We start from the raw sequence: 203,205 nt of genomic DNA, 5'->3' as shown, positions 1-203,205 counted from the left end.
CTTTGATGCTCACGGGGAGTCGGGTTTGTAGTGAGAACAAGCAGCTGCTGCCTGCTGAAGGGCCCTGCCACTGACCCTATTCATCCCAACAGCAGGTGTCACGTCGAGTCCCCGCCTCACCCTCGCGCGCGCACATTCACACATGTGCATCCCCCGCGCACACGCGGACGCCCATGTGCAAAATCACAGAGCTTTGTGCGCATTTACGGACACACAGACTAGTGTGTGTGTGTGTGTGTGTGTGTGTGAGAGAGAGAGAGAGAGAGTGAGGGGGGACCTGGAACTACTTACAGAGAACAAAGAGGGAAATCAGGAAAAAATGCAGCCTCTTAGAATAAATCTCACCACAATGCTGAGAAAAATCCCCAACCTCACCCCCAGAAACGCAAGAAAAACCTGGTTTCTCTCTTTCAAAGCACTCAAAAGTGTCTTACAAAAGCAGAAATAGAAAACATTTTAGATAAAAGGATCCAGGCCCCTTTTACTGAAAAGGACCTCACACCAAGTTGTGTGTAATTCCTACCAGAAACTGGTTTATTTACCAAAAAAATAATAAGATTTAATGCCAAGGCACTTAGGCTACAAATAAAGGACAACAAGTAGTGGGTACACTGAAAGGGGGGGAGGCGATGGAGGGGAAGGGACGCCGGGGTGGAAATTTTCCTTTTTTCTTGTGCTTGTTATTTTCTGGTCCTCTGTTTACACGACACACAAGATTTCTCATGGAGGGGCAGCAAAAAAAAAAGAGGGGTGAGCCGCGCAGAATGACCTCGGTGAAATAAAAGGCAACAATAAACACGTCAGAGGAATTTGGACGTGTCTGCGGTGACACAAGCTCTCACAAAACGAGTCCGATTTCACGTACAACTCTGAGGAGCTGCTGCTTGCTGCCTGGCCTCGCCTTATATAACACAAAATCAACATTTTTGTCCCGAGAAAGTGAGCAATGATGCTGACAAGTGCACGGAGCCAATGACAATACATTAACGGAGATGCTAGGAACAACCGTGCCACCCAAGTTGCTGAAAGGCCTTTCAAACAGCACCACTGAAGTGTAAAACCACTAAAAACCCCTGTCCTTCCCCTTACTGTCCTTTTCACTTTCGCTTGGAACGAGCCAGTGTTTTCTTATTTATTTTTTTCTCCACAGTTAAAACTCGCATTGTGTTCCGATTGGACCCATCTCCTCTGACACACACTCGCTGTGAGGAAGAACATAAGGTGGCGTTTCCATGAATGAATTAAAGAACGAAATGCTGACCAATCCCACTCGGGGGTAGAACGAGCCAAAAAGCTTGAACCCTTGGCGTAAAATTATAAATCTTGTTAGGAAGACTTTTTCTCGTTTCTTGCCTCTGCCTACAGAAATCCACCCCGGAGTGGAGAAAGTGTGACGGCTCGCTGCCTGTGGTAACCTCCCCGGGTTTCTTTCTTTCTTTCTCTTTATGAATTTGACTGAAATGAAATGAGCTGAATATATATTGAGAAAAACGAAGGGCTCATTTGTTTCAGTCACATCACAGCAGCCTAACTAACCCATTTAGCCCAATTTTGACATGGTGATAATTAAAGCTTCCTGTTATCTTAAAGGCAGCAGTGTCCTCTCAGTCACTTTTAAATCACATTATGTGGAGTAAATACTCTCCACTGTGTGACCCCCAGAAGGGCTTTCTTGTCATTCCCATTCATACTAACACAGTCCTGATGAATGTTTTGCTATGTGGTGGGTAATGTGTGTGCGTTTGTGTGTGTGTGGGTGCATGTGAGGCTGAAGGAAAACCTGATGTGGAAATATCCCCAAGACCTCAAACGTCTTTAAAGTTAACTCCCAGGCACCCTTCATTCTGCACACACCCACACTTCCTCTTTTCTTTGAAATGGATGGAGCTGTAGTGTAACAGTGACCCTAATTCATGTTTCAAATCCACACGATGACTTTGAACTCAGTTTTTAAAAGAAAAAAAAAAGAGCTGCCCTTTTCCTCTCCTTTCTTCTGTCAGCTCCCATTCTCTCTACAGTGTATGTAGGAGAGCTGAAACGGCCACATCATAACATGAAAGCAGAGTCTCAACCTGACCGGAATTCACTGTGCCTAAATCATTCTTAATATGAGAGCCGAGCGGCCTTGTTCGGAGGATTATCCTCAGTAGAACAGGAAAGATTTCCAGCTAATCTATATTGGAATGCCCACTCTGGAGAAGGTGAGGGGAAGTGGCTGGGACCAGAGGTTTCTCTTGGAAGCCAACACACTGGGCAGCGAGTAGGGCCCAGCCGCTAAGGAAAGCAGTGTACTTCTGTTCAGCTGCAGCCTGCGTGTCCTCCAGCAGGAGGGAAGCGTTTGTTTTGTTCTGCTGCAGAAGTGATTCACTCCAATTAATCTAATTATCAACAATTCTGACCGTCGTTTAATTCTGTGTTATTCATCAAGCAAACATTGGTCGCTTCCAGCTGCTCATGTGGTATGATCCATTGCTCAACTCTGTTTTTGTATCATTGCGATGGCTCTGGGAAAAAAATGTGAGGCTTTGTTTTTATCATTTTATCACAGTTTGTTGACTATGCTAGCTGTGTTAGCTCTTGATAACAAATATGTACAGATTAATCAGTCACTAAAATAATACTTTATTTTGTTTCACATTTTCGTTTCAATGAAGGTGCTTTGGTTTTAAAAGGTGGACCTAGTCACCACAGTATTATCCATGTCATTCACTGGTTTGTGAACTAGCTTTGTCTTTAACTCTGTGGTCATCACCATCTTGCTTTTAAAGCCAGAAGTGACCATATTGTGTTTTAACAAATATTTTGGGGGCCTTTATAATGACGGGAAAAGTAGGGGAGCACACAGCAACAGGCTCAAACCTGGACTGTTGCAATAGCCTTGTGGCACAAAGGGTCACCAGTTCAACCTGTACCCGAGTTGGACGGCTATAGATCAGCTAATGCTAGCTAGCTTGGTTAGCAGATGTGGTTAGCAGATAACTATATGAGTGGATCGTGCAGACACCTGATAAAAAACTGGAGCATAGTCTTTTTAGACATGCTGTCAGAGCAATTAACTACACGACAAGCTATTTTTAATTGTCATATATTTAAATTAAAGATACCGCTAAAGCAGCAATTCCTAAAGTCAAGAGTGCTGCGGTCTGCTTAACAACCAGAAAATCCCAGTGGGGCCCACACAATTGTAAATTTTCACTCTAATAAAAATAAAAAAAAAAGTGAAATATGTCCTTGATATTTTTATTCAAAAAGCATAAACAGCACAGGCTGTTGGCTGTAAATTTCTAACGCTACCTAATCATATGCAAAGTGTTAAGCCCAATGTGTGACCCACAGACCATTGGGACACAAACTTCAATACAAGAGTGGTAAATTTAAGTCAAAATAAAGAGTAATACCTGCATAAGCTAGCCACCTCTTGTTACCAGTTTTAATTCACTTCTTATATAAATAAATAGATGCATATAAATGTGTAACTGTAGAGTAATTTCAAACTCAATTTCTTCTATTACTGCAGCCCACCTGCAGTACCTTCGCAGCACACAAGGGGGCCCCCGCCCACAGTTGGGAAATCACCGACCTAAAGGAAGTAACATCACAGTTGAGAAAATCCAGTTCTGCAATACGTTTTGATCCAGAACTAACGATATTCAATGCAAATATGGCTAATCCAAATATTTTATAATGTGGGTGTGCTCAAAAAAAGGGTGTCTTCTTTCTTTTATATACAGTCTATCTTTTAACACAACCAAAGGGATTAACTTGTTTTTGGAGCAAGGAATGAAGATTTTTCATCACTATTTTGTTTTTTATAGCAGGCAAGTTTTACAAAACAGATACAAAACTGACAATAACAGGAGGGAAAAAAGTGAAAGAAAAGTAGGAAGGATGACAAGTCACAATCGCATTAGACAAGTTTGATCCAGTTCTGCAATACTCCTAATTTTTTAATCTTCTTTCAGGTTTTTGTTTACCTTTTATATCCCACATCTTCCAGGCATGCTTTACTCTCAACTACAAACTTGAAGCAAACTGGTAATATGCTGTGAGGGGGCAAAGACTGTGTAGATTTGGGGATGCCATATGAGTCTGAGAGAGCATTTTTCTGATTGCATGTGCCCTAAATGTATGTGTAGAAAGAAAGTTCTGGCAAGCGGAGGGATGGGCACAGTTTTAATTAGTGCTGTGCTGGAAGGCTGAACAGTGGAATCGTTGTGAGAAAGGCCACAACAGCTGCAGTGGCTGTTTGCTGGCTATTGAACCGAGCTCTCTCCCCCACCGTGCTATCCCCGTTTTCTCCCCCTTTTTTTCCCTCTTCTCCTGTGCTAGTTCAGGTGTCTGGGATAGCTAAGGAAGCTCTGTGTGGCATACACCCAGACTTGCCGAGCTGGCAGCGGCCACTCTGTTGAGAAATGCATGAGAGGGTAGCTGGCAAGCTCGCTGCCTGGCAGGTTGTCCCACTGGGGAATCACTCAGTGAGAGCAGACTGCAGCCAATTCCCTGTCAGTGGTCAATGATCTCACAAGGGCAGAAGTCGGGGAGCATAGATGTAGACGCGGAGACGGGCTCTAGTCACGCTGTGTAATACCTTCCCATTCATTGTGCTCGCAACGACCCCACCCTGCCCACGGGGACGCACTCTAAATTTTCAGAGTTGAATTGGGAAATTGAAACAGCGTGTTCTGCGAAAAACTTCAATGGGTGGAAATTGTTTTATTACCGCAGTGCTCAAATTGCATGTTTATACACTTGATTTGATGTCCAAATTAACTGTTTTGACGTTCAAAACCAGAGCACAGAACAGGGTGCTTTCTGTGTTTACACTACTTAGACACATGCAGCCCGTTTTTGATATGCCGTAAAGTGACGTCCTGTCCGTCTTTTCACAATTTGAAAGAACTGCGTGGTGCTCAAGAAGTTCCCCCATTTCCTGCTCCATTTCTAAACCCATGCAAATGAGAGCAAACCTCAATGTCCACTTAAGCTAAACTTGAGGTCGAACTGGCAAACCCCAAAAACCTCACCTCAGCCTGACCGCACTGCAACCACAGCTGGCAGTCGATCTGAGATGTTATAAACGATCGCTCGAGATATTGTTTTACTTTAGGCTTTACTCTGTCTATTTTGGCATCAAAGAAATCAACACTGGCCTCCATGCTAGCGCCATGAATTACTGGCAAACCATTTCAGTTTAAAAGGCTTCTCAAAAAAATGTAGTCTATTTTGACGGAAAAGTTTAAATAATTTGACGTGGAATGTTTCTTGAAGCCCGAGTTACAGTCTCATTTTCCATCCAAATGTTCCAGTGTTTAGCTGTGAGTCAGGTGCTGCCAAGAGACTCTCAAAGGCGCCTTTGAGGCAACACTTTGGGCCACGCTAACCGTTAGTAGTACAACACTGACATCTCATGGATGATCAGAGCATGTGCATCCATAAATATCTCCATACAGACATGCCACATAATGACATACACATACATATACTACATGTATTTCAGGCTCTATTGTCTCTATCTAAACAGAACGGGGGGGGGCTAAAGCTACTAACTCACTGAGGGTGATTTTTCTGCTTCAGTTATGATAGCAACATACTTTATATGAAAAATAATAAGAATAACTTAACTTACAAACTTTAATAGTACCAAACTGGACTTGCCTGGTTCACAGAATGTGTCTTTTTTTAATACATATGAATATCTTTTATACTTTTACTCCAAATCTGCTTTAAACGGTCTCTCGTTTGTTTATGGGCAGTTTACAGTTATTTGCTTTATTGTGGGTTATAATGTTCATCATCATTTGATTAAGCTGTTTTAAAGAAGTGTTGATTGAACTTCATGGCCACATCTCTGAAAGGAACACAATGATTCAGCCCAGGAATTAGATTTACGCCACTCACAGTTCACAAAAACTAAAAGCCTGCTCACTTTGAAGGCTAAGCCTGTGTGCCGATTGGGTCAGTAGTGACTTTTTCTACACGATTGTCCTGGCAAAAGGATCTACTTTAATTATATTATTGGATATTATAATTAGAAAACAAATTCCTTTTTTTAGGAAATTGGGTTTGTTATTAACATGATATGTCATCATTTTTTATTGATACTAGTAGGTTTATAGAAGCAATCCTAAGGTTGTCCCCTGTGTTAGTTTTACTGATTTATTTTGAGCCTTTGGCTGTGTATTAGAATGACTGTTAGTCCAAAGCATTTCATCCAATTTTTTTCTGTAAATCTCTTTCAGCCACACACATACGCTTACAGAGGCAAAACTACAAAAACATCAAAAATTGTGTCACTGTCCAACAAATTACCGACCTAGCTGTATCTTCTTTTTTGAGCTGCACTCCCAGGGATCAAGGATTCTGGAGCTGGAGAGTTTGAGTTTTATCCTTCATTCCTTTTCTATTATATTCGTCCCATGACATTTATAAATGATAGGAAACCAGAAAATGTCTTTGGGTATAATAATAAGCAGGTAAAAGGGTCCAAAACAGGCACCACAACAGGAAGTAACTAACAGAGGCCAAACACATATATATATACAGCAACTTTACACTAAGGGAAACACTGGAGAAGGCCAGGCAATTTTGTTTGTTTGTTTGTTTGTTTGCCTGTCCCGTTTGGATCTTTAGCCATCAAAATTGTTGTCTGAAGGCCAAGAAAGATGCCAAGCGTCATCATGGCCTTGCCATATTGGTCCATTTGATTGACCATTATTATAATTTTGTATTTATTTTATTTTATTTTCAGTTGTTACAGATGGAACAGATGACTGGGGGATAGAACAGGGAGAAGGAAAGAATGAAAGAAAGAGAGGGAGAGAAAGAAAAAACTAGCTAACAGATAACAGTAGATACTAAATATTAAATGATATTGTGCATCACGCAAGATCGACAGCGCACAATGTGCTTTGAGGTAGCAGCCAAGAAAGGTGTAGTTTGTGTCTGTGAACACCTGTGTGCACAGCTGTGTGCACACCTGTGTGGATCGGCAGGCTTATATTCAAAAGGTTTCTCCATTTAACGATCTGCTAGGGAGTGTGGGGAGCCATAGCCCCGTCCCCCAGGGCATGAAGCAGGTATGGAGGAGATCCAGGCCCCAGACATCCAGAGGCCCCAGAGTACGAGGACCCAAGGAGGACCACCAAAGGGGCAACCGTGCCACCCTCCTGGGAAGAGCTGAGGAGAGCCCCAGATGAGGGGTCACCCAGCAGCCAGAGCAGAGGCCACAAAAACTATATTCAAAGAACTGGAATCAGAATACTTGGGGAAACAAACAAAAAACAAAGGTCAGCTAAGCAATAACAGTAAAAACTAAGACCATGAAAACAACTAAAAAAAAGTAGCTCTAATTAATCACGAAATCCAAAATAACCAACAAAGCAAATGCTTAAAAACCTTGAGACCCTGACGCTGGGCTGTGTGCCTCTACCTCATTAGTATCACTGCTTTCCTTTTGATTGATTGATTGATTGATTGATTCTTTTTTTTTTCTTTTTTGGACTTATTAAATATCCTTAAAGGATTTTTTAAAAATTGTAAACACATTTTATGCGTTCATGTTTTTGAGCTACTCACCAAACTAAAAAGCTTTTTTCTTTTTTACTGACCACTCTTTACCACCAGGTGGTGCACTGAATCTACTTTTAGATGAACTGTTGGGTGTAGAGCTCTGTTAATAGGATACTTTCAAGTTAATTCTGCTTATTTTATGGCTTTATTTATAAATAGAGCCATAAAAGCAGGACTTTAAACCTCTCTATCTGGTCGCAGACTTGCTTGCTGTGCATTTTGATGCTGGGTGAAATTTGAAGTATTATGAAAATGTGTGTGTTGCCCCACTTTGGTTTATTTATTGGTGTATGTGGAGTATTGTGCAACATATGATTAAAGGGGGTTTGTGTGAAAAATAAATGGGGACCTTAATAGGTGATTGAAGAAGATCGGTTTTCTATTTTTATCTGGGTAAATAAAGTAAAACTGATTTAAATTTGGCTTAGTGCTTTTGAATAAAATCATTGTTCAGTGTTAACTATTTTGTGTATCTCCTGTTTAGATGACCATGTAAGCTTTAGTCTGATTTGATAAAAACAGAAAATGACGTAAGTGACTAAGTGCGGATACCATATTAAAGATTTATTGTAGCTTCATAAAGCACAGTAGAGGTAAAAACTGTTGCACTGGTGTCCTATAGCAAAACTGTTGTAAATGCCCCCTAACCCCCAAGGGCGAGCCAAGCCTATAAACTGATGGTGGTGGAGAGAGAAGCTGGGTGGTGCACTTAGCCAGCTGAACACATGACACCTCACTACAGTCTCTGTGAGTTTACTCAGGAATGAGCTAAGTGAAAGTTGAGATGGAGGTTTATGTAATAACATTGTAAAGCCATTTTTTCTAGAAAGCCCTGATTATATTATATATGATTATGTATGATTATAATTTAATTTATGAAGCTGATTTAACATGGATATCCACATCTGTCTCAGTCACATGGCAGCTGCAACCACAGGGATCAATTAAAGATTGGTGACATCATCTCAGTGTCTGGGTATGGTTTCTGTCTCAGGGTGCAAATGAAGAGTGAATTCCCACGTTGCCTGTGTCTGTATTTTAGTTCATTTGTGGCTCCTTCACCCACTGTAGCTTGAGCTTCCAGTGTTAAACTTCACTGACATTTTTAGTTGAAATAAAGTGTCAGGACTCAATCACTATTGCTGTGACAATGCTTAAGAAGATGAATGACCCAGTCACTTAGACAAGCTCATTATCCTATTCTTATGCAGGTATCTTCATTCAGTAAGGAACTGGTGATTACAGCTGGGGGGTTTAATAACAACAAATCAACAAATACACAATGTTCAAAAGCGCGACCTAAATAAGCACGACCCAGCAGATTAAGACTAAGACTAAGAGCAGCTCTGTGAGGCTGTGACACAGCTGTCTTTACCCTACAATTGCAGTGTGTACTCAAAAATTTAGAGGAAACTGGACAAGTGGGGGAAAAGGAAGAAATGGCAAGCCTAAAAAGTTGTCAACAGCAGATGAACAGTACCTGAAAGTTATGTTCTTGAGAAATGGGGGGAAAAAAACAAAGACCTGACACAGGACATGAGAGATGTATCTAGCCATTCAGTCAATCCATCTACTGTTTGCCAAAGATTCACTGGAAACGGTCTCGATGGAAATGTGGCTGTCACCACACAAGAAATGTACTGATAATCAGTGTCAACAGGGCTTATGGAGCCATGAATCCAAATTTGGTTTTTGCTTCAAATCATCATCAATATGTATGAAGGGCCAGGAGAGAAGTACAACAGTGAGTCCCTATAGTCATCCCTAAAACATGGTCATAAATTGACCTCCCCAGAGCTCACCGTTAATGAAGCAGTGTGGGATCATCTTGACTGAGAACAGAACAAAAGGCAGCAAAAGTCCAAAGAAGAGCTTTGAATGTCCTTCAAGAAATCTAAAGAGAGTTTGACTAAAAGAGTTTAGGCTGGATTAAAGAATAGAGACGTTCATGCCAAATAGTCACTTTCAAGCTCATTAGAATTGTACAAACTCTGCTGTACCTCTATTTATGTTTGAACACTGTGATTTTTGCTGACATAGCTGACATGACTTTACCTGCTAGTTTATGACCTCACAATTAAGGTTTTGGCAACCACAGTTTTGGTTTTCCTGGTGTCAGATGCCGCCATGCTGGGTATGATTTTAGCTAAAGATTCTAGCTAGCTTGTTTAGCTAGGCAGACTAGAAGGCGCTGCAAACATGGCTGCCTGTTAATTAGCACTACCATATGAATAACTAGAATTTCCACCAAGCTACATTTATACAACTTAAAGTTGTGTAAAATCAGTGCAGCAAGCCAGTGCTGCTATGTACAGCAGAGACACAGACAACTGCAAAAGCTACAAAAGCCATAGCTAAAGTCCAGACTTTTCTGAACCAGTGCCTACACCACATCCTCTTAATCCAGTTATGAGAAAAATGACAAAACTAGCAATTTAAACCTTTAGCAGCACATGAGCAACTTCTGATACAAGAAGAGATCTTAAAGGTGGAGGTGGGGATGGCTCAAGCAGACTCTGAGAAAGATGTCAAACAACAACACAAAATTGCTGAAACCCACAAAAAAGAAGAAACAGGGAACGGCAGCAAAACTCCTGCCACTGTGACCTTTTGTCGCGTATGTCATAGAACCAAGACTGGAATAGAAGCAGGTGATAAAGCCACCTCATGGTGGGCAGCATTGGTGGGAAGTGGGCCTATTCTCCAGGAGGGACAAAGGGCCTTTCTAGCAAACTAAAATTTAAATACGCAATCGTCTTGGACTGTTTGCTAGCACAATTTACTGCATAGCAACCCATTTTTAATGGATAATTCAAGTTAAAAAAAAATGCTCCAAATGGTGCAAAAACCACAAACATAACTTAAATGATGCCAAGCACAAAGAAAAGCATCATCTGTTGCTCAAAATGGGTACAACAGTAATCATGCATCATGGAAGTTTAAAGAAAAACAACCTATTTTTTATCTCGGTTTTAAGTTCAGTTTGCTTGTAATAATTTTTTAAAGCCATTATTGTCGTTTGTGTTGATGCTGGAAACATTTCAGGTAAGTTTAAAATAAGTTACTCTGCGTAGATGCCTTCAGCATTTGCACAGTCCTAAATAAAACTTCTCTTCTTTTTTACATTTGATCCACTTGGCATTAAATAGATCTAACAGAATCTCATTATCCATTTATAGCACTTCGCTTTGCTCTTTGACATTTGACCTCATATCTCTTTGTGGTTTGCCCACTAGTGTAATGATTTTCTGTGAACATTCAGTCATGATCTTTGTTTGAGGACCAGTCTATTTTTGCCCTGCAGATCTGTCTTCAGAGGCCAAATCAGGAAGAGGTGATGTCATGATGGCTATCGCTTACAATGCTTCAGCCAGGTCCAGATGTACCGACCTCCTCCTCTCCTGAGGTATGACCTCAGTGCGCGTGTTCACATCGAACATCTGCTTGATGATCTGGTTGGAAAGAATCAGGTTTGATCTGGTGCAATACTTAACACTGGAGAGAAGTTTGTTGTATTACTGGAAATTACTGGATCAAATCAGTTAGAGGTTTGTGTGTCACTGTGTAATAATGTGTGCTGATGTATGATTACCCTCATATTTTTGGTGACTATTTTATCATTAGGAATATATTTTTGTTTCAGAAAATGTGGAAACTCCTTTGGCAGGAGTAAAGTTCAGGGTAAATCTAATAAATGTGAGTTGAGTTATTAAATTATTTCATCCACTTATATTTTGTCTCACTCAAAGCAGCGTGTTATTCAGTTACTTCAAAGATCAATCCATCTAGTCTATATCCATTATCATTCTCTTATCTGAAGTTGGGTTGCAGGAGCAGCAGGTTAAGCGGGGAAAGTGTTATCCCCAGTAACACTTTCAAATTTCTCCTGGGGTGTTCCAGGCATTCTGAGGCCAGATGAGACGTATAGTCTCTCCAGTGACTAACCCTACCTCAGGTACTCTTCCCACTAGGGAATGCCTCTGAAAACCTCCAACTGGAGGCGCCCAGGAGGCACCCTAACCAGAACCTAACCACCGCTCTACTCCAAAATCCCTCTGATCACCAAGCTCTTCAGCTTATCTCTAAGGCAAAGCTTAGCCACCCTATGAAGGAAACTCACTGTGGTGTATTCACAACCTTATCCTCGTAGATTTTACCCAAATATGATGACCATGGGTAAGGAATTGAACATGGATCTAAAGAACCTTCATCTTTGGTCTCAGATCTCTCGTCACCATAACAGCATTGCTCTGTTTTTTTAGTAGAAAACCATGGCAGCAGACTTTGAGGTGCTGACTCTCATCACAGCTGTTTCACACATAGCTGCGAATCATCCCAGTGCATGCTAAAGGTAACACCTGGCTGATATCAGATTTTTTCTTTCTTTCTGACACATGATCAGATTTTTATAAAATGTGTAATGTGTAATTACTTATTTACTCATCAACTGGTTGTGGCATTCCAAGTGTGTGTGTTGCCAGCAGGGAGGTTGCAGGGCTTACACACAGAGACAGACAAATGCTGACACAGAAGCAGACGGAGGTTTAACAGAAAGCAAGCCCTTTTGTTGAGGTCGTGAAACTGGTACAAAACAAAGGCAAAAGTCCAAAACATAAACAGGAACTAACGAAAACCTAAACTGGGTATGACACAGAACAGGGAGATACCAAGGTGGGCGTCAGGGGACATGAACTAAACAGATAATGCATAATGGGAACATAACAGATGCTCTGACAGGGGACAGAGAGAGACTCAGACAAATATACACAGGCAGGTGTTTAAAGTGGAGACACATGGGAACACAGCTGAACCGGATACGCTTAATGGAACAAGGGGAAGCAAAAAAGAACATGATGCACACAGGACAAGTGACTATCACAATACAACAGGAAAAATGCAAAAAAATGCAGATAGAGTCTGAGACACACAAACTTTACAAGAGCTCTGTTGAGCCAAACATTCCTTTAACTTTAACTAGTAATGACTTCATGAATTTCTTCACAACTGAAATTTTAACCATTAGACAAAAAATTTGTCATAATCATCTCACAGACGTACCATTATGTACAGCTACTGTCAGTACCATTCATATTTATTTAGAGTGTTTTTCTCCAATTGATCTTTCTGAGTTAAATTCAATAATTACCTCCTCCAGTTCATCTTTTTGACCTCATTCATTGAAGACTGCTCAAAGAAGCTACCATTAATTAATGTAGTTCATGCAATTATTACTTCTAGGCTGGACTACTGTAATTCATTATTATCAGGATGTCCTAAAAACTCCCCGAAAAGCCTTCAGTTGATCCAAAATGCTGCAGCAAGAGTACTGACAGGGACTAGAAAGAGAGAATACATTTCTCCTATATTGGCTTCATTGGCTCCCTGTTAAATCCATAATCGAATTTAAAATCCTGCTCCTCACATACAAGGTTGAATAATCAGGCCCCATCTTATCTTAATGACCTTATAGTACCATATCACCCCATTAGAGCACTTCGCTCTCGGACTGCAGGCTTAGAATAGGAGGCAGAGCCTTCAGTTTTCAGGCCCCTTTTCTGTGGAACCAGCTTCCAGTTTGGATTCAGGAGACAGACATCTTCTCTACCTTTAAGATTAGCCTTAAAACATTCCTTTTCGCTAAAGCATATAGTTAGGGCTGGATCAGGTGACCTTGAATCCTCCCTTAGTTACGGTGCAATCGGTAGAGGCTGCTGGGGGATTCCCATGATGCACTGAGTGTTTCTTCTTCAGCCCCTTTCTCACTCACTATGTTTATACACCTTGTTATTTGGTATTATTAATCTCTGCCTCTCTTCCACAGCATGTCTTTGCCCTGTCTTCATCCATTAACTGCCAACTGGTCTTGGCAGATGGGCGCCCCTCCCTGAGCCTGGTTCTGCTGGTGGTTTCGTCCTGTTAAATTGAGTTTTTCGTTCCCACTTATAGTATAAAACGCCTTGAGTCATCTGTTGTTGTGATTTGTCGCTATATAAATAAAATTGAATTGGACTGTATGTGAATCCATTTCAATCTCAAGCAGAATACACACCGAGGCAATTTAGCATCTCAAACTTACCTCGACTTTTACGTCTTTCCAAATAGAAAGAAAACCTGCACATTTTACCATAAAACATACATGATTAGTGCATAAATGACCAAACTTCTGAGCACATCAAAGTGCCCAGCCCCAGATAAACTTGTGTCAGCAGCTGGGTGAAGTTCAGCATGTCACCACCCAGCACAATGTGCTGCATCTGACAACTGTGCTATCAAGGGTTAACTGTCCCAGCTAACAAGTGACTGTGACAGCTGCTGTCAGACTCTGACACTTCTACTCAATAAACCAGGGCAGACCACCCTCCACACTGAGCCCAGGGAATCTCTTTGTCGTGGGTGAACAAAATTGGATGTGTGTGTGTATGTAAGTGTGAAGGGTGAGGGTTGGGGGTTGCAGGAACAGTGTCATTTTACACAGTGGGTTTAGATTAGAATTACAGCATTGTCTGATGAAAGGACCAAAGATCAAACCTCTAAAAGACCTCTGAGTGTCAGATGAGGTACGTATCTGCTGAGCATGCTCATCGAAAAACCTCAGGGCATGTTAGAGGACATCTTGACCTTAAAATGAAAAGCTAGTAGGGCTTCGGGGAGTGCCACCCTCTGATTGGTGCACCCTCTGTCTCTGTGCAGTGAAGGTAGGAGAGGTAAGCTAAGTGCCCCTGGAGACAGCATTCAAATATTACTACCCTGGACATTATTTCTAGAAGGACTTGCAAAAAAGCTGCACCAGATGAGCCACCCGTTTGAAATGTGAGCTGGCCCGATGCACTGCTGCCATGCCTTGCGTTACTGCAAAAAATTTGATGGGGCCTGCCAAGAGCCCTCGGATGGCAAAATGAATTTCATGTGTGAAGGAGTGTCATCTACGCCTGCGTGTCAGTCATCGTTAAGCGTTTCGACCCCGCACTAATTCATGGAAGTCTATGGAGCTAATGTTGTAATCAATCCTAACCCATGAATCCACTCTTCCTCCGTCTGGTTAGAGACAGGCAGCTCTCCAAGGTTTCTAAATGGCTCTGTGTGAACCCTGACCTAATACAGCCTACTACTAAGTGGTTTAAATGTTAATGTCCTGTCTACACATTTTACAGGCAGCATGTTGGCCTTGTAGTTCTTGTCCTGTTTTGGCCTGAGGTAGCGGATGAGTATTTGACTATTTCGAGAGCAAGAGCTCTTCTTTTAGACCCTTGTGATTTCGGCATCGGACAATAGAACCGAGCAAAAGTGGCGGTTGAGAAATTTTATGGAAATAAATGCATGTAGGAAATGAGTCTACATGCAAGGGTAAGGAAGTTAAACCTTGCTATTGTTGCAGTTATGCGCCTAAAGAAATTATGTTTAACGATCACATCTGATATTTGTCTTTTGTTTGTCTTTCTCAAGATGTGGTTTTACCATTGCGTGTGCCCTCTGTTTCCTTATTTTTCCTGAAGTTTCTCCCTTTTTTTCTCTTAGATGTGTCTATGCTGCTTGTGTACAGCTTTGTGAAAAAATTCTGGAGCCACCATTCATACGTTTTGCTTCCAATAAGCAGAATTTTAAGAATTTTTCAGTTGACGCAAGGGTGGCTGTCAAGAAGCCATTCTTATGCAAGGGAAACAAGAAGAAAAGGCTGAGGTATGCCAAGTTACACAAGAATATGACTGAAAATCAGTGGCAACAGGTCTCATGGAGTGAGGAATCCAAATGTGAAGTTTTGCATGCATGAACAGAGGAGGTCAGGAGCAAGTACAACCATGAGTTTCTAAAGGCATCTATAAACCACAATGGAGGCTATGTTGTGGTTTGGGTCTGCATGTCAGCCAGTGGTGTTGGGGATCTTATCAACATTATGCAAATATGAACATATAAAAGTACTGTTAGACATTCAGCGCCATCTTAAAACTAGCTGGCTGATAATAGTGTCACTTTTCAGCATGAAAGTGATTCCAACCCCACTGTCAGTTAAGCAAAAGCATATCTCGATAGAAAAACACATAATGTCACGCTCTCAATCATGGATTGGCCTCCCCGGAGCCTGGACCTGAACATTATTGAAGCATTGTGGGATCATCCTGACAGTGAACAGAACAACAGAACAGAGCTTGTCTAAAAGAGTTCCGGGTACATTTAAAAATAAAGCTGGCCAAACCAAACTTGACATTTTTAAGTCAAGTTAAAGGGTTTTTTTCCCCCTTATATACATTGTTATACTGTATTTTCATCTATGTTTTCCATTTTCACGGTAAAATATAAAGAAATAAGCGGTTGCTCGACATTTTTGTACAGTACTGTAGATTTTAACGAGCTAAATCTCCTTATCTAAACAATCACATGCAGCACAGTCATTTCACTAGGCGGCAGACCCTTTCTCATAATGCCAACAAGTTTATTTAGGTTAATAAGTAAACCATATGCTGTATATCAGCATAACAGACTTGGAGATAAATGACAAAGAAGTACTTCAATGAAAGTTGCTCTTTGCATTTATCTGCCAGCATCCTATTCTTATTCATCCATATTTATTTTCTCCATCTAAGGTGTCTGACCTCAAAAGAGCTCACAGTAGGTAAAATTCTCCTTCTCAGAGTCAGTTAGAACAAAAGACAACCTGATTTACAAACTCTTATCACCTTTGTGCCTCTTGAACACTACCAGTGGAGACTGGCAGGTCCATTATACCACAACAAAAGGTTGGTTTGTTATCCGTGAAGTGGCCACTTCATGTCTCCAAACTGCCGTGAACAGAGATCAAAGTCTGTTTGATGTTTTCAGATGCATTTTAAACACAGCTAAACTGAAGCAAGAGCATTCACGTGGTTTTCATGAACATATATATCTCCTCCATATCTGGTGGTGGATTTAGATTCATGGTGTGTTTATCCATGCAAATACAGCAGACCTAAGGCTGAATTCACATGCATGACAATCAAGAGAACTGGGAAAGAGCTGACCTCTCTGTCGCTCTTTCCTCGTCTCCATCCGCGGTTGGTGTCCTGCTGTGTGATGGCTCCACAATAGATATCGTCTAATTTAATCCACGCTGAGTCCTTGCCACTACAGAGCCAGTGTAAGGACAGGAAACCGCTCTGATCAGAATATGCATGAGCACTGTACGTCTCACATAAAAAGAAAAAGCAAAGTGAGTTGCAGCCATTACAGTATCTACTGTCATCATTACAATGATGAGGAACCCTCTGTATAAACATTTGGGTAGTTTCCTTGCCACTGATACAATAATAAGCACATAAGCAAGGTAAATAAGCAACGGTAATTGATTTTTATTTTTATTGCTCACATAATCTCATTTCCAGCGACTGCATGAGTGAATTTGTATGACCTGAAATGTAATTTGCTTCATGTTAGCCACTGCTCCAGAAATGCAAGTATTTGCATTTTGCTGTATAAAAAAGAAGATGGCCGATACTCGTCTGTCAAATAATCAAATTTGCCAGCAAATCTTTTGAGCATCTGTAACATCTTTTTTTTTCACCGTTGCATCCAGTGGTTCCCCAATATGATTCTGGGGCATGGGGGCTGGAAAGCATTGGGGGGGGGGGGGGGGGGGGGGCATGTGGGTGTTTTTAGATCACAGGCCAGTGACAAAGAAGATTATACTCCTATCAGTGTTGAAAAGGCTTTAAAATATTCTAACTTCTGCAATGGTAAAAAAATATAAAGCAAAATATAGGCAGATGTTGCTTAACCCTGTCCTAGCTGGCAGTTTTGTAGCTCTGGAGTACTGGAGTTGTCTATAATAGAGCATAAAACCCGTAAACTGCATTTAAAAAACAATATTCCAATGTGTTCTTTACATTGTTCATTTGTTTCTTTTTGTTAAGGTCACTTGTCGAGGTGGAGATCCATTTGACCACATTAAGCTGTCTGGGAAGCTTGCAACAATGACTAATATTTTATGAGCTGAGCTGTCATGTGTAACAAAGTGGAATTGTTTCCACTTTTTGTTTCCACTCTCAGAAATATTATGAAGCAAGGTACTTAGGTTCAGGGCCTGCTTTACACCAGAGAGCAGAGCACTAGGAAGCAGCAGTGTCAAAATCTGAAAGTGTGATGTGCGAATATAAAAGTTAAATTACCTTAATTGGAATATTAGAGGTTAAACTTTGCTGTTCTAATGAGATAAAACTCGATGAGTCTGTAAAAGCTCAGTAGGCTTTTCTCCCTAATAGGACTATAAATGTATGGGGTCTAATGAATGTGCTGCTGCCCTGTGTGTGCGTGTGTGTGAGGGGAATCCTCTAGCAAAAAAAAGTTTTGGGGACCCTTCCTCCTATCCCTTCTCATTATCATCATCATGATCATCATCGCCATCCCTTCCTCCCTCCCTTACACCCCCCACCTCCACCCACCCTCCCCGCTCGCACTGTTTTCCCAGATTTATTCACGTGCGGCTCGCTCCCGCCTCGCTCAGACATTCTGTCGCCAGCGCCGTGACGTCACCTGCGCCAGAAGCCTCCTCCGCTCTGAACGTTTCCCTCCGCCTGTCTTCAAGAGAATCTAGTCCCCCTCCCTCCTCACCGCAGCGACCCTGAACTTGATTAATGAACTGGCAAATACAGAAAGAGATGTTACTACACTTTTTTAAATATAATGAAAAAAACAACAAAAAACAATAACGATCGAAGCCCGTGTTTTTTTTGCCAGTGTTAAAGTATATTTAAGTCATCATTGTGTGTTTGAGCAAATTATTACACTGATAAGCCTGTGGTCACCCTTTGGACACTTTGTGGCGTTTTTGAACTTATATCTCATTTTTTCGAGGATCTCTAATAACATCTACAAGCTCTGACTGTTTAAAAAAGACTGTTTAAAGTTTACTTATCATTCAGATAAGTTATCGCGCTTTTGTCGCTTTTGTGACTTATTCACATCTGATCAGATAATGGGTTACTTCCCCTTGGGCCTCATGGTCAATTCAGAGTCTGCGGCACATGCACAAGTATGGACAGATTGGGCTCATTGGTGTGCAAGAAACTTTCATGTCCTCTGCAGCTGCTGTCCTGCAGGAAGGCTGTGTTTTCACGTGTCATCGTGCAGTACTCACTGGGACCCAAAAAAGCGTGCATCAGTGTCTGAGGAGGTGGGGATGGTGGCATGTATGAGCATGTTCCTGTGCTGACTGTGCTCGTGGGACACTTTTGTTCTTCTGGCTGAACTGTGCTTATCATGTCACAGTCAAAGCGAGACGGGAAACCGAGAGGTAGGCTTTAAGTTCAGGAGTTCACAGATAAACCACAGAGATGTGTCACTTAAAAACAGCCTCTCGGAAATATTACTGCTTTAGATAAAAGCGAGCTTTTTCAAAATATTTCCTCATTTACTCCCGATTGATGTCTGTTGTATTGGGGGAGACAACAGAGTGGTAAAGATTAAAGACTTATTACTTAGACTTATTATTTAGAGCCTCTTTTCCCCTGTCTCCCCAAAAACCCCGACATTTCACCTATCTTAACAGACACGTTTTGCACTAAAGAAACCCCACACCTTTGCACTAAAACCGTACCGTTTCGCTATTACATAATCCACTTCCACGCTCTCGATGAAGATGTTAGATGTGCAAAAAGTAGGTCTGCCTCTTGCCGGTGGGGCCGCATCTCGCGGCGGTGTGATACTGGCGCTCGGGAGAGTGTGAGACGGCTCCGCGACTCACTGACGCCAGGCCGAGCAGACCCACAGTCAGGCGGCGAGAGCACACAGGAGGAGCCAGCGACGCCGAGAAACAGAAAGCTACAGAGGAAGAAAAGGTGCGGTAAAGTTTTTCTTTTTTCACAGAATTATAAATGAAAACTGCCTTTAACTGTTTTTATTTCGGTAGCCACAGTGTGCTCGACTCTGTTTTTTTAAGGAAGTAGATCCCAGCAGTTATCCGCACATCACTGTCAGTTGGCAGCTTCAAACTTTTTTTCCTCTTTTTGCGCACAAGTTATCAGACAGCAGTGGAAATTTAGCCGCAAAGTTGTGTCTTGTACCAATTTTTTTTTACAAAAGCGGGAAAAAAGTGGGTAACTTAGGGAATTTAGCAGCAAAGGTTTCCCAAAAATGTTGTAGAAGCGAAGCTTTTCGTCTTAAAGCTAAACTCCCTTTAATTACCCTTAAATCACCGTAAAGGGTTCACCGGGACGAGCTTTTCCGTATTTAACCATGTAATCCATTTTCAGCTGGGAATGATGATTATTGTGCTATTTATAAACTACCGCTTTTCTTCTTTTTTTTTTTTGCTTTGCTTTTTTTGGGGGGGGGTGCATGCATTATGCGGATAAATGGGTGGTCTTTCTGTGTCATATGTTGTTATCTTGCTTCATCAACTAGCTGTTTAGTCTGTAACATTAAAAAAAGTGGAAGAAATGGCCACCAGTCGCCCGAGGGTTTCATCTTGTTCTGTGTAGAAATTAGTTTACGGTGACATTGAACAGAAAAACAGCCAAGCTTCTCCTTTTGAGAAACAAGAAATTGAGGATTTAGCAAGTTTTCTTTCCCCGTGATAAATGACTGAAAATGCTTGATAAACAATTATCAAGACTGCTCATTAAGTTTCTCATGATCACCTAATTAATTAGCTAAATCTCTTGATTTGAAGCGTTACACATTTCGAAATGTATCATATTTGGATGCCACTAAACCATATATCACTCTGTAATCAGTAAACACGTATTACACCTTGCCATTTTAAGCTTTAAGAAAGTATATTGTTGTAGTGTTTATTGATGTATAAAGACTTAACGTGGCTGTTCAGCTGATGCACTTCAGAGGACATGTGTCCCCATGTGTTTACGAATTTCTGCCTGTGTGAGAGTGCATGTGAGGGAAGATTGCAGAGGGAGGCAGAGACCTACAACAACTAGAGCTAGCTCTCTTGACATTATTGAAGATGACATATCAGATTACTCAAAGGACAGGAATTTGTCCTTGTCTGTGATTGCATTCTCAGTATGTTGTGCTTTAAGTTGTATTTACGACAGCTTTTTTTCCAGCTTAAAAATGAGCATGAAGCCTCTTGACTGTGACTGTCATTATCAGAGGCTTTTATGAGCTTGATATCTGCGTCGGTGAACACAAAGCATGATATTTTCCATCCACTGTAACAGCTGCTGATAACTAGTAAACTGCAAGGTCTCCATACGTTGCAGGTTTTCCTTTATGAGAGAGACTTAAACCAAAATAAACTCTTTAGTTGACAGTTTTAGACAAGCACTGTTGTTGTAGGATAAATAGAAGAAGAAACATGACAGATTTAAGTCTTGTGTCCCTGTGTCACTGTATGGTTGGATAACATGTCTGCTATGTGTTGGAGTGAAGTGTCCACCCTAACACAACACAAACCCAACGCTGAGTTACGAGCATGTTTGACATAGCACCATGAAAACCCATGTGTTTGATAGTTATGTCTGCTGTGGTAGATTGACATGTCTGGGACGCAAAGAATCTGATCCCAGTTCAACTTCATCAGAGTCTGAACCATCCTGACACTTCTTGTGCAGGTTTCTAGTGTTTTCCATATCAGCATTGGAAGGATGCTGAGCAGTGGATGTGACTTGTAGGAGCCCGTCAGGTCAATGCCATGACTGTGATTACTTCAGGTTTTGCTCTTAGACTGTAGTGTCTAGGTCTAGCTGTTCGGCGTTAATTCTAGGGCTGCTCATTTATGACAAAAGTCATTTCTCACGATTGCCATAGTGGCTTCATTGAACTTAAAATCATGCTATTTGAATGGTGAATATCCTTGACTCTTTGAATCAGTCTTTCAGGGAGAAAATCTGGAGTTTTATGGAATGACAAAAGTATTGTAGGTGGGGCTGAAAGCCAAATTGTGAGTGCAGCACAATAACTGTCTTGTTTTAAATATAGTTAGAAGCCAAAATTGTAATTAAAATTTGATTAATTGTGCATCACTAGCTAATGCTGTTTGCAACCAACTGAAGTAGTTATTAGGGAGCCTGGAAAAGTGAACTAATATTATATTACAGCAGATATGTTACTTTATGTTAGCCAGCAAATATCAAGAAGGTGCAGAATGCAATTATGCAAAGACATGCTGCTTTTGTAAGACTGTACAACAAGGAAAACTTGACAGGTTAATTATATATATATTTTTCATGTAAAATGTCCTTCTCTGTATTTATTTATTTATTTATTTTTTGCATAAAATGGCTAAAATTGGCAGCTTTTTTTGGTTGGCCCACAGTCCAAAGATATTTAGCTTGCAATAATATGAAACTGATAAATGTAGGACATCTGGCTAAGAAACTGGAACCAGAGATCTTTTGGCTTTTTCTTTTCTTTTCGTTTTTTTAAATGGCATGATTTAAATGACAAGTACTTCTAAGTACTAAGTACATTAGTACTAATTTTTCTTAGTACTAATGTTAATTTCTCAAAAGGATGTTAAAAATGACAGCTGGTCTCCTGTTTTAAAAGCAATTTGTTGACTCATTTAAAAAAAAAAAAAAAATTATATCCTAGCCTCGTTGTTAGAAATGGTATTCGTAAAGTAGCCTGTAGTGCATCCTTGTAGTGTCATGATTCACACAGTAATGCCCCTTGAAGGCTCTTGATGTTGAAGTACTAGCTGAAGAGACCAGATATGTGAGCGTTCTCCATATCTCTTCCTCCCAAACACTCAGCCTGTCTTAGATCTCAGGCATCACCATCACTCTCACTTACTTTTTTCCTTCTGTCTCTGCATCATTCCTCCTTTCTTCCTCTCGCTTTATCTATCACTCTCTTCTTTCCTGCACTCCACGGTTTATAGCCAGTGACTCCATTGAGCGGGGGTTAATGGAGGCCCTATCCAGGACCCTGCTGATAAATAATGTAGCTTCTTTATAATGCTCCATCCCCAGGGAGGGTCCAGAGAGCATCATTACTGCCTGCTCATCCTACACAGCCCAGGCCTAAATTGATTAACAGACACTGGAGCAGTGCAAAATGATCCATGGGGCTAGTGTAGTGGCTAACAGCTCGCACCAGGTGGGTCAAAGCCTTCGCCTGTCAGTGTCGCATCATCCCACTCTGTGCTCCCATTAGCCTCAGTTTCTGTCCAGTGGGCTAACTGATTGCCATAACAAGCTACCGCTAACGCAATAGTGAGAGAGCAATGCTCAGACTTGGCTATAGGTAATGTTTTTTATGGAGCTGTTTAAATGATGGTATCCGTTTCCATTTTCATAGAGGAGAGAGCAACGGCAAAGGCCACTGCAGGCATGTTTCTTTAATGCCTGTGTCACAGATTAGGGATGACGCTAAAAGTTTGATGGTTACATAGAAATTTGAAGTATGGATCATGTGTGGATTGAGTTCATTTAATAATTTATTTGGTTAAGATGTGTTTGAAACATTAACCTGACTGTGAAATCCTATGGCATTCTACCCATCTCCTTGCTAAGTGATGATGTAACAATCCTATTTTTTTTTTCCATTTTTTTCCTGCATTGCATTAATTTGTGCTTAAAAACATTGCTGCAGCATGTTCCCAAATAAAGCCTGGTGGGTTCTCCATGTATGGCTTATTTACACAATAGTGGTAGTACAGATTACACGTTTTACTACTGTTTACACTCACCACTGCAATTTTGAATTGCAAAGTCAGGTTTAATGTGACTTCTCCAACTAAAGTTCACCTTCAGGAGGCAATTCAGCTAAAAATTCATTTCATAATAATGATAACAATAATAATAATAATAATGATAAGAATAAGAATCTGGAGATGTTCATTCTATCAGCAAAATGCCAGAGAGTTTTTGGACGAGACCTTTATTATAATATCAGTATCTGTAAAGTTTTATTTGTACATAGATGGACACATGTATACCCACCAAATTATTTAACATCACCTGTGTTATAGTTCCTGGTACAGTAGAGTTTTCCAGGACCACATAAAACCACACATACATGACAAAAACAATACCATATATGCTGTTACTGCAGGACATAAATATTTTTCAGACACATATTCAGAAAGTTGGTTCACAGAAAGGCCGTTATGTCATGCAGGCATCCTAGTCTATACATAGATATAGGAAGAGGGGCACATTGGCGCCTTTTTGTTTTGACTGCTTCTCAGAAAACTCAAACTAGCATTGTCCAAAGAAGAAACACAGTGCCATATCAGGGCCTTTAAATAAGCATGTGGTCAGGCGAGCAGTCAGATGTTATTGACTGCCAGGGCTGGAAATATCTAAGAGACATGGCCTCCATCTGCAGCTGAATGACAGTACAGGATTGTTAGGTTTGCTCCAGATGTTACTGTACAAAGCTTTCTGGAATCCTCCATCTGAAATGCATTAAAGTTAGTCTTTGTGCAGTTAGTCCTGAACTTGTACTGATAGCACTGGTTGTTACTGAGAGACCATCAAAGAAGCTCTGTGGCTGGATGTGAATCAGAATAATTTCTTATATGTCTGGGTGGTGACCCTGACAGTAATATGATGATGCTGATGTTTACCTTTTGAACTGTGTGTTGTTTTTACACAGCAGACTCAGATCTCCAGTAAATGTTTTGTTTCATGTAGTTTGAAAATGTGCTCAGTCAGATTTACCTTAGACACTGACAAGGTCACCATAGAGATATAGTCTATGTCAGCTTTCAGAGATTTTTAATTTGTATAGATAGTCATGTGAATGGACGAGTTTATGCTACAACAACAGCCAGTAACAGCAAAGGTTGACTGGTATTATTTTTATTTGTATTTATTTTTTTCAGACCAAGAGAAATGCGTCATAAGTTTTAGGTTTAAAACAAGCAGGACAAGTGTCAGAAGCTTAGTCATACTTGTGTTTGATTTACACAAAAAGGTCTACACATGTTTTGTGTGTGTGTGTGTGTGTGTGTGTTGGGGGGGGGGGGACTAGCAGCAAGCCACTAGTTAATGTAGGGTGCAGTAGGTGTGGATTACTTAAAAAAAAAAAAAAAAAAAAAAACCCAGGACAATCAATGATGTCACCTTAATCTCATTTTGTAAAAAAAACCCACTTATTTGAATAAGTCAGTTTAAAAAAAAAATCCTGTTATTAGTGTTAGTAAGAATTTTAGCTGAATTCTCAAGTTTTGGTAAGAATTTTACTTGTCACTGTATATTTTTTTTAAATTGTCATTTTAATGTCTTTTTAAAATATTTTTTTGTTTAATGTTCATGCTTGCATACGATAAAGGAGGGCTACTGGGGCTAGTCCTGCTAATGTTGGACACAAAGAAAACTACTCTGACATTGTGTGTGTTTAAAAATGTAGTGGTCCTCATTTCAGTGACATTTAACCTAATTGTAGTAGTAGTATTTGTTTTGGGATTTTTTTTTTTTTAAGGTAGTAGTAGTTTTATTCTCTGTAATTATTATCAAGACAACATTAGCAATGGCAGAAAAAGTCAGTTGGTTTTGTTTGTTTGTTTGTTTTTTCTTGTTTTAAAAAAAAAACAAGTAAATTAGTAACCAGGATTATTACTTGTTATAATTTGGTGGTATTTGTCAGGGGCATAAGTTCAGAATAGTTATGATAATACAGGTATCCATAGCATTTACTAAAACCTTAAATGCCAAAGCCTCCTGATGCTTGTTGTGTTAGTAAAGTTGACCACCTTGACAAAACTAAGGTATTGTGAGTACATGCCATCCACTTTACTCAAATTTTAATTTTAATTACCTAAAATGTTTTTCACACCTAGTTTTAGCTTTTATTTAACTGTAACAATCTTGGTATTAATACTTGCTCCTCATAAATAGAACAGTTAGTTTGCAAATGAAGTTAAGGGCAACATGACAGAAATCCAGTTTGACTACCCGTCCTTAAACGTTTCACTAAAATGAAAAGATGTTCATCGTGAAAGAGTCTGAGGGAAAAAAGTCAGGGATGGTCAATTCAGGAAACATTTTTTTTGTTTCCTGTCCTGCACCTGTGGAAAAGCCTGCAAGTCTCAGCAGAAGGAAGTGATGTCACTGTTGTTCAGGCGATGACACATAAGATAAAACACAGTCTGTTTCTGTTAAGGTGGCAACTCTTTTGTCAGTATTAAGATGTAGTTTTCCCACCAAATGTCCCGTCCTTTGAACAACTGTAGTTTTGTATTACTTTTTAGATGAGCCGATTATATACAGGCTAATTATAGTTTTAACTTGCAGCTTTCCAGTCAGTGTGGTTGGCAGTAGTAAGTGTCCACGGCCTCCACAACACATGCACACAAACACACACACACTTTGTAAATGGCACCTGTTCGTATCAGACTTCCCAGTCCAGATGCCAGTATGAGGTAGCTTACACAGGCAGTAGTTGACAAAGATAGAAATCACTATTCATCCCATAATCTGAAGGGCCAGGAATAACTACAGAGCAGCCTTAATGATGTATTTGTTCCTGCTCTTAGGAAATCCAATATACTGCAGGCTTTACTGTCAGAGAGTGATGCACACTCACCCACGATCGGTTACAGATAAACGCTGGTGGATTCCTGACACGCTGTTTATTTGATTCAAGGATCACATTTGAACATTCATCTGCAGCCAAACCTCAACCATAACTCTGTTTTATCTGCCTAATTGCATTCAGGCATAACTTGAAAAGAAGGTGGGACGAGGAGTGCTGAATGTGCTCTTGTTTTCCCTTTCAAAAGCCAAAATGTGTGTACCTTCTGACTACTGAATTGCTCCCGTGGGACCCCAGTGAATAGGCACATTTATACTGGGGTTCGCATGCACTTCCTTTTTATTGTCCTACACATTGCCAGATTCCTGCCCAGAGCCGGTGTGTGGTGTTGAAGCTTTTTTGATCGCTTGCCTCAGCAGGTTACTCATTAGAAGTTTCCTTCCTCTGAAATCTTTTAAAACTCATACTGGATGTTGTCAAGCACACTATTTTACCTAGCAAGTTGTCTTTGCACTGTTGAATCATAAAATCTCATAGTATATACACAATACGTTTAATATTCTTAGAAAATTAAGCTGAGAAACAAGATAAGAATAAGAGATAAGAAAGAAAGCAATACTAAAAGCCTTGATCATATCGGTGTGAATCAATATGCTGTCATATTGCCCTTCCACAGACACACAAACATTTATTTGTTTGGTTATTTAACAAGACAGTCTCAATAGTCTCTGGGTAGGTCAGAGTAAAATGTACAAATGACCTTCAGAAAAGCCACAAAATACACTAAAAATGTATGATGATAAGTTTACAAACCTGGAATTAAATAGTTTTTAATGTTTGATTTGCCAACCCCTGACTGCATTACATGATGCAGCTGTTTCTGTTAAAGTTGCGCACTTTAAATAAAGTTCTTGACTAAATATGATCTTCCTGTGTGTTTGGGAAAAAATGTATTTAGTAATCGATGCGTCTAATCAGGAAAGTAATTGACATTAATTTCAAAATCTGATTTTGTTTGAAAATATCAAGCAAATTTGACAGAACTTGCTGGTTTTTACCTCTCTGATATACAGATATTCTTTCATTTCTGCTATTCTTGACTGAATGGAATCATTTGTTCCACAAAGATTTTTCCAGGTGTTTTGCTGCTTCTCTCTGTGGGTTGTGCTAACTTTGCACATATAAGAAGTCTTCTCCTGTAAATGACATCAGTAATTGGTGGTAATGTGACAAGACATACAGACAGGAAGCTATTGGGAGAATGTCTGGTTAGGGCTGATGATCAGAGGAGGGTGTCCTCTGTGACTCTCCTGCCCTTTTCCCAGAACTCATGACTGATATGACCAGACCAGCTGTATGGGTGAAATCATTGCTTGCTTCATTGCTTACACAGGCAGGTCTGCTAGTGCCGTTAAAGAGGAGGAGGTGATTTATGTTCATGTTTTGTAGTTGCAGCAGCTTTGTGAGACAGGCAGGCAGTGACGTGTACATCTTTTTGTGAAGGACTTTAACTTACACTTGGAACTTATGCTTATACTTCTTCACTTAAACTTCTTTTTCTTTTTTTCTAGTGACTGTGAAGAGGACCTTATCTTGCATCTTGGAAGCCGAGGATTATAACATAAGAAAACAAACAAATAATATTTAAACCTTTGTGTTCAGTGACTGGACAGTGTCCAACGACTGGTTGCGCTTCCTTTAGGAGTGGGGAGGAGGGCGGCTTGGCCAACATGAATGTCACTTCGCTCTTCTCCTTCACCAGCCCAGCCGTGAAACGGCTGCTGGGTTGGAAGCAGGGAGATGAGGAAGAGAAATGGGCAGAAAAGGCAGTGGATGCTCTGGTTAAGAAACTGAAAAAGAAAAAGGGAGCCATGGAGGAGCTGGAGCGGGCTCTCAGCTGCCCAGGTCAGCCCAGTAACTGTGTGACAATCCCCCGCTCACTGGATGGACGGCTGCAGGTGTCTCACAGGAAAGGCCTGCCCCACGTCATCTATTGTCGGGTTTGGCGCTGGCCTGACTTGCAGTCCCACCATGAGCTGAAAGCGCTGGAATGCTGCGAGTACCCCTTTGGCTCCAAACAGAAGGATGTGTGCATCAATCCCTACCACTACAAACGAGTGGACAGTCCAGGTGAGTGAAATCCCGAGGTAACTTGAAACGGCATGCCTCTACACCATAGGTGTCAAACTCTGGCCCGCGGGCCAAATTTGGCCCGCAGCCTAATTACATTTGGCCCGCGAAGCCATACCAAATTACTATTAGAGCTGGCCTACTGGTATTATACAGCTAATATATTTATTGTTTAGTATTAAGCTTTGCTTGTTCCATATTCAGTTTTTCAGCAAAATGTGTTTGAGTCCATAAGAAAAGATTCATTCTTATATCTGGAGGAATAAATATATTTCAATAAATATTAACGTTAGCCCGCGACTTTGTTCCAGTTTTGAATTTTGGCCCACTGTGTATTTGAGTTTGACACCCCTGCTCTACACTGACCTTAATACCTGTATAAGATGTGCAGACTCTTTGACAGTGTCATAATAAATTTTACATTTCACTCTTAAAGGTACTCAAACTCAGATACTTTGCAATTTAAGTATAGATGACGCCATGAGAGAAAAGATTGAATGATTCCATGGAAAGTATAATACAAGTATTGTAACTGTAAAATGAACAAAAAATCTACACATTTTTCAATTCAAGGACACTGGGACACTTGGGTTTAGACTAATGGTGATTTCCTGGTTTGGTTTTCCTGGCCTTCTCATATTTATCATGACAAAATAACTATTAAAAACTTTTAGGATCCTCAAGTTTCTATATTTTCCTTTCCATTAATCAGTTCTGTATATTTTTTTTTTGTATGTTGTTTTAGTTACCTTTCTGTTGTCTGACAGATTTAGTCCCTAACCAGAATGTCCATACAACATTTTATTTACATGGATGATCACAGAGAGATGACATTTAAAAAAAAAAAAAAAAAATTATTATTATTATTGTTAAGGAGAGGTTCAGGAGGGTGGCCACTTGGAAAGCGGCAGGGCACACACAATTAGATTTAATATATATAGTCAAAAAACAACACTAAAAATGACTTTACAAAGAAAAAAATAAAGATCTCAGATAAAAAAAAAAATAAACTCAGGATAATGTCTTTTATAAAAGTTTTTGTACTACCCGAGTTTGAGTTATTTCCTTGCCTAGGTTTGTCCACTGCTTTGGGGTTCTACCTGCAAAAATAAGACAAATCAAACACAAGCTGGCCTTTAACTAAACACAAAATGAAAGTTAGCTGACAAGATAAAAACAGCTGTCTGCGGGGTGCTGTGTGGGTGGGTGTGTGTGGGTGTGTATGTATGTAGCAGGAAATTCCATCTGGGGAGAATGAGGGCTTTGTTTTGGGCATGCTCAGTACTGCAGGCTCTACTTTTTTTCATACAGGCAGACACACTCTCAAACTTGCACGCATGTCACAAAAAGTAGAACACACACCCACACACACGTATGACTGCAGGCAGTTTCTCTGAGGATGGCTGGAACAGGAAGATACTTAGTCTCTCACAATAGGAGGAAAGAGTTGTTGGCTGCCTCACATACGCTTTGTTTTCGCAGCGGGTGGAAGATGGGGCTAAGGTGATTTAACCCCACAGCAACTGTCTGGCCACACGACTCCCCCCACAACCAACACCACAACACACCCTATTTTTCCTCTATTAAGCCAGCCCACCTACTCAAACACATCCTGCCAATTTCCCTTCAACCTTATACATAAAAGCACAGCTGTCTGACTGCTCCACAAATAGCCTGTAAAATAAACATTTATTTATATATTGATCCATTGGCCTATTGCAGCACATTCAGGCTACCTGCAGGAATATAGACAGCAACCCGAGTCTCATCTAAAGTTTCACCACTAGCTTTATTTATCTGCACAGGTATTTATAGACACAAGTGGAGTGTATCTCTGTGGTTTGTACTGCACCTGAACAGCCTTCAGCCAGGATATTTACCCCAAGTGATGAATTCCACAAGAACAGCTTGCTTCAAAATGTCTTTTTTAGTGCAGAAACCTGAGAGCCTGGGCCAATACTGCTGGCTAAGACCTACTGCCTGGAAGCTGACATTTGAAAAACGTAGCGACATCTGTGCGCAGAATGTTGAATCATGGAAAGTGCCAGAAACAGATTTCCTTTGTTGTGCTGGAATCAAATAACTTATTGAGTTCAGATGTATCTTTTTCTACATGGGTAGAGCTTGATATGATGAGCGGTTAAAGTAATTATCTTTCTTTGTTTTGATTTTTTTGTTTGTTTTTTGTGGGTGGGGGGGTTTGAAGATTGAGATTAATGAAGGATTTACCTCAGTGGGTGATTGTGGTGTTAGATGAATCAGAGAACACTCAAGGTAAGAGAAAGAAATGAAACAAGTAAAGAATTTGATGTCCAGTTTCCTTTTCTGATAAAGTGCTGTCAAAATGAACTAAAAACTGAAGCCAAAAGATGATTTTGAAACAGTGGATATCTGATCTTGTACATCACATCCCCAAGAGACCGGATCAGCAAAAAAAGACAAAGCATGCATGCATTTCAACATAAATATGTTTTGGAACATCACAAAATAAACAACTAAAATAATTTGCCACATGCTTGTTTAATTGTTCCAGACCTCCTTTAGGCCCTACACATTGAGGAATTTTGTAAGAAATAAAAACATTTTTTAGACATAAGCTACATCTACAAGTTACCTAATGAATGTTCTAACGCTACAGTTATGTTAGCCAACTGATCTTTGAGCAGTTCTGCACCAAAATGAAGTCTGTACAAAAAAATTACCATTGATTTACCTTGTACCTTGTTGTTGGACCACGGTGATGGTTTGTTTGTAGCCACTTGTTGCTGGGTTTCAAAAATGGCGGGTTTGATTCTTGTAAAAGAGTCTCTCTCAGGGCTCATCCCAAACTTTACCCTAGCCAATCATTGGCAAGCAGCCTGATGCCACATTTTCTGCTCAACTCAGCTCTCTTGGAACTCTGGCCCAGTAGATATTGAAAAAGCACTTCTAAATTTGTTTGTACGAGTAAATTGATTTGTGCATGAAAGGTTTGTAAGTACGATTTATGTACTCATTTGTGTTTACATACTGTTAGTAAATGAGGCTGAATGACTGCTGTCGCTGCTGTTTTGGCTGGCAGATTTTACATCTCCTAGTTTATATCAATATATCATTTTCACCCACCTCTGATGTTAAGCATGGAAAAAAAAAAAAAAAAAATCTCCTACCTTCCTTATAGATGATTAGCTATTTGGGGGGGGGGGGAAATTTGCAAGCTTTAGTGTCACATAATAGGACATTCTGACTAACGGGTGGAGTCCAATTTAACTCAACTCGGTATATTCTCTCTGAACACCATTTGTGTGTTTCTTCCTCTACAGTGCTGCCACCTGTCTTGGTACCGAGGAACAGCGAGTTTAATGCCAAACATACGATGTTGCCTCGCTTTCGCAACCCCTTACAACAGAACGAGCCACACATGCCCCAAAATGCCACCTTCCCAGAATCTTTTGGTCAGGCCAACACCTTGCCTTTCCCACATTCACCTGGGAACAGTTACCCAAACTCACCTGGAAGTGGCAGCAGCGTCACCTTTCCTCATTCACCATCTAGCTCTGACCCCGGCAGTCCATTCCAGATGCCAGGTAGTAATTATTTTTCTGTTTTCTTTCTCCTCCTCCACTTTTCCTCCACTTTAAAGCTCACTTTACTTTGCTCTGTCTCCTTCCTCATGCAGAGACCCCCCCTCCTGCCTACATGCCCCCAGAGGAGCAGATGAGCCAGGATTGCCCTCAGCCAATGGACACCAACCTCATGGCTCCACCATTGCCCCTGGAGAGTAACAACCGGGCAGGTAACCATGTTAGTTACTGTCTTGCTTGCGCACACGCACACACACAAACACACACACACACACACACACACACGTTTTATGTGATATCTGCAAAAAGCTGTCTGTACCTGCTCACCTTTTTTCTTTATACCTCTTTTTTTGGGGGGGGGGGTGTATTTTTTTGCTTGTGGTCACATGGAAATGCACAAAGTGAAAACTTCAGTGAGGCCACTGTTCTTTATCGTGTCAGATAAAACGGCGTGTGGGCAGGGCATGCTAGTTTACAGTAGGCTTTGTCTGTGGGTGCAGGCTCAAGGGAAGCTCAAAGCCTCAGCAAATTAAGACAGGCCTCAGAGCCGTTTTATGGGGACTATAAAAGCTTAGGCTTATGTCATCTTTGCGGCTGGTAATGACTTAAAACTTGTTAACGATAAGGTTCACTAATTGCCTCCTACTTTTAAATCTAAAATGCGGTGCAGTAATTGCTGCTATCTTGACTTTGTGTTGTAGACTTTATTGTGCTACACAGACAGCAACTGAGCACTACATTCATAAATGCGTAACAGACTAGGCAGTGGACATGTATTGGACTCCAAAGCCCTTTGATTCAGATTTTATAGCTTGTTCAGTAATCATTTCTATCAGTAATCCAAAGACCTGGATTACAGCTGTAAAGAAGTTTGATGGTAGACGATGGCAGGTTTTAAATAAACCTTCAGGCTACCCAACTATAGAGACAACAAAGGTAAATTGTAGGGATGTGCGCAACTAGTCAACTAATCATTGTTATTGTCACTAGTCTGTACCAAATCTACTAGTTTAATCTGTTTTACATTTTAATTGATACCCAATCCTGGCCCTTATGACTCGACTCAAGATAAGTGGAAGAAAATGGATAATTTGTTTTCTTATTTTAAATTTTAACTTTTAATGACGTGGTTGTCATGAATTTTCAAATAGTGTGCATCATTCAAAATACACGGCACAATGCAACACACTTTTTTTAGTTACAGTTCAGTAATTTTTCAGATGTTTGTCATATTTTGATAATACGTGAAAATATTTTATAGTAACATGTTTGCTTATCATATTTAACATCAGTTTATTTTAAGTGTTCTTCTTCTTCTTCTTCTCAGTTTTACACTAGTTGGTTAATCTAATTTTCTTAGTTGCACAGAACATCCCTAGGAAACTCTAGTAAAATTGTCTGATGTAAATATACTTTTAAGTTTACACATTGAATTTCTGGTTTCAAATTTTCAAGGGCTGAAACATAAGCTATGTAGCATTTTAATAAGAATCACAATACCTCGTTAGTATTTAGCCTTTCAGGTTGGAGACCACTGATTTACCTAATTAAGCTGTTGGCTATGTGTTACTGACCTAGCATAATTATCACTTATTCACAAATTGAATTATACCTCAAATCATTGGTTGAAATAGTTACTTGTGTAGTTATGTTTGGTGGTATGTCTTCTGGAACCTCTTCATTGTTTGCTCATGTTGTTGGTGACAAGATGGTGTATGGAATCAGTGACAGTTGGCATAATGTTGATTTGTCAGACATTTGATGACATTTGATGGCTAAATAAGCATCTGAGATTTCTAAATTGGATGTCTAAGGTGTCAGCTCATGTGGGCTGGACTTGTGATCAGGTGATACTCTGGGACTGAGCTTGATTTTGACCCTTTTTAGAAAAAAAAATTACTGTTTAGAGTTAAACCCGTAAATGGCTGCACTCTGCAGTTATCTGCTGGTACAAACGCTGATAAAGCTCTGACTTTTGCCTGAACTTTTGTGTCATTAAAGCTTAGAGATTGTGCCCATGCATGCTGACAGTAGAGCTGTTAAAAGTTTTCCTGGCAGTTGGAGTTTTGGGGATTTTTTTTTTTTTTTTTTCCAGTTCTCTTCCACAAGCTGCATCCTGTACAGGGGAGCAGGTTTCTATTGTAGGCCAGTTCTGGGAAAGGGACAGACAAAACACACCTGCTAGCCAGTGCCACGCTACAGAGGAAGTTTGGGAGAAGTATGCGCTTAAATAAACATGATTTATTCCCCTTACAGAGAGGGGGTGAGGCCAGCTGGCACCAGCTTACCCTGAGATACCAGGCTCAGCGAGCATGCTCGTGTCCCGTCTATTGACTGTTTGCCTGCTCAATAAACCCTGGCATGCAGACCACAGATGGCCTTGACACTTTAGAATACATCTGCATTGATTTGGGTTAGAATAAATATATGGAAATATGCTTGTTTATGTTTATTTATGGTTATAGGCAACATGGAATAATTTGAATGAAAGAAGAGTGTGGAGGAATTTGATGAAATATTTGGTTTCCTGTCATCAGCTTCTCTGCACACGACTTTTAAATGCGCCTCACAATTGTGCCTGGTGTGAGGCATGTAGCGTGTACTCTATTCACTCTAGTGACTTGTTAATGTGTTTCCTGTGCAGATGTGCAGCCTGTGGCCTATGAGGAACCCAAGCACTGGTGCTCTATTGTTTACTACGAGCTCAACAATCGTGTTGGAGAGGCCTTCCAGGCTTCCTCCACCAATGTGCTCGTCGATGGCTTCACAGATCCCTCCAACAACCGCAACCGATTCTGCCTCGGCCTGCTCTCAAACGTCAACCGCAACTCTACTATTGAGAATACCAGGCGGCACATTGGCAAAGGTACAACATGGAAAACCTGTCAGTGACCAAAATGAAGCAATTGTCTGCAGACTAGTCTAAATCAATTCATGTTGTGAGCAGGGACTGAGATGTGGCGAGCAACGGAACGACAAATTGACTAAACGTTCCAGTCTGTTGATTTCAGGTTGACCACACGGATGTTTGGCTTCTTTTGATAAAAGTGACTCAACCACAATGTTAATTCATCTGATAATACTCTAATACTCTCTATTAGGCGTCCATCTGTATTACGTTGGAGGGGAGGTGTATGCAGAATGTCTGAGTGACAGCAGTATCTTCGTCCAGAGTCGTAACTGCAATTATCACCACGGCTTCCATCCCACAACTGTATGCAAGATTCCCAGTGGCTGCAGCCTAAAGATTTTCAACAACCAGGAGTTCGCTGAGCTGCTGGCTCAGTCTGTCAACCACGGCTTTGAGGCCGTTTATGAGCTCACCAAGATGTGCACTATCCGCATGAGCTTTGTTAAGGTAGTCTGGTTTGAATTTTCCTTCTAAAAAATGTAAAGTTTTTGGACGATAGATGTTTAGCCTTTTACCTTTTAAAAAAGGTTTATATGGTCTATGGCAGCAGTTGTACAAACAGCTGAGCAGCCACACACACAGTATTTGTTTGATGCTGTGCAACATAATTCCAGTTAAGAATGAAACTATGTGCCTGCCTCTATTTTGTGGTAACACTGTATAATTTGACAGTTATAAATTAAATTCTCATAAAACTACAATAAATACACATTAATTTTTACAGATAATCTTTCATTTTAATGTCAGCCGATGGTCTTTCACAGCTGAAAGCAGATTTATTACACCATGAATTTTCTGTCATTCCACACTTAAACTATGCCCTGGTTTTAAAACTCAGAAGTTTTAAAAACAAGGCACTTTTTTAAGGTGAAAATTAATTTAAATGTGGTAAAACATCTATAATGAGACAGTCCAAAAATAATTAGTATTTTCCATTTTCTTTTAAATCCACCAACTTGTAAGAAAATAAAACCTGTGTTTTTGTGCTTTTCAGGGCTGGGGTGCAGAGTACCACCGCCAAGATGTGACCAGCACACCCTGCTGGATTGAGATTCACCTGCACGGCCCCCTGCAGTGGTTGGATAAGGTGCTGACTCAGATGGGCTCCCCTCACAACCCCATATCCTCCGTCTCCTAGGCTTCACTGTGCTCGGCCCCGTGGCTGTCCATACCCCAGCATTTTGGTTTAAGTAGCGAGAACAGGGGTTAGCTGGTGCCAGACTGGTTTGTGTTTGAGTCAGACTGTTTGAAGTTTTGACTGAAATACAAACTTTTCCGGGACCTTTGAGGTTGGGCGGGTTGTTAAATGGGTTTGTTCTCTACTTGAAGGATGTCTGAATTGGGCACATTTACAGACTGGGAGAGGAGTAAGCAAGGTGAGCGTGATGCAACTGGAAGATACTTGATCTCTGTGACCAACTGTAATAATTAGACCATCATACTCATATTGATGCAAGTATCCTCTTTGATCTTGTTCCCACAACATTTTTTTTCATCTTTCTACTATTCTGACTCATAACTAGTTTCCATTTAATTCTTCCCTCGGAAATCCTGATATACAAATGTAGTCACAATAATTTTGGGACATTCCAGGTCGCCGAAATGCAGTTGGTTTCTGTTTTCTGTCCAACTGCAGTCAGGTTGGCGTGAAATGTGCTTCTGAAATGTAAACTGTTAGCAGGAAAATGTTCATCTCCAGATATGTAAAGAAGTGTGCTGGGTTGTCAAAAATGTTTCTTAGGTTATAATAAGTGAGAGCAGTTAAAGTTATCTGTATAACAGCAACATAAAATCCGCTATTACAAGTACTGAAGAATAATATGAGGGCAAAATTAGGGCCGTTTGAGCATTTAGTGTAGGGTTTAGTGTGGTGCATGGCACTCAAAGGGCATTTCAGACATAAACAGTTTTAAGTGTTGCTCATCTTGTGTTTCAAATGAATTTTAAGAGGAAAAAACGGATAGTGTTTAGATATATTCACTATTAGATTATGTGCTGTGCAGTCTGGTTTTGCAAAGCCTAGTTTGGTTAGTGTAGTGTTACACATTTAAGACTGGTAGCTGAACATGAAATGAAGCGGAGGCAAACACAAGTACAGTGTAGTTTGTCCCCTGCTGTATTCTCTGCAGCTGAATCTTATGTGTCATGCAGAGTCGAGTCGCATTGAGGACATTAATATTTCAGTGACTGCGCCTCATCATCTTATTACATTGAGCAAAACGTGTTAAATGACTGTTATGGGAAAAAGTTGAGCATTCAGATTTTAATCATGACTGAGAAAAGGGTGTCAGCTACTGACTTCCCCAAATCCTTTTTTTTAAATAAAATGCAGATTTTTGCCATTCAATTATTTTTATGCTTTGAGCAATCCTGTTTGCTGTAAAACTATTATACTCTTTACATTCTTTTTGTATTTTTTGAACATTTTTAGTTTTGTTTGCACTTTCACATGTTGCCTCTTTGTTTTGGTTTTATTTTGTTTTCGCTCCCTCTGTCTGGTTTGCTCAGTAAAAACTCCCAGAAAAGCAGTTTTATTCCATGAATATCAAGTCTCTACTGGAAGAGTCAATAAATTTGTTTCATTACTTGCAATATTTCTGTCTCTTTCATGACCACTGTCTCTGCATGTTTGTCTTTGTGTGTCTCGGTTTAATTACAGGCCACCCATGCTAAGAAAATATGCATCATGTATTGTTGGGGACTTGCAGAAACAGCTGGTGTGTGTATGTGTGTGTGAGAGTACATGTGCTTGTACTTGTGTAGGGACATAAATCGTTGCACCCAGTCAGATTTTGGGGACAAACAGCAAATCCCCTCATTAATTATGTTTTTAATGAGTAGACTTGGTTTAAGGTAAGAGTTAGTCAAGTGGGAAATGAATGCAAGTCACTGTAATGTCCTCTGAAGTGATGGAAGAGCTCCTCCTGTGTTTGTATGTATATTTGGAAGTAGACCTTCAATTAGAAACGCACAATTACAAGAGCATGTCAAAGCCAACTGCACCAGTGTTAAGCATAATTGCATTTTCAAGTAAATTGCATGGAAATGCATAAAATAACCCCCCACCACACACAAACACACCTTTATTTAAGACGCATGTTGTGATGGCACTGTAACAACCTTCCAGGAAGGTCTTCTGGAAGTTGGTGACTGGATGGTTTGAGTGTAGCTGTTTCATTTGACTTTGTGATGTGGGTGGCATGGTTGCAGTGTGGTTAGTTCTGCCGCCTCCTACAAGGCTGCATGTTTCTTGTAGACTGCTCAGACGAGCATGTCAGGTGGAATAATCCCAGTGTTTTTCTAGCCTGACTGTCTCAGGCCTGCAGTGTACTCAGAATAAAAGTGAGTCTCTTCCGTATGAGATTGAAATGCAGACACACAACACTGTTTACAGAACTGAATTTAAATCATCACAACATACAGGCCCTGAAACCTCTTCATAAATGGCATTGTATAAATTATTATTGCTATATTTGAGCCAAACAGGAAAACTCGTTTTACTGTAGACCTTAAAAAACAGCAGGGATAAAATAATAGTTTAGTTTATTATAAGATGTATTTTTATAGATGATTATTTTCTCTCTAATTCTTATTTTGTTTCTCACTGGTATTGAGTCTCCAGCTCCTGTTACTGTGCTACATGTTTCCAAGTATTCAACACATCTTAGTTGTTTTAAGGCTTTTTGAACCAGCTTCTCCAGTCCCCCCCCCCCCCCTTTAATTGATTCTTTTTACCAGTAAAATGATAACAAATTGGTGTTTGTGATCAAATAAATTAAAAAAAGGCCTTTTTTTTTTTTCTTTTTTTTTAAAGTGAGTTGTCATTACTTTCACGTATGGTCCACTATTCAAGCTCCAGCAACACAGTGAAGAATGATAATGAGGTTCATACTGAATTCAGCTGTCTTTCTAAAACCCAGAGTTCTTTCGAGAGTACAATAAGCACAATCTTTGCACAACTTTAATAACAGTGAGAGCCCCATATTCACTATCATTTGTCAAGTATTTCCACTATCTCTTCTCTGCACATGTCCGAAACATCTCAGCCTTGCCTCCCAAAATCGCCTCCCAAGATCCATAGATACCAGTTAGGTGATCCTTGTTGAATAAGGGAGTTGCTTAAAATTAAATGAAGAATAAATGATTGGACAATCTAAATAAAGGCTAAGCTGAAAATAGGTTTAGTGCTTTTTGCTGCAAGGGGAAAAACGGTGGTGTCACTCACACCCTGAAGAAGACTGCTCCAAAGCCTGGGGCCACAGTGGTTAAAGGCTCGATCCATGCCGGAAATACTGACTAATTTAATTTAAAAACACATGCATGTATTATCAAGTTCGATTATTTTTAAAGGGAATTAATCCTGGAGTTGATAAGACGTGAAGGTTTAACATCTGCTGCCACCTGCTGGCTAAAATGGCCAACTGCCATATTTAAATTTTCATTTAACTACTTGCGTCTTTTATTTAAAAAAAAAAAAACACAAAACAAGAAAAAAAAATAAAGACGCGCATATTTAAACTTCTGTGGCACATTTTAGATGTATTTAGGAAACTTTTTACTTCCTAAATAAACCGGCGGAAATACTGCGGTGGGCGGTGTCAGACGTCAGCGGAAACGGAAGTGAATGAATGAAATGACGGCGATAGGTAACCTGTAACGTCTCCGTGCAACTGGGACGAGGTCAGAGTGAGTGTAGTTTTCACCTACTTTGTAGGTATTTTGTCCAAACTACGTCTTTAACAACTGCATTTAACGAGTACGTTACGTGCTGACGTTAGAAAGAATAAACATTAGCCTGACGGTGACTATTATAACTGCTGTAACTTAAACGGTGACGTTTGTAAGCACAGCTAACAAAACAAACCTCAGCTGGAAGTACCGCTGGTTAAATTAACTGTAAGCCTGTACGCCCTCCCAGACCACCCTACCTTTGACACATAATGAGACGGTTTAGCCTCTCTCTCCTCCGCCACATCTCCTCATCTACTGCCCTCGCTCTCACCGGGACGTGCCGCTTTCACAGAAGGCTCTGCTTCACTGCTTCACGCCCTCAGTACCGGAGCATCGTCCCGGCTCACAGCTGCCAGCAGACACGGACTGAAAGCACAGCAGCCAGCCAGCACATACAGGACCTGAGTGGGCCTGAGCAGAGACTGCTGAATAAACTTTATGATGGGCTGATCGGAGGACAGCGGGCGTCTTTGGCAGAGTGCATCACTCTGGTGGAGACCCAGCATCCCAGAAAGAAAGAGCTGGCTCAGGTGCTGCTGCAGAGGGTCCTGGCTTACAGGAGGGAGCAGGAGAACCGTAATGGAGGAAAGCCAGTGGCCTTCAGAGTAGGTGTGTAGGCTTAAGTCTGTGGTGGTTGTCTGAACTCAGTTTTTCCTGTCTCTAAGTGTCTTTGAACCTAAAATGTATTAAAATAAGTACATTTTAACTAAGGCTACTGCCATTGTGTGTGCATTTTAACCTACAGACCACAGTGGAGCTATAAAGGCACGAAACCTTCATATGAAGACTATTTTACAACTGAACAGCAGTGTTTCTGTTCAGGGGGGGAAATGAATTCTCTGAAATTTTCAGGCTTTGCAAAGCCATTCAGTGGGCTTATTAGGACCCTTTTGTGTTTTAATTCTGCCCCGGGGCCTTATGATTAACACACCTTGTAGTATAAACACGTCACCTGTGCAATGAATCCTTTATGAGACGGTTTCTGCAGCAGTGGCTCTGATGTTCTATGTCATGCAAAGAAATACAGTCACACAATTTCGCTTTCAAATTTCTTCAGACTTGACCCCAAAGTGAAGTGTGTGTTTAAAAAAAACCCTGCAGAGTTTAAAATTTTTAAATTTTAAACTCTGTGTTATTAAAGTTTTCAAAGCAGAAAGTAGAAACAATATTCAGATTTAACTGTGTAGTTACTTTAACACACAAATTGAAATTAGGTTAGTAGAAATCAGCTCTTGGGGCTGTTTGGTGCTATCCATTACAGTTTAACCTTTAAACTCCCTCCCACAAGAATCATGACTACCGTTTTTATGCAGATGATCCACAGTTGTACTTGTAACTTTCCGATAATGATCTAACCTCTGTTCACAAACTAATAAGCTGCATTAATGACCTTAACATGTGGATGTCTTAAAACCTTTTAGAACTGAGCAGAGACGAGACAGAAACACTTGACCAAAAAAGTCAGAGACAAAAATACTGTTCATATTTATCATTAATTTCTCTGAAACACAGTGAACAAGTCAGGCATCATTTTGGACAGTGATCTCACTTTTGATAACCAGATCAATAAGGTTACCTATCACTTATATCTAAAGTTAGAAATGACTATTTCAAACTGACTCCGTGCATTCATATCAAAAAGGTTAGATTATTGCAAAGTGCATCAACAGGACATCTTCAGCTTATCCAAAACATAGCAGCCAGAATCCTTACAGGTACATGGAAATTCGACCACATTACCCCAGTATTGAAGACCACTTCATTGGCTCTCATTACAATATAAAATCATTTCTGTAAGTTCACAAAGCTCTCAATGGTTTGGCCTTCCAGTACATGTCTGACAACCAAGTCAGACCTCTTAGGTCATCAGGTTCTTTTAACTGGTTCCACAATCAGATCCAAGTAACCTGAAGGTGCTTTCAGTAACTGTGCTCTGCGTCTTTGGAACAAGCTGCCTGCTCACTTGAGATCAATTACATCTGTGGGTACATTCAATAACCGACTGATGTAGTGGAATGTGCTACGTAAATAAAATTGTCATTGTTTGTTGCAAACTGACGAGGTCTCTTTGATTTCTCAGGTCTGTCTGGACCCCCCGGAGCAGGAAAGTCCTCCTTCATCGAGGTGGTGGGGAAGATGTTGACAGGACGTGGACATAAAGTTGCAGTGCTGGCTGTCGACCCATCCTCCTGCACCACTGGGGGTAACCTCTGACACGTTCATCACCTGCTTTTACTGTGGCACAGATGAACTATTATTATTTTGAGCTTTACAGTGCACAGGGAAATTTTATGTAATGTTTAAAGATGCTGGCTTCAGGTTCAGGGAATATCGTACTGTTTATATTACACTGTGTTTCAGACTGTTCCTTTCTGCTCTTGGTGTAAAGTCACTGAGCAGGGATCTCTTTAACACAGCCATTTCAGGTGCAGAGCCCCGCCCACCCGCTGTTCAAAATTGTTTGCAAAGGGCAGCAGAAAGTTGTCTAACACAGGGGGTGGCCTTAAAGAGAGAGAAGTTAAAATTGCTTGCTTCAAACGATTTATTTTCCATAAATGAATCAGGCTATTTTTATTTGAGAGAATATAAAATATAGAGCAGGAAACAAGCAGAATAGGTCCCCTTTGAATAGGCTGAAATCACTGAGCAATTACGAGCAGCACTGCACAGTAAAACTGCTGCCAAGTGACTCATCCCTCTTGCTGCAGGGTCTCTGATGGGCGATAAGACTCGTATGACTGAGCTCTCAAGAGACATGAACGCCTTCATCAGGCCATCGCCGACCTCGGGAACACTCGGAGGTGTCACCAGAACAACCAACGAGGCCATTGTTCTCTGCGAGGGAGCAGGTTACGACATCGTCCTTGTGGAGACTGTAGGTAAGATGCTGTGACGTGAACCCTCGGAGTAAGTGCGTTAAAGCCATAATCTCAGCTTTACCGTTTAGCTGATAGTGTCAGCAAGTATTTGTTCTTCTGCTTGTACTAAGTTTTTTTAATGCAAACATAATTTGTTCAGTGTGAGGTCTGATAGCAGCACCAGTCATCAGGCACCTGCTCTGCATCTCCAGGCTAAAATTTATTCACTGTGAGTGCTCTGAAGTTTGTGAAAGCTCATGATTATTCATGAGCTTTCATGATTTTTGAATGACTGAGCAAGTCCTCACCAGGAACAGCTTTCCTTTAAATTCTTTAGATCTTCTTTTTTGTTTTGTTAAACAGGTTCTAATGTGGTGCTGACAACACAAACACAGACAAACTTTTAGTGTGACCGTTGGATGTCTCATTCGAAAAGCATGAGGCCGTTTATGACAGCGTAGATTTAGTTTCAGACGAGAGGATACTTTGTGGTGTTATCACTCAGCAGTGATCGTTAAACTAGTCCCCTGTTTCTTCTTCTTTTTTGTTTTTCCTCCAGGAGTCGGCCAGTCAGAGTTCGCAGTGGCAGACATGGTTGACATGTTTGTGTTGCTGATTCCACCAGCAGGGGGCGATGAACTCCAGGTCAGTGAAAACAAGCCCGCTTCAGCTCATCTGTGAGGAGCTGGAACAAAGTAATCGACCAGTAAAATTTAGTCATTGTTAATTTTATGCTAATGTGTAGGTTAGTAAAACCAGTTTTACAATTTATCAGCCACTGATTATCTGATATCAACGATCTTTAAATTCATCAGAATTATAAAACCAAAACTAAATTACCTAATGAATATATTTATGAAACACTGTTTATAAGGGAAAGCAGATTGTGTGTCCACATTTTTTTTTGTAAAGATAAACATGCTCACAATAACTATATGCTCTCCACTTAATTAATTAGGAAAATTATTCACTTCATTGGCCTTCCTCATGATGATTAATGCTACAGTGATTATGGTGGGACAGTAGGTAGCTGAAGTGGCATTTGTTTTAATTATAATAACTGTTTGTAATGTGGACATAAACACATGAGGAAAGCAGCACACTTGAAAATTCATTCCAGTAAATTAGTGCTTAATAATCAACCTGTGTTACTCAGAGTCAAAATGTGCAGTTAGCTCCTGCTCTAAACATACCACAGTATATTTTATATAGGTATAGCGATATTCGAGCGAATTATAGAAAAACTATCACAGAGGTGTGTGATGTGCAAAAGTCTTGAGCCACCCCTCATTTCTTTAAGTGGTCATGAGCAATATTTCTCCAGGCTTTCTGAAGGTCTTTTAAAGTTTTCTTTGCCTTTTCAGTCCAGTTCTCATACCTGGGGTTAGGGTTAAGGGTTGGCCATTTACTTTTGCATTGTGTAAAAAGAAAATATTAATAAAATTAGATTCCACCTCTCTTTGAGATCGACTGCAAAAATCAGCCATGTTGAATGGAAACACAGTCTTAAGACTTTTAAAGTCTCAGGCTTGAAAACACTTGACCGCAGCTCCATGCAGGACCCTTGAGGAGCTCAGGAATCAGGCAGTGTTTTCATCGTTTAATCATCCTCCTCTCTAATGACAAAATCTCTGTTCAGGGCATCAAAAGGGGCATCATCGAAAGGGCCGAGTTGGTCGTGGTGACAAAGTCAGATGGAGACCTGGTGGTACCAGCCAGGAGGATCCAGGCCGAATACACCAGCGCACTCAAACTGCTCAGAAGACAGTCCAAATCCTGGAACCCTAAGGTGTGTGTGTGTGTGTAGTGATGTAATGATGCAAGGAGTCGGTAACAAGGCTTTGGTGGTGTTTGGTGTTTGCCCCGCTGGGCAGCTGCAGCACATGGCCCCAACAAGATATCCCACAGAGAGGTCAGCTGACCCAGGAGGAGGAGGAGTGTGGGGGTGGGTCATCATAACATCATGGCATCAGTGCTGCAGTGTCCCACGTCACCCGCTCGCCTGGCTAGCCCCGTCCCTTTGTTTTCCCAGCCCAGTGCTGCATCTGCCCACCGGGCAAGCAGCCAGGAAACACCCCCACCTACCAGCCCTCATCACCCCACCCCCCGCTCCCAATGCACTGGATACTCGGCTGCTGTGTCATGCATTTCACTGATTAGAAAAGTGCTCGTTCTCATAAAATCTGATAGGCTTCTCTTACAGCTCCTCTCACTTTATGCTTCACGCTCGGCTTTGTTGTGCATATTCGTGTCTGTTTCCCGACTGTATGGCAGAGATTTAGCCTCTTGCTCTGCGTGGTGCTATGATGTGACATAAATACTATTTTGACTTGATGATTAAATTCTTGGTGGCATGTGAGGCGACTTTTATGGTTCTACTCGCAATCACTTAATCGTTTGGTCTATGTTATGTAGGAAATTGCAAAAGGTAAATGGTCCGGAGTTCAGAAGCAAGACAAGTCATCTTTAAATTTAATCTTTGTTGTCCATCCAAAAACCCCAAACCCCCAAAGACTGATTACACTGATGTCATCAGAAAGAAAGAGCAAAACTTCAGATTTTGGAAAGTGAAACTAGAAAAAGGTTTTAGACACGTTGCTTAAAAAACGATTACATTCGTATACACAGTGCATGCACATCATGAATTAACTGTGATTAATCACATTTTTGGAAACCTGCGCTTAGTTTTACTAGTCACACCCAGCGCTGGCTATTGTCAGACCGGCTGCATCAAGAAATCACTTAAACAGACCCTGTGTGATAAAGTGAAGCAGGCAAAAAGATCTCAAACAGCAACAAGTTCCATCATACCACAATCTAAAGAACCTAAAAACAGCTGAGAGATAAAGTCATTGATATCTATCAGTCTGGAAAGAGTTACAAAGCTGTTTATAAGGCTTCAGGACTACAGTGAACCACAGTGAGAGCCATTATTCACAAATGGAAGAAACTTGGTGCAGTGGTGAACCTTCCCAGGAGTGACCGGCCTACCAAAATTACTCCAAGAGTGCATCGAGGACTCAGCCAGGAGGTCACAGAACAACCCAGAACATCTAAAGAACTGCAGGCCTCACATGTCTCAGTTCATGTCAGAGTTCATGATTCAACAATAAGAGAGAGTCTGGGCAAAAATGGCAACCATGAGAGAGTTCAAAGAGAAAACCACTGCTGACACAAAAAGAACACAAAGGCTCGTCTTACATTTGCCAAAAAAGCATCTCGCTGCATTGTCGAAGTCTCAAATCCAATTGAGATTCTTTGGCGTGACCTTAAAAAGGCCGTTCATGCTCGAAAACCCTGCAATGTGTCTGAATTAAAACAACACTGCAAATAAGAGTGAGACGAAATTCCTCCACAGTGACGTGAAAGACTCATCACCAGTTATTACAAACACTTGATTGCAGTTCTTACTACCAAGCCAGGAACAACCAGTTATTAGGTTTAGGGGGCAAATGCTTTATCACACAGGGCTGCACAGGTTTGGATAATCTTTTTCCCATCTAATAAACAAAATCATCGCTTAAAAACTACATATTGTATTTACTCAAGTTGTCCTCGTCTAATAATAAAATTTGTTTTATGATCTAAATAATGCAGGTTTGACAAATATACAAAAAAACTTGAAATCAGGAACACTTATTTTATATCTCTGCTCTTTTGTATTTCTGATTTTATTTTGGTGCTTTTAGATTTAAATGTTGTTTCAGATGAGTTTTAAATCAGTTTTTGTAACTTCACAGCACTTATAATATTGGTTTTGTAAGATTAGTTAAATTAATCTTCAGTTTGAGCTTCAAGGCTACTTTATTGTAAAACCAGGAGACAGACAGACCGACGTCTTTGAATGGCATTTCCAAGACGTGTCGGTTTAACACAAATCTATTTTAGATGTCATGAAAGCCGTAGGGTTGTTGAAGCTTTTTGTTCCCTGGTGTTTTAGAAATGCAATACGAAATTCCTCAAGTGCCTCTTTAAGAGCTGTTACATCCAGATTACAAGAAGCTTGTTTTCCCTCTCGGCTTTTAGTGGCATCTTGATGATTTCTTAAGGAGGAACAATGAGAGTGGCTTTAAAGCTTTCAATGCTGCGACCAGCAGAAACAAAACCAATGTCAGGGTGGAGAGACGAATATTAGAAAGATGTGTAACACTTGAAAACCTGGAGAACTACAAGCATTTGTGTAACTAGATACCAGCAGAGGTAAGTAAGGCGGTCTGTGAATGTATTAAGTAGTTTTAAAAAGATAATTTATATGAGAGAATATGCTGTAAGTACAGTAAGTCACATGGTCTTTCTTCTTCTCACCTTAATGTTGTAACTGGAACATGTGTAAGTGGATTTTGATCACAGCTGCCATTTTCATTCTGAGCTGTTCAAGTGACTCAAATTTGATTGTCAGCTGGTGTTTATCACTTAATTTAATAAAATACAGTAAAGAAGGGATCTGCACATCTGAATGGAACTTTGTGTCTTCCTGTAAACCAGCCTGCTTTCAACAAACCGAATGTTACTCTGAATTTCATCATGCGCTCTCGGATCTGCATTAAGCTCTGAGGAGAGACGTGCAGTTGAAGTACTAAACACATAAGTGACATTTATCCCCAGATTGCCTGCGTGAACAAGGTGTTAAGGACAGACGAATGCTTGATATTTGCGTAGTGACTTGACAGCTTCTTGTAGGCTGGAGGTGCACTGAAAGGAAAAAACCTTAAATGCAGAACTCCCAGACTCGGATGCATTTACCACATCCAAAATGTTCTCTTAATGATCGTGGGGGGGAAAGCTTAATGCAGTTTTAAACCCCGTCTTTGGTTAAACCTTTATTTTTAGTAATAACCTCTACATTTATTGTGTATTGTGGGAAGCTCAGGTTGGCTTTTCCCAAGAAGACTTCCTGTTCAGCAGTCTGTACTGGTGAACCGGTAACCTGCTCAGGATTTAATCATCACTGGCATTTGAAAAACATCAATGTAAATGTGCCACGGTTGGCTCAGCAGCGCATGTTGCACTTGTAGTTAAAAATAAAACATTAACGCTGAAGTCGACAGGAAAAAACGAGACATTTTAAAACATAAAAACACACACGTGTATCGGTATATCAAAGTGAACATATAAAGTTAAAAGCACATATCTGTTGGTCGCATGTGTTTTATATCAGACACTAACCAGTCGCAGCAGCCTGTCTCGAGACATTTAGGCAAAGTAGCCACGCCCATGTTTTCCCGCCCAGGCGTGGTTTGTTTGGGGAGACGTGAACAAGGTAATCCAAACCAACCACACCGAGAGGAGGTGGTGGTCCTCCATCCAATCAGACCCAACTAACAGGTGTATGCAAAAAACCTTCCTGTAGCCAGATGTGCAGGTATGCACGCATGCAGAGAACACAAAGTGCAGCAACTGTCTGTAAAACTAATGTAAATCCTGCAACGGGCTGAATGTTTTCATGTGAACTATCTAATTATTTTAATTTCATTTTGACTTTTACTTTTACTTCAGTTTAGTTGCAGTTAGTTTTCAGAGAAGATTTTCTTACTACAGTTTGAAAATGTTTTGTTGTCTTTTATTATTTTAAGGAAAGTGTTCGTCAGAGGCAAGAAAATAAAAAAAATTACAGAACGAGAGAAACACAAAACTTTTCAAAACAGTCACAGTCTTGTAGACACCCTGAGTTTCAATAAACACATTCATCAATGCCTCGGCATAGCATTTTCACCAAGCTAACAGATGCTGAAGCTAAAGATATTTCCTCTGTTTTTATTTTAGTTAGTTTTCCAAGTTCACAAAATCGTTTCAGTTCATTTCATTTTTTTTTTTTCAAAACAGCCCACATCTTACCAGCATCCTGATCTGTTGATTTGTCTTAAAAATTAAAAAACAATCCTCCACTGTTCATCTGTCATGAAGAGAGGAAACTGCATAGAGGTCCAAAGTGTTTATATGGAGCTGTAAATGTGCGTTTTGATACTGTTTAACATTAGATTCAGTGGGGATTGTTTCGGCTTTGGGGTCAGCCTCAAGTGGCCATTAGAGGAACTGCAGTTTTTGGCTCTCTTACTTAACCTGTCAGCTTTCTTAAACATACTCTTCCAGAGATCTGAACTTACCTCTGGCAGCTACCGCCGTTTTTGTGGTACTGACATGACCTTGAAATGAAAATGATGATTTGCTTTAAAGACTTATTAACATAAAGGAGGCATAAAAATCCATTTAAAATATAAAACTTTCTCTGTTCTGTATATTTTGCTGTGACTTTGAAACACTCATTTTGAACAGTTGAATCATGAATCTTCCCACCCCTCACCTTCTCCACCCACAGGTGGTGCGGGCTTCTTCGCAAACCTTCGAGGGCATCCCAGAGGTCTGGGCTAAGATGGAGGCATACCGGGAGGCCGCGCTGGCCAGCGGTGAGCTGCAGGGCCGGCGGAGGGCCCAGCAAAGGGTGTGGATGTGGAGTCTGATCCAGGAGAGCGTCCTGTGCCATTTCCAAAATCACCCCAGTGTCAGAGAAGCTCTGCCCCACCTCGAGGAGAGGGTCACCAAAGGAGCCATCTCTCCAGGACTGGCTGCTGACCTGCTTCTCAGAGCCTTTTCTTCATCCTCTTCATCACAGTAATCACTGGGACTGCACTGTCAGATAAGGAACAGATAGCTGATCAGGGTCACTCACTGAAAAGGAGAGTGAGAAAATGACCTTGGCTCTGCGGTTTGCACAAAAAGACTCGATCTCTGCTCTTTTAACACATGATTTAAAAATTTAAATACGTGAGAGTCACCCCCGTCTACAGAGGCTTCGCTTTCTGATTGCTTTCATCCAAGTCACAAGAGTAGGAAGAGCGCTGACAGTCGTCACTTCTCGTCAGCGGCTTTAAGAGCACTCGCGTTTGGCAAAAATGAGACGCGTTTCATTTGAGCTGCGAGATGTGAAACGCTGAAGCGACCGTCTCTTTTGGACACTACAGAGAAGTTTTAACGAGATCAGTGAAGGGGGATTTAAAGGTCGTGTGGTTACAGTTGAAGAATAGTTTGAGCGGTATCTTTCACCATTATGAACGGCGTGTTACAGTAAAGCTGGGACTCGTTCCTCATGATCAGTAATATCAGTAATAACAGCCTATTTGTGAGCCACAAAGCGTCAATGAAAGGATCGGGCTTGGGTAGAATCGATTTAGTTAGGGCTCCGTGTTTCTGCTGCTGAACTACTGAAGATGCTCTAATAACAGTTTTTCCTCAGGAAAGCATCGAGGCTTTGAATCTGTGTTCTTCTTTTTTTTTTTCTTTTTTAATCCACTGTTTGGTTTCTATTAAAGAACAATTTGAATCTTAAGTGGACAAGTGAATTACATTAAATCTGCCGGCGCAGTTGGCCGAGCTCTTCTACCGCCGCGTGTTTGCTCACGATATGAAAAAGGGCCGAGTGATTAATGTTACCTCTACGAATATTAGCCCTGAGATTTGTCAAAGATTTAATGACATTTCTTTTCGGCTCTCCGGAGCCAGAAATGTCAGCGCTGGGCTTCGTCTGAATGACTCAGCTGTACGGTTGCTTCGAATTCAGGCAAAACACACTTTAATATTTCCAGAATTAAGTTCATACTGCGCTGCGCTCCCGGACACCACCCGAGAACTGAACACAAAGAGAAGTCACGCACTCATAACGCCGGTGCAGCTACTTTATTACTTTATTATTTAAAGAGGCTGCTGCAGCTGCTTTATTCAGGGACCCCGCAGCAGACGCCGGTGTCAGCGGCATATTCTTATACAGTCTAATCTATACACGGGGTATTTCCCACCCATTATGCATTCATAGGCTGTACCTGTTATTTTTAGTGTCTGTTAATCCGTCAGCTATTTTTTTTTAATATATAAACTTACGTAAATGTACACATCATAATTTCCAGACTCCAAACTGACATCTGAAGACTGAAGGAAAGCCTCGTTGTGGCCTCCAGTTTCAGTCCAGGAGCCACAAATTCAGTTTCTCTTGTAGGGTTGAAAGTGTTCTTCAAACCAGAAGAAAATGCGAGATTATGCGAGTCACATAAAGTTCAAATCCAGTGTGTGGATTCGATTTTCTGAATTCACACACTGGAGTATTGTCTTCAACCCACCGGGCGAGCAGGCGGCGTGGACGTGTGTGTGAATGCGATGAATCGAGAACTAGGCGACGTGGGGTTTTCAAATTGATGCCATAGGTGCATCTACTAAAAATCTCAGATGAGTTCAAATCCCGGTGACCTCGATCTAAAGGTCAAGGTCAGAGGTCAAGTTTTCTGAAAGTCTAGAAGAATCCCTTTTGTAACATTCTTGTCCCAGGTTGCGCTGTCTCCTTACGCTCTCTTTTCTTCTTCTCTTCCCCTCCATCGCTACACACCGGGTGTGGCAGATGGCCGCCTGTCCCTGAGCCTGGTTCTGTCAGATGTTTCCTCCTGTTCAAATGGAGTTTTTCCTTCCCACTGTCGCCAAGTGCTCGCTCACGGGGAGTCGCGTGATTGTTGGGGGGTTTTCTCTAATACTGTAGAATCGTTACCTTACAGTGTAAAATGACCTGAGCTCACTGAAAATGCCAATAAATGCTAAAAGATCAAGTTAAAAAAAAAAAGAGTAATATATCTATGAGATATAAAATAAAACACAAGAGGTCAGCAGGATGTGTGGTTTCTGTACCCATCATAGTCCAACAGTCAAGGCTGTCAACACAATGATGTTGAAGAACTCCCTTGTGTTTGTCCCGTTGGTCTAATTATGAGATTGTGTACATGTGGCATTAAATGGGTGTAAACTTGCTGGTGCTTTTGACATACAGTAAGTCACTTAAACTGGTATTGAGAGCTTATTTCTTTGAGTCTTTTGGAAGAACTATTACCTTTTGCATTTTGGGCTGGTTCTTATACAGCACTTTTCTACTTGAGCACTAAAAGCAGTTTTTATAACACAAGCATTTTTTAGTACATCCAAGTCCTTTCTATCCAACATTCACACTCCGATGAACGCATCGGGATCACCATCTTGGCACGCAGACCTGGAGCAGCCAGGAATTGAGCCCCCGACCTTTCAATTAGTAGATGTCCTGCTCGACCTCCTGAACCACAGTCACTCTAAGCTTACAGCACCTGGTATTCCCAGGCGGTCCATGCGAGTACTAACCGGGCCCGACCCTTACTCAGTGTCCGAGATCAGGCGTGCTCAGGGAGGTATGATTGTAATCCTGCTGGAACAAGGTCCTGGGTTCAAATCCAACAGTTTTTCAGTGTGGAGTTTGGATGTTCCTCTCCGTGCTTGAGGGAGGTCTTTCCAGGTAATCAGGCTTCTCTTCCCAAAAAGACAAGCATATGGAAGCTTGTTTCTATCTATTAGTCAAAATTTCAACTCACCCAGAAGTTTGACTCAGTAAGTCAAAATTTTGCAATAATAACTTGAAATTTTCACTCATCTTTTCTTTTTGTGGCAGAAACAAGACCCTGAATTGATTAAGTGATAAAAAAAAAAAAAGTGGTTAATTTGTTTAAACTTTTGGTATTTCTTACATACAGGATCAACAGAGGAGAAACAACAGGTGAATACAGAAAGAAAACTGTTTAGATCACCATGAAAATTTCCTGTCTGTCTAATACTCTGTATTGCAAGTTTTCTGAAAATGTATTTTTAAGCATGTAAATGAGGCATTGTCAGTCTTATTACTTGCATAGTTTTCCAGATCATAAATCGAATTGGACAATGACTAAAGCCAAGATTATTAGAGTCTTTATAAAATCTGTTTTTTATCACTTTATAAATCAGAAAAAAATGAATAAATGTTCATAAATCAGTGTCTGAATGCTATATAAATAAAATCCATCTGTTTTAAAAAAGCAGCTTTAGAAATATAAACAAAGTTTGATGTAAGAGCTGAGTTGGAGATTTCTTGCTTGGAATAAACACAGTTACTCTGAATGCGGCCTTTCAGCTTTGTGTTGTAATATCACGTCACTGAAAAACTAATATTTATGCTTTTCCAATAAAACGTATCACCATGGTTATTATATGCAAATGAGATGTTCTCATTAAATATGCACACATTTGCATAAATGTCCAAGAGAAAAAGTACAATAAGCTCCTAAATTTGTATTTTAGATATTGTCTTTCTGCGGGTGTGGAAGAATCACTGTTATGTAACCAAAATGGCACATCTGACTTACTTATGCCTGAAATATCTCACCTTTAGAAGCCGGCAGGTGTAGTTTGAAGCAGTCACATGATCAAGAAGGCGGGATTCATTTCCTCCAGGTCACTAAGAACTGGATTTGCTTTTATAAACTATGTAAATAATCTTTATCGTACAATCAGTGCTCTGTAAATGTAAGTTTGTGCTTTCTTCAGCCACTAGAGGTCTCCCAAATCCCACTCAGCTGTGGGTTCATTATCCTAATGACTGAACCCTCAGTGCCAACCGCCCTCCCTTTCTTAGCGCCCCCGCCTCCTGCCCTCCATCCATTCTTCATCGAGGTTGCCTAGGGTGCCGGGTCACTCAGAGGTGAAGACATCAACAGCTGCCACTCTCCTCGAGGTCGAGCTCGAGGTACTGTAGTCCCAGCTCTCTGTACACAACCCTCCTCTGCTTTTTTTTTCCCTCTCGCTCTCAATCCTCACTGAAAAGCAGAAAGGAGCCAAGCTTGGTACAGTACAGAGCAGGAGGGCTGAGTGTGTGACTGTACAGCTTTCTCAACCTCCTCAAAGGAAGAAAAAAAAAAAGGGTGAATTCAGTGCTAATCTGTGCTTGTACTTTCTAGTCTGCTTTGGAAATACTGCGAGAGCCCCCACCAACCGCTGGACGGGCTCCCAGGTCGCTGCTCGTTTGCTCCCGCCTGCGTGTGAGAGGAAGAATGCCCCTTGAATGCAGATGGATTCATTAGGTCTGAGTAACACCCATCTCCTCCATCATGCTGACACAAACACATACACACTGTAACTGCTCTGGCTTTGCAAAAGGGAACAGTGAGTTCTGCAGCTCTGGACTCTCTCCACGCGCACACACACACACATCCATGCATATACACACAGTTGTCTCCAGTGTAAACAACACCATGCGGTTTCACTAAGGAAGATTAACTCAAATGCTGCCGGATCATGTTCAGCCATCTTAGCCCAAACACATGTGTTTAGCATTTTGCCGGATCTCTTGAATGTAAGCAGAGGACAGAGACAGGCTCTTTGATGAGGTTTTCTTTTTCTGGTTGTTTTTTCATGTTTAATAGAGGAGGGCTTACATTCACAGCGTTTCATTGTGTCAGCAGTCTGAAGTCAAAATGCCTTCCTTGGTTAAAGACCAAACTAAAGACTGTTGTGATTGTTGCCTAAAAACTCAGCTTAACCCCCTCCAAGAAAAACCTCAGAGCCCGAATGCTGAAAAATGAGGCTACAACACATGTCAGTAAACAGAGCGGGCGTACTGTAGCACAGAGAGCCACACATGTTTCTCCTCTTGTAGGATGCATCAGCGTAGTAGTTTTCTGGTCAGATCAGAGCGTGAGGGAAGCCTGACAGAGGGAAATGTCAGCCCTGCTACCAGCCACATTTTTGGAGATGTGTGTGTGTGTGTGTGTGTCTGTGTAGTGTGACAGCCGGTCATGGGCTGCTGATCCACAAAGCCTCAGCCATCTCTTCTATGTTTGCTCTCCTCCTCACACACGAGCACATAACATCACACTCGCCCACCTTCCTCCTCCTCCCCCTCTCCATTCTCTCTCTCGTTTTATTTTTTTGTTGTTTTTGTTTTTTCTTCCCCTTCTTACACACATGAACATCCGTCCGGCTCACCGCTTACACATCTTGTACATACATACGAGCCATCCATCCATCCCCTGTCGCACACACTCGAGCTGACTGCCTCGTTGCCAACCCGGCCGCTCTGACTCGCCTGGCTGCACTGCTGTCCCTCTGTAGTGACAGATGAGTGTGTGTGTGTCTGTGTGTGTGTGAGAGAGAGAAGCATTTCCTCCAGGCTCGGGACTCGACTTTCGAGACAGCCACAAAAACGATGCGAGGAGCCCCATCCCTCCCCCCCTTTGCTTGCAGATGTAGCACCCCACTCATTATGCTGCTCCGGTGGGTCACTGTGCAGCCTCTTCATAAGAAGACCCTCATGGCGACACGTCTTATTATATCAACTGCTGAGATGGATGTTAATGCTGGGCTGCACTGGGCGTGCTTGCGTGCTCTCCAGCCTGTGGAGTGATGAGACGTGGTGGTTTGGTATTCAAAGTGCATCTCATTGCACGGGCTAATTCTATTTAACCTGGTGAAGTCTGCCGGCTGGCACGGTCAGAATGCCCCAGGGAGAGACCACTGTGTACCTCTGCTTTATTACGCACCTGAGGAGGCTCGCTCTCCCACACGCGCACGCTCCTCTGTTTGCTATGTGTAATTTACTGGGCAGCCTGTGGGCTAAGGCCTTCATCTGCAGGAAGGCGCGAATAGAGCCTTGGCGCCAGTAATTGGACTTTAGAACTGATTGGGGAACTTGATTGACCTCCGGTAATGGATTTGAGTGAATAATTATTTGTAGTTATGGTTGGAAGATGATATCAGGGAGAGAGAGACCAATCCCACCAGTGTGACTCACCCCTGCCGCCAGAGCAGAACGCTGCCAGCACTCAATTAATGAAATCCAGCTGCTCAGGCTCCCCATGTGTAGTGGCTGATCAAAAAACCCACACAGGGGTCTGGTCAGAAAAAAGGGTTATCTTCATCCAACCTTTCCCTTTTGCACAACTGGCAGCCTGTGGCCCATCACAATAGTGATTATAAAATCTTCTCCACTCCAGGTACAAGACATTAAGGTTGATAATGTCTCCATTATTTTTTAACTGCCTGTGGCAGTGCTCGGCACAGCCTACGGCAGCCATGTTAATGAGACCTCTCAAGATGGCAGGCAGCGCCTCCTCAGGACACAAAATGCAATCACTCTTAATCCGGCACTTTAATTGCTGGCCAAAGCCTGCCTAAGTGAATTCAGCTGTTCCATCTCTGCAGGCGAGTGGCTGCACCTCGAGAATATCATACTCGCGAAGATAAACTGGCTTCCAAAACAAATGAGAAGCGATGCGAGGCTTATTTTCCTTGTTTGGGTGGGTGGGGGTGGGAGAGGGCGACTGTCACCCCTCACCGCCTTCACATGTGATTTTTTTAACTCTCCACAGAGGCGGTGTGGAGCGAGAACAGTAGCCGCTCCCCTCGCCTTCCTCTCTTTTGTCCTCCTCTCTGCTAGTTGATTGACCCGCTTGCCCCCCCCGCTGCATCATTATCCTTACCAATCCTCCTCGCTGGAGTAAATTCTTCTTCACTCCATCCTTCTCTCTCGCTCTCCTGCCTTCATGCTTCTGCAAGTCCTCCTGTCATATGTCCCTGTCCTTCCCCTCCACCCACCACCACCACCTCCTCCCCCCCGTCTGTGTGACCCCTCATTGCCCTCTTGCCAGTCTCTATTATTTCTGGCTGCCCAGTGGCCTGGTCAGGCTGGTGTTCCGGGGCTCGAGGCAGCCCATGTTATGACAGGTAACACTGGGCCACACACTCTCTCTGGTAACACGTGGAGGTCAGCCCTGTCATACCTGTCCACAGCTTCAGCGCGCACACGCACGCACACGCACGCACACACTGAACGCCATGATTCACTGTGTATGGATAACTGCCAGACAGCCCCGGCTGTAACCTTAGATTCAGCACAAGTGAGCGATGAGGCACAGTGCCGTAGAAATACACCTTTTCCCGCTCTGTTCCTTTGTGCTTTCCAAACAATGTCTTTTTTTTTCTAAAGGTCTTACATGATGTGCTGCTTTTACAGCCTTGGCAGCCAGTAGGAAGGCTGCAGTTGCTCATGTTTAGCACGGAGGAAGAGGATTTAACTGGATAGTGGTTGTTAACTACTTCTAGCCTCCCCTCTCTCCTGGCATGGACTGCTCCCCGTGTTAATGACCACTCACAGTTGCTGCCCTGAGGGGGCTGCGGGACAGAGTCAGCCAACATCAGGCCCTCACAGCACCTCCAAGACCATCTGCTTGAACAACGGAGAACATGTTCTGCGTGTTATTCCTCTCCATCCTTTGTCTTTTGGCTTGTAAAAAAAAAAAAAGGAGACGCCAAGTTACAAATGGGTTTTATTCATAACGGTTTTTAAAGGAATGGTTTGCCTCCTTTCCTTCCAGCTGCGCTCTTTCAGCCGAGGAAACGCCAAGTTTTACAAGGTTCAAGCCCCGTAATGAGAACAGCCATCCCGAACAAACTCGATCCACACTGGACAAGATGGTAGCGCCCCGGCAGTCGATCAGCAGTTGTTGTTACCTTGGCATGTTTCTGGCTCCCTGCTTGATCCAGGGCAGCGCCCCACCAACACTACCAGGCCTACGAGGGCCAAGGGGACGGTATGGGTTTGTCACGCCAGGTTGACATTTCAGGGAGCTTTGCCAGGACACCGTAGCACATTTTGTCCTCCTGGACAAGTGGTGTGGGAGCGAACATGTCAACTCAGGCAGATGGGCAGGCGTCAGTGCCAGGAGCACTGGACTGTACCGGACCACTGGCCTGGCAACTGTCAGCCAGCTAGCCACACAAAGCTTTTCCTGGCACACGGTGGTGGGGGAGGTGTCTCTGGAACACGTGTCTGTTTTTGAAATTCTGAGTCAGAAAATAAGATCAAACCATAAATTAAAAAAAAAAAAATCCAAACAAAAACACACAAAAATGAAATCACTTCTGTCACAGCGCTGGCGTGCCAGTACAGCAATGAAATCTAGTTAAAAACACAAAGAAACAGCTTACTGAAAAACATCTCACCTGAATGTGTGACAGGTGTTTCAGAGGCCAGCACGGCTCATACTGCCGACACATTCATTCACAGTATTTTAGCCCACGGAGTCTCCGGCAGGTTTACAGACGAGCAGCAGTTTCTTAAAAATTTATGGATACAGCCAACATCAGCTACAATAGCAGCGCTTACAGTTTTAAAATACACAGTATGCTGGAGAAAAAAGGTATTTGTCCCCTTGATTGTCACACGTTTCAGATTATCAAGAACATTTTAATGTTCAGATAAAGATCAGCTAAGAAAATGGAAAATGCAGTTTAAATAATGATTTCAATTATTAAGAGAAAGAAAGCTATCCAAAAATACTGTGCCCTAAGTAGAAAAGTAATTGCCCTCAAAATCCAAGAACTGGTGGTGCCACCCTTGGCTGAAGGAGGTGTAATAACTGACTCCAGCTTCAGGGCATGAACCAATGGCCGGACATCATCCTTTAGGATTTTCTGGTAGAGCAGAATTCACGGTTCAATCAGTTACACCAGCAAAACAGCCCCAGACCATCACACTAACACCACCGTGTTTGACTGTTGCTATAATGTTCTTTTTATGAAATACTGTGTTAGTTTTATGCAGATGTAACAGGACTTAAAGCTTCCTAAAAGTTAAACCTTTGTCTCATCAGTCCACAGAATATTTTCCCCAAAGTCTTTAGGTAAATGTGAGACGAGCCTTTGTTTGGTCAGCAGTGGTTTTCTCCTTGAACTCTCTTGGAGGCCGTTTTTGTCCAGACTCTCTCTTATTGTTAAATCATGAACTCTGACCTTAACTGAGACATGTGAGGCCTGCGGTTCTTCAGATGTTGTTCTGGATTCCTCTGTGACCTCCTGGATGAATCATCAGTGCGTTCTTGGAGTAATTTTGGTAGGCGGGTCACTCCTGGGAAGGTTCACCACTGCTCCAAGTTTTCTCCATTTGTGGATGATGGCTCTCACTGTGGTTCACTGCAGTCCTAAAGCCTTAGAAATGACTTTGTAACTCTTTCCAGACTCTGATAAATGTCACTGACTTTGCTTCACATCTCTTTCTTTCAATCGTGGCTCCATGTTTTGCTGTTTGAGATCTTTAAGCCTACTTCACTTTGTCAGACAGCTTCTCTGATTTTCAAGACTCAGCTTCCCATTGATTGCAAAATATTTTTTATAAAGGAGTATATTTTACAATATATTACATATTTATATGTTGCAGTCATATGCTTTTGAATACATAAAAGCATATCACTCCAACATTAATTGCTTTGTTATTTCTTTGCAATATTTTTAAAACTAGAAAGGTAAATATGATTATATATGAATTAAAATAACAATTCTTTAAATAATTAGATTTATTTTGGCAGTTCTGGACTCTTTAGTGGATTTCTACTGTTATCATTTTCAAATGCAACGTAGTTCAAACAAAAACCAGATCGACTGGATCAGAGTGGTCATGGATTTATGACTTTTCGTGCATATGTGTATAAATATACAAATCTCCGGTACATCAGTGCTGGCATACACCTGCGCATCTGCAGCAGTGAAGTCTGTGTTGTGCTGCGCATCTCAGCCAGGCCTGCTTGGTGGGAGGACCATTAATCTTAGCTAAATCAAATAAATCAAGTGCACTTTAGAAAAGAGCTGTCAGTGTAATTGTGGAGATAGCCATTCCCCTGCTACCCCGGGGGAGCGCTATTGAAAATTGTGCCAGGGAATGCGCGCTCGCTGCCATCCAAAAGGACAAAAAAAAAAGAAGAAGCTAAGACTCTGAGGAAAGATGTACCCGAGGCTGCCCTCTGAATGAAGACATCCGAAGCCTCCCAGTAACATGATCATGATGGGGACGATCAGACCAAAGTTTGGGGCCGTGGTTCTGCCGCAGACTTCATCATGGTGGGATTCCTACACAAGGCCGCTGCAGTCTAGTAGGCCTCCGTTTGTGTTTGATCTTCCCCGATGTTAAACGTGACCAAAACACTCCCCAATGCTCTGCTCTCTGCAGTTGGCACTGCTGTTAAATGATTTTTCTTTTTTCCTGAAGAGCAAGCCGCCATGACGATAAAACATCAAACCTAATCTGCAGCACCATCCCGCGCGTCTGCTCAGACAGAGCACCGTTTGGTATTTTCATTTTAAAAGAATGCAAAAGCCTTTTAAGGAAACCATACCGGCGGTCGCGGGGATGAGACAGAGGAGATAATGGGGATGGAAAGAGCAGCATGTGAAAAGGCTGCCGCTGCCCTTGGCTTCCCTCTCAACCAATGAGGGTTAAATGACTATCTGGGCACCTTGGCAACCATTTCTGTGCTTCTTCTTCTTCTATGTCTGTGAAGGTTCTCAGTCAACCAGGTCATCGTAGTCTAAGGAGCTTGGAAAAAAAAGCGTCTGGACTTCTTTGAGTTTTCAAGCAACTCAAAGAAGTCCAGACGCTTTTCTTTCCAAGCTCCTTAGACTCTTCTTCTTCTACTTCTACGTCTAATTCAGCTGCAAGCATTCATCAATCAAACATACATTTAGTTTTCTGACAAAAAGTAGCAGCTATGCAATTAAGATGTCAAAAAACAAAACAAAAAAAGGAACAGGAAGAAACTCTCCCCCCACCTCCACACCTGCTTTTTTATTGTTATTGTTACAAATAAGTATGATTTCTTCTCCATGTTTCTCAGGGTTCCAGCAGATGGTGCCAAAAAGTGTGGGCTGGTGCACAAAAGTGCGTCTTTGTGCGGTCAGGAACGTTCCTGAGAGGCGAAGGAGGCCGCTGTCGCTCAACTCACCTTCACATTAGGCAACACAACAGCCAGCAGAGTGGAGCGGGACGAAGAGGTTCTCGGATGAAAGGCGATGGTGTATTTCTTCAGGGTTTTGCAGCAGAACACGTTCACAAGAGCAGCGTTTGTTTGTTGGCAGGAGCCTCCGTGCCGGTGCCTATTAATAGTTAGTTATTTATAGTTTAAGTTGAACCACACTTAAACCGACTGAAAGCTGTGGTTAGAAGTAGGAGAGAGGTGGGGGGAAAGAGACATGGATGGATGCAAACTCTGTTAATTGTCTGACCCGCTCTCTCTCCTCAAATGAGAATGGATGGAGGGATTCCCGGTGTCCTGATTGGAAGATGGATGAGCGCGCAGCTTTGGCTTTAATTGATTGAAGACAGGAATTCAGTTAGGGGTAATTGAATCATGGAAATCATTAAAAAAGCTCAAGTGCAGGAGATAATTAGGAGAGCTAACCAGGTTGTAATCAACCCTGGTCTTCAGAGGGGGAAAAAGAAAAAGAAGCTTCTTACCCTGCAAGATTTAAGTTTCCCTGACAGTCTGTAAGACATCAAGCCCTTCTTTGAGCTTTGAAGCTGCTTTTGTGTCTGTGTGTGTGTGTGTGTGAGAGACTGGGATTATATTTATTAAAAAATGAATGCCGTGCTTTAATATTTCCGTTTACTTTTGCCTAATTGGTCTCCAGGCCAGTTTGCTGCTACAGATTCCCAGGGTCAGCCAGGGGTCAGCGTTCTACTTCATTACTCCATCCAGGGAAATGAGGAGCCTGATTAGTTTGGGCTCGACCTTGGACTATTCTGTTAAGCTCTCTCCTCACTTCAGATCTCAGCAGACCACCCCCACCCCCCTACCCCACCCCCAAAATCATTGAAATCATCACGGTAAAGAGAGGGAAAAAACCAAAAACAACCGGGGTGCGTGTGGATGTTCTGAATGATGCAGGGGAGGCTTTCTTTCTTTCTTGTGAGCTGCTGAGATTCGGTGGGCGATATCTGTAGGTTCAGTGTCACGGTGGATGTGAAGTGCAGCACGGACTGTTACCCATAGAAACTAAGTAACCTATGGCTGGTGACTGTCATAGAATGCCATGGTAACAGCAGAGCCTGGCTTGTTTCCTATCTATTTCAAACACACGATCATACTTAAGTAGAGCTGCTCTCCCTCTGCCCATTACCACCACCACCCTCCTCCTCCTCCACCACCTCCTCCCTCATCCTCCCTTCTATAATGTGTTTGTCATCCAGTTGGAGTGGCCAAGCATTAGCTTTATATTTGAGGCAGCAGCCAGCAGGGGGTTATGATCTGTCCCCCTCCTGCTGATTCAGGCTGCCCTAAGTCTGGATATGCCAAGCCCAAAGACTTCTGGGTAATCCCCCCCCCACTCGCCCACACCTACCTCCGTTCCCCAGTTTTCCTCCAACCCACCCGCCACCCCCCTCCTCCCCTGCAGTGCTTCCTGAATCAGATTGCTGCTGACCCCCGCCGAGTGATGTCTCACCCTGGAGGACGGGGGAGCGGGCGCAGCAGGGGGAGCAGCCAGGCAGTGATGCTATGCCCCCTGGGCCGGGCACCAAAACCTGCATTATAAATCCACGTCCCCACCATGCGTGTCCAAATCAAGAGCGTCCCAGTGAAGTGACCCTCCAGGCGATCCCGCAAAGATGATCTGAAGCGTGCATCAGGTGCTGACTGCCCCTCTTTCTTCTTTTTTCTTTCCTTTTTTTTTTTTTGGAACATGTGACATCATCGACTGGCTCGTCTGCATAAAATCAGTCGCTCTTCCAGCAGCTGGCAACCAAACTTGCACAACTTCTGCAGGCGTTAAGTGCTCGAATAAACATGGAGCTTCACATTTTACCACTTCATTTCTGTGCCTAATTTTTTGTCAGAGATGAATAGATTTACAAATCAACAAGCAGCCTCGGCGGAGCCTCACCGCGCACAGTTTTAGCCTTGGCTTCAACCCATGCCAAATCGATTCCAGAGGTCATTTTCCCTTTCCTTTTTCTCTCTTTTCCCCTCCTGCACCACTGGTCCTGCTCTGCAGACCCCCACCACCACCACCCCCACTGTACTGAAGTCTGTCTAAGACTTTGTGTGTGTGTTTATTTTCTCCTTTGGAAAGAAAAAAATCTGAGATCTGTCTGCACTTAGCAAAGCCTCGCCTCCTTCACAAGCTCGACAGTGGAAGGATGGGGGAGTGTGAGGAGGAGGAGGAGGGAGTCTCAGAAGTATTGATGTGGAGTGAGGAATGCATGAAGTTTGCTGCGAGATGAAATAAACGGTGAGGATATATGAGATGAGTGTGAGGGGTAAAAAGGAGAGACGGTGCTATAAAGCAAGGAGAGGGGGGGGGAAACAGAGAGTGAGGCGGATGTATTGAGGAAAAAACAGAGAGATGGAGATGGAGAGAGAGGCCAGGCAGCTGGGAGCTCCCACAGACACGCACTTCTGTCTAAGCAGCTTTCCTCTCAGGGCAGGGTCGCGGCGGGTCACGGCGGGATTACACTTTTGGCAAACAAGAGGGAGCTCCTTTCTCACAAAGCCGCGCACGACTCCCCCGTGACTCTCGGCAGCTGTAATAAAGCCAAGGCAGCCCTGAACCTACAAACAAAAAAGCTAACACGCTATCGATCCACAGCGGCCAACTTCCACGAGGTGGTGTCGAGAGGTCGACACCGTGCAGACAGCTCGGGCTGGGGGTGAAGGGCTATTATTGGGATGAGGGAAAACTCTGGCGTTTGGTCTTATCGCAGAAAATTCCTCACTTAAGTTTGGCAATTTTCACCAAACTGTCAGCGCAGGGGATGGAGTTATTGTTATTCAGAAGATGAGTTATATATATATATATATATATAAAAAAAATAGCAGTCTGATATTCCAATCACCACAATCCAAATGAGTTTTTTCCCCTCTCTCTCTATCCTTTCAATCAATAGCCATCCCCTGCAGTGCCTCCATGTCTCTTTACTTCCTAATCAACACTTCCACTCATAGGGAGGTCAGCCGAGCAGGCGCACAGTGCCCCGAGCGCTGCTTTGAACTTAATTAAGCAGCTTTAAACACAGCCGAAAAAGATTCATTAATACACAGGCAAGATGAGCAGCTAAGATGAGAACATGACCCCCTCCCTCCCCTCAGCAGAGGCGATTCGGCTCCGGATGGCTGTTGAACCCACAAAGGGTCAACATTGGGAGGGTAGCGGCTATGAAGGTCCCGCAAGGACTCCCAAATCCTTTCGATTTGATAAAGGTTTCACTAAAACTCTCTCTTTTGGCTTATAAAACCTCTCTAAACCCTGTGTATTTGCACAGAAGTAAAAAAACAAACAAACATATATAAATATATATATCTGTGTGAAGCACAAAGAATGAAGGGGAAAAGAGAGGTAAAGATGGAGGTGTGCATGCGCCTGGAAGGCTGCAGTGTGCCACCGGGGTGCTGTGAGGCAGGGCCTGTTAAAGGAGAGCTCCAGACCAAGGTGTTCTATAGCTCGGGGGCTAACGGTGATAAATGAGTCCCTTAATGTCGGCAAACACTTTATCTCTGCTTCATCTGTTTTCATTAGGCAGGGCCAACCTTTGGCTGGGAGAGAACGTGCTGTAACTTTCATTACTACAACACAGAAAGGAGAGGCGCAGAGACTTCCCATCGGTCTAATAAAAACAGCAGCTAGACCCCATGACAGATCCTATTCCTTATTATTATGATGGCATGGCGCTGTTATAAATTTCGAGAATGCCACGTCCCTCAAAGATGATCGGTGCTTCTCCTTAACTCGCTGCTCATGATTTCTGCTCCTGTGGGTCTGAGACAAACTTGTGATCTTTCTCACTTCTTATTTTATCATCTTATTATTTACATTTGTTGCAGCATTATTGAATAGCCACCACAGCGTTTGCGTTCATAATCAAGATGGCGATGGAGGAATTAGGGCTTGGTTTGTTGTTGCTGAGAAAAACAATCTCACTGCATGCTTCATTTAGCGGCTGTTCTGGAGTTCGCCATCATGCACAGAACACAGCTTTCATTAGCAGATGGTGTTTGCTCAGTTACAAATGTAAATGTTTCAATTTAAGTATTTAGTTTTTCAGTCACTCATTTTCATCTTTTTGACCCTAAACTGTTAAGATGACAGCCTGGTCACATTTAGAATCACACTCTTTGTAAGCTGACGCACACACTTCATTAGGTACGCATGGTTATTACTGCACATTTCTAATCAGCCAAACACATGGCAGCAGCTCGTCGTGTTTAGGCATGTAGACATGGTCAATATGACCTGCTGAAGTTTGAGCTGAGCATCAGAATGGGGAAGAAAGGTGATTTAAATTACTTTGGGAGAATTGGGCATGGTTGCTTGCATTTCAGAAACAGCTAGGATTTTCCCACACAATCATTTGTATGGTTGGAAAGAGAAAATAACCAGTGAGTTGGAGTTCTCTCTGGAGGTCACAGAAGAATGATCAGCCTACTTTGAGTTAATGGGAAGGAAAAGTAACTCAAATAACCATTTATTACAGCAAAGGTTTACGGAAGAGCACCTCTGAATGTACAACAGGAAGCAGATGGGCGACAGCAGTAGAAGACCACACCGGGTGTCACTCCTGTCAGGTAAGAACAGGAAACTGAGGCGACAGTTCACACAAGCTCACCAAAACTGGACAACAGAAGCTTGGAAATATGTTGCCTGATCTGATGAGTCTCAATTTCGACAGCAATTTTCAGATGGTAGGGTCGAAACAGTGCATGGAATGGGTTTCCATGGGCAAACAACTGCATCCAAGTGTCGAATGCAGAGGTGTAAAGCACGCCACCACTGGACATGCTCTGTGGAGTGATAAATCACGCTTCTCTGTCTGGCAATCCAATGGCCAGTCTGGGTTTGGTGGTTTCCAGGAGAACGGTACTTGTCTGACTGCATCTGATGGGTGAAAGTTTGGTGGAGGGGGGATTATTGTGTGGGGATTTTTTTCAGGAGCTGGCCTCGGCCCCTTAGTTCCAGTGAAAGGAGCTCTTCATGCTTCAGCAAGATATTTTGGATAATTTCATGCTCCAACCTTTGTGGGAGCAGTTTGGGGACAAGTCCTTCCTGTTCCAACATGACAGTGCACCAGTGCACAAAGCAAGGTCCATAAAGTCATGGATGAGCAAGTTTGGTGTGGAAGAACTTGACTGGTCTGCACAGAGTCCTGACCTGAACCCCTCTTATCTTTGGGATGAATAAGAGCTGAGACTGTGAGGCAGGCCTTCAGGTCCAACATTAGTGCAATTGTGAAAGAACGGTCAAACATGCCCATAAACACACTCCTAAACCTTGTGGAACGTCCTTCTAGAAGACTTGAAGTTGTTAAAGCTGCAAAGGGTGAGGTGACATCATATTAAACCCTATTGATTAGGAATGGGATGTCACTCAATTTCACGTGTGTGAAGGCAGATGGGTGATTACTTTTGGCAATATAATCCATTTTCTTGGCACACTTTAGGCTCCTTAGTACCAACTGAGCAACATTTAAACAGCACAGCCTTCCTGAATGTTTTTGCTGACCATCTCCATCCTTTTATGACCACAGTGTGCTTATTTTCTGATGGCAGCTTCCAGCAGGACAACACACCATGTCACACAGCTCACATCATCTCAAACTAGTTTCTTGAACATGATTGTATTGAAATGACCTCTACCGTGAGCACCGTTATTAATTATTCTGCCTTTGTCATGTTTTAATTCAGCAAACTCATCTCAAGTCCACTTCACTTACTACCTTCTGCTGTATAAAATGAAAATCAATGCAGAATGGAAGTCATGTGACACCTCTATTTAAATGAAAATGGTCAAAGATAACAGCAAATGTTGAAATGGAGAAATTTCATCCACTGAAAAATGTGTTCTCACTTTGAATTCGATAACATCTTTAAAAAAAAGTTGGGACAACAAAAGAGCATCCCTGAGAGGCCGAGTAATTCACAAATAAAAACAGGCAGGGGTTCACCACACGAAAAAAGTACTTTTCAGCCTAAAATTTGAAAAGAATTTGTGGATCTCATCATCTGTGGTACATAATGTCATTTAATGATTCAGAAAACTGGAAGAAAAAAGGGACAAGAATAGAAAGCAGTGCTGAATAGCCAAGATCTTCAGGCCCGGGGGGGGGGCGCTGCATTGAAAACAGAAATGTATCTGTTGTGAGCTTGAGAACACTTCAGAAAGCCATTATCAGTGAACACAGTGTGTCCCTGCATCCACAAATGCAATCTAAAACGCTGACATGCAAAGACATAAAATAAAAAGCAGACTAGATCCAGATCCTCCACTTCTCCGAGCCTCAAGTCTCTCTGGAAACCGTGGGCCGTGTGTCCTCTGGCTCTAACAGGAGAGAGACCAGCTGGTCGGGAACAGAGTTCACACGTCAGCATCAGTGATGGTTCAGAGAATTACTGACATGGGCAACATCTGGTAACATCTGGCAACATACGCTGGCATCCGGATGACGTCTTTTTCGGGGAAGGCGTTGCTTATTTCAGCAAGATGATGCCAAATCACATTAAGTACATATTACAGCGGGATTGCTCCACAGTGTAGGCTGACAGGTGTCCGGTCCACACCGGTCACCTGTATAAAACCCAACTACCCACTCACATAACACCAAAATACCACAAATGAGACGCCAAACTGGTGAGAGGCTGAAATCCTAAATCGGACAAGAATGGGAAAACCAAATGTTACACAGAGGTCACGAGAGAGCCATTCAGAATAATTTAGTTCAAAACCACAGTTTCTTTTGAAAGGACAAAGGATTCGTTTTATTAAATATCTTTGATGGATTTTTTTTTCTCCCTGAAGAAAACTTTTTGAAGAACTAGGCCTGTTGCAGCTTTAAGGAGCAGTTTGGTGTTGGTTTGAATTTTATCATTTGGTTTTGTTCTTAAATAAATAAAAATTAAGCTAAAAAGGGAAAAACATTTCATTTTCAGAACTACAGCAATCACTCTCTTCCCAAATGAGCCAAAAGATGAAGTAATGCAGTGCTGTGGTAATCTTCTCCCAATCTTTTTCCCCTTTTAGAAATACTGTTGCTGTGAAATTTGAAATGTAACACACACACACACACACACACTCACACACACACAAACCCATATCACATGCTGAAACAAAGTGTGTGTTATTTTTATGCACTACCAAATTAAATAGATGGTTTAAATGGGATGGCACAGTGGTTATTCGGCTCTCCTCACAGCAAGGTCGTCCTGGATTTGAATCCACTTGCTGACTGGAGCTGCTCTATACTCCTTGTGTGTCCAAGTACCTCAGCTTCCTCCCAGAGTCTGAATACATGCACATTAGTTATTTTGGCTACACAATACAGCCACCAAGTACTGCGGATGTCAGCTTACAGCCTTATTCCAAGATGGATTCAATTCATTTTACACCCCAATCTTTTTTCCAGACCAAAACCCTGTGATGACAAAGTGGAAAAGGTTCACAGCCTTTGCCATGACACTCAATTCAGATTCACCTGGCTATAAAAAGGTCCCATAGTCTACAGTGCATGTCAGAGCACAAAGCAAGCCATGAAGTCCAAGGAACGGTCTGTAGACCTTAGAGACAGGACAGATCTAGGGAAGGGTACAGAAAGAGCTGGCTGCCCGATCGGGGTACCTTATTGGGGCATATTCAGGGAGGATATCAAGAACGACACCTAAAAGGCACATAACAGCCTACCTGGAGTTTGCCAAAAGGCACCTGAAGGACTTGGACCACGAGAAACTAGATCCTCTGGTGTGACGAAACAAAGACTGACATCTTTGCCTAGTGTCATGTCTGTAGAAAACCAGGCACCACTCATCACCTGACCAATACCATCCCTACAGTGAAGTATGGTGGTAGCAGCATCATGCTGAGATGTTATTCAGCAGCAGAAACTGAGGGGTTGAGGGAACGATGAATGCAGCAATGTACAGGGATGATAACTTGCTTCAGAGTGCGCTGGACCTTGGACTGGCGCGAAGGTTCCTCTTCCAAGTGGATAACTATGCTGAGTGCACCGCCAGGATAACAAAGGAGTGGCTTTGGGACCACTATGTGAACGTCCTTGAGTGGCCTGCCAGAGCCCAGACTTGAACATCTCTGGAGATATCTGAAAATAGCTGTGCACTAGTGGTCCCCATCCAACCTGATGGAGCTTGAGAGGTTCTGCCAAGCTTGTAGCATCATACTCAAAAAGACCTGAGGTTGTAATTGATGCCAAAGGCACTTCAACAAAGCGTTGAGCAAAGGCTGTGAATATTTATGCACGTGTTCCATTTTTGTTTTGTATTAATACATTTGCAAGAATTGCAAGCAAAGGCTTTTTATTTTGTCATGATGGGTTATTGTGTGGAAAACGATGAGGTGTAAAATGAATTTAATCCATTCTGGAATAAGGCTGTAACATGACAAATTGTGGAACAAGTGAAGCGCTCTGAGTGCTTTCTGGATGCTCTGTAGGTATGCATGTGTGAGTGAACGGGCTCTCTCATTTCTTTTGGTTACCACTGTGATAAATTGGCAACCTGTCCAGGGTGTATGCTCGGCCCATGACAGCTTGGACAGGCTCCAGCCCACCTGCAAATTTAAATAGGGTAACTGGAAAAAAATAGATGGATTATATCTGCCTGTATTAATGTCTTTGTAATAAAATTTTTTTCCCCCCAGTTTCTAGACAATTTTGAAACCAGTTTATAATTAAACTACTTTGTTGGCATGGCTCTGAACTGTAGTGTTTAACACATCTGCTTCACAAGCAAAAGGTTCCCCTTGTTTGATTTTTTTTTGGAGACACATTTAAGTCAATTTTATTTATGTAGTGCCAAATCACAACAAGTCACCTCAAGGTGTTTTATATTGTAAGGTAAGAGCTTATAATAACAGAGATGACCCCGCTACAAGCACTTGGCGACAGTGGGAAGGGAAAACTCCCTTTTAACAGGAAGAAGAGCCATCGGGGAGACGAAACGGAAAGAGACACTGTGGAAGAGAGCCAGAGATGAATAATAACTAATGATTAAATGCAAAGTGGCGTATTAAAAAACGTTGGGTCACAAGTTAATCCAACTGTAGTCCTGGGTACCAAGCCCACACAAATGGGAGGACATCTAGTGTCACCAAATCAAACACGCAACATTGGTCGACTGTAGCGACAACCTTGGGGAAATAAGCCAAAAGTCTTAGTCATCGTTTCTGATTGGGAAAAAAAGCCCCCAAAACCTACATCTGTGAAGATGTTTTGTGTGGTTAAGCGAGCGTCGAAATCCGACAATGTCGCGAGAAAAAGACAAGACAGCCGACATAATATCTGATGTAAGCTTTACTTTCAAATCCTGTTACATTTAGATCTGGCAAGTTGAACATAAAATAATGCCAAACAAAGAAAAACAAATACAAAACCCAAAAAAAAAAAAAAAGAAAAAAAAAGAAGTACAAATGATCTATTTACCAGTTATCATCACAACCCTGTACAGCCTTAACAATGGAGTAATAAAAAAAAAGCTTTGTACAGCACATACCAATCTTTACCGAGTGCCAAAAGTTAAGATAGTTGAGCCTTTTCTAATCATAAAATACAGCCAAACTTAAAGCTAACTGATTGCAGACAGTGCAGTGTGATGCTAACTAAATGCAACCGAGGGGGAGTTAGTTTGAAACACAATTAAGTGCTAAAGAACTAGAGGACAATGTCATGCATACTCTGAAGTGCTCAAAAAGGTAGTCAAGCATTAAAAAAAGAAAAAAAAAGGTCACTGTGCTGCTTACAGTTGGGCAAAATAAAGAGAATAAGTGCTTAAGAGTACTGGGTTTCAAAAGGAGAGAGCCCTGTTGCCTTTTTAAACATTACACTCAAACTAAAGGGGGGAGACAGGGAGGGGGGAGGACGTAAAGAAGTGCAGCCATTCATGATTACGCTGTATTAAAAAGGCAGACATTTTAAAAAGGTGTCAAGAGGAGACACATTCTTTTTCTTTTATTATTTATCTCTGTTTTTTTTCCTCTATTGGACCCTGACAATTAGTTTGACTCATTCTCAGAAGTCTCAGGTGGTTTCCTTCCACCAAGTGGCACTAGAGTATAAAAGATAACATAGATAGTACAAGGAAAGTGTGTGTGTGTGTGTCTGTGTGTGTGCTGGAGAGATGCTCCCTTTACTCCAGAGACAGCATGCCAGACATCGACAGAACAAAAAGGAACAAACAGGAATTTAAAAAAGAAGAAGAAGGAGGGGGGAGACAATCGAGGCATCACTCCAGAGCAGGACGTGACGGATTCCATCCTAACATCACGTCCTGCCACGAGTTTCAATTTGGTCTTGACGATTTACGTTCTCTGTCCAATCGATGCGTTCTTCTTTTTTTTGTTTTTACCTTACATAAGTGAAGTAAAAAACCCCAAAATAAACATGCAACAATATTTCATTTTTTTAAAAAAGAAAATGCACAAGTAAAAACAGACACATGGAAATAATAAAGGAAAACAATCCCTTTACAAATAAGGGATTTTGGCTTAAAGACCACTTAGGAAACACAAACGCGATCAATGACAGGTAAAGCTCTTTTTTTGTGCCGCTCCACTTTGCAAAAAAAACAAACAAAAAAAGACTTGTTTTCGAGCATTCTCGCGGATAAATACATAGTCTCATAATCAAAAAGTGCAGCACTGTGCAAAATTGGCTATCACAATTTAGCCTGGGACCTTTAGTTCCCAGGGGGAGCTTGACCTCTACTGTCTAATTCATGCAATTTGTATTCATTTGCTTTCTCTGATTTCACAGAGGCAGACCCTTTTGCACTGCCAGAAACGTCTAAATGTGAAACTAAGGGGTGTTGATTGAGTCATTTCCAGCAACTACTGCCTACTTCACATTATGCTAACTTGGTGGATCTAAGTTTGCACTTTAAAAAAAAGACAGGGGGGGAGAGGGGTGTAAAATAAAAGGTTTAAGTGCTTTTGGCTTGAAGTGTAACTAAAGTAAGTGCAATTAAAACTCAAAAGGTTGACACGGGGGAAGGAGGTGGGGGGACTAAAAGCAGTACCGTGTCTGCCGGCCTAACAGGGGCCCGGCTTGGCTTCATCGTGGCACCTACAGGAGATTTGCCTCATCACGGGTTCTCTATGGATGTTAGTAGAAAAGATTTATTATGATGTAAAAGGCTCAGTTAAAAATAAAATAAAGAAAATAAAGGACAAAAAAATGAAAATAAAAATAAACGTGGACACAGAAAGGCCACCAACACTAACTTTCCCCGCCTTTACCAGCACTGAAGACGTCTTGACTGTTCACACTTCTGTATCGCTTCTTTTTTTTTTCTCCATGTACATAAACAAAAATACATTCATTCAAGTCATTTTGGAACAGTTTTTTTTCTTCCTTTTTTTTTTGTACACAAAAAAATTACAAAAGCTCCAAAAAGCACCATTGAATCGGCCTGCGGTGACGCCTGCTGCGGGCTAGCTCGCTAAACCCGTGAGCGGGTCACCTCCACAAAACAGTTATCTCATATATCTCTTCTAAGTATAGGTGCGTGATACATAGTTCTGCATGTGACGCTGCTCTGACATCGATCCCGTCTCAGGAGAGACGAACGGATGTTTGTAACTTTTTTTTCCTGTAATATTTCATATTTAGATTGATTGATGACAGGTCGGATTTTCCATATTTACATCATCACAGCTTATATATATTTTTTTCTGAGCTTAGAAATAACTACTAACTCTGAGATGGGATCGATATCAGCCAGCAGCTACGCACAATACCGTTTCACCATTATACAACAAAAAGAAAACAACGGAAATTTAAAAAATAATAATAATAAAAGTAAAAAAAAACAAAAACAAAAGATGGGAAGAGGGAGGGCTATAAAACTATGTACAAGATTGATAAATAAGTAAGTGCGTGGTTTGAGGCGTTGCTTTTGAAAAACATTCCGTTTCATTGGTTCTGTCCACAATTGCACCGCTAACACTTCAGGATATCTCGAATTTCGCTTTCTAATGACGTCAAAGCTAGTTTGAAACACAGAAACAGGCATGCTATTCCGATGCATAATAGCGATAGACAAAAATGCACTAAAATTGTAGCACTTGCGAGTTTTGTTTTTCGTCTTTTTGTCTCCTTGAAACGACTAACGAAAAATTAGCTATAAAAGTGAGAGATGTTAGTTCCGTCAGGTAATGCAGCTGGGTCCAGGTCATTCAGATGCTTAAAAAAAGGACAAAAAAAACAACAAACAAAAACAAAATATTAAAAAAACAAAAAACAAACAAACAAAAAAAAACAGGTAAAGAGAGTAGTAATTGATGCTGAAGTAGTAATAATTCAATTGATAGAACTGATAAGAAAAGCAGCTTTTTTTATATAAATGCATTTTAGCATGTACAGCCTTTTTCTCTTATAAATGTTATTTTTTTCTTTTTTTTCTCTGGTCCAGCTTATTCTGCTGGTCTGATTGGAAAAAAGGGTTGCTCCCGCCGCAGTGGTCAAGTGTCATTCACACCACCGTCCGAGGAGTGAGGGGAAAGAGCGGGAAGGGGAAGGAGGCGGAAGCGGGGGTGGAGGAGGAGAGGCGGGTGAGGTCAGACAGTCTTGGCCCTCTCCATCAGTCCCAGGTAGGCCAGGAAGGAGTGTTTGTGGGAGGAGGGCGAGGGGGAAGAGCGGGAGGGGGACGCCAAGTTGGAGGAGAAGAGGAGAGGAGACGTGGCCGGCCGCCATCTGGAGTGGAGCTGGGAGTGGAATGTGAAGCGGCTGTTGTGGGTGAACAGGGTGGTGAGGGGGATGAGGTGGGCCCGGTCGCAGTTCCTGTACTGCTCCAACATGTGGCGGGAGGAAGGGAGGAAGAGGGAGGGGCTGCCGCCGTTGCCGGCAACGCTCGCTCCGCTGGGGTTTCTTGGGGCGGCGCCGCCAACGCCGTTGGCGTTAACCAAACCGTGACGGGGGCCGGCGGGGTCCAGCTGCTGGGACTTGCCCAGCGTGAGCGACAGCGCGACGGACTGAAGCGCCTGAGATGCCGTGAGGCTCATGAGAGGGCTGTTGCTCCCGCTGCCTCCGCTGCTGCTACCGCCGCCGCCAAACAGGAAGTTCTCCTGGCTCTTCTGCAACGACGAGCCACCCGGTGATGTCTCCTCCATCGGCAGCTCCTCCCCTACTGCCTCCTCGTCTTCCTCCTCTTCTTCTCCTCCGCCTCCTCCTCCCCCTAAGGCTCCGTCCATCCCCCCCGTTCCCCCGCTCTGGTGTTTCTTGAGGTGGCGGCTGAAGACGAAGGGGTGTGTGGTAGTGAAAGGGCACTCTTGGCAGCCGAAAGTCTGGCGCGGCGCGTGCTTCAGCTTCTTGTGCAGGTTGAGGTTGTCCTTGCGCTTGCAGCTATAAGAGCAGCGGTCGCAGTGGAAGGGCCGCTCGCCCGTGTGCACGCGCACGTGCTCGATGAGCTTATTGGCCGTCTTGGACAAGTAGCCACACTGCTCACACTTGTAGTGGTTGCCCAGGCGGTGCCTGCGCATGTGGGCCTCCAGCGAGGCCTGGTCGGGCCACAGTCCCTGGCAGATGCGGCAGCGGTACTCCATCTTACAGTGCGTCTTAAGGTGGCACTCCATGGCCGCTGGACGATTGGTGGAGTAGATGCAAAAAGGGCACCTGGTTAATGGAAGGAAGGACGGAGGGAGGGAGGGAGGAAGGGAAGGGGGGCAGGGAGGGAGGACACAACACACAAAAGCAAAAGACAGCTGAAAGAAACATGTACGTCCACAGCCATGTAAGACACCTTGAAATTTAATAACACGAGAATGATGAAGAGGAGGAGGACAGATAAAGGAAAATTGTGTGCAATGTACAGTTCTGTGTGCTCGTGGTGGTATGTGTGGAAGTTTAATGGTGAAAGAATTGAAGTGACCAGGTATGCATGTGTGAGAGGGGAGGGGAGGGAAAGGAGGAAGGTGAGGGAGTGTGGGGTAGGGGAGATGACAGGCAGGAGAAAAAGATTGGAGCAGTAGGACATGAAGGGAAATGAAGGAATGGAGTGGCACTTACATTTAAATAGCACCTTTCATCTGCTCTGGGCCCCAAAGCGCTTCACAAACCCTGCAGAACAGAATTACCTCAGAAAAACCTCGAAATGGTCAAGGCCCTCTCTCCCTCTCTACACACTCCTGCATATACAGAAACACTTTACATTGCTCGAGTGCATACATGTGTGTGTGCGCACACAGGATGGGAGGGGGAAGGGAGGGGTGGAAAAAAAAAAGTATTGATCTGGGCTCAGAGGGGGGTAAGAAAATGCAGGCAATCGAAAAGCAATTTTCCCCGAAGGTTCTTTAACTTTTTTCTAGTTGGCTTAATTCTGCCTGCTTTTATTAGTAAATATAAAAGTGGCTTAAAGAAAGTAAGAGGCTGCGTGCGTCTGGCAGAAGGTCACATATGCAGATGTTAACAGTAAGGTATACGAGTCGAGCTGGAGCGGATTGAATACACAGACATCAAAAGAGCTCCGTTCTTCTCGTTTAAAATATCCTCTATCCAGGTCTGTATTATTTCTATACCGGCTTAAAAAATTAATCTGGCTTCAGAAACGTACACCAGACAGTTAGATCATTAAACAAGAAGTCCTTTACATTTAATCGCTCGCACTATAGCTAGCAGCAACGTGTCGAGGTAATGACTAAAAGACGCCGTGTGCAGGCCTTCGAGCTATGAAGGGGCTTCTTGTGTCATTTTTGCATTCGTATTTTCAGATCAGACAGAAGTCAGTGCAACTCTGTTAAGCAGCTTCCTGTTTTCATTCAGTGAAATGCTACCATTTCCACACATTTATAGCAATGTTGAGAACTTCACTGATGGCTGAACAGAAAAAAAACTACAAAAAACAAAAAAATGTACAACACAGGTCTTTCGTGACAAGATGAGGCGGTATTCATAATGATATTCGATGGTTCTGCACATGCACGGGACTGGAGTTGTGTGAGAGACTCGAGAACAAAAACAAAACATGGCTCATGTTGCTTGAAATGAATCTTCACAAAACATCTGCATTTACTTTTTAAGACACATACAGAAGCTTGAATCGTGTATCCAGAGTGGCGTTAACATGGCCGAAGCTAAAGGTGTGTTTAAGTACATTGCTACATTATCAGTGTGTGTGTGTTTGTGGGGGGGTGCTGAGGTCAGCAGATGAGTTTTATGTTAGCTTGACAGGCCTGAAATGTCACAAAAACGTGTCACAGTACAACAAAGGCTCCTGTGGGACTGGAGTATGGTGATGGAGAGGGAAGCGTGAGGAGACGAGAGCTGTACACACAGTCGGTGCTAATGGCTCAGTCGCACTAGAGGAAAAGTTGGTGGTTGGTCGGTGTTTGCGCTGAATTTTTTCCACATTCAGCGGTCGAGTGCGCAGCACTCTCAGCCTCTCTGTGATCACTTTTGACCGCACAGGTCTCCTGGTGGGATGCAACTGGTTTGAAAACACTCGTGGTTTGAGTGCAGCGACTCACAGACAGATTGGTGAAAGTTTACAAATAGCTGCTGATTAGTTTATCAACACAGACTGCCAACATCTTACAATCAGTCAGAGTCAGTCTGCAACCATGAGCACAACTGGTTGCAGACTGGCTGCATTCCATTATGTTCCTATAAAAGCCACAGAAGTTGCAGAGCGCCTATGTCACTTTGTAGTCAACTATTTGTCCTGCGGTAACTACGTCACTATTTGTGGAGGAATTTCTGAGGTTCTCGCTGGACTCTGAATGCAAGTAGTTAACATGAAATTCTGTGCAGATGACAATAGATTTGCAATTTAGCTGACTGATTGCTAGATTGAAACGGATAGCCGACCGACTACAGCCTATTGCCGTTTTATCTCTATCTTGATGTGCCAAAGTTGCTTTGAATGCAAAACTGACCACAAGCTGTTGCGGTCTCTAAAAATTTAACAACTTCAAGTTGATTGCGCACAGTCGCAATACTTTTGGTCACACCGCGGTCTCTGACTGCCGTTTTCCTCTAGTGTGACTGTAGCATAATAAAAACAAGGCTGCTTTATCAGAATACATTAAAAATAAGAGAACCATATGCAGTGTGCATGTGTGTTTGTTTACACTGGTATTTAAAGGCTGTTCAATTCTTTCCACTGCATGCATTTAGACTGAACAGACTGTGAGTGATTTAGACATTTGTGATTATGGGGTGCCTGTAACGCGCTTGATTATCTTTTAGGGGTGTGCCAACAAATTTTATATAATCAACAGCAGAGTGCACCATGTGTCTGTTATTTTGAGGAGGGAGGGAAGTAGTTTTGTGGAATGCAGGTTTCCTAAGATATTTTTTCCTTGGCATGCCTGTTAGTGGTGGGCAGAGGAACAACAGACCCTGAGGGGAAGCCCGTTTCCATCTCCTTTCCACTCTCCCTTCTGTTCACAACAGCCACTGCAGACCCACAGACCGCTGTCTAATAAGTTGGACTTGCCAAGACAGGCTGTCGAGCAAAACTGAATCAAGTATCATTTCATTTGCTGGCCGCAGATAATAACCATTAAAAGGGAGGTTAAGCGATTAAAGGCATGCGGCCCAAATAATCTTCAAATAAAAAAAAAACGTGTCGCTTACAATCAGCTCTTATTTAAATGAATAATGCTTATATATGCTTGTGCATTTTTTAAAACCAGTGCATTTATAATAAGTCGCTGTTACGTGTGCGACAATGGCTTTCATTTACATTTTGTTTCCAGCTGCAAGCTTTAGGTTTCATTACCACGAAATGTTCTATTACAAGCACACCCCACAAGGTACTCTAATGAGTGTGTATATACAGTATGTGATTTTTGTGTGTAGTGAATTGAGAGGGGAAGGGAGGGGAAGGACGGGCGAGTTAGGAACCTCTGTCTGTACTTGCTTTCCTTACTTGAGCCCTCCGGAGGGGACGGTGTGGCACTTCTTGTGCTCCAGCAGCTGCTCGGGCGTCTTGAGGAACTTGTGGCAAACGTCGCACTCAAACATTCGTGTGATGAGGTGGATCTGGAGGTGGCGCTCGTACATGCTGCGTGTCTTGCACACAAAATTGCAGAAGACGCACTCGAAACCTGGAGAGAGAGCAAGAGGAGGAGGAGAAAGGTGAGTATTAAGACTGGGTTTGTTTTTTCGTAGAAAGCTGATCTGCATTTGGACAAAATCTCAGAGGGGAGAGAGAGAGTTCAGATACAGGGAGAGGTCGGGTTTAATAATGCCCTCTTAGGCTGCAGGAGTAAAATTCCTCTGCACTTCCGTTTAAGTAAAGGGGCTCACGAGAGACAGATTGTGATAGTGGACGGTCCAAGTAGATGCAGCAGGGGCTGTAATATCCTGACTGAGTCCAAAAAAGGGCTCGAGCTCTTTAAAAAACACACGACCCTGCAGTTCTCGCAACAAAATGACCCCTTACATCACCCCTTACCGCTCTGTAACAAAAACCTCTTTCTGTTCTACAGTACAGACCGACTTCAGAACACAGGACATGGTTTTTGTACACAGACTCTCATTTAGAGTAAACTAACCTTCATGGATAAAATCTGCAGAGCATCCAATTAAAAGGAAGAAAAAAACAATAATTCACAGCATCCTGGATGAGGCCACATATGAATACAATTAAGTGAATCAAGTTAGTATGTACTCATTGGCTGTGCTTGGTACTGAATTAATGAGTGTGTTTTTGAAGGACAGAATCGGTTTGGCGGCGTTGTCTCGTCTTCTTGAGCCCGTCGCCCAGCGAGCACCTTCCTGACCAAAGCATTTAGTCTTAATAGACCTTCAAAAGACAAGGGTAATTATGGTGCAGACGGGCTCTCTTTAATACTCACTTTCTAGATTAGAGGAGTATCCTCAAACTTTTTAGCCAAGAGAGTTGTTGATCAGTTTGACCAACTTCCCCCCCAGTGAGGTTTCAAAAATATGTCCGTTTTGCTTGTTTGGTCACTTTAAACAACTTTTTAAGAACACCTAAACTCTGATTCTTGCTCATTTAGAAATGAATAATTCAGTTTATGGAGATTTCAGGCACTTTGAAAGTGTATTTGGGTGCAACAGTTCCCACAGTCCCTTGCCTTTGTCAGACTTGTCCTCGGTTCCCGATCCCGAGTGGCTTCCGGAGCTGGACTGGCTGCCGGCGGAGGAGGGCGGGGCTAACAGGCTCTTGAGTTCTTCGTTACCGTGGGTGAGGTCTCCGCCCTCGGAGCTGTTGAGCGAGTCGCTGAGGGCCGAGAGGGAGGATGAGGTGCTCTTGGTCTCGCTGAGGGGACTTCTCGAGTTCAGACCTGGACGCCAGAGGGCGGAGCACAGAGAGAAAGAAACGTTTGTTGGTAGGATCTAAAAAGCAGGGGAGAGAAACTGCAGGGGCAGTGAAGAGAAAATAAAAATCTACACAATCTGTGAGCAACACATCATCGGTTTTTAGATCCCCATTGTTATGCACATGGACACACACACAAACAGAATGAAAACAGGCAGGCTCGATGGTCCTGAGCTCTGACTGAGGCCCTGCTGCCAGTCCAATCAAGATGCAGTGTGCTTTTATTGATCCCCGTCTGTAAGTCTGCAATTCAGTAGGAAGAGAGAGGGAATAAGGAGCGGAGAGGGCGGCTGGGAGGGAGGGGCGAGGAGCTCGGGTCATGGCCAAAGGAGCTAAGATGGCGGGAGCATCTCAGGGCACAGCTCAACAAAGGGCATTCACTCAGGAGGGAGAGGGAAAGAAAAAAAAAAAAGGAGGGAGGAAAAGCCTGCACGGATCCTGAAATGGTTGACCTACCTTTTTAATAACAGCCTAGTACACACACACACACACACACACACACACACACAAGCATAAAATGTACAGGAATGTGCACATGCAGCGCACATGCGTCTCCCCCCGCCTGGTATCGCAAGATGACGAAGCGCCTTCAATCAAATCTAAATATACCAGGGTCATTCACAGCACGGTCTCAGCAGCTTTTAAATACAGCGTGCCTCTGTCTCCTTTGCTGCAGTATTTATCATCTGCTGGCCTTCTCTTATAATATCCCAAAGGCTAATGGCAAAAGATGCAAGTGGGGGGGGGGACGCTGCCCTGAGCCACTGAGACTCGACCTTAAAACACACTTTTAACTGAGAAATATTTCATTTTCTTTCACAGAATAACTTTTCTGTGACTGTCCAGCAACATTTATGATAAAGAGAAATAAAGAGGCAAATTTTCACCCCTCCCTTCTCATGACCCTCACCACTCACTGCAAACTTCACCGGAGGGGGTCAGCTCGAACACCCGGTGAGCTCTCTGCCATCTCACGCTTGGGCGTGTCCACGCATCTGACAGGCTGCCGAGCCCACCCTCTCCGACCACCTGAATTTTTGACAACTCACCAAAAATGGGCTGGACAGTTGACAAACCATTAAAACGTCCTCATGAAAGAAGGCGGGATGCGCGTTTCTACAGTTGAAATCGCGCGTACCCCCTCCCGCCACCATTTGTGCGTTTGCCACTGGTGTCCATCTTGTGCGAAGCTGAGATAAATGCCAAGAGACGCTGAGAGACTTAAAAGATCGCCAAAGTGGCATCGTAAACCCAGCTCGTCTCCAAAAGGACCCGAGGCCTATTGATTTTCCCCCCCTCAGGCACGATAAGGGCCAACCTTCTCAGATAAACAAGGCCGCCGTGGCCTCTGAAAGACCCCTCAGCTGTCTGGGCCGGACAATCCCCACCCTCCCACCCACACATAAGGAGCAAACGCAGACACATACACACACACAAACAAGAAGCACTAGCAGAGGAGCACAACGTCAGCAATAAACTGGACAAAGCTGTTTTAGACAAAAACAGTCATATCGACCACCAGAGGTTCAGACCAGCAGCTTTAAAAGTCCAAAGAAGGTCGATTGGAGGAGGCTTGTTTATGAAACCCAGCTCTGCTGCTTGTCTTTCCCTCTGTCCTCTGAAATGTGTTTTTATCAAGGGTTACATTAAGATGTTTTTGCTTAAAACAGCCCGTAGTGATTTCCTTTTATTACACAAAAGCAGCCCATAAATATTTAAACAGTGGCAGAGTTTATATTGCTGTGATTACACTTTTTATTTCTCTCAAATTTGATATCCGTTCACAAAACGCACATACAGCATCCAACTCTGATGCTTGTTACCAAGCACTTTATCTTTAAGTTGTTCACATACAGACAAGGTGAGCAGAGGAGGAGCCCTATGATTGCCCTGCTCGCACTATCTGCGCTGCTAAGGGGGGGAGAGCTCTTTAACCTCACCCGTTGTTTAAATTTAAACTCATGTGTTGGAGTGCAGAGCCAAAATAATAGAAAATGTGTCACTGTCCAAATACCGCACTGTATTTATATTCTGAGCTGCGAACAAGAGCCACAATGTGTAAGCTACCACCCACTCTTCCATGCGAGAGTAATTTTGAAAATAACTCCATAAATCTCTTTTTCTGCGGGAGCTGAATCGGGTACTTTTGTAGAACAGCTCCGAGGACCCGCAGAAACAACAGCGAGCGGAAGGGAGATTAAAAGACACGGCGCGCGGTTAAGTCCCGCCCATACGGGAAACAGTTCTCCATCGAGTTTACGCGACTCCTCATCTCCTCCTACCTGTGATCTGGAAATCATCTCAGTGTGCCATTCTGAAGCATCTATCGTTTCCTAAAACGCACTGAGAGGAGGCAGGAACGATTGGGGGTGCGCAGATGTATCCTCTGTGGTACCGTTTGCGCCCATGAAATATTACAGAGGCGTGAGACACAGATAACACCTATATGTTTTACACCAAATTAGGTTTAGGTGTGAAAAAAAAAAAAATACTGACTGTATTTACAAAACAGAGCGCAGCAACAAGATCGTGTGTATTGTATTTGTATTTCTATTAGTTCCTTTCTATATCTGGAGGGGAATATTTAAATCATGCACAAAAACTCATTTACTGCCAATTACACGATGTTTAAGATGGAAAAAAGACATGTTTCGCGCTCAATATTCAAAAAAAGATTGATTTAGAGCGCAACATCTATAAATCACCCATAAAACTAACCACAGGAGTATAGCGCCTCCCTCCTCTTTAGTAAATCTGGCCCATGGTATGAGGAGGACTCTACAACTAAGTCTTCCTCCGTATCCATTAAGTGCATCTATAAGAAGCTTGTTTCTGCTGCTGAAAAGAAATTCATTTTTTGCCATTCAGAAGCCAAAAGTATTTTTTTTTTTTAAATTAAATACATAATAATAAGAAAATAACATGAAATGTTGAGTTATTTAGTCGAAATATAAAAGTTCTTCCTGAACGCAGGTAGTCTCATCTGACATCTGCTATCCAACAGTAGGCTGTAATAGTGTAACAGCAGGCTGGCCATGCATCTCTGCCACATGTCACACATAACCACTCGCTTTAAAAATGAGGTTCAGATTCAAGGACGCTTTTTGCCTGGACTCCTTGTCTCCTTGCATCCTCTTGTGGGTGGGACTAAGATGCGAGGAGAGCAGACGAGGAGGGAAACGGTGAAATGTGAATCATTCGAAAAGCTGCGAGTAACGTGGCAGCAGTATGCTAACACGCAGCTAACATTAGCCTTCCAACAGCTAATGAGACAGAGCAGGGTGCTGAAACAGTAAAGTCTAATATTTCAGCCTTGCCAGAGGGATTGCCTTTTCTGTTTAGGAAAAACAGAAAAAACCAAAAAGCAAATTGTATGCATATTTGTTGCTTTGCTGATGAGTTGGAGTGGAACTTTCCTAACATTTCCTTCCATAAACTGACCATCAGCTCATTCCAACAATACACATACAAAAAAAAAAAATCAAAAAATCAAAGACTCTTTCATCAGTGCTGTCACCACCAAAAGTCAGGTCAGCTATCTGTACCTGCGTGCCCAGTGCTGATGTGGTTCCTCATGTCGGTCTCCTCCATGCACACATAGTCACAGACGCTGCAGCAGAGCGAGAACATCCACTGCTCCTTGTCCACATGGAGCGACATGTGGCTGACAAACTGGGCATTCAGCTCCGTCTGGAAACCACACACATGGCAGCTGGACAGAGAACAGAGAGGAAGAAGGAGGAAGAGGGTGAGAATGAGAGGAGGCCGACGGGCCGCTTCAGTGTTAGATTTTCCCTGCAGGAACTGCCAAATGGTATGTTGTAGCTACATTCCTCTCAATGTGATAAAGACTGCTGAAGAAAACATACAATTCAGAAATAGTGCAGCTGACCTATTTTAAAAGACATTAGACACATTAACGTGTCCAGTAACATCTTGGAAATTCATCCAAGTTAGATTTTTCTGCAGACATTTACAGAAAGAGGAGATGATTAGCTAAGCTCTGTTTGTTCAACCGAGCTGCTCACAAATCAAAATCCAAGCTGTTTTACAAGAACAGAATAACTGTTGCTTTTGAAAAAATATATACAATAAAAAACTCACAATTTAGTTTGTTTCTTGTCTTCCAAAAAAGCCACGCCACTCTTTATGCTAAGCTACAGTACTGTGCAAAAGTTTTGAGCCCCCCGTGGTTTCTTTATGTTTTGCTTCCAAGGAACAAGACCTATTTTAATTTATTTTAAAGTGTTGTTATGCAATAGCAAAAAACGAATTAATTAATTAGAAAAAGGGCACCTAACTGAAGGGATGAACCAATTTTAAATACTTGATTCAGGTCCTAACTAGCAGCCTGTCACACAAATAGTTGAATCTACAAAGACGCAAAAAAGACCGTTTTTATACCAACAAGATGATTCCCCAAAAGCTCGATTCTTGATTTGGTGTGCAGTATGTCCTTAAAAAAAAAAAATTACAAAACTGGACAAGGAGGAGAAAAGAAGATAGCAGGGCTAACAAACAAAACAAAACGAATAAAAACTATCAATCATAAATTGATTTATGGACAGCAATTTTAGACATCCATAAAAGATCCATAAAAAATAGGAAAACAAACAAAAACAGCAATGACCTGACACAGGACCAGACAGATGCATCTGGCCCTTTAGCTGATATCCATCTACTGTTCACTGAAGCTCCATCACAGATGGTCTCAGTGGAAGGTTGGCTGTCAAGATGTCATTCTTAAGGAAGAGAAAAAGCTGAAGTGTCCCACATTACACAGGAATTGGACTGTAAACTACAACAAGTGAGTGTCTACAGTCATCTGTAAAACATCGTGGAGACTGTGTCATGGTTTGGGGCTGCATTTCAGCCAGGGTTTTTGGGGATCTTGTGAAAAATGACGGAATTATGAGCACAGGAAAGTGTCCAGCATCCTGGATTTAAAAACAAAAGAAAAACACAAACACACGTGCAGTGGAACACCATCAGCCATGGATTGGCCTCCCCAGAGCCCGGACCGCAACATTATTGAAGCAGTGTGGGATCATCTTGACAGAGAAAAGAACAAAAGGCAGCCAACATCCAGAGAAGAGCTTTGATTGTCCTTCAAGAAACCTGGAGAACTATTCCTGAAGACTACTTAAAGAAGTTAGCAAGTTTTCCTCTAAGAGAGTTCAGGTTGTGTTGAAGAATAAAGGTGGTGACACCAAATATCGACTTTCTCAGACTTGTTAGATTTTCAAACTCTGCGTTTTGTTTTTTATACTGTATTTCCATGTATCGCTAACATGTTTCTGCAACACCCATTTCTCAGCTTCCCAGCAAAACATAAGGAAATGTGGGACTTTTGCACAACTGTTCACTGCGTCTTGGTTCATGTGAAAAGGACTGACACAAGAGCAGATCTACTTCATCTCCTCATCTGAACTTTTAGCAAGAAGGCGAACAAGCATGTTTCAGATAAAATGAAAACAAACTTTAAACATGTAGCAGTGGCAGAGAGAGGGTGTAATTGTGCATCAGATCATATAAATATATATATTAAAAAAAAAGCCTAAATCCACTATGTGGTACTGGCTCGAGATGTCCTCAGCAGGTGTGGTGGTAACATGTGGTCACTTATCACTACCTGTAGTAGTACGGGCAGTTCTTGCGCTCGGTGGAGTCAGCTGTAACAGCGCTGACAATCTGCTCAGCATCTGTGTTGACCAGCTTGACAGAGTGGATGGTCAGGTGCTGATTGAGGTTAGCCCTGCACTTGGCTGCATAAGGACACAGGTGACACTTGTACTTCCTCTCTTCTGCAAGGAAACACACACACCCACACACACACATATGACCCTGGGTTACTGTAAACATCACCTCAGATGATATTTCATTAAGTTGCGCTCAGCCTCTGAGCTTTTAAAGCAAGCCTAAACCTAATTACTTAACGCTTAACCCTGCCTCACCTTCGCCCGACCCCAACTGTAAACCTGATCCCCAGATTTCTGGGAAACACCTGTAGATGCCACAAGATGTTTTAAAAAAACAAAACAACAAAAAAAACACAACAACAGGCACACATGAACATCATCTCCCAATAATTTGCGAGCGCTATGAAATCCACGCAAAAACACTCTTCTCTTTATCTGAAAACAAATTAACATAACAGCACATCCAGCTCAAACACACACATGCTTACACAAAGACACACGCGCGTGCACATACACCATTTGCCCCAAGGACACGAAGCCAGGCAACCTTTATGTCGCCGGGGAAACCAAAAAGACCATCACACTGACATATGCCCCTGCTTCTGCTCTCTGTGGTGTGGCCAAGCTGTTCACAGCCAACACTCTCAGATGGTGAGCGTGCATGTCGTGTAGTGTGTGCACGCTAAATGTGAGAGCATGTCCAATTGTGTGGGGGCATTTTGTACACTAGTCTCCATTTGTGCACTTTGTGTGTGTATAGTTATTCGTTACTAATCCTGAACAGACAAAAACTTTACAAACAGGAGAATTATTTTATTTATTTATTTATTCATTTTTAACCAATAAGGAATGAGGAGAGTGGAGAGTTGTGGAAGACGGCGATGGGGTAGAATGAATCGATGGGGTGCAAAGGAGGGCCGAGTCTGAAAAACACAGGGTAATCAGGACACGAGGGAGCGAGGCAGACTCCCAGAGAGAAAGTGAAAGAGCTAACCAATCGTAGCAGGATCAGAATTACTGGGGTGTGTGTGCGTGTGTGTGTGCGTGTGTGTGTGTGTGTGTGTGGATACTCCGTGGCATCCTTCTAGCTGGGTAATTAGACGGGCAGTTTTCCCAGTGAGACTAATCATGGTAGTAATCTCTTTAAAGGAAGGGTAATCTAGTCTAGTCAACCTTATTTATTTACTGTGGGCAGCATCAACAAACACAGGTGAATACCTAATGCCTGCACATGAACGGAGAAGACGTCACAGCATGCTGGCGGTGACTTACCTGTGTGCAGGGAGAGGTGTCTAGAAAGGGTCTGCTGTCGACCAAACACCTTGCCACAAATGGGACAGGGGAAGAGCTGTTCGTTTAATCTCCACTGGGCGATCCCATTTCCCGGCTCTCCGTCATCCTTTTCCGAGTCTAGAACACACACACGGAGAAAACCGTTCTCATCATTTGCTGCCGGCTACAGAAACGACTGCGGTCACGCTGCTGTAACTCAGCCAAAGTTACTTAAGCTCTACATGCACTGCTGTGCTAAGTGAGCTTCTACTAACCAACGTGTTCTCTGGATTATTGGGTAACCTTCGCTTTCCTCGTCTGTTTTAAGCATTTTCCTTTTATTCAATAATCTGTTGTCAGGTGGGATATGAGCCTCCAACATTAGCCCGCTACGATGCCCCAGTTACTTCTCTCCTCAGACCAGTGAAGCAGCTTTATTGAGGCGCACTCATCCGTTCATATTTTCGTTGAGAAATATTTTCACATTTGAAGAAATCTGCTTCTTTGCTTTCTTTGAAGACAGCATCTAATAATTACTGACCTAGCAGCCAGGCCGTTTTTTCACAGGACAGGCAGAAAGTAATAACAGCAGCCCAGCAGGATAAACAGCAGCAGTAAAAGGACATCTCGCGTGTACACTGTAATTTTCATACTTGTTAGTGAATTTAAATATGTAAGGTTTATTTTTGAACTGTGGACAGAACAATGCCAGCCATTTTTTGCCCCCCTGCATCCAGCTGAAATAATCTAAGCCGTCTTGAAATTTACCCTGATGAGCCAAAACATTATGCTCACTCCACAGTGAAGCAAACAATGTTGGATATTTCATAACAGCAGCATGTTTCATGGTCTGAGATATATTAAACCTTTAGGGAAAAGCTGGTTCTGCAGGTCAATTTACTGAATGCAGGAAACATGATCTGGTGTAAAGAACTGAATTATCTTTATAATTGCATATTTGAAAGTGAATAACCAGACTGTGGTACAGGAAGCTTTTTGATTGCAGTTTGTAGTATTGAACAACTATATCTGAGCTGGTTTGCTTGCCTCCAAGAGAAGAATCCACATATAGAGTACAAGCAGGAACACATCAGCCAAAATTCAGTCTTGAAACCATCAGTTCATAATATGACAGTTAAAAACTTTTTTTAATATATGTATCTTGTGCATAAACACAGACTAAATGCACAAAACCAAAATTCTTGGCCCATATATTCTCTGGGTACACCAGCAGCTCCAAAACATGGCCAATGTCCCTAAGAGTCATCAGATAAGAGTCAAGTTTCTCAGCTTTAACAGTGACCAAGTGACCATGGCGCGACAACTGGGTTAAAAAAATAAATAAAAAAAAATATCTCTTGATAGCTTAAAGTGTAATGTTGACAGGCTTTTCATAAAATTCAATTCAATTCAATTTTATTTTTAATTTCAGATTTATATAGCTCCAAATAACAACAACAGTTGCCTCAAGGTGCTTTAAAGGGGACACGCTTGAACAAGACTCAGCCGAGTCCAACAATGGGCGCTCCAACTCAAACGTCTTACACTGTTAAATCCAGAATTTTATTTGAAATCCTTCTCCTCACATATAAAGTCTTGAAAAATCCGGCGCTGTCATATCTTAAAGACTTATCCTAACAGAGCACTTCGCTCTCAGACCTTCAGCTTGGTTGTAATTCAATGAGTTTTTGAAAGTAAAATGGGAGGCAGAGCCTTCAGCTATCAGGCCACTCGCCTGTAGAACCAACTCCCAGGCTGGATTTGGGAGACAGACACCCTCTCTACTTGTAGGATTAGGCTTAAAAGTTTCCTTTTTGATAAAGCTTATAGTCAGGTCTGGATAGTTATGCTGCAATAGGCTTATGCTCCAACCAGATGTGAGGGATAGCCGCACCGAGCCTGGTTCTGCTGGAGGTTCCTTCCTGTTAAATAGAAGTTTTTCCTTCCCACTGTTGCCAAATGCTCGCTCATTGGGGGGGGTTTCTCCATAATACTGTAGGGTCTTTACCTTACAGTGTAAAGCACCTTGAGGCAATTGTTAAGAATTGGCACAATATAAGTAAACTTGAACTGAATTAAATTAAAAGGATTTGCTGCAACCACCTTGGGGTCAGATACTACACAACACTTACAGCATGCAAAAGGTGTGTTAAGCAGGGGTGGTCACAGTATTTGGCTCTTAAAAAGGTACATAAACATTTTCTAATCTAATGTAATAATTTTACATAGTTTCACATTCATAAAGGTGCCTGTGTGTGCCTACCCACCACCCACCAGGACAAGAAACGGGGCAAATGAAACAGAAAGGTGACATTATGTTTTGTTAATTCCTTCTTTACAAATGCATTTTAATTATAATCTGTGTTCACGTTTTTGATCATGGTAAGGTAAAATCTGTTCGACAGCCAAAAGCTTGGAAGGTAAAAAAGGCTTGTTTGAGAAAATATGCCCCCAAATCAAAACATTTTCAGGCATATAAATATGAAAAAGTCTTAATTCCCCTCGTCTGAACAGCAGAACGACTGATACACCGCGGGCTAATTTGCTAACCCATGAGAGTGAAACCTGTCTGCCACCATTTGACAGATGCTCGTTGTTTAGCCTGCAGGTGGGATGCAGTCTAAATGCATTCTTAATGTCAACGGCAAGCACAAGTCCTTTGCTCTGAAGCCTGCAGCACAAGCACACCACTGTAACTCTCCTCGCTGTACTTCACCCCTTTCATTTGGGAGAGGATGGAAGGAAAGACATAAAAAGAATAACACTGAGCATTTTCACATGCTTTGACAGACGCTGAAGAATAGAAGTTGCAGCTTTGAACTAACCCCCACCATATGAATAGAGCAAGGAGTTATTCACAAGCGCAAAAGCATGTAGCACTTTTTTTTTACCCCATTGTGGTGTACAACTACCATAAATGAAGGCAGAAATTTTATTTACAAATGTCTATGTTGTTCAGGGAACAGGCTATACAGGTAACCTTGACCAAAACCTTTCTATGTGCAAGACATGAAAAGGTGAAAAAGGCATCTTTAAAAATTCTTTAGTCTCTTTTTTTAAATGATGATAAAGAAAAGAAAATAATGCTGCTCATTCCTCCCACTAGCTCAGAGTTAGATTCTTTGCAGATGGAAATCAGTGCACTTCAGTCCACTGTTGATATTTAACAACCGCTCGCTATCACTTTTTTTTTTTTTTTTTTTTTTGGTAAAGGGTGTCCTAAAACACACCGTCTAGCCAGCCGATGAGCTACTCGTGTGGGTTTGAATACCACAATGAGGGAAAAAAAGCAAAGATTGTTTTGTGGCATTTTGGGGGCATGTTTAGTGGCAAGTGGTAAAGAACAGATGTTGGTGTGAAAGGACATTTCACTGCTGCTGCAGTGACTCACACAGCTTCACGTATTTAAAAATCGCCTCTCTAGCCTCCATATGCAAACTACTGAATTTATCTAGCATATCTTTGTTTATGTTCTGTCATCTGCGTCACACCGTCTCCTCGCAGAGTTTCGGAACTGTCAAAGCAAGATCACGCACAGTCAGCTCGACTTTTTCTGCAGAGAAATAAGTGTCGGCTAGGAATCCAGACAATAGATGCATCCAGACAATAGATACAGAATTCTATCAAAACAATTACTTTTCTTATAAAACTTGATTCAAGCCAAAAAAATTCTCCTACCTTGAACCACTCGTGAAATAACGATTTGACAGTATTTCTAAGGAAGTGTTCAAGATTCAAGGAGTTGACAACAGATTGAGTTTCTCGATTCATCCAGATCGTTTTTAAACTGGAGGTCAAACTATTTGAACTAACATTTAAGTTGATTAATATGCAGAAATGTCAAATATCCTCTGGTAGGAAAGTTCTGGATTGTTGATCAGACAATGTGAAAACATCCAAAGATGTCGCTTTGGATTTGGGACTGCAAGTAAAAAATAGATTAAAACAACAGTCTGGAACTCGTTTGGACCTTCTTTTTTTTTTAAACTAATTAGAAATAGAATTAAAGGCACATGTTGAAAAAACATGAAACACATTTTGAATTTGATTCCCTTTAATCAATAAAAAAAAAAGGCAGAACATGTGTAATCATACTTGTTTCCCGTTCACCGCTATGCTGCAGAGAAGGATGAGCGAGGCCGGAATACGATGGTAAATGCATGCAGGCCGGTGTCAAGCAACACCTACCATTAGTGACGTTAATAACGAGCAAAGGTGGGGTGCGACTTTGTGTTTCTTCACACGCGTAAACACACAAACACACAGTAAAAGTCCTCGAGGTGACATCCTGCATTAGCTGGAATCTACCTGCATCTATCGGTTTTTAAACTCATTCGCAGTTTGTGACCTATTATACAAATCCTAATATATTTATTTATTATGTCTTAAAGCTAAAGTATACCCCATGAAAGCATTAACTTGTCCTGACTCACGCAAGTGAGACTCGGGGATGGCTTTGGTCACACAGGGTGATGAGAATCCAGACAGCAGAGGCTCAAGGCCATGACCCGGCATACACACTGATGATTAAGCCAATTAGGGTGTAGGGGCCTTCAAGTGGTTAATGGTTTAATTAGTGCTATTAGAGCAGAAGAGAGGGACGCAAACAAGAAATGAAGGATTGTGCTAAACCCCAGACTGGAGGGAGGAGACAGCGAACTCCTCAAGTCACACTGGTATCACACTAACTCCTACTCATTTATTCTCTCTTTCTTACTTAAAGGGAAATGCTCACACTTTTCAGCTTCATCTCTGCATGATAGCTGCTCCATTAGCTGCTTCATAATGGAGAGCATTTTTGTGTTACAGACGCTCTGCTGAAGCCGTTATGTCGCCTGTTATGCAGTTCACAGTCTGGTTTTAAGTTCTTTTATGGAATTTTGTTTGTTTGTTTGTTTTTCTGGGGGGTGGGGGGCGGGGGGGTGGACGGACAGATTAAAGTGTAGTTTGTAGATTAAAAATGCAGGTTTTTATAGAAAAATCTTTATCTTACACTGACATCAAATATGATATCAACTAGCTCTTTAAAGGCTCAGTCACCTCCTTACAAGTCTGGATAATGACTTTGGATTGCAAGGCGACTGCATGGGTTGCCTGGTGAGAGGCAACCTCTATCAAACAACTGTGGTCAACTTGAACCGGATGCAATAACTCAGACAGATTGGAGGTTTGCTAGTAACTTCCTTTTAATTTATAAATGCAGACAGATTGCGAACAGGTTGCAATTAATCTGAATCAGACTGCACTGTCTATGGAGGAATTTCTGTTTCAAATCTATGATGTTCTGGCTGGACTCTGAATGTAAGCGGTTAACCTGAGTTTGTGTATGCACATGCAACAGTTATGTGATTTATATTTTTTTGTGTCTATTACAGTTAAAGGCTGTATTACAGTTTGCAGTTGGATATAAGAGCTGGTTAGACCTCATTCAATTGCAATCTGAGAGCAGACTGCCTCGGTTTTATTTGCAGTTTTGATGCCACAAAGTTGCCCTGAAGATGACAACTGACAGCGAGCCGTCACAGACTTGGCCCCCATCTTTGAAGCAACCACGCGGTCTCCAACCACTGTTTTCCAATAGTGTGACTGGACCATAGTATGTCTAAATTGTTAAAAGGAAACTTTGAAGTTGGGATCTACAAACAGAATAAGTCCATCTTCAAAAAAATAAAAATAAAAAACTCATTTAGGAATTTTAACTGTTGACTGGATCAAATTAAACCCTCAAACAAATAATATTAAAAAATACATTTTAAAAAATTATTAAAATTTAAGATCAAGTCATGTTAATAACAAACAAAAGAATTAAAGACATTCGTTCATACCTGTAAGCTGTCATTTTCTGGTCATTGGTTTTTACATATTTTTATAGGAAAAAACCCCAAAAGAACCAAAATTTGAGGATTTTATGAAAATACTAAATTAAAACAAAAAACTTTACATCTCTGGTATTTTGTGAAACTCTCTGATTGTGGGCAAACTAAAGACTAAAAGAAAAACACTGATCACCTTTTATAAGTTGTGGCACATCTTTCCTTTTTGTCTCCTCATGGCCACAGCAGCTGAATGACAGCATTTTCCAGGAAAATACTGTCTTCCCCTATACACTTCTCTTTATAGCTTACATTATAAAAGTTATTTGTATTTAACAAAGTGGAGTCCAGTGGAATGTATAATCATTATATTACACAGGAGTGCTAAACAAAGACTCGAGGTATGCCTCTGACAGCTGACGCAGGATCAAAACCGCACAGTGACATCTGTGCTATAAAGGAAAGGTGGCACAAAGTGGCAGGGAAAAGATGGCAGTTCACTGACCAATGAACTGAAAATATGTTTAGAGGTCTGCCTCCCTACAGCTGCGGCGGGCAAACTTACCGATCGAAGGAAATGGAGACGCAATAAAATGCGGACACAATGAATGAGGGAGGAAAGAGAAATGGTACAACTGTAAAAGAAAGAAAAAAGACAGAGAGAGAGAGAAAAGGCAGCAGAGGCTGAATGTGAAGCTTAAACACACAAGGGAAAGGGGGAGGTGGGCTGGGCGAATTAACTTTCAGGACACTCTTGACACCCAGAAGCCAATCAGATTTTCATTAACTGGCAGAGGGACAGGCAAAGCTGGCACAAGCTAATTAACCTCTGGATCTCTTACTGCCAAAGGAACAAGGAGGGAAGTTCTGAGATGCCAGGAAAGAGGGGAAGAGAGGGGATGCCCTGAGCAGAGCCTTCAGGTTGGGGAAATGTGCGAGAGTTCAGAAGGGCCCGAAGCAGCTCTATATATGAAAAAGTGAGAGGAGGGGTTTAACCACAGTGTGTGTGTGTGTGTGTGTGTGTGTGTGTGTGTGTGTGTGTGTGCGCGCTGTATTCACACGAAGAGTATTAATCTGTGGACATACTGTATACTGTAAGAAAGCAGGTAATGAGCAACTCCGCATTATCAATTATTTCCCGAAGCTGTAGTGAGAACAACATGAAGACTTGGAACCTTTAAAGACCATGAATGATGCAGCGATACCGAGTGCTGGCAGTTAATTAAGTCTCATATTTTGTCGAGCTGCGGAGGACTTTTTTTAGTCCAGTTTCTCTCGTAACAGAACACAAAGACACAGGATCAATTCACTGATTTTTTTTTTTAGCTGAGGCCACAATGATTTTCATTCTTGATCAATAAGCAAATTACTTTTCTTTATGTGATCAATTATTCTGTTAACACTTATTTAAATTCCATATTAATTATTATTTTTAAATTTGTCATTAGGTCTCATTGAAAACACTAGAACTCGAATCCCGCATCTTTAACTTTTATCTACATGTCCGTGTTTCCCCGTGATGATGTTGGCCCACCCACAGTGTGTGTCGGTAACATGTGTCTCACCGTTGAATGGTACCCTGGTAGAGGAGCTGGCCTCTGCAGGCGAAGTGCTCTTGGAGCGCGAGTTAAAGGGTGATTGTCTGAAGCACTCGTCCAGAAATGGACTGAAATGGAGAGACATATGAAATAAATCACACAGCCTACTTACACGGCCATCAAACCAACCCAATATTCAAGCCATATGTGGAAAAATGTAATTACTGATCATGGAAATAACAATCAAAGCGTAAAAGAGAAGTCAGACATTGAACAAAAACATGTGTATTTACTGTGTCTATTTACTGACTTACCTGTTTATCCCCACCATGTTACTGTCTTTGTGGTTGTTGGCTTTGCTGACTTTTTCTGGAGAGAAAAACAATAAACCATACGTTTAGATATCTTTTCTGTCAAAGCACTGTGCTCAAATTTGAGAGACCGGTGACAAGCTGTCCATTTAGACTCAGTGTTAGTCGGCAAGTTTCCTAAAACGCCCCGTGGGTCGTAAGTCGCTGTCTGACAGAGACACCGAGATGAAACATGTGCAGAGATTTATCCAACATCCCAGACAATCTTAGTTTGACACATGAGCTGCTATTCAGAGGAATCACACAGATCAAGCCATCGGATGAATAATTAAACAGCGCTGTCCAAACTTTCCTTCTTGATTGGTTGTGACACAATCAGGACAACGCCAAGTGAACTTATGGCCAGACTGCCAAGTTAAGCTATGCTCACGTAAAGTGCAGGTTTGCCACAGCCAGCAGGGAGGCCACTGGCCATCTGGATTAGTGGGAGTTTCTCCAGCGGGTCTGCTGACCTTTGTGCCACAAGCTCGCCCAAAAACACCAATTTGCAAGCATTTAAAAAGAAAAAAAAATAACAATGTGCACGGCTGCCCAGATATGCATTAGCCTACCCAGATGACACATGTGTTGGTGTACGGTCATGCTCTTGTATGATAATGTGGGGGAAAAAACAAAAACTTTCAACATTTTAGTATCTGAATCAACACCGCTACTCTTGTACCTATGGACTCAAACCACAGCACAAGAGCTGAATCACCTTCAATAACATGAAGGTTGAAAAAGATGGGATTGTTTAATATTAGACTGTATTACACTGTATGCACACATGCCACACCAAAGTCTTCCTCGGGTGTTAAACTCAATTGAGATGTGCTGCATGGAAAGTTCACAGAATGTGACTCACAACACTTCCATATGTAACCAACCATTCAGTGACCACCTCTTGCCCAATGGATGCAGGCACCGCCACGCTGTAAGAACCTGCTAATGCCTCATCAGTGCAACAATGCGACCACAGAATAAGTTATGCATTTACACATCAGTCTGAGGGGACAAGTAAACCCAGAAAGCCCCCCACAGTGTAACAGCTCACTGTTGGAGGTTAATGGTTCAGCTTTATCCTCTAATGTTTTACCCATCTGTAAGTAGGCAGTTTAATACAGTGAGAACTGGGTCACAAAGAAAACTCTTTAAACAGGCAAATATTTATTTTGTTTTCATTATTGGCTTGCCTCTTTGTTTCCATTGTCCCCAAAATGTAAAAAGCCCCCCGCCCACAAACACAGCAAGGTGCTATTAATTTTTTCCCCACTGAGAAACTGTTTAGTAATAAGAAATATCAATATAAATGTACTAAAATAGCAAAGATTTTCTTTTTTTTTTTCCCCTCCTTAAAAAAAATAAACAAATAAATAAATAAATAAATAAATAATCAAAACCTTCAGTACCACAATACAGGAAATCTCTTAAAAGTAAAGCAAGAATTATCAAGTTGGACACTAGGTGCCCAGCTAATGTGCGCACAGATCATGGGGTTTTCAGTATTTGGTAGTAAAGAGCACTATACAAAATGCCTGAGAACGGAGCCATATGTGTGAGTTTCAAGGCAACGCATTGAAGTGAATTTCAAAGCTGCAATCATCTCGGTGTTCAGAGCGACCTTGCTACTGATGTGTCTCTGAGGTCCTACTGCTCTGGGTAATTCATATTGATTGCTCATTGTGTGACAGCAGCCCACTCTGTTCCAGTCCCCCTCACATTCAAGCCCAGTTCTAAGGCGGGCGGTCGTCGCTGTTGCCAGGCTAGTGATGGCCTGGCCTCCCTGGGTGGGCATACTCTGTACCCCCGCTGCCCTCCCTACTCTCCTTATCCTCAGCCACCCCCCGCCTTTGCTACAACCCACCACCACCACCAAAACCCACCCCCTACCCAAAACACCCTATTCCGTCACACTGCTCGCCAAGGACAGAGGTCTCTTTCCGCGTTGCCATGGAGATGCCGCACGGGAGAAATGTAAAGGGAGAGAGGGAAGGAGGGAGGGAGGGGAAGTGCAGGGGGAGAGCGTGTGCAGCCAAGTGTGCTTGAGCCGGCATGTCTGAAAACGAGTCGAAAGAGAGAGAGAGAGAGAGAGAGAGAGAGAGAGAGAGAGAGAGAGAGAGAATGAAAGAAAGAAAGAGAGGGAGGAGGGAAGAGGGGGCATTTGTGCAGACACCACTCCCCATGGGGCCTTGTGTGAGTGTGTAAAGGTGTGCAGGAAAGACTGTGTGGGAAAGAACGATTGGCAATGTGTGAATTTGTGAATATGTGTGAGCAAGACGAGTAAAAAAGAAAAAAAAAAGGAAAAAGAAAGATTTACACAAGCTTGTGTCTCTGTACGGCATTTAAGAGACGCAATCAGAGCCTGGATAGAGCCCTGGGTCCCAGCCCAGGGCTACAAACCTCATCTCACACACACACACACATGCACACACCTGGTTTTTCTCTGGGGGGCCATGAATACACGTCAATGCTCTGTCTTCATCTAGCAATACAAACAGCTGTCTGCTGCTTCAATGTCACTTTCATGGCCATACAGGTAAAAAGCAGGAAGTCATTACATCCTGACTTTACTACAGAGCCACCAGAGGATGGAAATGGAAACATGTAGGTTTTATGGTCAAATATCACAAACTGTCCAAGGTTTACACCGGAGTACTGAGGGGAGAAAAAAAACGAACACGATGCTCCTGTGTGTGTGTGTGTGTGTGTGTGTGTGTGTGTGTGTGTGTGTTGTGGATCTTCTATGGCTCAGTAAACAGTGAGTGACCAGCCTGAGGTAACATACCTGACAATTTGAACAATAGTTCAGAGGCCATTTTGACCGATATGTCTTGCGAGAAGAGATCTTTCTGGGGGCATGCCAACGTCTCGTGGAGGTTACTCATTGGCTCGCTCTTCTCACTCGCCCCTAAAGTGCTGAAGGCTAGCATGTGGGAGGCAGGTGGGGTGAGGTCTGCAGGTGGTGGGTCCACCTCCATGGGTTCTGCCTTTACCTTCACCTTCTGGTATTGGGCATCTTTGTTGTTCTCTATGGAAAATAAGCAAACAAGGAAGAATTATTAGGGTTTCATCAAAGAGATTCAACCAGCACACCCAAATATTTGTAGGTAAAGATTTCACTCTATTCACTGAGCTTACAGTGATACCGAAACCACAGAAGCCCCTGGGCAATAACTTAATAAGAAGAATTTGCAGTATTATTACAATTATTATTGTATATTTTTACTACATTAGTGCATACTTAATGAATTTTTAAGATTAAACACAAACATACAGTACACCATTTACATTAAACCATTGGTTCCAGTCAGTTTTGGAGTTACGACCCCTCATAATGATTCATATATACATGTATAGTTACTGTAGCAGGTTCATCCAATCATCCAATTACCTCTGATCATTTCAGGAAGCCCAGGAAAGTAAAACTTTCCTTAAAAAAGAAAAACAAAAGAACAACAATGGCAAGTCCAACAGAAAACATATCTGCAGACATTAAAATGTTACTTTTACAGTTTAATGAAGATCTGTCCCTCATTCCTCTTGAATAACATTATTCATCCTCAAATTTCATGATCATTTCCATTTTTCCACACCTCGCCTTCAGATTTTAACATCACTACACCTGTTTGCCTGCATTCCCCCAGCCAATCAGACCGGGTCCTTAAACTCATTATAATTGATGGCCCTTGTTCTTGTATTCCAATTAATCCCTCCTTATTGAACTTTTTCTAAAAGTCTCTATTGTTAATTTGTCTAGACTTAATCAAGCGCAGTACGATATTCCACTGCACTTTTTCAAGTAAACCTGACAACAGAACGGTGTAATTGCTGATGAAAGTCCTTCATTTGGCGCGTTTTGCCTCTAAAATTACCTAACAGACGTGATTACTCTGTTTAAGCCAAGTCTATTTTAAGAAAAGTGAAACCCTCCATCTTCTGTCTTTGAACATACTGAGTTAAATCACTGATCCTGGCATTCCCTGCCTTCAGAAGGAAAAAAAAAAAAAAAAAAAAAAAAAAAAAAAGGTTTATGCAGCTCACTTCGCAATTGTTGTCAATCATTATCGATAAAAAAAAAAAAAATAATTACAGAGAATTCAAATAGATTTTTAATGATCAGCATGATTACATTATAAAATTCTAGTTTATTTTCCCACCTGAATCACATTCACTTAACCAAGATTCCCTCCACACCCCACCCACCCCTTCCGCTCATCCTACCCCCACAGAGGCCCTAAACCCCAGCAGGGGGCCATGCCGTTTTAAAAGAATCAAGTAAGACTTTAGTTTAATATTTTAAAAAGGGGGAAAAAAAACATTTAAAAATTTCTTAAAAAGTCCACTGGTCTGAAAAAGCAATCTCACCAGAACAAAACACTCAAACTCTCCCTTCAGGTCCAAGTAAATTAAGCATCCTGCATGCGTGTTTACAGATGTTGCATGAATGGAATTAAATCTAAACCGGCGGAAATCCGAATAATAGCCAAAGCATGAGAGCACTGGTTCTAAAGCTGAGCTGAGCCGGTTAGCATCTAGCTGTGTGATTATGAGGGCAAGAGGGCAGCGGGAGGTCACGCTGTCGCTTGAGGACAGCAGTCCATGTAGGTTTACTGAGGCAAGCAACAGAGACAGTAAAACCCTTTAAATGTTACCTCTCTGTTTATGATGACACGTGTAATGTGCCCTCCCCCCATCTCGCAAACAATGGTGTAAAACGCTAAAACAACCAATGACTCGTTTCTCGTGCAAGTTTAAAGAAGCGAGCAGCTATAAATAGTCATGAGGGAGATGGCAGCTGTTAGGAATGTCCTGAACTGATCTAGACTCAAACATGGACTCTATCCACGGATGTTTAAAAAACATATGAAGAAACTAGGGTTACAATGAGCTATTCCAGTGTCACAAGCTCTCCAGTGGTCTTGACTGCAATATTTACCAGATTAAATGTACTTCTGAGTTCATTTTACAGCAGGTTTTCACTGCGCAGCTGCATAATGGGGAAAAATGAAAAAATAATTCAGATCCAAGACACACAAAAAAAAACAACAACAAAAAAAGAACAAGATTGGGACATCCTTAAGCATCTGCAATTCCAAGATAGCTGATCTTTGACCAGAGTGATGGCAGGAGGCAGAGTCTCGGTGTGATGACAAACAGAAGCAAGACAAAGCAGTGGGGTTTATACAGCGCTGCTGACATGGCGACTCACACGATTAAAAGGGATATATAAATTTGGCAGGACATCAGGAGCAGTGGGAGGCGTGGGGGAGGCTACAGGAGCAGGAGAGAAAGACAGGAGGGCGATAAAAGACCCTGCGCTAACCCTGCCACCTCTCCTCTTACATTCTTTACCCGTCTGGTCAATAAGGCCAACGTGAGACAAACACCGGTCCTGCATTAAAACTGAATTTACTGATCCATCTGTATGCATACACTCCTGTGTTTATGGGCATGAAATAAGTGCAACCAGCCCCTTGCCTCCTCCCTGAGGTCCAGGTGTCTGCTTTATTGGTAGTAGCCAGCATGTGGGGGACACTGACAACCATCAGCCCCACTAATCCCTTAATCAGGTGGCCAGAGTTGGCCAAGAGTAACCTCAGAGAGGCTGATGGAGAAGCACAGCAGAGGAGGAGGAGATAGAATGGAGGGTGGAGGGGGTAGGGGGCACTGCACTGTCAGGGTCAACCAAGGGACACTCGAGCCTTTACCATCAGATCTCCACCCTAGTGACAGAGGCTGCGTGAACTGATCTGCTGCAAAACAGATGAAACGCACCGATGTACCAGAGGATCATTCACGTGTTGGGATAAATATGCTTATAACTCAAAGAGCCATGACACAACGATCACATGATAACAGACGTAGCACATTTTAAAGGGCTTACTTCTCCATCATGTCTGGATGGTCTACGTGCTCTCATGCAACCAAACATGTTCTGGTATCAGTGATTAATAAAGATTTTCAGCCATCATATAAATATGGACAAGTGCACACTTATCATCTCAGCATTAAATAACTACCTTAAATTATTTAAAACGCTGCAGCATTTTTTTTTTTTTTAAGTTGAGAGTGTGCCATGCACTGCAGCAAATTTAGTTAATCTAGAAAAAACATGGACAGAATTTCTTTTCAATCAATCAACTGGTTGAAGAGTAGTCACAATTTCAGTCCAACAAGATTTTGATTGGTCGAATGCATCCCTAAACATTTGATCTTAAACACACCGACACTGAAAGGATCACATCACAGCAGGCTGGATGAAAAGTCTACCTGTCACCAAATAAAAAAATGAAAATATGGCCTTACTCGCACATTGATAATAGCTATGGCTTTTTGGTTGGGGTCATGGCCTAATGTTCTGAAGCCATAAAAAGCAGCCCTTAGACTGTCTGAATCCAGCCCGTGCAAGAGTGTGTGTGTGTGTGTGTGTGTGTGTGTGTGTGTGTGTGTGTGTGTGTGTGTGTGTGTGTGTGTGTGTGTGTGTGTGTGTATTCCCCTCTAGTGCAGAAACCTCCAGCTGCCATTAGGCCACAGAATCAGGTCTGGAAAAATGTCTCTGTGTGCATGGTACGCACAAAAGAGACTGTGCCCTTTCTCAATAAATATCATAGCTTTTCTTTAGTGTCACTGTTGCTCCAGCACCACTATTTCAAGATGGGAACAAGTCTACACAAAAATAGTAAAAAGAGTTTGTCACATCTGGGATATACATTTCCATTAATACTCCATTTTTAAAACTTTCTGTGGCTAATTTCTTTGAGCTTCCTCCATTTTCCTGATGGTTTCCATGGTAGCATTTCATTAATTAATTAATAAAGTACTGTACAAAAGTCTCGAGCCACACCTCATTTCTTTATATTTTGCTTCCAAGGAGCCAGACTTTCTTGTATTTTTTTAAAGTGGTCTTGTGCATTAGTTATCCGGGATTTCTTTGGACACTCACTGCTTCTTCACTCATTTTTTAATCCAGTCCTCGTAATGACCATTTTCAGAGGAATGTTTAAGTTTGTTTTGACCTATGAACCATTCAAGCATAAAAAAATAAAATAAAATCGTCAAACAGAAGGGATGAACCAATGTTGTGTCTACAGATCATAGGCAGCTTAGGAAAGAATTAATTTCAAGTTGGATCGTTGCTACTAGCAGCTTGTTTGAAAAATAAATAATCTGCCCCAGTTTGTTTAGATGAATCTATGAAAAATGGTAAAGATAACACAGTTTGACAGACATTAAATAGAAGTTTTGCACCAACAATGTGACTCACAAAAACCTATTGGCAAAAACTTGACATTTCTCTGCATAGTGCGAGTGTGTCATTAAAAACTATCTGATGAAAATGGACAAGTAGAGGACAAGTGCACACCTAAAACTTAAAAAAAAGAAAAAACTATGTACAGCAGATGGAACAGCAGTTCAATGTCATGTCTTTTAGGAATCAGAAGACTGACACAGGACCTGAAAGATGGATCTAATTGTCAACGGCTTAATTTTTCAGCATGGCAACGATCCCAAACACACTGCAAGAAAAAACCCAAAACACACACAGTGGAACACTATCACTCATGGATCGGCCTCCCCAGAGCCCGAACCGCAACATTATTGAAGCAGTGTAGGATCATCGTGACAGAACAGAATAAAAGGCAGCCAACGTCCAAAATATTCACTTCAAGCTCGTGAGAACTGTACAAACTCTTTTTTTGCAACTCAAGAGAAATTCAATGACTGACTTGAGACTTACAGTACTGTAAGAGTCCACTTCCTCTTGATACGTGTCAAAATAACAGACACAAAAGTTGTGTCTATTTGCCATTTTTTAGATTCAAGAACCTCTTTCAGTTCTTAAAAGCAGATGAAACAGTTTCACAGACTTGCACATATCATTGTCGTTCCGAATCGGTTTAAAATAAGAAGTTGCCTTTTAGTTTTATTTGGGTTTAGTTTCAGTACTTCACGTCTTCGTGTCTCTGTTTTACCAGAGACATGAAGCTGCAATGAAGTTGAGCAATAAAGATGTGCTTGGATTAGATTGGTTAAAATCCTTAAACATAAAAATGAAAGTTCATATAAGAAGCGTAACAACAGCCATTCTGTGCAACTCTGAATGTATGCCCCATTACTACAAACATGTTGTATTCTCATTCTCTCTTCACATCTCGGCTCAGTGTTTGAGTCAGACTGGAAGTGATTGGGATTTGTGTGATGTTCTGTTTTTAGTGATCACCTTTGGCCTCAGGTGTCAACTTGAATCTGTGTGGACCTGGGAGCCTGTTTTGCTGAGGATACACAGTGCACAGGTTGCGCAATTACACTTGGATTAAAACACTCACATAGTCCAGTGATTTAATACATGCACAGTCAATTTACTGCACTACTTTGGTGCAATGAAAGCATATGAATAAAAACTTGGACTGACAGGCAGTGAGGGAGATAGAGAGGTAAAGAGGATGGGTAACGATAGGGAAAAATGTCAAACAGTGCTAGAATAGAAGAAGAAGAAAAAAAAGCACCCTAGGGTAAGAGGGTAAAGAAAAAAGCAGAGTGAGAAAGAAGAGCTAGAGAAGGACAGAAGGATGAGGAATAGCTAGAGCCTAAATGACAACCTCTCCACCTCTCCCCCTCCCGTTACCCAAGTCTACACTTCTCCCTGCTCTGTTATTCCACATCTCTCTCCATCCCTGCCCCCATCCCTCGCTCTCTCAATCTCTCTATTCTGCTGCTCTCTAGCCGACCTGCTCAGACAGGGGTGAAGAGTTCAGGCGCTTCAAAGGCTGCAGTGTAGAGACTGCATGTCATGTGGGAGCCACAGCAGCCTTGCCTGCAGACTTCACAGACAGCTGCTGCTACAATTGATCCTCGACCAGCCAGTGTGCAGTAGTTCAGGCTTCCAACGGTTGCAAACTGCAGCTACATCTGACTCTGGAGCAGCGTGCTTGATATACAGCCCATAAGAAGCCAGATAGGGCCTTTGCGAAGTACTCCTAAACAAAAACATTGGACACAAGCCAGAGCTAAGCTAAGGATACTAAAGCCTTATCATACAAAGGTCAGGACAAAAGGTGCCAAGTGATTTCCTCTGTAATTTTGTCAATCACTGCTGCATATATTACCAGGCACTCAGGAAGCAAACACATTTAGCAAGGGGCAAAAGGAATCAACTCTGCATTTCTGTAAATAGAACTTATAGGCAGTGATGAGGAGCCAGTGAGACAGAATATGGAAGTAGGAAGGCGGGAGTAGGAGAGGTCAGCGAGCGGCCACACTGAGGAGGCACAGTGAGGACACTGCCAGAACAGTGTAGCGCTTAATATAAAGTAATACCGTACAGTAATGCCAGCGTTTTGAATTAGAATGAGGTGCTTAGGCATTGCGCTGTGATAGGTTATACTGAGTAAACAGTGAATCCTTTTAGGTGCAAGTGAAGAGAGAAAATTACAATCGCATTCACTTATTTGCTACAAAGAGGAAAGGTTTTAAATATTTAACATTCTTTACATCCAAACCAAAGCTGGGATTCATTTAAATTACCTCATTTTTGAAATAAAAGGTATTTATGTTTGTATCTAATATACATTATAACAAAATGAATATTATACTGATCAGACATTTAGGTAAATGAACAAATGATGGGGGTATATATATATATATGTGTAGGTGTAGAAGACGCTTTGTTTTCTAATGATCCCTTTAACAGGATAACATTGATAGTTAAAACAATTCCCAGGCTGTACCCAGGCTCTCGCCCTATAAAGACTCAGGCTTTTGGGGGTGGTCTAAGACAGACAATGGCACTGTATGTGGGCCATATTGGGCCCATGTAAAGTCAATGGCAAATTAGGATACAAATGTAAATACTTGTATCGTAGCCTTTGTCACATTTCAGTCACCAATAAAATGGTTTACTGTATTTATTGTGGGTTCTTTTTATGATTTTCTGGGAAATCACAATACAACATTGTTGCTCTTATTTTGAAAGACTGCCATTTCTAACTTAAATTAGCATGTCCGCATTTGATTTTACAGTAACAGTAGCAGCTTATAAGAAGATACATTAATATAAATTAATATTGAGCAGAACTCAGTTCAGCTTATTGTTGTCTTCCACAACAGTTTTTCAAGTGGTCTCTTATGAAAACGAATTGCCCACCCGTGGTCTAAGAAAATGTATGAATGAACAATTTGTTTCCCTAAAAATTGATCTGCTAAAAAAAGGAGAAAAAAAGAATCCATACATTCGGCTATTTCAATATCTCTGTGGGTACAACTATAGTTTAGAAAGGTCCAAAAAGTCTTGTAAGGAAAAAAAACAACAGATCAGCCCATGTAGCAAACTGCAAAAAAAAAGATTGTCCACTGCGTGTATTACATTTTTCATATTAACCAACCAAACTGATTCTAAACAGAAGAGAAGCGGGATGATCTAGAGGAAGATAAGTAAAACACAGTCTCCATATCTGAGGCAGGCCGTTAAGAAGAAGAGCATAAACTCAAACTTTCCAAACTCTGACTCAAAGGTCAGAATGCTGGAGTGTTTAATGAAACTGCCAGTCGATGACCTGTGAGGCATCTGTTTCTTTTAACAGAATAATAATCCTAATCTCCACAACAGAAAATCTACCAATAAAAGGAGGGTTGTGAAAGAACTGAATGAAAGCCCAGATGTGTAGTACATGCACAAAAATCCTGAAACACATAACCAGTGAAGAAATTCTGCAAATTCAAAATCTCAGCAAGATGTGAAAAACTGCTGGACATTTATGCAAAACACCATCAAGTTATTTCCTCTGAAAGGGACGATGTTAACTTAGGAATAAAACATCTGTTGACATTTTAGTTAAAGAGAAAAACAGAAAAAGTCCCTTGTCAGCTATATCCCTGTATGTAATCAAAGAGGATAAAAAGCTTGCTTGTCAAAATGAGATTTTCATTGGATTTAAAAAAAAATTTCATGAACTGTATTGTTTCCACAAAACCGTAGTTGAAGTATTTTATCACTGAAAAATCATTTCTTTCAGGTAAACAAATCCACATCTCTTTAAGTTCCACATTTGTGGTTAAACATTATCATGTTATTGTAGCTGCTGCAGTTGAGATAATCGTGTCAAGTCCATTAATTAGGAAGCCAGGTGAAGCTGGCTGTTAATTATCAATCAATTAGATTTAGCCAGTGCTACAAGATCTGCCGCTGCTACTGGAAAAAAGCTGAAAAGGCTTCTTTTTTTATTATTTAACATTCAGTTAATTGATACTGCTACACAGATGAAAAAAAAAAAAAGCCCAACCTTACAGTTTCTAAAATCACAGCCACCCTCTATCAAAGAGGTGGTGGACCAAACCAGGGGAATTGCCAGTAAATATTAACAGCTAAAATTGAATGGACATCAGAACAGGCTCCAGTGTGATGCATTTGTCCCTTTTCCTGCAGAGTGAGTGCATACAGTCTGGCTTTCTATAACAACAACAATAAAACTAACCTCATATGTTAAAAAGGTGTTGCTGTCAACTGCTCGCTCTAAATCTTTCTGCTCCTTAGTGCTCAAAATTGCTTAATGCAACTTTTATTAGCAAAGTAACGAGCACTCGAGAGGGGAGAGGGCCTGTAAAATGTCCTCGGAGATGCAAGGCCTGTTCCTAAGGAATAAAAAACGAGTTAAGTGAGTACAGTGTGATTTCACACCTATGGTGAGGGTGGCTGGATGGTGAGTGGGTGGCACGGCTGTTACCCACACGATGCCAGTCTGCCAGGGCACCACCTAGGGCCCTACATCGCCCCCCCTTTTCTCCCCCTCCCGTCCTGTGACGCCATGTTCCCCTTGCCCTGCAACACCAGTGCCCATCTGCTAGGACACGTTAGCCGCTGGCGCCAGGGACTATTTAGCCTGGCGTAATTAGCCCCCAGACACCAGCAGCCTGGTTTTTAAACAGATGTGGGGGAGGTAGCGCTAGCAAGGCGACTATATACGACCAGCAAATGTTTGATAAGGACGAGAGAGGAAGAGGGAGAGAGAGCGCGAAGAGAAGATGTGACCTAGTTAAAGGGATGATGCAACTTATGTTACAGCACAATGGGCAGTAATGATGACAACCCCACTTGCTCTGACTGTCCAATGCCATGGTCGAGGAAAGCTGAGCAGATGAAATTTAATTAGGCTGTGTCCATTTGCTGTACTGACATACAAGTATGTGGAAATAAACACTTTAACAGACAGACAAGGATGTTTTAACCTAAAATCCCGATGCGTTTTCCTTATTCCGAGTATCCTCAATGGCTTATTGTGTACTTGGCCTGACCTTTAACGAGGGACAGAGAAAGGTTACAGTGCAGATGCCCTTGAACCTCATGATCGTAATCACACGTGACTGTAACGGCAATGACCTTTACCCGCTTCCCTCCCCTCCTCCTCACCATCTTTTTCCTCCCTTCCTCCACACCCCCCAGGGTCATTTGAGGGTCCAGACTCTTGTCAAGGCTGTCACTCTAGACAGCCCTCTCCATCTACCGCCCCCACTGTTGCCATGGCAATGGACGGCACTGCGCTCCAAGGACTGTGTGAGGGGGCAGAGGGAGCCAGCGGACGGATGAACGCTGCAGCATCTTTCCCTAACCTAGGTCAACCTTGCAGAGCTAGTGTAAGTAATGGGAGGGGATAAATGCTGGTCATGCTGCTTGAAGCCCAAATAAACTGTCAGGATAACGTCAGCGCAGGGACGGGAAAGAGCAGTGATGAAACAAAGAGCACAGGTAGAGGGAGTACAGTGAAGGAATTATATAAAGCCCATAAGCATTGTCTCAATTTCTCTGTTTACACTCACGGGCCAATCATGTAATCCCTGTCTTCTGCAAAGACATGCACACACACACGGAAACGTGACCTGGGGGCAGGCACTGGAGCAGCACACGTGTACTATCACAGAGCTCCCAGCCAGCATGAGTCACTGTGAACACCAGTCGACCCAGAGAGAACAATGGCAACCGGTGTGTGTGAGGTGTCTGTTAAGCGTGCACGTACTGGCACAGGATGAAGAGCCACGGATGGAGCAACACCCCACTGCGCCACCGTCAGACAGCCATTTGTTTTCTTTTCTCCAGTGTGGATGCATACTTGCACGAGTGTGCCACACTGTACGTTTTATGATTGCACTGCCTGTCTTCCTCTTATACTTGTAAAGGAAAAACAATTGCGCTGTACACACAATGTGAGCACTGCAATTAAGTAATCAATAAGGAAAGAATCACTCTGCTCATATGTAGTTGGAAAAGCTGGCTGTGTCGGTGCATACTTCAGCCTGTTTCATTCCTGACTGCCTGAGAGACGCACTCCAGCAGCCCACAGTGGACAAACACCTGTCCATAACACACTTGAACCGGACCTGGCATTCAGTAGAGATTCTGATGCAGGTTTAAAAAAAGCACCTGCTCTAACACTTTATTTAGCCCGTGATACAAACCGTATAGTAAGTTGAAAACAATGATTGCATTTATGTAATGCTAAGCGCAGCAGCGCACGCACTCCAAAAGAAGGAATCAGGTTTGCATCTTCTGCTTCCTCGGGCAGGGAACCAGAAGAGGCAAAGGCTAAATCACGCTGCACTGCATGATGTCAGAGCAGTCCGCACAGGTTGAGACGTGGTTCATGTCAAAACTCTTGCTCTTAAACTGCCTGACATGGAACAAGGAGCAAGTCAGGGTTGAGTTTAAGTTCAACAATGCAAGCAAGGTTATATAATATTATATGATTTGCCATTTGCTGGCCTTGTTTTGAGGGACATCAGAGCAGAAGACACTAGACAAAACCAAAGTGAAACAGAGGCTTCAAAGAAACGAAGACAATTATCCCCCTGCAGGTCCATAATACTCACCTCAGTTTTAGCTTGGGTAGGTAGGAATGCCATGGCAGGAGGAAACCCCCCCCCCAAAAAAACCCTTTTATGTCAGTCAGCGTCTTAACCTTTGGCCTACATCTAACCTCCCGAGCTGATCTGGAACAAACAGCCAACTGGTACAATAAATAACAAGATAACAGTGCGTGACCTGTTCTTTCCTGGAACTACTGGCAGTGGTGACCGTTCTTTTAAATATGTATGTTTGCAGAAACTACTTTGTTGAAACTCACGAAATACAGTGCAAGAATTCAAAATATATATTGACAGACACAAACTGAAGACCAGAGAGTTAGTGTTTTGCATAGATTTAATGGCACAGAACTGTGCCAATTGTTGCAAAGACCGATCTGAGCGCTATAAAGCTCATTTTGCATTTCTACAGTTCTATAGATAAGCAGACAGCCTACCTGAAAGCTTAATCAGCAACTCAGAGGCGACCTTAACGTTGATATCCTGGCTCAGCAAGCTGTTCTTAGCCATGGGGCTTCCTTCTCTTGGTTTCAGTGACCCTGGGCGATCTGTGGCTACTGCAGCCACCGTTGGGCCATCTGGGCTGAAAGTCGTAGGGAAGCTTGGCTGGATCTGGCTCTGGGACTGGGAGGATGGTCTCGGGCTCAGTGCTTCCTCCACTTTGGGCTCTTCCTTCAGTTGGAATGGAGATTTGAGTGTCTCCCTCTGATTGGCCGCTGGAGCCAAGAAGACAAAAGAGATCAGAGGAAAAAGCGATTAACTAAAGAAGCCGATGACCAAAACACCTGACATGCATTTCATAAGGTGAACTCACTTACACAGCACTGTGAAAATACAAAAAAAACAAATGAACGACAACATTTTCCACAATGGGATATCACAGTTCTTACTGGCCAACAGTTGGCGTGATATGGGGGAAAAAACCAGGTCGCAATCTCATGATCTCATTTCGTCTTAAGGGTATCCACAACAAATTCAGAATTCCTCCTCTCTTTCTTTTCTACCTCACAGAGCCTTTCCCTCTCCCCAACCCGTTCATTTCTGTGCATATTATTCTCAACCTAAGTCTGGATTCCTCGTTTCCTTTTGCATTTGACATCGTCTGAATCCCCTTCATGAGGGGACATGAAATAATTGGACATGAAATAATTCCAGCAGTTCTGATAGCAATCAGCCGAAGTCTTATCTGCCATCTTTGCTGTGTGTAGCCTAGGTTAGGGATTGAACTGTCACATGGATCCCTCTGCTCTAAAGTCATCTTCAAGAGAAACTGGGCCACATCTAATCCGCCTTAGATGAATAATTAATAATTAGACATGGAGCAACTTCCGATAGCCGCCAAGAAAAGAACAGCAGGGCAAGCGCCTCTCTTTGTGTCTCTGAGCACATTCCACTACTCCCTGTGCTAAAGCGAAGGTTTTTACAGGTTATGGCTCAGAAAAATGGTTGAAATAGAAAACTGCTTTAACACACACAAAAAAAGAAAAGCTAAAAATATTACCTGAAATATACCATACTGTTAGTGGAAAGACACTTCACGTCTGTTTAATAGAGTGTTATGGGAACAGAAGGTTAAAGGATACCACTGTCTACCAATTAAGTGCAGGTGCACTATACCATTTTTCAGAAAGAATGTGAGTACTGAGGACTTTTTTTTTAAACAAATAGATTATTCTGCAATGTCACAAAACTTCAGTTACTTAAATTAAAGTCACACTGTTTGGCCACAAAATTAAAAACCACTTCCTAATAGTGTGCAAGTCTCATCTAAGTCCCTCACTGAAACTTTTTATGTCACTACAGCCATTTTCATTTCCAAATATGGTTTTGTTCTTTTTTTTTTTTTTTTGTAACTACATGTCAAATGATTCAAAAATGCACTGCACAATATTCGTTTGACTTATGAGGACACAATAATTTGAAAACTTAGTCTTCTGGACTTAATTGGACGTATTAAAGGATAAAAATCCCCCGCTGTGGCATGAAGTGAAAAAGCTGAGTTTACATGCTCTTTGATCTTCTTTGATCTTATTTATTCAAAATCTAAAGAGATCAGCCCACGTGACTTGTGCTACTATCTGCAATAGTGTCGTTGTGATGTGGGGCAAATTCAAATGTGAGTCAAAAAGCAGTTTCCTTGCTGTGGCCATTTGATAACCAAACATGACATTAGTTACATTATATAACATCTTTATTTTTGTAATTTTTACCCCATAGTAACATAACTCATTTGTAGAAGGACATCACTGCAATCTGCAATAAATCAATTTGCGAGCGCTCCAGCAGACACCACGGTTGAGTACCTGCTAAGGAGCTATGCAGGTATCACTAGTTCAACTGAATAATTAGCCACACCAAATTTGGCTTTCCATTTTTCCATATGAATGCTAATACTGTTTGACCGTGCTAATGTCGAGTGTTGCAGCGACAAACACATCTTCACATCTACTGGCACAACCCCTGACACTTGTACAGTTTGAAACAGCTTGTACATCCTAGCATGGACACTCAATCTGCAACACACACACACAAACACACACAGAGCATGGATATAAGAGAGGCTATCACTCTTGGGCAGACTGCTGTCCAGTCTCCTCTGGCCCCAGCAGAGATCTGCTCCGCTCCTCACCCGATCGTCTCACCTAACATCTCTAACCGCCACAGGCCTGCCGCCCCCTGCCCACATCATCAATCTGCGCTGGCCCCGGCCCCTCTGATTAATGATGATCTATGCCGGAGGGATAGAGGGCTCGGGGACAGGGGATACAGGGCAGGGAAAGGGGACAGGTGCTGGCGTTCTGACCACCCATGTGATGTCGTGATGCCACAGTGCCACACAATGGCGGGGTTGGGCTTGCAGTTCAAGAGGCTGAGAAGGAACAGGGTGAGCAGCAGCGGGGAGGGGAGGGTGGGGGACATGGGGGTGGGGCGATGACCTTCAAGTTCAGGGGGGCAGTGGCGCAGGGTCGCACATGGCACCAGCTGGAAATGTCATGCTGTCAGATGTCAGCGGGCAGGCTAAGTATAACCTGGTCAGCACCTGGAAGGACGTCCTCTAATTAGAAGCGTGTTGGGCCATGTCGGATCAGACAGGGACAGCGCACTTGGTCAGCGCCTTACAAACACAGATTAAACAAAAAACAAAAACTCACATTTAACCATACTTTGTGTTGCCACTTGCTTCGTCATGCTGCGTTCAAACCCCGGGCAGTCGCTGCGCTGCGCTTAAACCACTGACAAATAAATACTAAACACAAGCTCGGATTCTCGAATCCTTCTCCTCGGCGGCCTCATGAGAACAAAAACAACTCCAGGACGTGCACTCGCACACAAAGTCACACCACTCCTGTGACCTTTTGGATTGCTAAAAATAGAGCGCATTTCCACTCAGAATCTATGTTACAGATCCCAATGAATAATTTAGTAGCCTAATCCAGTAGGCAAGTTTTTTGTTTTTTCTTTTTTACTCCTCTGAGCTGATGGCTCAAGAACAAAAAAAAAAAAAAAAAAAGGCAGCGCACAGTACCAACAGGAACTATTCAGCCAGCAACACCACCAAGCTTACACTTTTGGCCTTTTGTCTGTCAAAATTCACAATCACAATAGCATCATGAGCATCCAGTCCCTGGCAGATCATTTTGTGAAGTGAGCACAGATTTGCGGAGGAGATGGGCATCTCTGGGTGACTGGGCTTCGCTTCTGTGAGTTTCGTGACTGTGTGTGTGTGTGTGTGTGTGCATGCCCGCACCAATGTCCAGTGTCAGCTCCCTGCGCTGGTTCTAGCTCAGGTTTGACGATGCTATCAGTTTGTCTCCATGTTATCACACCCTTCTGACACCTGCCACCAACGCTACTTCCATCGCCGTTCTCCTGCCCGTTTCTCTCCCCCTCGCTACGCTTCTCTCTTGCGCCTCATCTGTCTCACTGCCAGGCGCTTGTCCACTCCACCTCACCTCTAGCTCCGTGGCCAGGGCTGCCGTCAAATAACTTCATTAGCTTTCCACCTCTGTCACGCCGGCCTGCTCCCCTCTGACAATTGGCTGCTGTTTTTTTTTTTTTTCAGAGAAGAGGAGGAAGAAAAAAAAAAGCACAGGGCTACGTGGGGCAGGTTGAGAACCCAACAAAAGCTGACAGTGTGCTAGACACCGGACAGTGATACTGATGGCTGCAGTGGGGATGTATGGACCAGAGGTCACACACAAAAGGCCTGCCTGTATCTGCTCATGCAGAGCTGGAAAGCAGGGGACACATACGATTAAATCTAGACATTCTTAAAAGAAGGGAATCGAAAAGACTCTCTGTCACGAGACGTTCCAAAAAATGCCTTACAGAATTTTTCCTGCATACTTTTTTCCTCCAATATACATAAATACACACTAAAAACCTCGATCTCCTGCTAGGATGACACACAAACTGCATGTTTTACATGTCTGAATTCTGCTTTTGCGTCACATTACTGTACCCAAACACCGCATGAGAGTCGCTTTCCCAGGAAACGCATAAATAAGACAACTGCAGAAGCATCATGACAGATTCAACACCTCCTATCCCCCTTCCCCCCCACACACCAATTATTCACACCCAGCCAGGGTCAAGCATGTTGTTCCTGTGTCACCGCAGCGGGGTGGGAGTGGAGGGGGTGTTCGGAGGGTGTGCAGTGCCCGCTGTCATTATTAACTCGGGGTCCACTGGGCACAGGGTAGGGGCTGTGCATTTCAAAGTGCCTCTGTGGCTTTCATCTCTGAATCAAAATGTGGATCACACCGGATAGCTAACGGTTGTGTCAGTGTGCAAGGATAAAAATCAAAGGGTATCAGTATAACACTCAACGGAAAGCAGGGCAGCCCAAAAAAAAAAAAATGATATGCTTATTATGTCAGAGGTCGCTGAGAGTTCACCGGCTTTTTATGCCTGGGGAACTCGATGCAACTCCCTCTTTGCCTTTTACTCCCTCTCCCTTTGCTTGCTGTCACTTTATCTGTCTCATTTTTCTCCCCCTGTTTTTCTTTTTTTTTATCTTTCCCTCTGCAGCTTTTTATACACCCCCCCCCCGCCTCCATAGGGCCTTGTGGGATCGAGGCACTGAGACAGCAGTGTAAAAGCAGGAGGGATGAGCTGCTCGTGTACGCACTCAATCTGGGTTGGCAGGGAGGTCAAAAGAAATAGAGTCTAGAGGTCCCAGGAGGAACTTCCTCACCTCTCCTTTCCTGGCTGCTCCTTGGCATGGGTAAGTCTCATAAAGATCTGAGCCCACTTCTTTCCACTTTTATAACCCTCCTTTCTTTAACTCCGCCCCCCAACAAAGGGAGAGAACTTTGTGATCAAAGAAGCGGTATTCATTAAAGCCCATCATCACGCATTCAAGTTCAACATCCTCTCGTCCTGTCTTTTTATATCCTGCCTCACTCTCCTTGAATGATGCCCCGACTAAGATGTCCGCCACTTGACACTGGGCTGACATTGCAGGGAGCCATCTTGGCTCCTCTGGGAGTTGCCCAGGCTTGATTGTGCAGTCTGGGAGTGAAGCGCAACTGGCACCCAGGGGGCATCCATGTGGAGCCGGGGCGTGCAAGATCGAGCGGGAGTTAACTAAGCCGAGCCGAGTCCCCGCGCATCCTGGTGGGGTCACAGGATGGCGCTGAGGGCGCTAATCATTTCAAATTATGAATTCCTTTTTAATTATGAATTATGCATAAATTTTTAATTAATCTAATGTTCCCAGGGTTTTTTTCCCCTCCCATCCTTACTCTCAAGATCTCAATCTAATTACACAGCATTAAGAGGAAGAGTGGCAGTCGTCGCCTCGACCCTGGCGCTGAACCCCGGTCAACCTTTTTCCATCAATCTTGCCATCTTCTCCAAGCTCATCCTTTGATATTTTCTGCAACACGGTGAAATGCATCTAAACATGGGTCGGGCGTTGTACGGCTGGGAACAGCGTGTTTGTTAAGTTTGTTCAAGAAAGTGCAGTACCATAGCTGGCTTAGGAAAATAAAGAAGGAAAGGACAAACTTCCTATCAAGAGCAGCCAATATGAAGTCTTCTATTTCAGACGACAATCTTTAAGTCAGCTTGTGTAAATATTCAGTTTATCCCTTTGGCTAATTTGGAATTGAATTTGTCAGTAATAATAACGCGTGCAAGGAAAAGCAGGAGGAAGACGCCAGAAATCTACAATTAGTCACCACCCGTGACAACTGACAAGATGCCGGCGAGGAAAATAAATCCCTGGACCACTATTGACGAGTTGCCCTTGAGCAAATCATTTAGTCCCTGACTGCTTTTGCGGAGTGTCAATTTTACAAAAAACAAAAAACAAAAACCCATCGTACTGCATTTATGTTTCACTAGATAGATGATTTTAAAACTGAAACTTTATTTGGGTATTGATATGTAAAAATAACTGCCATTTCCAAAACTAAGACTAACTAAGAACATGCATGTTTGCATGAACCGCGGATTTAAGGTTCTGCCCTTTCCCCCATAAATACCACACTGGACGACCTCCCCCGTACCAGCAATGATGAGTTTTGACACCTCTGTGTACATCTATAAAGACGTGGTTCAACGACCATTAGGACAGTTTCCAGGTTTTTCCAAGGGTAGGTGATACAAACACAGTCACATGACCGAAATATGACAGAAACTACTCACTTCAGGAAAGAGCATCAAGGGTTACTCCTGGCAGGTAAAGCATTAAGAGCATCACAGTGGCACATAAGTCAATTTCCTGTATATATTCCATTCTGCTGCTACCAACCCTGGTTGTGCGTACAGTGGGATGCGCTTTACCTGATTACCAGCAATTTATGTTAGATGTTTTGAGTCATTACTGACAGGGTCTTCAATTCATAAGCAACAACAACAAAAAAAACAGAAGAGACAGAAAAAGCTCAGAAAAGGCTTTCTGAGCAGTCTTAGCCCCATGCAGCGAATCGGGCAGAAGAGGATGTGAGTAAATGAGCTAGATGTGTTGGGCCCAACAGTTTCTATCACTTATGCATAAACTCTGGGTATCAATCATTGAAATGTGTCAGCTTTTGAATATGGATTTAAAGCCCAGATCTCACCTTCCCGTGTTTATCTCAGCGTCATCTGTGCTAGGGTTTTTTTTTTAACTGATGTTACTGGAATATTTTAAGCTGGTTTTAAGGGGTTGGGAAGCTCATCTTGTAACCGGAAGGTTGCCGGTTCGATCCCCCAGCTCTGTCTGTCTTGGTCATTGTGTCCTTGGGCAAGACACTTCACCTACCGCCTACTGGTGATGGACAGAGGGGCCGATGGCGCGATATGGCAGCCTCGCTTCTGTCAGTCTGCCCCAGGGCAGCTGTGGCTACAACTGTAGCTTGCCTCCACCAGTGTGTGAATGTGAGAGTGAATGAATAGTGGAACTGTAAAGCGCTTTGAGGGTCTCGAAAAGTGCTACATAAATGCAATCCATTATTATTATTATTATTATAATATATACAAGTATTTCTATGCATAGGCAAGAACACATTAGGCTACAACCTGGATCAGAAACCACTACTGTCGTGTGGGTACCACAATGTATGGTACACAAACAAATCATATGAATGGATGATGATGATGCTTGCTGAGGTCCAAGGCTCCAAGGCTTGTATAACAGTCTACTGTATACTATGATTAAAAGGTTTGAATTCCTTTAGTATAGTTGAAATTACTTTGAATACATGTGGTATTATGACACCACCTTTTCTATGCTCAATAAGTTAAAAAGCTCAATCACATATGCCAAAACCCATCTGTGCAGTGCGACTAGGTGCACATAGTGTGACCCGTTTCTATTCTTTTCACTATTTAAAGAACGACACCAATGGGAATTTTAAATGTTTTCTTATGTTATTGCCCATAGAATTAAAAAAAAGAAAAGAAGCCTGAGATGCGTTGGTGTACGTGCCGCTGTCAAAAGCTAAAACTCTCTATTCCCTGCATGTTTGAACTAACAGACATTTTAGGTTCTCGTTGTTTTTATAAGCCATTTAAAATAAAAAATAAATAAAAATAAAACAGCTCAGAGACATATTGCAGCCTTGACCTGAGACAATAAGCATAAAAAATTGTTTACACTTCTTACGAATGTTATTTCTGGTGACAATGAAGAATCAAAACAAAACTTAAGGCAAAGGGGAGACAACATCTAGCTGGAGATCAGCGCCAATGTCTTCATATGAGAGTTTGGAAGAACTGAAAAACACTTGATGAAAGTGCAACTGCAGTGAGTGGAGTTTAAAAAGTCAAGCTGAGAAAACGGCACAATAAACAAAGCAATTATGGATTACAGGAGTTACACTACCGCTGCGTCTGTGTGAGCTGCTTTTCTATGCGTTTCTGCACAGCGTTAACTAAATGCAGCACTGTAAAGACTGCATTATAAATAAAGCTTTTGTTTAAAGTAGGAAAAAATAAATCTATGCTAACCTGAAAGCTTCATAAGCAGGTCAGTGGCCGTTTTGGTAGTGATGTCAGGGCTGAATAAGGAGGCTGTGGTCGGAGCGCTGGGACTGGATCTGACGCCGACTCCGACCCCAACTCCGGGTAGGTCCAGGGAGTTGGCGCTGCTGCCACGGTCCCTGCAGATGCTGAATGGGGAGAGCACGGACAGGTCTCGCTCTTGGGGCTCCTCCTTGATGTGGACGTGATTGGAGGACGCCTCAACTGGAGGGGACGTCTGCTGCTGAGCGTCCGAGTGCAGCGGGGACACCTCAGTCGCTCTCATGTCTGCAGAACTGCCGTCACCCATCAGGGAGCCCTCGCCTTCTGTGTCGGTGGTGATCTCCTCTTTCACCTTGACGTCTGTGCGTGGGAAGTGCTGGTGGCAGCGCATGTGAAGCTTCAGGCTAAAGTGACGGGAGGAGGTAAAGGGACAGAGTTCGCACTGAAATGTCTCACCCCGGTCCTGGTGCTGATGTACCTGGGAAAAAAATGGGGACAGGTTTAAGCGTCAAACCCCTCCTTATCTCCAGCACTTTATTTCTACATTTCTTTGTGAGCCGCAACAGTGTTGAATCATGCATAAGAGTAGTGTAAACATTTAAATAGTGATCAAACACGACGTGTGGGGATCAGATCAGAGAGGAGAAAAATAGAATCCAACCTTCATGTGGGACTTGAGATTGTCTTTGCGAGCACAGCGGAAGGGACACAGCGGACACTGATGGCTTTTCAAGCCTGTGTGGATGACCATGTGTCTCTTCCAGTAGCTCTTGCGTTTGATGACCAGGCCACACACAGGACACTGGAATGGTTTGCCACCATCCTCAGGAGAGCCTTGATGGGAACCAAAGAACGTTGTCGTTATTATTTTTATTTTTCTGTTATTAATTTTTTTTTTTATTTAGAGGCAAGATCCAGTCCCAAGATTTTGATGGACTTTGATGGATGAATATGCACTAGCTAAATGAAGCATTTAGTTACTGTAATTGAGTACTGTGAGTGCGAATGGTTGTCTGCCTCTGTGTGTTAGCCCTGCGACAGACTGGCGACCTGTCTAGGGTGTACCCTGCCTCTCACCCTATGACAGCTGGGATAGGCTCCAGCACCCCTCACGACCCTGAAAAGGATAAGCGGAAGCGAATGGATGGATAGTTACTGTAAAGCAAGCGTGCCAAAAGTATTGATCCTATTTGATCTCAAAGGGTCGGTGTGTAATAATGCCGGCACCACTGCACTAAGACTGCACTAAGTGCATTTGGCTGAAAACAAATTGGATTTGTTAACGACTTCCCTGCGATCTTCATACGTTGCAAAGCCACCTAGCAGATCTGGGATGGACAGTTCGGTGGGCCTGTTCTCGGCCGCAGGCTGCATGTTTAACAACCCCACTGTAAAGAAATGCAAATCCCCTCTTTAATAAGGGAGTTACTAAGACACTGATCAGATCTGCGAGAGACAACGTCTGCGCACCTAATGATGAAAACTATCACGAGAGAAACACCAGCTGGAAGCGATGGAACAATGAAAGCAAAAAACTCTAGCATGTTTTAGTATCTCGATTATTGTTGTTGGCTTCATATCCGGCATCCATTACTGTTTAATTGGTCTTATTAGAAAGAGGCATGATTGCATTACAAATTCTACAAGGGCCTGTCAGGATGGCTTCATAAGTATTCCAGTGCCGTTCCTTGAAAAACATCTGGTAATCAGTGTTTGGTGAAATTACTGTGCTCAGCCATTCATTGACCTGAGGTGTAAAACCTCGAGACTGCCTATTTGCAACAATAAACCACCATCTGCGGCCCAACCTCTCCAAGCACAGCAGAGATCACAATGCAGAAATGACTTGTGCTTAGTCTAAGTTGAGGCGAACAAAGCAGAAATAAAACCAGGAGGCAGCGTGTGTGTTTAGTGCTTAACATGTGTATTTCCTATGTAAGCCCAATCACGTGTTAGAGAAACGGGAGTCGATTCTTCCTAAAACACAAAAGCACAGCATGCCAGCGTGATACAGTTTTATAGCAGAACTAGCGAGGGTCTACAATAAAACAAGACACGACAGTCAATAATCAAGGTCACGTTTTTCAGTCTGGCGACCAAACAACTACCTGCATTTTTTAATTTTTTTTTTACAGTGCTGCTCGACCTTGACGGCATGCCGGGTTAGAGCAGACCCCTTTTTAGCATGCAGATCACAGAATATTACATCGACTGCCTCATCTGTCTGAAGTCAATTTGATCCAGCCATTTTAGTTTTGGCGGGGTTGCGACACAATCCCTCAAAAGTGCCCATCCATCTCCCTGAAAACGTTCTGTTCTCCCTTAAGACTACTTAGCTGGAGCTTGCACTTTGAAGCCATCTCTCCGCCTGTCCAAGAGTGAGATCTGTGTGTGCACCCTTGTTTGGGTTACACGTCTACATCTGAGCACGCTCTTACAGATTATACTGCGTGCCCATTTGTAAGTAACAGAGACAGCGTGTACGAGGGAGAGAAGAAAGAGAGAGGGAGGGGAAAAAAAAAAAAAAAAAAAAAAAAAAAAAAAAAAAAGAGTGCACGCATCTGTATCCAGTCAGTGGAAAGTATGATGTGTTTGGCCTTAAGTCTGCTGTGCTGATCAGTGCAGAGGGCTCTGGTTAGTGGGGTATGAAGCCAGGAGGAGGCTGCTGAGATGGATATGGACTCCAGGGCTCCCCACTGTGCCGAGCACACACTGACGGCCCCCTTTTGGCAGCACGCACATCCGAGCACAAACGAGCTGGTCTGGGAAGGCAGTGAGGTCTCAGTCGGAACCCCCCGTCGAGCCCACAGACCATTTCCCAGACTAGAAGGCCAGCCAGAGCTGTTTTCTCTCGGCTATGCTCTCTGCTCGGCTGACAGTTAAGCTGAGGCTACACTACACACTGCTTCAGCGCCAGTGAGGTGAGAACAAAACCATTACAAAACTAGAGAAAACATGTCACCGAAGTTCACAATTCTGTTTCTCCGACAGCATTTTTTTTTTTTGGTGACATGCGAACCTGCCGCTGCTGCACGAAAAGGAAAGGAGACACGAGTCCGCGCTTTTTGGAGTCATCCTTACAACGAAGTAATAATTTAGCACTGCTAACGGTGTGACTTTGAATTTCATAGTGTTGTTTGTTTGGCCACACGATAGCTGGGGAAATAGAGAAACTGAACTGACAGTCAAAAGACGTGAATTATTTTCTGCTGCAGTTAGACGGGCTTGCACATTCAACCATAGCAGCCTTATTTAACTTTAAGCAGACAGATTGTGTGTTTAACACAAGCCAACACTTGAGTGTACTTTAATCATTTTGCAAGTCTCTCTTGCTAAAGAAGAAAAAACTACATATTTTAAGTAGAGAAATATGGAGTTATGCACCTAAGCTAAGATGGGCTGTTATCTGTACTGGTGCAACCATTATTTTAATTAATTCACTAATCTCATTATGCTTATAGTGATTCCCATGCTTATTATAGTCCTTTATTGTGCATTTAGATTACCTGCTTGGTTGCTGGGCTTCCCTCTGCCCTTGGGAGGAGAGGGCAACAGCAACTCTAGGCTCTGGTTGGGTGTAGAGGGCGTGGGTGCTTTCTGGTTCTTGTCCAACAGGGGCTTCACGTCCTCTTGGAGGACCCCAGTAGTTGCCAAGGGGGAACTGTCTTTCTTCTCTGCCAGCAGGTTTCCTGCTGCCCTGGCTGCCACCTCTTTGAGCAAGGCAGCAGAGGAGGTCATAGACACAAGTGAGAGGAAGGAACTTGCTGCTTGGTGGTCTGTAGCAGCACTGGCCGTTGACGAGGCTTGGCTCCGCTCACTGACTTTCTTGGAGAGCGCAGCGAGGGTGGAGCTAGCTGACTGCGGGCTAAACGGAGAGTTAAAGGCATCGAAGCGCACCACATCGTCTCCTCGACCACCCCCACCCAGGGTGGGCACTGCAGATGAGGCAGAGGTGGATGAGGAGGAAGATGTCGTTGAGGAGGAGGCCACAGCGTTCTTGTCTTGAAGCACAGCGTTGGCTGCTGCTTTTAACTTCTGGATTGCAGAATCTGGGGACAGGCTGGAGCCGCAGGGCGTGGAGCAGCTGGCTGGGGGCCACTTATCTGCCACACCTGCCCATACAAACCCACTGCCGTTGCTTGGGGTGACAGAGTTAAAGGGGTCTAAGGGTTCTTGCTTGATGTTAGTGGCTGAAGGAGCTGTGGAGGCCGGTGAGGCTGAGCCACTGTTGTTGTTGTTACTGGCCAGTTTTCGGGCAAGAGCACTTAACTGCTGGGCGTGGTGGGAAGATGGGGAGAGTGTCAAAGGTGGGGCTAGACCTATTGGAGGAGAGTCGCCCCCAGCCCCTCCCCGGGATGACCGACCCAGGAGCTCCCCGGTGTCGAGTTTTAGCGACCCAGCCTCTAGGAGGCGCCGTAGGTTGCTGCTGAGGGGCTTTCCCAGGGCTCGAGATGCTGCCTCGCCGTAGAGTGACGATACCACAGACGAGAGCGTGTCCTGGGCCGAGAATGCACCTCCATCCAGTCCAAGAAGTTCCAAAGAGGCACGATGGACAGGCGTGGGGCAACCCAGCGAGCTCTCACCTCCGCAGGTGTCATGATCCCCAGACCCAGCGCTGACTCCAGGTCGTTCGTCGGGAGAGGAGCCCCTGGGCAGGAGGACCTCATCCTGGGTGTCTCCAAAAGACGACGACTCTGAGCGCGTGTCAGAGGCGTTCCCAAACCAGCCTTCCTCCTCCACAGCAGTGCCATCAGGCCCTCCTTCCTCGTTGCTGTCCACATCTGGAAGAGGAGAGGAAACCAAATGAAGAATTAATGAAAAGTGTGCGAGTACTGTGGCAAAGGTTGCTTTAGCGAGCAGTTAAGACTGATGATTATTTCACAGCTAAACAATTGCCATACAGCTCTAACTTAGGTTTACATTTATGATGCTTAGGAGCAATTAGACAGTTAAGCTTTCACAGTCCAGCTTCTACACTGCAGAGATTAACAAACTATACAATGCAGAATCCTAAATGGGAGTCAAAAAGCCTTTGAAAGCTGCAAAAAGCAGGCAGACTACTAAAGATTTAAAGCCCAAATTCAACTTCTTTTTTTTTTTTAATACAGTCACAAGGCACATCCAAGATGTTTGAGTAATTTAGATTTTTCTGTCTTTTTTTTTTAAAACCTTATTTTTCCCACCCTTGGTCTGGAAGAGCCTAGTAAAGGGGTTACCATGACAACGGGTCCTTCTGGGAGGCTAGACAGCAAAGATTAGGGTAATGGAGGTTACAGAACTAGATTAATATTCATGAGCCTGCGGATACCACCAGGGAGCCAATAAGGATAGGGTTAAGGTCACCAAGGGTCATTAATATACACTTCATGTATCAATATTCATAAGCAAAACATTACAGCTTGCCAGACAAGGGCGAACAAAGAAAAGTGAATATTCCTGATACATATTAACAAATCTCCATAAGAATATGTCAAATGCACCAAGCCTGGGTGAAACAAAATGTCAAAACTGACACCTCCTCTTTGGGTTACTGAACACACAAAGCTCACGAAACATTTAACAAAAAAAACGGAACTGGCTGAGATTCATTAGAAAAAGCGGGCACCCAAAAATGAAAATATCATTTAAGATGTCTTACACACCAACATACATTTCCAAGCACACCAAAGCTGTCTTCACCTTCACGACCCTCGCTGAGGCCCGGTGGGTCCGCTCTCTGTTTACAGGCAAAGGCAAAATCGTTGCCAGGCAACCCAGCCCAGCAACCTGTAGGGATCATTAGAGATGGCTGACATCTGGCCAGCATGGCTCACTGTGGTCCGCAAAGGTGACCACAATCACAACCCACTATGACCGCTACTCTCCTTCTGCAACAGATATCAAACAGGGCCTGCACACTTCCAGATATCTTCTCATCTCAAACACATCCCCACTTCCTTTCTTAGATTTTACAGTAACACAGAGGAAGATGTCAAAAAGCAGAGCAACGGGTTACCTTATAATATCAGCCTTAGTGCTTTCCAAACATCCTATAGCCGCATGCCTAGTAGCCTTCACCTTGACAAGATATTACAGGACGCACTTTATGGCACTGACGAGCATGTGTGACACTTTGTCCATTGAGACTATTATTAAGGTGAATGAAAAACACCAAAATGCACCGATTGTGAACCCAATTTACCATGCCGCTTGAAGCCATTTTACCACCGGAGTAGGGTTAACAGGAATAAAGGGAGGGAGAGGGAGAAGGAGCCAGTGAGTCATGCAGGGCAGGGCTTGACCCATTTCCATGTGACATGAGAAAAGCAGCAAGAGCCACTAATGGCTGTAATGTGGTTAGAGGGAAATCGCTAGATTACTGACCCGAGGTCTCAGCTTTGAGGCTGAACTTTCTTGCTGCCTAAGTTCAATCTTAAACCTTGGGGTTAGGTGCAGCTGTACACAACACTAAGCCACTGGGCTTCTGCCTGAGTGCTACAGTGCGCACTTCACTACTATGGCTTTGTGTGTCACAGGCGAGCGACCCCTGTGGACAGAATGACATTTTCCAAGGTCATGGTCTCTAGACCAGCTCTAAGGGGCCTTCATGCCAGTTACTGTACTTACAGCTACTGCTACATGCCCATCGCACACATGGAGACAATCTTCTTTGAAGAACAAACACACATTTTATTGCTTAAGTCCTGCCCATGATTATCTTTTCCTTTTTTTTCTTTTTCCCCTGACACACACATTTAACTTCTTCGGCTCTGCAACGGTGGCTGGTTTGATGATGGAGGCATGGAGATACGGGCCGAGGCGGCAAGTGTCTGCCACTGAAAGGGAACCATTTAGCGGTGTAATGGCGGGGATGACTTGCATGTTGAGACAAACAGCTGCGGGGTGCTCAGCAGTCTGGATCTGTTATCACTCACACACGGATGATTCACTGGCAAAAACGGGAGGGAGTTTTCTCTCTGGGCCACTGAGATGTATAGCGCCACCTTATTATAGACAGACAAAGACAGACCTATAAAGGGGTCCAAGTCCAGCCTGAGACTCCATTAAAGGGAGGGCCAAAGGCTTCAAGACTTCCCAGAATAAACAGTGTTGAGCTTGACCAGAGATGCACACAGAGCAGATAAAAATATTTTCATGTACAGCGTTTAGAAATTTGTTGTGCTAACCTGTCAAAGGAAGAAACCGGGAGGCTCACAGCCTGTAACTACAGCTAAAAACAGTTGGACTTTCCAGGTAGTGGAGTTGTTCATTGTTTCACCACACAGAGCTGTCAACAATCTCCAGTTGTGAACTTGGCAGGATTATTTTGGCTGAGGCTTTTCCAGGTCAGAGGGTTGTGCATGCATGTGTGTGCTTGCGTGCTCAGATGTAGACGTTCAGAACGCGTGCCAGCTATATTTCAGCTAACCTTGTCGCGCAGAAAGATCACTAGTTAAAAAAAATAAGTAAATATATAAAAGGGAGGTGTGTGAATTAGAGAAAGGAGAGAAGAGCAGGAGAGTAGAGTAAAGGTAGGTCAAGAGGTCACCAACCACATGACTTCTGCGAGGCTGCTGACTAACATGTTCCCTCTCCTTTTTCCTCTCTCTCTTACACACACAAAGCTACTCTGTTGCTTAGCCAGGCATGAATATTGGCCTCCCTGACCCCAGGCCTGAACGGGGTGGGGGGGGGAGAGGAGACGGGACAGTGAAGGAAGGAAGGGACAGATAGAGAGATGGCGAAAAGGGAGGGGCTGATCTGACTGGGCAGGCAAGAAGAGGAGGCCATTAGCCGATTAAGGTTGGACGGGGGTGCATCAATACTGCGCTGATGTCAAAAGGAGAGTCGTGCCCATGAGCTAATATAAGAATGAGAGAGAGAAGGAACAAGAGATAGAGAGAGGGAGATGGTGCAGGTCAGGGAATCACTAAAAATCGCACAGACTGCTGACCGCAAAGCCCTACAAAGTGAAATAACATGAAAGACTGTCACAACATACCGAGACTAGAGCCATCACATTTACATCATCAAAATGATTAGCCTCTCTTTCCTGCTAAGACTGGGAGGCTCATGGTGGTATGTGTGCTTGGGTTAAGGAGGTAGGGCACAGGGTGAGGCCATAGGAAGGAAGGCAGGGAGTATGGATGTGGTGAAGAAGGAGCCGGGGCGGTAATTAAGTGTCCGGCTGGACCCTGGCGGGGGTTGCCACAGCCGCGGGCTATGCTAATGAGCACGCCCGGCGGTCAGGGCTGCCTTATTAGTGCTCGCTGGACAATATGGTGGGAGAGATGCACTACTGACGGCCTCACGTCTCTGCAAATGACTAACAGTCCTCCCAAGGAGGAAGGTAATTCCATTAATTGGAACACAGTGGATCAGGATCACCTCCCTTTCCTTTTTCCACAAACCCTCACTTGCTTGATCTATGTCATATCCCCCCCCCCCCCCCTTTCAATTAGGGAAAAAAAGAAGTAGAAATTACTTCTTATTTCTTTATTCATTACTACCTGTAATCAGTAAAGTAATCTCAGTAGTGTAGCCAGGATGTTAGCCACTTTGTCATATACTTCATGCGAATGCAGTGATGCTTGGATGTTTTTTTTTCTAACACCAACCAAGAATTTTATAAAAGTTTTCACTTTGAAGAAGAATAACAGCAAGAGAAGACTGCAGGAGTAATGATTTAACCGAATGTTAACAAAATACTTCATTGACGTTTATTAGAAACATTAGACTTACTTTTGATTTAAAGTCATCAAGTGTAAAAACCATGCAAGTTAGTACCTTTCTAAACAGACAAATCTGCAATTAAAAATGTAACAAAAAAAAAAAATTCAATAAAATTTTTTAAAATCCAGATCCTGGCTCTTTTGTCGTTTCCCATTTTTGAATATAAAATCAAAGGTTTAAAAATAACGAAAGGCGTCAATGTGTTTAGAGTAAGGACACATCTGTAAATCTGTTGAATACTGATGTTCCTTTGCAGGAACAACATGACCATCACTCCATCGAGTTTATTCATCGTGTTGTTTCCATTAGGAAGTTGATGAAACATGACAACCAACAAGGCGACGGGCAATACCAGTGATTACTGAGGCGAAATGTCATACAGGACAGTATGCCACCTATTTACGTTAAATGAACTTGTAAGAGTGTGCCTGTCCTTTATGTTAAGCAACACCACTGCTTAACAATCTTAAGATAAACTGTAGTGTCAAACAGGGGCAGGGCTGCTTAATGGGACTTCTTAAAATTCCAGCCCGGTTCCAAAGAAAAAAAGAGGGGAAAAAAGTGGTAACAGTGTGAAAAATGATGTCAACTGAAACAGAAAACAATGACTTAGAAATCATTTTAAACATCTGTTTAATTGAAAATACAATGTCCAAATGTTTTTAATAAAAATGCTCACTGAATTTAATGCCAGCATTATTAAAATCAAAGGTGATGGAGGTGAGAAAAGAAGGCATTTGTTGTGTAATACTAAAACATACAAATAAAAACACACCTGGCTTAACATTTCAAAACTAATCTGTCGAATAAATCCAGGAATCTCCATTTGTGTGTGTGTGTGTCTCTATTCAACAACTATTTCTAGAATTCACTTTTAACGTGACCTTAGTTCGCATTAGATCTTCTTCTTAGGTTCACATTTGAGGCATTTATGGAACATCTGGAAATTTTTGCTACAGAACAAACCCCAACCCAAGCCTGTGTTAGAAAAGAAAGTGATAGTGTAATGATCCATCTAACTATTATTCGAACAATTAATCACAGCATTTCTTAACACTGCTGTCCTATCCTAGTCCTTTCTAGTGTCACTAGTTAATCTCGCACGCTGGTTTTAATTTCATGTATGGATGATCAAATGTATAATAACCAAAGATGCTGCTTGCCGTGCACCATTTTTAATCATGATTATATCGAACTAATTAAAAAAAAAATTTTAATCAGCAATTAATTTGTTTTAACATAGTCTCAGCAAAATGCACAAATACAACTAACTTACGTGTGTGTGTGTGTGTGTGTGTGTGTGTGTGTGTGTGTGTGTGTGTGTGTGTGTGTGTGTGTGTGTGTGTGTATGTATATATATATATATATATATGTATCTCAGAGCTTCCCCGTAAGCAGGCCTGGAGTACAGCGTTGTTTGGTGCTGCATTGTTAAAACAAGCATGTATCCTTCTGGTGCCTTCATAGACGCGCTAGTTACCCATGCTAAATACACTGATGCACCCCTATTCTGCTACTATCACTAGTGCTGGCTTTTAAACTGTGCGCTGACCACAGGATAGTTTTCCACTTCGCCTCAATCCATCCTTAATGAGCTTGGGACCAGAGACGAAGGTGGCCTTTAGGGCTGTGCGATATGACCAAAATCTCACATCCCGATATTAAGACATCTATCGTCCGATAACGATATAAATCACAAAAATTTACCTTTTCTGTAAATTCTGTGAATGTCGGGCAGCTCGACTTGCGTGAAGTGTTTCCAGCTGGGCGTCGCGTACCTGGAGTCGAGTTTTTTAACTGATGCATGAAACGATAAATTTTTAGACATAGGTTGTAACGGCCGCCGTTTTCTTTGTGAGTATTTATTACACAGCGTGCTGCGGGGAAAAGCCTGTTCTAACGTTTGAGTCTAAGGTTTATTTTTTAGCACCTGACGGCTCTTTTTTGCTTCTCATCCGTAAATACTCTGCATCTTTCACGTGATTCAATTTATTTTGAAAAGTCTCAACAGGACCTTGAGCTTTATTGTGAAAGGTTTATGTGGAAAATAAACAAGCGGACACGAGGTGGTTTTACCGTCGTTGTTGCTAACGACAACGCATAAAAACAAGCGCTTGTCCGTCTGTAGTGTGGTTATATTAAATATAAGAGAAAGAGAGAACTTTAGGAAATTAATATAGCCACTACAGTGACCATCAAAATAATGAAAATATATTGCCGTAAACAGTTTATTTTGCGACACCACGAAACAAATGATAGCGTAAAATGAAACGATAGACGTTTTTATATCGTAATCCGATATATATCGTTATATCGAACAGCCCTAGTGGCCTTTGCACTGCTTTTGCATGCATTGTGTTTATTTGTATGTGCCTCTACAGAGTCATGTCAGCTGTGCACTTTTCTTTTATTACATTACATTATTAGTTTGTACACGTCCCATTTAGATGCCTATTTTTTAAAATCATGTTATGGACCTCTTGCCATTTAACTAGTCTAGTTTTTAAATTTTAAAGAACTATTTTTTAATGAATAGAAAGACCATCATAAAGTGACTAGTTTCTAGAAATCTACTGTAAGGACTGATCAACTCATTTTCTCGTGGTGATTCAACAATGTGGTGGAGAATGTGATGGAGGACACCACCTTGTCCATGTTCAACTAAGATGAGATCATAGTTTCATCAGTGAGCCCTGATGCTCTGCACAGATGAAGGCATCGTCATCCTGGAAGAAACCACTCTCATCTGGACACAAACATTTTATCATAGGATACAAGCACAGCTACAAATCAACTTTTTATTGATTTATAGTGATGCTCTCCTCCAAGCGAACTAAGGGACCCAAACCAAAACGTTCCCTCAGGGGTCACAGGTTAGAATTTTTTTTAGCAACAAGATATTCACCCTATAGTAACACAGATAGCAAGAGCTGCATATTTAAAATAAATGAAGTCAATACTATATACAGTGATTTAGTAAAGAAAGCGAAGCCCTGTAGACAGTTGAAAAACTCCATCCATAAACCACTAAAACATCCCTCTGGATGTCAGTTATATGCACACGATGTCTTTACATGACATGCCATCTCATGTATTGATGAAGATTAACATTAGACATTCAAATATTCAGTTCAAAAATGATAAAAATCCAGAATCGACGCCTCTCTTGTCCAGCTACCTGCACTATCCCGCCCAAGTGTTTGTGTCTGTGACAAAGACATAAAGAGCCCATCTTTCAGCTGGAATGTGAGGTGAGGTGATACTCTCAGTAGGGATCAGAGTTCAGACAGCAGTGCTATATATAATGGTGGTTGAGTCGTATTGAAATGTAGCGCAAATTACCATCTGTGTATTTTCGGCCTTGGCCTCCGTGGTTTGTGGGTACTTTGGGCGGCATGCCAGAGGTGAAACAGGAAGGAGAAGTGTTCTTGGAAGAGAATGAGACGACTGAGAGCCCGAGACCTCTGAAATTCCTCAATGCAGATGAAGTGCACTTTACATCCTGGTTTATTTTTCCCTTCCATTTTTAGCATCTCACGTAGAAAAGAAAAAAAAAAAAAAAGTTCTTGCTCATAACCTCAGATGTGTCATCGAAGCTATGTGCCTAAACTGCTGGAGGGAGACGTATGTATTACATCCTGCAGCTTTAAGCTGAAACATTACACGTTCATCCCTAAAGGAAAGAAATCTTCATTATAGTCACTTTAAAGTAAACTTAAAATGCAAAAAAAAAAAAAAAAAATGTCAATGTGACACTAATATGGTAATGTCCATATTACTGCACTGTAGCCCTAAACTCTAAATAATAACCAACAAAAGGTGCATGTGAGAACGCAAATATCCAACATTCATATTAAAAAGCAGTCGTTTTCTCAGAAGCAAATCCTTCTTATATATTTAATTATGATGTTTAACAGAGCAAACATTTCACTGACTGTTTTCAATGCATCATGAGATTCCTGCTTAATCGTCACAGTGCACATTACCTTCAGATGGCAGTTGGAACGGCCCCCCAGGCAGGCAGGCAGGCAGGCAGACATACACAAAACATAGGATACCGACAAGAAAAACAGTCATTTTAGCTTGAGACACACTGCTGATTGGTTCGCTTGTGTTCTTGCGTGACCTTTGTATTTTAACGGGTTAGTTTGGATCCGATGTTACGTGTTAAAGCACAAAAGTGAGGCGACAATTTGTGCTTTCTATGAGGTCAAAGTGACCGGTTTTGCCAGCAGAGACGGGGCGGCTTTGAAAAGACTGATTTCTTTTCAAGTGTGTTATTTCCACAAATCAATGAACTTTGCCAAATGCTGCCACGCATGTCGTTATAACATGTGAAGTTGTTCCTTTGTTGTTTGACAGGTAATGTGTCTCACTCTGTGCTGCAGGAGAACTTCTGGGATCGAGCGAGAGATGACTTACGCAAACAATGGCCGGCTTTATTCGAGAAAAGCTTTATGTAGCTCAACATCAAGCTATTTCAATACAAATACTCTCTAATCCTATATATCGTTTGGAAAAAACAAACAAACAAACAAACAAACAAACACATAGGTCTTGACTTGATTCTACTGACAATGTGCAAAGTTTATATAAGCAACTTATGACAGCTGAACATAAGTGTCATGAATGAATGTACTTAAAAGATGTATGAAAGTTTGGCTTAACAAACTTTGTTCTAAACTAGGGATATATCAAGACTTTTAGCCCTTTATTATGCACAAATTAAAATCATCAAACTCATGAGACGACCTTTAATCTTGTAAAGGAAACGGTTTAAGAAATGGATAAATGAAAACACACACATACACACACGCCGTTTCAAAGGCCTTTGTAGCCCGCTCCACAAATATCAAGTACTACATCTGTACAACACAAAACTGATGTGACAACAGACAAACATCAGCCACCGTAAGCATTCGTCAATAGGCTGAAGCAGTCAACAATGTGAATATCTGCCAGTATATTGGCCCATATTTCTATTAAAAAATATAAAATAAAATTGGTTATTTTCCGCTAAATGTAAACCAATTTAGTTTAACTTCATATGAGTGAATAATCACCCAAAAATGCACACACACGCACACACTTCAGAACACCCTCTGTAATTGAAAACTGAAAATATCCCACTAAATGTTAAAACTGATCATTATAACAATAAACAACAGCTCAGGCTTGTATACTAACTGAAGTACCCAGTGAAAACAGGCCAGGGTCTGCTATCTGTCACTGTTCAAAGAACCAGCTTCAGAATATGTGAAACATCTATTTCACGTGAAACTGTTAAATCCCTTCTCAACCGAGTGGGCAAAAGGCAGGCATTTTCTAATCACTGTGCCTATACTATCAAACACTTTCAAGGTTATTGCATTTTAAGACTTTTTTTTTTTCTTCCTGTCTTGAAAAGGTCGACAAAGAAAAGCGCTGGGAAAAAAGAAGAATGAGAAAAACTCTAGCTAGTGTGTTGCATTCGTGCGTTATCATGCAGACTACACATGCTGACTTCGATGATCTGAAATCAGTTTTTCAATGTGCATGTGGGCCAAAGTACATGCTGCTAGATATTTGGCACTATGAATCCAGAGCAGGTAATCGGAAATAATAGCGTGAATGTGAGGTGTTGAAACCGCAATGATGAAACAAACGTGCAAATCATTCCAATTTATCAATATTCTGGAGAAGAAATCAAGTAAATGCTTTGTTTTATGGAGTTTCCTAAACATCTGTGTATATCGTTTACAGCTGTTCAGAATGTATAGAGGGCTAGATGCAAGCACTGCTGAGAACCTGTCCATCCTGTGAGAGCAGGCCATTATACTGGCACATGCATTTTAAATGTCTTGCAACCGCAACCTCGTCTTACTCTGACGAATGCTTTATGTTGCTGCGCCTTATTAAAAGCTCTTACCATTATTGTCTGCTCCACAGCTCATTTTTCTAGATCCTAATTTAGTAAACCGAGAGCTCTGAAACAACATATAGATGGTATCGTTCCACTTATACCATCAATGCCGCCTGACGCCCAGGAAGGAATGATTGTGGTGACTTTTGTGTACTCAGCTATTCAAACATTGTAACAAGATGCCAATTATCTACAAATAGTTAACTGAAAGGGCAACAGTACTTGAATGTCCTGTCCTTAAGTAATAAGGAAAAAAAAAAATCCAGTGAAAACCTCACATTGGACCTGAGAGATGTGTTCGAAACTTCATTTGACCCATCTACTGTTCACTGAGGCCTCATCAGAAATGGTGTCAGTGGAAGGGTGGCTGTCAAGAAGGAAGGGAAACAGGAAGAAAAGGTTGAGGTATGCCAAATTATACAAAAATACCTCTTTTCCACTAGCACCTACTCGACTTGACTCAACTGGACTGGTTTTTAAGGTTTTCCATTACGTGGCAGTACCTGGTACCAGGTATTTATTATTACCTATTAGGTCGGGTTTTCAAGTGAGCTGAGTTGAGCCAAAAATGCAACATCAACAGAGTACATGTCACTTTACAAAAGTCAAACTTGCCATTTTTGAAACCGATGGAAATGGTTACACACAAACCAGTATTAACAAGGTACAGATTTTTTGAGCAGCAGGTACACCATTGCCTCGATGTCCTCCATTGTTGTGTTTTGTTTGTGTCGCATACAAATGATGTCAAGAGACTTTCAGGCCACTTTGCTGTGATAGGCAAGTATGGGTGAGTTATAAGTGGACTGAGAAATCAGTGGCAGCAGGTGTTATGGAGGGATGAATCCAAATCTGAAATGTACATTTCTACTAATGTAGACTAGGTTACAAATATAAAGCGGACTAAGTAGTTTAGATTTACCCTACAATTTTACCGCAAATAACAATTAGCTAGCTGCCACCAGTGCCTATCAGATAATCATTAGTCCTTGATCAAAGACTTCCCTCCATAATCAGCTTCAAAAGTTTCAAAAGTGTCAACAGAAGCTAATAATGAACTGCAAAGACATGACTGTCGTTTTGTTAATATCATTAATATCAGATAAACGTGGCTGCCGTGATTACACTCATCAAATAAAAAGGAGTAAAGGATACAAAAACACGCTTATTGTTCAGTGGATGAACTTGCTTCCTATAGTGGTGGATATTTTGTGTATGTTATGTTAAATTAAAACCTGAGATCATTTACAAAGCTATGATATGGATGCAAAATATGCCATAAATGTTGAATGTCCTTGACTTAAATGTTGCTACTGAAACACCAGCCACTTGAATAGACTTGACTCTGGCTAGATACATAAAAACAGAACATAAAGAAGGAAATTCGAGCTCCACAGCAGAGAGGAGAGGGTTTAACTGGCTAATTTAAAAAAAAAAAAGAGAGAGAGAGAAATTAGGCCAGGATATTTGGATTTTCAGGGCTCTGGTTTAAACAATTAAGAGGGCTGTGTCAACTTCTTAGCGGCCGCGGGTCACTTGATGATTTTAACTGTCACGCTTTGTGCCAAAAAATTTTTTATTTTAATATGAATGGCATCTTCTTTGCTTGTAGTGTTTTTAGTAGGGATGAGTCATGCTTTTCTACTGAATCTGCTTTATGAGCGCTGGTAAATAATCTAAGCAGCCATTTGAAAAGAACATCTCAAGTCTGACAAGGCTGTACAAAACCCCTCTTATCAGTTAAAGTAATTGTATGGGGTGTTCTATACAAAATGAATAAGAAAAACCATCAAAAGCTACAACTATGGTTCACTGCCCCAAATGTGAGAACGCCACAGTTTTTAAAGAGAAGTGCTAAATGTCAAGGTTCAAATTTACTATTCAGCGCCTTTGCGGTTTGGTTTCCCTGAATATAATTTAGTGGTTTGTTTCTTTGCGTGGCTGTGTGTAAATTTCACGGCAAAATAACAATTTCCACAAATTTGAACAGGTTGTGGTCTTTAAAAACTAGATGTCAGTAAGTAATCATCTAATCCCAGCAATAATAAAACTACTGACTAGCCGAAATTGCTATTTGGTCAAAGAGGTATGGAAGGAGCCAACTTTATTTTGTTTGATGTTGCAATATACTGTTTTTATAGACCATCTTTTCTAATTTGTATTGCTATATTCTACTTTTAGTCCTCCTTTGGGTTAGGCAGTGCAATATGGCTTTAATCTCAATACAGCCGGACTCTATACAAAAACTAAATTTATGAACCATAATTTAGTACTCCATTTTTTTGTGGAGAAAAGCCAGATGGCAGGTCTATGTGAAGTCAGCCAAAACGCAAACCTTTCATTTTTGGGGGGAGAAAAAAAAAGTCATAAGCAATTCAAAAGCAGGGCTTTAACAGCATCCTTATTATTTAATTAGGAATAACTGACTTAAGAACAACATTAATCAAACTCATTTCAGTTCATGGGCCACATGCGCTCAGCCCAATTTGATCACAAGTGGTTGGAAATATTGCATAATAATCCATTTGTGCTATTTTTAGAGTAAAGAAGAGCAAGTACATTCTGAAAATGCTCACATTTAATAAACCATCCATTTACAAACCGGATGACAAAGCACCTGGAAGAAACACAGTCTGATGTAACTACAAAGAAACATCATAATTCAGAGACACACACTGGCCCAGCTCCTTAGTTTAACCACCTTAATAGAGTGTCATATGACAGATCATGGGTAATGTCCTAGTTTGGGCCTCTTACTTGTAATAAACTGTCATCAGTCCAGCTGGTTAAAAGTTTCAGTTAGCATACATAAAATAAAGTGAAAACACATTGCACCTAAATCAAAACTAAATTAAATTGCATTTTAAAAAATTAATTACATTTTATGCCACAAATAAATATTTGTGTTCATCTATTTGGTCAAATTTTCAACACAACTTTGGTAAAAGTGTTTACTGAAAATATAATGTCTACATTACTGTAGACAAGCATAGCAAAATAAAGCAAATATATAATAATTTTTTTTAAAAACCCACTGAAATAAAAATTATTATATATGAATTATATATGAAAATTACTTGTAGTAAAAATATGAAAAATTACCAAATTTGTTTTACAAAAAACTAACAAACAAAGTACAACCTGTAATATAATGCTTCTTAGTACAAAGTGCAGTTAAGTAAAAGGTCCAGTCACACTGGCAATCACGTTTTAGCTCATCCGCCTCATGATCCATCAGAATTCACATATTATTGTAATTAGTGAAGTACAGAAACAGAGTGATGAGCTTTGGTTGGTTGTTGGTTGTATTGCACAAAATAATGGGATCCATTAAAATCCATTGAGTAGTTAAGCAACACTAAGAGCAGAAGAGCTTCTTTTGAAAACTGGAAGGTCCCTGCAAAATAACCAATATGACTGTGCCACTGAGCAAATTTTGGGCAAAGACCTATTAGGGGATAACGTGCACAAGTTTCACTAAAATCTGACCAACATTTAGGAGGAGCAGTAATTCCTGTGAACTGAAGGGAGACAAATGAATATGTAAATGGTGGTCCTTAAGCCGGAGATGCTTAAAAAAAAAAAAAAAAAAAAAAAGGTACTCCACACTTTGCAAAGTCATCCAGTGGGCCTGATTGGACCTTTTGATTTATGTTTGACAGACCCGGTCTGAATGATTGAGTTCACACTTTCTTGGTTGTGTGAGGACGAGTTGCTCATACTCAGAAACTTCCCTCATACCCACTCATTGGTTGAGACATGTCGGTGGCCACATAAAACCACATGGAGCCCACACATGCATGTGTTTACATATATGCATGTATGTATGCAAAAATATTCAAGTATATGTAAGCACTTTTCACTAGTATCTTGGTTGTTTTTACAGTTATAACGTACACAGGAATTAGTGACAAATACTAAGGTTTCGAAGTATACTAATTTCCAAACTTGCAACAGCATCCCTACTCCTCATATGAAATACACAAATTCCTCACGCATTTGCTTTTCTGCATAAGGCAGAATTGTCACAAATGGAGCGCAGATTATCATTTCATGTGGTGCTGAAAACGACCAATAATAAGCCACTTGACACACAAGTCAGACGCCACCAATTTTTCTTCCGCTTAAAACAAACTAACCTCGTTCAAACCGAGGCGTGCGTGTTGCGCTAACTTTCAGAAGAAGCCAGGGTACATTCTTTAGAACAAGTGTGAAAAGAACAGGCCATCACCCTGCTGCGTAGTTTTCTGGCATACTGAAGCTCCTCACAGAGGTGATTGTGTGTCTGTGGAAGAGAAGTGAGAGAGTGTAGGAGGGTGGAAGGTGGGAGTGTGTACAGCGTCCATGTATTGTTTGTAAATCACCCTACTGGCAAAAGGGACACTTGGCTCTATAGCAGCCAGTCCACCCAGGGATACAAAGCAAGCTCTGGTGGGAGGTGGAGAGGAGGGAAGAGTGAGAGGTAATTCTATATGTGCATGTATGCATGTATGTGAGAGGACAGTGTGTTAGAGCGATGGAGACAGCATCTATTAGAGACACTCAGAAAGGACGGCAGGGGAGAATGAGCAGACGAGCGAGAAGGACGAGAGGGGAGGGAATCTTGCAAATAGGGGTGGTGGGTGGTGGTGGTGGGGGGGGGGGGGGGGGGTGTCTTTTTTATATGGTGGTATTGGTTTGAAGGCTGTTTGGCAGAGGCGCCCAAGGCAGTGCTTGCTTGGATTTTAGCCTGTCACTTAGGACAGGGACACTAATCAGGATTGGTCCCGGTTCCTACCCCAGGAAAAGGGGGAGTACTTTCAGACCATTACTTAAGAAAAAAAAAAGAAAAAGGAGGAGAGAGGAGAGGAGCAAGAAAGAGGGAAGAACTGCTGTAGCACAGCAGGAAATGCTAACCGCTAACCTCATTTACATGCAGGTCCAGGGAGAATGGGGGGGAGGCTTATTCCGTTTCCAATCTCCATGTTAAATGCTGGCCAGGGCAGCTGATGGGAATGAGAGGCATTGTTCGCCCCATGCTGCTCTTCCCCCTCTCCATTACACCAATACCTGCCTCTCTTTCTTTGTGGTATTTTTTAAAAAAAAGAAAAAAAAAAAAAAAAAAAGGGGGTGGCACTGCTTTAATAATTTCAATCTCGACCTGAAATGCATATGAAGCTCACAAGGTTTGTATGTGGCTGTTTACTTTGTGCAGACTGTGTACTGCAACCAACCCTCATAGGTCTATCTGTTCTGTCATAACCAGGTTGTGACCCGAGGCTGCCGCATTCAAAGCCATCCTTCACCCACTGAGTCTGTTCTGTGGCATAATGATTGCTATGACAACCATCACTTAAAGCCACGGGTAGGTGGAGGAGAGATGTCAGCTTCTCGTCTACTCTTCTGATGATCTCATTTCTGGCTGGCAGGTACAACAAGGTCAAACCACTGAAACTGGAAAAGTGGCTGCTTGCTACATGCAAATGACAGAACCGACTTTCCAAACAATTACACTGCCCAGTCCAAAAATCAACGTGGGGCTACGCTGTGAGAACCACAAGGTAGGGGACATGGAAAAAAATAAAAACCACAAAAAAAACCAAAAGAAAACAAAAATAATAATATCGGGGAGTCAGAGAGAATGAGATGTTGAGGGAGGCACGGCTCTCTGGCCAGCTATGAGCACAAAGTCCGGCTGTGCGTGCCAAATGAGGTTTTAAAACGGTTTTTCTGGGAGGATTTGGGCTAATCTAGAAAACCTTCTGGAGGAAGTGCAAATACATCTGCCGCTGACCACTCCCCTGTAGAGTACGAGGGATTAATGGCATGGCAATCTGAACCAACATGGACCTCGGTCAAAACACTGGTGGGGTGTGGGAACATACGGGCAATTATGAGCTGAGCCATCTGATTCTGTCTTTTAGCTTCCCACATCCGACCGCTGGTAACTTGACTTGACTAATTTGTCCAGCTTAATTTGTTTCTACTTATGGTTTTGGCTTCTTTAAAAGAACCATAAGCCACTGGACTCTGCACTAAAAAAACATCCACTTATTTGCTAATCTCATTAGCATCGTAAGGGCAGAATCAAGTGAGCATGTGCCCTTGGTTAACAATGAAAGGCAAGATATTTGTTTTAATGCGCCAGAAGATGGAACAACTACAGCGCGTGTGCAAGGAGAAAGCTTCTCTGCAACATCGAATTAGTCAAGATGCTCACCTGCAAATGCAGCATCGTAAATAACCTCACGCCGCCCTGACAACGGCTTTCTCAGGAGATGACATCACATCAGTGATTTTAACTTCTCTGGATTTTTGTCCCACTGCCAAACACTTCCACTCCCCCTTTTAGAGGTGATATATTGTTTCCCTAGAGAGCTGTCACTGCCTTATGGTCTTACTATCCTGTGTCTGTGACAGACCCCTCCCCCTTCTTCTGTACTTTTAATCTTCCTATAAAACTGATCCTATGTCCCAAAAAGCTGTAAACACACAGCTGTTAGACCAGCTAGTTAAAGACATTAGCCCACGTCGTGCTCGTGCCTGCCCAAATGCGCAAAGACGAAACGCGTCCGTGCCAAATGGAGGGAGAGGGGTTAGCCTGGCTGGTGCGCTGAAGGCTAACTGAAGCCAGGCTGTGCTTCAGAATGTCTGTGTGTGTGTGTGTGCATTTGTGTGTGCGTACGAGGCCTCCTGCCCTCCTCTACCCACACAGGAAGTGAGGTCATCCCATAGCACTGTGCCATGCCGAGTGCACTAGGCAAGGGTGACAAAGATCAACGTGTTGGCCGGCCCACTAGCAAATATACGTACATTGAATTACAGAGTTTTAAAAGGTGGCTTTGTGGGTAATTAATGTGTAATATACATAAGCAGTAGGACGTGTATATAGACAGTTTAAAAAACAAAAAAAAGGGAGCAATAACCCAAGCAGAATCCACAGACGAAAAACAAAAATCAAGATGCCACCTTGTGCCAAAAATATTCCCAATTTGGTGCACTTGTTAATGATGTACCACATGCTCAAAAAATTCTTCACAGCCCGCAGGGGGTGGTCTTTCTTTTAAGACAATTGAGGAAGTTCTTTATCTCTCAACAACGCAATTTAAGTGTCTTTCTAGGAGTGAAACGTGAGACAGAGGCAAACAATAAATCACATCCCTGTTTAGAGCGGGCGTCTGGCACGACTAGCCAGCTTCGGCTCCCCAGACCACCACCACCACCTCCCTCCTCCACCGCCGCCTCCTCCTCCTCCTCTCCTCTCATGCTCTCCATCCCTCATGCCTGTTAAAGGCTTGTCCTGCAGGGCCTGGATGCACTTGTGTGGTACAACAACAGAGAAACCGCCCAAAGCTCTTAACAGCTCTTCCTCTCCACTTCCTCCCTCCCTCCATCTCCACTGCTGCTACCACCACCAGCTCCTCTCTCCCTCTCCACTCTGCTCTGTCTTTCCCAGCTGCACCGGCGAGCTGTTCCGTATGAACTGCTGCCAGCTGAAAGCCTGCTACTCCTGTGAGATTGCTATTACTCAGTGCAAGCAGGGCTCTGCGTAGCCAAAGGGCTGCTCTCCGAGCTGTAGATCTCCATGTTGTGACTTGTCAACACGGGAAAAATCGTTACCAAGGCTGAGGCACTTCCATTCCTCACAGAGGGGGTTCTGATTGCGACCAGGCAGACAGGCAGGTACTGTACTGAAGTATTAGGCTGACTACTGATTTTGTGCTGCAGAGGACTCTCTGCTCAGAGAAAGCACTTTGAAATGATTAGATAACACACATCTGAAAAAAAAAAAAACCTTTCCAAGTTGACCATTTCAGTGCAAGTTTTTTTTTCCTGTGTTACAATTTGAACTAAACTTTGCTACACTGTACCAAAATTTATTTTTAAGACAACTAACTTACCACAGGCTCGAACAGTAAGCTTTTTAATGCTTCTTCACCATGACTGGCCAAATGCATTCCTTTACTATTTATTAAACAGTCTTTATATTTCTATGAGCAGCATGCCTCTCTGTCAGTTCTTCTGCTAAAAACGTCGCTGAATCGTATTAAACCAGCTGGGGGAGACCCAAAGCGTGATTGGGTGTGTACCACATGGGCACAAAAACCGTCAGGCAGCCAAGTCCCCAGTTCGATTCCCAGCCAGCTGGATCTTTACTACAAGTCGTTAACCCGCTCTTTCCCCCCAGGCTTCCTGTCTCTCTCCATCACTCAAATTGAGAAAAAAAAAAAAAGGCACAGGACTTTCTCCTTTCTCACACATATTTAATAAAGAGGGAAAAAAAGGATAATATTGATTCCATCTTCAAAAACTCTAATATCTTATAATCTCCTATAACGCAGGCCAAGACTGCATGTTAATGCATTACAAAAAAACCCAAAAAAAACTCTCCAAGTTTGGGGAGCTTTTTCTTTTTCTAAATCAAAAGAAAAATCACATCTTTTTTCTGCACAAATACAGTGAATCTCACCATCTAAAATAAAAACGGCATTACTGACGATGTTCCAGTCACACTAGTATGTGTATATGATGCTTTATCATTGTAGCCCAGCAAGAGCTTTGGTCCTGTGCTTGAAGTCCAAGTGCAAATCATCCTGTATTTAGAACCTTTAGCATTTGGTACTGTTATAGCCCTTCTCAGTATGCAAGAGACCAACTCGCATGATTCTCCTCCATTAATTAAAAAAAAAAGAAAAAAATGCACACAGACGCTTGGGTCGTGAAACCTCAAAAGACTTGGCGAGGTAATATAACAATCTGCATAACTTGTGTGAGTGTGTCTAGACACAAAAGGATTATGTCTGGCCCACCACTTGTCATTGTGTGGTGCTTTAGCTATGAATCCACAAAGATCCAAGCAGGCCTTGTAGTTTTGGTTTGACTAGCACGCTGTGGTTTAGGTAACCGTAAGTGCACGCAGTCTTCCAAGAAAACAGATTTCTTTCGTAAACATGTCAAATTATCACCAGAAATCTCAGCACAATTGTGCATCTTCGGTCCCAACACACACAAAAAAATGAATTTCAGTGATGTTGTGTGTCTTGATGTCGCTTTAGCCCAGACTTGTATTTACTGCAAAAAGAAGTCATAGGAAATCAAGGCTCGTTGTTTTGTGTCTCAAAGTATTGCATTTCTGATTTCTGGATTTGTGATAAAATCCAATTAAAGTGAAAAGAAACTGAATTAACGACAAAAAAAAGAAGAAAAAATCTCCATTGTGCTTTACCAACGTGGCACTGACCAACATACTTGACCCCGAGTGTTAAGAGTTTTCAACTGACATGCCTGCATTCAAATGTTCTCGAGTGACAAACATAACCAAAACCTAACGGAGACATAATACCAAAAAAAACCCACTCAGTTAATAATGTAAGGTATTAGCCTGGTTGTGTAAAGAGCGGTTAGCATTTCAAATGATGCCTTCAACAGGATGTGAAACAGAATTTTCAAAGCACGTTCATTTCACATTATTTTCAAGTAACAGATCCACACAGAGTTTTGCTTCTTAAGAAATGTTTTTTTTTTCCTTTTCTTTTTTTGCAGTCTGTGTGCTTTGCGCCAATTGTCTGAAGCAGCAAATAAGGTTAACATTTGGTATAAATATTGATCCTCACCCTGAGGCTTAGTTACTTCTTTGAAACCAGGCCCATTAAACCTTGCCCAAACTCGCATCACTCTCAGTGTTTTTCTGTTACTATTAAGTGAAACACAAAAGGCAGAGTCCAGCTTTTTCACTGAACGTGAATGCTCACAAAAAAGAAGAAGAAGAAGAAGAAGAAAAAGAAGCAGGTTTCTCTTCTTTCAAAGACAGTATACAGCGAGAGAGGTGTCCGCCACCTTTCCCCTGCCCTATAATTCATTTCTAAGTTAAAGGCTGTGTATCATTACTCGCTTGAGCTCTACTCGCCCGATGCCGCCAGTGCACCCAAGCCTCATCAACTTGAGGGGCAGCAGTGGTGATGTTAGGGTGTGTGTGTGTGTGTTGGGGAGGGGGTGTTCTTGGCAGAAATTCCCCCACAAATTTTATGCCAAGAGCGAAATGGAAACCTCCTCTCATTTTCCTTTCCCCTTAATCCAATGTTTTCAAGCCCCAGCCCCACCAAGGTCATTATAATCATAGCAAGTGGAAGGTAGCCAGTGACCCGCCATTACAGTAAGCTCCAGAGCCACCCAGTCAGTCAGCTATTGGCTGACAAAGACAAGCAGAATTAGGTCTAGAAATGTCCAACGCAACTCCATTTCAGCTGAAGATAACCAGGGGCGGACGGAGAAGGCTCCTCCCCGGTAGCTGAGGACGGTGCTTTTTGTGATGTGGCTCTTCTTGATTGTTTGAGAAGCGCGAGGTGGTGCGGAGTGGGTGATCTGAGCAAAGCGGAAGCTCTGATATGGACATTTTGGGGACAGAAGGTGGCAAAACGCTGCTTCCAACATTTTTGAATGCACAAAGTCACATGCAAAATATCCAAACTTTTACGCATTTTAACCTAACTTTGAAGCGCAAATAATAAGGCAGCAAAATTACACACAAACACACACAATAACACACCACAAGGTCATAAAGAATGGCTGTTTTCATTGTGGCACCAAAGGTCATGTTTACTTGTCAGAGTGAAGGCGCCATACTGTACTGTGACCTCCATAGCCAGCTTATGTACCCACACACACACACATACACACACAAGAGGTTGTGTGTTCACTTTCATAACACTTTCACATGTGTGTGCCATGCACACGCACTTAAAGAATAGTCTCCACTCACAAGCTGTGCCACAGACAATAGGACAGTGCACACTGGGCAGCACAGCCCATATATCTGGGTCTGTGCTAAGATAAAGCACCTCCAGCATTAAAGCCAGTGTATTAGCTTGCCCTTTTTCACCACAGATGAAGAGATTTGAAGCTCGATATTGTGCTCGTTGGCTGGCACACCACCAGGGTGTTGTTGGCTGAATAATGAAAAACACACAGACTGACAGCGAATGGCATGGGGTGACACTTCCATTCTAGAGTGGGAAGATCCAAAACAAAGCGCAAAAAGCTTCTGACAAATTCATACTTTTCTGTGACAGTTTGTTGACTGAGGAGGGAAACAACTCCTAAATCAGAAAAAAAAGAAGCTTTCATTTAGAGCCAGGAACAGGCACAGCAGTGCTCCAGTACAGTGCCTACACGGGAGCGCATGGTTTCAGATACGTGGGTGAAGAGTATTTTTGTTGCAGGCCAATTACGAAGCGGCTTAATTGAAAGGTTGATGTGCTCTAAAAGAGAGAAAATACTGGGACTTCTTGTGTTGCTGATCCAGACTATACATAATCACACTGTGCCAAACACAGCTTTTATCACAAAACCGTGTGCACCTTCTGAAAACACCAGTTGTCTTAAATCACAAATCTTAAGCAACCCCTCTCATTCCCCTCTGCTTGGATCTTATATTTTAATCAGCTCACCGCTCGTCTGATAGAACGGTTCATTTCGATTCACGCGCTATGCCAAATATTTACATTTTAAACTAACAAACTCCATCCAGTGCCTTTACCTTGCTGCTTCTTTCGAAGTCTAGAATGCAAAAACTGAGATGGTTTAATAGATATTCAAGTGCTGCTGCCCTCCTGCTTGCCCCCCCCCACACACACACACACACAAAAAATACAATTTATTTGAATATATATCACAAAGTGAGTCACTCCACCTGAACAGGACTACAGACGTGTTCTTATTTCCAGGAAAAGCAGAGTATAAGCTCGTAGGAGTACAGTGGGCTGTACAGTAGAAACCCCCCACCCCCAATCTGAAACCTTTCTTAAAGAGAGAATGGCAGAGCAAACTGATGAATACACCTCACGTGTGAAATTATTGTGCCACTGCTTGCATTTCAGAGTTACGGCGAGCGCTCGACACACGTCATGACACAAAAGACTTTGGCAAAACAGATGCCTTTGCACAACTGCCATTAAAGACCCCCCCCCCCCCGGATGTGTAGTGATAGTACGCAGGCTGAAGCGGATTCTTATCATTTAAACGTCGTGACCCTGCTCTGCGCGGTTCATCCATGTGACTTACACACTCCTTATGCAGCACATCAGCGAGGACTCGCTGTCAGTCAAGTCAGGAGCACACACACACACACACACACACACACACACACAGTCCCTGCACCCACTGTCACCTCGTCTCCACCTCTATGCCTCCCAGCCAACCGCTGCAATTTCCCCAAGTTCAACCCTAGGTCAAACACCTGAACAGTAGATCAGTTAATATTAACAGTGGAGAAAAGGAAAATGGGATCTGTGCTGGTTAGGCCGAGCAGCTCCCCGGATCTGACATTTAAGAAATGATGATGATGAAGAAGAAGAAGACAGTGCCACAAAGACAAATGCATCAAGCCACTGTTGATGTAAACATGAATCACTCAGTTATTCATTACATTTACATACTAATATGACTAATTGTGCTCTTTTGCTTACGCACGTCTTGGGCAGGAATGATTAAGAGCAGACTAAATGCCACTCTTGGATAAACCCTTTAATAATAGTTGTCATCGGCCACGCTAACGTCTCCAGCAATCCTCTAGTGGCCAGAGCGTGTCACTGCAGCTTTTCATTATCTGGACTGATAAAAGGCACAATACGAACATCCAAGACACGGTAGGGTCAAACACACAAAAGTAAAAAGAAAAAAAAAAACGAGCTCCTTCCCAATTCAGCTTCAGCACGGGATTCTCTGATGGGCTTTCTGCGGCGTTTACACAGCGTTGCCGTGAGAAACGTAGTAAAGAAGCACAAGTGTCGTTTCCTTTTTCTAACCGCGTTATTGATCGTAGTCTGTCTGCAATGAATGGCTGCAAAAGGGAAGGGGGGAAAAACCCTGAACTTCAGGTGACCGACCATGGCTCTGACACAGCCTGCATGCAGACTGGGAGGAGTAGGGGGGGGGGGAGAAAAAATTGCATTGCCTCGGAAAGAAAAAAAGAAAAGAGAAATTAACCTTACTTTAAAAAATAAAAATAAAAAAGTCGATGACAAACAAGCGAGAAGAATTTTCGTCTCTACGACTCGGGAGCCGCAAAAAACTATGAGGCGAAAGTTGGACGTTTATTGCCGACGAAATGAAGTTTACCGAGCGTTGCTAGATAGCGCTATTGCTAACTAGGAACACTGGAGTACGGGTAGCCAGAGTCTGGCTCGTCTGATCCGACTGACCCTTCATTTTATTGCGGCCAGACTCCCAGATCCTCCCCTTTCTATCCGAAAAGCGACCTAGCGGAGGCGAACGCATTACCGAAAACGCTCGGCCGTTATCGCCCCACACGCACACACAACCAACACATATGCCAACTGACCGCAACCTTTAGCGGAACCGGACCTTTATCGATTATACCCTTATTAAAGCCACGTATCATTTATCCACTCACTGCCTAGGCTAACGTTACCCATCGCCAACAACATGGCTGCCTCGCTCGGACCTAAAAAGGGGAGAAATAACCTACGCCGAGTCTTTTGTCTGTTTCACCTCTTTAACCCTAAACTACTGCGCAAAACACACGGAGAGCCGTTAAAATTGCACAAAACGAGCGAACGACTTACGTGAAGGCAGGCGCTTGGGTTGCTCCTGCTTCCTCCTTGGCATTTTCCCCCGTTTTTAATCACATTCTCGTCCTTGTTTAGGGATAAGAAGAAAAAAGGTTTTTCCCATTGAGACTGGAGGCGCCAGTGATGGCAGGGACTTGGTCGTGCACCTGGCTTTGCTCGGTTTAAAGTGTATTGTTGGGGGAATGGGAACACACAGGCGGAGGAGGTGCCGCTGTTGTTGTTGCCGTGTCTTGACTATGGCTGCTCTCGGTGCAAGTGTGTCTCCGAGCCCCTAACTAACACTAATGCAGGGATCAAAGGGCAGCAACAGCAGAGCAGGCAGACACGCGCGCGCACGCACACACACACATACACACACGCGCGCGCTCTCTCTCTCGCTCACACAGGCGCTCACACGCGCTCTCTCTCTCTCACATACACACTCACTCACTCACTCAAACGCACACTTGCGCGCACGTACACATCGGAGGAGCTCGCCCCCGAGAGCAGCGTACGGACAAGGTGCCCCCAAGCTTTCAGAGTGTATTACTGAACAGAAAATATATTTGAGAAAGCAGGGACATAATTCGGCGGAGAGAGCATATTGATGGAGTCGGGTTGCATTAAAGGGAGTCAGAGCAATTTCCTTCCCACAAAAACAAAACAAACAAACAAAAAAACATTATACATAAATAAATAAATATATTTATATATGTATAGAAATAAAAAACAGCGTGACGATAATTTATGCGGTGCATGCAAACATGAATGCACATCTTAGCTCTGACCTGCTGGTGGAACTCGCTAAATCCGGGGCGATATTTAACATTAAATTCAGCGCTCCGTGGATAAATTTTCACTAAAACCCTAATCCAAATATATATATATATATATATATACATATATATATAATAAAATAAAATAATCCTTATCACGATTAATATTAGCCCTCAATTTGCGTCACGGTAAAAGTTAAACACTGGAAATAAATAATAGGGGGCTCGTGGTGAGTACGACTAGATGCAATGCAATCTTTTTTTTTCTTTTTTTTAAATTTAATTTCAACATAATTTGCAATGTGTATGAAAAGTGCATAAAGAAGAATACAGTCAGGTTTCACACATGTCAAACTTCATGTAAAAAAACGGCCTGCAGAGTTATTCCTGGAGTTTGTCTATAATAAGAACAGTTTTTAAAAAGAGTACATTTGTGTGGAAACCTGTATTAAATCAGGTGGGGGGGGAAAAACAAGTGTCGGTGTCAGAAAAATGTCCAACAGTTATCCAACCCAATGTAGTCATCTCCCCATCAAAGTTGAGAGAGAGCAAAACTGGCCAGAGCTGAATCCTCCTCCCTCTCAGCTGGGTGTTGGGGCTTTTTCACAGCGCAGGCTGTCCCCCACTCCCTGCTGTTGGACTCCTCCAGGCTGTGTTCTGTTGGCCTGCCGCGTTCTTTCACACCTCGGCCGTGTGTGAGCAGAGCTGTGTCTTCATCCCTCCATCCTTCCATTCTCCAGTCCTCCTCCTGCCATGCCTTCCACCCACCCCCAGCGGAGGCGCAGGAGGCTCGTTACCGTGGCAATTAGTGAAAAGCCCAAATTAGCCCTCTTGGCTGTCCACAGGTGACAAAGACACTTTGCATTTCTGCTAATTAGGAAACAGAACAACATGATTAAATGGGGCCTATCAGGAGGAGAGTGGACAAACATGTTCCACAAATAGCAAAAGAGCGATTTTATATTGCATCTCCTGCATGAAATGATTAAGACACTCCATTAGGTTTTTTTTTTTCATTTGTGGAGAGGATAATGTTGGGTTGTGATGCTGAATATTACAATGATTTATATTAAAATTTTAATAGAGTCGTCCCAGTGTGTTTGTGCGTGTGTAAACAGCTGTTTCTCACGTGCACATGCAGATGGACAAAGGTTCTCCAGGCAGAAAGCACGTGAGCTGGGAAACAAAAGAGGTTCAAATCGTTTAGGTTTCTTTCTGCTTGCAGCTTGTTTTTTTTCTCTACAGCATAAAATATGCAAAAGACAAGACCTCTAGATGGTTTCTTGCACTACATCAGAAAGAAACTCTTAGTTTAGGCACTAAAAGATAAACGTGTAGAGCGTTCACTGTGGACAGAGTCATCGAGCTAACAGGCCTTATCACAGATGACTTTACTGTATTTACTTTCCGATCAGCTTCCATGCATATACTCCTGCAGAGCGAGCTACTTTTGATCACACCATCAGTGATGTGGTTTGCAGTTTTTCGATGAAATCTCAGATAAATGTGCGTTTCTTCTTGCTGGAGACAGTTTTCTTGTTTGCACATTTGCGGACTAACAGCGGCACTGCAGTTCTCTCCTTTAAGCCGTCGCGTGTCTTGCTCCTGTGCAAAATCTTGGTCTGCTTGTCCACCCTTAGCTTATTACACCACATTAGTGATCCTTAATGATAGCAAACTGTATGTTATATCACACTCACTTTACAAGGCTGACTTCTTCAAGGCACAAAGAATATCTTTTGCATTAGCCGCCATCATTTCCACTAAGCATTTACATAAACAGCAGACCAGTCAAATAGGATACTAGTGTTTGTCTTAGTGGAGCTTTTTTTTGTTCCCCATTGAGTTTGGTCACCATGGGGAGGTCACAGCCTGTTCTCTGACCCTGACAATGCCAGGCAGCTGAGGTAATGCGATCAACAGGGCAGCCTGCTGATAGTAGCCATGGCAACAATGACATGACCTCACTCACGGTTGAACCTAAAGGTCGTTCCTCATTGCTCAAGGGAGGAATGCTCCAACTATTTTGCTGGTGACAGCCTCTGAAAACTTCTCACATGACCCTGGTGGAACACATGTGCAGCGCGTGTGTATTCGTGCATGCACTAATTACATCGTAAGGGCCGTGTGTTTGTGTCTGCTTTGTTAACTAATGCGCAGTACATCCGAGGTCAATTACAATTTCTTTGTTTCACTTCCCAGTAGCTGGTTTAGGTTTCAGGCCTCTGATGAAAGCTCGTATTGTCATGTGGCATTATTACTACTTATTAAAATGCTTCCCTATAGTGGCACAACAGTTAGTGGGGGCTAAATGAGTTTCAGGTGCTTCAGTGGAGCATGGAGCAGATTGGAAAGAAATGAGCTCGCTTGCTTGTGTACCTTGGGGGTAAACTGAGCATCCATCCACTTTCTTCTTCTCCTCCTCTGTCGCTTTCCCTCCCTCCCTCTCCTCAATCCTCTCAGGCCCCATCCTGCGCGGGCTGGGCTGGGCTGGTTGGGCCAACGCTAGGCTCAGCCAGTCAGATGTTGCCCTGGGGTAAACAGCAACATCTGTCCCCTGCCCAGCCATGACTGTCGCTGAGTGATAAATCCTTGGGTGGCTCGTGCCAGCGCTGTCCGGTGTGCCACCTGTCCCCCCTTCCTCCTACACAACATCCACAACCCAGCCCCTACAAACACATATACACACACACACTTCACCCTATTTACACTTATCCGCCTTCATCCTGACAGTGTGACAGAAGCAGGTGGTTCACTCCCTTTTTGCCCTCTGGCCTTCTATGCTCTCGTCCTCGGTTGGCACATTTATGCAGGGTGCGAGCAGGGTTGTCGCCTCTAGCAAATACCAATGGAGAACTCCCTACACCAGGTTTTTCAGCAGCGGGTCTCCTGGAGCCTGTAGGAGTTGCTTCTCTGAATCAAGAATAAAAGTGTGAGGATCAGATAAACAAACTTTTACAAAGGTCAATAAAATGTTCAGTGAAAAAAAGGGGAAGCATCACAAAGTGCTGGAAATTTAAGAGTATGTGACTCAAATGACAATAATTTCAACTTATTTAAGGATTTCCAAGCTCCAACCCAGCTGACCTTGCAAACTGAGCTGCCAGACAAAAGAATGCACACATACAACTTTTACTTATACTTTCTCTCTCTGTGTGTGCTCGTGTGTGTGTGTGCTTTTAAGTGTGTGTGTGTGTGGCACGTCTCCTGCTACTGCTTCCTCTCTCTTTCCCCTCAGCTACTGTTAGTGTGACAGAGGCAGGTGGCCAACTTCCTCCCCTTTGACCTTCAACAGTTTCCCCACAGTAAGGAGACAGTGCAAACACACGCATGCACACACATTTCCACAGACACACATATACAGAGGAGGAGCCTAGGTTGCCCTGGGTGAACTGGGGCAGAGGTCTTGCAAAAAGCCCTGGAGGGAAGCGAAAGGTCCTTCGACTCAGGGCCGAGAGTTATTTTAGCGCCAAACCTGACAGGGCTGAATGATCATCGCCACGGTGACAAAACCTCAGTGAATATGCACATCAGAGAAACGGAAAGATGCGAAAACTTATGGTTATGAAAAATGAAAGAAATCATATACGAGCTTATTCATGACACACCCTTTGCAAACACTGGTCTACAAAAACTGTAGTGCTCTTTTTATCATTTCAAAGCTTTGCATACTGAATAACGGCACTTTTAAAAAAAAGAGAAACTCACACAGCATTAGGACAGTAAAACTCTCTGCCACCTGCCTCTAAATCACTTTTACTCCTGAGGCTGGGTGAGCAAAAATAATTACAAAGAGTATTATGAACTGCTTTTCATTTGTCCACCTCTCTGCGCTTGGCTTGCCTGGCTATCTTTTTTTTGTTTTACAATATGTCTGGACTTATCTTGTAAAAAGCCAGTGTTATTTTAGTAATTATTTAAAAAATAATAATATCGAGTGATCATTTCAAGGCTCAAATATTTCCTTTGAGCTTTTACTTCGGGCTTGTGTGTGCACTATTTGCATGTTTGTTTTTTGCCTCCATGTATGTGTAAGAGGACCCCTGCTGATTAATGTCACTTCGCATTGTAATGGAGCGTGCTGAACATGTTCGGATATCTGTAATGCGTTACCAGTCTCAGCTTGATTTTATTGCCATGGTCTAATAGGATATTGCCACTATCACAATTTGGATTAACTTCCATATCACTGCTGTTAAACCAAGTGAGGTTTCCGTGTGTGCATACACACAAATAATAGAGAAGGGGTGGTGGGAGGGGTGTCTGTCAGGGTGGGCTTCTGTGGTCGATTAGTTTCGCATTCAGCACCTCCTTCATAATGTATCTATCTGGTCTTGTCACCACAATACTTCTCATTTGCTGTCAGTGATTCTGGGAGAAATGGGGAGATATTTTTCACCCTTTACCAAAAATAATGCACTGTCTAAATTAGCTATGAGGGGTTGCTGGACCAGCAGTTGGGCTTTTTTTTTTGTTGCCAGTTTTATGTGACTGCCTTGCCTCTGATACACAATCATTAATACGCAGACACACGCAGGTATAATGCAAGCCAGTAAGGAGGTCTGGCATGCTTTTGTACAAGCAGGGAGCTATATGCAGAGGAGGCTGCCCTTGCTCTGTGAGTCCTTTGTCTTCCTGCATCCCCAGGCTCCACCTCTCTCTCAGCCAGCCCTCCAATGGGAGAGCCTTCAGGTGTTGACCTTATCGGGTGCAGGTCAAAGCCAGGTCAGGGATCTGTTGCTAGGCTACCATCAGATAAGTGGCTAGGGTAGGCAACAGTGGGCAGCGCTGTCATTCAGGGCTTGTCATGTAATCTTGTTCATTTGCAGACAATTGTCTGGACGTCAGAAAGGCTATCTGGCCCATAATGTTGTAATGAAACACATTAAAATATTAAAACCAGCCATGCTGAGCATTGGCAGCTCCACTTGGCACATGGCTTTTTTTTACAGTCATGCCAACTGTCATGCAGTAACATGAACCCCCGAAATACGCTTGTGTGGTGGGCTGTGTTGAAATGTTAGAGATGTAGAGGATCGAGTGGTATTTACTTGGTTTTTGATTTGAAAGTATCTGCTTTACAGACTTTTGCCCAACTTAATTTAACAAATAAACACATCCATTATGCAGACATACTGCTATGTATCTAGGGGATAATCTATTTTAAATTAGGTCTAAATAATGCATAAAAATGATAGCACTTTTTAATTTATGAACTTCATTAAATAAAACTTTCTCTTGGTTAATAATAAACTTTATATTCCCACCAGTGTGTGTACATATGTGTGCATTTTCCTCCAAATATTGTACATATAAATGGATTATGACTGGATCATGACTCATGGCTCATATAGGGGTACAGGTGGGAAGGCATCTTCCTGTTTGCTAACCTACAACCTTTAAATAGTGTCCATAGAGAGATACACAGTGCTCTGTCTGAACGACGAATGCGAGAGCAGAAAGGGGGAGGCAAATGAGAGAAAGAAAGAGAGAAAGAGAGGGAGAGAGAGATAGTTGTTGCATCTTCACACAAACATGGTCTGTTCTCCCACTCTGCCATTCTGCCACCTGGACCGAGCTATGTGGGAGACTGCGCCACACAGTGATGAACGACACCAAACAGAACAATTTCTGTTCACACTGTGGGTCATATGGCGTAAGACGGGTTGACACAGCGTCTGTGTCACATAACAGGTTCCTCTTTGGCGACACCTGCATTTTGTCAATGTCAGCCACCCGGCCGTTCAGGTTAACTGTCGAGTCTAAGAGGAAGTGGCCTTCCAGAGGCCGAGTGAGGACCTCAGACAGTTACACATAAAGACACATAGATAAGGCACGTGGCAATTTATCCATGCCAGTCCTCGTACTGTAGCTCCAACATGGGATCTCGTCTGTTAGATTGGCGCATTGTGAAAAGAGGTTCTCAGTGTCTGGGCGCTTGCCAGCTGACATTCCACGAAGACAAATTGAGAGAGAGGCTCCGGCAGATTTATCGGGCCATTGGCTCGCCTCAGGAATTCTCTTGTAACATGGCACTCCTGTGAAAGGGATAAAGAAATTAGTGTAAAACAGCCCCCCACCACCCTACCCCCGCCCCTACCCTCTCCAACAGCACCCGTTTAGATATCCAGTGCTAGCTTGTAAACCTCTAACACACACACACAGACACACACACACACACACACACACACACACACACACACACACACCATTCCTTTTTTTATATATAAAAGTGGATGGATGCAAGATGGATGGGTCCTCTTATTTCTATGAATATTCAAGAGGGTGGGCAAAAGAACACTGCTGTATTCTGGCTGTTGAGTCACAGGTCCTCAGTGGCAGGAAGCACTGCTGGTCAAATGACAGAGAGAGGGAGAGACAGAGTCAGGGAGAGAGGGATGGAGGAGAGATAGAGATATGCGTGTGTGTGGGATTTGAAAGGAACTGCTTCTGGCTGTCTTGGATATTTATTCCTTTCTAACGCAATGGGGTGTTTGGAGATCCAGGCCAGCTATGTTCTTAATGCTACAGCGAGGACTGGGAGCATTCTCCTGCACTTGCCTGAGTCTGGTGTGTGGATGCGAGAACACATCCTCAGACCAAACCTTTTGTTGATAGAGGGAAATCTGTTTTGGGACCTGATTTATAATACGATCGTTAATAAACTGCAAGTTAATAGGTAATCCTTGCACTTCATCAGCAATGCGCAGGGTTGTGAGCAGGTGCAGTTTATCCCACACTATGATCTTATCCTAAACCCAATCAATTAGCTTTGAATTCAGTTCAGTTTCATTTATATCAAACCACATCACAACAACAGTTGTCTTAAGGTGCTTTATATTGTGAGGTATGGACCCTACAATAATACAGAGAAGACAGAGAAAAATCCCAACGGTCAGATGACCTCTTATGAGCAAGCACTTTAGTGATGGTGGGAAGGAAAAACTCCATTTTAACAGGAAGAAACCTCAGACAAAACCAGGCTCATGGAGGGTTAGGTGGTTAGACTGGTTAGGTGTGAGGGGAGGAAGACAGGATAAAAACACGCTGTGGAAGAGAGCCACACGAATCCTTTAAATATCATAAATATCAGCTTTCAGCTTTGATGCCTATTACAAAGATGCACTACACACTATTCATTAACCATCTGCCAGATTTTACAAGAAAAAAATGTACAATAAGCAGTTATTGCCTATAGATGATTTAGAACCAGCTATTAACGAATCAGTAAATATTATTAATTATCTTTCATTTTCTGCTAACTTAAAATAACAGCAACTACATTTAATTAACTATCTACATGATGGTGACTATTTGCAAACTGGGAAAAATGAACATAGAAAGTGTGGCCTTATTTTTTTTTTTTTTTAATATTCATGCAACCCTGCACCATATTCATCATCAAATAACAAGGATTAATCATTAATTACTTGCACAAGCATCACTGTTGGAAAACTGCTTCCCGCTTTTGCATACAATAGAGCTCTAATGCCATCGCCCATATCATTTGTCAGCATCTAGAGGTTATCTGCCAAGTTGATGAACAGAGAGATTGGCTATGAAACACAAGGTGTGACAGTATGGCAATATGTTATAGTATGCAGGCAGGGCTCATCAGGAAAGAGAGGACGAGCGGCTTTGTTCCAAATGTCACAATGCATATTTATGGGTGCACTGGAGTGGCTCCTTGTATAAGCACCATTCACCATCTATCAAGCAAAACCACTACAGTGTCCCTTTGGCAACTTGGTAGCATAGCGCTGCGTGCTAAGTGATCAAACTGGCCAATCTTGCTGTGAAAATGGTCATTCGGGGAAATGAAGTACACTGAGCTTAACAAAGTGCAATTATTGGCCAGTTCAGACAATTATTTTCATGACAGGGTGCTTTTTGGCAAACTTATCCAACTTGCTATACTGTGAAAAATAAAATATATATATTTTTTCCATCCCTGATGTGGAACAGCTTTGAAATGCATTCCCTCCTTTCCCCAGATTGAGATATAAAAGGGAAACGGCAACATGGGAGAATGTCAGACAGAATGACAGACAGACAGCCAGATACAAGCCCACAGCATAAGCTCCACTGAGCTCTCTTTCCACTAAGGAGGATCTCAGGAGAGTTGTGTGTTGGCTGGCTGTGCTCGGGCCATACAGCACAGGATGGGCAGTCTGACTGTCTGGCTACAGTGACACTCCTTGGGGAAAGAACATGGCTCCGGGGCTGTAGCTGATTTGAGATGGTCTCAGGACTAAACCCTGGGGGACATCAACCAGGCAGAATTGGTTCTCTGAAGCTCTCTTTTCAGATTTTTGCAAGCAGTGGAGCTCGGTGGCTGTGGAATGACGGGAACAAGAACAGGGCTTTCATCTTGACTGTGAGCAGCTCAGTGGGTTTCCTCCAAATTACAGGGAGTGATTACATCCCACCTAGCCTGCCTTGTGCCACCCCCTTCTCTAAGCATGGGGCCCCCAGGCCAGCCAACCTCTGTCAACTGTCAGCGCTCACAGCTGAGTCATTAAGTGGAAGTTGAGCGACGTGTCACGGGCAAGAAAATAATAAGGAGCAAAACTCAAAGCACAGGGACACTCCTATCGCTTCTGTGGCCAATTTACCGATGCATATAAATGTAAATTCTTCAGCACTTCCCTGCTACAGCGAAGGGATTCAGAGCTCTGTTTTGTGGGTGTGCAGTAAATGTGATGATTTGATCAACTGTTTCGGTAAGCGGCCGCGCTGTTGTACAGTTAAAAGAACAGAGGGCAGGCAAGATGTTTAAGCAAGTCAACCATTTAAAGGAACCCTAGGTGCTACAAAAGTAATAGATACAAGCGTCAAGACATGCAACTGAGTTGTCCTGGTCGCCTTTTAAAGGAAGAAAAAGGTTTCCTATCACTTCCAGGCTATTACCTCCATACAGTTTGGGATTACAGAGAAGCTAGAGAAGGGATACTTGGTCTACCAATCTGTTTTTTTATTTGAAAAGTCCCCCAAGCTTTTCCATTATCTTCTCCATATCAAGCTTGACCTGAAGAGAAAACCTGGCTTCAGAAGGGTCAATGCAGTCTAGACTTTCTCCACATCCTGCACTGCCAACCCCCACCTCAACCCCCATCCTGCATATTGCTTTAGGATACAAGAGGGATGTGCCCCCTCCTCCTTATTCCCTCTCACCTCAAGCCCCTGCCTGCTTTGGTCCAGTCCCCCATTTCCCACCTACAATAGCATCTCCCGTCACCATAATCTTTCTATTTCACAAGCCCATCCCTCGGGGTTAAGAGGTCTGGAGATGGAGACGGGATTTGTCCGTCAATTGACAGCACTGCTGTTATGCTTTCTGGCTGACCAGGTTTACACTGCATGGTCAGAGAGTTTTTGAAGAAAAATGACTAGCTGTTTGTCCAAACATTAATATAAGCTGCCTTCCCCCCCCCAGTTATTATCATCATTATTGTTTAAATGTGGCCTTATTGAGCCTCTGTGTGGGCGTGAGGCTCCAAAAAACAGGTTGAAAATAACTACAGGGTTGATGTTTCCTGCTTTTATATTGCTGCTACTACTGTGACTTAAATGCTTGCTATTTTGGGAAACATATACATATAAAATTTATATAAACATAGTCTGCTAGAAAAATAAAATAAAATATGAATAAACAAGCATTAAAAATACATCACTTGCTTCTTTTGCCTGACATAAAATTCACTTATTTACCTTAACTTGTTAGCAGAATAATGATGTGGTGATTGTGAAAATCTGTCAATACAGGCGTTAAAAATAACAATCTGGTCATTAGTCAGTGTTTATTTCAATACGTTTTTCACTTGATTTCAGCCTAAGCAAATTATTGTAACAGATAAATATCAGGCACTGACACAGGCAGGTGCCAAAGAGCAGGTATCCATTACTCTAAAATACAAAATTATATATATGTATAAAACACACACATATATAAGACACATGAAGCGCAAATGAATACAAAATTAGAATACAGTGAGGAAAAACAATCAAACATTTAAGACCACCTGAAGCAATTTGACACCAGAAAGGGAAATCTGCTACTTACCTGAGAACATGTGCTGATTAAAAGCAAAAACAATGAAATTAGAAACAAAAACAAAGCCTGTTGATGCTTTTGTATTTGCATGTGTTTATTTATTTATTATTTTTTGAATCTGCTGTTACAGCATATGTAAAAAAAAAAAGACTTGGCATCTTAGACATACATTACACATGTAATGCATAGGCAGCAGAACAGTCTGGCGATCACTGACAGGTTAACCACAGATACAGCCCACAGTGTCAATGTTTTAATTAAGCCCTATTTCAGCTGACTTATTAACCATCATTGGTGGATTTTGTGCTGGTTACAGGCCAGAAGCACTTTTCTCAGCCTGTGGATTATACCCGATTTGCCCGTGTAAGCTCACTTCAAACATTTTCTCATTATATTTCCACTAAGATCCAAATCAGCACGAGAAAACGTCTGCATTAAATGCCGGTCATGAGTATAAGTTTTGCTTTATCCACAAACTTCATGACTTGGACATTTTTTTTCTGTTTTTATTAGATCATTGGTTTTTATTATACTACGAGATAAAACTAATGAGCATTTGCATTCAGTGCGTTCAAGAATGGAAGCGAATAATCAGCGTGCCGCGTTTCAAAAAGCAAAAAGCCACTCTTCGTTACAACTATAGGATAACAAAGGACAACTACATGTTAGCACGCAGAGGTCATTTCTGAAGGCCATGGAGAAAAACTGTGGTTTTTTTCTTTCCAAAAATTTTCTACAAAGCAAGCAACGACAAAGGAAACAAGGGACAAGGGGGAAAAAAATCTTCATTGAATATTCATTAACCGGTGCCTAGGTGTATACATGGCTCTTAACCACTCTTGTTTATGACTTAAGGACTTGTAGTACTGACCTTAGTTTAACACAGCAGCAGATACCAAATTAACCTCTAGCCTCCACAGGGCTAGCCATGCCCTGCTAACAAGCAACCTGTCTAGACACACAAGAAGTACTTTATGATTCCACCTCTCACAATCCCCCTCTCTCTCTCCCTCTCTCTCTCTTTTTCTCTCAACCTCTCTGTCTCTGCTAACACGTACTGGCACATCCTCGTGCCCTCTATCCTCTTCTATCTTTCACCTCACCATTTCATCCCTATTTCCCCCCCTACACCATTTTTCATGTACCTCCCAAGCTGTGCAGTGTTTGGGTCACGCACCCCAACAACCAGAGTTTTTATCAGATGGTAGACTTTCTCTTATCCTTCACAGCACAGCTTACCAATAGCATAATAATAATAATAATGGTAATAATAAAAAAATAATAATACTATTACTATTATTGCATTATACTTTTTTAAAGCTATAATGCACTTTATTTATTTCTATTTTAAAACAAGAGAAATTCCACAGTGATTTAAAAATGTGTAAACCCAAAGTGAGAAACACTCATAAACGTACTTTAACATATAAGTAAACTTCTGTAGCTTTTAAAGATTTCCACTGAAAATTTAGATTGAAATTTATTACATTAGGTTAAGCTTTTTGATTAAATTAAATGAAACTTTGTCCATATGATTAATGTAGAATTTTACATTTGTGCTATTTTGATATATATTTCATTCTGATAAATAATGAATAATTTATTTTAAAATGTTTGTAAAAACAGTCCGAAACTTCAAAATATTCACTTTCACTGTCATCAATCATTTTTTGTATTTATTTGTTTTTTATTATAAAGCTTGATTTGATATTAACATCCAGCGATGAATAAGTAGAAGGACCAATCAGGCCAATCTAATCAGCTCTCAAAGGAGATGGCAGTTATGTTTTCGACTGTACTCACACATCAGGTGTTTCCTTCCTTGTTAGCAGATCTGACTTCATCTCGGTGTGCATCTGGTCACCATTCAGCTGTCGAACAGCAACTATTTTGCAATAACAGAGACAGTGACCAGAATCTGTGAGGGTCTGTAGAAGTTTTACTGTTAAATTTACGCATAATGCAGTTAAATAGTATCAAAGTCAAACGTGTGAGATTCAGAGTAGTTTCATGGACATTTAGGGAGAAGCATATTTACCACTGTGTTGCATCACCTGTACATTTTACAACACAACCTTAAATTAAATTGCAGTAATTTAGACCACAGAGTTCTTCCTTGTTCTTGCTTGATATATAATTTCCGTTGTTTGTGTTCTCTGGAATTGTTTTGGGGGTTTTTTATTTTGTTTTTTGCAATGATCCATTTTTTTTTATTTTGTTTTTTAGTGTGTAACAAAAACAAACAGGAAGGACTGTTTAGCACTGAGACTCTTTTACTTTACTCTTTATGATGAATATGCAAAATATGTACAGACATCTTCTCACTGAAATAAGCAATGATTCTTCTGAGAAACACATCATTTGGACTGCATAGCATATGTTGCTTGAAAATGTGTATTTATCCCTGTGTGCCCTACAGATGTGCAGGTTAAACATGCCGCGTGTACTAATGCACATGACCATCACAGATCTCAGCTTTTGAACTATGTGCTGATAAAAATCTACTTTCTTTGCATGGTAGTGTTTTAACTTTCATTTGCTGAGGCAGTGACAAATAACATCCATCCTTCCCTCCATCCATTTATCCAATTCAGGGTCGTAGAGGGGGTGTAGCCTATCTCAGCTACCACAGGGTGAGTGGCAGGGTACACTCTGGACAGGTCAGTAGCCTGTCACAGACAACCAGACATGCAGTTAGTGGGGTTAGGTTAACTGGTGATTCAAAATTGCCCATAGGTGTGAATGTGAGCACGAATGGTTGACAAATAATATTTTACTGAAAATGGACCTTGACCCCATGCAGTGATTTCTACTAAAGCATCATGTCCATTTTTAATGTAGTGTTAGCTGAGGGCCCATAGATCATGGCCCGTCAGCAAAAATTTTGGTGAAATCTTTATCGATTCTCTGATTGATTAATTGCTATTATGTACCACAAATGACCACAGATTTTTTGCAGACTCAACATTTCCAGTATGCTTATTTTTTTGCCCATGTACCTGATAGTCTTATAATATTTTCAGTTTAGACTCTGATATGTTGCCTTTGTATTTTTTTCTTAATTACAGGCTTCAAATGATTTGCAAATTACTGCATTTTTTTCTTGTTTACATTTTACAGCATCCAAACTTTTGTGAAATCATAGCTTATAATATATATTGATGTCACCCATTAAGTTTAACTCAATTCTGCCTCAGGATCATATGCATTTTTAAAACAAGGCAAGCACCTAAATGATTTTTTTATATTTTAATTTAACAAGACAAAGAGGTATGAAGTACCAACATCATTATCTCTGTTGTTATTATTAATATTCATCCAGAAATTGCTCTGATTTCTTCTTATTTGGGTAGTGATTTTCTGTGCTTTAACCAGAATCCAGATTCAAATGTTTTGTTTTCATCATGCTCTTTCAGCCTATGGTGGTAATTATGTGAAATGATATATAGAAAACGCACAGTTCCAAATTAATGACTAACAGGAGGAAAAGAAAGGTCCAAAAAGGAAGCTGATATATATATATGTATATATATATTATTTTGCTGGACTAAAATTCATATTTCCTTTTTCTTCATAATCTTCTCTTTGCACATCAACTGTCATGGCTGGGAACATAAAAGTACAGGTGATGCTGAACACAAGGCTACAGTGTTGCAAGAGCCTTAAGCACATAAAAAACGGCATGCTCTGAGAAAAGTATTTAATCCCTTACAGATTCCTTTTTTTCCCTCTTTTTTTTTTTGCCACTTTGGCACACTTACATGTTTCAGATCAACAAAGAAATTGTAATTTTAGACAAAGGTAACCTGAGTAAATACGAAATGCGGTTTTTAAATGATGATTTGATTGATTAAGGGAAAAGACTATCGAAAGCTGGCCCTGCGTGAAAAAGTCATTTTCCCAAAACCTAATAACTGCCTGTGGCACCTTTGGCTGTCACTGTGGTTCGTTGGAGTCACAAAGCCTTAAAAATAGCTTTGTAACGTTTCTTATCAATTCTTGAGATTTTTTTTTTTTTAGATTAAGGAATGAGGAATGGTGTGTTGCTTTTTGAAATCTTTCACCTTTTACACTTTGTCAGACAGCTTCTACTTAAGTGATTTCTTGATTCAGCAGGTCTGGCAGGAACCAGCCCTGGCTGTGACTAGGGAAAAGTTACCAGTTAATTCATGACTTAACAAGGGGAGGGATTATTTTTTTCACATAGGACCAGATAGCTTTAGAAGCTTTTTTCCTATAACAAATGAAATCATAATTTAAAAACTGCATTTTGTATTTACTCAAGTTATCTTTGATGACCTGAAACATGTAAATGTGACAAATATGCAAAAAAAAGGGCAAAAAATAGAGAAGGCTCAGGCAAACATTTAATCACAAAACTATAGCTACTTTGTTGCCAGTTTGATACCTGATTATATGATTAGCGATCAATCAGTTAAGTTTTTTGTCCTCAGCCTCTTTCCGTACAGAACACGCTTGTGATTGGTCAATCTCACGTCCATGCTAAATACAATTGTCTGGAAAACCTCGGTCTGGTGAGTGAAATGCTAACAAACATATTGCTGCTGCAGATAAAATTAAAGGGTTTCTCCTTGTGTTGTTGGGTGCAATAAAATGTAAGCAGGATTTTCACAAAGACAGCGACCCTCGCTGCGCAAACAGATTCACGGGAAAATAGTCGGTTAGCAGGTTTGTTATACTCGTTAGCTAGCTAGCCGCTAACGATACTAGCCTGTTTGCGTTAGGAAATCGTTACTATTACAGACATGAACACGAGTTAGCTTTTGTCACGCTAATGTAGCTCCATGAAATAAATTGCTACTATAGTATCTAATGCTCATCTTTCATCCTTTCAGATCACAGTCAAAATGAGCCTGAGGAAGCAGACCCCGAGTGACTTTCTGAAGCAGATCATTGGCAGACCTGTTGTGGTCAAACTGAACTCTGGTGTCGATTATAGAGGTACGTAACAGCCTAGCCACTTGTTTCCCCCCCAATACTGATCGGTAAGTAATGACTTTAAAGGAAAACACGGTGTGTTTGTGTACCTGCAGGTGTTCTGGCCTGTTTAGATGGTTACATGAACATCGCCATAGAGCAGACAGAGGAGTATGTCAACGGGCAACTCAAGAACAAATATGGAGATGCCTTCCTAAGAGGAAACAATGGTAAGCTTGTCCCTTTTATGTAGACTTTGGTATTAAAATTTGAGGCAGTATAGGTCTTCTGTAAGAAGACTGAAGTGCATAATTAATATGATGATAAAATAGAGTAGAAAAATAAATGCAGGTTGTTTATGTTTCTGAGGCCATCAGTTTTTTCTCTTAATGTCTGAAACTGCAACTCATTCATGACAGTTAAAAGGAGCAGAAAATATGACAAACACAGGTGAGGAGCGCAGGTTAAAGTGTGATCTAAAAAGGTTGATCAGCCAACTTACCCAGAAAAGTAACCTTCTCTGTAGGATGTTCCTCTCAAAACAGGAAGCTGTGGTCTGTCTGATAATGACTCACATTCAGTGCTTGCTTATTAATTCCGTTTAAATGAGGGCATACATTATGAATGACACGACTCGGTTCAGTATGGTGCCATAACCTTTTAGCTATGTTCTGGTCTAACACAACTCCTTTTTTTCCCTCATAAAATAAATTTGTACAGCTCCAGTAAGCTCTGCGTAAAAGTCAGTCGTGAACAGTAACCAGAATCCTGAAACTGTAAAACTGAACTCAGAAATGTGTTTTACTATATTTTTTTTTTAATTTTTTATTTGCACTAGTACTTTTTTTCTCTTTAAACTGTGGAAAAGGTCTCTCGCCTTCTTGAAAGTATTGTGAGGGTTAGCCAAATGGTGATAATTAGTTAAAGATAAAAAAAAAAAAAAAAAAAATCCCACTCAAATTAAATTGGTCTTCAAATTAAACTTTTGCCTGCATTGATTTTTCGAAGTACATCATTATATGATAATAATCAGTAGATATCCTGTTAATGACAGTAGCTGTTAGCTGATGCCCGAGCTGATTTATTAAGATATTTTTAACTCATTAATTATTGTTAAAACAACACATTGTTAACACAGCTCTTGGGAACTGCCCTTTTTCACTCATTGCATTTTCTTGTGTCTTGCTATATTTTTATGAAACTTTGTATTAATATTCTCCATGTTGATCAGCATAGACAGACTGGAGCGAACTCAAACTGTACAATGGTTTTGTACAGAGACATTCAGATAAAGTGGTGTGAAAAAGTGTTTGCCTCTTTTTGATTTCCTATTTTTTTGTATGTTTGTCACACTTAAATGTTTCACATTAAACTAATTTAAATACTAGACAAAGATAACACAAGTAAACACAAAGTGCAGTTTCTAAATGAAGGTGTTTATTATTAAGAGAGAAAAAAATCCAAACCTACATGGTCCTGTGTGAAAAAGTGATTGCCCCCCTAAACCTAATGGGCCACCCTTAGCAGAAACAACTGCAATCAAGTGTTTGTGATAACAGGCACTGAGTCTTTTCCAGCACTGTGGAGGAATTTTGGCCCACTCATCTTTGCAGAATTGTTTAAGTTCAGCCACCTTGGAGGGTTTTCAAGCATGAACCGCCTGTTTTAAGGTCATGCCACAGCATCTCAGTCGGATTCAGGTCAGGACTTTGACTAGGCCACTCCAGAGACTTCATTTTGTTTTTCTTAAGCCATTCAGAGGTGGACTTGCTGGTGTGTTTTGAATCATTGTCCCAACTCTGCTTCAGCTTGAGGTCATGAACAGGTGGCTGGACGGCAGAATTCATGGTTCCATTTACTACAGCAAGCCTCCAGGTCCTGAGGTAGCCTCAGACCATCGCACTAACACCTTTTCACTGTTGGTATATGACATTCCTTTTCTAAAATGCTTTGTTCGCTTCATGCAAGATGTAATGGGACACACACCTTCCAAAAAGTTCAACTTTTGTCTTGTCAGTCCAGAGAGTATTATCCCTAAAGTTTTGGGGATCATCAAAATGTTTTCTGGCAAAACTGAGGCTGTTCCATGTTTTCGCCATTTGTGGATAATACCTCTCATTGTAGTTCACTGGAGTCATACAGCTTAAGAAATGGCTTTAAACCCTTTTCAAGACCAAGAGGTTGCAATTACTTTGTTTCTCGTGTGTTCCTGAATTTCTTTGGATTCTGGCATGTGCCTGGCTTTTGAGGATATTTTGGTCTACTCCACTTTACATGATTTCTTGATTGAGAACAGGCGCAATACTAGTCAGGCCTGAGTGTGGCTAGAGAAATTCAACTCGACTCAAACTTTGCAACGATGTGATACACCACAGTTAATTTATGTTATAACAGGGTGGGGCAATCACTTTTTCACAAAGGGCCATGTAGGTTTGGATTGGTTTCCCCTTAATACTAAACACCTTCATTTGGAAACTTGTTTACTTGTTATCTTTGCCTAATATTTACATTTGTTTGATGATCTAAAACAGACAAACATGAAAAAAAAAAAAGGAAATCAAGAAGGGGACAAACACTTTTTCACATCACTGAAACTGTCCTGAGACAGAGATTTCATGTTTAATCACTGGTATGCCCTTTTTTTTCAGGATGCATTAGATTCAGCTCAGTGTAAGGCTCTTGTTTGCAGAGATAGTGTAATACACTCTGTATTTACCACAGTAGTCAGAACATTTTTTTTAACTGTATTGTTTACATCTACATCTCTGTCTGCATTTTCTAGACACCAGGCATGCACTGTATCCAGTGTGTGATTTGATCTTGAATGTGAGTCATGCAGGCCGGTGTTTGAGGCTGCAGATAGTGCTATTTTAGTCAAAATAACCAGTACAACAAACTATACAGATTATCTTTGAGGTGAAAAATGTGGAACGTGGATGCTGCAGGGGGTCAAGGTTTAACATAGAATTTACTAAATCATCATCAGCAGCAGCACATTTTCTTGTTGTTGGAATTATTGGTTTTTCTTTGGGATTTGTTTCTGTGGAATAACTTCTGTTTGGGGCTACACATTAAGACTGTTGTGAGGTGCAGTAGCTATTCACATTAAAAATGGAAAAACAAAACACACAATGGCTCCTCTGTTAAAGACGTTTAAGAAAACAATATTTTGCAGTAGAGCCAGACTATAATTTATAACGGCTCATAAATAAAACAAGTTAAAGATGGGAGAAACACCCTTCAACAATGTTGTGAGCATTGATGCTAAATAATTTAACCAGCAGAGGGCGATCTTCAGCATATCTCCTGGCAGTACAGGGTGTTTCCAACTACAACAACCAGATGATTTGAGCAGAGTCGGGTGGAGTGTAAATGAATAAATACACAAAACAAATATTAGTGGAATATCTTTATTTTTGTGTTTCTGAAAGGAAATAAAAATATAATCTGACATACCGGAATATAGGATTTTTAAGTCACCAGATGTCAGTGTTGATCTTACAAATCCTACATCAGCCCGTCTCTGTTTTGCTTTAACCCGCCTCATTGAGTATATTATCTGTCAAATGAGAATTTCTGAATTTTGATTTATTTTTATGGATCATCGTGTATGAATAAAATCTTTTTTTCCCTTCTTTTCTCCCTTCTTCTACTTACAGTTCTGTACATCAGCACCCAGAAGAGGAAAGTCTAGTGAAGACCAATTTGTGTTCAGTTTATCTTTTCAGTTTTTAGTAATGTTTCAGAAGACGACTGTCATACGTTTTTGGTTCTGTAAAGCCTGAGAAGTGTTTGTTTTGTAAAAGTGGAATATATGAATAAATTCTGAGTTCCGATTTATGTCTGACTCGTTGAACGTCATTTACACATTTTGGTGTTATTATCACAAGGAAAACAACTACAGCTTCGCACGTTTACCGGATATGGTCCAATCTAACTTTTTCCTACCAGGAAAAGTAAGAATTTAACACAAACCTGCATTTTCCTCACTCAGATTGGACCACTTTGATAAACAAGAAGGGCTTTAATGTTTAAGTAAATAAAAGGTGGTTAAGAAAGCTGGTGAATTTCTTTTGGCTCTGTCCAAACCTGCAAATAACATAATTTTAAACTATTTGTAGAGATGCATCATCTGGTGTGGTTTTTATTTCCCATTTGGTGCCATGGAAACAAAGAAATGTTCAATGTAAAAATGAACTGAACTGTCTTTGAACACTTAGCCAGCACAAAATTGATGTGACTCAACAGATGAACATAGCTCGCTGCTATACTAGCAAATGTCTTCTATTTACCAGTAGCAGTCAACAATGATGAAAGTGCTTTCTGGCTGATATATCCATACATGCTTAATGATTTTAATAATTGTCATTTAAATCTTAAATGGCGTCTCTTAGACTTCCCCCTTGCTCGTGGGGAAGTCTGACTGTGGAAGACGAATGATCTATTTTTTTTTTCTATTTTTTTTTGTCCTTTTAGTGAAATCGCTCGCTCACAGTTTATCCCCGGAGCAAGCGGAGACATCCAAATCTACCACTGTTTTCCCAGAAGGCTTCAAAAGGATTAGAACATAATTTTGTAATTTGTCAGTCCTAATGTGCTAATTTTGTAATTGATCTTGATGCGACTGGCCTGCAGAAACCCATTACTGAATGGCTCGTGTACAAATGCACTCATCATTACACATAATCTGACAATCGGCCGTTTTATAATTCCAAATAAAGTGCTTCAAAACAAGAATTTATAAACAAAAGCTCCTGTTGTGAGGCTCATTTAGCTTCAGTCTCTGGCTCTTTAGTTTGCAAATTGATCACAAAGATTTAGCTCAATATGACATTATGCTTTGATTGCTTTGTGCGCAGATATATAGATATAGATATGTATTTTTTTTAAACCCCTACATCTGAACTTTGCTGGTGAATGTGTTGCAAAATACACTTGTTGATCACTTAATGCGCCGTCGCAGATTGAACATCTACCTGTGAAAGAAAAAATGTGCCATGCAAATATGTATCACCGACCAACAAAGAGTACAAAGACTGCAGGACCAATCTATAAATGGTGCCACCTGCAGGCTATGTCAGGCTGCATTAGCATGTAAACAGATCTGTCAGATCAACTCTGACTGCCTACTGCTGCAGTCTTCCATGTTGTAATGCTTTTAAAAATGTCTCTGAGCAAACGGGCCTGCTTTTTTTTTTTTTTTTGTATCATCCGTGACTGCATAGGTGTTCTTTGTTCAGTCAGGTTTGAATTGGCTCTGCCGTGTTTTGCCCTGTGAAAATCAATGCGGCGGCACATGCGAGGAATTGGAAGTTTATTCCATTTCTGCGTGTGGCCTGTGGTCATTTAGCAAATGAGTTCAAAAGTGGCATCACCTCATTACGCTAAGATAAGAATGCTATAAATATATGATTCATTAGTTTCTTAATGAGAATGCTGTAGCGTGGAGGCATTGGAAGGAGAAGGGTGGGGTTGGGGGTGGGTGGGGGATTCTTTTTCGTCCAAGGATGGATTTTTTTTTTTTTTTTGAGAGCCTTGTTTTCCAACCTGTACATGCGCACTCTGGCCCCTGGAAGGAGACAAAAGGCTGCCAAGGTCAGGCCTGACTTGAGAATGAAGGACGCGTTATTGATCAAACTCTGGCGAGCTGCAGCTGTAAGAGAGGGAATGTTGGAGGGAGATTGAGCCGCAACACAGACACACAAAACACACAGGCGGACATAGGCACTGAGTGATATATATATATACACACACACACACACAGAAAGGCACGGCACACAGCGCAACACACAAAGAATCATTATGGCACTTGGCGAGGGTTAGTGCAGGCAAATATTTACCCACTGGAATCATAACTGAGCCGCTGGCCGTGTGGCCTCACAGGGAACCCAATTAATACCATTCACACAAATGACCTGGTGGCAGACATCGTGCTCTCGGACTGTGAGCTTTTTTTTGTTTTGTTTTTTTTATTTTAAAAAACACTTGAATCAGTGCAGGTTCTTCTTCATCTTGCATGTGCATGCATTTGTCCTTTTTTATTTTACGTTTCATTTGAAGACACTTCATTCCTTCGCCCAGGCTTACTTTGCGTAGAGCGCTGGTCCCCACTCGCCTGATCGCAGCGGGCTGACGGAGGATGCTGCAGTGGCTCGCTGTTGACGTGTGGAGGTGAGTGATGGAGGGGAGAGGACAAAGGAGGGTAGAATAGGTGACAGCCTTGTTATGTAGGAGAGAAAGCCAAGGGGGGGCAGACTCAAGTCTTACAGCACCACCAGCTGCCAGAGCTACAAAACTACAGTGGAGACGACATGGGATGAGGGAGGGAGGGGAAAGTGGAGTATGACTTTGACCCTGACTGATCACTGCAGCATGACTGTCTAGCCTTTTCATAAGGGATCAAAGGAAGACAAGGACAACCTGAGAGTCTGTTTTATAACGTTTGGCTGCACAGTGCGGAACTTTTTACATGAATGCTTGATAAAGAGTAAATTTTTACAAACAAAAAAGAGAAGAAAAATACACAAAAATATGCAATAACTTTAACTAAGGTGGCTCTTCCTGCACAATTACCACATTTCCGCTGCATCTACGGCCTGCACGTGTAGATGCGAGCAGCTATTTGTTTTTGCGTGTGTAAAGAGATCGCCCTGCTCACATTGTATTAGGATGTGAACTTGACCTGCTTTGACCTCTGCCTGACAGCCTGTCATGTGTTTAGGATGTAAATGATGGCGCTGACCTCACACTCAGCGGCTCCGCTCTCACGTTTCGCAGGCTGGGTCAGAGGTGCCGTTTGGAAAGTGCAGAATAAACAAACACCTTAGAAACAGCATGGCAGTGGCTGACAAATTTAAATACGTTCCTCTGATTCATACGCCGAATGTAAGCTGCACGTTAGCTGATTATTCCACGAATCAGTAATGGGAAACATGATTTTTATAATTCTGCCCCTCCACACACCCCACAGTGAAGCAGCTAAGATATGATTGAAGTGTACACTTGAGGCTTTGATTCAAGGGAATTCATAAACTATTGCATTAACTGTTTAAGAATTGCACTCATTTCTTCCTCCATTTTCACAGGCCTGAAAGTAAACCATCAGAGATCAAGTGATACAAAGCTTTATGACAGGTTTCACCAAAAAACTAAGAAGTAGGAATTCGATATGTGCCCTAACCCTAACCCTAGGCATTACCATTAAAGTGAAAAATCTAAACAGACTTGAAGAGAGATGGCAGAAACTCTTGCAAGCTGATGGAGAATAAGTAAAGTGACGATAGCATTATTTCCTCTGTAAATACAAACCTCTTCACAACAGCTGGTCAAGCCTGTGGACGTTGAAAGAGACGTTCATTAATGTAAATACAGAAGGTTTCCAACAAAGTGCAAATCACCGATATGCAAAAAGACCAGAGAGGCTGGATTAGATTTTTTGCTAGATTATAAAAAAGCCTGTCTAGTTCTTGAAAAAGATTATTTGTCCGCTAAAGTTAAGATTGTCTTGTATCAGAATAAGTGGAAAAGAAGAGAAAGAAGGTGCTATCATCATCTGTCAACCATGGTAACACAGTGTAATGGCACGTGCATGTATAGTGGCAATGAAACTGGGTCTGTGTTGTTTGCTGATTATGTGAGCCTGTACAGCTACAACTTCTGCTCAGGTTCAATCAAATGTTGAAAAGATTTAAAGCAAAGAAATGGAAGTTTGTTAACAGGCTGATACAGTCATCTTACCACAAACCTAAGCATGCTTTTCACACACTAACCACATTAGTTGTTCCTGAGGCGCAAAGACTCGCAAATATAAAGCACCCAAAGGTGGCTGCAGTAAAGGCCCAGCGGAGGATCTCAAGGGAAGGGAACTCATCATTTTGAGATATCCGCTGGTTCCAGACTTCAGGTGGTCAATGGCTGCAAAGTTTTGTGTCCAAGAATCAATAATATTCCTCATATTTATACATTATGCTGGTTTGAGCCTGTACAAATGCAGACACTGTGCAAAAAGGGCTAAACGATTAACACAGTTTTGTTTTTTTGTTAAGTGAATCATGTTTTTATTGCTTCATTTCAAATCCACTGTGAATGTGGTGGAGGCAAAAAATACACATACTGAGTCTTGCGAACACATTCATTCAGACAATGTATCAGCAGAAAAAAGGTGTGCATTACTTGTGTGTTGATCCGCAAGCTTCTCAGAATCACTTCCTTGTCTTTCAGGAACCTTCATCCACGTCCAAGTTTGACGGCTGTTTTGATCCTAATTGAGTGTGAAGGTCTGTGCAAGCCTGTGTTGTTCTGCAACCCCTAGGCTCTTTATTTAGCCTCGAGGACAGTCAGCCATGGCCAGAAATGCGACCCCTGACCTTCTTAACTGGAAAAATTCTATTTCCAGCATGGACAGGGTCTTCTGTGATTTATCTTCCCCCAAAACAGCCCGATGCAGATGGCAAAGTTAGCGGAGTGTGACTAGGTGCTCTTCAGGACGCTAGAGAGCAGCTCTTTGGCTCTCGGTGTGCTGCATGTGTACGCTATGAAGAGTAAAAGCTTTACTCTTAAGGAAGGCAGGAAAAGTCTTGAACGATCCAGTAGCACGGTCCATGTGAGTCCTTGAACCTTGGCCCCTGAAAGACTCTGCAGCTGTCCTGCAACAGTAGGGTCTATTTTGGAAACACACTCACTTACATGTTAATCGTACTGTAGCACTGACCGTGACCTGACCCACTTACAGCTCAATAAGCTTTACGGATATGAATACAAAGCGCATCATCACTAGTCTACTCGACAGGCCAAAAACAGGTTTGTTAGTTTTGTGTTCTGTTGTCCCCCTTAGTGAACTTTTTCTGTGCCTTTGTCAGCAAAAAGAGGCGAGGCTTCGGGCTAAAAATGTGCGATCCTCAAGCAAACTCCTGTAATCCATAAAAATAAGCAATTAGGTAAATAAAATAAAAAGTTTATTCTTTAAACAATAAGTGTTTGACTAAACAGCTCTGCTGTCATATTGCTGAACTTTTTTCCTCTGATAAGACATCGAAAGGTATTTGTAATTTTATTCCAGTGCAATTCCTGACCACATCATACTGTAGGAAGAAAAAAAAAAAGCTCACCGTTACTAATACTTGGTAGGAGGTAATTTTAGGTTGCACAGAAGTTATTGCATCAATGGCTGTCTTGGGACCTTGTCTCACAAAATAGTAAATGTAAGGATGAGCTCATCAGCGCTTGTGAGCAATAATCAGTGAATATGAGGTAAACGGCCCGTGTCAAAGAGCCATTTTCAATTACGTTTTGCTTCAGAATGGCCCTTGCCTGTCCTGTTTGTCAGCCAAGTCTCACTATTATGCACATGAGATTTGCATGAAATACAAACTAACCCTGCACTCAGGCAATTAGCCTCCATTACACTGGTGTTCCGATTGCCAATTTGTCTGCCATGCAAGGTAATCCGGAGCGTTGCTGGCAAGCACCCAAAACGGTAATAATGGTAATGCAAGAGTCTTTTGTTGTTGTTTCCTCTCAGACTAACAGCCACAGGCGGCTGGTGTGTCACTGGATGAAATGTTGAGGAAGTGGAAATGTTTGCACGACAGTCAGAAGTTGAGACATGAACCTTTGTTCTCAAATAGTGCAGGCCAAAGGCTTTTTGGGTGCTGATTCGGTCTGATTCTGTCTCACTGGGTTATTCGGGGTTAGTTTTAAGTTTTGCTATTAAGCCTGGAAGAGTAGCCTGAGAGTTACGTACATGTACTTTCAAAGGCTTTTTATGAGGGGACCAAAGAATCAATACTGGACCATGTGTATGTGAAAAGAACTGCTGGCAGCAAATCCAGCGGTAACTATCCCAGCTGTGCAGCTCAGGGCTTCAGCATGTTTCAGCTTCAACTCTCTACTCTCGTCACTATCACGCCATCAGATTTCATTCTAGCAACGGTGGAAGCTGTTTCCAGCGAAGATGCAGCGGCGCAAGATATCCGCGTACTGGGAGACGGTTAAAAGAAAAAATAAGAAAGAAGAGTGTGAATTTTTGACTTCTATAAAATCATATTTCTACCTATGATCAAGCTGACTGCTAAAAGAAGCTTTGTTTGGAAAAGAAAACAAAGGTGAAAGGTAAAAATATAATCTGTAGGGTCTGCTGCAAACATCCGGTATGGTTTACAGTCCACAGTGGTGCAGCTTTGATTTGCTGTAATGATTTTGAGTATGCTCATGCGCTGCCTGCATTTCGGGGGGGCTCTTGATGTCGGGATAAGCTGTTCCAGGTCTCATGGTTCGACTGCTCACGTTTCTTCCTTTGATTGTGATAGTACAGCATGCTCTGGTTAAAACAATAATAATAACCATCAGTAGCAACAACTCAACGTGTTACGAACTGGAAATATGCTCCAAAAAAGGCTCTTTTGACCGATTTGTTTTACAGAATTCAACCTGCCTTTCACAATCAGAAGCACCGACTGTTGCGATGTTTGATTGTGTGTGTGCCACACTAGAAAGGCCTTTGTGTGCATGTTTGGTCATCTCAGTTTGTGTGTCCACCGCTAAAGAGGGAAGCTCTGTGGTCTGACTTGCTGCACTCAGACTGCCTTTGATATTGCTCAAGGGCAAAGCCAGACAGAAGAGTTATGACTTCAGCCCATCTTTGACTTTGGCCGTCAGGGAGGTCATAAGGAGGCTACAATCACACACATGAGAACACATATTAAACTACTTAATCTATCACAAGAATGCACAAACACACGCACGCACGCACGCTTGCACACTGGACCGCAGCCACCATGAGAGTCAGAGAAACACAATTAATGGCTTTTTTATACCTGAGTTAGTTTGTGTGTGTGTGTGTGTGTATGTGTGTGTGTGTGTGTGCACAGGAGAGAGACAGCATGTGAACATTTGCGTCACAACATATTAAGAGACAGATGGGGGAAAGCACCTTTCACATCACGATATGACTTCCCGTACAGCGCGGCGGGCGGACAAGAGGCCATTAAATTCAATGTGACACCCGCCGGGTGAGCCACTGATGCTTTTTACGGGGGCGTGTCACTTCCAGAGTTTTTAACGAGCGTCACTGCGAGCGAAGAGGGGATGCTCTCCGACTCACTCCAGCAGAAGGCGCCAATAGAATTGAAGGAGCAGGTTTTATAGGGACCGCACATGTGATGGTACGGCCTGGAAGAGGAGGCGTCTGATAGACTTTTATGAAGAGCCTAAAGTGATGGGGCAGCACTTTTAACTGAGCATACAAATTGAAACTTGAACATATTCTTACATCATTTTTTAAATTTTGTTTATTGTGACAACTGATGGGATATTCCTCTCTGGAAAAGATTCCATAAACTTCAAAAGCTTTATGGATATCGGCATGTAATCTGGGCTGCGACCAAGCTCCTTTTGCAGGTTCCTTCTCCCAAGTTTTGAAAGCACTATCCGAGCTCCTTGTGCCCTCTTGTGGTAGATCCCGGTGATGGCTTTGCTCCTTAGCCAGCCACTCAACTCTTCCTCCTCTTCCTTATTTTAATTGACCTGGATTTGTTCCTTTGCTTTGCTGTAATGAAAAAGCAAGAGGTGCCTCGAGACTGAAAAATCCTGTCAGCTTCGCCCTGCAGCAATTCCCACACCCCAAAACTGGGTCCCCTTTACAAGATCTCCTGTTTGAAGCTGAGCAGAAATAAAAAATTTAAAAGACCTGGGTGCTTCAATGCCTCGCGATGAATAATTAAGAAATATGCATTTTCAGATAATGGAGAAGAGAATTTTTAATACATCTGGATGTAAATCCATTGGAAAAAGAAAAAAAACCACACATTGGCATATATTTGTGTGGAGCTGGCACTCGAGTTTGTATTGTATTCTTATTTCTCTGTGTAAAGATGCAGTGAAATATTTATCCAGAGTTTCCTGTTAAACACAGAGAACGAGACTGATCTTAAAATACAGAAACCTGTACAAATGGGTCCTGTATGACACGCATGCATATTAATGAGGTCTGCTCAATGCGCTGCTCAGAGGTTCATGTTATCAATACAAGGCGATCAATATTCTACACGATGAACAAGGCTAGTCAATCAAAACACGCTGCATGAGAAATGAAAGAGAGATCAAACTGAGAAATGAATGTATTTAGCAGATACAAAGTCCTTGGGTGAATATTTAAAATCCATATAATAATACGCATTTGTGTGATTAACAAAGATGGATAATGGCGCCGTACTTTTTAAAAATGTAATTCTGAACATGTTGAAAAACGTAGAGGCGATAAATGCACAAGCAATTTAGTCAGTCATACCTGCCACCACCTCCGTCTGACGGTGTCACGGCAGGTCACATAAAAGCCATATTTCAGGATAAATTCTCCCCTGCTGCTCTTTCCCCATTCCCCCTCCCTACTCACCCTTGTCATGTTACAACTCCCAATACACCTATGATTCATAAACCACAGGGCTGTTTGATTTTACACTTGATGACTCATCACAGGTTTAAGTCTTCATATTAAAGCCCGGTGACAATTTTATGGTCTCCATACTGGAAGGAGAGCGAGTGTGCTGTGCCACAATACAACAGAACTTCCCGCCTGTCTTCATAACTCATCTCTGTGATGGCAGAGCTGGATTGAGTCATCTTCGCTTCCGGCTGGTGCTGTAGCAGAAGCCTGGCTGAATGCTGGGGCCGAGGTGTGCTGTATGTGTGTGCATGCGCGGCGTTTTGTTGTGTGTTTGTGTGAGTGTGTGCTTGAATGAATGCTCGTCCTAATTAAGCATCGGCAGCTCCTTGGACCAGGGGGAGGCAAGACTTCACAGCCATTAAATCAGGACAATGCTTTTTGTGTCACTGGTGCTGGCGTAAGTTGCCCTGCTTCCCCTCCCACTCCTTGCATCTCCTCTCCCTCCTTACCCTCCCACCTCCTCACCCTCTGCCAGTCTCACAGCAGCCAGGCAGCCTAGGGCTCCAAAAATAAATGATGGCTTCCCAAGTGCATGGTCAAGGCCAGGCAAGTTGGCAGGGCTAAGCATCCTTTGAGAGCTGTAGCAATAACTCACTGGGGTGCCCTCCAGTGGTGGATTGTGCTCACTGCAGTTACACTTCAGGAATGCACATCCAGAGCTAAAGGGAGCAGAGTGCCACAGGTGCAAGTAAGGGCCTTATACTATGAGAATTGTAGCATGTATATATTATACAAAAGTGATAAAAAACAAACATATACAGTATTTTTACTTTTAAACTGATTGCTTACACGGGTATCTAATCACATGATCACATGTCAACTCAGTGCACTTAGGCATGTGAACATGCTCAAGACGACCTGCTGAAGTTCAGACTGAGCATCAGAATCAGTGAAGAAAGGTCATTTAAGTGACTGTGATTGTGTCATAGTTCTGGTCTGAGTATTTCAGAACTTTTCCCCACACATTCATTCATTCGTCTTTAGGGTTTATAGAAAATGGCCTGAAAAAGGGAAAATATCCAGTGATATCCATCCAGTTTTCTGGATGAAATGCAGAAGAGCAAACCTCTGACCTCTGTCAAAGATTGCACACCAGGTGCACCACCAGCCACACCATGCCAACATTTAACCCCACAAGGTGCTACTCCTGTCAGTTAAAAACAGTAAAGTGAGGCTACAGTTCACATGGGCTCACCAAAATGAGACGGTGTAAGTTTGGAAAAACAGTACATGGTTTGATGCCATCTTTTAACTTTGTATTTTGCCTCCAGGTCACTGAGGTCATCGTCATTGTCTCAGTGCCCTCTTCTTGCCTTAAAACTACAGGCGACCTCTAAAGATGTAACGTTGGTCGAATTCACTGTAAATGTTTTCTGCTGCTCTTTTATTTGACTGTAATTTACTTATATATTTACTTTCATTTTTTATTTATACTTCATTTTTAAGTCTTATTCATGGATTGCATTATTATTTTATTTATCACATTTCTAAAATCATTCCTACTTGGTATTCATTATTATTGTGTCATTTGTTTATGAGTTTTGTGTGCCTGTAGAGCACCTTGGGTCAATCTCTGTTGTTTTAAAATGTGCTATTGAGTCTCGATTTCTGCTGCGACATTTAGATGTTAGGGTCAGAATTTGGTATAAATAACATGAAAGCATGGATCCACCCTGCCCTGTATAAATAGTTCATGCTGGTGGTAGTGTGTAATGGCGTGGGGGATATTTTCTTGGCACAATTTGAGCACCTTAGGACTAACTGAGCTTGATTTCAACACCACAGCATACCTGAGTGTTGCTCCTAACCATGTCCATCCCTTTATGACCACAGTGTACCCATCTTCTGATGGCTGGATACCAGATATCTATATTGGAATCATTGCTCTATGAAAGTAAACTTCAAAACATCTATGTTAAAATCATCACAGGTGTATTGAATTTCTTTATACAGGTGTTTTTACTGTTGTGTCCACTAAACTTTGCAACTTGGCACACTGGGGCCGCACGCAAACAGGTACAAAGCACTAATATGTAGCATTGTAGCATTGTATGTAGCAAACGTTAATAGAGTTGAGTTGTAAGGTTAAAACAAACCTGTCTTCACACCCAGCAAAGCTCTGGATGACAGGGAAGGGCACTAAGAAGTCAAAGTGGGTCAGTGTAGAGTATTCCCAGCACGGGTGTCACCTAGGCTGTTCCAGGTCAGTGAAGGACTGGTGAGTGCGTGTGTCAGAGTAGGACAAAGAGACTATTTAAATCATTTGTATAACCAGACATATCTATAATATGCATAACTTAAGACTGGAGCTGAAAGGATTTTTGAATGAATTACACTTTCAACTGACAGAAACTTAATTGGGAGCTAATTTTGTAACTTTTAACCTCCATTAGAGCTCCATTTGCTAATTAAAGTTTCTCAAATGTGAGCTTTTTGTTACTTTTTTCTCTTCTTCTTTTACACACACACACACACACACATACACACATACATATATATATATATATATATATACATATATATATATATATGTATGTATACCTATATGAGTTTTTTGCCAGTTTTTCCACACTTGACATAGACAGACCACCTGATGGAGGATGGAGGGTTCATAGATTTGGAGATGACACTGCTTTCAGTTTCCAGCTGGACATGTGAAACATTTGAACATATTTCTATTCCTATTTAAATTAAATAGATCAACACCACAAATTCTTAATCATCATACTAGACAGCACTATTACCTCACAGCCTGATGGTCCTGGGTTTGAACCTTGGCTGGATGCTTCTGTGTGGTTTACTTGCTGGCTTAATACTATCTCAAGGTCTATTGAGCTTTACGTCCTGATAAAACAAAAAAACTAAAGAATCTGATGGTTTTGGCAAAAAGTAATTTTCGTTTGATGCCAGTACTTCTTAGTGCTCAGGTGTGCGTATTGTTGTGTCAGGGCAAAAGCAGACTTTTCATATTTGCAGGCTTTACACACACTGAACGCGCAAGCTGTGAAATACAGCAGCTTACAGCAAAGAGCGTGCAGATAATTTAATACGGGAATAAAATATACAAAAGAGAAATATCATTCTTGGATCAGAAGAAGAAGAAGAACAGACACACTCACACAAAGCCTCATCTGCCCTCCAAAGCTCTGCACACTGTAGAAGCTCAGTGCTGTAGAGTGGATGGAGTGGCTTAGAGGCAAGTCCTTTGGTCTGCTATTAATTTTACATACTCTAAGGAGGCAATATATATCTTTTATCCATTTAATTAGTTCTGCTGTCTCTAAGTTGGTCAGATCTATTTTCCACTCGATGATACGGGCTGGTCGAGTCAGTCATGGAATTCATCAAATATATGCATTGCATCTCTGAGGACCCTTCAGTCGTTAATACATATTCAATGCCTGAGTTATTGTTGTCATAGACAGACACGCTGAACTGCAGTTCAGAGAATTGAGAGTAATTTAACTCGCATTTCCGTACAGCCCGTTATTGACTTTGGCATCAAACACGATGAATAATGGCTTCGCCTGCTTAAATACAAATAAATGTTTGCAGACACAGACCACTGCTGAGGGCCTAAGGCATTTCTAAGTCGAATCCTCTCCGCAAAACAATTCAGGACATGTGCTGCCTGTGAAATCCAATCAAAACGTCTCAATAGATGATTTATTAATTTTAACAAAACTTATTCAAGTTTCATAGATGTTTTCCTCTTTGCTGTTTCCCCTGTAATACTTCTGTAAACGGGCGCATCGGTGGGTGGGCTGGATGTCCACTAGGGGTCAGGCTGACACAAAGCATTCAGCAGCTTCTGAAACAACGCAGCACACGCTCAGATGCTGGAGCGTTGTGAGGTGATGTGAGGCCAGGTCCTAATGATGGAAATAAGATTCAAAATCTTTTAAAATTAAAATGTACAAAAAAGGAAATTCAGAATTCTAAAGTGAATGAGGTGAAATGCACACATGTCACACGCAGAGAAGCACAATAAGAAACCCAGAGACAAAGGACATGTTGGATTTTAACAGACTCGTTTGCATTTCATAAAAGAAGTCCAATAAAATCCCTGACTGCCTGGTGGTCAGAGCCCACTACTGCTGCTATTTCAAACCACAAAAATTGCTTTTTTCTTTCCTTCTTTCATTTTTTTTTTTTTTACACCCCGTAATCACCTTCACCTTTAAGCAAATCACGTCTGCAACAGAGTCAGTGCATTCACCTCAAGTGCTGTGCCATAAGCAATTTTATCAGAAATGATTGCTTTATGCTCTCCTTATAACACCCCTCACGGCTAGAATCACATAATAATTAATGTAGCAAAAATGACTCATTAGTGCAAATATATTCCAAAAATACGCCAGTCAGTCCTGCCGATGAAAATACATTGATTTGCTTGAAAGGTGAAATTTAGGAGCTGAAGGTAGAAAAAAAAGAAAAAAGGTGAAACTGCTTCTCACTAAGGTGCCATTAAGTCCATACAAAAGGTTTCAAATCTGCTGATTTTATTCCTAAAGTGTCGAATTCAGCTTTCGTCACTACGGCAACAATTCATAGCAAAAAGAATCATCTCAGGGCGATTTACGTTGGAAAGTAAAGAGCAAGCAAGCGAGCACTTTCTTTCTTTCTTACCATAAATCTCAAATCAACTAAAAAAAAAAATCACACTGTCAGGTTAGTTTTCTCCAGTTAAGTCATGTCATAGATTCATACATCTGTTATATTCTTCAAATCTTTAATTAGTGATCACCTTCAGTATTAAATGTAACACTGCTGAGATAATAATTCAGGAGGGTGCTTTTGCTGCTGCTCTCAGGTTTAATTACTATCTGCAGAGCTCAGTATTTATCCTGCCCATCGTTCACATTTATTCATCACTTTTTGAGAGGAGCCAGGTTGGTGTTTGTAAAGGTCCTGTCACAATTTTGATTTTTTTCTGTAATAATACATCGGTTATGTGCTCAAAAGGATTTTTTTGTAATCACTTTAAAAGAAAAGTTTGCTAAGTCACACATCAGTAAATCTACAAAATAAAACAGAACAAGGACGAAGCGCTTGTGGACATTCACAAAAGCAAACAAAGCGGGGAATTTTTTGTTTGTTTAGTCAAAAAAACTTCACTCTCAGATGTTAACAAACACAAATATGTGTTTCTGTTTTTGACCGTGTATGTGTGCTTGAGTATCTGCGGTGTGCTGCGAGGATCCTGACGCACACACACATAGAGAAGACAACTCGGTGAAGTCTTTAACAAGCTGTCAGGGGTCATAACATTGTTCTCCTGCAACAGTTAACACAGCACACCAGGCAGCTCCAGGTAGTGACACCCTTAGTGCACTGCAGGAGCACCTTTGTGGTCCAAACACACACACACACACACACACACACACAAAGAGAAAAAAAGCTGTGCTTGTACTCGCATTCTCACTTCTGGCCCCATACACACCGCAGCAGCTAATAGGTGGCAGTGTTCTAGCTTAATGGAAGTGCAGAGAGAGAGAGTTCTGCTGTTGAGGTAGATAGGGCCCTCTGGGCAAAAACACATTAACCTATTTGGAGGGCGTGAATTCTAGATGGTGTTATTAGCAGAGAGTCTGAGCACCTTGAGCTGAGCGGCTCTAATACTCACTGTGAGTTTGTGTGTCAGAGAGAGAGAGAGAGACAGAAAGAGAGCGAGAGGAAGAAAGAAAATTCTTAGTTTCGCTCGACTGTCTCAGACCAGGAGTGAAGGCCTTTGCACAATTTATCTCCAGCGGTGTGAATCAGCAGGTTGGAGAAAAAGCTGGACTTCCTTCACTCAGGGTTTTATTAGCTTTTGAGCAGGAGCGCAACAACAAGTCAATGCGGTGCTGAAAAGTGAGGGTGGAAACAAACCCGACCGAGTAACCAGTTTTTAAAAAAAAGTAACACAAGTCGAGAATCACCCTGACAACAAGCTACAAAACTTATTAGAGAAAGAAAACACAACAACTGTCACTGTCACAGCTACACATATAATCTCAGGCTGAATGCTAAAGGAAAAAAATAAAAGAGCGGGGTAATTACGCTTATGCCATCCACCAATTCTATCCAATTAGCCAATTAAGGCTAATTACAGTTTTAGCTTTGGCACAAGGCTTTTCATAATTAACCATTTATCAAATCTCCGCCCTCTTTCTTACCAGAAGACACCCAGGCAGCAGAGCAGCGGAGGCATTCACTCCCATTCTCCCACCTCCCCCAGAGGGACTGGAGCTGTAAGCGGGCTCCCGCTTATTCCCCTGATTACCTTGTGAGGGCTGTAAATACATTTATATTTAACCTTTCTTTAAATTATGACTTAATAATTATTATACAGACACAGCAGATGGGCAAAAGAATATAGACGATGATTGAGCCTGCTGAGTGGTTGCTCACAGGCAGTCGTTTTGGTTTCTTTTCTCCATAAGGTTTTGACCCTAATGTGTTAAGTGCACAGATATGACCTGCGCTGGATTTGGAGCTGTATAAATAAAAGAGAAATCAAATTCGATTTGACCGTTTATGACCACCTTTAAAGCATCAATACACCGAGGTGACCACAAGGTCAGCAGGGACTCCAACCTGTCCCGTTCTTCTCTACACACACACACACACACACACACACACACACACACACACACACACACAGCACTCTAACCCCTATTGTACCCACTGCATTATCTACTTTTAGTTTGATCCTCCGGTTTCACAGTGTAAGTGAATTTCGTCAAGTTTTACATTATTAAAGGGCAGAAATAATTTATCTAATATTCATTATTTATATTTATACAAGGAGCTTGTCCGCAGGGAGCAGGTCTCATTTTCAGCCTCATATTTTGTAAACAGGCAGTCGCACAAGTGACAGTTCCTCTGATTTAAAGAGACAGGCCTGCTTATGGAGAGTGATGCCTACCTTGAATTCAAATGGAAAGGTGATCAATTTTTAATTTTTCTTTTCTTTTTTCCGTGCGGCGTTTGCATCGACTCATTCTCAGATTCTCCGGCTGCTGTTGTCCCTTTCAAACGGACAACGGTGGCGGACAGGTGAGCTTGAAGCGGAAAACGGAAGCAGAAAATTCATCCGAGCAGCAGCCCAGAGAAAAAGAGAGAATGCCGGCTCGGAGAGGAGAAAGCGTTTATTCTGGAAAGCAAATGAAAGGATGACTTAAAGAAGATCACCCTTAAAGAACTCATTTTAATCTTAATCCTCCATTTTTATGTTTTCTTTACTTTTGTGGAAAGCCACAGACGACTTCTACAGAAGCGTCTACAACCCCCCCCCCCACCCCTTTAAAAACCAATAGCATCACTGGCAAAGTCAAATGCTGGTAACAAGTGAACTTTGCTGAGAACTCACCGGAGGCTCGCGCATTAAAAAAACAGCATGAAGTTGGTCAAGACTGCAGGATTGCGTATGCAACTTTCCATGTTAACAACACAGAGCAGACAGACGGGAGGGCTGGCAGGGCCAGACAGCCGCGTGCATGTTTGTTAGGCCGAGCGTGTCTGCCCCGCACCTCCACGTCAGCGGTGCCTGAGTAGCTGTAAGTATGAACAAAATCACTTTTCAAGGAGAATAATGTAGAACAACATCGTGTCAACTTTAGGATATATTTATATATTTCTCTGGGCGCGGCATTAATTTTAAAGGAGCATTTTTTTTTTAAGTTGAGGAAAAGGGAACGCTGCGCTCCGATCGCGTTTCGCCGCTATGCAAATGAACGAAATGAATGTCAGAATTTGCAGTGAAGAATTGATGAGGACAGAGAGCGCTTGTCTTGGTTGCGAGGCGCGCGGATGACGGAGAGGACAAGTGACGTTCATTTTCAAAGGAAAGTTTCACGCCAGCTATCATGGCAGCCATTGTGACTTGCAGATAAATTTTAATGCCCCACTCTGACGATTCTGTGTCACTCTCCCCCTTTTTCCTTTCTTTTTCTGTAAGAACCCATCGCTATCTCCTCTCCCTATCTGCGATAACATCCGAACAGACACATGTGCATGTGGCGCCAGGACCCAGAAAGCCTGTGCACATGGAAAAGAAAGATTGGGGGGGGAGAGTCTTTATAAAAGATTCATCACAAATGTCTCTAATCCACTACTGCATTGTCAAGGAGATGTTATAAAGCACACATTGTAAATGGATTCTTCCCTCACTGACTAAAGTCATTTCTGCAGAGGGATGGGGGGAGTGGAGCCAGGGCGACAGGGGGCATCCTTGTGTGGCACCAGACAAGTACATAGTGCGAGCAGATGAGCAGCACTCTCTGGGACTGCATTACTACCTGTCCCCAGTGCTGCGCTGCCTGTGAGCCTCGCTCTAATGTACAAGCCGGCCACATTCCCCTTGTCAAGGCCTTGACGTGCACATCAAAAATTACCCAACCTAAAGTGACAGCCCCCTTTCTTCCCGTCTCTCCCCTCTCTGCAGCCCAGCCTACTCTCCAACCTGCTAAAGGAGTGCTTTGAAAGCCAAGACTGCCAGTGCCACTCTACAGCGTCAGGCACTTTATTTGTTCCTCACCGCAGGCAACCGGGAGGTAAAACAATATGGATGGCACTGTGGAAGCTCATAATATTAGCTTTAGCTGTGGGCACTTGGCCATAAATATCGCACTGCCTCATGGAGAATATGATTGGAGCCACTTGAAGTATCGGGCTTTTGAGCAAAGGTCTGGGGAAAAAAAGAAAGAAAGAAAAAAATATGGTGGCCGGGGTGTCACTACCTTTCTTTCATCTCTTATCAAATCACCCTTCAGCTCCTCCATCCTCCCGGTGCAAAGTGACACAAGTCTCTCATGCTTTTAGTGGCACTTTGAAAAATAAGACCTCAGTGAAGCAAAAATAATCACTCCTTTCAACACTTCACTTCATCTGGCGATGCTCTTCACTCCTCCATTTCGGAGCCTCTTCAATCATAGGCGATGATTTCGGGTATAATTTATGTATTTTCTGTTCGGGGGGGATGGAAAAGGAAAAAAAAGTGACAAGAAGCGCTCCGGCCTGCCACAAACACGCAGACAAACATCCACACGCACACGAAATCTGACACGTTTTGTACAGCTTTGATCTCTTCCGCTGTCTGACTGTTACAAACGTGACATTTTACGGTCTGATCTGGTCTTTTTAACCCCTCGTGGTGATCTGAGAGTGCGTGTGTGTTTCAGGAACGATGCTGGAGAATTTGCGCGCCGTCTTGAATTCACATTTCTCTTGAGGACAAATTAACGTGTGATGGTTTCATGCTGGCACACGTGCCAAACTTCCTTACAGATGTGTTCATCAAGATAAGAACAGACTGGATCGAGTAGGGCGATATGGACACCTCAGCCCGATCTGCAACAAAAAGATTTTGCTGTTTCTTTCTCCAATCAATAATCTTTTGTTGCTTGGATCTTTCCTCTGTTCTGCTCTGCGCATCCCCAGACTGACGCTGTTCAGTCAGTGCTACAACTCTATTAAGCTCAAAGAGAACTGGATAGGTTGTTTTTGGACACTACAAAACAATGAAGCAAAAAAAACCCCAAAACAAGTCAAAATGGAGACAACTGTTTAAAAAAGATGCTTCAAGGATCAGTAAAAGCACTACAAATATAGAAAAATAGCCATTATAATAAAGATAAAATCATCATTATATATTTAGTTGTTTAGAGGCCATTCCCTTTTGAGAAGCCAAGGTTTCCCACTAATCTATAACTAATGGGTAATCTATAACTATGCAATAATTTTTTTCTTTGTGCATGTGCAGGTCACATTTTAGATTCAATTTCTTTTCTCTTTTTGTGATATATGAGCTGTGACGTAGCCAGAAGGCTCCTGGTTTGAATCTAGTGGATAGTAAGGATCACCATGCAGGTTTTGTGTGGGATTTGTGTATCTGAGAACATGGAAATCCGCAGCTTTTTCACTCATTTTTTGTTCAGTCCTTGTACCTGACCATTTTCTGAGGGCTATTTTTTCTTTGTTAAGCCACTTAACACTGATCTATGAATCAGTCAATTATAAAATGGCACCTAACTCAAGGCATGAACCAGTGTTGTGTCTACACATAACAGACAACTTAGCAAAGAGCCAATTTTAAATTTTAGCCACCTTTTAACCAGCAGCCCTTAGCAAAAACACATCATTTGTTCCCATTTATTTAGTTGGATCTATGAAAAATCCTAAAGTTAAAATGTTATGCCTGTCAAACTGTGTTATTTTTGCACCAAGAAGGTGATTCCCAAAGAGTTATTAGCTGAAACCTTGGCATATCACATGGTGTGCAGTGTGTCCTTAAAAGAACTGAGGAAATTGAACAAGTGGACGACCAAAGAAGAAGTGGTAGGCATAAACATGAAAAAAAAATCTAGAAAAGACCTGACAGACCTGAGAGATGCACCTGGACCTTTAGTTGATCCATCTACTGTTTCCTGAAGCCTCAGCAGAAATGGTATCAGTGGAAGGGCAGCTGTCAAGAAGCAATTCATAAGGAAGGGAAACAGAAAGAAAAATCTGAGGCATGCCAAAGTAACAAGAACCTGACTGAAAATCAGCCATAACAGGTCTGATGGAGTCATGAATCCAAATGAAAAAGTTTTGATTGAAATCATCATCAGTGTGTATGAAGGAGGTCAAGAGAGAGATACACAGCAAGTGTCTATCTACATGTTCTGGGACAACATTTCAGCCTGTGGTGTCGGGAATGTTGCCAAAATGGAATTATGAACGCAGAAAAGTGCCATCAAATTTTGATCCAGGATGCAACACAATCTGCAAAGTGTCTGACTGGCAACAACTTTATTTTTCGGTGTGAAAAGTTGGGGGTTGTAAGTTGCTGGACCTATTTTCCATTTCCCCAACAAAATATAAAGAAATGAAGAGCGACTCAAGACTTCAGCACAGTACTTTTCACATTACGACTTAATGAAGTTTTCCCAAATACCTCAAGAAAAAATCTGAAGAAATAACACAAGCAGTTAAAATAAAGTGTTGCTTTCACGTGTACTCACACTGCTCTAGATACACTGAAGGCACGCTGTCAGGAAAAGGTCAGTAAAGTATAAACACACACACACTCAAAACTCTTTTCAGCATAGGAACACAACGAAGGGAAAAACTTCACGGCATGTTGAGTTCATCATTTATATCTGGAGCTGTACGAACTGTTTTTCCAGTACAGTCATTGTTATCTTTCTGTGAGGAACTTTAAAACAGATGTAGATGTTCAGATGTAGTGTTAGTTTGAACTGGATTTGAAGCAGAAGCAAACCAGAGAAACAGTATCGGCCCTTTCTCACTCCTCCTTCTCTTGTATCCACATAAGCACACACACACACACACACACGCTTCCATCTGAGCCGGGTCACTTAGGACCACTGCCTCATCACTTTAACTAAGTTACACAATCCTCGCCTCTGCTGTCTTTTAATCCCCACTTTCCCTCCTCTCACCTCTCCTTCCTCCTGCACTCGCATCTGTGTGCATCTGTGTCCCCAACTGCTGTGCAATTAAAGAGAGATGAGCAGTGCTGTTAGTTCATAAAAAAAAGGGAGTGAAAAAACATAATGTAGTTTGCGTGTCACCATAAATTTGCCGCATGCTGAAAATTTAAAAGAGCTGATGAATAATTCGAGGGGAGCGCAAAGGGGAAGAAGGGTGGCGGTGGCACTCGCGGGCTGGGGTGGTAAAAGAAATAGAGTGAATGTGGAGGAGAAGACAACAAGAGAACAAGGGAGGATGGAGGGGTGTGAGGTGGGGGGTGAGGTAGAGAAATGACACTGTTATTCATCCAGGCCTTCGTCACAAGTTTGGAGTGAAAGACGCGAAACTTCAAGCGCGCGCTCTCCCGTGGGTGAGATACTGCAGTTCAAACAAAGTAAACAACTGTTTTACTCTGATGCACACTTTAGTCTTGCTGGAGGCTAAGTTGCCTTCCTGCTGCAGCTGGTATTGTGGCACACTTTGCCGACAGGGGAGAGCGCGAAAATTGTTGCGGAGATCTCACAGTATTCTAACCGAGTGTGGCACGCCGGAGACTCAGCCTTGTTATTTACATAAGACGAGCAGGTTGGCTTTCATGAACGAGGAGCCGCTCAAGTAGAAAAGGGTCATGAACGCAGTGTGACACGATACAAATATGCGCTCGCTCGTGGAGAACTTTAACTGACGGAGACGAGGATGCGCATCTGTGAAGAACAGCGGTCCTTAGTGGCTTTACTGCATTTCTACTGAGCTGCATTTGGCAAATTTTGACCCCTCATTTTTGGTCTAAATGTGAACTGCCACAGTGATGATCACCTTTCATGGGGAAATATTACTACAGTGGACATTACATAAACTATTCAAAAAGCACAGCTAAATTGTGCTTTGTGAATAATGCAATCAAGATCCAGTACATGCAAAGCAAGCTTGTGAAAAACATACAAACATAAAAAAAAACTGATAAAATGGGGGCAGAAAAAAACAAAAACAAAGAAAAGATAAAGAAAAAATAAAGCAACATAGCCTGAGGTGAGCTGCAGCTGTTTAGTGAAATGATAAGACTTTAATGTTTCACCTGGTCCAGGAGAAAATCTCCCACAAGAACACATATCAAAGCGCCTGGTTTTTAAAAGAGGATTACACCGAAAACACGCAAGCGTTTGTGCAGGATGCAGGTTGTTTATCTGAATATCATCAAGTCTTCAGTCTGGAGGCCTTAACCAGCATTTATTCCCCTCCTTAAATGTGGGATTTGGGCTTCACTTTAAAAAAAGAAGAAGAAGAAGAAGAAGGAAGAAAGGAAGAAAGAAAGAAAACAGCCTTCAGCCTTTCTACTGTAGCAATTTAACTTCTAACAAAAATACACACAGGTTGGGAGTGTGATGATCCATGTAGAGCAGCAAGATAAATAAGGATTAAAGCCAGTTTAGTTTAGAGACACACGCAGTAGACGCTCGCGGTCGTGGAGGAGAGATTAAACAGACGGACGTTGTTGTGGAGGAGAAAAAAGCGAGCGGAGAGAGACTCATGAGAAGCTGCTCGCCTCCTTTGAGCTAATTACAGTCTAAATACAGCACTACTGTCTTTACACAGGTTACTTATGATCTTTAGATTCTCATTCGTCGCACAATAGAAGCAGGTCATAAAACACCCATCAGCTAGTCTGCTGATTTAACCTCTGGGGCTAATGGTCAGTATTTCTGCGATTCCAATGTAGGCAGTGGATATTTATTCTCCACTTTCACTGTTGCAGATATAATGAGTTGCAGATAAATAAATTAAGAAAAGGTAATAGAAAGCTAAATCATGGTTAATATGGACAACAGCCGACAGACAGGCATTTCCATGTCAGAATCAGGCTTTAAACGCACACATAAAAGCAGAGAAACGTTTTCATAAATACTCATAAACAAGCAGGATACAGTAGAAAGGTTCAAAATCTGGCCAGTGCTAGCTTAGCTTTGTTTGCTGCAGAACAGTTGCTTGATCAGACATGTAATGTCCATTGCCTTCAACAACTTAAACTTCCAACAGATTCAACGTGCCTGATTTTATTTAAGCTTATCACACAAACACGTGCATCGACTGAGTTTTTCAGACACGCAATAACAGCGTGTATACAGTAACCAGTTAAAATAACCCTCAACACCCTCCTCACAATCGGACAAATGTTACCACACACAACAAACTGGCGCATTGCTTTCTGCTCAAACGTACATACTAAATAAGATATGGGGGAAAATGAACCCATTTCCCCTCTCGTTACTTTCAAATGCAAATTGGGTCCTTCATTAAAATGTGTGGCTAAACTTCATTAGCAGCAGATATTGATTTTCGGGGCTGCGACGATCTGATAGGCCCTATAGGCAAGTGAAGGTACAAAGGTTTGTCTAAATGCTAACTGGTAGTATGTGGCTGGCGGCTAAGTGCAGTTCTGGCTCTGAGAGATATGGAACATCTGGAGAGGTAACATTTACATAAGCTTCTCTTTGTACATGGGAACCTTCATTAACATTGCGCTGCTTTGAACTGAGGATGAGATGGTAATACGGATGAAACTGAAGTTAGGAGTAGAGGCATTGTTGCAGCCATGTGCTGATTTCTTTGAGGGTATTTCCTGTTCCATTTGCAGAAACCTGGTCTTAATATCAGAATTGTAAGCGTCAAACTTCCGGGGCCAAAAACCACTCAACTATTCTGACTTCAGTCTTTAGGGTCCACAATGAATAGAAATGTACACAAATAGCTTTGAACTGACATACATGAGAGTTAATCGTTTAATTTGCTTAATATTGAGCTAAGTTAGCAACATGTTAGAATATGACAACTGCTATGATAGGTTGGATTGGTCTCCTGGTAAAAAACAAAAGTGTGCAAACATTTGCGCACACACACCCACATGGGCAACTCAGAGTGCAGCATCTTGTCGAAGGATGCGTCGACATACAGACTAGAGAACTGGTCCACAGACCTTCTGACTGGTAGCCACCACCTGCTATAGTGCTATGTAGCCTAATGCCACAAAAATGCACGAGCCAGACATTTCTGTGCAGAACTGAGATATGATGAGAGGGTCCAGAGGGTCACAAATGTACCTTTCCTGCTGACACACACCTCTGCTGACCGGTCTCCTCACAATGAAACCTCTAGCCCTTTCTTTAATTTCTCCAGCACTCCTCCTCTCTGTGACACCCAGGTCTGCACTATAGACTCTCTCTTAATTCCATCTCATTATTTCTCCAAACATGGTCGCACTTTGTGGCTCCCCCTCAATCAGTGGCCGGCCTAACCCCCTGATCTCTGGCAAATAGGGGCCCAGTTGTGCGCCACTCCTCACACCGTGTGGAGCACACAAAAGGCCGTGACCCAAATTGCGGAGGATTTAGGCCCTAATCTGTCTTTACTCTGTCGAAAAATGGCTGGCTTGGATAGAGACCAGAAAAGCAAGAGAAAAAAGGAGGAGGGGGTGGTGATAGTTTTTATAGGATGGAGGGTATAGAAGCATTAAGAGCATGCCCCCAGTTGGGGAAAACATCTGCTTTTCATCATCAGGGTGCTGGTCCAAAGCCATGTTATGTTTGTGAGTGTGCTTGAGTTGGAGGTTGCGGTCGGTAGGCAGGGACTAACATGGCCTGCTTTACATTTTTAAAAAGCAACACAAGAGGCGTCTCCTAGAATCACGTAGAGTGTAAATTATTGAAATTATCCCCGGTGTCAGTGGTCTAAAACAGCACAACACGATGCAGAGACGTACGTGGCTCTACCTGCCAGGTCCCCCAACACACTTGTAAACAACTGTAATTCTGTGCAAAGCAAGCTCAAGTACAGCATGTCCGTGTGTAATTTATTTATCATTTATTTATCTGCCTCCCAACAGGCAGCTGGAGGTGAGAGATACTCTCTGTTTACCCCACTGTGAACATACTCACCCAGGCCACACGCGAAGACTCACACACAAACTCAAGCATCAACTATGACTGCAGCGTTGCTTCAGATGACTTTAAGTTTTGCTCGAGTCATCGCAAAGAGGAGAGAAGATCTTGGTGGTGTTTCTTAAATCTTAAATTTAGCCCTTATTTCTATGATTTAATAAACATCACATTCAACAAAGCCATTATTAAGATCAAGGAACACTACATCCTGCGTCCCTGAGTCCTAACACGGTCAAAGAGTCTGTAACAATCTTTTCCAGCGGACAGGAGAGAAATTCTTTTAAACCCCTTTCAACATTTACTCTTCCTTCCACATGAGGAAACACAGGTAAGTCCTGTATGTGCTCCCAAATTAAGTAAAAGCCTGGCTTGGCTTCAGGGCTCCACAGACGCAAATAGAAGACACAAGAATGGAAGTCCCGAGGTCAGCTGCAGGATGTGACCAGTGCGCTCCAGTAACGCCCCCCACCGAGCACGACCTTTTCAGACCTCCCAAAAACAGAGAGACCGGGTCAAAAACAGGATATACAGATGTAAACAAAAGAACCATGTTCAAGGAAATTGAGCACATCAAATCCGTCCTTGCCACAAGACAACAATTGCGTGCATGTACGACAGCTCTGAGTACACTGGGTCAAAGGTCTACATCTGTAAATAGTGACCATTACAGTGGGCCAATTGAGCCGAATTTTATCGTTTGCTTAGTGTCCCCTTTGAAATGAGATAAAAGCCCCTAAAATTTGCCAAAAATATTTGTTTTTGTCACAAAAATGTATCCATTGTGTAAATTCACTGAATCAAATTCAACGTCAGTGATGAACAGTGAGTTGTTTACCTTTGAGGAAACAAGAGACCTGGTGCATCTCAGACAGAAATGGATTTATTGACTCTGTTGCACCATCCAGTCCGTCCACTTCCTGTAATTAGATGGTAAAAAAAAGGATTTTAAAAAAGTAATATTTTCATTAAACTTTCCTATTTGTTTACCCTGTTAATGACCAAACTAACAATCTTGCAAAATTTATATTATATATATAATATAAATATACTATACTATATATACTATATATTAAAGATGGAGGCTCTCACCCATTGATTTCTGAAGCCAATTTGACTTCTGGCCTGCACTCCATCTGAAGGCCACCAGATGGCGAGAGTTCCATCCATCCATCCATTCGCTTCCGCTTATCCTTTTCAGGGTCGCGGGGGGCGCTGGAGCCTATCCCAGCTGTCATAGGGCGAGAGGCGGGGTACGTATGGCGAGAGTTGTGGTTGAAAAAAGACTGATCGAAGAAAAAGGAAAATGGCTTTCAGCCTTGGCCACTGTAAACACTTTCCTAATGAGTTTATGGTGTCAGTTGCTCATTTTGGCTCATACTGCAAATCAGTGATACAGGGTATTAAAGTGGACACTTATCTCTGGTGTGCTCAGTGGCAAATGACTTGTGATTGACAAGTCATACTGTCTGTGTTCCCATATTTGGAATAATGGGGTTTAGTGTTAAGTTAGCAGCTAATGCTAGCTTGGTTAGCATACCTTGACTGCATAGTTGTATCGCATACAGTGAATTAGTGCTAAACTCCAAATAAAATAATACTTACCTATTAGGAAAACCTGGACTCTGACTCCTTGGACCATTTGTTAGTACTTTAACTACATAGCATGCCAAAATATCTGTTAAATAACTGTATTTACAAAAGGCACCAAAGTTCCAAACACGATCAAGACGTTCAGTTCACCAAAATATTAGCGAGGGACTCCTTGAAGACAGCTAGCAGCCCGCTTGTCACTTAAAGCAGCTCAATAAAAATCGAAATATTTAAGCCTCAATACAAAGGGCCAGCCTTAAGACACCTCTAATTTATTTGCAGTTTTTAGTCCTTCATTTTCCTTTGTTTTCTATCCCAGAAGTTGCCACTTGATAGTAATCCAGCTAGCTACTCTATGCAAACTTTTCCCATGTTCAGCACCTCCACAACAAAAAATTACGTGCAATACTGAGGAAAAAAACATGCCAGTGTAAACCAGCCAGCCAGGTAGCTACAGTGAAAATAGAAATAAACCCTGAGAACCACTCTCCAGCTAGCCTAGCTGGACTAGTATTTTAAGAGGAGACATGCTGGATGCTAAATCTAGGAATTTCCTTAAAACCTGTATAAAATATAATATAATAATATTATGTTGGAGCTCATGTCAAAATCTCAATGAATGAAAAATCATTATCTTTAAATAGGAGATGGGTTTTTTCTTACTAATCACCGGGGCAATTTTACATTTGACCTCCATCTGCTCACGTCAGGTTTAGCCTATTGTTATATTCAGAGGTGAAAAGTCTGAGTTTTAAGTATTTTACTGGCTCAGTGATATTTTAGATAAACCTGAAGGAGAGATAGTGATGCCTTTCCCTGTAAGCCCACACATATGCTGGACACCACACTGCCCTGCCCAAGCAGAAGAGCTGTGCTTAACCAGCCCCAGGGAGCTAGATTATGAAGAACAACCATCTGATTTCTGCTTCCTCCTCAGACCCCTTGCTTTTCCCCCAAAACCTCCCACCTCATCACCGCCTCTCGCTCACCCCAGCCTCCTCTCACTCGTATGATTAAGGGTCAAGCGTGCCACCTCGTCTCCAGGCCATCATTAAAAGGGCGACAGAAAAGAGAACGAGAGTGAGAGAGAAAGACACCCTGGCACATAGGGCTAATGAAAGCCATGAATCACAGTGTGGTCTTTAAAGAACATATTAGTGGCATCATTAACTCTGCACAAAGGCCAGAGCCGGGGTGAACAGACAGGTCGCTCCACCAGTCTGCTGCCCCACCCCCTGCCACCCGCCCCTACCGCTCTGCCTTTCATATCCCCAAGAGCCGCCTCTCATTAGAGAGGCACCCACGCTGCCACATATGTCCCACAGTCCTTGACTATTTGCCTGATAAATTTGAGAGACATCTAAGGTGTAACCTAAAATAACTGGCACAGCGTGTTTTCAGAGTGGCCCAGACAAACTCCAAAACATAAAAAACAAAAGCTCCCACTTCTGCTTTCACGAGCAAACAGCAGACATAGATTCGGTGGACATGTTCCTCTTAACCTGCCACTTCCTGTTTGAACAAAAACAACTCTCCCTGCAGACGCCCTGCAGCAGGGGCCTGTGGGCGCTCCTCACAGGCAGTGACCTTTTCACACAGCCTCGGGACAAAGTGGGTCTCTCAGCTCACCCTGGAGCAACACCCACCACCACCACCACCACTTCCCTCCAAGTGCCCCTTTCCTAGCCTCCTTAGATACCCAGGACCTGATGGTGTTTGCTGGTAGATGCTGGAGCCTCTCCATCAGAGGTGTGTCTGGAGCCCCCCGTGCTCGGGGAGTGAGCCCAGGCCTCATTAGGCGCTCCATGATGAAATGATCTGAAAGGCCCCAGCCTCAGTCAGCACCAGCCAGCAATCACAGCAGCCTGAACTGGAAAAGCTCATCTCAGGGCCCCACAGGCGTTAAATCATGGATAACCTTCTTGTTTCTCTCGCTATCTAACTATCTGCACCCCCTAACTTGCTCTGTCTCACTCAAACTATGTATGGCTCGCCTCTCCTCTCTTTTACTTCCACGCTGCCACCCCTCCCCATCGCTCCTGCCCGCCTCCCCCGCCTGCCTGCATAGGTCTTCACTCTATTACAGCTACTCACAGACCACACTGTACTGTACTTTACCGCTTCACTCACCAGAGACATCAAAGTTTAACACCTACAACTTACAGCTCTCAGTCGCATCTCATCTCACACTTTCCATGTTCCTCTCCCGGATTGTTTCTCCAAGCTTTTCATCATGCGTTGTAATTGCAATTCTTTCTTTCTGTCTTTTTAACTCTTCACCGCACCAGTGTCCTTCTCTGACCGCTGACTTTTTTCTTCCATTTTTCTTACGGCAAGACACATTTAAATCTTTTATAGCAATAAAGTAAAGTCCAACTTTGGAGAATTTAAGCAGCATCTACTGGAGATATGGTTGACGATTTAAATTTATAAGATTACATCATATATTATGCAGAGAAGCACTAATATACAATTACAATACTTAAATATCTAAACATCTAAAGTCAAGCTCTCTTTTCCAAGCACAAGAATAATTATGGTCAACAGCATGTAGTCGAATAAAAATGTGAGTTTTTGTTTCCTGTCACTTTTATTTTATACATTATTTAACTGTATTATCATTGCCAGCACAATGTTATAACTGCCTGATGTGCAGGCAATTTTTATTCTCCTGGATAGTTTAATATATGCCACCACATTACATTACAGTCTATCTGTCTTTCTATCTGGCCTTGACACTGATGATAAGATTCGGTTCCTGCTTTGAAATTATAATCATAATTCCCTTCAGATGAACTGCACCGGTGACATGCAGGTGCCTGCAGGTATGCAGGTTTGAAGCATAGCCGGCTCCGCATGCGCCACCGAAAGAATCAAAGTAACGGCTCTCTGGGAAGCAGGGTGCTTGAGTACCTATCAGAGTAAAGGGGAGTGATTTTAGGGGACAGTGAAGAGATATTAGTGCCTCATTCCTGTGAGGTATTACTCGCAATCCAAAACAGAGGAGTGGAGTAGCGGGAGCAGATGATTGTAAGTATTATGCTGCCTTTCTTGAATATATGCTTGAATAATTGAACGCCACTTAGTCCCATTTGAAAGTTTGAGCGTGTTGTGGATCAACTGCACCTATGGCGGGTCAGTGTGGCTAGCAGGGACAGGTATTTACACTACGGCTTCTAATATATTCATGAAATGCAGGGCATGAGAATTTTTCTGAAGCCCTCACGTATGTAAGTCGCAACACACAGAGCCATGGATAATTAAAGACTGTCGCAAATGCTTTATTTCTGCAAGCAAAACATCCCTCCCCTGCCCTTAACTCCACACCTTGTATGAAAAGCATAATTCTATAATAAAGCTAGTTTAGGGGAAACCTAATGTTATATTAAAGCAGAGTTAATCTATGCACGGGGAGCCTTCTTACCATACATTATTATGCGCTACAGAATGCTTTAATGTGCAAAAAAGACCCCCTTTTTTTGGCCAAGAGTAGACATTATATCACCACAGGTTAATAAAACTTTGGGTTTCTTAATTTTTCATAGTGGTTAGTGCATATGTAAATATTTAATGAGGTCTTTATGCTCCAGATATTCCAACAAAAAGGTTAATAAGCTCTAAGATGGAAGATAGGGTATATAATCGCTAGTCTGTCCTACAGAGGAAGGAGGACTGGTGGAGAAGTAATAAAAAGGCCAAAAGAAGGAGGGGAGAAGGATACAAAATGACACTTTAACTGCTCCATGAAGGAAAAAAATATAAAGAGATAATATAGAAATAGTGACGATGATATAACCGAGTCTTTTATAAATGTGTGCTTGTCCGGTGCGGGACAACGAATGTTAAAACTATTAGAAAATAGCATGTTTTTGTGAGCACATACACAAACGTATTAAAGGATTCTGATGATGTTTGCTGTGGATTATCGCTTAAATATCAAACTGAGAAAGATAACAGCCCGCCAGTCGATTTACTGGATCATTTCAGCCTTACATTAAGGAGACACTTATACAGCACACACTTTAACAGGTACAGCGGTTAAAATGTAACCTGTAGGCTGTCCCTGACTCAGTTATAGGCTCTCAATCGAGCGGCGCTGTTCCTGTTTAATTAAACAAAGCCGCCAAACAGCAAACAACTGTACTACTTAATTTAATTTATGAAAAAATATTAATGAATAGCAGAACTGTTAACAGCAGCCCTCTATCAGCACTTGAGTGCCCTCCATGTAAGGCAGGCATTTCATTTCTACTTAACCGCCACACATGAACCTTATAAAATAAAATCTACATACTGAAATCAGCTGGGAAGCCCAAACGCCGCTTTCATTTAACTCATCTTCCACCATTACGGCATGAAAGCCATCCCGTCTGAAGCATATAGCTCTTTCCTTAATTAACACACACTGTGGTGTGTTGCAATATCAAATTAATATTTCAGGGCTGCTTCGTTTTTATGGCCACTACCATTTGAATAGGCCTTAATAGAGTGACAAGACATTCCCACTGAACACTGTCCCATGAAAAATGCACAAGCCACTTAAAACCAATGGCTAGTCACAAGAAGACACTTGGCCCCTCAAGACAAACCATGACTTCTTTCCTGATGAGAGGAAAGCAGGCATATTTTCAGCACCCACTGAGGAAAGTAATGCTCTCCCCAGCGCACACATCTGTTATGAAGATTGGATGAAATGGTTTGATAGTGAAACATTAGCTTCTTTTAAATCTCACGCCTGGTGAGCATTCTTCAAGTGTAACGCAGGGTTAATAATTAAAGTGCCCTATTCGCCATAGTATTAATTGTCAGGGCCATCTGATAGTCTTCTTGCCAAAAAAAAGAAAGAAAAGAAAGCCTTGGACTCAGAGGTTGCTTTAGCATACTTGAGCTGAACATCTGGCTGCAGATGAGCTCATTATGAATGGAAATACAATACAAAACAGAGCAGACTGAAAAGGTCTGTACTGAGACTGTTTTCATAGGCCCGACGGAGGCTTAAAATAATCAATACATCTGAAAGAATACGGGGTTAGAAGGTCGAAAGAATTCATCGGGGGTGGCCGAAGGTCAGTTTATTCACTTACTAATATATGCTGCAAGCGACTGAATCCTGTCGACCTCATTCGAGTCAAATACATCTCAAAAGACCTGTTGGTGATTTCTTTTGAAGCCCCTCCAGACGTTCATGCAGGCAGCATATTTAGATGTCTCCGTCAGTGCACCTCTGCCTCTTTAACTGTTTCATCAGGCGGCGCACACATCGGATCCTCTCCTTCATTCTTTGATTATCCAGCACTTGCCCCAGTGTGATTACGAGTAGTCAGTAAATACAACTGTGTTTACAGGGACGTAACATTATTAAGGCTTGCAGCGAATCCAGCCCCTCTAACTGTGCAAACTGCTGAAATATTAAAGCCAATAAGAGTCAAATAACATCTGGGGAGGTCTGGCAAAGAGAGGGAGGGAGAGAGAGTGAGCAAAGTTGTTGACTGTAATGTCCTGATCGGCTAACAAAGCACCTGTGATTATATTCTGTTTAAGCGTTGTTCTAAATACGGGACTTGTCAACTAAAGTGTTTTAGAGAACTTTTCATAACTGCAGTGAGTAATTACACTGATGGCGCCTGTCCACATACTTTTGCACATTGATAGCACAGAGCTACATGAATGAGACAAAATTACAAAAAGGTCTGATTCTCTCAAATCAATCTAACTTCCATATAAAATGTAATTTTTAAAGATGAAACATGAGAGTTTTCCGCTTTGGTTATTTACTTAGTTTTTTATTTTAACCTTCATTTAACCACAATGCGAAACTCTTAAGATTAAGACTCACTTTTGCCCCAGTGTCCTGAGCTGACATAGACAACATTAACCTGTTTTCTTTAATGGCAGAAGACGTTCCTGGAAAAAACCTGCAAAAGCACGTGGAGGACATGCAAAGCTCCACACTGGCCCTTGAAACCCTTTTATTATGAGCCACTGTGCTCCTCATGGTGAAAAGGTATATTTTTTTAAATGCTCTCTCTCTAGAAAAAACAAATGTTAAGATATTTCCTGAATCTTTAGCTTCAACTTTACCTTAAAGCCATTTAAATAGAGACTGATTCAATACAATGAGAAAACAAAACCCAAATGGAGAAAATGTACAGCATTGTATTCTATACAGATGTGTGCAGATATATATATATATATGTATATATATATATGTGTATGTATATATATATACACATACACATATATGCATGTATATATACATATTAATAGGCGATTCAGTCTATCACAAAGCCACAGATGTCCCTCTGCATTATTTGATTTTAACTGTTTAAAAAAAATCAATTTACATCCAGAATACATGAAAACAATATACCTCACAGAGCATTTTAAATTTGTGATGTTGCCTCAGGATTTGACATTTTCTCACACCGGCGGACTTTAGATACATGCCAGCATGCTGATTTTTAGAGTGTTATATCAGTGAATTGTGCAGCATATAAATGGTATGGAGGAGAAATGAAGAGGGAAAAGCTTCTCAGAGAGTAACTGGTGATGATGATTGAAGGGTTGAGGGAGGAACAGAGGAGGAGATGAAAAGAATTTGGGATGACAGGATGAGACAGGAGAAGAAGAGGACCCCACACGATGGGGGGCCTGAGAGGCCGTCTGCAGCGTTGCCTGATTGACACACAATTGCAGCGCTGCTGCCGGGGCACCTCCCAGAGTTTGGAGAAACAGCACAAGGCGCACCCACTGCGAGCAGGCAAATACACCTGTTCATACAGCCAAAATGACAGGTAGGAATACACAGAAAGACAGAAGCACACAGGCATATGGTGAGGAAGAAAAGTAAGGTATTCTTTGTCTGTCATGTGAGAGCTATTTCTGAATCAAAGACAGGTGAGATATGCATCCATTGATCTGCAGCAGGAAAGAGGGGCTAAAGCTAAAAGGGAAGCAGCTTCAAAAGGCGCATAAAGGAATAAATAACCTTCAGGAGGAGACTATTTAGGTAGAGGCTGGTTTATAATTAGGCGGCAGGCCCACTGCTTAGAATCACTAGTACATCTTTGCCACTGCTGATGGAGTGTGTGTGTCACTGGGTTGACCGTGCAAAGGGATCGTGCAACCTGTCAGCCATAATTCATACATAGAGTGCAGAGTGAAGGCGTGCATCGGCTCGCTGCAGTGATACACTTTTGTCTTTTCTCTCTTTCGCCTACATATTTTGGGGCAGACAAAAAAAACAGCTTTTAGATGCTTCCTCACCTTCTGTAATTGGATTTCATATTCTTAAAATTTCCTAAAAAAAAGAAATTAGTGCATATCGTGATAATTTTTTAAAAATCAGCAATGCACAAACTTATCAGCAGCTGCTGTCTGCATAAATGTGCCTCAGTATTTATGGCACAGATACATAACCAAGCTTTGTATGCATAGTGAACTTGATTATGCATCTGTGACAAAGACCTCCATCGTACTTCAAGACCTACATATGAATTATCCACACTGTTGATGGTGCGTTCCTTTGTTCAAGAGAATACAGTCACTGTAGCTGATCATGAGCAGACATATTCCACCTTATTGGAATTTATGCTATATCAAGATTTTCTTTGTTTTGGAAAACAAACTGCTTCTACTTTGGTTTTTCTAGATGCATCAACCATCAACACAGTGGCACAAACGCGTGTAGAGCAACAAGTCAACAAGTTGCATCTGTTAAATTCAGAGCATAAAAGGTGGCGGAAAACGGGGCTTGACATGACCGCAGGAAGACGATTATTTACTGCTGTCGGGGGAGAAGCTCTAACGTAATCAGTCTCTGACGCAGACCCGATTATAAGGCCTAACCTCTCTCTTTTCATTCACATCAGATCAGCTGTATGCTCACATACTGTGAGCTCGCTGACACCCATTAAGGTTCCCAAAGGTCCATGACAACTCCTTTGTCTCTAATGGAGGAGTCGACAAACAACCTGTGAGCGCGGGAGATCAGGAAACGCTGATGGAGATGCAAGAGAAGCGGCGAGAGTGAGAAGAGGGATAGAGTGGAAGGTGGGGGGAGACAGAAAGACAACAACTGACATCTCAGGGAATTTCACAGGGATGGCTAATCCAATGTGATCAGCGGAAGATTTTAATATTTAAATAGCCAGCAACGCACCAGAAGTTTCTAATTAAATTATAACTCATGCTTGAAAAGCAAAAGTGCATGTGTTGTGGGAGCTTAAATAATTCAGCCCGCCCTATATCTCGTCTTTCTGTTAACCTGGAGACAAATGGCACTTGCTAGGGCTTTTAGACAGGGGGCTGGCACTGTCAGAAACATGAACAACATCAGCTTGTAAAGGGCCTCACCCATCAGGGCCCAAATCCAAACTGACTGGCCTCACTACAGAACAACGTCTCCAACCTACGAATTAATTTGGTTAATTAATTCATTATTAATTACCTTAAAGGCCACACAACATTGGCACATAGTAAAAAGATGACAGGAAAAAAGCCTGCTCCTAATGAACCGGGGATGTTAATGAGGCACCAGACATCTATGTGCTGGCTCCGCTCACTATATCATCCTACCTGCGTGCTCCTATTAGAAGTTTCCAGCAAAAAAAAAAAAAAAGTATCAGAAAAGAGTTTATTAATTAATACAGTCTTGAAGGATATATGAGACGCTCACAATATCCATGAGAAGCGTAAAATATTTAGGGTGGTAACATTCATATTAATGGCAAAATTACACATACATCTCAGAAATTAAATTAGAATTCGACCCAACATTGATGGCAGAGTCATGTCAAGCATATAAATGTACTTATGGCTCGAGGTTAGAATATCTCTTTTCATTCATTATTTTTCTTCTTCTTTTTTTTTTTTTTTACCACCAGGTATCTTCGCTTTTGGCTACTCTGCCCTCGCGGCGTAATTCCAGAAAAGAATTACATTTTTGATGGGAACTAATTAGACAGGCCTTTACCTGAAATTCTTCCAGACTGTTGCGTGTTCCTGAGTTGGGATGATGGCGCTATAACTTATTGAGGGGCACCAACTGTTCTAACTTCTGCTTAGGAACGGAGAGAGCTCAGAGGTCTGCTTCTCACAGATTGTACTTTGCAGAGCAGAACAGAAGAGACTGAAAAACAAACCCCAAAGAGACAGAAAGTCAATCAGTCTACAAAGGCAGATTTCACTCTTTCAACAAAAAAAAGAAACCTTTATCTCTTTTGTACTGCATACTTTCATACTTGCACTTGCTATTTTCAGTGCATTTACACTGACAAATCTGGCAGCTTATGCACCTGAATGAGGGGCAATGTACAGTAAAGACATATTTCCCCTCTTTTCTTTATTTATTTGCTGGGAAACATGCATGAAAATACAGTAAATGGGGCAAAAACAGAATTTGTACAATTCTAACAACCTCTAAAGTAAATATTTAGCATGGCTACCTCTATTCTTCAACACTTCTTAGGCAGGTTTCTTGTAATTTTTTTCACTAGCCTCCAGAAATTATTCTCAGGGCTTCTCTGTGTTCTTCTATCCATGTCTCTTTTTTCTGTATTGGCAGTGTGTTTAGGATCTTTGACATGCTGAAAAATTTAGGTGTTGCCAACCAGAAGTTTTCCAGATGTATTGAGTGGTGGATCAAAATCTGATTGTGCTTTTCTGCATTCATAATTCCACTAATTTGGACAAGATCTCCAGCACCACTGACTGGAATGCAGTCCCAAACCATGACAGAGCCTCCACCGTGTTTTACAGATGAATGTAGACACTTACTGTTGTGCCTCACTCCTGACATCCTGTGTACATACTGAAAGGCTGGATGCATCTCTCAGGTCTTTTGTCTTTCTTTGCTCCCATCTTTTAAGGGCATGATTTTCAGATACTGTTCATCTGCTCCTTACAGTTTTTTTTAGGCCTGTTACTTCTTATTTTTGTCCACCATTTGTCAAATTTCCTCAGATTTTTTAAGAACGCATTGCACACCATATACCAGATATTACACTAATATTTGGAAATCCCCTTGTTGGTGGAAAAATACTATTTTATGTCTGTTAAGCTGTGTTATCTTTGGCATTTTTATAGATTCAGCTCAGGAAATAGCAATAAATTATGTGTTTTTGTGACAGGCTGAAAGTGGCTGAAGATACTATTTAAAATGGTTTCACTGCTAACTTTTCTGCTTTGTGTAGACACGACACCGGGTCCTTCATTTAGGTGCTCTTATTTAATCTTGAATGACTGACAGGTCAGTGTTAAGTGGCTTAACAAAAAATAAAAAAAATAAAAAAACATTTCTCTGAACATGGTCAGGTATAAGGACTGGACTAAAAATGCATAAAAAAGCAGCTAAAATGTCCAACGAAAAACTATGAAAGATGAAAGCCTGGAGAGCTGTTGCTCGAGACCACTTTGAAAAATGACAGTAAAATCTGTCTCCTTGCAAGCAAAATATAAATAAATGAGAGGTGGCTTTAGTTACTGTTGTTACATGTGTTGTTCAGGTGCTCAGCCTCATTAACTTGTCTTCACTCCGGAGAATTGTTTGCTCACAAATTGTACCAGCCAGCGCAACAGTGGTGGTCAAACTTATAATCAGTGATTTCACATAACCCTGGCGATACAACAAAAAGTACACAGTACTCATAGTGTAGTACATGGAAGTGTAGTAGCCTAAGAATTCAAACTGAAACACAATAGCTGTCAAAATCTTTTGTTTTCTCTGCCTTGAGAAGGAAAGCCAGCATTCACATACCAAGCATATTACAATCCTGAAACTGGAGAGCATTTTTGACAGAATAACACTCCCTGCTGTGATTACTGCATTAACGGTGAGAACACCTCAGACATTTTGCTGAGTACCTTCTATTTCTCACTTTACCCGTTCCCGTTTTTTTTAAAAAAATCCCTTTATTCCTATGTCAGTGCACACAGACACAACTGGCAGAGGGTGGTAAAGTGGTAAAGAGAGTGTAGGTGAGGTAGGCACTATCATGTTCTGAGATGATGAAATAAAACAAGTCTGGCTGCTCCCATCTCGTCTCTTGCTGGCAGTTGTAGAAAAAGCCGCAGAGCGTTTCAGGTAGGAGGCAGATGCAGACATTAGATATACTGTATGTCAGCTCAAATACAGTTTAGTACAAAGGAGACCAAACAGCCCAAACTACCAGCGCAATTTTGTGTCTTATCCTCAACAACAGGAACAGCAGCGGAGGCCCGATTCCAGGCTTGGCTGCGTGAAGGAAGGGGTGAGGTGTGGGAGGGGGAGGGAGCTAAACTTGTGGATGTTTATTTTACAACTTGGCGAGCACTTTGAGTTCTTGGAACAAAGATGCGCGCTTCTGTTCTTTTGTGCTCGCAGTTCACACAGCCCTTTGGCCTCAGTCTTCTCAAGTCCCCAGTCATGACTGATGTGAGCCAGTCAGGACATATAATTCAGCTAGCAACTACAAGAAAGTAGTCCACCCCAGGGGTCTCGCTTTCTCTGTCTCTGACATGCACACACATATATTGTATATATGAGTGCATGACTTTTTGAGTAGCCCTTTATGAGTGCCGCTAAGTTTCTAATTATTCTGATCATAAAGAAATACCTTTCAAGAAGCTACTGTTTCAGACCCGGAGCCTGATTAAAGAATGCATGATACTTCAGTGACAAGACTGTATTATTAATTCATTGCAAACAGTGGAATTTGGGTGTGTTACTTTGAAAAATGTTCAAAACTGGCGGCCTGTAATAAAAGCACTGAGAGAAATTCCAGCTCATTAACATTTAATCACAAAATTCTCTTTCGTATGAAATACCCAATATAGGCTGTCAGAATCAATCAGGTGTCCAGAAAAAGGGAGATGACATGCCAAAAGGATGGGGAATATGTCAATAGTGGCACTTGCTGTTTCTTCTGGCTGTCATATTGCCAGTGCTGCCTTTAAGCCGAGGATGTTAGGAAGTGTGGCTCCGTTGTGCTGCTTTTAAACACTCTGGGAGACAGAGAGAAAAAAATAGCTTCAATTGCAAAACCTTTGCCTGACAGGAGTCAGCGACGGAGGCTTGTGTCATCTTTTTGTGTGGGAGAGGTGTTCAAAGCTAAGGCTGCTGGGTAATAGGGTTCTTTGGGGCAATCGGGGAGCTAGAGGAACTCTTCACTCATAATTTTATAATTGGCCTGCTGTCCTGGGGATGGATGCCAGTAGTCTTGTCTACACCTTTAACTCAACTCTTTGAAAGCCCGAGGTTGGCTCTCATGTGAAGAATGGTTGTGAAGATGCACTGTGATCCAGATTTCCCATAATGCTTTGGGAAGGCAGAGGAATAAGGCACACATCTAAGCTCAACTAAGTTTAAAGTTTAGGACGCCGCGTTTAACTATGCCAGTTATGAAATGGTTAGGACGTAAAACAATCCAAAGAACAGATGAGCTCCTGCAGGACAGCAAAAAAACCATCCCTAAAGGGACATAGTTTAGCTCTTCATCTGTAATTTTTGGGTTACTGTCCAAAGATTTACTTCATTTCAACTTTTAGCTGTGTTTCTGAGCTGTACTTTCATGAATTTTACAGCTTTAGCTTTACTGATTCTCACATGGCCGTTCATGCTACATTAAACCAATTAAGTAATAGATAAATAAAAACAAATGACGGAAAAGGTGCAGGTTTTTTTTCACTATATGCTACAGAAATTTCATTTTTTCCCAACTATCCACTGTACACATGAATACACTTTTTTCTGTAATTTAACATGTTTATTTCAAGCTGACAGATTTCATTCAGCATTTCTGCTTTGCCCATTTCTTGGAAAAAACTGAGACACAATGTTAAAATTGCACTTTTTTCTTGTATTAAGATATCTAAAGGATTAAATGTGTAATTAAACTTGTTTACACTGGGAGAAAAGGGACTTTCACTGGTCTGCCCCTGTTAAGCGGGCTTAGTGCGACCCACCATATAAAATGAGTTTGACATCCCTGCAAACATGCTATTTTTTCTGTTGTCATTATTTTCCTAAGATTTAACAGCAATTTATTAACAGCAGTTGTTCAAAATCATGCAAATGATCAATTACTTTTACTAACTTATAAGTAAAATCTCTTAGAGATTGTCTGATGAGTTCAAACCTGCTTTTTCCTTAGCAGGAAACATGATGCACTCACTTAACTGACACAGTTTCATAAGAATATCCTTCATTTGCGTGTGTGTGTGTTTTAATTTGGCTCTCCTGCGAATGTAGAGCTGCACTGTGATTATTCTCCTCAGCCAGAAACCTGAATACAAGTTAATTAAACCAGGCCCACTAGCTTCAACATTAGAAGTGCACTGTGTGGGCTCAGCAGCATTTGTGCTTGCATCATTACTTTTTCACTTTTCCACATCATCTTGGAAATACTGTGGCATGTTGGCCCAGATAATGTTCTTAGAGACAGTATAACACAGTTTTTATATTTATCCACACAGGGAAGTGACAAAAACAATCACTTTTCTGTCTGTTATTCACTCAATAAATTAAAAGATCAATACATTAATCACATTACCTTAACGAATAACGCATTATTATGTGAGCTTAGATGGTGATATTCAGGTTTTCCAACCTTGGTTTGTGCAATTTTATATGCATGTAAACATTTCTATCGCTTTTCTGCTCTCAGAACTACCAAAAAATGTGAAAGTGAAATTTGTAGGAACATGTGATTTTGGTTGTTAAGTAATTTACAGGCTACAACTACAAATCCAAAAAAAGTTAGGATACTGTATATAATGTAAACAGCAACAACATGCAGTGATTTACAGTTAATTTTAAAAATACATTTAGTAAGTTACTTTTGTACCTTTGTAATAGCTAAACGGGACAGCTACAGACTCTGCTCTCATACGTACCCTTTTTTATTCAGGTAACTTGTAATGTGAAACCAAATGTTGTTCTAAATCTTGAGCTAAATCTTAAATCTTATTAAAAATGCAGCGCTGTTAGCGACTTGACTGCAGTGACAGTTTAGCAACATCAACTTTTAGTTATATGAACGTTATAAGAAGGTGTCGTGTTTATAGTTAACTTCTTTCTTACAGCATGAATATTATAAATGAACCAGTTTTTCCTTTAAATGACTACAAATCATTTTCTAGATGCTAATATTTATTTAAATTACTACAGGGGTGTCAAAATTAAGGTCGGGGGGGTGAGAATCGGCCCAGCAGAGACTCCAATCCGGCGCACTGGACGCCTTTGGAGAATGTGAGGGAGGCCAAAAATTTGGGATTTTTAATTGTATTTTCATAATTTTTACAGCTTGCCCTACTGATAAAGACCTCACAATGACTATTAATCTACTATAAAAAAGTTCTTATTTTTATTTTTTACAATGTGTCTAAAGTAAGACAAACAAAGTGGGCCTGAATGGTGAAAAACATCAACAATCAAAATGTATCCAAATGAAACACAAACAAATAACGACAATATCATGAACACACAAACATGATTTATATCGTAAGTTAGAGACCCTAGAATAATACAAATAAACCCCAACAGTCAGACAATGTCCTATGAGCAAGCACTTGGCAACAGTGGGAAGTCTTATTTAACAGGAAGAAATCTGCAGTGGAACCAGGCTCAGGGAGGGGCAACTGTTTGCTGCGATCAGTTGAGGCTGAGGGCAGGAAGACACGACAAAAAACACACTGTGGTGGAAAGCCAGAGATTAATAATAACTAATAATTAAATTCAAAGTAGTGTGTAAACACATAGTGTGTGTAAAAAGTGAAGAAGAAATAATCTGTGTATCACTGGAAGCTCCTGGC

General features: G+C 42.0%; 4 protein-coding genes and 1 long non-coding RNA gene across 11 annotated transcripts; 4 read left to right on the top strand and 1 right to left on the bottom strand.

Annotated features, from left to right (window-relative positions):
* Positions 1–19,203: 19,203 nt before the first annotated feature.
* smad1 (SMAD family member 1) lies at positions 19,204–37,178 on the top strand. The gene is made up of 7 exons (XM_003449670.5): positions 19,204–19,373; positions 27,552–28,110; positions 31,413–31,676; positions 31,769–31,885; positions 34,318–34,539; positions 34,775–35,031; positions 35,579–37,178. The coding sequence occupies exons 2-7, from the start codon at positions 27,711–27,713 to the stop codon at positions 35,720–35,722; spliced, it is 1,404 nt and encodes a 467-aa protein (XP_003449718.1). The 5' UTR covers positions 19,204–19,373; positions 27,552–27,710; the 3' UTR covers positions 35,723–37,178.
* Positions 37,179–39,166: 1,988 nt separating this feature from the next.
* mmaa (metabolism of cobalamin associated A) lies at positions 39,167–52,105 on the top strand. 3 transcript variants are annotated; one of them, XM_005469866.4, is made up of 7 exons: positions 39,167–39,270; positions 39,503–39,924; positions 41,396–41,518; positions 42,024–42,194; positions 42,733–42,818; positions 43,813–43,962; positions 48,490–52,105. In XM_005469866.4, exons 2-7 carry the CDS (start codon positions 39,525–39,527, stop codon positions 48,784–48,786), a joined length of 1,227 nt encoding a protein of 408 aa, XP_005469923.1. In that variant the 5' UTR covers positions 39,167–39,270; positions 39,503–39,524; the 3' UTR covers positions 48,787–52,105. The 3 variants fall into 3 exon arrangements, with proteins under 3 accessions (XP_005469923.1, XP_025764056.1, XP_005469924.1); XM_005469867.4 differs by having other exon boundaries at positions 39,179–39,264; XM_025908271.1 differs by having other exon boundaries at positions 39,177–39,924.
* Positions 52,106–52,649: 544 nt separating this feature from the next.
* LOC112847062 (uncharacterized) lies at positions 52,650–59,827 on the top strand. The gene is made up of 3 exons (XR_003220379.1): positions 52,650–52,728; positions 52,940–53,062; positions 59,645–59,827. It is a non-coding gene; the product is annotated as an uncharacterized LOC112847062 (long non-coding RNA).
* A 9,251-nt stretch (positions 59,828–69,078) lies between these two features.
* On the bottom strand, positions 69,079–143,663 carry znf827 (zinc finger protein 827). Of its 3 annotated transcripts, XM_019360052.2 has the most exons (15): positions 127,117–127,449; positions 118,569–119,843; positions 115,724–115,896; positions 115,048–115,540; positions 107,046–107,324; positions 95,543–95,785; positions 92,722–92,776; positions 92,435–92,535; positions 85,057–85,194; positions 83,718–83,889; positions 81,631–81,797; positions 77,841–78,050; positions 76,667–76,844; positions 73,804–73,854; positions 73,272–73,410 (listed from the first exon to the last, which is right to left on the bottom strand). In XM_019360052.2, exons 1-14 carry the CDS (start codon positions 127,169–127,171, stop codon positions 73,806–73,808), a joined length of 3,588 nt encoding a protein of 1,195 aa, XP_019215597.1. In that variant the 5' UTR covers positions 127,172–127,449; the 3' UTR covers positions 73,272–73,410; positions 73,804–73,805. The 3 variants fall into 3 exon arrangements, with proteins under 3 accessions (XP_025763777.1, XP_025763776.1, XP_019215597.1); XM_025907992.1 differs by lacking the exons at positions 73,804–73,854; positions 127,117–127,449 and adding an exon at positions 143,239–143,663 and having other exon boundaries at positions 69,079–73,410; XM_025907991.1 differs by lacking the exon at positions 73,804–73,854 and having other exon boundaries at positions 69,079–73,410; positions 127,117–127,448.
* Positions 143,664–158,434: 14,771 nt separating this feature from the next.
* lsm6 (LSM6 homolog, U6 small nuclear RNA and mRNA degradation associated) lies at positions 158,435–162,831 on the top strand. Of its 3 annotated transcripts, none has more exons than XM_003449671.3 (4): positions 158,435–158,588; positions 158,910–159,015; positions 159,108–159,221; positions 162,651–162,831. In XM_003449671.3, the coding sequence occupies exons 2-4, from the start codon at positions 158,922–158,924 to the stop codon at positions 162,683–162,685; spliced, it is 243 nt and encodes an 80-aa protein (XP_003449719.1). In that variant the 5' UTR covers positions 158,435–158,588; positions 158,910–158,921; the 3' UTR covers positions 162,686–162,831. The 3 variants fall into 3 exon arrangements, with proteins under 3 accessions (XP_003449719.1, XP_005469919.1, XP_005469920.1); XM_005469862.2 differs by lacking the exon at positions 158,435–158,588 and adding an exon at positions 158,602–158,669; XM_005469863.4 differs by lacking the exon at positions 158,435–158,588 and adding an exon at positions 158,624–158,742.
* The last annotated feature ends 40,374 nt before the right edge of the window (positions 162,832–203,205 follow it).

The sequence above is a fragment of the Oreochromis niloticus genome, linkage group LG6 (genome assembly GCF_001858045.2).
Source record: "Oreochromis niloticus isolate F11D_XX linkage group LG6, O_niloticus_UMD_NMBU, whole genome shotgun sequence".
Classification (NCBI taxonomy): Eukaryota; Metazoa; Chordata; class Actinopteri; order Cichliformes; family Cichlidae; genus Oreochromis; species Oreochromis niloticus.
The sequence above is the reverse complement of the archived record's forward strand: the minus strand, read 5'-3'. Positions and strand labels throughout refer to the sequence as shown.

What these genes read in the sequence shown, in the direction of transcription:
- mmaa (XM_005469866.4), top strand. Translation starts at nt 39,525, where the DNA reads ATGAGACGGTTTAGCCTCTCTCTCCTCCGCCACATCTCCTCATCTACT. An exon ending in GCCAGTGGCCTTCAGAGTAG is followed by an intron (nt 39,925 to 41,395) that starts GTGTGTAGGCTT and finishes TTGATTTCTCAG; the next exon opens with GTCTGTCTGGACCCCCCGGA. An exon ending in ATCCTCCTGCACCACTGGGG is followed by an intron (nt 41,519 to 42,023) that starts GTAACCTCTGAC and finishes CTCTTGCTGCAG; the next exon opens with GGTCTCTGATGGGCGATAAG.
- smad1 (XM_003449670.5), top strand. Translation starts at nt 27,711, where the DNA reads ATGAATGTCACTTCGCTCTTCTCCTTCACCAGCCCAGCCGTGAAACGG. An exon ending in CAGTCCATTCCAGATGCCAG is followed by an intron (nt 31,677 to 31,768) that starts GTAGTAATTATT and finishes TTCCTCATGCAG; the next exon opens with AGACCCCCCCTCCTGCCTAC. An exon ending in GGAGAGTAACAACCGGGCAG is followed by an intron (nt 31,886 to 34,317) that starts GTAACCATGTTA and finishes TTTCCTGTGCAG; the next exon opens with ATGTGCAGCCTGTGGCCTAT.
- lsm6 (XM_003449671.3), top strand. Translation starts at nt 158,922, where the DNA reads ATGAGCCTGAGGAAGCAGACCCCGAGTGACTTTCTGAAGCAGATCATT. An exon ending in CTCTGGTGTCGATTATAGAG is followed by an intron (nt 159,016 to 159,107) that starts GTACGTAACAGC and finishes GTGTACCTGCAG; the next exon opens with GTGTTCTGGCCTGTTTAGAT. An exon ending in CTTCCTAAGAGGAAACAATG is followed by an intron (nt 159,222 to 162,650) that starts GTAAGCTTGTCC and finishes TTCTACTTACAG; the next exon opens with TTCTGTACATCAGCACCCAG.
- znf827 (XM_025907991.1), bottom strand. Translation starts at nt 127,171, where the DNA reads ATGCCGCCCAAAGTACCCACAAACCACGGAGGCCAAGGCCGAAAATAC. An exon ending in GAAGCCCAGCAACCAAGCAG is followed by an intron (nt 115,897 to 118,568) that starts GTAATCTAAATG and finishes GTTCCCATCAAG; the next exon opens with GCTCTCCTGAGGATGGTGGC. An exon ending in AACATGGTGGGGATAAACAG is followed by an intron (nt 92,536 to 92,721) that starts GTAAGTCAGTAA and finishes TCTCCATTTCAG; the next exon opens with TCCATTTCTGGACGAGTGCT.